Genomic DNA, 286610 nt, shown 5'->3' with positions numbered 1-286610 from the left:
ATTACTCACCTGAAGCTCTGTCTTGATAATGATGTGTAACATCATGCACAATGGGTGTTTAGGTGGTCAGATCTCTCTGCATTTCATATTGGAATGCATGGATTGTTACGCACCTGATCTGAATAGAACCCTTTTTGAACATTTCTTGTAAATGCTTAATCCATAAATCTTTAAAAAAAAAAAGGAAAATTACGGCGATGGCCCCATCCCAAAGTTCACAACCATGAACTTTAAGATGTGTTCTCCTGCAGACATTTTCAGCCCTTTATGCACATTTTCTGTCTGCATTTCAGGAGACTTTGCCTGAGGGAATAACCCACCATTCATAGCTTTGCGACGTTAAAACATTGGGTTACCAAAGTGAAAATTAAACAGAAGAAAACTATTTTATGCTACTTAACGTGTTGGCGTTTGGCTTTGATGTCACCGTAAAGTGCTGTCCCATTTGTATTTACATCGTTATGAGCCCTTACAGCCTTTACAGCACTCAAGCACAAGCAGCGGGTGAAGTCGGTAAAGTCTGTGCGGGTTCAGGGTTTAGGTCTTAGGGTGGAGACTGGAACTGGGCTTAAATCTTTTGCCCATGACCTCCTGTCGCCTCTCTGGAGTCTAGGGGCCGCTACCAATGCAAGAGATGTGGTGCATTTGTAAAGTCATGAAACAGAAGCATTATGTCTAGTGGGCTCAACGCCCTCACTGCTTGAAAGGGTTATTATCAACTCAACTTTAAGTTTAAAACACCATGATTGCCATTGAGATGGTCTGAACAGGTGGAAAAACAACTTGACTAATTAATCTTCCTTTTTTAATGGGTTGAATTTTAAAAATTGTAAGGCAGTGGAGGCCTTGAGTTACAGCAGCAAGGTTAGTTATTAATATATCAAGTAATTAGCATGGTCCCCGTACTGTTATGAATGAAAGTGATTGCATTGGACCTTTTTCCCACTTTGCCTCTCTCTTAAATTTTATAGAAATGGAAATTCCATCATAACCTTTTAACCTTGCGCATTATTCAGGTGAGCAGTTTACCCACTATTTCTCTCACAATATGGCCCAGGGTCCAGGTTTTTAGCATGTGTTGAAACCTCTGCGAGGCTCTGGAGAGTCAAGCTGGGGATTTATTACCCTTCACACACCCTTTTGGCTTCTTGAAAAATACCTCCCTTTGGATTTAATGTTAAAGACTAAGGCGCTCACATTTTGTAAGGAAACTAAATTAACCCACGTACCCTACAGCTCTCTTCTTCTACCTCACACTAAAAGCCAAAAAGTGCATGAAGCCTAATGTTAATGTCGATGATACAGACGAAGAGCAGAGCCACTTTGAAACCACGCACACAAACGCAACAACTGCTCTTTTACATGAGGCTATAGAGAATGTTATTGTTGCATACACTGTGCATAATAAATGTGCTGTACATTTATTTTGTAGTAATCATTTCTAAAAAAAATATGATATATAACTAATATTAAATATTTGTTTCTAAACTGTAATTAGAAGTGCAGCGATATGGCACCAATTTCCTTTTCTGATTTCCCTTTATTTATTTTACAAAAGACTGAACCTCCATAATACAATATCACGCAGTTTACCGCTTGCATCCATATACTGTACATGCAACATCAAGCCATTTTATACTGTGCAGATTTAAAAATTGTATGAGTGCTATGCTCTTCAAAAAGTAAAGTACCATAGCGCCACTCATCAGGCTTGAATAATGAATTCTTTACTGATCCCTGAGCATAAAGCCAAAAGGGCTCCTGTTCACAGTATATCTACCAAGCTCAGTTTTATGTAATGTACTCTGTCAGGGTTGATGTATAGCCTTCTGTCAAATGCTATGAAGCAGTCATGGAACTCCATTAAAGGTACCCTGTGGAGTTTTCTTGCAACAAACAAAGTTATGTTTGCATTTAGTGTTTCTCACCCAAATGTGGTATGTCTGTCCCTGAGGCCTGACAAATGTGTGAAATGTTTCTCTTTCTTGTTCATTAAATACTTTAAACATTCTAAAATATGCATTGTTTACAACCACGTTTGGTAGCTTGCATAGTTATTTTTCCTTGCCCTTGTTGGCACGTTGCTACATTTCTTTGCACATTGCCGCTACGAACAGTTGACCAGTGGAATAGTGCCAAACAATCAGCATAGAAATAAAAATAAATAACAGAAATCCTCTCTTAAAAACATTGCTGCACATCGCAGTGTTGGTCTAGTCTAGTACCCTGAAAGGGGTACTTTTTACCAGTATAATCACATCTACTGTATATAAAGCTAATATAAGCAGCTGCCTTTATGTGTAAACTATTAAGAACGTATATAAAGCATTGATCTGAATAGGTTTGCCCCGTCTACAACAGTGCTGAACAATTAGTAAGGCCGAAAGTCACATTTTTCAGGAATTAAAAAGAAAAAGTGGGATTTACTTCAACAGAATGAAAGCATATTATTATTTTAAACACCTGTAGACAAAACACAGTCATTATTAAACTGGAAAGGATGTACAGTATGCGCAATGCTTTATTTTTATTCACGCGCAACCGTGAAGTGTTTCTTATTCAAGAAACAAGTGGCGTTAATGTAAAACATCAAAGCAAGAGCAGCATGCATCTGCAAAAGTGGGGGTGTGAAACCTGGTGTAATGTTTGCATCCGCAGTAAGGTGTGATTCCAACAACGCTCTGTTCACAGCTACTAAGGCTTCTGCCTGCAGTTTTGCCAGGGGTGACTGGCGGTTTTAAGAGAAAAATAGTCAGAGGAATATCATTCACAGTTCAGGCTCCACTACATGTTGTGCAATCTTACCAGGCCACCATTGAACACAACTTGCTTGGATTCTGTTTCATATATTGTATGTTTGTATCCAACTTTGATGTTGTCTCAGTACTAAGCTGCTGATGGCTTTAATGAATGAATAAAACATCTCACGGTATGTTCTCTCCTTTGTTTTATTGTGGTTCTCCCTCTTTGGTTACTCAAAAAAAAGGCAGTTTGGGGAGCAGCTATATTTACCGTATCTCTCATGTTTTGAAGTTATTGGTACACAAGCCTAGGGACAAAGACAAAGCAATCCCATTTTTCATTCAGACAAGAACTCCTCGCTTGGCCTTGTCTCTGGATTTATGAAATCCTCCAGTGCTCACTTTCATTGAACGTCTGAGTTTACAAAAAGCAGGCTGACATTCTGAACCTAATAATTGACTTTGATAACAAGCTAGAAGACTTGTGTGCTCACTTATTGATGTTGAATATTAATGATCTAGAGATCTATGCTGCCCTCTGACAGGAACCCACCTGCCTGTAAAAATACAGAGCAGGGTGAATAAAGTCAACTCCCTCCCAGATTAATTCCATTTGGCACAGATCAATGCAGTCACTTTTCAACTTTAACAGTTTTTCGTTAATGTTTCGGGGGATTTTGGGGTGCAAATTCTTTTCACAATTGTGTTCACTCTTCAACGTAAGCACACCTGGCTGTTAGAGTGTCCCAGGCTCAGCCAGGCAATTTAGCAGCAAGAGTGCACTACTTGATCTCACACCAGCTGTTTGGTTAAGCAGTCAACAAAGCAGAGAGTGAGGAAGTGAGGGGGGGTTGTCTGGAAGATGGCAGCCCTGTCTTCATGTACTCCATATTGGAACCATTTCTGAACTTTACAGAGCACCACAGCCCAGGTGTCAATGATCATATCAAACATTCAGATGTTGGCTCATTCATTGCATACTTATAGTATAATATAAGCATACACAGTCTTTTTCAGGATTTGGGCTTTAATTTCTTGTTATTTTAATGAACTCACAGGCAGATTACCAAAGTTTGCTCCCGTTTCCAGAGGGGAATGCAAGAAGTTCATTCATTCATTCTGTTAATTGTTTGTTTGTTTATTGTTTATCAGTTTGTGCCCGTGAATTAATTGCATTGCTAAAACAAATTTGTGCTTGGAGTGGAAAAATAAGAGTGAAATGATAGATATCAGTATCAGTTCAGCTTCTTGGTTTAAATAGACTGTTTTATAATTAACTGCTTCATATTATAAAGCTATACACGACACACAAAAACAATGCATTTTTAGAATAGTAATGTGACGTATCTCAAGTTTCTCCTGTGATTAATGTTCAGTTCAGTTCTCAAAGATACAATCTCAAAGATCTCCGTATCGTTCTCGTTGGCGATAAGCGGTAATTTGTCTTTGTTTATTTTTGGATCTCACTTCCCAGAAATCCAAGGGTTAGGTTACATACTGATTTTTTCCAGGGAATGTCACCACAGACACTCAGTTCGTAATACTGCAACTGCTAAATCTTTCATCAGTGGGCCTTAGGCTCAATCACTACTGTGAAAAAGCAGAAATCAGTGTGTGTGTGTGTGTGTGTGTGTGTGTGTGTGTGTGTGTGTGTGTGTGTCTGTAATATAATGAAACTGGAATTGTCAAAGAGCTGAGAAACTCCGGTCCATGCCATAAACTCAGACTTCATTGCATCTTGTCAATTTTAACAATTCTGTAAATCCGATTTGAATTAAAAGGACTGTAATGAAGCTAATGCCGACTGGTTGCCTGACTTCTGTCTCTCAGAAACAAGCGGGAGAGAGGAGAGGTGTGGGGGCGGCGTTGGTGCAGTGACAGAACCGGATCATTTTTGCCTGGTGAAAGCAGGTAAAATCAGAGCACAGAGCACAAAGTGTGCGAGTTGTGCTTTTGTCTAAATCCTATATAGTTTTCTTCTTCTCTGTTGAATGTATGCGACGATGCTTAACTATTGAATCTGGATTACCATACGTGATATCTGATGAGATGTTTTCATCTCAAGTGTAGGAGTGTGCTCCAGGCAGTGATATGTATTACCATGCCAGACAGCCGAGCTGGGGGTGGATGGGCCAGAGATGCAGCGATGACAGGAAGTGAGCCATGTGAAGCTGCTGCTTACCTGTTCAATGTCAAGCAGATACCTGATGAGATGATTTGGTCTCAAGTGTGCCCGCAGCTGCAATCTGCCTTTCGGCTTTTAGAAAAGAAGCTCACAGCATTACCTCAAAATCAACCGAGCAGACAGAGCTTAATAATTATCTAATTCACTAGGAGAGAGTGCATCTAGCAGGGAAGGTTCAGTATAAAATACATCTGCATTTTAAGGGTATAAAAGGAATAGAGTGCTGCAGGGATGGCACATTTTTTGTAGGCCAACCCTGGAAGTTAGCATCGTACTGGTTCCCTCAAGAAAAAGCCAATTCAATTTTGGATTATTCCAGAAAATAAACTCTGTGGCAAATACAAGTTTATGAAAAGAACTGGAGAGAAAAACTGCAAACAGTGGTGGGAGGGTGACGTCTGAGGAGATGTCATCAAAAATAAAAGGGGTTAATACTCCCAGTACAGCCTCTGCTGTCAGACTTGACTCAAATTAAGATCAAGTGTACGCCTGACTTGGTCCCCTTCAGCTGCACTTCAGCTGCGCTTTGATCTAAACCTTTCCATGCTAACAGGCACAATACTGACTGCATTTGGTTTAGCATTACATGTTCTGACCTCCCTGATAAAGGGAAGAAGAAAAAGTTGTGATGTGTTTTAGTTTCGATGATATTTTATTCTAACATTAGCAAGTTTAGAGCCCAACATTTACAGTGACAGCAAGGCCAATATCCGTTTGTCTGTTTTGACCTAGGTTTTTCATGAATACACCATAGCTCGAATAAGAACAGTACCAAAAACCAACTTCAACAGAAAATACAAGAAAACAGAGAAACATAAATTGCTGAGAGGAAAGCAATGCTGCTACAAAGAGACAGCCTCTGAGCCAAAACTTGAATGAACATCTGCATTGCCGTTCCGAGATGAAAAGGCACTCTAAAATGAGAAGGAACTGAGAGGAGATGCAGATGTGGCTCATTTTCTTTTAACTCTTTGCTCCAGAGTCTGCTCACTCAGTTTAGACTGAAAAGCTTCTGTTCTTGTTCAAACTGAGTAAACACAGCGTTAACTACTAAAGCAAACTGAGAAACCACTTCATTGGGTACACCTGCTTAGTCGAATGCAACCGAGTATAAGAGCCCTTGAGTCCTTTCCTAAGAAGCCTATAAAGTTTTATGACTATTTTTCACACTTTTGGTGGTGGATTTGCCACAAAACACAAAGCTTTCACCCACAACACTGTTGTTCTTGTCTCTTGTGAACAACGTACTTCAAGTCATTTTAAGCCAAACCATTATGTTTTTTAACTCAACCTAACATAGTAGTTTTGTAGCGTTTTTTTTGTTTTGTTTGAAACAATTTAAAACTGCGACCGTTCGGTCCAGAAGAATAAACATTTCCGTCTAAACGTAATTGAGAGTGCAGTTCAATGTAATTTTGTAGGAGAAAGGGTTGCAAAGTCATGTTACACAATGCACCTCTACTTGAATTATACTAAGTAAACCCTAAACCACAAAGAATTAAGGTAAGTCATTTAAATTTAAATCTGCTGCAGTGCAGAGTGATTACTTCAATAAGACCTTCAAGACCTTCAAAAGTATCACACACAGCTGAACAAATAAATAAATGAATGACCACAGCTCTTATTGAGTGTTCAATTGAGCAGTAATAACATCTCAATTTGTCGTTGTACTTGTTCTCTCAAGAAAGCCAGCGAGGGCATGGAGGTTTCAGTCAACAGCATCAAACAGCCAGTCAAAGAATGCAAGAATGCAAGGCCACAGGCACTAAATGCACAACAAGGAGCAGAAGAATGAAGGAGTGGTTGTTGTTGTTTTTTCTGTCCATGCAAGAAATACTGTGTGTGCATTAAGTAAGAGCAGAGTGGAATAAACAGCTTTTCTTAGCTCGCTGTATGGAAACGGTCCCAGGAGACAGAGAACATAAGTAACATTCAGGTGTTGCAGGATTTATGTCAATTCAACCAAATACATTTTACAAAATACTCCTTTTTAGTATCTGGCCTCTGCTTTTGCTGTTTCTCCAAGTATCACATATGTCCTTTTCCATGCTTTTTACAACACAAACAAAATGTCATTCACCATTATTGTACTAAAATGACAGCTCAGGTATCAGTGGTGCATATCTAAGAGCCTCAGCAAATATGTTTTATTTCTATTTTGTAATTAGGGTGGATCTTTAATCTGCTATCAACCATACATCCAGGTAACATTATGCAGAATATATGTATGTTATTATTAGACAGACTGGCAATAGTCCGTTAGTTGAACTTTTGTTAATGTGGTTATAAAGCTGGTTGGCAGACAAATGAAATCATTTCGTGGAGTCACTAAATGTCAGAACAGAAGTGCTGATTACACCCACGTTGATGTTTGACAGAAAGGTTCAAGTTATGAGAACTCTGCTGGCAGGGTTTTATCTCTCCTACTTATTGATATTCATCAAGAGTTGTTTTTTAGTGTTGTTGCTTTTCCTTATTCACAGTTGACAGCATTTAAACTGAAAAAAACCCACATTAGAAATATGTTGCATATTAAGTTCATCATGAGTTGCAATGAGGAATAAGGCCTATCTTGTACAATTTCAGTTATCAGAATTTAAAACGAGTGCTATCGCCTAATGTCTAACTAATAAGTGCCACAGTTTAAGAATCAATTATCCACAATGATGACAATCACATCCATTTTAGCTTCTAAGAGACGCAGCCAAAGGATGTGGTGTTAAGAAAAATGTGTATGTCTCTGTTGTGTGGCAGGAGCGGGGACATAATTTAGGCAGTTGAGTTGATTCATTTTTGAAAGATGACTCTAGGCCCCTCAAGAGGAATGCAGCCAGGGTGTATAAGTGATATGTGCTCCATGCTTAATTCAGTGCGATTTTCCAAGCACAAGGTCACTCATTGTCAGTATCTGGCAGAGGCCCATTGAGAAGAATGAGATGAGCTAAGAGAGCTTTCTCATTCTGAGGCTGCAGCTCTCGACTCATAATTATCTGGATGGCGCAGGCCTGCGTGACATTGTCAAGGAATACAAAACTGTAATCTCTGCCTGGTTCTTCTGTAATGAATTAACGCCAATGGCGGTGGCACAGCAATGCATCACAAGCACTGATAGATTTCATTTTTAGAGAGTTATCAGCGGTTCTATCATGGGAATGGCTCCAGCAACAGTGACTATTTAGAGTGGAGTGACCTTTTCACCATTAAGGTCTGTGTGTCTGGTGAATAGTCAACCTTTCATTCAAACCCAAAGGGAGCACTGTCAGAATCTCTCCGACTTTAAGGGTTTTACATTGCTGGAATTATAATGAGTGTATAAGAGAGATACCACTGATGTATGAAATGAGACTGTAATCAAAGTACGTTTTCACCTGAAGTTGTTTGATTGTCTCTCTGTCTATTTATTCAATAGACATAGTTTAATTCATTGTTAAACTATGTAAAGGTGAGCCTACAGGAAAAGAAAGGCAGAATGTTACAATCTTCCAACAAGTCCTCCAAATTAAACAACAAAATGCGTTGATCGTCCATGCTTTCAAGAATGAAGCCATTTCTGATCCGACATTCATTTGGCCTTCCAAAACCGTTTTGCATCGTGGTTACCTTACATGGGTAAGGTTTGGTGAGGTTCAGCCACAAACACGACTTGGTTAGGTTTGGGTTAGATAGCACGCTTAGTTAAGAATAGAGGACCTTCTTTGTCACGGTCACAATAATACAGACATGGTTAAGGTTATGGAACAATAGTATACGCTTTAAAAACAATTAGCGTTGGCTGTTGGTTTGAAACCCTTCGTGGTACAGTCCAATGTTTCGTTGACCCATGCGTCCACCCAGACTTCCTCCATACTTTGTCCCTCTTCGACAATATCACCTGACTTCCTCTTTTGCTGCTGTCCTAATTACTACGGATGTTAGAGTCACTTAAAAATGACCTTTTGGGACTATTGCTTAAACCACTTAAACTCCTTTCTTCATTAACTCTGTTCCTGAGAGCATAACATAGTTATGGTCACACTGCCATGGTTACGGCCACACGTTGTTATAATGATGCGCTAACATCTATATAACTGTACTAAAGAAACTGGCTCTTGAATGCTGCTGCAGACAGGAAAACTTCTTTTCACTTTAAATTTATTTCAAAACATGATTTTAGATCTTCATTATTTCACACCATATTGTGAGTTTATGTAATGCACAAGATTAAACTGTATGTTTTCGAGTTGCCTCAGGTGCTGGCGTCGAAGCTCTGTGACACTTTCTGCAGGAGATTTACAACTGTGCTTAGTTCCTCCAGTTATGTAATAATTGTAATACTGTTACTGTGAAAAAAAGCAGGTAGCTCCAGGTGACCAAAGGCAGCAGCGGTGCAGCACAACACCAGCTATAAACAGACAAGATATGTAGCCAGCTTTCATCTCAGCTCTGCAGACAGGTTTCCCAACGATGTCATTTGGGATGCAGACACAGACAGGAGGTAGAAAAACAGACAGGTTGAGAGGTGTTGAGTGGGAGTTTTTGAGTTTAGTTTTTCGTTAGCTGCACGAAAAACCTAATTGGTTGGTGAAAAATGGTCAATATCCATGCCGGTGTGGAAGAATCTAATTGAAAAAAAATAGTTTTTAAATATTAAAGGCCGTTCTTTGTGTTTTTCACTTCATGCGAACATGTGTGTGTGATTGAGGATGACAGTGAGTGTCTCTGCAGCTTTATAGGAGCCCTTGCGATGGCTGAATAAAACACCAAACCTTTTAATTCTTGCAAGGGATTACTGTTTCGTTATAGCTCATTAATAGAAAATATTGGCCCCTGGCGTTTTTTTCTCTCATTACTTTAAACCATTAAATATGGTCATTTGATTATTCAAACAAAAAGCATGAGACCTTGGGCTTAAGACTGTGACAGCACTCACAGACATCATATTGTTTTATTGATAGCTGACTATTATTAGACTGTTGGGAATGTCAGAGCTGACTCTCGTATTAAAGGGTTCTTTCTTTTTAAGTGCCACAAGTCTATATCGTATGACAATCACAAATGAGAGGACAACTTGGTGGGAGAGAGATGCCGACGCATAATGTACAAATCTTCTGTCTGTCAGAATCACAGCAGAATTCAGCATCAGAGCAAAGAACATCCTCCAGCGACGAGGGCTTTGATGTAGTGGTAACAATTAGTTCTGCCTAATAAGCGTTCAGATCGAAAATAAAGGTTCAAATGTTGATGGTATTTTGCTATCAAGAAAATATAAATGATTTCTCATTTGATGTTATTTTTCCTCCTGTTCTCACACTCTCACTCTTTGGGGCATAACAAAGACAGTTTTAGTCCATGTTGTTGTGTGTTGCAATGTTTTTATCATGTGCAGAGCAGCAGCTAAAGGAAAACAAAAAGTTTTGTTAAGGCAGTAAAGTTGAGATGTGGTTCGTCCTAGTATGCTTTCATGTTGTGTAGCCAATCTGCACATGTACATTAATGCTTCTGTTTTGCAGTACCGTGGATGGCCATTGGGACCATTTGGCCCCTTTGCAAACTTGACCAATGTTGCGTGAGGTGTGCAGGATTGTTGAATTGTCTGCTTCAGAGATTTGCAAAATGTACCTAATGCGGCCTCCCCAATTCCATTGTCACACTTAATTTGAAGCATACTGACGCTTTGACTCAACAAGCCACATCCAGCTTTCTTGATACATCCTTGCCTACACCCGAGCAGATTAGCATCAAATACGACAAATACCGTAACGCATCTAATGCATTGCAGTTGACCATTCTGCCAAGATAATAACTGGAGCAGCAACTTTGCATTATTCCTTCTTAAATGGTTATAACACCATACCTACTCAACATAATGGTGAGTTTGACTCCTTCCCCCCTTTTTGCCATTTCCTGCCATAAAAAGACTTTGGTTGTTTTTTTGGATGTTTTCCTCACTCAATTTAAATCACGTGTGTTCCTCTTTATCCAAAACCAAGCTGCTTTTTGATTTTAAATAAATAGATGCTGTTCACCCTCCCAATTGGTTGGTTATTTATTTATTTAGCTTACATGGTAGACACACGAGACTTCCTCAAATTGATGCATTGAGCTGGCACACCTTTTCCAAATCCCCTCCAGCCTCTCATCTAAAGCCACCTTCCTGATGTATAATTCATACGGGAAGATGTTCAAGGGACACAACTCTAGCAATTAAGTTGTGTAAATGACAAGGTCATTAACAAAGTTTATATGGTAATGTCGTGCCCCAAAAGGAGATGGGCAGCAGCACCTGTCGTGTTGTGGATGCTGACCTCAGCAGGCTTCCCAACAGGGGCTGACGAGGCTTCCAGTGTTGCATTAGTAAGGCAAATGTTAAACAGCAGTACAGTAGTATTAACATAGACACCATCAAGGCATGAGGACTGCGACTGTGATCTCAAATTCATTTATTAAACATTGTTTATACATGTTTCGATACGGCGTCTATTTCTCACTATTTTTCTCTGTATGTATTTCATCTTTTCATCCTTTTGGGTGACCATTTAGTCGCCCAAAAGGATTCAGAAAATAACAGAATAACTTCTGTGGGTTATGAGACTGCTTCAATCTGACAAATCCAGGATTAAAAAGAAAAAGGATTTTTTTTTTGGTGGTTTTTGCGCACTGTACACAACAATCAACAGTAACAACTATATGGGTGTTATTTCATGTCATTCTCAGTCAGAAAAGGGTGCCCACCCAGGAAGCGCGTTGCACATTTAACAGAAAGAAACCTCTATAGCTGTGCAGCTCAGGGTGAGGCCGTGCTCCTGGATATTGATGATTGCACTCTTAATTCACAGGTCCTGTTCCCTTATCCCTTTCCTTCTACCTGGCACTGATGGCCTCGCTTTGACAAATCTAAAGCAACAGAGGGGCGACAGAAGAGCAGATACTGCAGTTAAGTGGAGGTAAGTCAACCTGCCAATGAAGGGCATCCCTTAATTGCAGCACTTGTGCGACAAATCAACATAAATGGCCCTGGAAATGTGGCCGTGAAAATCAAAGTGGCGCGTTGAATCACACCTCGAAACACGGGATTAACAAATGAGGGTTTGGGCCGTACATTCGGCACGATGTAATTCTGCCACTAATGCTGTGAAACACACACTCAAACTCATTTGATGCAGCTCGCATTCTGTATAATATGTTCTGCCACCTTGCAAATTCCTTCCCTTTAGGTGTGGTTTTTCGGTTCTATTTTCAAGCTCAACAGACTATTTCTGTCCAACTGACGTGGGTTAGTTTGGCCAGTATGAAAATGCGCGCGGTGCCGGACGAGCCTGCTAAAATCGAGTTCAATCCATTTCTGCAATTGTTTTCAGTTAATGTAACAAAATGAGACAATAATGAAGACTAATGGCTTACCGCATTTGGTTAAATATGAAATTCATTTAGATTACTCTCCTGCTTTGCAAAGATTTTATAATCTCTCTAAATTAGCCATCGCCTGTAATGTCCCTAATGATGAAAATATCAGTCAAAGTCCACATCTTTGTTGCATAAATTGGGTTAAGTATGAATTACAACTTAAATTGTTTCACGTTGTGAGGAAAAAAAAAGAAAAAGGTTATATTTTGCTCACCTCATTTGTGGCATTTCCAGTGACAACTTTTGTTGCTTTGTAAATCTGCTGTCAAACTGAACGCTTAACAGCACACAAGCCGGTTGAAACTATTTCAAACTGCAGAGAAATTTGCTTTGTTGACTCACAAGTGAATTCACCTGCGTGAAATCCTTTGGCACCATCTTTGATCATGTCCATCTTTTCTCTCTCTTCAAGTGAATACTAATTACTAGTATTTCCTTTGTCAGATTTGATGCTAAAGCCTCCCTAATCCCAGGTTCCCCTCTGACAAGCTCTACACAATTTACAGAGAGAGTGTTACAGAGAGATAGAGTGCGATGCATGAAGAGGGAGACTGAAAGAGAAGCTTGTAAAAGTGTCCATCACACACACTCAAAAACAAACGGATCAAGTGAACTGTGCATCAAAGCCGCACCAATCTACCTGTGACACTTTGTGAGCAGTCCAGCAACTACAAATGACATCATGTAAAAACAATGACGGTGACAATTTAACTTCATTTATCAGCTACATATTGTCGGTACAATATGTAGCTGAAATGCAACTGTGGCTACCAACATTGAAGTGCATCTGCTTGAAATCGGAGCATACAATTGGTCATTAATTTTCATTCCTTTATGCCCGTGGTCCTTCAGAAGGATTTTATAAAGAAGAGAATTGCCCATGAATGATGTGATCATGTTCTATTTTACACTGCTCAAGGCAGCACAAGCGTATTTTCTTCCTCACTCCTGACAACTGATTGCATATATTCCAAATGTGATCCTCATCCTGGCAAAATGTTAGTAACCTGTTCTTTCATTTGTCCGTTCACATGGAGACGTCAGCCCTATTCGCACATGACTAATATTACTATTGGGGACTTGTAGTGATTTGTAATAATTGAGGAGGTTGTCTGTGATTTCAATCTGTTGCGAATCGGCCATGTCCGTAACTTCTTAAGTAAAGATTCTATGGCAAATTACCTCATGCCATGTGATAATATTTGTCTTATATATATATTTTGTTTTCTCTGCAGCTTTTTTCAGATGTAACGCAGAGCCTTTACATCATATCTAGTGGTAAATGTTTTTAAATACGAGTACAGTACTGACCTAGCTAATCCCGTGTGAATGCGTCAAACGAATCACAGACGTGGATCGCGTTGCAAGGTATACCGATAACGGTACAATACCTGTTTTTATTTCTACAGATACTTAAAGAATAACAGTGTTGAGCAGGGCAGTGTGTGTGTGTGTGTGTGTGTGTGTGTGTGTGTGTGTGTGTGTGTGTGTGTGTGTGTGTGTGTGTGTGTGTGTGTGTGTGTGTGCAGCAGGTTTACAGAGCACAGGAACACACTGAGTGTGTGTGGTGGGCAGATGAAGCATATTCAAACCAGATACAACCATGAAAAATGTTCTTTTTCACAGGTGGTCTGGCCAGGAAGAATTCACAGCATAATTTCATGCAAAAACCAGCAGTAAATTGCACTGCACCTTCTGTTGCATAAACACACCTTCAGCTGCTGATGTAAATGGGTGCATGTTAATTTAATTTAATTTCTCTGTCACTAATTAAGACCCGATTCTGGGCTGTGTAAGGTTTTTCCTCTCACATATCTCCAAACAAAATAAGTCAAATTGGTCATTGCCTTTCAAAACGACCCATATTGTTTTCTTAACTGGCGCTCCTCTGGGCAGGATGACATCACTTGATGCTGACTTTTATGACCAATACAAATGATAATTGCAAAAGGTATTTGAAGGAATTGAGAGGTTTTTCATCAGTCAATATAAAGCTCTTATTAATGGCTTATTATGCATGACCATAATCCACAACTACTAGGCCATTAACAGTTCCCCCTCAATAATCTCATTGTTTGTTATTGATCGTAAGTAAGAAGTTGTTGTACATGAAATAGGATCTTAATACGCTTTGCTCAGTATGGGTCCTATGAGGTGGTACCAAGAGAATAGTCATTCTCCCTCAATTACACTTAATAAATATGGTATATTCGTATGTATTATAACTACAAGGGCTAATAGTGTCCAAATGATAATACATGAAGTCTGTTTTACACAGAATGTGTTCCCCATCCTAAAGCGAGATCTTGCTTATAACTAATTCACTAGTAGTTGACACTTAATACCCCTACACAGGTTCCCTCTTCTACAGCTGCCTCCTCTTTAGTCATTATTTAGTAATTCATTATAGCCCACAACTATTGCAACTAACAGACCCTATTCCTTAAGACACCTTGAGAAAAATGGAGGTCTATTGACATTCACAGGTTCAATTCCCATTCAGTGGTAGAAGACCAAAGTCAGCACTAGTGGAAATATCTCCTTTATTATGGACCACTTCAGGGACTTTCAAACATATATATGAATAGATTTATTTTCAAGGAATAGAACATGTGCATTTCAAAAATTCAGTTTTTGTCACATTTGAAAATGCTTTATAATGACTACTAAAGAGCCAATATACTACCAGTATGCAAGCTAATGAGCACCAGTTAATGGTGAATGTGTGCCTTTGTAAGTCTAAGTAATTAAGTGTAAATAAAGTTAGACTTAGGATAGTGCTGCACTGTTGCGTTGCTCTCGGCCATTAAACGGACATGTCATGGACATAATGCGCAAAAAGAGATATAGGACTTTTGTTGAAAAGAATTTATTGGAAATAAAATGTGTTGATGGATCTTGGGCGATCACAAGTTGACAGCAATGTTAATATCGAAAACATAGGGTTATTATCTACCGGGGACTTCCGCCGACACCTTAGCCAGGCAACAGCAGTGCGGAGAGCTTCAATCGAGCGGGGATGAGAGCGAGCGCCCAGATGAGCGTGAAGGTGTCAGATCTGAGCAGAGCACCGGAACAAAACACCAACAAAACTATAATTAAGTTATTTTGTCGAGTTGCCTCCAAGCAGCACCCTCCGGTGCTGAGAAACGAAGCCAACGCAGGAAAAGCTGCACTTCTTCCAGTGGCCACTTGAGGCTGGCTCAAAAAGCGAGGTAAATTCCCATAGACCCCCATGTAACCATGTTACAGCAGAAATAAACCTGTTTACAGACTGGTACAAAAACAGTTTTGGTTTTCAAAAGCTAATTTCCCTGTATGTGATAACTGCACGGGGGCTACATTTTTATACTACTTCCATAACGTTATGCAACATTAAGGGTGTGGCCCCTTTGAGTGACAGATGGTTGCTGTACCAGGTCCATATTTTATACAGTCTATGGTGGCCTCTTGATGCAGTGTACATATAATGCAGTGACGCTGCTTTGTGCTGCTGTTGACAATGTGAAGGTAGTAAACATTTGGTTACACAAGCTGTTGTGGATCACCTCTCTCTGTGAGTAACTAACACACACACACACACACACACACACACACACACACACACACACACACACACACACACACACACACACACACACACAAACAAGTTGAGTAGGCAGTCCTTCAATATGGCCCAGGACACACTGCTAAAAGAATGTGACCATATGCAGCCCAAACCAATTCCGAATGTGGTCTGAGCAATTGGAATTGAATGCGTCCTCAATGCATCCTGGGTGCATTACCACCTGTACTTTACTGTAGAGCTGTCCGCTTGTGATCGGATCACCCACGATTCATGTTAACGCCAGGTCTGAACCAGGCCTTTGTTTCTTCTGGATCCAGACAACGGGAATCTCTGCAGCTGTAAAACAATACCGTGGCTGCAGACCACAAACAGATCACAGCCCTTTGCATTCTCAGCCTGCGTGGATTTGTAATGCATATCTAATGTGAATTTTCTAAACAGACAACAGTCCTTTTGGGCTCATGGCAGAGAGACTATGAGGGAGAGACTTGATGAGCTTCAGTTCAACAGAGCAAACCTAGTGTCCCCTAGTGGACACCAGAGGTCCTTTTCTTCTTCAGTCAGTAGGATACTGAAAAGCTGGTGTGAGCCGCATCGACTCTGCACATACTCGGAGCACACACACAAAGACGCGTAACTCATTGCAGCCCATGAACATTTACATCTGTACAATTGGACACTTGACATGTGTTTATGGAACATCCTGCTCTGTCTAAATCAAAAATGAATGACGAAAGAATAAGACAGTCATATTATCCTCAGTGAATTTAGAGGTTGAGGAGAGTTGACACAGTATGTAATCAAACTACAAAGGTCTGCTTGTAGTATGAGTGAATGAAATCACAGTGTTGATAAAAAAATCCAAATTTACCACAGGTCCTTGTTTGGATCCAGTTTTTGCTCATTCAATGGTAATGTACAGCGACACACTGGAAAACTGAACCGTTTGATGGCACAGGAACTACTTTACTCTGTTGACTCGTCTGCTCACTGGTGGCAAGAAGAAGAAAACAAACTGAACCAATCAGAGACTTAAAGGCAGGATTAAGAAAGGAGATTTCATGCTGTGCCAGAGCGAGACTCAATTTTAAACAAAAATGTGTGGATGGGATCAACGCAGCAGTGGGCCTACAGGTTGTTGTTAGCTGACTTCCAGAAATAACAACTCTTACCCCCAATGTCTGCTGGATGCAGCTGTGTCGCTTTCCAGCTCCACCGGACACGCTATCGAAAAGCTCCCGCTGATGACTCACACGCCGCTCTTTTCTGTGCTGTGCTCTTAATGCTCCCACTCTTCTATAGCGAGACCAGCTTGCATCTCCCTAAAGTAAAAAATATGTTGTCACAATAATAAAAGAGTGTTTGACTGCTTAACCCTCATCCTACCAACTGGAGTCCCCACAGGCCCCAGTGGTTTACCTTTTTTGTCACATCTCACAGGTGCTCTCACAGGTGAATTCTATCATTCAGGTAGCTGCATCACAGATCTTGTGGATTTTTTTATGAATTGCTTGAGATTGTTAAGGTTTGCAAGACAGTGTGGTTTCAACATTAGAACAGAACAATAATCATATTCATGGTGGAAGCTTTCTTTTATTCAGTGGCTCTTGTGGTTTCTATGTTTCTTTATGTTCAACCAAATGTTACCAAAGAAACCACCAGCTCTCAAATATTATCGATTGCGTCGAATCATACGTCAATGAACTAAACCCTTTAGGGAAACGCTGTAGTGAAAACTGTAAATTAATGAATGCTTTTATTCATTACTTTATAGCTGCTTCACCTGTCGGTGGCTCACAGCAATCTTAATTATTATTCCACTAGTTGCCACAAAACCCCGTCTACGTGAGACTTTAACTGATGTAATGGTATATGAACGTATTGATTTACAGGGTGACATTCAGACAGTTGATGTGTTTAAATAAAGAAAGTTAATGTGTTGATGAAAGCTCTAGTCACGGTGTATCTGAAGATGGCTCTCATTTCTGTTCAAATTATCTTCACTGTCTGACTAAGAAATATTCATGGGTAATTATGATTTCCTACTGCGTTTGTTTTTAATTAATGTTGTATATTGCATATACTAGTATGTAGTTGCAATCGTGAAGAATCAGTAATGTAGACGCTGTAAAGTAGGTGAGTGTCAGATTTCATGTTTATTATGATGATTCTGATGAATATTGTGATCCAGCTCATCTGAGCTCTGTTAATAATTGCTCTCTGTGTGAGAGCTGATGCAGCTCAGTTGACTACTAATTCTGTTTAATCTCTCTCTCTCTCAGCTCTCATAGCAATGCCGTCAATCTACGGAGGTCAAGTTGTTTCCACTAAATATTTCTCTAATCAAAGCTAATTGAACATTGCCTTTACGACCATTAGAGATAATGTCCTAAAAAATAAGACTTTGATGGCATGATACATTTGGGTTTTTTTTCCAGTGAAGCGTAGCCTTTACTAAGCCATAGAACTGCTGCATGCTGGCCATCTGGACCGTCATTCATGTGCGAATAATGAAGTGGCTCATGTCATATGGAGTCAGAGGAAATAGAAATAATCTAAAAACTTTTCAGATGCACACGTCTCAATATGCACATAAATACTAATACTAAACTAAAAGCAGATATTTTGGCTGTAGTCACATGATTTCTTTAGAAACTATATACTTTCAGTCATTCATCCATTAACGACTCACTCAGTTTTTACATGTCATTTGTGTACGAGTTCATTCACCTCGTGCACCGCGTCATACTTTCAGCTCCAAACGTCATTCTAACGCCAAGCAGATCACAGCCCTTTGTACTTTATTACTTTAATTTCAGCTCTTTGGTTTCTCAAAGATCACAGTTATATTATATTATATACAAGTTTACTGCTTTTCCTCAGATGTTTTCAGCTTTCAGAACGGTTGTGTGGGGCGGTCTGTTAGAGGATGATGTAATCAACAGAATGAGGAGCCCTTTTTTTAAGGCATGAAAAAAACATTCAAATTTGCTCTTATCCCCATAGTCTTCACTCTTCACACATATATCCTGCAACAAAATGTTCACACACGCATCCTCCTCTCTGAAATTGTAAAAAGCTAACCCACAGGAGTTGTACTTTTGCAGCTCTGACCCTTAATGGATTGGGAGCACACTTTGACTTTGCCATCGACTGCCATTGTAATTGAAGGCTCAACTCTTTCAACGTTTTTTTTTTTTTTAAATAAATGCTGTATTTTCCCATTTCTAAAAAAATGTGTAAACATTCACACTAAGGAAACAGAGACGACCAATGTCAAAGATGATGTTGCAGTAGAATTTACAGCCTGCAAAGCCACACGCATGTTAAGAAAACTGGCTGCTTCTTTATTCTTTTTCCTGCCTTTTTAGTATTGTTTCACTTATCCTATCTTTTATGCTCTTTTAGTTATAAGCAGCATACATGTACTTCAAAAAATGTTCTTTTCTGTAGAGAATATGTGTGAGTGATGTGTGTTAGGAAAGTCATCTAATTCATTATACAAAACTCAGACAAATAAAACACTGAGACAAATGGCATTGTGCTCCATCCATTTCCCAAAATGAAATTTTCGGAATAAATACTTTATAAAAAAATTGCAAAGGGGAAACCAGGAGCCACATTATTTTCACATTTTCCTTACAAACCAAACTAAAATAATGAAATGAGTCTGAATTATACAAGGTCTCCCAGCACAGGCTTAATACGCATCAGCCACCTCTTCAGAGTCAAACTGTAGGAGGGGAATTATAACCAATCAGTGGTGCAAGATATTAAACCAGTGGATTAAAGCCAAATGACTTCCTGAAACAAAATAGGTAGCTATAACAACAGCAGGTGGTCTCCTGCGCACACAAACTGTTTAGCGGAAACTCAGACACCTACATGATATCCTGGCAAGTAATCAGGATTAGATTCCTTAAAAACAAAGAATCCCTAAAACACTTTCCCGCTGCGAATAATTACAGACATACAGTGGACCAACACATTTACATCGTGCTCATGTAGAGCACAGAAAACATCTCTATTCAAATGTAGCAGAGTATTTAACATATGAAGGCGTCAATGTATCCTCATATAACGGTTCATATGATATAGAACAAAAAAAAAAGAATTCCCTTTTCCGTGCGTTCTCCTACGAATGTCCTGCAATACAAGCGTTCCTGTGCAGTGCAGTTAATTGTAATCACCTCTGTGATTCTTAGACCCATTTATCTAGAGCCATCATCAGGTCAAAATGGATGCTTCTCCAACACTTTGATGTATGACAAAATACTGGCAAAACGAACGGCATTCTCATTGATCATTCACGATGTTTTCACTTCATATCATATGGATCACAGCAACTAAACCACAATTTCAAATTGTTTCAAAAACAGGCTATTTATTTTTTTCTGTTACTGACAGGACTGTACCTCTCATCCTGGACACAAAATGACAGACGTGTACTGATAGTATTCAAAGGAATCAGTCACAACCCTCTAGCCTGCAGGTTCAGTAGATGAATATTAGACATTAAGCCTTAAAAATCCACTACCAAGGAACCACAGACATGAGAATGCACTTTTTCCTGTGATTAACCATGTAGAATATAAATCCTCCGGATACATTTGGTTACTAGAAAATACATATTTGTTTGCCACAACTTTTTTTATTCCATTGACTGACAAGCAGTGATTTAGCGTGTCGTTATGTTTGTGTGTGTCTGGTTCAGTGCTGCAGCGCTGCAGAGGATAAGAACAAGTATCTCTTATTCACATTTAAATGTGACAGATGAAAACATACATCCAACAAACCTTGGAGGAAGCAGCTCCTTTCATCCAAACTTCCAAGATGTTCTGTATTCTCTCCAGAATTCCTCTCCCATGTAGATCGCCTACAACCCTATCAAATAATATAAATAATATATGAGAAGTAAACTCCCTCAATTTGTTATTGTCATGGATCTGCTAGAAAGCAGACGGCTTCTGTTTAGTTTCTGTTTTACCTCGGGCTATAGCAAACTTGTCAGTGTTCCCTGGGATCTCCTTTCATTTGTCTGTTTGTGTGTCTGCTCGCAGTTGTGTAGGATTTATTTTCCTTTTTACTGTTTTTGTGCATGTGGGTAAGCATGGGTGTGGTGGGTTTACAGCATTGACATTATGTATGCATGCTGATATCTCTCGAATATACATGTAGAATGAAAACTGCATATGAGACTCCCACACGTTCCTTGAAATTTGCATTAAGATTTACATGGCAAAAGGATGGTAACTATTTCTGTTTTTAGTCAGAAGGAAAATATATGGTGGTTTATTCTGGTATATTTACACACCTTATATGGATAGCGTTTCTTTTAGTCAGAGTTTTCATACTTGGCAAGTGTTGTTACACACTGGCCCTGCCACACAGCGCAGAATCTTCCCTCATTTGCGAGGAGATGGAGAAGGATGTGCAGAGATGTGAAAATAAGCCCAGACTTCCCAATGAGTATTCCACTCACAGCTCCCTGACCTTGAGGTGAGCTTATCCCCGGCCAGTGTGCCAAGCTGCATGAATTATAATATCCACGTATAGGTCCAGCCTCAGCCTCTGCCCCAACCAAACAGTACTGGGCCTCGCACAGCTTCTCCTCGTCGTAGAACAGCTTTTCACCACCGTATAACTGCCCACTGGAGGATGAAGTCCTGGCCAGTCAAGACACTTGGTTCAAGAACACAAGGTGAGAATGGGGGATAATAGAAGAGCTGGCGGTAGATGTATGTGTTATCATGTGTATTGTTATCGAGCAAGTTCACAGTCAGAAGAGTTAGATTTCATTTAGATTATTTAGTTGTACTGATTGGCTGCTGTATTTCTACTCAGAGGTTAAGGGATCACCAACACTTGCTTGGCGATGTGATGCGTGGTAGCTTTTGCAGTGTTTTAGACATAATTATTATCACTGCTTTCTTCACCGTATCAGGATACACCATTAGGAACTTGTCTGAGCAAGAAGGAACATGAAAACAAGCCGTGACAAAAATGTAATGTTACATGAGCATGCTTCATTTGTAAATGTCTACTTTTAATTTGAAAGGAACCATGCGACATTTATGCTCATATTGTTCTAGTGTTTACCCATTGACAAATTATATCGTATTATTGGCATCTTTGGCAATGTGATTGGGTGCGATTAAAATGTGTGGAAAATGAAAGTATTGTGAATGGATAGAAGACAGTTTGAGCTTATCAATGCATTCCCATGTGCAATCTGTATCCATTGTTGAAACATATTGTTCATTTATGACTGAAATGTTCTTATCCTATTTAACACCTTTATTCATGCATTTGCATCTTCAGTGTTCTACTTAGACAATTGCAAGCACTTATTTGCTTTCTGTGGGAGAGTTAAGAGGATTGTTACCACTCTCAACTTTCTCTGTTGGATATGACACTGCTAGAAGCCAGTTAGCTAGATTAGTACAACGATTGAGGAGATAAGAATAGCTCATCTAATTCTCCACCAGAAAGCAAATTAACATATGTCCCAAATTATCAAACTATTCCTTTAATTTGAATGCAAGTTCTTAATAAATCAAATGCTTCCACATACACAAATCCAACAACATACCCTATATAAATGTAGCATGTGGTAAATATTTAGCATATACTTTATGTCACTTTTTTAACCTGGCCTGCTCTGCCTTTGTACTGATCAACCCATCTCCACGTGTGCTATCACTGTTTGTGATGTGGTTTGTATTTGTACGGTCAAACACGGAGCTTCAGTGAGCTCACCACAGACCACAAGTTGCTCTCACAACCACCATAACTCAGAGAGGGTAACCCGGTACACAATGTGGGCTTTAATCAATTAAAGACCATTTGCAAATGCAACATCTTTACAGCTCACAGTGTCCTCACTCACCTCACCACAAGTCTTCACTGCATGTGTGACTGGAAAAATACTACTGGTGCAACAGATCATAAAAATCACGGTTCGGATCGTATCGCGGATCAGAGTCATGGATCGGATCAGCACAAAAGAAAAAAAAGGAGCAAATATAACTTTTAGAGATTCCTGATCATGTTTTTTTGCCGTTGGTCTACAAGGCTCCAGATCAAAAAAATTAATTTCAACTGCTCTGAAGTAAGTGTGAACCATCAACAATTCTAAATGTTATCCTTTCACTTTTAGCGATAGTCATCTATAGTGGGTTTTGTTCTTCATAAAAACACACAATTCAAATGATTTGGATATAAAAGATTGTATTTTTATGGATTAAAACAAATATTGTCATCAGTAGTTTTAATAATGTATTATAAGCTACTTAACGTTTGTGTAAACAGGTTATAAAAGAGGTTATACCTCTCTAATATCGATTTATGTTGCTGTGAAAACATCTTTTTCAAACTTATTCAAGTTTCTCACCAACACTACGTTTTACGAAATTACACGTGAACACATCATGGTTACGTTATAATTTACCTTTGCCCAATACTCATTTTCACTGAACAGAAAATTTGTTACGCATCATAATGTAGCTGAACGGAACCTTCATGCGTTGGCCATTAGCGGTGCTGCTATCGTTAACTAGCTCTCCTTCTGTCAATTTAAAAACTATTTAGACTAGTTGTTTACAATGTAACATTATCAGAGATCAGCGACTAGAAAAGCATGAATGCTTTTCAGTCCTGATCGCATATTTTACTGAATATCGTCAGGAAATGCTGTAAGATAGACTATGGAGAACACTCTGATATAGTTAGAGTGACCTCAACCTTAGACAGTAAACATCGTGGGTGCAGTGACGTATGAGTGGAAAGGAGAGCAAACTGAAGAAATTGATGAATGTTAACTGCTATGTTTCTGGATACTTTCCTCTTGTGTTTATACGATCGTATCATAGCCAATCAGAGAATTGTGCACAACCTCCTGATGTTCCAGCAACAGGCATATGTAGGTAACTTTGAATGTATAAAGATGGGCTGTTGGAAATAGAAATTGACTCAATACCAGGCCAGTATATGACTGTTGAAGGTGACTGTTTCCCGCCTGCAAGTGTAAAGATTCCCCAGAACAGAACCTTGAAAGACATCTTCTCTCTTCTGAGTCTTGATGACCAAATTCCCATCACATGTTGTGTCACATGCTGCTGCAAATGTGGTTGCCTGTTTTGTTTTAACAGCTGTTCTGCATGATGCTTTTTATTATGTCTATTTGTTTCATTTAATTGTTTGACCTTTTTGTTTGCCACCTTTTATATTTTTGCATCATGTACTGTAATACACTGTGACACTTTTTTTTAAACAATTGCTGTGTTTCTTGGTTTACGAAACAGGAAGAACAGGCAGAGAATGAGAGAAAAGTTTAATGAAAGAGAGAAAGGGCAGTAGAAACATTTTGATGGGTGCCATGCTTTAAATTATGCTGCAGTGAGTAATCATGGCCATTTCTGTGCTATTATGCAATATCTCTCTCTCTCTCTCTCCTCCCCTCCTTCCATCTGTCTCTTTCTCTCCTCTCTGTCCATCTGTCTTTCCTCCTCACCATCCTGCCAGTTCTCCTGTAACCCCTCCTTGTACACCAACACACACACACACACACACACACACACACACACACACGACACACTCTGCCTTATCTTTATTCCCAGAGAAGGCTCCCTGTTTGAGCTGTCATTATAACCACTTCGAATAGCCTAGCTTCATGGAGAACAAGAAGAGACATGCTGTGCCCAATCTCACCACACTTTCTTCCTGTCCAATACATGCATCTCATATTTCATTCAGGGTAAGATAATATGTATTGAAGGATTTGACTCCAAAATCCTGGAGTGGAGTTTTTCATCATAAATGCTCCCAGACAGGGATGGTGTTCAACTTTTTTGGGGGCTTAAACAAGAAACACACCTCCCCCAAAAAGGCTCAATTATTTGTATACCTGCTAAGAGTGCGACTGGGCCTGTAGCTCCCTTACGTTCTTCAAATCTGAGTTATTAAATTAAAGATTACAGTAAATTGTATTGCTGTACATTTGCCGCTCTTGACCAAAAAACACAAAGTGTGACAGAAATAAAAACTGATATAAACGGTACGTGCACCTGTGTTTTTCCTGCTATGACAAGCAAAAATGTCTTCAGTGAAAAAGGACTTGAGAAGGCTAGGGAAAGCCAAAACAACTAAGTAACTAAAAGCAATAAAATGATTTTTAGTAGTGACAAAAATATGTATGTCAAGCCTCAAATTTACTTGCATATTAACAATTTATATGGCAATCACTCCCAAAAAGTGTGACATACGTTAACTGTATTCCAAATCCTGTTCTTTCATGTTAGCAAATTCACGAGTTACACCTGGCTAACTACGTAAATGTGCAAAAGTGAGCAAAGGAATGTAGGGGACCGAAGACCTCAGCAGTTTATTTGAACAAGAAAAGTCAAGGTAAGAACTTGGAAGCTCAGCTGCAGTGATTCCCCATGGTGTTGCACTCACTCAGTCAGAACACCAGGCGGGTGGTCAATACTTGTCTGAAGCCATGTTTGAATGCAAATTACGGCTGGTGCTTGTTCAGATGTGTACTTGCCTGTAAATGAGTTTGTTCAGTGGTGGCAGAACCTTGTCTGATTACAAGAGTTAATGCTAATTAAGTTCAAATAAAGTTCACTCCTGATGATGTGTTTTTAAGTACAGGGGTGAAGACACGCCTACATTCATGATGCTACAGAGTGGCTGAGATTGTAAAGGTGCGTTCACATCTAATCTTTTGGTTCGGTATAACAAACTCTGGTTTGCCCGTTCTGGCCATTATGAAAGAGAGAGAGAGAGAGAGAGAGAGAGAGAGAGAGAGAGAGAGAGAGAGAGAGAGAGAGAGAGAGAGAGAGATGTCACTTCTTTGGTATTTTAAGAATGATCAGTGTGATAATAATTTGGGATACATATTTTTCACACATCGTGATCTTCACGCCCACGGCCAGTGAGCCACACCACCTCCATGCAACTGGTGCTGTTTTCTACCATGATGGCCAGCTGATAAATTAACATAAAAGTCTGGTTACTTCCCGAGAACATAAATCCTGCCCCCCGCCCCCCCCGCCCCCCCCCCCCCCCCCCCGCCCCTTTCTTCACCCAATTTTACAGAACAGACACTCTGAGGAGGGATGTTTTGAATAGCAGATGAACGCACAGAAGGCACAAACAGCCAGACATTCATAATAAACTACGGGTGGCTTTATCACAGTGATTTGTTTCTAGTTAGAATGGTCTAACTGGGAGAAAGAGAAGAGGTATTTAAAGGCAACAAATAAAGTATGGATGAGATGAGATAAATTGTTTCTTCACTAGACTAGTTTGGGTTATGCTTATGCCTAATTTATACTTTAGGCACCAGTCTACACTGAATGCATGGAGGCAAAGAGCTCAAGGAGTAATTATCAGGCATGAAGCAACTAATAATTATTTTCAGTCCTGCAGGCATTGCGATGGATTACAAGTACTGTGTGACATCCGACATATGTTCTGAAAAGTGAAGCCACTGGGCCAGTGCCTTAAACTTGCATGGCCATTAGGGGATGTAAAAATAAGAGGATTTATGACCTCAGTAACAGTAAATGTGAGTTCATGGTCTCAATCTCTAGTTTCAAGTCTTCTTCAATACAGCATGATGTTCATTTAGTAAATGATAATCCCATTTAGAGTAAAATAGACCATAAAGAAGGGTATGCTTTAGGACATGGCTACCTTGTGATTGACAGGACGCTACCAGAGACATTTTATGGTGTCTCTACCACGTTGTCACTCCTCCATTGTCCAAATATGGTGAATTCAGCTTACTGGTTGCCCAAATCCAAGATGGCGACAGCCAAAATGCCAAACTTGAGGCTTCAAAACGGCAGCACACAAACCAATGGGTGCCGCCACAAAGACTACATAAAGAGAGATGTAAATGTGTTATGTTATCAAAATGTATCTGTATTGAGTTGTTCATTTGTATCCATGGACGCTGTCAGTATTCAGACAGTATACATTAGCAATTCATGTACAAAAATTCTATGAAATTACGTGATAAAAATGCAACGGCTGCATCCTGATCTTATTCCAACCGTCTTTTAGGGAACCAGTTTGATTACCATTTAATTTCCAGTGAATGAAGAAATTTCATTTTAATTGAATTTAAATGTTATTGAATGTTTATTTTACAATTATTACATTGACACCTGCTGTTTCCATTTCATTATTTGTAACGTCTACAGTATTACTCTAATCAAGACACTGTCTTCTTTGGCTTCGTAGCTTTTTTATCTTATGGGGGAGAGAGAGAATGACAGGGCAACAGGGTAGACCTGTATCCTTGACAACAATTGGACACTGATTGTGGGTGGTTGTGCCTGTGTGTGTGTGTGTGTGTGTGTGTGTGTGTGTGTGTGTGTGTGTGTGTGTCTGGGTGTGCTTTCACTCTGTGGTCTTCTAATCTGCTGACAGTCATTCTCCTTGTATTTATCAGTGTGCAGGTGTTGTACATGTATGTGAAATTGAAGTGGATATCAGAATAATGAAACTAAGAGCGTTCACTTTGTGTGCAGGCCAGGGTCCACTTGAGGCACACTTTTTGCCTCAAGTGGAGGCTTGTTTTTGCCAAAAGAGGAGACATTTCTCCTCTTTTTAAATAGTTGAGTAATTATTCCCACAAGCCTCAGATATTTCCCTTTGATTTTAACATATTTTATATGAAACAAAGAGCTACGCTTTTAAACCCTTTTCTGTGGTGTGGTGTTTTGCCCCTTGCTGGGACTGGTTGGATAATGGAGCGCCTGCAGGCCCACCTCAAAGTACTGCAGTGGGTGTTACAACAGCCAAATACAAAGAGACACACAGACAGAGACGGTGCTCTGTGCAGACAGGTCTTACAGTTGGTGCAGGTATCAGAGCGGAGCAGCGGGTGGTAATGATTGACAGCTTGTATTTTATCCGAGATTGTCTGGCCGTTTTGTTTTCTGTGTATTAAGCAGGTGAACTCAAACAAGGCTGTAAAGACCAAGCACATTTTGAAAACAAGCCCAGAAAAACAAACCCCGTGACTGCCAATATTTCCAAGCAACATTCAGCTCGAAAAACAAGCCTAAATGTCTGTCAACAAAAGTGGCGCTGGCAGTGAACACAGCAGGAGTAGTGAATACCTATACAGCATCCAGGGCCGCCGACACCGAGGGAACAGCGGGTCAGGTGCCTGGGTCAAAGGAGGCCCAAAAATAGTCACACATTTGTAAAAAAACATCATCTAGTATTAGTGAGTCACATAAAAGCTTGTTATTTTTTTTACTGTTCCTTGACATTCCTTGTGCTCGAAAAACAATTACAATTTTCCTCCCTATAATGCAAAACAATTGTTTGTTCTGTCACGCTACTGCAAGATCAAAAGTTTAACATCTATCTATCTACCCCATCGCCTCCCTTCCAGTAAACTTTCGGTAAAAGAGATAATGAGGGCAGAGGTGCACGGGACTTTCTGGCCAGGTATTTGACCAAAGATAGTGAAGTTGGAGATGCTGCTGCAACAAATACAGCTACACCTGCAATGTGGATGGAGGGTATTAATCGAGAGCGTGGTGAGAAATCCAATCATTTAGCTAGCTTAGACATCCGCCAAACACAGCCGCTAATAGCACCCACCTAGCTTTAACTTTAACATACAGTTATCAGCTTGCATAGAAGCCTAACGCAACGCGTCCTCTGACAGAAACAGCTGGAGTCTGGAGATGGAATTAGCAGCGCCGCAGAGGAGAGGGAGGGAGGAGAGACCCGGCCTGCAGGTGAGAGCGGGGCGGGAGAGGCATGCAGCACTGCAGAGGAGAGGGAGGGAGGAGAGACCCGGCCTGCAGGTGAGAGCGGGGTGGGAGAGGCAAGCAGCGCCGCAGAGGAGAGGGAGGGAGGAGAGACCCGCCTGCAGGTGAGAGCGGGGCGGGAGAGGCAAGCAGCGCCGCAGAGGAGAGGGAGGGAGGAGAGACCCGGTCTGCAGGTGAGAGCGGGGCGGGAGAGGCAAGCAGCGCCGCAGAGGAGAGGGAGGGAGGAGAGACCCGGTCTGCAGGTGAGAGCGGGGTGGGAGAGGCAAGCAGCGCCGCAGAGGAGAGGGAGGGAGGGAGGAGAGACCCGGCCTGCAGGTGAGAGCGGGGTGGGAGAGGCAAGCAGCGCCGCAGAGGAGAGGGAGGGAGACACAGCGCCTGCCCCAGAGTCAGAGCAGCATGGTGGAACGATGCGAGCACAAGCGAAACAGCATCAGAGACTCATTTTAGTGCTATGGCCGGATTTAATGATGATCCTGACATGGGCAACCTGGAGATCGCAAAAGAAAAAAACAAAAGATGCAGACGGCAGGGCATTACCTGACATATTCTAAATCCCTTAATGGTTGTGAAAAAAACAGAGAGGGACTGGTTAATATAGAGCAGCTCAAACTAAAGCATTATTTTGCCACGCTTGCTGTTCTTATTTCAACAAGAGAAAAGTTGTGCAGTTGTGGTGGAAAAAAAAACGATTTAATAGTACCGAGTGAGTCCTATAATACTGAAGTTTTCACGAACAAGAGCATTTCTATGAAATGAGGTCAACAAATATCCACAAATGCCTGTTAAATGCTAATATGAATATTGACAAAAAATATTCTATATCCTAATTGAGTGAACTTTTAAGTCCTAATTTGACTTAAAAAATAAACAAACAAAAAAATCTTTGAGAGTCAATTTTCCAAATTTCAGTATCTCACCAGATGTTTAGAAGTCTATCTGGACTCAATCAGGTCCTTTAGGATCCCAGTGAGGATGATCAGGAACCACGGATCGGTCCTCTCCAGAATTTTGTCTGGAGGTCTCTCTGGGTTCTGTTATTCGCTTGCATGACTTCTCTTACCATTGTTATGCCGATGACACCCAGCTGGTCTTGTCATTTCCCCACAGTGACACTCAAGTGGAGACACGCATCGCTGCGTGTTTGGCTGACATCTCGAAGTGGATGACGACACACCACCTCAAGCTGAACCTGGATAAAACCGAGCTACTGTTCCTCCCGGGGAAGGGTTGCCCGCACCGAGATCCGTCCATCACCATTGATGATACCTTGGTGACGCCGACTCGGACTGCGAGGAACCTGGGTGTGACCCTGGACGACCAACTGTCGTTCTCAGCAAACATTGCATCGGTTACACGCTCCTGCAGACTCCTGCTCTACAACATCAGGAGGATTCGCCCCTTCCTCACTGACGAAACGGAGCAGGTGCTCATCCAGGCTTTTGTCATCTCCCGCCGGGACTACTGCAACTAACTACTTGCCGGAGCCCCGGCATTGTCTGTCAGACCTCTGGAGCTTGTCCAGAAAGCTGCAGCTCGTCTGGTGTTCAGCGCAGTCTGCAGGAGGAATCAGCCAAGAATCCAGTTTCTGAGATGCTTTTAAGCATCTCAGCACACAGGGTGGGGGAACATCAGGTATTTACATTATCACAATTGATTAGCAGTTTCAAGCTCCCCATTGACCCCTCCAGTCATCCCTTTCCTCTTCTGAGCCTTGTCACACAAAGGGCTCTATCTTTATTACCCTTGATTACCCCTGGGAACATTCTCTGGTTAAACTGCACCCCCATTGAGTTACTCCCTCTTATCAAAGCAAAGGCAGAAATACCCCATATGGTCCTGTTACCATTCAGCTAGGTACACAATCATATGTCACATATATAGTTTTGTTAGTGAGCAAGGCGCATGAACTAGGTCACAGTAGAAATGTACCAGCACAGGGAAAATTCTCCATCACACAGTGCTCTGATTTCCATTGATGGGATGTAAATTGCCACTATCAAATGACGAAAGCTTTACGAAAAAAGGTCCAGAGCATGAGAGAAAAAGTGCACATAAACACTGTTATTGGAAATGGAAGAACCTGCAGCATTCCGTCCTACAATCGCCTGACAGCCAACAGCAAAAAAAAACTCTGTGTGAGAGACCAAAGCACTACTACAGAGATTGCTGGATTCTACACTGTATTCAGCCTTCAGGAATCTGTCATTCAGGGGCAACACAAACAGACTCGAAGTGAGAGATAATGGACATGTTCTGAGTGTAGTTGAGCAATTGGCAAACGTAAAATAATATCCTTTATGATCAATTACAAAATATTAGGGAGCACAGGCAACAGGGAAAGAGAGTCCAAGCCCTCTTAACTAGTCTAGCATATAGCAGTGCTGTGGTGATGGGTCTGTCTGCATCATTCTGCTATAGGGGGGAAATACCCTCTGGCTTGTTTCTTCTTTTTCTTGTGCGGCGCTAAGCACAGGATGCAGCTGCCCTTGCAAAATAGAAAGTGCGGATAGCAGAAGGAGAGGATTTAGCCACGTAAAATACACAGCTAATGGCAGCCTTTTCCCAAAGTCTACATTGAGTTAGTCAGACTACAACAAACTATTTCATAATGTGTAACGCAACCCCTGCAGAGGTCAGTGCTATGATAACGAAGCTAACACGGCAGCAAAAGTTACGGGACTGCAAGCCCGCATAATGATGGCGAATTTTACAGAAGGTTTTGGGCTGTTCTCTGGACTGCTTTTCTGACACATGATGGAGTGTGCGCATAGAGGCAGTGCGCCCAGTGGTAAAGCATTTGCTTTGGGACAGTGGGACAGTTTTCTGACAGAGGCAACTGCTGTTGCCAGTGCCATGGGCATCAAACCAAAGTTGGAAATGAGAGAGAGAACGAGGAAAGTTTGTTTTTTTTGATGAGTCAGAACATGGGATAGAAGAAAGCCCAGACGTCGCCCTGTTTAAAAGCAAAGTGTTTTATGTTGCCATGGACAGCGTTATCTCTCAACTAAGTACACGGTTCACATCAATGAAGCAGACCATTTCCATGGACAACTTTAAAGTTCAAGTTTCAAAGCATTAAAGATGGGAATGATAGCGTGTCTTTAATATGATTATATTTTGTGACGTCTTGGATTAAATAGTGTGTGGGAGAGCCATGTGTTGTGTGCACACGGCGGTCCTGATAGCTTGTTTCTGATTGTCTCAAGGGATGTCTGTGCTGATGATTGCTAAAGCATTTAGGCATTTAGATTAGATGTTTTATGCAGGCAAACAGAAGTCGTGTATGCTGGTGACACCGGAGCCCAAACGCCAGTGTAACAAGTCAAGGTAAATGTAAAGGCAAAAGACTTTTTTACACAAAGAATAGGGAACTCTTATTGTCAAAGAATGGGCTGTCTTTTCCTCCAGGCCTTTTTCATTCTTTGATGCAGAGCTGCTCCTAAATCATTGTAACAGGGTTGTGATGAGAAGGGATGCAGCAGATTTTAGAGTCTCATCGCCATAGTTACAATACAAGACTCCTGTAGGCGTTTCATCTGCTCTGTTCAAGCCACTGTCCAAAAAAAAATGAGGAGTGTGAGCTGAAAAACAAGTCTAATCTTGACAAGTGTGTGTCATTTGTTAGCAGATTTCACTACAGCAATTGGAACCGTTTGATGAATTTAGCATTGTTTTCTTTACAGGACTGTATTGTTTCAAATAAATTCCAGGGACATTTTCCAAAAAGTAATTTGGCACTTATTACAAGTATAGATACAATCACGGTAATAAAGTAGAGATGATGATCAGCTGGGACACTTCCATTTAATCATTTCTAATGAAATGCTGGTGTAAGACAGAGTTGTTTAATCTGTCCACAGGTTATTTTAACATGCAAAGATGAAAGACAAAAATAACCCATTGACAAATATTAACATTGGTTTAAATTAAGCAGTTCGTCTAAGGAAATTCCTCTCTGGAAAGAAATACATTTCTTTCCAGGAAATGTAATAACAAAATAGATTGTAAATTGTTTACATTAAATACAATAAAGGGTTACTGATGACTGTCTTTACCTTTAAAATGAAGCTTAGTTATATATTAAGCTATAATTTTTGACACATACTGTAACTAAAGGAACATTTAAAATGACCATTGCACTGTGTTGTAAACCATTTATTAAATATTAAAATGTCTATTCAAAATAATTAAATTCATTATTTGCTTTACAAAATAGTTGTCAAAACAGGACAAATGAAGTAATGCAGTTGAATGGGCTCACCAGTAATGGTACTGTTTAAAGGCTGGTGTCAGAATCAAGGTCAGCTGTCCACACAGGACATGAGCAGCCAAGTGGCCTGTGATGCTTGAATTTCCTAATGGGTCATTCATCAGTGGTAATTTGCTAAGCTAATCTTCCCATTTAGTTCTGTGCGGAAAAAAAATTAACCTAACCAATGCACACTGACAAATGAAGCCATTATCAACGTAATGGTAAATTGAGAGGTCAAATTAAGGTGCCATGCTTGGGGAACCAGCACCCTCCCATGAAGGAAAAGCATCAACACTTGAAATGTGATCCCTCACCTCCATCTGAAATTATTAACAGCACCAAAATGTATTAATAAAGGTCGAGTACGGCGTTGTTTCACAGAGCAAAGTGTTTCATATCCAAAGCCCTTGTTGGATGGGATTAATATTCCAGGGGGAGGTGGGTAATAGAGTATATTCAGTGCGGCAGCTTGATGGCATTTAAACTGACGCCACGTTTCAGAGTTGTTGTCTTTTTTGAGGCAACGATATTTAACACAACAACTCAGAGATATATTGTAAAATACAAGGTGTCAAAGGGACCGAAAGAGACCAGAGATAATGTTTAAAAAATGTATGTATTTTCATCTGATGGGAAGAGACGAATCACATACACACACTGTGTAATGTGTATGTGTAGGAATGGATCAACAACCCCAGCAGACCCACACAGATGTTTTCAGATATTCTGGCTAATTAGACTTCTGTACTGGTTACAGTTGGCTGACCTACTGTACACTACGAATTAGTCAAGGTCACCAAAGCTTATAAGTAACTAATAAGTGCCCGGTTACACACGAAAGATGCACAGGGAAATATGTTCCTTCTGAACAGGTTGTGCTGGAACATAATAATAAGCTCAAGAAGAAGAAGCAGATTTGTTGAAGTAGCACTTATCAAAACTAGAGACTGTGTTGTAGGAATAGTACACCATAGAACATTTAAATATATTAATTAGAGCTGAAACAATAAGTCAATCAACAGACAATGAATAAGAAACAATTTTGATAATAAATTAACCATTATTCATTTTTCAAGCGAAAACATCAGATGTGAGGATTTAATATCTTTGGGTTTTGGACTAATGAGCATTATAATGGGCATTTGTCACCATTTTCTGAATATTTCTAAACATAACAATTAATCCAGAAAATTACCCAACGATCAATTGATAACGAAAAGTTGCGTCCCTTTAATCAATACAGACAAACATACATGTTGCATATAACAACTGCAGTACTTGTGGGTTGTGCAGTGGCCACCATTGGTTGGGATGAGTTTCAATCATTGCAAAAATGCTACTGTGGAAAACTGCTAGTGTGGAAATATACTACTAGTGGAAGGTTTGTTAAGGATTTCTTCATTCAACAGAGCAGGATTATAAATAATTGGTTGTCACAGCAAAGCTAACACGATCCCCACCTTAAATTCTGCTTGCCATGTTCTCTCCATTCCAGTAAATGTCTGCACTGTCATGTTTGTGAATGTGTGTCAGACTTCACCAAATTTGAACGTCAAAGCACAGCGAAAATGTACAGCACGTCCAAAAGCGCATCATCTGACTGAGGCGCCTGAGTTGAAATACATTTGTTTTGGTCTTAGTCATAAACGTTGGGTGTGCTGAGAATGATAAAGATGTAAGTTGCCCTGCCCTAACAGGTTCAACGAAACAAAAAGGAGTGTAAGAAAGAGATGTCAATCAAGCAGTCCGCACACTCCTACACAGTCCTGAGAAGAGAAGACGTGTGATCAACACATGCTATATCTCAATCACCAAGTCCGGGGCTTTGATGGAATTATCACAGCAGGCAGTTTCACTTTAAACATCGATGTAATTAACAACATTAATGTTTTATGCATCCTATTTTGGAGTGCCTGATATTGTGCATGTTTGCTCATTGCCACACATAAATGGAAGAGTTAGTCTCACCTGTGCTCTTCCTGCCGTGACAAATCATGATGTATATATTGAGCCAGGTCTGTTGTGTCATTCTGCTGTCAAAAGCGTCAGTTCTGTTGTGATAGATGCTGGTGAGCTACTTAAGCTTGTAACACAACCACTTCAAACCGATATCTTGGTTAAAAAGACAGTAATTATAAAAGTAATTATGCTTTAAGGAGAATAATATGATAGATTCAGATTCAGTCAGTCAGGATTTATTTTGCAATAATAACCAGCTTGCTGTACATTACAATCGGATTAATGACTATGCTCCTGCTATGGCTTCCTATCACAGTTTGTAGTGTAGTTTATTTGTTATGTGGAATGAATTTCTTTGTTGAAGCGTAATTATGCCGTAAGCCACAAACTAAATGCAAGGTCTTGCCACGTGACACACACAGCTGGTTTAAATTGACTGACTGAACTTTCTCACAAACACACTGAGACTGTGAATACATTTCTTTAACTATGACAATTGTAACAAAACTGATCATTTTAGTCTCTGCCTCTTCACAAACACAAACTACAAGTGCTAAACGTGAAAACAAATGCACGTTGTTTTTTTTGTATCCCTGATGGAAATGTTGCTACTTTTAAGAAAATTATATTTATAGACTGGATATTGAACTGAATTGTTTGTAATAACTTTACACTTGAGCCATAAGCTGCCAAGGTCTTAAGACTGCATATGTAGTGCACAGAGTAAGCCCAGTCTAATCCCAGCAAAAGTTGGTGAGTGACTGTAGATAAGGAGTAAAATTGAGCATACTGCTACATGCTCTGTGGAAAATAGGCTGTAGGCTTCACGCATCATGTACCTCACTTTACACATAATCTCTATGTGACCACGTGGCAGTCTACTGTCTGGTCAATATGTTATTTAAAAATGTCCTAGGTACAAATTTCATCAACAGAGGCTTACAGAGAGGATGAATTCTTCCTCAAATGACTTAAAGCAGGACAACGGCATTGTCTTACTTTGTGTATTTATGTGTTGTTAGAAGTCTGACTAGGGCTACATATCAGTGCTTTTTTTTCCAATTTCTGAACCTGCAAAAGCAAGTAATCACACAACGATGGTTTTGACAAAGGTACCGACGAAGTAAAGCCGTCATGTTTTCGGAATTGTCCACTTGCTCTTCTCACCTGAGCTGCCATTCTCAGCACTTCCAAAGAGTAAACACTCATAATCAGTGAACCGGCACCACTGACCTGAATCCAACCCGGCATGACAAAGACACTTCCTTTGCTTGCTTGTTCAGACTGGGCTATTGATCCTGACAAACAACACATCCAGGGTGTGTTGCAATCATTCAACACATCACCCCTCTGGTCTCACTTCCAAGTTACCTCTATCAACAGATCCCTCCTTTGCGTTGCAACGCAAACACTCCGCGGAGTTTACCTTCAATGAGCGGAGCCATAACAACTCACTAAGTGTTTGTTCAAGCAGAAGGTGAGGAGAAGTGCAGGAGAGACGGAGGGAGAGAGGGAGGCAGTGATGATAAATCACCAGAGAGGACTATGTGACGCTGACAGTATTACATCCTTGAACTGTTCCTCAGTAGGCAAGGTTAGGCTGTCTATTGGTGGGCTGCAGCTCCCTCTGGGCCTGCAGGAAAGGCAAAATTAGGCAATTACAGGCAAATAAATCTTTTATCCCTTGACAGCAGCTTTCAGAGTCTGAGTGTAAAATGGTGTTAGGATTCAGTTGAAGTACATCTGTGCACCAAGACGCTCCACACTATGAGGAAAGGTCCTATTCTTGTTACCAAGAGTTGTTGCTGCTTATTCTGCACGCCGCAGATCAATAAAAAGGTGACATAGTTTGAATTTGGGAAACATATGAGAGCTGAATATAATTCATGGCCACCGAAAGTTAATTATGTGGTATGATGTTGCAGATGTGTTTTGACTGCTGGGTGTGGACCTCGTCTGTATTCACCCAGCCTAACAGGTGTTAGCTCTGAGGGGGTACTGCAATTAATGATTAACGTACAAATACAGTGAAAGTCAGTGGCTCATTAGTCTCTTACTTTCTTATTGATCGATCATATCCCAACGTAGCAGAATAGTCGGACTGTATAAATTGGCTTGACTGAGCTGAAAGGCAAGTTGTACATGACTAGCGGACATAGCCGATGGCGTCAGGTCTTTTTTGGTAGCTTTGATAACTTCTCTACTTGTACTGTGGAAGAAGGTAAACGTTGAAGAAGTGCATGACACAACTGTCTTATAGGAAAATAAGTCCAGCTCTCAACAGCAAATGTAAAAACGTTATTCTTCACCTTCTTAAACTGCAGAAATGACGATCATGAAAGAAAAAAAAATATCCCAACATATCCATATGACACAGTATCCATTGTGATTACTCATGCGACCATGGCCTAGTTAAATCGATTTTAAAGATCACATTTTAAGGATCCCCTCAAAATAAGCTACTTTTCACAGCTCTATCAACAGAATTTTCCATAAAATTGTTCAAATTCTTTAATGGGTATCGCCCAGCAAAGGATCCCGCAGCTCTCTTCAGACTTTTTAGACTAATATGAGATTATGAAAGGGGACACCTCAATACCATTAGAATTATTATACTACAAACATCATTTTCAATAATCCATTTCTATTGAAAAGTGTCCTTTTTTTGCACACAAAACCACATCGTCACACTAGCGGCCAGCGTCATACTTCACACATAGTGGTCAGCCGCCTGTAAACATGCAAGCAGATTAGCTCTGTAGCACCAATGCTAGCTTGGCTACCCTGTTGGTCGCGTTACCCTTGCCCTGCAGGTCATAGTCCATTGCCCAGGTATCTAGTTATGTTTTAATGTGTATTATTGCAGTTTCACTCCAGCAGGATCATACTGTTTTCTGCCTGTTTTGGATGCACTGTAGTAACAGAGGACATGCATGCATTCAGAACGTGTAAGGAGGTGGACCAGTTGATATTCCCTGCATGAAATCACACTTCAGTGCTCCTGACTTTACCAGCAGCCGAGGTGAGGCTGGAAATAGTAAAGATGCATTTAATGATAGTGAAACAGAGGTATAGTTAGTATTCATGAAGAGACACGCCACTCCGACGCCCGTTCTGCTGCGGAGGGACATGGCTGGCCAAACACAGCAGCTTGAGGTAAATGCACAGAGGTAGTTTATAATGTTTGGGAGTCATAAACATTCTGCCCTTGGCTCTTTCCTAGCAGACGGACCATGGAGAATTTTACTACTGCCATAAAGCATGTTCATCTTCTTCCTCTCCCCTTGCTTCCCCTCAGTTATAACACACACAGAAACACGCACATACACAAACACACACACGCCCATCCCTGTCATATTTCACAAACACCTTACGCATTAAAATGAAGGAAGGGAACGGGAATGCCTTGTGTAAACAGAACGGTCAACCGTTCTCCTCACTGCTGCATTGCTTGTACTTGAGGCCAAAACCAAAAGATCACAAAGAGTTTGCCTTTCAACTGATTTATTTTATGTTTGAAATGTGAAGGTTTATTTTTAAAGGATAAGGGATTCAAGGCAAAGGGACAAACTAGGATGGGCTGGACACAATAATTCCTTGTGATGGGAAAATAAATTGTGTCATTGAGGTGCTGATTGGATTCAATTATATTTGATTCAATTCACAATACTCAAGATAAGGTATTAAACATCCTGTCTACTTTGACTTCCCCTATATGTGTTTATGCTTTAAAACAGTTTGAACCGTAGCCCAGATGACAACCTAACTGGTCACTTAAAGGCAGGGAAATTTAAGTTAGGGCATCTCATGATTGAGATTTGATCAGATCGTTTCGTTCTCTCTGGAGAACCAGGATGATAATAATAATAAAGTATATTCTTATAGAAGTAATGAAAAGCGGATATTACAAAGGGCTTTAGAAGGAAAAAAGAAACATGTCCAACATGTGTAACATACATACTTACACACCTAAATACACACAGACAAAACTGCCCAATTAAATAAGGTTATTCAAAAAAGCCCCTCGGGCGAGCTGATAACCGTGGCGTACGCCACATGGGCACAAATGCCCTGAGCAGATTCCATTCCCGGCTGGCCAGGCCATTTGCATGTCATTCCCCTTCTCGCTTTTCCCACTATTGCTGTCAAATAGAGGCATGTTTTAAATCTATAAAACTCCGTTCAATCAGATTTTTCAAATCTGAGGTGAAGGTTGTAGCTGTAGAGGATTGCAGGGTTTCTGCTCGAGTATTGCAAGCTAAGTTAGGCCGGGCCTAAGCATCGTTTCTTAAACTACAGTTACAGTGGGCGGCTCGGTTAGAAACATAGATATAATATATATATATATATATATATATATCTGTTGGTTTGTAAATTTAATGTAGGAAAACCGCTGGTCTTAGATCAGTGTTCTTTACCCTCACACTTCAAACTAAACGGTAAATGGTAAATTTGTACAGCACCTTTCTCGTCTTCTGACAACTCAAAGCGCTTTATACTACATGTCATCATTCACGAACATTTATACACGGATGGCAGGGGCTACCATGCAAGGTGCCACCTGTCCATCTGCACTAAACTATTTCACATACACACCCATTCATACGCCGAGTTGGGTTGAATGTCTTGTCCTAGGACGCATCGACATGGACTGGAGGAGCCACAGCCACCAACTATCACAAGCTAACATAGCAACCAGCGAGGGCTGGTGAGTCCAAAAATTGGGGAGGACAGGAGGAGTCCAGAAGCTCGTCGGGCCGCCACACACCACTGTAGTGCCATGGTGCGTCCAGCAGAGACAGCGAGGCCCCGAGTCCATCCGAGGCTACGGCAGCAGAGCAGAGCCCGTCCTCATGGACTGTGTACCTCCACCCATACAGAAGACACGGGAGAGAGTAATACATTTGACTGCAACCTTGCTCTTTGTAATCCAAAGTTTTGGATGATACACTTGATATCCATCTCTTTGGCCGAAATGTGGTTTTATATGATGGGAGCGGTTGGCTAGTCACCTCAAATCACATTTAGTTGGCTAAATGTATGTACACACCCCAAGTGCAGGATGAAGCATATATTTTACCCGTTATCGTACACCAACATTAGCTAATAAAGTGGTTGTGTCCCTATATAGAAACTGGCCTTCTTGACCATGATTTTATATGGTTTGTATTGACTTTAATGGAAGATGCTGAATATATACTGTGTATTTCTTGCTCTTAAATTTACAAATATAGTTTGAATTGAGATCTGCTTAAGTTAGCAGACAAAACCGGGGCGTCGGATGGTAAAACTCCTGACCCCTTCTACGTGACATGCTGTTTTTTATTAGACACCTGCAGGTGAGCTGGTGTGGTAACTATGGTAATTATGCAGTTCTGAGATCAGTGATTCAGTATCTCCCCCAGTTATAACCCTGCCATAATGATTCAGTTGTAGTTCTGCACCAGAGAATGAGGCTGGCACAAAAAGGACAGCACATTCATTTACTCACACCAAAACCTGTGCATTTTGTTTTTAAATCACCCTGCCAATTTATATTTAAGAAGATGGATTTGCTAAACTCTATTTAATGTAGTAAATGCTTTTTTGCCTATAGGTTGGATGCACTTATTGCAAGTCGCTTTGAACCAAGACATCTGCCAAATGAATGCAGTGTGATTGATTCAAGTATAAAGTAAGTGTGGTGAAAGCCTTGATCATAGCCTTAATTAAGTTTCTATTTTTAGAAAAATGTTTCTCAGAGGCAAGTGAAAACCTGCGAGAACCAGAAAGATGCTGTGATAAATCTAGTTTATGTGCAACTCTTTAGACTCCCTGAGGCCTGGTTCAGCTTAACTCATAACCAGCATTTTTTTATTGAACTTCTCTAAGGGTCAATATAACTTTGATTGAAAATAATGCCAAAAAATAAACTCCTTCCTTGTCACGTTTACCCCCCCAAAGCCCCTACTCTCACTACAACTTTTAGAAGGAAACTTTCTAACTGCAGTCGTAGTCATCTTTGACTTAACTGACTCGTCATTAAAAAAAAAAAAAAAAAGACTATTTGAGATATTGAAGAGTCAGCAGTCATGCTAGCAGCACTGTGAGGCTCTGCTTTGAGCTAAATGCTGAAGTCAGCATGCTAACATGCTGATGTTAAGCAGGTATAATATACCATGTTCACAATCTAGTCTAGCATGTTAGCATGCTCATATCTGCTTATAAGCAATAATAATAATAAAGTACGGCTGAGGCTGATGGACGTGTCAGTAGTTTTAGTTGTATTAGCATTGAACAAACTTGAACTTTGTCCTGATGGTGCTAGATTAAAAATGAGATAACCAAAGTGTTTAAGATTTATCCTGAGGTGGGCTTGAATGTGTGTACCGAATTTCCTGGCAATCCAACTAATAGTTGTTGAAACATTTCAAAACCACAAATGTGAACCTGATGGTGGCGCAAGAGGAAAAGAAAGGGGACGACCAAAGTCTTTAGGACTCATCATCTTGGAATCATGAATGTCTGTATAATTTCAAAGTAATCTATCGAAATAGTTATGAAGCTTTTTCAGTCTGGAACAAAGTGGTGGACGGACATTGGCATCCCGCAATCCGTGCCGTTAGCATGGCTAAACATTTCACTTGCGTGCGTGTGTGTGTGTGTGTGTGTGTGTGTGTGTGTGTGTGTGTGTGTGTGTGTGTGTTTTTCCTCTTACTTTTTCTGGCTGAAACAACAATCTACTTTCCAGTCTTATTTCCCTTAAAATGTAGGATGTATTTCATCACCAAGGACTACTTTTCAGCTAAACATCCCTCAAAAAGCAGCAGAAAATCTTTATGGGGAGATAGAATTTAATGTCATCTGTGAAAGTGTATGTGTTTATTGAAGATGTGACCAAGGGGCCATCCAACATCCAAGCAGGTCATGTACAGATCCTTGTGGGACACCTCCGTTAGCACAAGCCCACTCCACTGCAGAACTATTCTACACATCATCTGTCAGACAGAACAAGTACCAGCCCCTCGAGAACAGAGTTCTCCAGAAGATCTGAGGGGACCAAGTGCTCCTCAGTGTCAAAGAGGACAGATGTTAGATGAGAATCCACAGCAATCCACAATGACTTGCTCCCCTGCTGAGTGTAATTTCAATAGTTTACATCTGAGCTCAGACTGAATCGATCAAAAGGAGTGGACAGATGGGCTGCAAGTTGGACAGCAACCACTTTAGACAGTTTAGACATCAAAGGACAATTCAAAATCGGTCTGTAATTGCTTATTGTAGGCAGATTAAGGATTGGACTTCAGAGCAAATGAGTGACTAGCATTTGTACTGCTAAAGTAGAGTCGAAGATACACGAGTTTCCCAATATGAGCAAAATTACCACCATCATCAGCAACAAATGATAATTGTTCAAGAAATTGTAAAGTCCAACAGATCAGATCTGTTTTCCTAGTAACATTTGAACTTAAATGAATTCAATAACTACAAAAACATATCCATTATTCACATTTAATTTTCTGGAGTTGCAGGTGAATTATGTCACCTGCAAAGACCGCTTACTGGTCCAACTTGGATGGACATATATTTTGTACAATTCTGGCTGCTCAATTGCTACCATCTTAAGTCACCCACTTCTCTAATGACAATGACTCTGATTAATTCCTCAGAATTTTAAATGAGTCTGTCCCTCCGAAAGTAAATGTACTAATACACTGTGTTAGAAAGAAGATAGAAGGCGTCTGACAAGTAGAAAAAGTCTAACAACGTCTGACAGTGAGATAATGATGATAGCCTGTAAGAATATCATCATAAAGTACATGTCTCTAAGGACCTCACAAAGACAAGCCTGTGTACGTCTAATTAATCAGCAATCAATCAAAGAAGAAAATGAAAAATAACAAAATTCCCAGCTGCAGACTGCATGCCGTCTCCTGCACAGCAAATAAGGAGTGAAAATGTGGCTCCATACCAAGCTCAACGCAGGGCGCCAGTTGATATCTATTGCAATCTCCTACTGTGTATTAACAACATTCCAACAGCCCATCTTTCGGCGCAGGCTGAAAACCCACCTCTTCAGGAAGTGCTACCCTGAGCCTTCCACTTAGCACTTATTGTTTTCATACTAGCTTGTTGCACTTATTGTATTCGTATTACTTATAGCACTAACTGTTTTTCTTGTTTCTGTACTTTGGCTCTGAGTTATGCTCTGCTTCATGCTCTTAGATGCTTGTTTGGAAAAGGAAATGTACTTATGACTTCTGGTGACTAGTAGTTCTTTTGATTACCAATGTTGATGCACTTATTGTAAGTCGCTTTGGATAAAAGCGTCTGCTAAATGACTGTAATGTAATGTAATGTAATGTAATTTGATTCCTTAGTTAGTGTATCATCAAAAACAATGTTTGATCCGTTTATAGTAAATATCCACAGGTTGTACTCCCACATACAGTAAACTTCAGGCTTTCTATAGCCTGTAGTACGATGTGACAGATCAAATACTTCGTCATACAGTGGGTGTCGGTAGTGGAATCCAAAGCAGCTGTGTTTTACATTGTTTGAGTAAAACAAGATGATGAAATGTGTGTACAACAGCATATGGCGGTAGTGCGCTTTGATGTGTTTTGCTTCATTGTATTGATTTCTTTATTTTTTAAATCACTAGCTATCTTGTAACACCGTTATGAAAATGTATTTCAAAGCTACCTACGTGTTTTGGGGATCATTTTTGATTTATGTAAGTTTCTTTGAACTGAAGTCACATCATCTAAAACCCATACATTATTATTATAATATACATGTATCATTATCATTATCATATTTAAAAGAGTAACTTAACACCCCCAAAAAACCTTGTTTTTGGTGACCTCCAGTGGTTGCCCTTCCCTCCTTGCAGCAATGTACAGGTGTACTCCAGGACATCAGTGTAAAGGAGCACACTGATGACTCCCATGGAGTTGAAGGCTGGACAGTGAAATACTCAAATCAGAGATGCTGATTTACTGTAGAGGTCTGAATCCAGGCTATTGACTAACCTTAATCATAGTGTAGCTGCCAAGTGCAGACCTTACAAAATGCTGTCAATAAACGTTACTCAGGATTTGGCAGAATTGTCCATTATTAATGTCTATTTATGGTGATAGGGTTTGATCCGAAGGTGCAACAGGGATGAAACTTTCAACCAGAGAGGATGGTAAAATACTACAGTTTTGCTATTTACATTTTCTAGTGAAAGGTATAAATTCACAGAAAATTGTAATCATACTGTATATTCTGACACCATTGAGTGTCAATATTCTAAATAGCAGAATGATGTCATGTATTTTGTGGCCTCAGCTGCTCAAAGACTGTCGGACAAATAAATGGTTTGTCTTTGCTGCTCTCTGATAGGACCAGGGATTTTGGGCCCCATTAAAAAATATCACCAGCCACGCCAACACTGTACAATTGCCGTAACCACACCTCCATAACCCAATGGACCCATTCAAAGCTTTAACTAAATAAAGCTACCTTTGCAGGCTTGTAACTCTCATGTAATCCAATACTTACTGTACCATATTTTCTGACGGTGAGCTGTGAAAATATTACACTGTGTGTGTGTGTGTGTGTGTGTGTGTGTGTGTGTGTGTGTGTGTGTGTGTGTGTGTGTGTGTGTGTGTGTAACATTCAGCACACAGTGAAATCCAATATTTGCTGAAAGACTGATACGAAATGTGCCAAGGGCCATCTTTTACAGCATAATGTAACTTTAATTGTAAAATTCTTGAATGGAAAATTGTCTTTACAATGCAACTTTAATGGATAACAGAATAAATGCAACATAAAAATAAATTAACATTATCCTCTATAGTATTATCATTTTGTAATAAAATTTGTAATAACGCCATAACTAAAATCTCAGTTACTACCAACTGACATGTCATTTAACACACTGCTGCTAACCTCCTTGGGGACATTTGGGGACGTGAAGATAGGGCTGCTGAGCATTAAGCTGCATCTGGACTTGGGCCTGGCACCAGACAGGGACAACTGATTTACTATGAATAGCTTGAAAAAACTTTGCCTGCATTAATTAAATGTCAGTTAAAAGAGTAGGAAAATGTAAAGACTCAGAATCTGCTATGACCATAATTGAAAAACTAATGTTAGGGAAGCAAACGTGGCATATCTCACATATTGGACTACGCTAGCAGATTCATCTCCAGCGCTCACGGACTGCACCTACCTTTCTGTAGAATAGTGGGTGGAACATGGTCGCTGGCAAGAAAATAACTCTGGATTTGACTATTAATACATTTTACAACTTTATGACCTAATGATTTACCTCATGAAAAAATACCCTCTAAATTGGAGATGTCTAACACATTTTGCCACTACAAAAATGCGATCCAAAGCCCGGTGCTCTTCTTGGGGGCACTTGTCCCTTATCTCTAATTTTTGCACTTTCATCCTACTTTGAATTTGTTTAGAATGACTGACCCCATCCTATCACACATTCACATCCCATGGAAAGCCACACTATGGCTGATGGCCAGTCCCTGTTTGTTGCTGCTTCTGAAGCTCGAACTGTTGCTTTGTAGAGATGTCCCACTCTTTGAAGCCCTCTTACTCTGGCAATGTTTTGTCCACAATGGTGAGTTGGCAGTTGGGGCCGGCGCAGTTAGACTCAAAAGAAAGGGTCATCCCAGCTCAACTAGCCAACCAGAATTACATTCAGGTACTTTAAAGTTCTGCATATGTGGTTGGTATATTAAAAAGGGAATATTTGCAGTTATACAAGTTGCCGTTACTGAAACATGGAAATGTCATGGTTTAACCTTTTTTAAAGACCAACTATCTCCGAGCAAGGCATTTGAAATCTAGATAGAGGAAAATTAATCTTAGTATGAAATTCACCTGTTTTTAGCAAAAAGACTGGAAAAGGACGACATTTCATGCTAGCTGTTCGTAAAAAAAAAGTCACTCCTGCAGCAAATACATCTTCACTGTTTACTGTGTACGAAAGAGCTACCAAAGCGGTTATGATTATATGTGTGGCATTTAGCATGTGTGGGAAGGCCCGCAGTATTTGGGATGTAAAAAGCATCGGCTCATCAGTTGGAAAGCTGAAGGAAGCAGCAGGTGTGTGCCTGTTGCTAAGCAGCAACAGAAAATGTCAAAGGCACAGCTGAAAAAAAGGCCCAAATAACATTTGAAAATAACACTAAAAGAATAATCTCTTTTGTGAAAATGTTTAAAGGAGGGGACATAGATGCAAAAGGAGCAAACAATGCAAAGCAGTTAAACCAGGGCAGCTGCAGCTCAGGTGGTGGAGAGGCTGGGCCAATAATCGGAGGGTTAAAGAGGGAAAAGTTGGAGTTATAAGCAACATGATAATATAGTTCAGACCTTTTAAACACTAATTCCATACGAGCAAAGTATTCAAAAACGAGTCACACATTTTTAAAATCTAAAAGGAAAATGTATCTGTACATATAATTCATCAAAATTGTCCAGTGAAAGCAAAAAAAAACCCCAAAGCCTCTTAAGGCCACTTAAACTGTGAAGATGTGTCAATAAGCTGACTATAGTTCAACACAATTCAGAGAACAAAAAAATCGGTGTCCTGAACAAGTACATTTTGCAGTACACAACATGGGACACACTCAATGTTTTCCGACACAGCCCCGCCCACTTAGAACCGAAGCGAAGAACACGGACAAAAAAGTGAATACAGAAATCTCTCATCTGTAATTACCAAAACAGTTCCAGCTTTGCCAGGAAAGTCCTTTAGAACACCATCATTCAGAGAAATAAGCTAATTGAGAAAACTGGTTTTCATAAAAAAACTATAAAAGCCAAATCAAATAACTGTCTTGCTGAATTATATTCTCTTGTTTTTGCCAGATGGTTGTATTAATTGTGTGTGTGTGTGTGTGTGTGTGTGTGTGTGTGTGTGTGTGTGTGTGTGTGTGTGTGTGTGTGTGTGTGTGTGCGCGCGCGTGCATGCGTGTGGTGAAAAGCAGCACAGCCTGCGTTTGAGTGGGTACAGTAACACATGAGCACATTCTAAATCCAATCAATCCTTGCTATGGCAAAAAAAAAGAAAAAGCTGGAAATAACTGGAAATATCAATGATGAATGTAACCACGGGGTACATTCAGGAAATAATAATACAGAGGAAAATACATACTTACACACATCCACTTACACTCAATGTAACCTTCCAGTGAATTACTAGATGCTCTGCACTCAGGGGCATAACAGTTTGATTGACATCTCTGAGCAAGCTGGAGAAGTTGCTCAGTGGTCTCGTGTTCCAAAGTAAAGTGTAGCTTATAAAAGATGTGAGTTGTGAATTCATCCTTATAACACATAAGCATGTCATTTTTAAACAAGTCACAGTGATCCCTGCGAGTTTCAACGTACTGTATATGGTGATGAAATTGGAATGCATTTATGTTTAAATTACTACTTATTTTTCAACCATCTCATCGTCTCTGTCAACTCCACAGATGTAATCATTTTGTGATGTTGAGCATTTGGGCAATAGAGTAGTTTACACAATGTGCCTGCATAATCACTGCAACCGACTCCCACATCTCCCACTTCAGAACTACACTTGATGACTTCAGCTCTGATTTGCATTTCAGTGTGTGTTTGATGTAATATTTATTTTAACCGGAATTGTAAGATTACCGGCCCAGTATCAATAGTAATTATTTTAATACTGGACTGAACTCTGCAACACACAATATATTTTCAACTTTCTGTATCAGTGGAAGTACAGTAGTGTGCCTCTTCTTTCAGAAAACTGGATCCGAATTTTCTGTGGTGTTTGCGTACTAGAGTTAGCGGGAATTCAGCCCGAAAACAGCCCTATGTTAAAACAAAACAGGGGGTATCAGTGAGGATGAAATACAGTCAACTTTGAGTAAGTAATGCGTTTAAAGGCTTATCAGACGGCAAAACAGCGCACAGTGACTAGTAATACTCACAGGCAGGATTTTATAACTCTGGAAAGTCCTCAGGGTTTGCCTTTTGTTGTGACGACCGCAAGGTAAATAGCAGAAATACATATCATCCACGTTTCAAAGTAATCCCCCAGGAATGTGCACCAGCATGCATTTAAGTAACTGAGACAGCGCCTTGCTGGAAAACGTGGCATTGCAGCAAAAGTTGAGCCTGGACGTTAACTGTGCTGTATTTAGAGCTTAACTAGATATCTAGGGATGACTAACAGTAACGTTAACGACCGCTAAACAGCACTATGTACTATGTGTGTAGGGTGGGGTCAGCGCATCACATATTTATTTGGGATAAATGTATGCATTCCCCCTTCCCCCGAGTTTACAGTTTGAATATAAAAAGAGACGCTGAACAAAGGATTACAACTCAAAATCATGAACATAGGTTTTTAGACCTTAAAACGTGTTGTAGTTGAACAGGATTTGAGATGTTGCTGAACTGTCTATTATAAATGTTCTTTTGTGATGAAAGGGTTTGATTGTACAGATGCTGTAATAATATTGTAGATGTATAACGTCGGACTGGAATTTCTGTCAAAAAGAAACGGTGCAGTTATCATTCATTACGCAAATCAAATGATACACATCGAATTTAATCTAGTTGATGATTATAATAACTAGAGTAGTTAACTTTAATAGACATCTACAAATGCTCTCATATTCGTGTAATGTGTATTGCCATGTTAAAGGCCGTTAGTTAAATGCTTACAATGCATGCACATCATGATGAGCTCAGATGCCACTACTACAGAAAATAAAATACACACACACACACACACACACACACACACACACACAGGCCAGCAGCAATACACATAGTCCAAGTGAACAACAGATGAGTATCAGTGCCACATCCCACAATGCTTTTCTTCCTGCTGTGGTCCCCCTCTCTCCAACACATACCGCTGAACTTGAGGGAAAATTGCTTTTCTGATATCTCACAAAGTGTGACCTTACTCACAAAAACACTCACTCAACCACTCCAAACCAGAAATGGGACACACACACACACACACACACACACACACACACACACACACACCCAGATGAATACAGATCTCCCTGCCATGTCAGATATACTGCTCGTCCTCAATCAGCTTCTAGCCTAAATCAGAAATCCATTATTATTTTCATTTTGTCATCGCTCGTAATGGGCCCAAATCAGGGATCAATGCTTCATGGTGAGTTAATAAATGACTGAAGCAATACAAATTGGCTGATGGGTATAATCGTGATTATGTAATATTTTCACTCAACAAGAATCATTTTTTATGACACAAACTCAGTCGGCGCTCTTTGATCAAAAGACCAAGGTGGAATTAAACTGGAACTGCTGAAAATGAAAGTTGATGCAGCAACTCAAAATATGAAGACGTCTTTATTGCCATTGCTTCATTCAATGGTCATCGTGGAAAGCCAGAAAATGGGGGAAAATATGATGGATCCTCCTCCGAGTAGGAAGACGGATCTCACTGCCGTCTTTAAAGGATCGTTCTGGTTTACAACAACCTGAGTCTGGTTTTGTTCTGTCGATAACATTGCTGAGACGTGAGGGAGTCAGACAAACAAAAGACAAAATATAGGTTAAAGGAAAGCCAAAGGTTTAGCCAGATTATCTAAACCAAAGGGAAAACTGAAGTCTGCCAAACTTGGGTGTTTGTATCAATGCTGCATGAGTGCTTGTGTTTTTTGCCTCGTCTGATTTATCTTTCTGCCTTTTTGGATCATCAATTAATTAAGTGAGTACAATCTTATTGCAAATAGAAATGACATCCAAAACTATGAAAACACAGCCCTGTTTCCTAGAAATTGTGTTTTTGACAGATTACTTTTTTCAACATAATGAGGAAATGTGTTTAATGAACGCATCTGCAAAACATTTACAAACAACACGTTTGTATTTTGTGATTTCTCTCCATTATCCCCTCTTGCAATACAATATCCACTCACAGCAACTCGAGCATGATTAACATGGTTCATGGTAATGTAAAGGTACTCACAGCATTTGGTAAAAGTCAAAAGTTAGTTGAGGCATTAGTTCAACCTATGAACATGTAACCAAACCCTCACATTAGACCCAACCACTCATCGGTCTCAGGATACCGTTCACGCCGACTGCCTCCCGTATAGATTAGCAGTTTTTGAGCTGAATGCGATATTAGTGTTTAATTAATACGCTGCTGTATTCCTCACTGTGAGGAAGACACTGAGATCATCTTTTTATTTGTAACATCAGGCTTCAACTCAATATTACTTTCTTAACTTTGTAACACAAAATGTAACAAATAAATACATATATATAAATTCACTCATTTCTTTTTTTTTTTCATTTACTAAGAAATCGTACACCAGCAGCAACTTGGTAAGAAAATGAACAGGAATTGAAGTTCCAATCTACACTGAACTGAATTGAATAGATCGGCCCAATTGTCATGACACCTGATCCAGCTGTTTGAGTCAGTATCGGCATCGGCACATCCTAGTTTTATTCATTGCATGATAAAGTGTGGTGCAGCACACTGTCGTATCTCCCCTGCGCCGTCGATCTATACTAAATTGTCAACCAGGAGTACATTTCCATTAGGCCAATGTCCCACTATATTTTACATAATGAATAAAAGGGTCTGCAGCAGATGTGCAGCAGATACTGATGAGCGTGATCAATCCCCTGAAACAACTCAGCTGTTGAGTGTATTTTAAGACTATCTGGGGTTTATGTTCAGTCCCATTAAAGTGAGCTCACAGTTAGTGATTTGACCTTCAGTTCCTCTGTCGTGAGCTGGGAATCCAGAGTTAAAGTGACATCTAGCTGGCATTCACTGACAGCAGATGAGGAGGAGGTTTAGATGTGTGCATGAGAAAGAGATATTAAACCCTAAGAAGCCAGAGTGCGGCTGACAGCTCTTCCACTCCTCTTGTTTCCTGTTCTCATCTCCCCCCTTTGTTTTTTTTTTCTCTTTCTCACTCTGTCATCTGACAGTTAACTGCACAACAGGAAGCTCTCCACTGAGGGGGCTACGATTCAATTTCTACTGGGGTTTTTTTCTGGTTTTTGTAACAGCCAAATACTCTTCCACACAGTTACATTAAAACATTTATACACAAGCAATCTTTTTTGGGGGGGGGATTTGCTCTGTCTTAGTGGAACTTACCCTGCAGAACAAATAGCATCTTATTTTTTAAATGTAGATCTGCTAATTGGAATTCAGTTGGCTTCAATTTGATTTATTGAGTAACAGCTGGTCACAAACAGGGATGTAGTGGGAAATAAAACCCCTTAAATCTTTTTAATTTCGTCATAACACACCAAATGTATTTGTGTTTCCTTAATTTATAGCAAAGATCAGTCAGTAGGAAATGGTTGATTATAAAAGTATTACTTTATAAAACACTTTGTAGAAGCTGGTAAAGAGCACCATTACCAATCCACATGCCAGATGTGTGTGTGTGTGGGGGGGGGTATACAGGATATAAGTGAAGCCAGGCTATTACAGAGTAATGTGTTGCTGTTGAGGTAATCATGTCAGCAAAGTCAAGTAAGTTGTGGTCACTTAGTGCCACTGTAAAACGGAATGGTACAAACTGTGGGGGAAAAAGATATATATATATATATTTATTTATTTATCGTGGAGGCTCCCTACAAATAAACAAAAACACACATCATTGAAATTAAACCACCTGGACAGTGCTGATGATATCAGTCATCGTGTTTTATAAGATTAAGAGATAAGATTTGGGGAAAACCACTTCCCTAACAGCAATAGTAAGAAACTACTTTAAAACTGGAACTGAACCCAAGTAGAAGAAAAGGAGCAAGTCTGAACATGTGTGCACAGGAGAGACATGGCCACTTAGACAACATATTAGTCCTGTGTGCTTGGAAGTCCACTGGGAAATTATGTGACTTTGTTATTGACTGTTTTTTCCTGCTATAAAGGACAAAAAGGTCTTCCACGTGAAATAGGGTCAAGTCCTCTCTCTCTCTCTTTGTGTGTGTGTGTGTGTGTGTGTGTGTGTGTGTGTGTGTGTGTGTGTGTGTGTGTGTGTGTGTGTGTATGTGTGTGTGTGTGTGTGTGCGTGTGCATGTGTGTATGTGCCAATTACCTGGTGGCAATCAGAGTCCCTCCTACCTAGGGCTTCAATGTTATGCTGAAGTATAACAAAGACTCAGTACGCTATATAGCCTACAAGAATGAATGGATGCAAGCCAACGCAAACAACTACACTACTGTATACAAGCTTTGCACACACATCACCAACGTTAATATCATTAACAATGAAGGCCAATCGCACAACTACACAACCATGCAACGACTATGCCCTGCAACAAGACCCACAGAGTCTCTTTTCATATTTGTAAATACATTTTTTGCAGTTTGAATAATGGATGTTCTGAATATATATATATATATATATATATATATATATATATATATATATATATATATATATATATATATTTTAAGCCTTTTAAAGACATTTTTATTGACAATTACAACAAATTCATATGATTTTTCCCAAACAACCCCTGAATTTGCTGTTGAGGCTTACAGGGGGCCTCAACTGTAAATCAATCTCGGACCCTCTGAGACCCCTTCTATACACTCTCAGTGTTGTCTGTGTTGTCTGTGTTGTCCACGGCTAATCTAGCATTCTGCTGCAGGAAAAGGCATAGTATTTTGGGTGGTATTTGCAGCATGCTCAAGGACCTCTTGAGGTTGCAGTGATTCACACTTTCTCAAAACACTTTTATTTTCTGTTATACCGCCATTGACTGCCTGCTTTTATGGGCATCAACCTTGTGTTCACACGTAACGTGTCAATAATAAGCTTGCAAAATTCTTATAATTAGCAAATAGGGGGCGCCACAAATCTATTCCAAATAGGTTATAGAATTTTTCTGGGGATTTTATTTTGAAACGGGGCATTGTTATTTTTGACAGGGTAAAACTTGCTGTTAGTTTAGCAAACTAATCTTTGGAAAATTGCTTCATTGTCAGTTGCTGATGAATTACACACACAAAAGGGTTCATTTTGCAACGATGAACAATATGGAGACCAGTCTTGACTGGTAATGTGTGACGGTAACATATTACTTTTGTCCAGTGGTGAGTAGTACAACGTATTACTATTTCAAGTCTAGTAACAATATTACATTGACCCATCACAAAGTACTTAGTACCTTACTTTTGTTGTCACCACCCGCATATCTCACTGAATTCAAATTTAAACTATATTACCCCAGAGAGGCCAAATATTCTTTGGTAAGATTTGTTAAACCTTTATCTACTTGAGAAAATGAAAACAGCAAGATGTCTCTGTTCATGTTCCACATCTAGACCACATTGGACCAGGTCCAGATAAAAAGCTTTAACTTCTAACGATCTGTGTTGGCTTGAACCCCGGATTCGCCGCTTGCGGCTATATTTCTTTGTAGGTTTATCCCTATGAGCAACCGCATATCACATACAATGACCCATGTGATGCATTGTTAATATAAAAATAGTTATGTTAGCTGCTTTAAGAAGAATTTCAGCAAATTGTCTTTCTTTGAGTAGTATATTTAGAGACTTTTGTCCTACCTTTCCCAGCTTGAAAAGTGCAATCTGATAAATTGGACATTTGCATTGCCATTTGAGATAGTCCAGAGTCAGAAAAGAAAAAGGTCTGAAGTACAATTTTGAAGCCATATATCTGTGGGAGACAGAAACATGTTCCCATTTAGTTTCCCCATCTGTGTAGGTGTGACAGTGTATTGATGCATGTGCACGTAGTATGTGTGTGTGTGTGTGTGTGCGTGTGCGTGTGCGTGTGCGTGTGCGTGTGCGTGTGTGTGTGTGTGTGTGTGTGTGTGTGTGTGTGTGCGTGTGTGTGTGATGACATCACTTGCATGCAAGGTTTTTCCACACATGGCCTTATTTGGCCCAGCACAAAGGCATACACACTTCAAAGGCGTGGGGTTTGGATCAAACGCGGTGGGTGTAGGTAGGTGGTGAATGTACATTCGCTCCCTTCATCTACAACTCTTTTCATGTCTATGCTTGCAGGAGCCACATTCACGACAACACTTGAATCTTAATATGAATAAATGAGCTTGAATCAAATAAAATTGTGGTTCAAATCAATCAGAAGTTAGAACCTGTGCGTAAAGCAACACTTGACCCTGTGCCTTTCGGTCATGAACATCATTTGAATTCAAGGATTGAGCTGGACAAAGTGTGTAAAAACTCTGTGGACCTTCAAAGCTGAGAGTCTTTCACAACGGTCTCTTATACAACCCCAACAGTACCTATTCACTGTAGGCACCGCAAAGTTTGCCTCACATCAAAAGATCTCCTCCTTATCGTTGAATATTAGAGATTTGTACTTAACCTGTCAAGAAAACTTGAACCTCAAAAAATGAAAAGTTGTAAGCAAACCAAAGCTAGATACGCACGCAGGACAAGTATCTACATCTGGTGCTCAACCATCAATTTAACATAAGTTTAATCCAGATCTTAGGCGACGCGGTGAAGTGCTCCCTAAGAACCTGCATGAAGTGGCCACTTATAAACTCTCACTTAAGTCTGTTGCTAGAAGTCCCTGTGGCTGCTCTGCTGCCCAAGTCACACAGTCAGTCCTTCAAGTTTATTTTTGAAGTCTGACTCGTATTCCTTTGGGACATGAAGGTCGGAGGCGGCGGGGTGAGCGTCCCCTCCGTTTTCCCACTTTTCTGTCCCCTCCTCCTCCCCCTCCTGTCTCCTCACTTCACCCATGGGAAGCAGGGAAGGTGAGAGAAGGTCACACATTTCTAACGCTTGACCAGCTCTGTGTCTATTGGCAAAGACCGAAGGCGCGTTCATATCAAAATCCATACTAAACGCAACTTTTCAGGGCAGACAGGTAGCTGCGAGGTGAATGGTGAAAGAAAGCAATACTTCTGTTGAAATTGACCAAAATTAAGCAATTATCGGGAGAGGATTGTTGATGTGTTGATTTTTTTGGTTTATTTAATCGGTTAACTCTGTTTGTCCTCACAACAGACGCGTACTTGCGTCTTTCAAAATGCAATATTGTGTAAAAATTGCATTTCACCGCTGAACTGAATCACTTTTTTATGTAATTTGTATTGACTTTGCTTACTTCCATTACACTTACCTGTTACACTAAAATGTATTATTGTATTTTGGAAAAAGACAGTTGAAAGTTAAGAAGTTTAAAGTTGTGTCTTTATAAGCTATAACATTAATCACTGTTAACCTGCTAATATTCATAAACCCCCCCTTCCAACCCTGCAGATTCCTCCAGATTCATCTCCTCGTCTTCTGTCTGTATCTTATTAAAGGCCTAATGGAATGTGATTGATGACAAAATTCCCCTTGATTAAAAAGAGCTGTGACAGAGATGGTCATGTTGCTGAGTGGAGAAATGTCACTATGATGCTTTTAATGGGTTATTTTCAAATCGCCTGTGTAACTTACAGGATTGCAAATTATTGAATATGCCAGGCCAGTAACACTGTTGTAAGAAGCCACCTAAAACAATTTATTGGATGTTCTCTCACAATAATTCGTAAAAGGGTCATGCATGTTTTATGGGCAATCAATCAAACTCAAACACCAGCAGGCTAGATAATGAGGAACTATTGAGAGGAATGAGGCCCATTCAAGCTCAGAGATGGAGCAGGATAAACACCATTCTCTACCTACCTTGAACATGGCATAGTTATTGTGAAGGTGTGTGTTTGTCTGCATCTGTCCAGGTGTGTGTGTGTGTGTGTGTGTATGTGTGTGTGTGTGTGTGTGTGTGTGTGTGTGTGTGTGTGTGTGTGTGTGTGTGTGTATGCCACTGACAGAGAGTGCATTTGCATGGGTCCTCTTCTTAAAAATGTGCAGTATATGCAGACATTTGTGACATTTGTTTACTGTTTTATCAAAGACAGCTTTATTTATCCAGTTGGAGGAAAAGGTACATTTTTAATCCATCAATGATTATTGAACAGTAACAAGACTAAGCAGGGGTCTCATTTATAAAAACAGTGCGTGGGATCCACATTAAATGCTTGCATATGTACAAAGGAGTATATGCACGTACGCCAAAAAACATTCTGATTAATAAAACCTTGCCATTGCGCAGTTTCCTTCTATAAATCCCAAATCAACCTGTAAATGTGTGCAGCTGGTTCAGCCTCACACGCCCGCATTCAACCATAAATGGTCAATGCAAAGCACCTTATGAATGTTGGCGTATAGACATGAGTCTGGGTCTTTATAGGGAATCACGCCAGCTACCGAGAGGAAGACTAAGAAAAGGATTTTTTTTGACACAGAAATAAAAGTGCTTGTGGATGAAGTGATCTCTGAACACTCTTTGCCGCAGTATTTATGTTTACAGCAATTAGACTGATTGCTTCCAAAAAGACAATCAGTGTAGCCACCCCTCTGGATATTATTTAAAAAAGGAAGTTTGATAGGTGAACACTATACATTCATGTTTTGTTATGGCATTATGAATAGGACTGATAATGAGGTTATGGAGTGATTGTACAACAGCTGTCACTGGATTTACTTCCACACTTTGTTAATTCACACAATCAGGGAGTCTTCAATCATCTTCACTGCAGCGATTTAACACACAGAGAATACTTTCTGATATATGCACAGTATTAGAAGATTATTGAAAAAATATTGCTTGCTCCACAGCTGACCACGAGCATCGGTAGTCCGGCCCTCTCCTCTGCGCTCCGAGGTGCAGACAGTGCTGATGAAATATTAAGCGAAATTAGATTTGAGGTTTGAGTTGGTTTATATCTTTTACAATTGAAAGGTACGTATGGAATAGTTATGGCTCACTAGTACAAGCACAAATAACACTGCTGGTTTAACTGTTTATGAAAAGTGGATCTATAATATCAAGTGAAATTCAATTTTGATTTCTACAATCCGGCTTCAATTCGCCACCTCACCATTTGCGTTGCCAATTTCCCTGCGTCCCCAAATTGTTCGTACGCACGGGTCAAAAGTTTTGTACATGACTGTCAATTTTGTTTGTATAGATCACGACCTTTGTGTGGGAAGTGGCGTACGCCTCTTTCAGGCACCGTTTTGTGCCTACGCAATAGTTATAAATAAGACCCCTGCTGTGTGAGGCTGTACCTAAGCACAGTGATGCTATGAGCTAAATGCTCCAATCAGCATGCTAACTTGCAGATTCTTAGCAGATGTCATTTTTGCCGTGTTTACAAGATCAGCTTTATCCCCTTAGCATGCTAAGAGTTCTGAATGAGTACTAAATACAAAGTACTGATGGGAATGTACTTGCTTCTGCAGCCAAAGTGTTGCAAGAATTAAAGATTTTACCTGATTGTGGCGCGAGATTAAAAGTCTAAGTTATTACTATTCATCCTGAGGGGAATTTGAATGTGTGTACCAAATTTCCCACAATAGTAGTGTTGTAGTCAGGACCATCTAAACCAAGATCAAGTGCATAAAAGAACATTTCTCTCCATTCACCGCTTTTATTGCTTAATAGACTATGGGTGTTTGTATAAGTGCACCAAGAGAAATGTCTTAATAAAACTATCAAAAGGCATTGAATAATGTATGCTGTTAACAAATAAATCAGATAATGCACAGGCAATTCAGTGATATTCCTGCAGACTTGACCGGCCTTGAAATATAATCCTCTTTGTTTGAGACTGAAACAAGACTTGAGAACTGCAACACTGCCCAATAGATGTTGAGACATTTCACTCAAAACCACAAATGTCACCCTTGTGGTGGTGCTATAGAAAAATCAGGGGATCAGACAGTCAGCCTCTGAGCACCATGAATGTCTGTACCAAATTGAATGGCAATCCAGCCAATATCTGTTGAGACATTTCACTAAAGCTCAGAAATGTGAACTTCATGGTGGCATTAGAAGAAAAGTCAGGGGAACACAAAAGTCATAAGGCTTCATTCTCCAGGGACCATGAATGTCTGTACAAAATTTCACCAAGGTGATGGACCAACCTGAAGACAGAAATTTACATCCTATAGAGACACACTGCAAACATCGCAAAAAAATGTAACAATCAAAGCATCATACTCTGATGCGCACTAGGATTTGTATCTTTATCATATAGGTATATTGTTTATTAAATGACAAAAAGTGACAATTATAAAACTCATTAAAAATGTGTTTCTTGTTAATTGCAGAACACAGAATGATATTGAGGTTCAATGGGGGTTTTTTGGGTCTGGTTGCTACGATACGGAATATCCGCAGAAGTAAAGGTGTCGACACACAGTAGAGTACTTGCTCTAGATGACTCAGGCCAAAGCAAGTAGGGAGAGGGGATGGACCCACCGGTCTATGTGTATCAATTTATCCTTCATTGTTGTTGCTGTTCAGCACTTGTAGCCTCCTCGGATGTGACGGTTGGTCTTTATGGTATTTGTCCTGCCCCTCTTCTATTGTGGTTGAACGGCTGGGTAAAAAAGTGACAGCGACGAGCGCAGCCTTTTACCAAAAATGTAACACTCAACTCTCGGCCACCAGTAAAGAAAAAAAAAAAACACACACACAAAACATGCAGCACTCAGGCCATCGTTACACTGCTGAAGATTGTAGCATAGTGTAAATACGCGGAACTCCAATTGCAAACAGTTAAAAAAAATAAAAAAGTTGAATATAGCGGTCGCTTGCCATCTCGTGGTTGGCATGTCAATAGCGCGATATATTATCAATATTGCATTATCAATTTAGCATTTATAGCTGCAGCCCTAGTCATTTTATTGAAAAGTATCTAAAACTGACAAATTCAACTGTAAAACAGTGAACTCTATTTCTGTTACACGCCATTTGTTGCTCCCTAGTCTTGTACTTAACATGGGACATGGAGCACTAATGTCCCCCAGGGGACATGCAGTCACTTGCTCTATTACCTGCCCATTATTGGGCAAGCTTCCAGATGTATGTGACCATGCTGCAGGTAGAGCTAATCCTGTAATGACACAGACGGTCAATTGATTGCGGTCTGATCTCTATTCGAGGCGCTCCCCCACAGGTGGAGCTGGTGGCTTGCGAGAAGAGAATTTAACCTTCTCTCAGTGAATTGATTAAGAGAGGGACAGAGTAGGAAATACTGTAAGTCCTCCCTCACTGCGGAGCGTATCAGCAGCGGGGGACAATTACTGACGTGACATTTTGTCACAGACGTTGCACTGTTGTGCCGTCATTTCATTTCGAGAACATGGAGCGAGGCAGAGATGTTCTTAGAAACACACTCTTGTCACAGAAAGATCAGACGGATCCTTTATTATTTTTGTGTTTTACATTCATTTTCAGTTCCATGTGGCAATGTACATGATGCAAGATCGTGCAATGCTCTGCCTTTAAAGTGATAAAGCTTATTCCTCGTCTCTAAAACAAAACTATGCATAATTTTAACGTCAACAGATTTCTTTGTCAATGCAGATCAATTCCCCAACATTTCCAAGTGTTGTATTGGGAAAGATGTTTCAGATGTGGTAAGATGATCCGACAAGCATTTCCTTTGAAGCATACTGATGCCCTTTGAGTGATGTTCAACATGATGACTAGAGGAACAAGCTTTTATCCCAAACATCATGAGTCCAGTTCTCCAACTGGAGAACTCCTACAGCTATGCCTTAAATTGGCTTGAACTTTATCTATGAGAAAAGGTGGTTTATGCAAAGTCTTTCTCACCACTTTAAAGGAAACTAATTCCACTGAATCATCTGAGAACGAGGAGACCTTTCAATGTTTTTTTTTTTTTTTTTATGAAACAGCCTTACATTTAAGATTTAAGCTACACTCAGTTTTAAATGTATGTATATATTTAGTCAATGCATCTGTAACTACAACCGGCTCAACCTAATTTTTCCAAATGTTTTATCAGACAATAGATGTTCCCCGAGCTGTGTGCTGTGATTAATAATGTCTCTGCCAAGGGTTTCATCAGGAATAACACATAAGGGATGTTGGTTTATTCCAATGTAAACTGTGAGGGTTCAATTAACACTAAACCAAGTGTCCCTATGTTGCTGCGGTGCAATGAACATGATTGACAGGTGGGTGTGCAGGAGAAAGGTTAGAAGGGCTTTGGAGGTAGAGGTGGAATTATGGGATGGGAGGGGGCGGTTTGGAGGCAGCGAGTACAGATCAGGCTCGAGATCACGCCACGCTATCCATACCAATAGGCTCAAGCACAGATAGCGGCGCACAAATCCTCAGTTCAGTGAATTCGGTGCACACATGGATGCATTTACACACATCAAAAATCAACACAAGTAGGGAATGTATTGCTTGCACAAAGAATTTGTACAAACGCATTTACACATACATTGAAATCGACATGTATGGGCACACACACACGCCAGACCGTAGGTTAGAGGGGCCCAGCGAGTCCCAGGTTGCACAGCAGCTGGGCAGGGTCATTATCATCTGTGAACTGTGACTCACGCTGACATCGTCTGGATGGTCAGCTATGATGGGGTGGCATGCTGCGACAAGCTCCAGGTGACTCAAAAGGGGAATGGTAGGGGACGGCAGTTGGCGGGGACAAATCAAGACGAGAAAAACACAAGACGGGGACATAGCAAAAACAGGACGGTCTGAAGATTTACACAAAGACGTTGTTTTTTTTTTTTTGCACAGATGGGTGAGGAAAACAGATGCAAGAGTTACAAAAGGAAAAAAGGCAGGAAGTACAAGGAGGAAAAAGAAACATCCGATATTGTGAGAAAAAAAGCACTAAAAAGAGAAACCATGGCAGAACAACAGAGAGAGAAAAGGAGACTAAGAGAGAAGAAAAAAAAGGGAAGAGGAACCTATTTTTCATTTGAACAAAAAGCTCGGCATCAGGATGAGCCGCAGTCTTGTCATCATGTCCCTTTTTCTTCCCAGAACAACCTGTTTGATGTGAACAGAGTAATATGGTGAACAGCAGGGGGTATCCACTGCATCAAAGAGAATTTAAACCGCACACTGGCCCATTACAGTATGCTTATATGTGTGTGTGTGTGTGTGTGTGTGTGTGCCTGACTGCATGTGTGTCAGTATATACGCGCAGCACATAACGACGCTCGATTGTATCCCTTTGCCACGTCGTGACAATTATCAACCCGCAGGAGTTCTTAGCATGATGTGTCTTAACTACCAATCACAACTAGCCCCCTGTCTGTTGTTCCAACATTGAGTGTAACTGTGGAAGTAATAACAATGAACTGCTTTTAATGATCCATGACAGAACGACCGGGGACGCCATTCGTTTTCTGCGGGGCTCCGCCGTCATGAGCAGCACGAGAAAAGAAAGCGGAAGTCACTTCTAACCGGCGTGCGTTGATGGATGGTCCACTCGGTTCAGCTAAGAGCTTACATGAATAAACATATAGGGCTGGTGTTTGCTGCAGAAACTCCAAATGCAAACCTTTGAATAGTAAGTAATTGAAAAAGTGTAATCTGATTATGGCTGCAGCTTGGAGGGGGATTCAATTATAGCTGAATCGTTAATATGATGTTTTGAAGGGCACAGTTTTGAACCATGGATTTTTCTTTCTGAAAACAAATTGAATGCCACATGTGACCGCCCCTTGTTCCCTTTCTTTAAGCCTAGATTTTATTGTCAACCTTATGCTTTGCACCTTAAACAAGAGTATGTTTGAAATGTATGTAATCACAAGGTCAATAGTTTCAATCGACACCTCTGCAGAACCTTCTACGACCTTTTTCCAGTGTCTTGCAGCTCTGCTTAGTGAATTATGGAAATTAATTTGTATTCATAATTATGAGAAATAGATTTTCTGGTTCAGCTTTTCTCCGTCTCCCCCAGGCAAGGCCCACACTGAAGCCCAAATTGTTCCAGTATTGGCCGACAGTTCAAGGCTGCCGCTGTACTGAACAGCTTGCGAGGATTAGCATTTGAATGTGAAGCATTGTTGAAAAATGAGCAAGTATGCACCATCATATTTTTGGACGAATAAAAATGAGTAAAATCTTCTGAGACGCCATATCACGCATGACTTCCCTACTTGATCTGTTTCCCAAAACAAGTGCAGGACTATTGCAAACCTTTTTTCTGAATTTATTGCACTTTAACACATTCATTTAAAACCTGCAGTTAGTTAATCAGTCCAATATTTACTCGCCTTTTACATCTGATTTGGTCCTCACTAACTCCAGAGAAACATCAGGCTAATTAGAAACTAAATAGTCCACTACATGTTCATCAGTTAGTTGCTAACTTCTTCTGTCAAGGGTCTAGCGCTGGGCAAGTAGTGTGCAGTGGGTTGCTAGAGGTTCTTTGATGAAAACAACCTCCTGCTGCTGCTGGAATCAACGTTGATGAGAGCGGTTAGAGTGAACCAAAACAGTAAAGTTGCCGGCCGTAAAATCAAATCCACCAAATGAGATGGAAGATGCTGAAATGCTCCGTAGAACTGAGGGGAACTTCAGAGTTGGGTCATAACTCACATATACAAGTAAGCGATCATGCGATCCATAGTTAATAAATAAAAATATTGATTATTAGAGATGTCCCAAGCCGATATTAAAGAGCGGTGTCAGGGCCGATCCAGGCTTATTTGAATAGATTGGTGTGGACTAAATGAAACCAATGAAAATCCCATCTTCCTTTCCTGTACTCGACTGTGGTTTGTCAGCCGGCTAATGCTGCAGTTAGTGTGAACGTGAAGGTATTTGTGCATCTGGATTGGGAAAATGCCATTGCACAAAATCTCTCTCTTTCTTACTGGCAAAGAGAAATGTACCAAACTAAGGAACTCTCAATGCAATAAATGCGTTGCCCACAATGACGATGGTATCAGGATAGAGCAATTCTGCGATACAATACATCATGATACATGTTTAACTTAAGATGAAAAATCCCCCTAAAAAGGTAAAAAGCATGAGTTGTGGTTTTTTCCACTGCATTGTGGTGTCGGTTTCAGAGAATTTTCTTCTGGTCTTGGAACCAACACGACATTTACAGCACCTGCATGTTATATATTAATAATAATAATGATATTTGGTGCGTAACGTAACGTAAGAGGAAGTAATACAATCAATTGCTGTGGAAATATTGTCCACCCATCAATGTAAAGCCCATAGTTATGATGGGATGTTGCACAGTTCAACTAGGTTGTTGCTTTTGGATCGTTCTATTTGAAGGGTGTTGTCATGGTGATTACAAAGTGATGGTGATAACACAAACCCCATTTAGTAATAATGCAAACTATTGCAAAAAACAAACAAAGTTTTGAAAATGCCAATAAATAAAGCTCCAACACGGTATCAAGGCGGTACTTATTGGACTGTTTCAGATGGGTATTCATGAGATTGTGTCAACAGTTATAGATCATATTGGTTGGTTGGACTCTTTACAGGTGTGTGATGACAGAGAAATATTTGGTAATTAATGCATGAATTATCTTGATTATGACCTCATTAGCACACCTGATTATGTTTAATATATCATGGTGATTATAGCAGGGCATGCTGTTTTGCTTATCAAGGCAGTAGGAGAGGTGAGAGAGAGACAGGCGGTCGGGGAGACAGAGGACACAGCTCTGCGGGGTTTTCATCCCATGCCAGCGGGGTTAACAGCGTGTCGTCTCTCAGCTGAGGGCAAGAGATGCTTCCTGGTTAGTCTCACTGGATCTGAATCAATTTCACTTCACCCAAATGAACAAATAACATATTTTTCTCGAACTGCTACAGTGGCATTAGCCTTGCAGTTATGTTTTGGTTTATTTGTCCAAGTTTTGAGATATTTGTCTTCAAGATGTCCGCATCCAACCCATTACTATTGAAGTGTCGCCTCTTGAGTTTCATTTTATGTCATTGTTTGTTAAAATGATTATTATATGTATTATTATATATATATATATATATATATATATATATATATATATATAAATATATATGCAAAAAATAATTTAATGTGGAGTTCCTCAATAACTGACAAAATACATTTCCTTTAAACTGCCATCCAGATGAACCTATACAAGGGTTTTATGATCTGATGTTGAAAATACATTATGTGCCTTCCAAAGCCTTTACAAATCACTGTTGAGAAACAAGTCTGTTTTATGAATGCAACAACACCAACGGTTACGGTTTGGTTGGGTTTAGGCACAAAAACATATTGGTAAGGTTACGGAACCATAGTTAAATGAAACCATTTGTTGACTGTCTCCTGTGTTAAAATGTGACGTTTTGTTGACCTTTCCAACCAACATGACCTCCCTTTGACGACACAACGTCACACTACTTCTTCCTTTGCTCCAAACAAACAAGACTCATAATGATAATAATTACTGTGGCCACTGGTTTTGACACTTGAAAGTAAACATATGGCGTTTTGGGGCATTGCTGAAGCTACTGATACTTTTCCTTGGGAGGACAGTCTCATTGTAAGTTACCTTTGATGCATCCTGAAGGGGGGGGAAAAAAGGAAAAAGTAATCCGAGTACTGAGTGATCATCCTAAAATATTCTTCTTTGACAAGTAAGCTGTCTCCACATCACATTTTAGGAATAATCCATTTAACACTGCGCAGGGCTATTGCAATATTATACAGTGTTCACTCTAAAAGGCACAGCCCCACCCCTTAACTACATATTGATCTTATCTGTGCAATTTAGCACTGCCTCTCTTCCCTCCAGCTCCCCTCCCTGGAGGAAAAAGCAATACAGCCTCATCATACACACAGACACACAACAACAGTGACACACATGTACATAGAAGAGTGTGTGTGTGTGTGTGTGTGTGTGTGTGTGTGTGTGTGTGTGTGTGTGTGTGTGTGTGTGTGTGTGTGTGTGTGTGTGCAGGTGGGGTGGGGGCAGGTGGGTCACACTCGAATACATGACTAATAGACTGTCGACATAGATAAATGACTTTTTAAGTAACAGAAAATTGCTCTGTATTCCATTCACTGAACAGTAGTTTCCTCTCTTCTCTCTATCCGTCTTCCGTCTTTCCTTCCCTTGTCCTCCGCTCATTCTTCCTCCATTTCTATGCTCCCTGCTCATCATATTTGCACCGTAATGCACACTCTCTCCATCTCTTAACTTTTGCACCACTTTCTCCTCTGCCAGTGCTCTCATTCTTGCCCTTCTGTACTTCGCTCCGCATTTTCCACCCGTGTTTCCAAAGCAACAAGTAGCAAAAGGTCTAGGAGACTTCTTTTTTTCCTCTTCTTCTTCTTCGTCTTTTTTCACATGTGAAGGAGGACGCAGAAAAGGATCTGGGGCTGCACAATAGTGGAATTATGCAAATGAATCCACCCAGTGACAATGGATTAGAGCGTGCTCTCTCACAGCTGACAGAAGGGGTTTAGAGTGAGCTCTGAGAGACACTTTAAATGATTCTTGTCGCACAAATCAGATTCACATTCACGCTAACATTTCTGTGTCCACCTTTTGCCTTTTCTCCAGCCTGGTTGTTTGAATAGCTGCTGTATCTGTGCACCATGTAAACAGACATGACACCTCAATAGTTTGTAATAGATTCAACAGTTAAAAGAAAGCAGACAGAAGCTTTGCACGGAAGAAGACATTATTATTACATCTTGACTCCTCTGCAACAGCATGTTTATGCATGTTTATATGTGTGAACTTGTGACAAATTTCGTTTTGATGAGCAGATGCAACCTGTTTTTCACGCATACATGTAGCTGTGACACTCCCACATGTTACTACAATTTCAAATCTTAGTTACAACTTATGCGTATGACACCTACAGAGTATTTTTGAATGATCCATATTTCTCTAACATGCAACATGAAGCTACATTTTACCATGTGGAATCTGATTATTCTTTCTTACCTTCCATTCAAATGGATACAATTACCAACCTGACATACTTTTTTAAACGCCAATGTAAAAATGTTACATTTTGCTGTAAACAGTGCAGACTCTGCAGAGGCCATAACAATGCCAGCACTTACTGCTTTGTTCCCCAGTGTGTCTTTGTCAGAAACACACCACAGGCCCCTGCTGGTGAATTTCGTTGCTAATCACACATGGATATAGTTGTTGTTTGTTTTATTGCAATGTTGGTAAATTGAGAAAAAAAAACTAATTGTGTTGTTGCAGTGCGTACATTGATTTTGCATTAGCATTAGCCCGCCTAAAACATCTCTCACCACCTGGTTTGAGAAGCTAGATCAAAAGACGGTGACTTTTATGAACTGTAAAAGTTCTTTATAGATTTAAACTGGACCATGAAACTACAGCTGTGCAAGCTTTTCTGTAAGGCTGTACTTAGTCACAGCGATGCTTTGAGCTAAATGCTAACATCAGCATGCTAACATCAGCATGCTAACATCAGCATGCTAATGCGATCACAAAGGCAATGCTAACACGCTGGTGTTTAGCAGGTACAGTGCTCACCATCTTAGTTTAGTTTATGTTTTGCAGATATTTGGTCACAAACCAAACTATTGGAGAAATTCATATTTTGATTGAATGATGGTGCCATAAGAAAAATGAATTGACCATCAAAGTTTTTACAGTTTATCCCGAGGGGGTCATCTATTAAGACATTTCATTCAAAACCACAAATGTCAAAATAACAAGGGCGCTAGATGAAAAATCAGGGGATCACCAAAGTGATCATCCTCTGGGGACCATGAATGTCTATACAGAATTTCATGGCAATGCATCAAATAGTTGCTGAGATATTTCAGTCTAGACCAAAGTGGTGGATCGATTGCCCGAACAAGATTGCCATCCCTAGATTCCCACCACTAGCATAAAAAAAACAGAAGCTATAAAGATAACAACCGTAGCAAAAAGGTTGTCAAACACGATCAAAGAGAGCACAAGCATAAGTGAAATAGCCTGAATGTTGACTTTTGTTCCTCTGTGCTGTAAATACACTCATAAGAATCAATTTTCCCCAAACTGAGTTTTTTTGTTTGATCTTGCGGACTTGTTGGACACACAAATATGTGTTCCTTTCAAACAGGTTCATGCTCTCCTGCCGCATTGTGCACGTTCACTTTTTTGTGTATTTGTTTGTATTAATGGCTGACACGTTATTATGTTTTCACAGCGGCTCTCTCTCTGATCTCTCCCTGATCAGTGCATACTCTAGGTATCTTGTCGGGAGCTTTGAACCACAGAACAGCAGGTTTCGGTGTCATGATGCAGTGCATGCTGCGAGCCTTGAGGTGTGTATGTTCATGAAATATAAAACAAAACCTGTGTGTTTGCGTGTGAGAGAGGGAAGGAGAGCGGTAGATAAGAGGAAGCTATAGGAGGAAGGGAGAGACCCAACACTTGTACTGTGCACTGCATCTGGCTATACACATACCTCCCCCATGCTTCAGTGAAGGTCTGATAGGGATCAGATTTCATAACAGCCTAATAACACCCTCCAAGGGGTCTCGACCTCAGCTATTCTATCTCTGCAAGAGCTGCCATCATCTTTACCTCCACAATTCAGCCTGTCAACAGCCATCAACCCCTCAACAGGCCAATATTGATGATAAAACAGGAGGCAGGATCAGGGAGCGGGCGTGCATATGTGTGCACATCAGTGTAAGGTTGCGTGTTGGTGAAAAGGTACAAGATTGGGCATTCGATCTAGCTCCACCACCACCCCCACCACCACCACCTCCACTCAGAGAAGAGCTCCTTGTGCACCTGGTAGTGGACTCTAACACGGCGGGGGAAAAGACAGATTTCCTGAAAGCGTGGAGAGGAATACAAAGCGTCAGCCGCACAGAAAGAAGAATGTATAATGATGCCCGTTGTCACAGCCTTGACTTTAGGACAGCTCCTCGCAGGGTGCTGCAGAGGAGATGGAGAATTGAAAGCCTTGTCATGCATCATAAATGTAATACCATATGGGAATGTAGCTCTCACACACAGAAGAGAATAGGAAATTTGTGCGCCCCATAAAGAAGAATGTATTGGCTTTTACGAGGTAGCGAAGGACATATTGTGTGGCAGGCCTCATAAACATGCACATGTTTCTCTTATGAGTTTTTCGGGGATTTGAGGGAAGGCTGTACAGAATGACAGAGGAGGATTAAGAGGCAGAGAGACACTATTTACATTGAAATGGCGCTACTTCTCGAGAAGGGAGAGGATGAGCAGAGGGAGTCGAAATGGAAATAGACGAGAAGGAGATGATGTGATCTGGGATCTGAATGTGAATGGAAAGGAGGTTGAAGGTGCAGGCAAAAATAATCATGCATAGGATGTTTGTGCTGATGGATACAAGATCAGCATGCATACCATTTCGCTCACCCCTGCCCCAGAAGGGCTCTTCGGTGGCAATCTCATAGCTGCCTTTTTTTTTTTTTCTCCTAATATTTGCCGCAGAGGAATCAAACAAAAAGTGGATTTTGCGGGCGTGGAGGAGTTTTCATCTTCCCGTCTCTGGTGGGATTGTTAAAGCAGAACGTGTCTATAGATCTTTGGGGGTCACAGCATTCAGAAACCTCCATTTGTTGCCGCCATCATCCCCTTGGTAACAATAAAGGACAATCGGTGTGTGTGAATCAGCTTGTGGCAAGGATCTGGACCCCTGCGCCTCAGGGTGAAGACCCTATCATCATCTTTGCTTGCTGCACAGCTCTGCCAGGGGAGCAGCAAAGCTTAAGACATCATGCCCAGATTTGGCAGTACTTACTTTCGGTATATGTGGCTCTTTCTCTGTCCTTTCCCTGTGACTTAGCTGCATCTGCAGTGAGGCTGATCAATAGATCACACCAACAAGAGGTCTTGAGGCCAATTAGGCCAGGCAAGCTGGTGTCAGGCTGCGTGTCAATACTGAAGCTTGTCCGCCCTTAGGAACAATGGATAAGGAACAAAAGCAGATAGATATTACTGAGTGTGTGTGTGTGTGTGTGTGTGTGTGTGTGTGTGTGTGTGTGTGTGTGTGTGTGTGTGTGTGTGTGTGTGTGTGTCTCTGCAGTTACTGATTTACATTAAATTAAGCCCATCCAAGAGAAGTTCTAGCACATCTTAAGCTCTTGACCGCTCCCAGTTTTCAGAAAAAGCCTCCTTCACTGTGGGGTCTGCTCCTACATACCAAATAGAGCAGAGAAGTGTGATGAGGGGCTGCTGATCAAATCTCATTGTCTTGCTTTCATGCGCAATACTTTAGCGCCCTCTGTTGGCATGTTCAATTACAACACAATTAAAAAATATATATGAAAACTGCATAATTTGACTTGTTCACGTATCACAGTTGATGCAAGTGATCCTTTCAGCCAGCTCCTGACATAAAACAATCGCTACCCCCTGAACTTAACATATTACAATATTAGTTTAATTTCCCCTCGCCTTTAGCTAAATAAAAGGATATCACTCCAAGTCTGCCCAATTCTGAAATACAATTTATCTGTGTCTAGACCTATCTTGGAATAATCATGAAGGTGAATTCATTAACTTAACTGCAAGGTTTATGTGGTGAAAGGGCGATGTGTGGTGAGGGTTCACAGAAGGGGAGATACAATCCAATTAATTCAGTATTGGTTAAGCAATAACTGAGAACCTCTATTTCACTCACACTCTCACACACACACACACACACACACACACACCCTCACTCTCTCTATGACAATCAAGTTAATTAAAATAGTTGAACAATCCAGTAGTCTGAGTAAAGGCAGAATAAGTCACCCCCAGGCCGAGCACTTTAAATCTTAATCAGACGTCCATTAATTAAACCTTGTTTCCATCGTTTCCTATAGTGAGGTGTGAGGTTGTATTACAGTGTTGACACCAATGTGCTTCAGGTGCATGTATGTTTTCATACAGTTGAGATAGTTACAGTAATTATGTCATTCATTGTGTCATGCACATACTAGCCTCCAGCCCATGTTGACACATTAGACACCCAAGATGACGTTGCAGTGGTGACACATTTGTCGGCCAAGAACATAACTTCTTGCATATAAACATTACGCTGCAAACACAGCCTTTTGTCTTCTATTCACATATAATGTGTCACAAAACAGGTTGCCTCTCTAAACCAGATACATTTTTAATCTCACCTAAATCAAATTTAAAAAACAAAGTATTTCAACTCAAATCTGCCTGCCTCTTTAGCTAATGATTATGTTCCTGTACGTAACTGTGCACACAGAGCTCCATTAGTATACATCTACTGTATGCTTACACCAATATATGCTTTTCTATATGCAATATGAGCCATAAATCAACATCTGTCTACAAAAGACAGGCTCATTTTTGCACATTAAAAATTACCTGTGTTCATTGCTTGAAATGTACACATTGGGAATGTATGCATTAACAAAAAGCCACCTTGACATGATTTACTTCAATGTTTATTTGTAGTAGCTTGTGAAGGAGTTATGTTGAAAGGTATACTGCGACACCAGATGGTTGCAGTCAGCTAATGCAACAAAAAAAAGGAAGTAAATACGCCATGGGAAATTAGGCTTCGAGCTTGTTTGTCAAAGCTTGACTAACCAGTTATGTCATAACAAATCCTGCTCGGGGCAAAAAAGGGCTTTGGTGCTGCTGCTTTGGCATCTTAACTGCTATGCATGTCAGTTCAGGCCAGGAAGAGCAATCCAGCCATTCCAAACCTGAGGGACTCCAAACATGGATGATTCATGCAGACCCAAGGCTCCAGCATGAAAAGCACTCATTTGTTCCATTTTTCCATGGACTGAAAAAGTTGGACAGTGAATGCCAGAAGCTATCGCAAGAATGGAGATTTTTCTACCTCGTTATGCTTTCAGGAACTACCCACTTCCCTCAGATTCTATGAATAGAGAGAAGATTGGGAGCAGCAGGAGAAGTATGGTGTAACAGATTTGAAAGGAAGAATGGAGGAAATGTACAGCTTGCATGTGACCTCACTTCCCGGATAGTGTCCGTCTTACAGACGCTGCCTGTGGTTATCATGGTGCCTTTCCCTTCTCTTATCAGTGTTGTAAAGTTTTACGGCATTGAAGTCCTGGAGGTGTAAGGTTCACTAATCCTTAGCTGCACGGTCCTTTCTGCCTTCTGGAGCCGTTAGTAGTGCCGATTCAAAGATGAGTCAAAATAAAGGTCAGGACTGACATCAACCAGGTAAGCTTGTTTCACCAGTAACATCTTTTTACCACATCAGTCATTGTGTCGCTTCGAGCACAATAACAGCTTCATGGTTTACGACAATATAGTATTCTTTTGTGCACACTGATCAAAGTCCATCAGAGTCATTCATAAACCTTTTCGGCACTAAAAGTCCGTCTGTAACTCTGTTTTCGTTTTGCCCTGTTAGACTGTCTATGAGTCCATTAAGCATTTGTGCAGGCAAGAACATAAAGAGGAAATATGTTGCCAGCAGGGAAAGGTATTAGGTTATGCAAGGTAATCATTGACACAGCAAAACTGTTGACATTTCCCTGCACATAAAAAAGAACAGCCTGTGCTCTGGGAAGGTGCATGCCCATGCATGAATGTCAGGATATCATCTTAAAACAATTCACTTAAATGCCTGTCAATCAACAGAAAAAAGGAAATAAACTGCAGGTTGTGAATTTGTGTTTCTGCCATGTAAGCACTCTCATGGACATTCATTCCACATGTGGTGCTTTCCATTTAACTGGAGAGGTGTTTAGTACATAATCTAACAAATCTCTCAAGTTATACCGAGTGTACTCAATCAACACTGCGAGCGTCCAAGTCGGTGGGTTTTTGCATTGGAGCTCGTCTCGCTGGTGACTGAGAGCACCATTGTCTGCTGGGGCATGATGTACAGCGAGGACGGACCTGAAGACACACTGACAAACACACCTCCACTGCCTGCATTGAGTTCCCTGCCGTTTCTCATTCTTCGCAGCTCAAAAAGATTTTCCGTGGAAGCTGCACACCCCACCACACAGACAACATGGATAAGAAAAGCAAAGGTAAGTTATCTGCAGGTAATGTCAGGAGTGTGATTTAGCTTTCTCCCCTCATACTCAGAAGGGCTCCATTCTCACTTTCAGTTTCACTTTGTTACTGAATATTACTGCATGAAACTTTTTTTGCCTTTTTATTATTATTTCTGTTAGTACAGCCAAGGATAAACAGGATGAGGCGCCCCTTGAAACTCTTTCTGTTTCTTTGTTTCTTTTAAAGAACTTATGTCTATACTTAGTGGTTTAACATGATTTAAGGACACAATGAGTCTTCATCCAGCTTAATTCTTCAAATAACTTTTGATGAATGCAGTTTCTAAAGTGAGAGGAATACATAAGAACCACATTTACAGTTCAAAGTTTAATGTAACCTATATTAAAGCCTACACACTATAATATAGAATACTCAATAAAAAGTGGTTCCTCCATGTTTACTTCCTGTTTTCCTCTGAAAATGCTCATAGAATTCATAGTCTATGCCCCGAACCTCACCTCAGTAACACCTAAATGAACAAGTGTCTTGTACCTTAACTGTCATTTCAGTTTAGTTCAGCATTATTGGGCTAAAAGAAGAAAACCCTGTTTTCCTTTAATGAAGAACATTGTCAGTAATGATTATTCCATTCAGCGAGATCCAGTTCTCCGTTCAAATGTCAGCAATTCCTTGAATAGGTGTGTGAAATAATCCTTCAACTTCAAGTGTGTCTGCTCACAGAAGATCAGTTAATCTGAATAAAAAATGACATGTTAAATGAGTTATCCATGCCATTTCTTTTCAATATTCTTAATCTCTTTACAGATGATATTTATGCATATGCGCTGTCCAAGACCCTGACAAAAGTTTCATCACCTGCGACTGTAGGACTCTACTCCTCATGTCAGAATCGAATTAGCATGATCCTCGGACAAATGGCAGGTATGTACAAACACTCGGCCCCCCAGCATATCATCTCTTCTGTCTGCTGGAGGACACTTGTTTTAAATCAACCACTTAAAGCCCAGTGACGGTTCTGTTTCCAGAGTTCACACTACAGTGTTCACTGTGAACACGGCTGTGTGAAACAACAATGCGTTGCCCGTAGAAGATGCACATGCTAATACAAATGCTATGCGAGCACAATATCATTACCACATATTAAACATAATGTTGCACTGACAGTCAGAAAGTCACTGAGCTACTTCTTGGCATATGAATGAGCACCGCCTCAGAGCTGGCTCATGATCGATTTAATCTGATTGATTGAAAAGTGGACGTTGTGTACTGTATTCTTAAGTACACATCTCACAACTTACATATTTCTCTCCACAACACATTTATACAATAGCATAAGGAGTTTAAAAAAAAATTGCCTTAAAAAGACTGCTACTGCGTCCAAACAACCCCCCTCAGTATCGACTGTAACGGTACAATTGCCTGCAAAATTGTATGCATATTTTCGCCTCACGAATGACGGATGAGCAGGTACCACCTTGAACTTTAGAAATAAGAAGTACATTTCTAAATAAGAAACACAAAAAAATAAATCACATATTAGGAGGCTTCAGAATTCCACAAATGAGTAGGCTACATAGTCTCCTTGCATTAGAAACATGTGAAGATTCAAACCATTGCATGGACAAGTGACATTGAACAGACTGAATGGAGCATGTGCGGCTGCGGAATCCAAGAGAAAAGACAAGTTTAAGGTTGTTGGTCTTTGTGTTACCCAGAGTAGTACTACTAATACTGTAGGGTTGTCGTGATGATTTTTTTTTTTTTACCTTGGCAGACAGTATTGCACCAGTTCGACCAGGCTTGGTGTTCTCATACGAATGCCCGAACAACAACAAAAAGCTTTGAAATGCTGCACTGTTGCAAGGCAGATAAAGCAATTATGTTATTCACTGACTCTTCATTTGAATTCTTAATTTTTTCTTGCCTTGAACAATTGAATATTAATTAAATACCTATCATTGCAAGAAAATCAGGTTGATCATTTTCCCTGAAACAGGTGTAAGGTTTAGTGCCATGGCCAAGGCCTTTTATCAGAGTTGGTGGGAGCCCAATTACTCAAACTCACCAACTTATTATATTATATTACATATCCTCTTTATGTCCAAGTCAACTACCCTACATATTTTGCCAGTCTTGATGTCTCTCTGCTTTGATTTAAAAGGTTATCCTCACATGTGGCCTACTCCAACCTGCTAAAGGATGCATATAAAATGTCAATATGATCAATGTTTTGTGTCTCCTCAGTGTACATGAAGCAGGAAGCTTCGAAGATTGAGCAGAAATACAAAGGACGTTACAAGCCTCGTTCAGTTACGCCTTCATTTAGTGGCTTTCTAGCTCTCATTGGTCGAATGCTCTTCTACAGGCCCATTTGGACAGAGGAGAACCAGCAGCACCATAACATCCGGTTCATTGATGTACATTTTAGTGCCTGGCATTTTGCAGGCAGTGACCTGCTTTGGGCCGGTCTAGCCATACGGCTGTTTCAGGCCATGCAGATGAACTTTGGGAAATTACAGATTGTGCTCTACCGTGTGGCTCAACATGACGAAGAAGAGGAAGTCAATAAGAAGGTTTGTGAATGTACAGAGTATACAGCCATGCTAGTGACTCTGTGTGTCTTTACTCAGCTGCAGGATATAAAACTAAGTATTTTATCCATCCTCTTTTTTCTTCTTTTTACCTTCGGTAGAAAAATTGTTCTCAGTACAAACTGATGACAGTTGGAGTTCAAATCTCAGTGGCAGATACCCACAAAGATATATTAGAAGATATGCAGGGATGGAAAGAGTACTGTAATATGTCACTTAAATGCACTTTAAAGTAATTTTACTCAAGTGCAAGTACAATTAAGTAATTGGATGAAAGTAAAAAACTAGGTCAGTTAAAACGTAAATTTGTAATGGGGAAGGGACGTTGAAAGGAAGGTAAACAAAAATGTATATGATAATATATGACAGACTTATTAACACATTTAGGCTACAAAAGGTAATGTGTCAGCAATAGCCCTTCCGTCCAGAGCAACAAGACCATTATTTCTCATTTCTGTAAAGAGCACTTTGCAGCCTGAGTACACAGCTGATAACTTATACAACCTGAACAGCGAACAAAACTCAGACAATTACTCAAACAGGAACGACAATAAATAAAAAGATACACCGCGGCAGGCGCAACAAGAAATATTAAGCAGCATGCTATGTTATGCTAAATTAAGCCTACCGCTTCTTAACAACAGAATAAAACATCACCAATGCAGACAACACATATAAACAATGAATAGCGGCTGAGGCCACAAACTCTAATAGCCCATTAAAGCAAAGACAAGAGCCACACAGTTTGTTTGTTGTTGTTGGTTACTCACCTGTCTGAACTCGAGTCTTGCGCTTCTCTCATTACTCCACAAGCTGCTCCATAACCAGTTCACTCATTCGGTACGTCCCAGTATACCCAGTCCAAGCCTCTGAGTCCCACTGCGCTCCTCAAAGTTTTCAAAAATGTCCAGCTATAAGAGTGCTCTGTAGTCACTGTGATAGAGATGATTGTTAAAACAGCAGAAAGTCCTCAAACACCTCACAGAAGGTAAAAGTTCCCCAGTGAACGTCACCGTAGGATAATTCACTGTGCAGTACAGCGTTTAGCGTGTTGCCCACACCCAGAATGCAGCTGTTCACATAAAAAACATGTTTTTTTTACCTATGCCAAGTCACATTGAGCTAGCAAAGTACAAAGTAAAATAAAATGACTTAGAAATAAATAATAAATAGAATTAAAGTACAAGCACACAAAAAATATTTGTTACAGTCACGAAAGTAACTATAATTAGTAACGTCCATCCCTCAAGATAAAGTAGGGTTTCACCAAAGTTAAGACAATTTATCTCGAGTGGATCATGTAAGTTGAGGCAATATTTCTCTCAGAAGGAAAATGTAGAGTATTTGATGAAAAGTCAGGAAATCGCCATAGGTATGAGCATTCATCGTCTGACAACCACAAATGTCTGTACAAAACCTTGCAGCAATCCATTAATCAGATGTCTCCAGATTGACAGTGATAAATTCGACCTGCTGATGTCGCTCGATGAAAAGTCAGGGGATCACCAAAGTCATTAGGCTTCATCGCTATCTAATAGTGTTAAACTATTTAATTTCGGACCAAAGTGTTTGTTCTGATTTGTTTTGAATTCAGAAAGTGGAGGACAGTCCAAACCATTGGAGGTCCAAAAAGATTTGCTGCTGCCCTCTGTGGTTTCTCTGCCTGTCCATTCTTGTGGTACCACCTATCATCCTGGTACTCCTGTTGACTTTTGGCTTTCCCAAGCCTGAGGTGAAACCAGGCGCCGCCGTGAATGGAACAACCACCCTGATGGATGTGCTGGAGGGCCTGGTCATTGCTTCCCTAGGAATCCCTGCAGCAAGCGCATTGAGGTTCGTCTTTCTCATGGTTAAGAACCTCATCTTTAACCAGGATCTGAAGATCAAGAAGGGAATGGACAATGAGCGCATCAGCATCCAGCTGGGCTTCATGAACGAAGTGAGGAAGGAGATGTGGTTTCTGTCTCAATTCATCCAGTTTATGGAGGTGTTTGAGAGGAGGAGGATCCGTGTGTTACTGAAGATCACCAATCTGGACCGCTGCTCCCCCAAGAAAATTGTCGCAGTTCTGGAAGCGATCAACATTCTGCTTTCAGATGAGGAGAGTCCTTATATTTCCATCCTGGCCGTCAACCCAGATGTTCTTGTGCAGAAAGTGAACTTTGCGGATGGCTGCTTCAGCAAAGAAGACAGAGCTTATGCGATGTTGAACCGCATCGTGACGCTGGCCTTCACTGTCCCACCACTGTGCGATGATTCAAAGCGCAGATTATTTGACAGCCTCACTAGCAATTCTAAAAAACCTGAGCGCGTAATCAAGAGCGAAGATAAACGTAGAACTGGGAGCCTCATAGAGACCTGTTCCTCAGTGGAGATTGCATTAGACACAAAAGAATCATATCCACTGATGGACAGAACCACAGCTGCATCGGATGTAAATGAGGAGGAAGTAGAGAAGTTGGTCATAAGCAGCCTGACCAGCAATGAAAGGGATCTGCACACATATATGTCAGAGGATGCCATGTCCATGAGGAGGGAGATCAACTCCATTCGACTGACTGTGATAATTATGAAGGCCTTGAATAGGCTTGAGCCCTCTCAAAAAGACGACATCGCAGCATGGGTGGTCTTGGCTAATCAGTGGCCCTGCCGCCTCAGCTGGATCATCCAGTGTGTGGAAGACGCTCAGCAGAGAGCAGTTATTGATCGTAACGATGAGGCCGACACTGCTGATTCAAAGACCTTGTGGGAAGTCTTCAGTGAGTCCAGGGCTGAGCTGTATGTGATGAGTACACAGATTGAGGATCTCATCGAGCAGGATGGAGATCCTGAGATGTTTGAAAGATTTCTCAAGATCGATTTCAGATTCACGGTAAAGGACATGAAAATATTTGAAGAGGCGACGGTGAACCTGGATCATTCAATTAGGAAGAAGCTGGCTCACCTCAGAGGGACCTCCAGGCTGAAAGATTCTGGTTGGATGAGGAACCTTGGCCCTCTGCCAATCACAACTATCATCAATATGGATAAAGAGGATGTGTGTAAAGAGGTAAGAACCTTCTTAAAACATAATTTTTCAGATTTTAGTCCCGGTTGATTTGGCGGCGACAGTAAAGTGCGACGTAACATTTGAGAAGCTACGTTATCTACGTTATGTTGCCAAAACTAACAATTGTTTTAATGAAGGTGTTAGCTAATAGCTGGCCTTTTTCCATCAAAAATATGTTTTGTAGAAGCCTTTCTTAAGAATCATCGCTGTCGGTGCTTACCTGTGTGACAAACACATTGCAAGTACTTCACAGTTAAAAGCATCCCTGTGTGTCACCAGTTGAATGCTTTTAATGTGAAGCAGCAGAATTGTTCGGTTTGTATTACCAGTATTACACTAAGTACAGCTACAGATGCAGAATTAGGTGAGTAAGCAGTCAACAGTGAGGCTGTAATCAATAAGATAAAATAACAGATGCTGAATTACATGTCGCATGAATTCATGTCAATCCCTTGTGCATAGAGTGGGCAGTTTTAATCAAGCGCTGGAATGGCGGACCCTGCCACTTACAATAAAACCTATAGAGATGTATATACTGAATGTAAATTAATTGAATGGCTTTTCTTTTTTAAAAGCTGACTGTAAATAGTATCCCAAACACACACACAACAAAGCAGTATTTATTGAAATTAATGTGTTTATTCACCTCACACAATGATGCAAATTAAAACTTTGTTTGGACTCTTGCAAATGAAACAGAAAAGATCAATTTAATCATATCAGGAAGGATTAGGAACTAAATCATATCACTCCTCATTGTTGATAATGCTTACGTTTTCTTCTTTTTTTCAGTTGGAAAGAATGAAATTTCCCAGCAAGTATATTGATATTGTGAGAAGCAAGGACCTCAACGGCTCGGCACTGGTCTTTGGTGATGCAGATGACCTTAAAGACATCCTAGATATGACCTTAGGGGACTGGGCAATTTTTAGACTGCACTTCCTGGGTTTACCGTCATATCTCCGACCACAACACAAGAACATGGCACCGTCACCTTCTCATTCTCAGAACCAGCTCTCAGGATTTCACCTCCATGTCCCCCATCAGTAATTAATTACAATTGCTTTGTTTTGCTACAGGAGCTTTTGATAAACTCTTGATTCTGATGATAAAAATGTTTAATCTCGTGTTACTATGTCAAATAATGATCACATGCATGTTGGTTAACTTAAGGGGGACAAGCAATGATAGCTGTACTGTTACCTAAATGTCAACCTCAGTTGACCTGATTGTACATGTGTGTTTTTCATGGATCACATTCTCCTATAATAGGTATTTTTCGACTTGTCACAATCGGAAAAGCACATTTCTGACTGAATGTCATTAACTGCTTCAGTTTCAGAGTTTTGGTATTGTGCATGTTGGCTCACTGTCACACGGTAATGGCTTCACTGTGACAATTTGATGAAACTGAGCCATTGTTTATGTCACTAACAACACCTGTGCTTTTCCTGCTATGACAAGTCAGAATGTCTGCTGTGAAAAATAACTATTATGCATCATTGTTGCTGTTCTTTTTTCTGTCAGTGTGTTGTGGAAGGTGGCAAACAGAAAAGGACCCCAACGATAAAAAGCTGTGAAAAATGTTACCCAAACAAAACACACAGAACTATTGTCTTAACATTGCTTTTAGAATTATTATGACTATTAAAATATATAATTATAGATCACATGACCTCTTTGTTGGAAAATAAGAAGCTCAAGAGGCTCTATTTTCAGACTTTCTTTCTTCCTTTGCCTCTCTATCGCACAAAAGTGTGACATGAATTTGGAAGATTATGTTTCTTAAATCAAGGGGTGTTTCATCAACGACTCAGGCTTTAGTTTAATGGAAGGGTTAACAGGAGGCTCCTTCATGCACAAAATTGCAATTTGATTGTATGTTTTAAACACATTGTTTTTGTTGTTGTTTTGTGTTGTTTTTTCATGTTTGTACTGTAACTTAATTCTGGAATTACTGAATGTTTATAATGTGATGTGCCTTCGTCATACATCATGAATGCATGCTGCAGGTTTCACAACCTTTAATAAAGTCAAAGGATGTTTACTGCATATTTAGCTTGGGGCTTCATCGGGTGAAATTCACTGTGATGTGTTCGGGAGTACTTGATTGAGTCAGAAATACTGTACTTGCAGTAAACTGTAATTCTACATTTATTGCAATAAAATGTAAATTCTGACAAATAAAATGCATTGTGTCCCATAAAAAAGAAAAACACTTATCCAAGCAAATATATATTTTTATTGTGTAGCACGACACATTTTTTCTAAATACATTTGCCAGTTTACAAACAGCCCAAGCAATGTGCTGACTCATTAATGATATATTTTTACATCAAAGTGTTGGTATATTAAATAATCAGCTGAAAGTTCATCTGTATTCCTTTGAACTACTTCCCTCAGAAAGTTGCACAGTCTTAAAAATATGAGGCTGACAATCCCAAGGCCTTTACAGTACAGGCAATAACACTTCACTGCCATACATACTGAAATAAAGACACTACTATACAGTAAGCATATTGTGGTGTTTCTAATGATATTAGCACCCATATGATATATTTTCTCAGGTAATGGTTCATTGCTAAGGTCTTCTTGCAACATGGAATTTATTTTTTCATGTTAGCAGTAGTAGAAACTGTTACAATTTCCTAAAGAGCATAGTGGTTACTTTGTAATTATTCACACTGAGGTATAAAAGCTCAAACAGTGAAAAGGCTGGAATTCTGCTTTCAGTCTATACTTTGTCTAATTGAGAAGCATATAATAAGGCATAACTGTCATAACTGCATGTCTCATTTTAACCATTATTTGCATATTAAGACACATAGTTAATATATTCAAGGCACACATTATTCAATATGTCGTCAAACAATCTTCAAATAAAAAATAAAAAAAATTGTAGACAGTTTTTGGCAATCATGCTCATGGTAAAGTTATAATAAACTGGGACACCACATCTCTTCTATAATAAAAACTTATCTGGCCAATTTAGGAATGTTAAAAAAAAAATTAAAAAAAACCATTTGTGTATAGAAGGAAAAACTAACAGGCATCTTTATGACAACTCCACAGTGATATAGATGTACATATTAAATGGATCCCAGATTTAAATGAATAATATTGATGTACTGGTACAACTCTGGGTCCTTGTGTTGGTATGCAGCAGTTCATTGCAGACAGCAGGAACACTTCCAGGTTTGTTTGGCTGTAAAGCAGCTCACTTGCGTCCCAAGGACTCAGCCAGCTTCTTCAGCCTCTTCTTGAGCTCCAGAGGAAACTTTTCATAGCACTTTTTACAAACAGGCTTCATGTCAAACTCAACAAACTTGTTCCTGCAAAGAAGGAAAGAAAGATTCTGTCAAAACTAAATCTAATGTTTTGTCTCTAACTTACATTAACCTTTCACATTCCCCGCACCTGCATTACTCTGTATCTAAATAGCTTCAGACATGGAATCATGGAAACCTTTGAAATTATCATCCAGCTTAGTCCTTTAGTGAAACATTAGTCATCTCATTCAAACCAAAAAAATAAAGTTTGAGGAAAGCTTAAGTTTCTCATGAATAGAGCTAAAACTGTTAGTAGATAAAGTATATATATATATATATATATATATATATATATATATATATATATATACACATATATATATATATATATATATATATATATATATATATATATATATATATATATATATATACACATATATATATATATATATATATATATATACATATATATATATACATATATATACATATACATATATATATATATATATATATATATATACATATATACACATATATATATATACATATATATATACATACATATATATACATATATATATACATACATATATATACATATACATGTATATATATATATATACATACATATATACATATATACACATATATATATATACATATATATATACATACATATATATACATATACATGTATATATATATATATATATATATACATACATATATATACATATACATGTATATATATATATATATATATATACATATACATGTATATGTATATGTATATATACACATACACACACACACGCAAATGGATAAATCAACTTCACCAATTTCAAAGAATATGCACATAATTGGGTTTCAAACAGTCCATTGAACAAAACAAGACATTTAAAGACTTTGGAGAAAAAAAAATTCTTTCTATTTGACATTTTATAGACCTAACAATTAACCCATTTATTGAGCAGATTAATTAATAAGGAAAATAATTGTTATAAGCCCTACTCATTAGCATCAATTGAGTCAAACTTAAGTTTGATATGAATGTATACTTCAGAGGTTTCGCACAAACTCCCTTAACGCATAACAATTGCAGGGTGTCGGCTTATACCTTACAAATTAAAGACAAATAATGACATCATGCCATACTAGTGCTGGGCGGTATGACCAAAAATATGTATCACGGTATTTTGTAAGATTATACCGGTTTCACGGTATTTTTTTCCCGCGTTAACGCATTCATTAATTAACGCCGAAAAGTATTTTATCGCGCGTTTGATTATTAAGCACATTTTTAACACAAGAACCAGCCGGCCAACCAGCCAGCAAGTGGTGAACAGCCGTTTGTGTGGCGTCTTCCGTCACTTCCTGTTTCCTTCACCTACATTCCCCTGGGTCCTAAGCCCCTCCTTGTACAGCTTCTTATCACCCTCTATGTACCAACGTGCATTTATAACAAATACCACACATATTACACGGTACTCAGCGTTGCATATGTGTCTGACCAAAATACCCAACAAAGCAAAAGTCTCTTTGTTCCTCCTGCATCGCTCTTTTCTGTTCTTAATGTAGCGACGGAGCCTCTCCCAGCTGTTAGCAGACTTGTACTACCGGGGTAGATAGCAAGTTGTACCCAGCATGCCGTTCGGCAGCGTAATTTTATAAATGTACAATTATTAGTGCTACAAATTGTTTATGTGTCACAAACTGTTGTATCGTGGTGTTTTGCCCTGTTAAAGAGCGCTAGTTGTGGGTTGTTAATTGTTGTGTTATAACCATGATTAGGGTTCCCTCTCAATACAGTTAAGACAACTAGCTCCGACCGTAGCGCCTGTTGTGGCGAACAATATATTTTGCTGCCTGAAGAAGAGCGACAGCAGTTGTTTTCGGCTGACGGTATATGAAAAATTAATATCATACAGGAAATTAAAACGGGTAAACCGGTTGAACCGGTATACCGCCCAGCACTATGCCATACTGTCACAAACATGGAACACCACAGAAAAAGAGGAAGTCAGAGAGAGCACCAACCGAGGACGGAGTGGTGAGTTGTCAAGACTAATAACTCTACAGACAGACAGCAGGATTTTTCTTGCGGTCTTTGGCATCGCGCTCGCGTCGAGCCAGGCGACGTTTCAGCTCCTCTGGCATGCGCTCATAGCAGTGCTTGCACACCGGCTTCAGATCAATTTCAACAAACTTATCTCTGAGTAACCACAGAAGTGAAGTGAAGCGTGTCAGAGGAGAATTTGGAGGGAAAAAGGGGAGGGAAAAGAGCCAAAGAGGGAAGAGTTGTAGCAGGAAAGTGAAATACGCACAGACAAGTGTTAACACTGACACTAAAGTATGTGTTAAGTAAGAGTGTTCCACAGAATTGAGAGGACACATCAGTATTGTATGAGTTAGTAAAAAAGAAGCCATCAATGAGAGCTTTTAATGAGCAACATCACTTACTTGAGAGTGAGTTTTGTGTTGCAGGTGGAGCATGAGAAACAGCTGACACACCAGGCCTTGTTGAGAGCAGACACCACTGAGGGGGTCACGGGAGAAAAGAAGGGGAATAATCGTCAACATTCAACTGTTGCATGTTCAAGCAACATTCAAACACAGCCCTGAAGATGAAATATCACATCGATACTCACCGTCGCCTTCAATCACACGGTTGCAGTGATAGCACACATCGCCAAAGAGCTTTAAAAAAGGAAATTAAAAATAATTAGCATTGCTAATATTGTGTCTGTCATGTGCTCCAAAGCCACTCTTTTACCTGGCTCTTCTGTTTCGTACCTGGTTATAATGAGTCTCACAGTAGGCCAACCCCTTCCTCTCATAATGCCGATGACCGAGGAAAGGCTTCTCACACTTGGCGCACACGAAATGCTGTAAACAAAAACAAATGTTGTTGAGGGAGAGGGGGGGGGGGGGACGACTCCTAATGTAGGCATGTGAAACTGACTAGAGGAGCAGTTGTCAACACAACATGAATAATACATGAGCATTATATGAATGTGTTTACTTAGTTAGAAATGTTTTCAAAAGTTACAGACTTGACCTGTGGTGAAATATTACTGTTGTTTTTGTTTTGTTTTTCAAATCACATTCAGCCCACCAGTGTGGCGTCCCACAGTGTTTTTTAAAATAGCTCTACTTTTCTGATGACTGCGCCATGAAAGTTCCTGAGGTGGTTGGATACTAAATTAATTTCAGCAAATGACTATTTAACACTGTTGATAGTCTGGAGCTTTTTTTGAACAGTATAAACTTCAGCAGCCTCCAGACAGACGAACACACGACTTGATCTGCTGCGCTCTGCCTCGGGAGAAACAATCTTTTTAAGAGTGCTCACATTTCTCCTACTGCCTCAAATTAGCTCATTAACATTGTTTTGGTACTGAAGCTGTTTATTCAATTAACTAAAATGTTCCTGTACATAAGTATCTCAATTTGAAATTCATGAAAGCGTTTTATTCTGCTTCAGTTTAAAGGCTTTACATACAATATCACCTACATCAAGCTGGCAACTCAATAAAAAGATAATGTCCATATCAGTTACACTTGCCTGTCCTTATTTCTTTCCAAGCAAATACCAACGAACGCCGTAAACATGATCACAATTCCTAAAGTGTCTATACACCGTATCATAAGTCGTCTCCGTCTTTTGGACAAACCTCCACATGCCACTGCTTGCCCATGGCATTGACAACACGGCCCTCGATGGGTCTCCTACAGGCACCACAGATCGGTACGCCCATCTTATCATGGCAGGGCAAACAGAAGAGCTCTCCCTTCAGCTCCCTGGCTTCAGCTGTCAATTCCTTCCTGTGGGCACAGAAACATTAAAAACACATCGACGATCATTTTTTTTTTCGTGATGTCTTGAATATATTCTCAAGTGCGTACTGCCTTCTGTGCTTAACGGTGAGGCGGAGAGGCAAGACTGACCCACAATTGTTGCAGTTGAAGTGGTCTGGGTGATAGGGGTCGTTCTTGAAGATCAGCGGTTGCTCTTCAATGATGGCGTGGCACTTCTGGCAGATATACTTGCCCAGGCCACGAGCTTTCTCGCGGTTATGGCAAGGGCGACACAGGTGCCTGATGAGAACCAGATTTAGGGGTGTAATGAGCATAATGTAACGTTTAGACATACTCTGTCACAGCTGCTCAAAATTCCAGTATTTGTTAGAACGCAAACGCGAGAGAGTCAGCAGCTTGACACGCGTATAACCACCGGTTTTACCGGCTGTCACAGGGTCTCCATATTAAGACTGTAATAAGACGGGATACTGACCTGCCAGCATTTTTGACAAACCCCACGTCTGCAAGCACAGCCTGGCAAATGTCACAGCAGAAGCAGTCAGGGTGCCAACTATTGTTCATGGCCTTAATGACACGACCGATGATGAACTCCCCTGAGGGAAAGCCATAAGTGAGAGATCAGTTTGAGGCAAGTCTAAGTCCTTTTTAATATTTGTTGGGACTGGATGCCATCAGTATATCATACAGAGCATACACAAAATACAGATTCATACATCATGGTTCCTAATGAGCGCACGCCCCTATGGAGTTCTGGTGTTACTTCAATGCACTATAGTGCTTCCTATAGTGTTCTCAAAGTGACACTTTAATGTTGAATGCATTTTAATCTTATTCATTTAATTTAATTAAGAGCAGGTCTGTCTCTCCCTGGGCACAGTCAAGCAGTATTAAGATTAAGCTTACGTAGCACTAAAATGCATCTTGGGTGATCTAAACACACGTGGGAAGTTCTAAATAAAAAGTTAAACAAAAGTATGAATATATTAAAAGAGCAGGGAGGACACACTGGATATGGAGGTCAGGGATGCTTACATGCAAATGTACCACGGATCATTGGTTCCCAAACTGTGTGTGGAGATGTGGTGAAGGCCTGATGCTTTGCTACTAGCTATGGAGCAGTTTATGAAAGGTTTGTCGAATAAACGTCGCGTAGACAACGATCCAAAAGCAGAAGGGGGACCAACAGAAAGGATTTGTGACGTGAACACTGACGGCATTAAAATAAAGCTTAATCAAGATGTTTTAACGTACTTGTATCACGGCAAACCTTCAACACATATAAAAATAGAAATGTCTCAATTCTAAGATGCTTAGTGATGCAGACGTGAACGATTCTGCATCGATGCAGAGACAGAACATTATCGGGAGTTTGGTTGTATTTCAGGTCAGTGTGAATATTTGCTGTCATTTACTGTCACGCTTGTATCTCTCTTCTTTCTCTCCTCTACTACCTCCTCTACCTCAACAATGTTGAAATTAATAAAACACGCATACAGGCTGAAATTAAATTGTGCTGAGCAGGTGTTGAAAAGGTGCAACGTCTAATATTACACTGTTGTAGTCTGATTTTTCAAAAAACGTTCTAAATAAAAAGCGAGTCCAGATTTACCCGACTGCTTGTATTAATTGATGAAAAAGTAGCCATGTGCAGTAAAATAGAACATTGAGGATGCTGCACATTGAGATGCATCGAGAATCGTTGATTCAAATCATAGACGTCTGAATCAGATCGAGTCATGGGGCTAGTGAAGATTTAGCCCTCTTATATAAACCAATGCAAAACTACTGCGAGGCCAGGGTTTCAAGTTCAACCCCACACAAGGTTCCAAAAATCCAAAACAACTCCTTCAAACAGGTTGCGAGCAGAGAAGCAAAGTCTAATCTCAAATACCCACTTGAGGGCCACCCGAGATGCATTCTGGTACCAGGTATATCTCAATTAGATCAAGACATGGTCCGAAAATATTCAAATACAAAATACTTCAATATTTACACAAAGTGTAGTCTAGTCTTTCTGGGGTCGACAAAATCCCACAAATACTAGCTCTAGTAATGAGTAAAGGTCCTATAACACTCACCACACTGGTGACAGCAAGGGGCAAAGAGCATCTGGAAGTCATGTTCACAATATTTTCTCCCTTCAAACTGTGAAGAGAAATTGGATCGAGATCATTTCACTCAAGAGAAACATTCTCTACATAAAAGAGTACTGGACAAATCGCCAGCACACGTGCAGCACATCAAGTACAGCTCATCAATGTATTGATTTGTGAAACGCTTTACAGCGCTTATTGGAGTGCACTACCTCATAAAAGAGTCCCTCTGGGAACTGCTGGAAACACTGGGCACACACAAAGCAGTGCTCATGGTACAGCTCCCCATTGCTGTTGACGATCTTCTCGGTCGCGGCAAAGCCACTCTTACATCGCTCACAGGCTGCACTGGCCAGGGCATTAGCAATGCTGTTTGCATGAGACATGAAAATACACATTAGTACATTACTTCCCCAGAGTCCCCGTGAAATGTTAGGCTGGCAATTGGGATGCAAGGCCGGACCAATGTTTAGCATTTCTCACATAACTCCTACATTAACTGCTGCGCTTGTTTCAGCAGCTGTCACCATGGCGAGTGGGAAAATAATATGTGAATCAGTTTGGTCACTCACTAACACGGTTACTCACTCCACAGCCGTCTCCTAATTTGGTAAAGGAATAGAGGTAGTGAAAGCTAGCTGAATGACGATGTGCAGCCTTTCCTCCGCTCCAACACACACACACACACACACACACACACACACAATTACTAATACATTGACAAATAATACCCAGACATATACAGTTCAATGCTATTCCACAACTTTCTGCCAGTACGTCAGTAAAGTGTGAGGCCAATGCTGACTGAAGCTCCGTGTTAAACATAAATATAAAACAATAGTAGCTGATATTACTCCAACCACACATAATGTAATGTTGGTTCATCATGTTGGCCAGTAATGGCATTCCATGCAATAGTTGCTGTCTTTAAATGACTTAGAATTAATCAATGCTCATAACCGCTATGATTTGAGTTACAGGGCGGTGAGTGCTAATAATTCATGTTGAGAATTAAAAGAACAACAGCTAACTAGCATGTAAATTGTATAGTTAGCTCCAATGTGGGGAAGAACACTACATACCGTTATTTAACTAACAATAGCTGTAACATATCATAACAGGGAGGAAGCCTTTAAACTGTTAGCGTGGACTTAATTATGAATTAATCATTACATGTTTGCTGGTGCCTTAACTATGGTGTACCCATTGTAGCGTAGCAGTTAGCTAACTTTGCCCCTATGGTGAGCTAATATGACGTTAGCTTTAGCTTGCTGGCTGAAGTTAGCGGTTGTGAATGTTTGCTGCTAACCGCTAACGTTAGCTACAGAAGCTAATGAACAATCGTACCTGCCCGTCATTCCAGCCACGCCAAGCATCCCCTCTTAGCACGACAGTTTCTAGAAATGTAGCTAATGAACTGACATGTATTGGTGTGCTAGTTCGCTTTCGCTGTGTTGCCAAAGTTTTCAGGGAAAAGCAGAATCGTCCTGCGCCGTGTAGTCCCCTCCCAGTACACCCGTACCGTGCCCGAGTTGGCTGCGGCTTCAGGCCCCCTTGGGGAGGGTCTCTGGAAGTTTAACATCATTAGCTTTCTGCATCTGCTGCACCAAACTGCCGTTGATCTCATCGTACTGAAAGACAGGCGTAACGACAGCCCTATGCGAGGATCCGATGTATGGACAGAGCTGTTACAGTGCTGGTTGACAGCTGAAGCAACACACACATATAGAATACACACATACAGAAACAATTTAATGCATATTTTGGCAAACAATGAAGACAAGAATGTTCCTGTGAGTGTTTCTGTACATACAAAGCTGTAAATATCTGGATATTCATAAAACTTACAAAACTGTGTTTGGAATAATGGAGAAATAATGTGGATTTGAGTAAAACCAGCCATCTGAGTTCATCACCTGACACACCTGCAGTGCTGCCAACATGTGAATTATTATCACTTAAATCCTAAAGACTTGAAAACGTAATTATTTGTGGGTGGAGCGGGAGACAGCACTCAAGTTCTGTCGTCTATCAGACTGGAGCTATCATTTCAATGGGTCCTCGTGTTTAGTGTCGTTTGGAAAGCACTCTGCTTGGAGGTAAGTGCAGTATAAATAAAATGTACTTGTATTGTATTACACGCTATTCCCTTTCTCTATAATGATACAATTATCTCACAGGGAGGTTTGAAGCTTGATATAACCATTTTCATTGGCTTAAAGATAAAATGAGTTGACTCACAGTTAATCCTGTGTAGAGGTGTATTTTTCTACTTCGTAACAATATTATGTTTTGCCTACGTCTCTGTAAACACGTATTTTTTGTACATTTTTGCAGTGTTTGATTAATAAAACATTCTTTGTGGCCCATTGAGGACAAAGGATAAGAGCTCTGCAGGAGGAACACAAAGGAGTTATGAATGGCTGCAAGAGCAGAATTATAGAACAGAATCTTAAGAAAAACATTGCATTTATGCTATTTTTGTTGGACAAAATTATACTTTGACAATAATTTAAACAAACATATGAAAATATATTTAATTTCCAAGTCTTTATAGATTTGAAATTCTAGCGGGGCGTCGCTCACACAATGAAACGACTTGAAGGCAAATAATCAAACGATGAGCCAACTTCCCCACATCTGATAGAATTCATTAAGGTCTACTGTGGACCTCAATACTGTGAGGGTGTGTCAACATAATTCATTTTGAATGACTAATTTGATGTTTTCCACTCCCCCGAATAGTTTGTGACTGTTTTACTAAGAGTTAAAAAATATTAAATTGTGTGGACCATGCTGGTCCAGATCAAACTCAGCTCAGCTCTCTTCAGACCTGTATGTGTTATAGTTCAGATGGAATATGGATTCAAACAGACATTTTTAAAGTGGCTATGAACTCAACTCAAATATTACAAGTCTTTAGGGAAAGTACAAGAGGTTACCTTGCAATAAATCGTCTCAGTAATGTTCAGCTAAAACAGGAAATTGTCACCGTACACTAATAAAAGCTGCAGCCCTTACTTGGCCTATCCTTGGATATTAAAATGAGTGTCTATAACAACTGAATACAAATGCAGTTCATTTTAACCAGCAGATGGCAAGACTTTATAATTTCATTACAAAATGTATTGTACGTCAGTAAAGGATAAAGTCTTTGCTGACATTCATACAGAAAACATAAAATGAAGACATGATGGGTCCCCATTAGAGGTTAACAACTGCAGAAGTATTAATGTGAAGTGACTTTGTTGTAATTAACATTTACAAACAAAATACACAATAAAAGGTTTAACATCAACCCTGTAGAACAAGTATCCATTTTTAACTGATCATAATGATTTACAGGTCTCTTTTATAGCACAGTCAACCTTGATGAATCAACCTTACGACATCTAGCAACTATTACTCGTTCACTCTATTGCAACAAAATAATTATGAGACTTAAATATTTCATTCTTACACATTCAGGCAAACATTCAGTCTCATCAACATTCAGCTGCCACACTGTCTAGTCTGTTATACATAAGCTCTGGTTTCTGGATGATGTGGTACTTGTTTTTATGCAACAGATAAATATGACTTTGGACAATCTGAAGCACCGCCATCAATTTAAGTTGTAATAATTGTCCCTGTTGTAGGCCAGCCAGAAACAGCAAAATGCTGTTCTAACATTTGTAGCAATTATGTTACTCAATACATTTGAGCTAAATTCACATAGAGAAAAACTGTTTTTCTTGAAGATAGAAATATGTATTTTGTGTGTTTGTCAATTGATCATCATTTTAAATATGCTGCTGTGTTTACCGGACATAACTGTTGATAACAAACGTAACTTAGAGTTTGGCCATGTATTAAAAGATCTGGCTGTCAACCAATTTGAGTTTCTTGCATGGCGACCCTTTCGGCGACTACATTTACCTCCAAAGTGTGTTTAACAAATGCTAAACCAGAATACATCTTGCTGTCTGTAAAAACTAGTAGCATAGTGAAGCCAGGTTTGGTTTGTCCATTTCCCAAAAGGCTTATGTCAAAAATCAAACAATTTAATTTCTTAGAACCTAAAATGTTTCTGAGAATAGAAAATAACTCCATAAAAATCGATCAAAAATGACTCATATGATTGACAGCTTTTGTGACCAATGTATCAAAATCAATTGGTTGCAAAATGCCTAGAATGACATTGCAGCTCATCATGCTCATCTTGGGGTCATTCATTAGAGTAAAAGTGCATAGGATTCAGTAAATATACAGATATCAGTTAGACTTTCTTCCTCCCATTTGGTTCGCAATATAACATTTTGATATTTACAATTTCAATAGGAACAAGGCATCCAAAAATAAAGCTACTGTACATTACACACAGAAATGTCCAAATATAACCCTCTCTAGAGAGAAAGAGAGAGATATAGTATATACAGACTAAGATGATTATGGCCAAAGTCACAGAAGAGCACCGCCTTCACAAATAGCTGTCCTGAAAAAGGGGAGATGGAACTGTCTTTAGCTTTGTCCATATTAAATTAGAGCACAGAGTAAGAGACAGCTTTCTTTTTCTAAATGAGATGCAGTGACTCAGAAACACATTCCAAGACATCCAATAGAAACATGACGTAAGAGGTAGGAGCAGTTGACACATGGATATGTACTATGGCCTTTCTGACTGAGTCTTGTGATCAACCATCCAGTCTATCACACGCTTCACACTTGGGGTGACTGTCCCCGTCATCATGAAATGTTTGTCATTCTTGTACAGTCACAATGTGTCAATCTAAAAATTCAATCAGAAACCTTCCATGACTATATAAAGGGGGGAGTTGTGGTGATTTTGACTGAATATCACCAAAACATATTGGCTTCTAATGGTGAACATCCTCATCTAATGCATGTAAGATGCATTTTTCCATCGCACGTAACTTTCTAAACTTCCTGGTCTCAAAGACGTTTTGCTTTCAGTGTAGTGATGACAATCTGTTAAACGTGTCAGTATGTCAAGTTACCTGACTGAAATAAAATGTTCTATTGGAATGATTTGTACTTATGTCCATCTATGATATGACAAAATGTTTATGTATCTGCCTGCACATAATACATTAAAAACAGGCTGTGTGCAGCCCCAATAACCTTCCGTTCATTCCGATTAATTCCCAGACATTCCTGCTAATTCCTGTGGAAAAACAATTGCAGGGTGTTTTTTTGCCCTTAATAAAGGGCTCAGAGAATAAGGTGCCGGATTATATGTGTGACAACAAGTGAAATACATTTAGATATGAATATACACATACATACAACTTGTATAAATAGAATGGCATGGCAGATTTGAAATCAGTGTTACACATTTCATCACATCAAATCTCAAGGTGCAATTGCTTCATGTATTCAGGGAGAAAAACACAGACACACACTGGTGCCTGGGAAAGGGCCTTTCTCAAAAACAAAGATTAAAAAAAGAAGAGGGCCGTCTCCACAATAAATAAATAAAACACGACACACACTCACAAAAACCTGGACACAATTTTCCATCTCCTTCCGTAGATCTACCAGGTAGGCATCATGTCTGGGAACCAGACGCGACCCAACTGCTGTGACACCTCCCAGTGGATATCATAGAGCATATAGCGGTGATCTGGAACCAGTACCTCCTCCATGATGGATAGCTGTGTCAGTCTGTCGCCACACATCTTGACGAACTCCACGAAGGCGCTCCAGGACACTTCCCACTCTCCCAAGCCGATGGCCGACAGCTGCGTGCAGCGCCGGGCGACGCGGATCAGCTCCTCATCCAGCGGCCGCAGCCCGTTGGCACACGCCAGCAGCTCGATCAGACGCGGGCAGGTGAGCCCAACGCGACCCGGCACGTCTTTACTGACAGAGCGGCCCAAGTACAGATGCGTGACGGGAACTTCATCGCGAAAGAATGGGCCAAACTCACCCTCATAGAGGAAGAAGTACATGACCAGATTACATTTAGGAGAGTGGCGCACCATGGCGTCCCAGCTGCTCTTCTTGATGGCGTGGAACTGTTGGCCAGGAGTCTCACTAACCACGTCGATGCGAAGGTGCTCGAGGTGAACGTGCTTCTCGGAGGAGAGAGAAGTGAGAAGCTCATCACTCAGCAAATGGTAGTTGAGCGCTAGTTCTCTCAGGCCGTGGCAATGATCAGCCACACACAGGAGAAGAAAAACTAATTAGGAGACTATAGATCTACACAACCTAATTAAGGCTCAGCAATGTCGGCCAACACTGTTCTATCTCCCACAGCTGCTAGAATAATCTTCCAAGTAATTTTTGCTCTCTTTCTAAATTGCTGATAAATGTGCTTTTATATTTATTTTACTTCCACCATTGCCTCTCAAATGTGATGTCCTGCTGCTGAAAACATTCCAGGAGGGGCTGATGTTCCCAAGATGTACAAAATTCGCAACGTCAGCTATATTTGTCCTTCATCAGTCAAATCCTTAACGATAATTAGTCAATCATTATTTATCCTTAACCTCCCTAATAGCCACCATTATTATTTGTCAGTACCTGCAGGTGAAAGAAGAGGGCAGCTGCTCATTTTCAGCAGTTTGAGGGTGTCACTGTTATTGGCCACCTGTACTTTGAGGGAGGGGTCTCCTACAGGTGTGTCATCGCTCTTCAGGGAGGAAAAGGAAACGTTGCAGACGCAGCTACCAACTACCATCTAGTTCACTTATAGATTTGCTTTGCTGCCCTCTGCAGTTGGCAAAAATGTCTGCCATCATATCACCCTTGTCTGGATGTGTGTGCATCATTGTGCATGTGCTTGTAAAACACGAGACACAAACAAAACAGAAATCCATTCATCAAAACATTCTTCCAAAGCACCATTTGTGATCCACAACTCCACAGGTTACCTTGAGATGTAGATGCATGAATTAAAAAAAACAAACGTGCAAATGTGCTGCCCTACCACTTTATTTATGATTTATCTTTCAAGATAAAGAGAAGAAAAGAAAATAGGGCGAGTGTGATGTTTGAAAGACGCTCGCCAAGACATGAATAAAATCAGAACACATTTGTAGAACCTTTTTTATCAAAAGGCACATCTTCAGCTGCATGTCTTTGGACTTTGGGAGGAATCCAGAGAAAACCCACGCTGACGTGGAGAAAATGTAAAGTCCAAGGGCCCCTCTTGCTGTGAGGCGATAGTAACCACAGTGCAGCCATGACAAGAATTGTATTAACATTTATTTTGCACAGCACAGAGTGATGGCGTCTTCCTATTGTACTCTATACCTCCCAGTCACACTTTGGGTTAATCCTATTAGAAACAAATGAAAAGTCCATCACAGACATCTACACTGCTCTTCTTTTCATCATTTAAACTCATTAAAACTACAAACAATTTCCTATTTTCTGTTATGATGTTTAAAGGAGTATTTTCATTGTAAACAAATGGTTTTGTTTGCCAGGTTTCATTTCTCTGCTTTTATCATTCCTTCTAAGATGAAATATGGTGTTTTCTGTCCATATTCTACTTAACAGAGACGAGTCACTCTCATAAGGTAGACACTGCCCTTGTCAGCCAGACATTACCTTTGTTTGATATTTCTTAAAAGCTTTCAGTCCACAGAAGGTAAAGTGTCTCACTATGAAAACCTTTCTTCATTTAGATGATGTAATAATGTTACTGTCCAGAACAGTAATACCCTAGCAAGCATATAACATGTATAGAAAACTAAAAACACATGAGAGAGGCTAATGTGGAAGCGGGACAGCACTTTGGCTCTTTAGGAACTTTTAGAATAAATCCTACCTCATAAATCATCCTTTCAATCAGACTTTTAAAACATCTTTTAAAGCGGAAAAACTGTTTTCTTCTCCTATTTTATTGGCGCATTGCTGCACTTTATGGTATATTACCAACACCAAATGAGAGCCATGTAGTGTTCTCCCACCTTTTATCTGACAGACATTCCCTGTCTTTAAGAGAAATGTGTTTTTATTTACCAACATGTTAGGTGATTCAACTTGTAGGCCTGATAAACAACTGAGAAGGCGTTTGCTGTCCTGAAAACATACACATCTGCATTACTGCCATTTGAATCATGTCACTCCAGGACATGTGGTAGTGGGCCTTCTCCTGTTGAGTGATGGGTACAATGTGTGATATAAACAGAGTAATCAATAACTCTACAGGATACAACATCCAAGGTTATGTTTAAATTCTCGTCTCTCTCTCCTCTGGGAAACAGGGCACTGACCAACTGACCAAATGTTGACACTGTTGATTCAACACAAGCCGTGCCATTTATTTTTCATCTCAATAGAAGATGGAATATAACAAAACGGAATAATAAGGCGTTAATTATTCCCTCATACCATTAAATGAATGTTTAAATGTAAATATGTTTATATTTGTATTTTTACCTCCACAATGAACCTCTTTGGTTGGTCCAGTGACGTAAAACAATCTAAGAAACAGAGCAGTGTAAGCATACAGCTGTTTAGAGACTTTACAGAAATGCCCGATGTTACACTTGTTTAAATATTGTAGCATTACGACACGCAGCAATGAGTCGCTGGTCAGAATCTAACCTAGGACGTGGTAAAAGAACTCGGCCTTCAAGCCTTTCATAATTTACTCTTTAAAAGGAAGTTTAGTGGACTTTACTGGCCAGTGATCTGTCTCCATCTCCTCCGACATGCTGCTGTTGCTGCACTGGTTTTGGCTGGTCCTTGTGCTTTATCTGACAAACTCCAGAGAGGTGGAAGCTCAGTTTCCACGTCCCTGTACAACACCAGAGGCTATAAACAACCGGATGTGTTGCCCCCTCTTCAATGGCTCTACTTGTGGCTCTAGTTCAGGGAGAGGAAAATGTGTAAAACTTCCTCAAATATACCCGCCAAGATCAGTGGACTACAGGGTAGGATGGCCTCGCGCCTTCTTTAATGTATCTTGTATGTGCTTGGGAAACTATGATGGTTTTGATTGTAGTCAGTGCCTCCCGGGCTGGAGAGGACCCCAATGTGAGGAACCGCATGTTATAGAGAGGAAGGAGATAACAGATATGACTGATTCTGAGAGGGAGACCTTCTTCTCGAACCTGCAACAGGCGAAACAGAGCCACAGCAGCCGGTATATGATCCTTAGCAGCAATGACACAACAGTGGAGGGGAACTATGAGTTTCACAACTCAACTGTCTATGATCTGTATGTATGGATGCACTACTACTCATCTAAGACAATTGAGGACCAGGACAGTAATTCTGCACACCAGGGCCCTGCTTTTGTCTTCTGGCACCGAGTGTTTCTACTTTTTATTGAGAGAGAGATCAGGGAGCTCACTGGGAACCAAGATTTTTACATTCCATACTGGGACTGGACCAGAACCGACCACTGCAATATCTGCACCAACAAGTACTTCGGGGCAGTTGGCAAATATGGTCGTATACACAGTGATTCCCACTTCTCAAACTGGACGGTGAGATATCGTTTTTGTTCCTTTCCTGTGCTTTTTCTTCTTCTGACTTGTATCATGTATTCCTCTTTCTTTTCTCAACAGATCACATGTCCCTTTCGTAAAAATCCTAGTATAATCTGCGACCCCTCTAATGAGAATGATCCAAAGTATATAATCCGCAACCCTGGAAGAGATGCAAGCTACAAAACACTGCCAAGCACCAAGGATGTTGAAGACACTCTGGCAATACCAGATTATGACACCCCTCCATATGACAGCAGCTCTAACAACAGCTTCAGGAACACGCTAGAAGGTATAAATCATATATTATATTTCTTATTGGTAACTTTTACATCAAATCTCTGACACAAGAATTTCAACTACACATAATTTGTGCAAGTTAGAATTCCAAAACATAAAGAAAACAAAAGAGTAAGATGTAAAAGAAGTGAAAATAGGGTGAGGAAACTCAAAATGCAATACTCTGTCCTCCCAGGTTTTGAGATTCCCGACGATCCTCGACACTTGAATAGTTCGATGCACAACCTGGTGCACAACTACTTCATCGGCACCATGACTCTGGTGGTTACCGCAGCTAATGACCCCATATTCATGTTGCATCACAGCTTTGTTGACAGGTAGGTGTTTCTTAGTTAAATGCTCAATTAAAGGTAAATTCACCTTTTTAAAAGTCTATTTCAAATCAGTACTGACATGCGTGTGTGGGCATTAAAAGGGATATTAGCAGTGGTGGAATGTAGCTAAGTACGTTTACTCAAGTACTGTACCTGATTACAAATTTGAGGTACTTCTACCTACTTGAGTACCTCCATTTTATGCAGCTTTATACTTTTACTACATCTCAGAGACAAGGTTCAAAATCCTTGTTCAGTGTAAAAATGCATTACAAAGTTCTGCTGAAGGTTATATGAGTCTGTGTCAGACATATTGTGTGGGTGGTGACCGTGGCTAAGTGGAGAGCAATGGAAAATCATTTAAACATCCTTTAAAATATGTGAACCTCTCCTTTGAACAGAACCTTGTTCTGTGCTCAACATAACGCTGCATTTAGTTCAATACATTCAGGTTTTTTTAATAAGAATGATTAATGAAGGATTGTGACATTATTCTCTGTGTTGTGTGAACTGTTATCAGGATTTCCGAGGATTGGTTTAAGAAGCACCCTGATGCTACCTACCCTGACAGTGATGAAGTAACTCCAGCCCAGAGAGCGAGGGCCTTCATGGCCCCCTTCTTCCCTCTACGCACCAACGACTACTACTGGAACAAGCCCATCCAAGACCTGGGTTACAGTTACAGGGAACACAGCCTCTCTCACTCTGGAGCTGGGAGCTTTGATTGTAATTTTTTACGTAGTATATATTTCTACTATATATGTTGTATTGATGCATAAGTTATTTTGCTCTGGACTTTGTTGAACTTCACCGTGTCTCTGTTGTGCAAAAGAATAATTCTCCCTTGCTTGTTCACGTAGATAACTAACTGTGTTGTATGAGAATGTTCCATGCCGAGGCCTTTGGGCCGCTTGTTTTGGTTGCTGGCCGTTTGTTTTCACTTGTTGTTCCCATCAGTCTGAGACCAAAAGTCTGAGACTGAAATGTCTGTGACGTTGGCCATCGGCACTAGTATGGACCATTGCTCATTCTGTATAAAGAAAGCTTGTTCACTTTTTCTTCCTCACTGAGACTGTACGCATTCTGTTGTGATGATTGAACCTTCTCTGCGCAGAGAATAAATACTTAAAAGACAACCTGGTTTTTGGTATTATGTATTTCAGCATTAGAAGACTAACACAAAGCGGATATAGGATTTTTTTTTCCACCACAGAGCAGACCAGCAGGACAGGGAGAAGAGACAGCGCAGAGTCCACTCTAAACGTGGAAGAACACCTTTAGATTCAAAAAGGATGAAAAAAATATATAAAATTCTGAGAAATTTGAGTCAGTGTGCACTTTTGATTTGGACGATGTAATTGTGTATCACGGTATAGTGATATATCATTTATTCACAATATGTTTCCATTGAAATATGATAGATTACAGTATTCAATCATCGTCCAGCACTAGTATGGACCATTAACCAAAGACAGCTATTTTATATCAGCACAGCTTCGGATTCAGACAGGTTTGGTATTGTATGATGGAGGGTTGCAATTACAACTTATTTCACTATTAATTCATTCATGAATTTATTTTGATTATTTAGTGAACTGTCCAGAAATTACACTCAGTTGGCAGTTTTATTTAAACTGATGCTCTGAGGGTTGTGATTAATGATGCTACATAAAATATAAAAGTTTATTATAAAAAACAGAGCATGTACATTGGATAAATTAATTGCATCTCACTGCTGATAATACAACTCTTTTCCATGGGAAACATCAAGATGACTGCATTTTCACAAGGCATAAATTAAATCAGAATAAATTAGCAGAACCTCTTCTATCAAAACGCACATCTTCTCTATCAAACATGAAACCTGGAGAACACGAGAATGGCTCAGAGCACATTGAAAAATGATGGAACAATCAAATAATATTTCATTCATAAAGCATGTACTGCTGTTAATAAATTTGACTATCAGAACATTAACAGAGCCCATTTCATCATGTGACCTTGTCATTTCTTAAAGTTTAAATCCAACATGTTTATAGATTTCAGTCTTTCCAACCTACTCTTGTATTGTACAATTTGTCATTTGCCTTGTATATAAAAATGAACACGACACGCTTTAATCTCAAAACTTATTCAGACGGTTGCTTGAATATCAAAGATATTTTTTTCAGTTCATCAGCTGTGGTTGATGACCCTCAGTGGGAAATCTTTATGATCGTAAGGCCGCACAGTGGAGGTGTTGATTTTAAATCCCATGGTAGAGGAGTTCATATTTGGGAATATTTCGAGGATCTATGGGACTCTGGACAATCATCTTCCCACGCATGGCCCCTCTGTATACGACCTCAATCAGATCCTTGAAATCCTGTTTGGTCTTGAAGCTGCCGACAAACTTGGTGTGATCTGGAGAGCTGAGAGAGAAAATAAGGTCAATCAGACTCTTGTGTTATGATAGATAGATAGATAGATAGATAGATAGATAGATGTTACGAAGTTACACAGTAAAATAACAATATTAAGTATGGAAAATGCACAATATATACAATAAAATAAAATGGTATTAAATTAACTAAGTAGGCAAACTAAACTAAACAGTAGTGCAAAAGATCGCCAACAGCAGGGTAGCGGTGTTATAGTCATTTGAAGGAAGATTTGGTCAGAGGTGATTTATTGTAGAGTGTTATAACAGAGGGCAGGAATGTTCTCCTGAATCGGTCCTTGTGACAGTGGAGCTGGATCAGTCTGTTGGAGTAAGTGCTTCGCTGTCCCTGCAGTAGGTGGTGGAGAGGGTGGTCCTGGTTATCCAATATGGATAATAGTTTCTTCAGTGTCCTCCTCTCCACCACCTGTTCCAGATAGTCTTGTTTGCAGCCGATGATGGAGCCGACCTTCTTAACCAGTTTAAGTCTGTTGGTGTCTCCGGCTCCATTGCTGCTCCCCCAGCAGACTACAGTGAAGTACAGTGCACTGACCACAACAGACTGGTGGAACATCTCCAACATCTTGCTGCACACGTTGAAGGATCAAAGTTTCCTCAAGAAAAAGAGGCGACTCATCCCCTTCTTGTACACAGCGTTGATGTTGGTCTTCCAGTTCAGTCTGTTGTCGATGGAGACACCCAGGTACTTGTCCTCCTCCACCATGTCCACGTCCTCTCCCAGAACTCTCAGCGGTTGTGGAGCCGTCGTCTTCCTCCTGAAGTCGACCACCATCTCTCTGGTCTTGGCCACGTTCAGAAGCAGGTGATTTCTACCGGCCCACTCCACAAAGTCCTCCACTACTGCCTTGTACGCCTCCTCCCGTCCGTCCCTTATACACCCGACTAGGTGGAGCAGGTAGATGATGGCGTCGTCCACTCCCACATGAGGCTGGTATGCAAATTGCAGAGGGTCCAGTGATGATTTCACCTGCGGTCGGAGGTGGGCCAAGACCAACCTCTCAAGCACCTTCATCACACGTGATGTGAGGGCAACTGGTCGGTAGTCATTGAGACCAGATGGTGTCGGCCTTTTTGGTACAGGAACCAAACGTCTTCCACAGCACCGGGACTTCCTCCTGCTTCAGGCTCAGGTTGTAGAGGTGTTGTAGGACATCAGACAGCTGGATGAAGCAGGTCTTCAGGACCCTGGGGCTGATGCCATCAGGTCCTGCAGCCATGCATTGGTGGAGTCTCTCCAGCTGTCTCCTAACCTGGCCAGTCATCACAGAGAGGGAGAGGAGGGTGGTCATGGTGTCGGTGGTGGAAGAGCCCTTTGATGTTGAGGGCTCTGTGTCCATGCAGCTCACCAGGGGGGACAGAAGGGACAAAGAGGGAGGTGTTTGGCAGGTGTGGTGTGTGGAGGAGACAGATGAGGGCTGTGAGCTAAACCTAGTGAATAAACAGTTTAGCTCGTTGGCCCTCTCCAGGGAGCCCCCTGGTTGTCTCCCTCCAACCTTGAAGCCAGTAATTTGCTTCATCCCCATCCACACCTCCCTCACATTGTTCTGCTGGAGTTTGGCCTCCAGCTTCCTCCTGTAGGTGTCCTTGCACTCCCTGAGCTCCACCTTTAGGTCGCGCTGGACTCTCCTGAGCTCGTCCCTGTCCCCAGACCTGAAAGCTGCTTTCTTCTTATTAAGAAGAGCTTTCAGGTCACTGGTGATCCATGGCTTGTTGTTGGGGAAGCAGTGTACAGTCCAGGATGGAACGGTGGTGTGTTCACAGAATTTAATGTATTCTGTGATACAGTCCGTCATGCTGTTATTACAGTGTGCGTCATGCTGTTATTACAGTGTGCGCATCGGTTGTAGTTGTGGTAAATATGCAAAACCAGCTTCTCAAGAGCTTTGGGGGTGTGGACTGTTGGATAGAGGGAAATGTGATGGCCGTTTAACACTACAGAAAATTAAACTACAACTTTTTCAATAATAAATGAACTGTTCAGCTGTCTTTTTAGTATATACATTTAATATTTGAGGGTTTCGGACTGTTTATGGGGCAAAACAATACATTTGAAGACGTCAACGGGCTCTGCAAACTATGATGATCTCTAACATTTTATATACGATTACTAGACTGAAAAATAATCTGTATCTTAATTGATGATGGAAATCGTCCATTTCAGCTCTACTGCTAAACTAAACGAGGAGACTCGTACGTATAACATTGAACGCAAACATACACCAGACAACGTTCAGCAACGCTAACCTCCGGTCACTCACCCATAATCCACTTTCATGTGTTGTCCGTTGAAAAAGAAAACAGTGGAGGGGATGTAACTGATGTCGAAGTATCTTGTGTAGATGGGAGCTTTATCCACATCAACGATGTAGATGGACGCCATGTTGCTCAAGTCATGCGCAGTTTTTGACAGCTAGGATGGACAGAAATGGACACATTTGCAAAAAGCCAAACAGTCGTGTGGCACTAGCATTGAGCAGCCGTTTGATTGTTTGCATTCATGATCCTACTTACAATCTCATCGAGCTGGAGACAAACCGAGTCTTCGTCTCTCCCAAACCTCAAAACCACGACTTTCTCTGCTACGCTTTTGATGACTTCATCTATGTCTCTTTTGGACGCCAATTTTGGCAAAAACAAACTCATTTTCGAGGCAAAAAAAAAAAGTTAGCTTCCCTTGTTGTGCCAACAGGCGGAAGTTACGTCATAAATGCTCTACGACGCTGTGGAAAAGAATCCGCCTGGAAACTATATGAAACTATCAGTCGTGTAAAAATGGTTGTTGTAATTGATATCGACCTGTCACAGAGAATTAAAGCAGCAGTAGCGAGTAGTGATGGGATTGTGTTGACTGAAATCTCGTGTCATCGTCAGCCAACGTTAAATAAACATTTAGAACCAGACAATCTGTAGCACGCGACGTGGTGGCGTTTCACTACGACACTTTATAGTGTGACACCGTTTGAACAACGTGACCTTCTGTCACATTTTTGTACAAGCATGAACGTCGCGACAAGTGGAAGAAACAATATCTAAGACACGAGATGCAGATGTTACATTTTCATGACGGTGGGAAACAGAGAACCGCTTTGATGACACTTTTTGTCCACCAGTGACCGTCTGTATTTCCTCTTTGTAGTACTTCGCTGCAGTTTAATATAATTTATCGCGATGTTACGGCTCTTCACGAACCAGGGTGTTTATGAACTCTGGAGAGGGGGTCTCTTTTTGGCATCCCGTGTTACCAAGAGGCAAGTCGGAGCTTCTCTCGTAGTCAGCAGCGCCGGTCGTCACCGGCCACACATTCCTGCTGGTCTCTTCAGTACCGGGATCCCACTGTGGAAAGATGCCCTCCAGCCCAAAAGAGACAACCCCAAGGAAGTACAGACTCTAGATCTGGACAAATGGAAATCTGTAATGAGAGCCCGAGCAGCAGCAGAAGAAGAAGAGAGACAGCAAAGCAATGAGGATGAGGAAGCAAGTGATGATGATGAAAACCTCAAAGAACCAGGTAGTGATTTAAAGGACAGTTCTTCACTGGAGGCAACTCGCGATCTGGTTGTAATGTGGCGGCAAGCTGGGAAGCTTGTACCTCAAGAGATGACCGACGACGAGGTTCAGACGCTGGCAGAGCTCACCACCAAGTCCTCCAGGAAGAAGTACCTGAAGTTCCTGGCCATCAAGGAGGGCCACAAAAGGGCCCGTAAGGAGAAGCAGCAGCAGAGGAAGACGGCGAGGGAAGCATCAATGGAGCAGAGAAGAGGAGGGGACAGCGACGCAGAGGAAGAGAGAGGACCTGAACTTAGAAGCACGTTGCTCCTCCAGTTCTGGGGGCGCTCCCTGGACAAGCACCTGGCCTGGAGGAGCGCCCAGGCCATGCTGTTCGGTCAGCCGCTGGTGTTTGACATGAGCTATGATTCAAACATGGCCAGGCGGGAGTTGGAGAACACGGTGTCCCAGCTGATGGAGGTGGAAGGGTGGAATCGGCGCGCCACAGAGCCCTACCACCTCCACTTCTGCAACCTGCAGGCGGACGGAGCCTACAAGAAGGAGCTGGTCAAACGATACGGCGCAGAGGCCTGGGACCGCCTGTTGGTCACCAGCACCGACCGACAGCACGTGGATCGGTTCCCCCGGGAACAGCTCGTGTACCTCACAGCAGACTCCCCCAACGTTCTCCGCACGTACGACCACTCCAAGGTCTACATCATTGGAGCTCTGGTGGACCGGTCGATCCAGTCAGGCCTGTCGTTGGCCAATGCCAAGCGTCTGAATCTGGCCACGGCCCGTTTACCACTGGATGAGTTCCTCCACTGGGAGATGGGAGCCAAAAATCTGACTCTGGACCAGATGATCCGCATCATGCTCTCTCTCAAGGAGACGGGGAAATGGGAGGAGGCGCTGAAGTTCGTGCCTAAGAGGAAGTACGACGGCTTCCACCAACAGCAGACGCAGAGAGAGATCGGCAACAACAGAGGCAGGGGATTCACAAATCACAGACCGGGACGGGATGGTGACGGGTCGCTTAGATCTGGAGAAAGAAACAGTGAGAGGACATTTAAAAATGAGGGCCAGAGTCTTCCCAGAGCCCCTAAAGAGTCTGGGTTCAGTAGTAGAGGCAGAACGGTTGGACTGCCCGGGGACAGAGAAAGCAAACCAGCTGCAACCAGAGTACGGACATCATTTAAGAGCAGCATGGAAGGAAAAAAAGGTGCAGGCAAAGGCAATATGTGGTGGGATGATGAGTAGAGTCAACACAAATTGTAACTTGGGATAATAAGGACATGTCTGTTTACAAGTGGTGTCTGAGGAAAATGACAAGCGTGATTAAAGTGTTGTCTTAGGTCGTCACTGGTGCTTACCGACTGCTTTATTTTGAGTTCCAATGCAGGGTTACAAACAAGAAAAGAACAAGACATCTTAAAAGGTAGAAACTCTTTTGGTCTTTATTTTGGTCTGACATGGAAAACAAAAGGTGTATTTAAATATTTTCATGGTGTGCTTTCACTGTAAATTACGCCGTCATCAATTCACACTTTTCCATACAGATAAAATAAACCAAAACATTTATGCAGCTTTGTTTTAATCTAAGAAGTATTGAAAACATCTTGTAAAATATAATCTACAAAAAAAACATCACCCAAAATGAATGACATGATTTAATAAAAACAAATCAAATATGATTTGAAATGTTACTGGAATTTTTATTTTCAGAAAATGCGTCCATTTTTTTTTTTACTTTGAAACACCACAAAAGTTAAACTCTTTGCAAATAACTAGATGTTTGTGTACAGTAAGTATTGTAGTATCGTCAAACCACTTCCAAGATAGTCAACGTACGCTTTTGCAGCATGCGTTATACAAAATATATCAATACAATGTTTTTTTTATAAATATAGCATCGTCACACTGAGAAATCTGGCCGACCCCCTGCAGTACGACAGCATCATGACTGTTTCATTAGCTCATAATGGAGGGAACCCTGGGGACACACGTATGAATTACAGCCTGTTCACTCTATCGATTATTACAATAAAACACTGGTCTAATGTTCAAGTATGAAGAAGCAGAAACCCTAACTGTCTGTCCACCATGTAATACTGACTCAGTATTTTGACCTCACATCCCGGCAATAAATATTTCCGTAGTTTAAACCAGGCTGCAATGGCTCTGAAATGCATTGTTTCACACATCACCATCCCTGAACAAACTCCATTTTCTTATTAGCTTTTTTTTTTTTTTTTTTTTTTTCAAGTTAAAGAGCAAAATAAACAGCAGGTTGATAAAATTTAAAAAACATTTGAAAATTGTGGAAATCCAACAATCAATGTGTAGCAAAGAACTCTTACTGATACAAAAGACGTCTGCTGGAGCAGCTACCTTTTGGTGCCGACCGAAGACGTCGCGTAACACACAGCAGCAATAATCTCCAGAGTCATTTGAAATAACCGCTGATGCTGCATCAGTGACAGATTGGTGCGCTTTGCTGCCCTTTGACCCCTACAGCACCAGGATGTCTCCAGTGCAGCGCTCGCAGCAGTTGAAAGTAATGTTCTCATAGCGGGTATATGGGTGAAACCTGCCGATGCTCTTCTTACTGCCGAGAAAGCTTGAGGGGGTGGAGTCACTGAGCAGAGGGTCTGCCTCGTTTTCCGAACAGGAAATCGGATCTAAAATCTTCAGCACCTAGGACAGAACACAGATGAACACACATTTGTGAAGCTCTGGATTTTATGACACGCATTTGAAAATGGTCCGATTTCCACAAAAGGGTACGGAGCTCGTACCTTCTCGGCCATCTTCTCAGCCGGAGTGCTGCAGAGCAGCTCAGGCGTTGCAGTGCTGCTCTTCACCACGGCGGCGACGGTGGTGGTGGTGGTGGTGTTGTTTCCCAACAGGTGGGAGTTGATGGCGTCTGCTAGCTTGTGATTGGCTGCTGCCAGCTCTCCTGTGCTGAGGAGCTGTGCACTGGGGTAGTACGTCTGCTGTCTGCCCCACTGCAGAGACACCAGGAGCTGCTCCAGAGATCTGACCACAGAAAAAAACCCAGAAAAACTTCAGTATCCGTAGCTCAGCTGTGAACCTTGAACCACATGTGCTCAAGCTCAACATTAGTCATGTTTGACTCGGCTAAGATATAAAGTTCACACAGCCATCTCTGAATGTTGTGTTCTACAGCTCATTTATCGTAATGCAGTGGGAGAAGTTCTCGCAGCTGGATCTGCGCAGATTCATCGAAAGCTCCTTCAAAAAGCAGACACTTTCTATTAATTTGCTGTAAATGGTCAATTCCTTAATGCAGGCGTCTCTAATTGAACTAGAACGTTGTTAAGGGTCTAAGTTCTCATCATATCTAATATTAAATGAAACTTTGTGGATTTTCAAATAACTTCTTTTTAATTCAGTAAAATGAAATAATTTCATGTGACAAATGTTTCAAAATGAAAGTATATCTAGCCTACATTGATAAAAAAAAACTACACATGTACTGTCTGCAATCATGTGAATGCAAATGAATACTAACACGCTGATAGAATAGGAATGACTGAAATCATAAATGTTTACTTTACAAAGCTTAAGCGATAAGCAAATCTATTTCATTCCACATTAACATCCAATTGTTGGTCAAGTGTTCTTACTAAGCTGTGCCAGTGTGAGTCTTCCTGTTTGAGCAAGTAGAGATACGTCTTGTATGTATTTTACACACACTTCAATGGCCTTTTTTATTTATAACAAATACACCAGACAGTGGGCATCAAGAGGAGAACGCTTACTTTTACTAAATGCCATTAAGTGGAGCAACAGCATTCTTATTTATCTGGGGCAGCATGTCCCTGCAGTTCGTCCTGGCACGTTGAATTTAACACAGTTTGTATGTCTTATCTTCTCCTCATCAGGATTTTTAAATTGCAAGCTAGTACGATGAACCATTCCCTTAATTTAGTAATTATGAATACACTGTATGTTACCTGTGAGTGAGCACCATGTCACTGGAGAACTCTTCTCTCTCCAACAGCAGGTCTTGAATTGCTCCCTGTGCCTCTCTGGTCTGTCTCTGCAGAGCAGCTCTGGCATTCGTCAACTCCTCTGCCATGACTCTGAAGAGTCAACATTGATGCAAGTGTTTATCCAGCAGGACAACGTTAAATGTCACCTCTTATTGTTCATAGAAGAACAATCATAGTATTATTAATCGTGATTTAATCTTTTTGTTTGTCCTCCTCATGCAGTGCTAAAATGTCCCTGACATATGCTTTGCAGGATGAGAGGAACATTTTCTTATTTGTCACTTCTAATTTCATTTTCTATATTTCAAACCTGCTGGCCAGGAACTTGCTCCTCCAGACGTCACACTGGATACTCCTTCGCTCCAGCTGCTCCGCGGTGTGCGCCAGACTCCGGCCTAGAGCCTCGTTCTCCAGAATCAGATGGTTCTTCTCCCGCGACAGACGCTCAAAGTGGTACTGAAGGTCATCGCCCACCGACGCCACCAGCAGCTTCTTTAGCTCACGGTTTACCTGGCAACACGGAAATAAACGCAGAATTCTTTTCACAGCTGAAGAAATTATGTTTTCCTTTATATTCACTTAAAAGCACTTCATCGCTGAAAGGATAAAACAACAATACAGTGGTCTTTTTTTATTTTTTAAAAGAGAAATAAGGAGCATGATTATATCGTAATTAACTATACGGAATTAAGAACTCAAGACATTTGACATTAAACATTGAAATTCATTTCTTACCTCCGTCTGCACACGGAGCTGATTGGAAAGGCCTTCCTTGTCCTGCAGCAGCCTGCGCTCAGAGTTCTGCAGCTTCTCCAGCTGTCCTCTCCAGTCCTCCACCAGAGGCAGGGGTGGAGAGCCCTGTCCCTCAGCCTGCTGCCCGGCCTCCCCTTTGCCCTCAGCGGGTCCCGTACGGGTGCGCCGGCTAATAGCGGAGCGGGGGATGATGATCCTCACAGCCTCCACCTCCGTGCAGGCCTCTCGACTCACCTTGCCCAGGTAGAGCACCCCGGGAGGCTGGGGAGCCGCGGGGGGAGCAGGCCGAGTAGATTTGGGGCTACGTTTAGGGCTAGCCACCTTCAGGAGGGGAACTGCAGGCGGACCCGGTGGCGGTGCATCCGTGTTCACCTCCAAGATGGCGCTGGGCGGTTTTTCAGTTTCCATGCCATCGCCAGCTCCTCGGACAGGCACACGGGCAGAGCCTGGGCAAAATAAACAAAGCCACGTTTACACTTTGCACTTAAATGTCAAGTGTCCTGAATGAGCCGATAACAAGAGGATTGCTCTTAATGCAGGTGTGAATATTCCTATAAACGCCATGTTGTATTGCACATGAAACGTGTGATTTGCCAATGCAAACAAAGACTTCAAGGTGTCAAATAGATGCCATGGTGAAGCCACTAACCCTCTCTAGCAGCATGTAGGGCTGGGTATTACACCTCAATACATTTAGGGTACTTAACTAAATGTGTCAATTACCAAAAACCGGTCAGACTCGTAACGTTAATTGATCAGACAGTTCCTGTTTTAAGCTCCATTTTTTCCAGGTTTACACTATCATTAGTCAAAACTAAACACTGCAGATTAGACATTGGAGAACGTCGGCTTTTACTGTGCAAACTAAATGAGCAGAAACTAGTTCCGACAAAACAATCCACAACGTTACCTCTCACGGCAGCAGCCATGGTGGAGGTGGTGTTAGCCGAGAAGGAAGTAGTTCAGGTGAAACCCAGGTGACTCGTCGTCATCTATGGCTGTTGACAGAAGAGAGAGTGATTTGTTGTTAGCATCTATAGAGCAAAGAAGGCCGCTGGTCAAAGGTCAGGGTGAACAGCCGAGGTACTGATAACGGTAAGCTAACTTGTTAGCTTAGCTGTTTTTCCGAGCAGCTTTAACGGAAAGGAGCCGTTAACGGGAAGTTTAACAATCCCAAGTTGAAGTAACGTCAACGCTATCGTGATGGCTGCTTGCTACACAGAACGACACGTCCCAGTAGTAAGATCTGGGATCGGATTTGGGGATTCAGACAGATTGTTAGATAACATACCGGGTAACAATGGATTCAACCTCCTCGATTAATTCGTGTAAGCAGCAGCAAGCTGTTTATTTTGCCACCGGACACAGTTGGCCTTTGACTAGGAGGTGGTTATTTTTACCCTGGGTTTGGTGTTTCAGGCAACACTTCCGGCCAAGGAACGCCTCCTCGTTTGCAAACTAAAGCTGTGCACGGATCATTACCCAAAGTCGTTAGTTCAACATTCAACCCCGACTATTTCTGACAGTATCTATAATATGGACATTTGGTCGAAGCGACAGTAGCGTCAGACAAGAAAACCTGACAGACTAAATCCAGGAAAATCACGCCGCTTGCGGTGTAACAGCTAAATATGTCCCGATGTAAATAATGCGGAACCTTCATGCGCAGTCAATTAATGCTCTACGGACAAAAAATAGTGTTACAACAAACGTTGAAAAGTGCTGCTACAGTGCACTTTATTCTGTATTCACCTCGGTAATTTCGGAGTTTATTCAATAAAACCGCTCCGATTAGTCATGCACAGGTAACTTGTCGTGTTTCAGTTTTTGATATTCACATTATTATTTCGGAGGCGTTTTGGACTATAGTTATCATGGGAGTACATGGACTCTGGAGGCTGCTGGAGAGTACAGGGAAACCCATCAACCCAGAGACTCTGGAGGGAAAGATCCTGGCCGTTGGTATCCTCCTGACTTGATTGTGATCTTTCTGTCTGTCATTGTTTGAGCAGGGTTCCATCACCTTACGTCTCTGTCAGATGTATTGATGACTGTATTAACTGCTTGTGTTAAGCCATAGCGTTAACCTTAACCGGACACCTCCAGACATCAGCATATGGCTGAACCAGGCAGTGAAGGGCGTGAGGGACCGCGACGGCAACAGTGTCCAGAACGCCCACCTCCTCACTCTCTTCCACCGCGTCTGTAAGCTGCTCTTCTTCCGCATCAGGCCGATCTTCGTGTTCGATGGGGACGCACCGCTGCTGAAGAAACAGACTCTGGTACGTCCAACGAAAACGTATCTTGTGTCGATCGTTTTTGGGACATTTTTCTTCCAATATGCACGAGGTCCACGTATTCTGTCATCTGATCATGCGCGGCTGTGGCTCTCCTGCAGGCTGTGAGGAGGCAGAGGAAAGAGGAGTTGAGCCGGGAGTCCAAGCAGACCAATGAGAAGCTCCTCAAGACATTCCTGAAGAGACAGGCTATCAAAGCTGCACTTGGGGACCGCAGGTCAGGGACAGGGGCCATGTGTCTCCTCTCTTTCTCTCCCTACACAATGAACTGTCTATTATCTCAGTAGAGCCATTTAAATCTCTTTCGTCTGAAGTATTTATTCCCCCCCCCCCCCCCCCCCCCGCTACAGTAAGGATCCTCTCCCCAGCCTCTCCACTGTGAGGAGGGATGAGGTTGACGACATGTATGTTCTACCAGCCCTGCCAGCCGCAGAGGAGAAGGACAAAAGCAGGTGTGGGACGGTTACTACTCACTAGTCATTGTTGTAATTCAGTCGGAACATCTGTGCATGAAGAAGCACTCTGCAAAATGTTTTGTTTTATTCAATTGTTCCGCCAATAGCACTGGTTCTTTAATAATGTTAATGTGTTTTATTCATTCAGTTCAGAGGAGGAGGAAGAGAAAGAGTTGGAGGAGACGGACGATGGTCATCACATGTATCAGGTGAAGTTGATGTGCACGGGAGAGTAACACTGAATAGCACCACCACCAAATGATATAGCTTCAAATAGTTTGTTTGAGCGAATTTTGATGGTGTTTTGGTTTTCAATAATGTTGAAATATTGCTCGGTTAATGTTGGATCCGGGTGTTGTCCTGGCTTTGGTACAATAGAGTTTTTTTGCTGAGTGAAGGCCTCATCATATTGTCTCGATTGTTTCATGAAACTCTACAAAGTATTTGGAGTCACATCTTCGCATTATTCCCATGTTCTTATGTTGGTCGGCTGCTCACTGTGTCTCAGGGCGAATTGTATGAAGACCCAAACTCAGTGGACATCAACTCAGAGGAGTTTGCCAGCCTGCCTCCTGAAATGAAACATGAGATACTCAAAGACATGAAAGAGTTTTCCAAAAGACGCCGGACCATGTACCACAAACCCCCAGAGGTACTGTTCCTTCACACACACACACACACACACACACACACACACACACACCCATCTCCTGCTCTTCAACACAGACTCCTCTTCACTTCCTCTTAGCGGTCAGGAGACTTTTCACAGTACCAGTTGGCCGGCCTGCTGCAGAGGAACCAGCTGAACCAGCGTCTGCATGGCGTGGAGAAAGAGATGAGCCAGCGGAGCGCCGGCAGCGCTCCACAGCTCAGCCAACAGGACGGAGACGAGCAGAGTCACAGCGTAGAGACACACCGGCTGGTCTCAGAGGACTATTCCCACTATATCCTTATTAAAGGTGAGGGAGGCTATGGTGGTGTGTTTACTCAGTCAAAGGACAGGTTTTCAGTTTTTTACAGGAAAAGTGTAAACTATCAGTTGTCCTGATTCTTGAACGCATCATCAAAAAGGAAGCGTTTCCAAAATAGTTACTGCTCATAACTGCATTATTACACAGTACGCATTGATATAAAGTAAATCACACTAATTCAGTGTGATAGATTATTCATCTCAACTGTATTTGGTGCCATATTTAAATCTATGGTTGTCTGGATCCAACGATTTGTGGAATGTGCCTTGAACAGGGTTTCATTGATAAGAGATTGTACGATTTAGATCTAAAAGTGCAACCTTGTTTTCATATTTGAAACGCCACTCTGCTTCTCCTACGCAGGCTCCAAAAAGAGCGAGGCTGCCCCCGAGAGCCGACCGGCGACGGCAGCCTGGTCCGGGAGCTCCTTTGCAGGCGGCACCAGACGAGCACCAGACAGACCTGAGCCCCTGTGGCGTCCTGCTTGTGAGGAAAAGGCAGAAGTGGCGGGTCCCTCCTCAAAAGACTCCAAACCCTCTGTGTCAAAACCGAGTCAGGGAGACACGTCACCACCCTCGCCTCGTACGCTCAAGGCGATCCGGGCTGCGATGGACGACAGCTCAGAGGAGGAGACGGTGGACCAGGAAAAGAAGGATGGTAGCGCGTCCCCTCGTACCCTGCTGGCAATCCAACGAGCTCTAGCTGAGGAAGACGACGACGACGACGAAGGCGCTGCTGAACACAGGGCTCTAATCAGCAGCTCGCCAACCAAAATGCGGGCCTATATTCCCCGTCCTGTGCCACAAGTGGTCGTCAGCAGCTCGGAGGAAGAGGGAGAACCTGATGGTGTGAACTCTCTGCCTCATGAACAATCAGATTTTAAGGGGAACCAAAGTTTACGCGTGAGAGATGGTTTGTTCGCTGGGAGTTCTGAAGGTGAGACGGAGGCCATGATTGGTCAGAGAAATGAAGCCCCTCGCTTTGCGGCGCTGCAAAAACCAGAAAAGGAGACAAAGAAAAGACAGTTGACAGAGGACGTAGGGCTGGGAAGTAGAGGACAGATGGAGAAACAGGAAGAGCTGATCACAAAGACAAACGGTGCAGCTGCTTTCAATCGAAACACATTATCCAGCAATCTCTCTGCTCAGCTATGTGGGAAGCCTCCCAGTGAAGAGACTGAAATGCATCCTGCGCCGTTAAAGCAGAGGAGTAACGAGGTGATTGAAGCTCTGGAGGAGAAGACCGGAGACGTTATGAAGTCGGAGGAGAGCGAGTCAGAAGGTACAGTAATAGTCGGGTGAAAGATCACACTTATTCATAATTCCTTAAACCTGCCGGCAATAACAAAAAATGCTTCTTTTGTGTTTTCCCAGAGAGCTTCGTCGAGGTGTCGGACGAAGAATTTACAGAGGATTCACTTGTGATGGTTGGAAAGAAAGGATCTCCAGGTGAGGTCTGTAAAGAGGAGAACAAGCAGGAAGAAAAACCAGAGGAAGGTTTGAAAAAGCCTGTCGGCACTCCAGCTGCTGATTCTTTAGAGGAGGAGGAGGAGGAGGAGGAGGAGGAGGAGGAGGAGGAGGAGGAGGAGGAGGAAGAAGAAGAAGAAGAAGAAGAAGAAGACAAAAAGAGACAGACTGAGGAGACAGAGTTAAAGGAGAGAACAGAGACAGAGTCCAGCACAACTCCAGCGATAAATGAATGGGAACACTTGGACATGGTGAGCATTCCTGTCAGGATGGTTTAGACACACAAGATCTTAACTTCAATACTAATAACTGTTTTTAATTTATTTCGATTTATTAAGAATGTAGCCTCAGGAGTTAAATGATCCATCCAACCTTTCACTTAACACGGCATAGAACTGCAGCATGGCTAAGCAGAAATGCAGATGTTTTTTAAATGACGTGCTTTAGGCTGAGCTGTGTAGCAGTTTAATGTGTATGAGGCAGGGCTGATGGTGTGTGTGTGTGTGTGTGTGTGTGTGTGTGTGTGTGTGTGTGTGTGTGTGTGTGTGTGTGTGTGTGTGTGTGTGTGTGTGTGTGTGTGTGTGTGTGTGTGTGTGTGTGTGTGTGTGTGTGTGTGTGTGCGCGCGCGCGTGTGTGCGCGCGCTGCGCTGTGCTGCAGGATGAGCTGGAGGCTCTGGAGAGCTCTCTGCAGGCGGAGCAGAGCAGCCTGAGGGAGCTGAAACAGCAGCAGGAGAGGATGGCGAACACAGTCACTGGGCAGATGCACCTGGAGAGCCAGGTGAACCGAAGACGCAGTAAAATCACACACGCACACATTAAAAGCCACACAGGCACTCCACCCTCACACCTCACCTTAAGAAATGTACGAGCCTCTAAGGATGAATCACTACCGTGAATTGTAAAAATATAATGCAAAAAGTAAATACACATGCATGACGTAAGGCACAAAGCCGGCCCGGAGGATACGTCTGCAGTCGGTGTAACTTCCCAATCTTTTCTGTAAGTTTATGTGTTTGAAAGTAATGCCTATTTTCCTCTTTGATCCCAGGAGCTGCTGCGGCTGTTTGGTGTGCCGTTCCTGGTGGCGCCGATGGAGGCCGAGGCTCAGTGTGCAGCACTGGACCGCACCGACCACACACACGGGACCATCACGGACGACTCCGACGTGTGGCTGTTTGGAGGGAGACACGTCTACAGGAACTTCTTCAGCCAGAACAAATATGTTGAACACTACCAGTACAGTGACCTGCAGAACCAACTGGGTCGGTGCTTATCAAGTATTAAGACGCGTTTCATGATTCATTTCCTCTTGTCCTATTGTTTTTTTATTTGATTGTTGAATTGGTATTAGTTTAATGTTTGAGTCTAATAAATCACATGAGAGCGTAAATGCCTTCTCCATGTTGATTGAAGATGCCAAATACAACAAAATATTTCTATTTTTTTAGTCAGATCTTGACATTTTTAAGTGTCTCCATTTTTCCTCTGACTTTTATTGTAAAACTCTTCAAACCTTGAGATGCATTTGCAAATTGATTTCAAAACAACAAAACAAACCACAGACAAATATGACATTGGATTATTTTAATAATATAATATATACATGGTATAAATATTTCTATGACTTATGTGCAACAGCAGATGGTGCTACTGTGCTGTTTAGTGGCCTGCTGAGATGAAAGGGCAAGGTGTTGAAATTGTGCTTGGATAACAAATGACCACGCTAATCCGCTGATCTTACGTTGCACTTCTTGGGTTGTGATGGGCTGTCAGCACAAGGTTTTACTTCTCTTCCTCCATCTTCTTGTCCTTTTCTCTTCTCTGTCTCAACCGCTGTCTCTGTCTCAGGTCTGGACAGGACTAAACTGATAAACCTGGCTTACCTGCTGGGAAGCGACTACACAGAAGGCGTGCCAGGTGTCGGATATGTGACCGGCATGGAGATACTGAATGAGTTCCCCGGGTCAGGCCTGGAGCCACTCACACAGTTCAGGTGTGTGTTTCAGGGTTTGAGTTAACTGGTCCAGGTTATCCAAAAGTTAGTGGATTTTTCTTAAAGTAGGTGTTAATAAAGGTTCTTGATCATATATTTCTTTCCTTCTTTTTCACAAATTTTAATTTGTTTGAATTTCACACTTAATTCCTCCAGTCTCTCTCTACTGTGACTGTGAAAAACGGGCAAAATGTTTATCTCATTGTTAAAGGCAATTTATTAATAATTTACACTCCATTTAAAGTTTGATATAAGTGTTTATATTTAGCTTTTTGTTTGTGTGTTTTTAACTGAACTAGATAAATAATGATAGTAATAATTAGGTTTGATTTGTTTCCTCTAGTGAATGGTGGTCAGAGGTTCAGGAGAAAAAGCGCCTGGTGGCTGATCCTCGGGATACGAAGGTTAAGAAAAAATTGAGAGACGTGAAACTGTATCCTGGGTTCCCCAACCCTGCGGTTGCTCAGGCTTACCTGCAACCTGCCGTGGACCAGTCAGACAACTTCTTCAGCTGGGGACGCCCACAAGTCGACATGATCAAAGAATATCCTTTCTGTGTGTGTGTGTGTGTGTGTGTGTGTGTGTGTGTGTGTGTGTGTGTGTGTGTGTGTGTGTGTGTGTGGGTGTGGGCATATTCATGATAGTGTTACGTTTCCTTAACCAGTTTTTTACATTCTGTCTGACTCGTTTTGGCTGGAGCAGTCGGAGGACGGAGGAGACCCTTCAGCCTGTGATCAAGCAGCTCAGCACCCAGCAGGTAACCAGGTGTACTTGTCCCCCGAGGGACACTTTTGCACTGAAATGCCAGCTAACTACTCAACTCATTTAAAATAAATTGAAGGGGAATATATATCCACGTGTTTGCGTTAAGGAGGAACATAAACAGCCAAATGGGATTACAGATTTGTGGGATGCAATTGAGTTAGCAGAGAAGTTGTGATAGTTAGTCAACTGTATGAATAAACAGTTAGTTGTAAATGCTCTAATCTTACATCATTTATACTTCCTCTCTCCACGTTTCGGTCTAGACTCAGCTGCGGATCGACTCATTCTTCCGCATGGAGCAACAGGAAAAGCAGGCGATTCGCAGCCAGCGACTGCGCCGAGCCGTCACCTGCTTGAAGAGGAAGGAGAGAAAAGGAGGAGAGGAAGAGGACGACAGTGACGAGGAAAGTCCATCCCCGTCCAAAACTAAGAAAGGAAAGGCAGCAAGCAAGAGTCCGAAGAAAGGAGGAGAAGAGAAGACGTCTGTGGCAGGAGGAGGGTTTCTGGGGTCGGAGGTGATTGTTGAATCTCCTCTTCCATCTCTGAAGGATGTGAGCAGCACCAGCCAGGAGTCTCTCTCAGTGAAGGCCGTCCCCCAGCCTACTAAGGCTGTACCTCAGTGGGCCGGGAGGAGCGGCAGCAGCTCTAGTGATGACAGCGACCGTGGCGGGGAAGTTGCTATGGTTACAGCCCGATCTGTCTTCGAAGGCAGCCGACGAGGCCATGGAGCAAAAAGAGGAAGAGGAAGCAAGAGAGGAAAGGGAAAGGGGAAGAAGCTGTGATTGAACTACAAACAGATGTTGTCCAAGCGGTTGTGTTGCTCACTCCAAAATAATGTCTGTGATATTATATTTGATATTTACAAGGGAAATGTGTAAATGAATCATGTACATCAACTATTGAGGTGATTGAAAACATTTTTTTCTTATGTTTCCAGGTTTACGACCTGTGAGAGGAATGAGAATATTTTTGCATTAAATCTTTGAGCTAAATGTTTTTGGTAGTTGGAAGTATTTCTGCAGTAGATGCAAGTTTGGCACATCTTCTGACATTCCAGTCACTTTTCAAGTGTGAGACTGAGACAGGTGCAAGTCTTCAGCGCCACAAATTTCTTCCAGGCAGTATTTCAGTCGCATACATACTGCTCCTGCACACACCGACCCTCCTCCTTCTGCCTCGGAAAACACACAAACGTCGAGGCTTTTGCACAAGTGGGAAAAATTCAAGCATGTTTGAGGTTTCTATAACTTGCACAAAGTCCTATTTTAACTTTATAAATTAAGTATATTTTGGGTCAGTATTTTTACATTACCCCTCCTCTTCACTCCCCAGCTCCAGTTCAGCAGTCGGACGGAGCAGCTGTCGCTGTCCGTCAGTCGTACTGCAGTAGAGAGGGGTTTAAGCAGTGAGAGCTAGAAATGTTGGGTGGAGTTGAAGTCGTTGGACAAGAAGTTAGAAACACTTTATTTGTGTGTAAATTAAAACCACGGAAGGTGACAGCTAACAGCCTACTGTAGATCTGGATCCAGATTGACTGAAATCCAAAGGATCCGGGACCAAAGAATCAGTTGGCTGCTATAGATTTTCTGTTTGGATTCTAGCCCTCCTGCTTGGACTCCTTCAAACATGGAGACTCAACAGTCCAAGGCCATGAAGGAGGACACCACGGCCAAAGAAGAAGGTGAGAATTCGTAATACACATCTAAAAACTAAAGATTTTCTCTCTAATTTCATTGGCAGTGATTGATAATGGCAGTATGGTGCACTTTTGAACTTTTTGGGAATACGGTCACATTTAAACATTTCAGAGGAAGTATGGATGCAGAGTTAATTTAAAATCCCATAAATCAACTGAGTATGACTGTAATGTCAGAGCTCATAAGATGTTGAAATATTTATTCCATGCAAACAATTGCATCGCTGCTCGTTAATGACGTATATACATTATTATACACACACAACAGCTATAGATGTCCTCCCCAACCTTTGCATTGAGCTCTGTGGGCTCCCCTGACCTTTTCTCCAAACCAGTGTTGCATAACTGAAGTTGTGTATCAGATGCTCTGAGTATCCGTCGGCACTGTAACATAGCTGGAGTCTGACACACAGACATGATGTGGCAAACAAACAGCAGGATCAGATGGGCATTATGAGCCTAAATGTGATTCATTTATAGAGCAGAGAATTAAATGTTAGCCGTAATGTGATATGAAAGAAGAACAACATGATTACTCATCTGCTTGATTTAAGGTTGGCACATTTAAGTCATATTTAAGTGATGTGCAGTGGTGGACAAAATAAAAGAAACACCTACCAATCCTGCACAGTAGCCCTGCAGAACCATCTTGTTGTTGACAGTTTATTTTTTAACTCATTTTGAGACTGTTTCACCGAAATCACTCACCTTCTTACCAAGTTTTAAGATATCCATCTAATCTATGAGATTTCGAAAAATTCCATTAAAAACAAATCAACATTCTTTCTGGATATAATGTTAATCTGGATAATCCACAGCCCTCACTGTGCCAAAAGTATCCATAGGAACTATTTTAGTTCCTAATTAAATGCAAATTTCAAACATCGATGCAAATTTTAGCCATTAAGTGTCCATCATCAAAAACAGCCATTATTATCTTTAACAAAACTAGTAATAATCTATGAACTGTGTTATAAGGCCTTTCGGTTATTTTTGCCTCAGTAGCATTGTATAGGTTAAAAGCTGTGTGTTCTAATGACCTTTTTCACAGCAAAAATGCTTGACTTGTCACAACAGGAAAAGCACAGGTGCAAACAAATAACATTATAATTATAGCTCCATACCATTTCAATGTACCAGTGAGTCAATGTCTCCTGCTGTGACGTCAAAATGCCTGCTGTGAAAAAGGTCTATTTGTATGTCTTGTGTTATTCTAGGCTCTGCATTGTCCTCACTCACTACAGTATCACACTTTAAGCTTTATGTGGTATTTTCCTCCCCTCGCTGCTGTGGATGCAGAGCTAGCTAAAGCCATAATGGCTCGGTGTTTCCATCCCTCCTTGATCGGTCCGGAAGCCTGGGAGGGATACGTCTTTTCTGATTTGGAAATCCGTATTAAAGAGTCCACAGACCTCTATGGAGCTGTACTCTGGCCCTCGGTACGCCCTGATTTATACATTATCACAAATAATTAGCTGCTGCACTGCTGCTGCCAGTGAACTTTAAACCTGTGTTCCCCAACAGGCGATGGTGTTGTGTCATTTCTTAGAGACCAACCGAGACGAATACAACCTGACGGACAAAAACGTGATTGAACTTGGTGCTGGAACTGGGCTCGTCTCCATCGTGTCCAGCCTGTTAGGTACGGAAACAAAACACATCTGGTGATTAGCTCTAACAAGTTTCTTGGACTTAATCTTTAAATGTGTCCTCTCTCTGTTGTCGTTTGTGTCTCATTCCCTTTAACACCCAGCTGCACTGTCTCTCTCCAGGTGCTAAGGTGACCTCCACTGACCTGCCGGATGTGTTGGGGAACCTCAAGTACAATGTCATGCGCAACACCAAGGACCGATGCAAGTACATCCCTCTGGTAGGGTTTTTCTATTCAGATTTCATACTGTTGGGTTGATCTTTAAAAATCAAACTATCAGCAATGTATGTTGCATTGTGTTGGTGTTTTACTCAATCATCTCTGTTTCTAGGTCACAGAGTTCATCTGGGGTCAGGAGGTGGAGCAGCGTTTCCCGCGTGCCACACATTGTTTCGACTACATCCTGGCAGCTGACGTGGTGTACGCCCATCCTTACCTGGAGGAGCTGATGGACACCTTTGACTACCTGTGCCATGAAAACACACAGATCCTGTGGGCCATGCGCTTTCGTCTGGACCCAGAGAACAGCTTCGTTGACCGCTTTCGGCAGCGCTTCAACCTGGAGGAGCTGTACGACCTCCCCAGTCTGAGTATCAAACTGTACCGAGCCTGGAGGAAGGACAAGAGGACTAAGGACTAGGGAGAGGCTGCTGCCTGAATTGTTAATACACACTGTATATTCATTGTGTGTGACATTGCGTGAGTGCGTCTGTGACTGCAGATTTAGGTCAAATGTGTAAATTGTCTTGCTGAATGGGAATGTTTGTAATGTCACGTGTTTTTATGGATCTCATGTGAAAATGTCTACATTAAGACTTGTTGATATTCATAGTTTGATATGCCAGAAAATCACAATCTCAAGTTGTGATCCATGTTTTTACACATTATATTATTTACAGGTGTATTTATCTACTAGAACACCCCAAACTCCAAAACGACCGTTGAATTCAATCTGACAAAAAAAAGCTGAACGGCCTTATTTATCGCTAATCTGATCATTTAGCTGAACTTAATAAACTGGAAAATGTATGTCTGGATACACTCAAGGCTTTTTTATGTTTGGTGGGCATTTTGGATTTGTCACCTAATCATGGCTAGTCACAGTTGTCAAAAAACATTTTTCCTATAATGTTGGATCAGTCACTAATGGTTCCCTAAAGATGAATCCTCTGGCGACCATGAACGACTGGCATGTTAATCAGATAACGTTATTAACGGTCAGCAGCAAGCAAAGCTGAGCTTTAAAGTACAACCGAGGCTGGTGAAAGTTTAGCAGGTCTAAAAATGTAAACCTTAGTTTAACCTGAGTTAAACCTGACAAGACCAGCTGTATACAGAGGATACACCCTTAGGATTTAGGCAACAACAAACCTTTCTTCTGGCACCACCATCAGGCCAAACTTAACATTTTTTCCCCAATGTGACAATGTTTCGCTTGCTTTAAAACTCTTTGTACACTTCCTGCTGAGCACCAAACAGCAGACAGACACAGTTAGCTACAAGCTGGTGAACATAGCGCAGCATTTAGCAGCTGAGGAGCCAGATATGTTCTAGCTGGTAGAGACTAAAAACAGAGCTATAAGAGAGATATTGGTGAACAAAAAAAAATGTATATATATATATATATATATATATATATATATATATAAAGTTGCTCTATAACTTCTGGATGTGTAAATAAGTAACTGTTTGCTACCAAGTTTGCCATAAGTCCAAAAAATTTAATAATTATTTGCAACATTTCTGTCCAAATGAGACAACTTTACTTAACATTCAGCTGCAAAACAGTTGAACGAGGTCAAATTAAAAGATCACATCCATATTGGGCAATTTGAGCTGCTTCGGTAACATGAGTTACTCACAAACTTTGCATGTTTTGGAAAGTCACCAGTTAGCTTAATTATATTGGAAAGTTGAAGTCACCTACTATTCATGCAACCTTTTAAATCTGATATATTATTCCTGTGATGGATATGTGTTTGGATGCAGAAACACATGCTGGGTTAAAGGGGGACAAGACAGGCTATCTATGCTGGTGGCGGTGAAGACTCTCTGAGGCCTTGAAGAGGCATTGGTTAACTTCATCGCTCTTTCAACAGTCTGTTGATAACAAACAACCTTTCACCGAGAGACAGAGCTGAGATGCTGCCAAAAACTCAACCTTAAACGCTCTTATCTTCTGTCCAAGTAAGGCTGCTCCACATCAACAACACACAGTTTAGGGATGACCCAACCACTGTGCACTCCCCATCGTCAGGTCAAACCACCCTGAGGTCCTGGATGGATTCCAAGTTTTGGGACGTGAGTGGATTTAGTTTGAGGATACCTGAAACTGGAAGGTGATACTTCATGGCCCAAGATGTCAAATGTAACCGAGGAAGGTCTAATTGAGATTTCAATTACAGAAGCCCTCTTCTTTTCTTGGGGGCATGTCGCATACCAACCTGATCCTGTTACCTCCCGTCTCTGGTGAGGCAATTGAGGTCATTGCAAGAAAAACGAGTAGGCAAGGACAGCATAGACACGTTCCATCTTTACATTAAATGATCTATACTGTCTGATAAAAGTGTGACCAACTTAACAGCAGTTAAAATCACTTAATGAGGCTTTGGGGTTATAATTGTTTGGTTGAAAACATACACATTCAAGTGCTTTCTGTCAATATGCTCTCAAGCCAATCACAAAAAAGGTTTTGGTCTGGTTTTCCAATGTGACTATTTGTGGACTACCAAGTAGCTGGAAATCATTCAGCAGAGTTAATGCAGGAGTCATTTTTTACAGGTTTAGTATTATTTAATTTTATATAATTTAAAATCATATTCAGTACGAGCTTACAGGCTGTGGAGGATTCTATAAAGCACCAGCAGGGAAGTCCATAAGCGACACTGGAAGCAAAGATACATGCCTGCTGGTATCGTGACATTCCCGTCATTTTGGCTCCTTCACAGTCTCATCTTTGCTGTTGTTGTGTGTGTGTGTGTGTGTGTGTGTGTGTGTGTGTGTGTGTGTGTGTGTTTACGTGCGCGCTGAACTTGCTTGTGTTCATTTCTCCTGGGCACGGGTTCTAAAAATACCCTTGTGTCCTTGTGATGAGGATGGGTGTATCCAACAGGATGCTATAACTTCAAAGTCAGACGCCTCGAGATGCAGTCTGATTGCTCCTAAGATCCTTCACTGGGAAATAAAGCACAATCAGGTATGTCAAAGGTCACGGGTAGGGTGTTTAAAAGTGAGGTTTTGATTGTATTTACAAAAGCTATGTGGGAAGTACTTGCACTAAGAACTTTTTAATCAAGAATTAGAAGAAGGTAGAAAATCACAGTAACATATCAGTAAGCAAAATATCAAAAATATATGACTTGAAAATCTTGTATAATCTTGTTTATATCTTGTAAAAAATTCTGTTTTGATAATAATGAATTTACTTTTGTATCAACAAGAAAGATAACTCAGTTAATTAAGGGGGAAAAAAAGAAACAGGACGTTATTACAAACATTGACTTGAAGCTCAAACTCTAATATCTGAGATCTGTTTAAGTCCAACAGCATACAGGATTATAAATGGATACTTTGTCCACACACTTTTTGGGGGAAACCCATTATATGAAAAGCAGAGTGGACGGCGCGGAAGAGGAAAAGAAAGGTAAGATGAAGGATGCAAGAAAATGCAGGATGTAAAACGTTTCCAAACTTTTGCTGAGAGACCTCAGAGAACTGAGCATCTGATTTTTGTATCATTCAGATCAAAAACCAGCCTGGGCTCCGTGTTTCTACCTCAAAGTCGATAAGGAGGTGTACTATTACGTTGGGCAGGAGATTTTGATCGACGGGGTTCTTGATTGCTTTGCTGGCATGGTATGGCCGGCGGTGAGTAGCACTTTTTTTGGAGATTTGCAACCTCTTTTGCCAGAATATGTCAGACAATGCCCTTGTGTACCATTACACTTGTCAATACTGTATTTTCTGGGATGGCTCTGTTTGTTGATGCAATCCCACTCACAGTGTTAGTGTCAGTTCTGGATTATGGGGATATCATATTGACGTGCTGCTGCCTGCACTCTGAGGCCGCCGGACAACATGATATCCACTGCTACTCATTCATCTACAAAGACCTTGTTGGTCTTTGCTGCTCTGAGCCTCGGGTCCATACTTAACCTGCTCCAGTGATCCTTCAGTTGCCCCAACCCTAAAGCGCTTATACCTCCTGTAACTCAAAGTCATCTTGACTTCCCTCAGGCTCTGGCTCTCTGTCACTACCTGGACACTCATCGTGAACAGTTGAGTCTTGTGGACAAGACGGTCCTGGAGATCGGAGCAGGAACTGGCCTCATGTCTGTTGTAGCAGCACTCCTCGGTAAGACGTTTATATTCACGTTAAACTTTATTTGCCATTTGCACAGGTACAGAGTACAAGTCAGGGAAAAGACAAGAAACTTCAGACGAGGAATGGGACAGGGTTCTTTCGAGGGTCCATTCCTCTTTTAAACACGTGCCATAAAACGGCTACACTTCTCTAAAACCAAACTTGAGAGAATATTCCCAAACCTAAGCGCCATCTGTGATGTGCCAGGTGTCAACAGACACCATTTCATTTTGTGGTAAAACCAATGTGTGGTGAAGTCAAAACCATTATCAACTGTCGGCAGTAAAACCAGAGGGCTGTGATATCAAACCCTTTCCTACAATTGCCATTTTTGGTATATTCTCAGTTCCACATGATTCAAATCAGTCGTTGCTTTTTCCTCTCTATTAGCTAGACACTCAATTATATTTCAATGGAAGCCCTCCATTACACAATCAATGGATCAAAGATGTGATGCAGAACATCAAGATGTACAAATTCAAAATAGTAGCTACATTAAAACTGCATTTGCACACTACAAACTCCTTAATATATCGCCAGTATGCTTTTTTTACTGTTATTGTAGCTATTTTGATGTTGGATGTCCTGTTTTCCTCAGGAGCGTCAGTCACAGCTACAGACTTACCTGACGTGTTGGGTAAACTCCGGGCCAATGTGATGAAGAACACCAGGAATCGTTGCAGATACACTCCCCAGGTGGAAGCTCTGTCCTGGGGCCACGACCTGGAGAGCAACTACCCTACATCCGTCTACCGGTATGACTACGTGCTGGCAGCTGACGTGGTCTACCATCACGACTTCCTGGACGAGCTCCTGGTCACCATGAAGCATTTCTGCAAACCAGGAACGACTGTGATCTGGGCCAACAAGGTGAGGTTGGAGGCTGATCTGACTTTCACCGAGAACTTTAAAAATGCTTTTCACACAAGTCTGCTGGCTGAAGACGGAGATATAAAGATCTTCATGGCAACATGTAGAGCAGAGGTCTTCAACAGGGGGTCCGCAAAATGTTTGGTTGATTAGACAATTTTTTTTACATTTTTTTTTTTAAACATGAATCTGTCCATTATTTTAATAGTTCAGTATTGTTTGCAAGATAACAGGTATGTTTATGCATGGCAGTGGCACTAATAGGCCATCACTCATTTTCGTTTCCACATTTATGAGCCTTCCACTCAGCACTTATTGTATTCATACTAGCTTGTTGCACTTATTGTATTCATACTAGCTTGTTGCACTTATTGTATTCATACTAGCTTGTTGCACTTATTGTATTCATACTAGCTTGTTGCACTTATTGTATTCATATTACTTTTTTTTGCACTTACTGTTTTTGTTTGTTTCTGCCCTGTACTTTGGCTCTGAGTTATGCTCTGCTTCATGCTCTTAGATGCTTGTTTGAAAAAGGAAATGTACTTATGACTTCTGGTGACTAGTAGTTCTTTTGATTACCAATGTTGATGCACTTATTGTAAGTCGCTTTGGATAAAAGCGTCTGCTAAATGACTGTAACGTAATGTAATGTTTAACATTAAAACGTCAATTTGAATAGCTTGTATGCATGATTATCATACAAGGTGTGTTTCTAAATGGCAGTGGCCCGGCCACCCTACTCACTGTACCTTTAAAATGAAAACATGAATATATGAACCTGTATATTATTTGAACAGCTTAGTATTGAATGCACAACAACAAGGTATGTTTATACATGGCACTAGGCCCAGTTTAATATAAAACACAATTTTATACAATATATTTAGTAGGGGGTCCCTGCTCCATCTCTCTATCACTTTGGGGGTCCTTGGCCTGTAAAGCATTGAAGACCCCTGGTGTAGAGAGGAAGAGGAAGAAGGTGACCTGGAAATCCAAAATCTGCTGATTGAGAAGGAGAAAGTAAAGGAGGAAGAGGTAGAGGAGGAGAGCAATGAAAAGCATTGACATTGAGCTTCACTATGTCAATATAGAAAAAAGGAAAGGAAAACATTGTAGTAGAAGAACCTCATGTGGAAAGACGAGATGACAAGGAAGAAAAAAACAAGCATGAGTTTGATTGGGAGGAAGAGATGGAGAGGATAATGGTCCTTAATGACGACGACTGTGAAGAGGATGAAGAGAGAGACAGTGAGGAAGAGGTAACAGGTGAGTCAGCTGTGAGCTGTGAGCTGTGAAAATGCACACTTATCTGTCTGAGCTGAGGGAGGTGATGAACAGATTGAAGGCAGGTGTGAATATAGACTTGGCCCAGGTTGTCAACAGGACAGGAAGAGATACACACACACACACACACACACACACACACACACACACACACACACACACACACACACACACACACACACACAAGCCGGGGACATGGAAGACAAGAGCAGTGTGAAGTACAAGGGACAAAGATCGGTGCTGTGACTAAGCCTCACAAAGCTGTTAGCATAGCTGAAGACTATCATTATTTTAAATGTAATTAGTTTTGATGCAAAACACAATTCCACTAATCTATATTATTAAGGCAGCAAAAATCAAAACCTGCACAAATAAACTCGAAAATATCTGATTGGCTAGATATCACTAAGTTACCACTACAAGTGAGGAAATACATATAGGGTGTGACGGTTCCCTACCTTCTGTAGCTACTTGTGTGTTTATATGCTTCTTTAAGGTGGTGGTCGCCTTAAATGAAGACACCTGGGCCCGGTGTCTGCAGGAATAAAGCTCCGCCTTTCTGGCAACGAGGGCGCTCTCTTTTCACCCCGTGGAGCAACGCCCCCTCCCTCGATGTCGTATTATGTTTAACAAACTGCTTACTTTGGCCAAACGTCTGCGTCTCCCTATCTAGTGTCATGGCCTCAGAGCCGGGTTGTGACAAGTTGGGGACTCGTCCGGAATCGATATTGGTCCATTTTGCAGTAATGGGTATGTAGCTTTGTTGGTTTGTTTGAGTATTGCTATTGCTCATGCTTAATTGTTTGTAAATGTACGTCATTGTTGACGTCACTAAATTGTAAGTGGGGGTTTCCCTGGACTCCCTATAGCGCTGTCCGGCGTGCGTAATTCCTTTGCGGGTCTTATAGTGGGACACAGGAGCGTTTGTTTGGGAGATGCAGTAGTTTGTATCTATTTTCTGCATAGATATGAAGTTTTTTTGGAAGTAGTTTTTTTTTTTTCTCTCGTCTCGGTGTGAAAATTGCAAATCAATGTAAGGTGTTGTCTGGCTGGTGCACTTAAAGTAACTTTGATACAAACGCTGTTCCACTGTCAGGCTCAGTGGCGTTACCCCTTTGGGTTTCGTCTTGTTGTTTTGTATTAGTGTTGCGGTGAACGTGTTTAGAGCAATCTTGCTCGGGAGCACATCTATGGCTCAGGGTGAGTCGACAGTTTCTGGTTGCTTTCCCTCGCCACTGCGCTTCAGTGCGTAATTACCCACCACCATTAACTGCATGAAGACCAGGGTTGACTTTGTATGTATTATGGTTAGGCAGTCAGCTAGAGGGGCGCACTCGTATGCTGATTAGGCCAGTATGTGGTTTGTGCACCAGTACGTAGCCTTCACTATTCGTTTCATTGATTTAATGCACACTTAAATATGGAGCGCGAGAAGTGTTTAGATATCTGCACTAAAGAGCAACTGATGAAAATAGCAGAATATTATGAAATCGATATTGGTGATAAACGTCAAAAGGAGAGAGTGAAGGCCATTTTGAAATCTAATTTATTTGAAAAGAATGTTTTGACTGAGAATCCATCAGCTGTTTTCCTGGGTGGTCTCCGCCCCAAACGGGATCTAGTTTAACGTTTGAACAGTAAAACGAGTTACTCATGTTACAACTTGACCACGACAAGTTTAAACCAGCAGAACTGGAGAACGAATTGGCTGTGGAGAGGCTGGAAATGCCAAATTGGAAATGCCAAATTGGTGATGGAGCAGTTAACTCCAGTTCTCCAGTTAAATTTAGATCCCGTCTAAACTTTAGACTGTCATTAATTAAGGAAGGCAAGATGTCAGATGTTGGTGAGTTTAGTCTTTTTAGAGCAATCTGGGGATGGTTTTGATGTCTTGGGTAACTTAAGGCTCTTGTCATTTTCGGAAAAAGATCCGGGGTTGTTTGAGCGTGTGGCTGACGCGCGTAATTTGCCAGATTCCGCGCGCACGCTGATGCTGCACTGCATGCTGACTGGGAGAGCGCAGGAGTCGTACTTCTCGTTAACTGACGCTGATAGTAAAACTCATTCCTCTGTGAATGCAGCGATAAAGGCCTATGAGTTGGTTCCTGAGGGCCACCGGCAACGATTCAGGAACTTGGAAAAAGGAGAGAATCAGATCATCTGGAGGTCGCGCGTGATCTGACTACTTGTTTCACCCGTTGGTGCTCTGCTTCAGGTGTTAATGACTTTGATCAATGGTGTGAACTTGTGGTACTAGAGCAGTTTAAAAATGCAGTTCCTGTGCGCGTTTCTGCCTACATCAGTGGGCAGAAAGTAACAAACGCGGCTGCAGCAGCGGCACTCGCTGACGATTATGTGCTTACGCACGGAGGCGCATTTGGAGATCACAGGGCTGGTAATGGTAACAGACACTGGTGCTGCCGGTGGCGGGGAGTCATTGGGCAGGCATGGTAAAACGTTTCCAGTTAAAGGCAGCAGTAATCTGCGTAATGCAGAAACAGTTTGTAGTTATTGTCACAAACGGGGACACTGGGAGGTCGACTGTCATTGGTTGAAACTTCAGCCTATAAATGCTGCTTGTGGTGCTCATGCTAAAGGTGTTGGTTTAGCCGCACCCGTTTCTCAAGTCATCACTCCGGACTGTCTTGACTTACATGTAAAAGACTCTGGTCCTGTGAGTTTGGAAGGTGTGGTGTCCATGGTAGGAAGTGAGATGAAGGTGCCAGTGACAATTTTGAGGGACACAGGGGCTTTTGACTCTTTCATTCAGGCAGGAGTACTTCCCATCTCCAGGGAGTCTGATACAGGAGACTTTGTTCCTGTTCGGGGAATAGATGTTCTGTTGGTTCCATTGCACAAAGTAATGCTCCATTGTGATTTGTTGCAGGGTGAGGCTAAACCAGCGGTGCACCCAGCATTTCCAATCCAGGGGATTTCTGTCATCCTGGGAAACGATTTGGTTGGCGCACGTGTCTGTGGTGCAACCTGTGCCACTGTTGAGATTAGACCCAGGCAAAAAGGAACAGGATTTCCCTGAGGCGTTCATAGCCTGCGCAATAACACGTGCAATGGCAGCTTCGAAACCTGTGTCTCAGTCAGATAAAGAAAATGTTGCAGCGAAATTCTCGTTGCCTCTGTCTAATTTTCCTCTGTCAATATCTCTCAGTGATGTGGTTGCAGAGCAGCACACTGACCCCTCTCTGAAGGAGCTGTTTGAACCGGTTCACCCTGAGACTGATGTGCTGGTGGTTATTTCCTTCATGGTTTGCTGTTGGTGAGAAAGTGGGTGCAGCGCTCTGGGAGTTTTGTCGGGGAACCAGTGTTTCAGATAGTTTTGCCTGTTACATTGCATCAGTCAGTATTAAAAGTAGCTCATGATGAGTCAGGACACTCATGGAAACTTATGACCGGAAGTTAAGGCACTTCTTTTGGCCTTGTATGAAAAAAGATGTCAGTAGCTTCATTAAAACGTGTCATATGTCAGCTGAAACGCTCGTATGACCGTCACGCTGAGCGTCGCACTTTTAGTCCTGGTGACCAAGTGCTGGCCTTGCTCCCTATGGTTGGTTCACCTCTTCAGGCAAAGTTCACTGGTCCGCATATAGTGTTGAAACAAATCTCTGCGCAGAATTACATAATTTCAACACCTCAGCGTAGAAAGCCAACTCAGCTTTGTCATGTAAACTTACTTAAGCCATATTATGTGCGCACCTCTGAACCACTTTCACTTGGTGATGTTAATGCAGCTTGTTTAGCTGATCCGGTTTTGGTTGGCTCTACCGAACCTGTTGGGAGATGAGGAAGACTCATTAAGTACTCCCGACCAAGCCCTGTTGCATGGATGCAGAGGTGAATTATATGCTGGAAAACGGTATTGCAGAGCCCTGTTCTTCCAGTTGGCTCAGCAAAATTTGTCAGTAAATTTGGCCTTCTTAAGGGATATTGACAGGTTCCCTTGTCCCAGCGAGCACGTGAGATATCTGCTTTCACAACTCCAACTGGTCTCTACTCGCACACTGTGATGTCTTTTGGGCTGCGGAATGCACCGGCTACGTTCCAGCATCTGATGAACAGTTATTGGTGACATGCAGGGGTGTGCAGTTTATTTGGATGATGTTTATTCTGACACGTGGGAAACTCATTTGGAACGTATCCATGAACTGTTTAATCGTTTGGCAGAGGCAAGGCTAACGATGAATCTCACAAAGTGTGAGTTTGCCAGGGCGACCGTGACCTACCTCGGTCGGGTGGTCGGCCAAGGTAATGTGCAAAAGTTCAGGCAATTGAGCAGTATCCGGTTCCAACCACAAAAAAAGGAGTTGATGCGTTTTCCGGGCCTAGTTGGCTATTATAGAAGTTTTTGTAGGAACTTTTCAACAGTCGTGGCACCGCTCACTGATTGGCTTAGGGGCAAGACAAAATTTGTCTGGTCACCGAGCTGTCAAGAAGCATTCGTACAGGTGAAAACACTCCTCTGCTCTTCCCCGGTTCTGGCTGCTCCGCGCTTTGACAGGCCGTTTAAAATCTATGAGGACGCAAGCTATGTAGGCGCAGGGTCCGTCCTCATGCAAGCAGATGTCCTGGGGATAGATAAGCCCGTAAGCTTCTTCTCAAAGAAATTTAACTTGTGTCAGTTAAATTTATTCTGTCATTGAAAAAGAAGCGCTAGCGCTAATCATGGCCTTAAAACATTTTGGTGTATATGTTGGTGGCAGTGGTACCCCTGTAGTTGTGCACATTGACCACAACCCACTGTCCTTCCTTAACTCGTTGCAGTGTTCCAACCAGAGGTTGATCAGATGGTCTTTTGCAGTCGTACTGCTTAGATATCCGCTATGTAAAGGGGACCGACAATGTGGTGGCAGACGCGTTGTACAGGTCTCCCCAGCAATAAGGGTTTTACTATGTGTTCGTCTTCTTGGTTCTCCTCTTGTCCTTGCTTCACCGTTTTTAAAATTGCTTCCAAGGTTGCTGCGGTGCAAGAGATGCTGGACTGCTGAAGGACACTGGTTCACCTAAAATACTTTTTCAAAGAACTTAAGAACATTTGGTAAAGTGTATGAGGTTCTGGGGATTCAGCCAATTTTTGGGATTCCCTGCAGGACTCAGTTGTTATGGGGGGGGGGGGGGGGGGTTTCTGTGTTTTGTTTCTTTAAGGTGGTGATCGCCCTAAATGGAGACACCTGGCTTGACTTGTATATTGTGGCATTGTGTGTTCATGATGTATTTGTAGTTTTGTCTTCATTGCTTTTGAATCTGACTGGATGTTCCCCTCTGTTAAAGTCTTGATTCATCCTCTCCACACATCAGAACAGCAGGACAGACCTCCAGCCTGGGTTCCCGGCATCAACACTCTCATTGGTAGGGATGTCTACCATTACGCAGGACACGACATTGTTATTCACGAGTCCATAGACTCCTTTGGAGCAGTGATGTGGCCAGCAGTGAGTGCCTCTGAAAACAGCATTACAGTTTTTTACTGTTTTTCTTAACATACACATCTTATAAGAGATGTTTATGTCTTTGCCCTGCAGGCGTTGGCTCTGTGCTCCTTCCTGGACAACAACAGGAAGAAGGTGAACCTGCAGAAAAAGGAGGTGCTGGAGCTGGGAGCAGGAACTGGACTGGTAACCATTGTGGCCAGTCTGCTGGGTGAGCGGTCTCCAGTTTAATTCGCACAATGAGCACAAACCCAAAAATCATCAGTTATATTTGGGAAAAGTTAATAAAAGTAACCCATGACATTTTACACAAGCTTTGACCCAAAACACACGCATACTCTTTATCAACTATTGCTTGATTTTGTTACCATGTGCAGCACAAAAGTGTGTCTTTTGGATGAATTTCCCACCAGAGCCTAAACGAATAAAGAACTTTCGTTGCTTAAACTACATTTGCACACTACAAACTCCTATATATATCGCCAGTATGCTTTATTTTTTTTACTGTTATTGTAGCTATTTTGATGTCGGATTTCCTGTTTTCCTCAGGAGCGTCAGTCACAGCTACAGACTTACCTGACGTGTTGGGTAACCTCCGGGCCAATGTGATGAAGAACACCAGGAATCGTTGCAGATACACTCCCCAGGTAGAAGCTCTGTCCTGGGGCCACGACCTGGAGAGCAACTACCCTACATCCGTCTACCGGTATGACTACGTGCTGGCAGCTGACGTGGTCTACCATCACGACTTCCTGGACGAGCTCCTGGTCACCATGAAGCATTTCTGCAAACCAGGAACGACTGTGATCTGGGCCAACAAGGTGAGGTTTGAGACCGATCTGACTTTCACCGAGAACTTTAAAAATGCTTTTCACACAAGTCTGCTGGCTGAAGACGGAGAGATGAAGATCTTCATGGCAACATGTAGAGAGTGAGAGACAGAAAAGATATATATGGATACATAACTCAACAACCCCTACAGGCCCAGGGGGCTCTTAGTCAGAGTCTCTGTTTCAAGTGTTTAAAGTCTTAACATCACGCTTTGGAAAGTTAAAGAGCGAGTATCTAATTACAATTATCTCCACTAGGAGGATAATGCGATTGGTCGCATGTGTGTAGTTCTGTGAGTGAGTGTGCACCTATGTGTCTGTCCACAGCTAATCTCACATTATGCTGCAGCAAACTGCATTATATCAGTTATGGCTGGGTTCACAAGGACATCTCGTGGTTGCAGTGACTAGCACTTTATCAAAACACCTTTTTATAGCCTGTTTTATTCTGCCATTGACTACCTGCTGACTCCTCACTTACTACTAACCAGCCCGGCCGGTAGGGGCCCCGCTGGTGGTAACATAGCTGAGTGCATCTCCGACCCCCTGTCCACTACTCTGCACCAAGAGTGGGGGGGGGGGGGGGGGGGACAGTTTGCGGTGTGTTTGGCTAACAGCTAACGGCACTATCAACATACACACGCACGCACGCACACACACAACTCATCTGCTGCTAAGCGGGCAGACAGCATGGTGAGTTTTTAGTTTTGGGTAAAATTGTATGACGTGTCTTATACGACGACTTCGAGCCGACTGGCTGCATACATCGGTGCTTGTTTTTGAGTTTGAATGAAGTGTGTTTTACGACATTTTACAGCCCATTGGTTGTGGCTCACTTTTATTGTTTTGGGCGCTGTTTGACTAACTGCTAACGGAACTAGCAGTACAGTTGCAGTGCCTCGCCGCTACTACGCGTGGTGAGTTAAATTTTGTTTTTGGCACGATTGAATGAAATGTCTTATATGACGACTTTTAGTCTGCATACATTGCGGCTTGTTTGTTTTTTTGGGGGGGGTTTTGTGCGTGTTGTACGATGCCTTACAGCCCTTTGGTGTCTAGACGGGGAGTTAGACAATTGTGGGTTGTATTATTTCAATCGCACAATACAGCAGTGATCGTTACTGCTGTGCTCCTATACTATTTTGTATATTACTTTTGTAAAATATCCCACTCTGATCTGTCTGGACACTTTCTCTTACTCTGTCATTGAGGTCTAAGACCATATTTACTACATTATAAGGCACCATATTTAGCCTGAAAAAAATCAAACCTGTGTTGCATAAGGTCCAAGAAAAGTTAGTTGGCATCAAATCAATTGTGGAGGTGAAAGAATTAGTCAATCAGGCAGGACATCTCTTCAGTCATTTTCAAGAAATGCCAAATGTTTGATGGTTTCAGCTGCAGATGTAATGCTTTTCAATTGAGACATTTTCAAGGCAAAACAATTGAAGAGTTTAATCAAAAAAATAATCATTATCTTGTTAGTCACAGCGCTTTCTCTGCCTGTCTTCACCAGTAACTGAAATGTCCTGTTTTTTACATTTCTATTGTTTAATTCAGTAAAAAGAAAATGAAGAAAAACCTGTTTGTTGTTTAACTTCTTCTTGTTCTTTACTTTGTCATTTTTGGACAAACTCTTGCCCAGCTATTACAAATGCAGAGTAAAATGAAGCAAAGCAGGGTAATACCATTCACTCAAAGACCAGAAAAAAACCAAATTCTTCCAAATCATTTTTATTCAGTGTTTTGCTCGTTTTGTGACGTAATTCCATGTGACCACAAAATAGTGTGACAGTTCGAGTCTTTCCCACATCATCGAGGAAGAATGGGTATAAAATAATACTAAGAGCCTTATCTCATAACATTCTGTAAAATATTGGCATTTACCATATTTTATGACTACAAATATAAACACTGAACATCCAGAAGAAGCAACAGATATAGAGAAGTCTGTTTGGTGCCAGAAACGGACGGTACAGTCCTGTGGTGAGTTAAGGCCATTTTCGGAGAAACTGCTATTGGCAACGCTTACTGCAGACATCTGCCTGAACCAACCCCCAAACGCAGGAAAAGAGAAAAAAGGACGAAGACGCAGGAGTACACAGACGATGCAGAAAGACAAGACTGTGAGCACAAATTCTGACGAACCCAACTGATGCCAGTACAGCCCTGAATACCTGGAGAAGCCTGTACACTGAGGCCACTGCAGAAAGTGCGTACAAGTCGGAGCTAAAAACAGAAACACAAGATGTCCTTAACCCAGGGTCGCCATGAGCCGTGACCACAGATTTGCTGTGTATGTAAAGTTTAGTCACCCCAAAAAAGATTGTCTACTCCCATGAGGACGGAAGGCCTCGCCTTAAAAGCAGCTGCTTTTACATTCTTAAGCATGCACCTTCCACTTGTGAGGACTTAGTGCGTCATTTGGAGCGCTGACATGTAGAAGACCAGTGGTTCTCAAACTGGGTGGTTTGAGGGGAACTACGTCTTTCTTCTATTCAATATTGTGATAATTCATTTTATAATGTTCAGCCCTCGTGCTTCTTTAAACCAACTAAGGGTTAATCAACGGATCAAACTTTTTGTTTTACAGAACAAGCAGAAAAGGTTGAGAATCACAATTATAAAAGATGAAGTTAATAGTTTGTATTTTTAGCATGGTCCTCATTTGCACTGTGAAAACATTTGTTACATGATTCAGGTGAGATATTATAAAAAGGACCAGGCCGGTGTTTTTGCACGTTTTAGATCAACTAAAAATCATGTAAACCTGAAAGTTAACAAACACTGCTACTATTGCGTCTGTGTAATAAACCTTTCTTGGCTCCAGAGCTGAGACGAGTCTGATAAACGGTCTTGTCAGTTGGGACCGAAGACTAAAAAAAAAAGTCACCAGATATCTGATATCTGCTGCATTGAATTTTTTTGCCCTGGGTTAGGAGTGAAATCTAAATTGGAGTGCTCTTTCAAGTTGTATAATTCAGCAAAGTGAACATCAAGACTGCATTGATTCTCTATTCAGAACTATACAATCACAAATCAAACTTATTCGTTATCCTTTATGAAGAGACTGACGTTCAACTATTGAGCTAACGTGCTTCGTTAAAACTGTGGGTGTGGTTTAGGCGTATTTTAATCAACAGTGGCAACATAAACATACAGCAGTCATCTCATTTTGATAGAAATAAGCCTGCACCACCTGAACCCAGTGAGACAGCACAAGTTGCTCATGAGAAATAATAAACTGCTCCAACTTTGCCAAAACATTGCGTCACTTATAGTGAAAAGATCGAGAAATGTAGTTCTAAGGGCCTTTAATGCAGACTTGGTGTTCACTACGGACGTTTCAAAAGTCTCCTAATATGTTGATAAACAGTTGGCTGGAAAAAGCATTAATAAAACTCTAAAACATGTTAAATGGTTAGCTGTGATGTAAAGTATGGGATTTGTAGTCTATCAGATAAAACATACAAAACCACCGGCATTGTCCTTTAGAGTGAATACGGTTAATAAGTATCTGAAGAAAAGAGAAAAATAAACTAAATCATGCTTAAACCCCTCTAGTTGGCTATCATTTCAGTTCTGTAGGGAGCAAATGTTCATGGACACAAAATAAGCACGCGCGCACACACACACGCGCACGCGCACGCGCACGCACACACACACACACACACACACACACACACACACACACACACACACACACACACACACACACACACACACACACACACACACACACACACACACACACACACACACACACACACTTCTGGATTATCACCAGAATCTTGTTTGGGGTTAAAAAAATCTCTCAAATTGAAACAAACAAGAAAATCTGCTATTTTTCCTTAAATCCTAGAAGACATGCAAAATACAACAATTCGAATAATATTTGTATTATATTCCTATTGCTTCTTAATATTTGTACGTTATGTGTGTATGTACATTATTTTATGACACTGTGTACAAATGCAACATTTTGAATGGTGCAGAGAAACATCTAATACTGAGTGAACATTGTACAATGAAATCTGAACATCCTTCCGCTGCCCACAGCTCCTACGTTAGCGAGGTCCGTTAAGACGGCTCGTCAAATGTGCTGCTCGGGTCTCTGCAGCACGAAGCGGCCGACACCTCTGGAGGGAGGCCGAAGCAGAGACTGTGTGTTTGTGGCTTCCTATCACCTTACGCGTCCCTGACGGCCTGCATACAGTGTACGGACACGTCATGCTGCAGGTCTGAGCTTTAAAAGACACATTTGACACCAAAAAGGTGAGGAGTGCTGAGTGTCGACCGGCCGTAATGATTGTGGAGCCTCACGCTGTTTTTCATCCCATCAGAAAAAAGGTACGGTACATGTAGGAAGGCACCTCAATACTGTTTTGTGTTCCGTGTACATGAATCAAGAGTCTAAAAAGACAGACGAGACTAAACATTAACATTATCAACACGGCCTGGCTGGAACAATCGAAAACAGAGAAAAAAAAAATAAAAAAGATATCAAGTTGTGTCTCCCTTTTAAGTCAGGGACCAGGCAGGCTCTGCGTGCCCCCGTATGTCCGAACATCATGCAGCAGCAAGGCCTCCAGTCCTCTCACTGAAGCGCCATAACGGTCACTTATGTTGATCGGTTTGTGTGAGTAGATGGGGTCACAGTTTTTTTGTTGGTTTTTTTTAGGACTAGGGATGCATCCCTGGAGTCCTCACTGGCCCTTTTACAGTATTTACAAAAGAATGAGGTTATTGTGAAGTGGAGTCCAGACAGCTGAGGATATGAAAAGCTCCCAAATGTGTAGACGACACCAAAATAAAAGGACAACACACGACTAAGAAAGTTCTGAGCTACAGGCTGTCAAACGTTTGAAGCATTTTTAAAAACTTTAAATTATTTGTTGTTTTTTTCTGTCTGTGGCGTTCAAATGAACTGTCGTGCCACACGGTCTGCAGATCTGTGAAGTTCAACGAGACATTTTTAAAACAGGACGAACACGATCCCTTCTCACCTAATTATAAAGGCGTTCAGTCTCTCCAAACATTTACACTCTGCGTTATCCTTCATTTTGGTGTCCACCTACATCTAAACTTGAAAACTCAGATGCATAGATCATGTGACCCTGAGGGACATGATATCCAATTAACCATGTATGGCCATGCTGCTCATGCATGCATGTGCGTCTGTGCCTAGAATGGCGTGTATTCTGCGGGGTACATGACAGGGAGCCAGTTGTCACTGAAGGTGGCACAGTGTGTCCATTGGAGGTGTCGCATGAGCTGGAAAGAAAGAAAAAAAAAGGAACAGGAAGTTATTCAAAAGGGAGGCAAGCGGACATTCGTCTTCGGAGAGCATGCAGCTGAACAGATCCGTCGCCGCTCTCATACCTGGATGCAGTTCTTCATGTTGTCTTTGCTGGGCTTCTCCTCCACCATCTTTGAGGCGTATTTTAAAGCTCGGCCGTACATCTTGTTCACAAGAGCGTGTTTGTATGAAAACATCAACACCTGAGCAGTGCGGGGAAAAAAAATTATATATTAGCTCAACATTTATTGAATTTATACAAATTAGCTAGCTTGATAGATGGACACATTGTTGTTTTTCCAATCTCACACGGCAGATAAATTCACATCAGAATACTGAGTAACGAACGTTGGCCTTCCTTTCATTTTTCTGAAAACATCCGTCTCACCTTGGAGTCAGTTAGCTCCGCCCACTTCTGCACCTCCCAAAACGTATCCGTCAGAGCTTTAACCACGTTGTCGTCCGAACTGCTGGCCACCTGTTCCCCAACCACGTCCACGTCCACCACCTCCTCCTCCTCCTCCTCCTCCTCCTCCGCTGCTGCTGGAGGTCCCGTGGAGACGGCACCGGCGCCGTCCTGCGGCACAGGGGGCAGCAGCAGCTGGTCGGCCAGAGCGCAGCCCTTCCTGCACAGAGCGTCCAGCAGAGACGACTTCTGCTTCTCCATGTCACTGAAACACCGACGTTAAAAGACAGGTCAAAATGAAGGCCGTGAGCTTCAGCACATCTTTATTGGGAGGATCTACTCGGGGTCTCCCAGCGTTTTACAGCGGAAACAAAGACCACTTCAGCCAACATCTTAAAATAATCAAAACACTTATATGAAATTAAAAAAGGGAAGACTTATGGAAAAGGAGCAGCGGCACTATTTTACAAGACAAATACCATTTATTTAAAGCAAGACCGCTGGTGTGTAACTTTTGCTGAACACTGGACACACGTGACAATTACTGGATGTGGGAAATGCTCAAATGTTGTGCAACAGTAAACAAACCTTTTCTAAGTTTTCTAAGGAAAATCTAACCGCAGATATTGTAATATTGTTAAATAGAGTCTGTAATGTTCAATGAAGTCAAAGACTTCTTTACCATCATTTGAGTAAGCCTTGATGAAGAACCCTAACAATGTTATTCTTATTTCTCCTATTAATGCTACTGTAGTGTGCGACGTACGTCTTGATAGAGGCGGCATCGGGCCGAGGGTCCGTCTTCATGGTGAGGTAAACAGCCAGGGCCGTCTGGTCGATGTGGGCTATGACGATTTCGGCTGCTGAAGCCACCTCTCTGAGACGCTTTACACGCTCCTGGAAAACAAATGGAAGGTGGAGAAAGAACCAAGAGCATAGATCAGACTCAAACTTCTAGAGCTGAATAATGAAATGCTCCTGCCAGAGCTTCCTCCACGAGCCCCTCGTCTCTTCCCGGTATGTGCGCCGGTACCTTTTCAGAGTCCAGCTGGTGCAGTCTTTGCACATGCAGCGGGAGGTAATCTACGTAGTTCTCCCTCAGCTCATCGTAGATGGTGCTGGAGTCCAACCTGAACAGCAAAGAGACAACAGGACAAACGGTTAAATGAGAAGTAAAAGGATAAAAAAAAAAAAAACGGAAAAGCAAGCAATGTGTGTCTGAGCAAAAACAAAAGAGCTACTTTGCTCACTTTGTCATCCACTGAATCTTTAAGTCTCTCATAGCTTCAGCAAACTCCTCCTTCACGTCTTTCTCCTTGTCCCCCTCCTTGTCCTTCTCCTTCCCTCCGTTCTTTGATTTGTTGGGAGCAGGAATTAAGTGGTAGACGACTGGCACGATATCCTGTATGAATACAAAAAAAAAAATACAAGTTAGTCAAAAAAGAATAACTAATACATTCAATAAAATCCATGACCTCTTCTACTACTCTGGATCAGCTTCCCAAAATGCTCACTCTCTTCCTACCAATGACTCCCAACTTGTTCTGGTTTTCTCTTTTTAACTCAGTTTTTAAAAATGCCTTTCAATAGTCACACAAGCTTTAATTGGTGCTCATTATCAATTGATCTTGATATTTATAGATATTAGTAATTTTAACTGACCACCAGAAAACTTGATATCAAAAATGAAACACCCATTACGACTAGCCAGTTGCATACTTCAATACAGCAATGATGACATGCTTCCACATAATTAATGAAGATATGACAAATCCCATCTGAAAGTTAGGAATAAGCCGTTTCCTGATGGTAGGAGAGCAGTTGCTCTGTTGTACAGTGTTTCTAGCTCATCCAGTACCTTTTTAAACTTCCCTTGTCGTTTTGCAGAGGCCTGCCCCTGGTGGTCAGAATAACACACAGTAAGGAAGAGACAACATAAACACACCAAAAAAGGATTCTCTCTTTCTTCACGTTTGTTTTTCATCTTTCATCCTCACTCAAGAGTCACAGTTTAATCCACCTACCTGTCACACTTTAATCAATGCTACGGTGGTAAACAGTGCCGTAACGTGAGCTCAGATTTATATCTTAACCAATCTGATCGACTTGTTTTTACTACTTCTGCTCTGTCCCTTCACTCAGAACTGAAACCTACAGTAAAAGTATTTATGTGCATGTGAGACTCAAACAATAAACATGCTTCAGGAATGCAACGTGAAACAATATGAAAAACATTGAACAAAAACATTCATTTGTAAATCGGTGCTGAAGTTTGACAAGATATTTGCATTAGAGCTGTCGAGTTCGGCCAAAGACACACAGAGCTGGTAAAACAAAAGTATTCGGACGTGTGTGAAGAAACAGCCCTCTAGCGGTGTGAAGAGGAACACCTACAGCCCAGAGAGAAAGTAAGCTCCAGAAATGAAACGTTTGTCGTATTACTGCACAAATCCCAGTGAGTATTACAGCTTTGTTATTCCCTTTAAATAAATATTTCACTCAAGTCAATTTAGGAAAGTAAGCAGCACATACTAGCTGTGCTAACAATGACTGTGATTTAGGTCCCTCTGAAGTAAACATGTGAACATCTGGGCTGGTATCAAACCTGAATGCTTTTTTTGGAAGACCTGCCAAAATGCATCAGTGGCCTCTGAGGTATTTATAACCGTCAGGTAACTATAAGGCTGGTCAGAGTCATAATCTTAACTCATAAAATCTTGAAATTAGACATTTAACATATTAGAACATTGGCTTCCTTTTTTAAAATAAAAAAAAAAATTACGCTAGTATCATTTTTGTATTGGTGCCGAAAACCTAGGCATCATATCTGTACAGTAAATACTCAGCCCTAGTGAACGTATGAATTCATACTAATCTGCAATCTAATGACCCGGTGTACAGCATGATCCAGTGTGGTGGAATCTGACAGAGGTGATGGAATGAGAAACATCAAATCGTGTTTTTGGACTAGCAGCAGAAGCGTGGACAAAGGCATAAGAGAAAAAAAAACAGCAACCAATTTAAGAAGCAACACACCAGAGTCAGACCAGCGCTGAGGGTGATGACAGACATGATAAAACCTTAGAGAAGGAGAAGCAACAAGCACTGGAGCACTGGTCTTCACTCCTGATCCTCAGGACAACAAGTACGTCACATATTAAATGTGTAAAATGTCCTATTTCCATCATTAATCAGGACAAACTAAAGGATTATCAACTTAACCAGATAAGCCCTGTATTGTAGTTTGTTATCTGTTCACACAACAATGTGAAAGACTCCCTCATTAGAGGAGGAGACTGAAAACTAGCATGACTTTAGATCCCGAGGTGCAGGACTGACTGTTGCTCTGGAGGATAAAGGGTAACAACAAATAAGGCCACTCACTGCTTTCTTGCCATACTCGCTCTTGGAAACAACCAGAGAGCCTGAAAGATAGCATCCCGGACTCGTCCCCTTTGGGATCCTGGGGAAAAAAAAAAAAAAAGGGTTGAGAGGGGGGAAAAAGACAGGAACATTAAATGTAATGTTTCTGCTGTTCTTTGATCAGGCAGCAATCTTACCAATCATGTTTAGCTGACAGATTATTGAAAAAGCTTCTTTTTTTTTTTTGTGGGTGACAAATGAAGCGTCCCTCGCCAAATGGACTCACTTGTCGTCGGGCAGGGCTGTGACGTAGAAGGGTTGCGTGGCCCCTGGGCACAAGGTGACGGAGTTGGCCTTCTTCTTGGCCATGAGGGCGGCACGGTGCGACTCGTACACATCGAGACTGAGCGTGGTGGACAGACGGTGAGAAACCACAAACGGTAGGTCCTTCAGGCGCTCCAGTTCGCTGGACTGCTCGTGGCGGACCTGCAGGCGCACAGTGTAGTCCCCCTTTTCCAGCTTCAGAGAGTACTGAAGAAGTAACACAGACGGAAGGGAGTCGTGTTAAATGCGTAACAACATCTGGCAAAGAAAAATAAAAGATGTTATGTTGGGGTAAGCGTACCTGGTGTGGATAAGCGTCCCCTGAGCCCAGTAGCCTCTTGTTCTGATCAAACAGCATCCAGAGCTGACTGTCAAACTCAGACTCATACAGCAGCTCACACAGCATGGGACAGCTGGGGGTGACCTCCCCACTCTTAGGCTGAGGACAGAGCAAAAGAAGGTTACACATGAAAACAAATCTAAAACAATATCTGCATTTTCCTCTCAAGTGCGTGCGATGTTGGCAGTACCTGGTGAAAGCTGTAGGTTAGGACAATCTCGTAGAGTTGTCTGTTGTTGGGCAGAACGTCCCTCAATCCCAGGGCTTTTATCTTTGAATTTAAGGGCCTAGAAGCACAACAACGAGGATGAATCAATGAACTGCACTGACGTGTGTGTGTGTGTGTGTGTGTGTGTGTGTGTGTGTGTGTGTGTGTGTGTGTGTGCGCAGTTACCTGAGAGGTTGAACCCAAGACTTGAGGGTGACGGTGGGGGACACCTCCTCATACCGCAGCGGCGACGACACATCGAAACTCGTCACTCCCTCTGAGGCGTGCTGCGCAGAGACAAATGACAGTTACCAACGGAGAAGCGACACCGTCTCGGCTGAAGTGTACTTGTCCATGTTGCTCATCTGTAAGACTGTTGTCTTCTCACTATGTGCATGGGTGAAGGGGACGTGGTGAGTCCATGGAACGAGATGCTGTAGTCCACTGTGACTTCACCCAGGCTCGCCCACCAGCGTGCAATGCACAGCTCGACTATCCTTCCTGACTGGAGAGGAGACAAGGAGCATGCAGAAATTAGTCCACCCGTATGTTATTTATATTTTTACGCATCTAAGAAATGAAGTGACTTCCATTCCATTGCTTTATTTAAAGCTGACTCCGGTATATGTACAGAATTACTTATTTGCAAAAATCCCAGTCAATTCGGCGTGCATTATAAATGAAATATAGTTACCAGCACAGGGAAAGCCTCGGTTAGTGAGCCTCTTTCCAACAGCGAGGAAAACTTGTAGAATTCATTAGCTCTGTACGCTTTCTGTTTGACCAGGTGCACCGCATGGAGGACAAACTTTGACGACACGTCTCCCGAATGAGAGGTCAGTGTGATCTCTGCAGGAGACACACGGGGACAGAGAGGTGACAAACAGCAGAGCAAGGAGGAGAGAATGTAGACGATGACGAGAAGAAAAGACATTTTGATTCTGCTTAGAAAAAACATGGAAGTAATTTCCCATCACATCTCTCTTATAATAACGCTGAGGGATTTAAATGGAGGAAAAAAAACTCCTGACAGCCTAAACATTTTTACAACAAGGGTAACCAAAGTGCGAATGCACTTAACGAATAACTGAGTCCAATTTAAAATCTAATGTAAAATGCAAAGTACCTCCTCAAGCACACAATGTACTGACCTGCCCAGGAGGCTCCCTGAGGAACAGTGATGAAGTGGCGTCTGATCTGGCCTGGTCTGAAGTGGACGTCTGTGAAACACACCTCCTGATTACGACCGTCTGTCACTCTGTCGGATGAAGGAGAGAACGCCGTCAGACACATTTAAACCTCTTGGAAGAGTGACAGAAAATAACAAATCCAATATGAAGCAAGAGCTTACTTAGCGGGGATAATGACTGTGATTGGGACTCTGAAGAGGGGGCCACAGCTAGGTGTTGATGTATCATACCCACAGACCTAAAAACAAGACAGCACATGTTCAAAGTGACCAGATTAACATTAATAGACTTGGAAACTATTATTTTCTGTCCTTCTCTCTTTCCTGTCCCTACCTCTGTGTAGTGCACTCCCTCTCGCAGCCCCAAAGGATCGATGCGGACGTTCACGTGACGACACTGGTTCATCAGCTCCAGGTGGGAGGGGCACTGGACCCACGGGGCGGCACATGTGAGCGCCAAGTGTAGCTGCAAGGAGATTCGCTCAGAGTTTCCTGCGGTGGACATTAAAAGAAGACAGATGGTGTCAAAGATATTAAAAAAAAAAACACTTGTTAACACTTAATTGAAAAGCTGTAAATGATTGTGCTTCTGAGTGTGAACGGTACCGGTGTTTTCCGGAAAGATGGGTTCAATTCCTACTCCGTGATCTGAGGGTGCGAGGATATGGGCTGGGTCCCTGAGGTAGATGCCTCTCTGTGATCCCACACTCACTGAGAAGCCAAGTTGGCTTGTGGGTAAAGTGGCGTGTTGAGTGAGGTAGTCTAACGCCTTGTCCACCTGAGACCAAGAAAGGGAGTAGATTACTGGATGGCACACAAAAACATGGAAAGAAATGGCTAAATAAGAGTGATAGAACATGCTAAGCTAAGAGTTACCTGGATTATTCCATGACCCTGTGCAAACACCTCGATGTCATCAACCTTCAGAGCGGTGTGCTCCAGCGCTCTCCTCACCGCAGGAACAGAGGGCCGGATCCCGCTCTGCTTCAGTCCTTTAAAAATCACACAAAAACCAGCGACTAGAATCACATTTGCACTTCCATACATGCAGTATATTCCCCATGTCTAGTAGAAGTCTGTCGGACGCACCTGAGAGGATCAGCGCGATGCCGCCGCAGGCGTTAGGAGAGGACATGGACGTGCCGTTCATCAGCTGGGTACCACGCAGAGTCCAGTTGGGTACAGAGGCAATGGCCCCGCCAGGCGCACTGATGCTGACACCCAGGGCCCCGTCTGTGCTGGGGCCCCTGGACGACCAGGTGTACTGATTGGCAGGCAGCTTCTCCCTCAGGGAATACTCCGCCACCATCATGTCTGGAGTCACGTATGCGCCAACTCCTACGGAGAGACGGGAGCAGGATTACAGCAACACGTGAAGAAAGTGAACACACACGTCTTAATAAGCCTTCAAAAAAACACCATTGCAATTTAAAATTTCCATGATAAAACGTACGGATAACAATTTTAACGCCACCATCACTACCAAAGATTCCTGAAGTTGAAGGTTTTTATAGCTTTCCTGTTGTGAAAAATAAAAACTGCACAGCCATCTTGACTTAAGCAATCAGCAAAGTTATCAATCATGAACTAATAACTGTTTAACTGTAGCACATGTCTGTTAATGACCCAGTGTGACCATACAGCCGTTTTCCAGAAAATCTTGGTGTTGTACATTGTACATAATGAATATATTGTTGTTTTGCCTTTTTTACACTTCGGGTTACATGCAGTCTGAAGGTGTAGACTTAAATGATGAGCACTTGACTGGAGGTTTCATGTCAGCAGCATATGTACCTATGACAGTGCCGGTGGTTCCCCCCGGGCAGCCGACAGTGGAGAGGCACGGGCCGTTGTTTCCTGCACTTGAGACGAATATGACGTTGTGCTTCTGCACAGCCTCGGTGATCACGTCACAAATCCTCCTGAAAGACAAAAGGACTTCAAAATCAGACAGCGTTGCGACGCCCCTCCCACTGTCCTGACCAACAGGAGGGTCAACACATGATGAGGCCCTTGAGCTATGAATGCTGGCCCCTGTGCTCACTCTGTCTCGTCCTTGCTACGGCAGACAACCACTCTGCATCAATCCCACCCTCTGTTGAAATACTTACCCTGTGTTGGGCCAGTGGGTGGCTTCCCCGTAGCTATAGTTCACCAGGTCACACTTGTAGTTGATGACTTCAATCATCTTTGAGTGACAAGAGAAAGAAAGAAAAATTAAAGGGTGGGTAAAAAAAAAAAAAAAAAAGGAGTAACCAAACTGCTAATCTATATTTGTCTCAGCAATGTACCGCGCGGATGAGTCCTGTGCCTGTTTCCATGGTGCTGAGGCGGGTGTCTCCAATCTTCAGAGCCAGGATTTGGGCACCGGGGGCCACACCGTTACGCTCAGGCTCCTCTGGGAAGTAACCCGCTGCAATGCTTGCCACGTGCGTCCCATGAGCCCCTTCAAAAAGCACACAAACAAGTTCAACCGGAGAAGACACTGTGGACTTCTACATCTGATGCAGCCCTTAACAGGTGAACCTGCTGCAATAACCCACTGTTACGCTGAACAAGTGGCTTATATGCGCTTTGGGACACCTCACCTCCACTGGTGACGATGCAGAGCGTGTTTCCCTCGTCGTAAATATTAACAGAGTAGTTAAGCATCTCTGCGTTTCCTAACGTGGCATACTCTTGCGTCTCTTTGTAGGAGCTAAGCACAGTGCACTGGGACAGCTCTCCACTCTCTGAAGTGTCGACGACAGCCCTAAGGAGAACAAACAAGAAGGATAAATATACTATTAGTGAACAGAAGTAGATAGCATAGAGGAAAGGTTAAAAAAAAAAGGTTATTAAGGCTTGCCTCCATGTGACGCCATCGTGCCAAAGCACACAGTCATATACAGGACCAGGATCACTGTACTTCTTTTCCAATGATGCCAGCAACTCTGACTGACTCTGCAGCTCTTCCTTCTGCAACTTCTCCATCTGGAGAGAGCAAGCAGGAGGGAAAGGTACATTTGAGAATGACAATAGAGAGAGAGAGAGAGAGAGAAAGATTAGGAAACACCACATTACTGTGACTAGCAACTGCATGCAAACACTGACGGGTTCACAAAGAACTCAGGTTTGTAGGTCTGACCTGTGAGGGCGTTGGGTGAGAGAGGTCAAACTCTTCCGCCTTACGAGAGACCTCAGCTAGTGCTGATCGGTGGGGTGGGTCCCACATCTTCTCCTTTCGCTCTTTCTAGTAGACCAAAGTGTAACAATAGTAACATTAAACATCCACAGAGGATGGCAAGCTAATTGATTTTCATTCATTTTATCTAAAGGACAATATACATTCTTGTTTTACTACTCTGGATTAAACCTATAGTAAGTAGCAACACTGCAAAGGGAGAGAGGCTATCTGTGAAAAACCACAATGTTGTAAAAATCAAACCCATGACAGACCTAGTTCAGCAATAATGTCCTATCTTCCTACCTGTATCCTTTCTTTGAGCGCCTTAGGGAAGAACTCATAGCCATTTTTAACTCCAATGCGATACTTCCCTGACGGGTTGACCCAGGCAGGAGCGATCTGGAAGACATAAAAAGACAGACAATATGAAGAAGGAAACATAAAGTGGAGGTCTAATAGTATAATTAGATTTAAAAATGGGCCATAGAGATTCGATGAAAAATTATTTCAGATGTAGGACACTATACCTGTGATGGGGCATTTCCTATGTGCCAGCTGTCATTCATTTTGGGTTATTATATTATGAATTGTGGGGAGTCTACCGACCTTGAGTGTTCTACCAGAGAGGCCAGTGATCGTCCCATCTTTAGGCTCTGCCACCGTGACCATGTTCACGTCACCGCTGCCTGTTGTATCGATGATGTCGACGATCTTTGGCTTCCCCTCAGTTGTGACCTAAAGAAGCAGCAATGAAGAAAGCGATAAGTAATCAATTACGACGTTCAGGCGGAAAGGGATGCATAGCACTGACTTATCCTGATCCAGTAGGACAGTGGTGGTATGCGACTTGAGTGTAAATGTCGTACAAACCATGCTGAAGAGTGAATAAACTTCTAATGCCTTGCAACAGCATTGCCCTCCTTATATTTGTTTACACACACTGAAGAGGTCAGAGTCAGATTCTGCCCTTTTAAGCCCGACTGAAGTAAGGTGGCATGTGGTTTAAATGAGATGGTCGACCTTAATGTAGAGCAATGATATGCCAAATACATGCTACGTAACTACATGGAAAATAACTAGATTCCGGTGTGACTTGGCAATAACGTAAACATGTAACGTTAACTAGTTAATCATACGATCATACGTTACTATTACTATTACTATTAGCGGGGTCGCAACAGCCACACTGTAACCAACTGGCAGGACAAACTGACATTTCTGAGGAGATTGACGGGCAACTGAAGCGGACAAGTGCAGCTGTTAGCTGCCAGACTAACATGCTAGCAGATATGCCAACTAGCTACCGTTGCCGTTTGTGCTCATGAATTTGTCTAACACCGCAGCACAATTTGACAGCAGGAGAAAGTACTTGCTATCAATTACTTTGCGGTTATTTAGTTGTCATAACAGCTATGAAGCTAATTGTCATAGTTGGTGTGTGTATCTATCAATGCTAGCAATCTAGCTATTGCCGTTGTGTGACTGTGTATTAATTACCACTAATGTGAATGAGTCGGGCCTTTAGCATTGCTAGCTTGCACCAGCTAGTTAGTAGCTAACGTGAGACAGCCCGGTCAGATTTACCTGCATGCCGGGGGCCCCGGGATCCACGCCGGTGTCGAGGATGGCGATGAGCACTCCCCGGCCATCGTACTCGGGGAACCTGGTGAGATAGGACGCAGCACCGGTTTCTTTTTTGGGAAGCAGCCCGTGGAAGGGGAACGGTTCATCGATAGAATGAGCAGCCATGGTCAAAAGAGCGACAATGAAAACAAAGCGGCGAAATGGGGAAGAGAGCACCGGGGTGAGAGAGACAGGGAGGAGAGCTGTTTAAAGGGGCAGTGCGAGCCACATCTCTGTGACCTTTGTTGAACAGAACTTTTGACATTATATACAACAATATTTAGCCAATCATTCCGAGGCTGTCGTATCTAGCATTCAAAGCCCCAAGTGCACCATGTGCCAGCTTGATCAAAATTACATTTGTTGTGACATATTAAACACAAACCTGGAAAAAAACAGAGGCCTTGTACTGCATTTGATCAAAGTTTAGGGCCTTGTGCCAATAACTGGGCTTGTTAAACTGTTGCTACAGGGGCCACAAGTTTACTGTTTTGCCCTAAGGTTTGACTGTACCACAGTTAACATAGCGTGGTATCAATAACTATCACATTGGAGAATCATTGGAAGTGTGCAGTGTTTGGGCTCAGGAAATAAAATCATGATTCCTTGACTGACTGATTAGATGTCCTCTCGGGAGAGTGTCAGCATGTACAAATGGTAGTTGATTGACATCTCCATCAATATCAGATTTCAGATAAACGTCTTGCACAAAGCTGTCTAGTTCTTGATTTATATTCTAGTCAGACTAATTTACAAGGATTACTCCAGCAGCCCTCTGGAAGAATGCAACAGTTTCAAGGACATTTGGCTTAAGAAATGTAGCCAAAAGTGTAACAATACAAAAAAAAAAACCACAAGACCAGTCTAAAATATCTTTATAAACTATTGCCTCCATCCTGTAAATCTTGAAGTTGGGGTCAGTGGCCCATAGTGCACACTAGGTGGTGATATAATACTGATAGTTGTGGCATCGTTGCAGTCACACTCTGTTGTTCTCTTTGCTCTCAAGGGATTACTAAACTAAACTAAACTAAACTAAAGTAATTAATTGCAAAGTTTGGCAGTGCTGCTACTTCAATTAAAAATGAATGGGTTTTATACAACAACAGAATGAACATTAATGTCTAAAGATTTACCTTTCAAGCAAGTTTATCCGAACAAGTCTTCATGCAAACATCCATCATTTGAAGAGTAGCTGCTTGCACTAATCAAAAGCCCAAAATGCTGTATGTCGTTACACTGTATCCCACGCTGTATCCCCCTCGCTGGATAGGAGGTGGGGGGGGGGGGGGGGGGGTTGCATGCATTAAGTGGTTTGAAGGATAACATATCCTCCATGAAATTAGTTATTTCCCCTCGTGACCAATCAGAGACTGTGGCAAATGAACAAAAAGTTGTGTTTTTGTATAAATGTTTGGATTTCTGGTTTAACTGAAAGGATGGAGCAAAGACTGTCCGCATATAGAGGTATTACATCATGGCTAAAAGAGAAACAACATTGTTCTCACACCTAACACCCCTGTAGACACACTTGTATTTTGTGTATGTATTTGTGAATGTATTTTCTTTTTTCTATTTTAACTTTTATTTATTTTTATTTATTTTTTTCCTGTGGACAGGTGTTGTAAATTGGCGTTTCGCTACAAACATCAAACACAGTGCATCTGGTCCTTGTGCATAAATGCATGTTACAAATGCTACTGTGACGTCCATATCAAATAAAATGATCATAACATAACATATCTGCATATGTTGCTGATTAGTTTTTCTGTAACCACACTACTAACTAGCCTACAGCATGATTTCTACTTTTTTTGTATTTTTATTTTCTCCAGATGCAGCGTTGAGAATGGTGGAGTTTGAAAACATTCGACAAAAAAAAAAAAAAATACGAGTCTGATCAACCTGGATATTCTGAGTTGGAAATATTAGAGATAAAGTTGCATTGGCGATCGTTCCACATACCAGATCACAGTCATTCTCCTGAGATTTGATTCATGAACTATTCGTAGAGATTTCTTTTGTTTTTTCCCCCATAATACCAGATTAACTTTGCACATGTCAGTCACCATCTGTTCAACTCAGAACTCCCCTTCTCCTTCACATACACCATATCCATTTACATACAGTGTGTGTCACGGTGTGTGCTTGTACCACAAAAAAAATAAAGAACAAGCCACGGTAGGGAGAGTGTGCAGTTATTTTAAGTGTGCCAACGCCCTCAGCCGCTGCTCTGGTGACTGGCTTGTGCGTAATAAAACAACAGTGAGCATCCTTTCACGAGTCAGCATCTGCCTTCTCTTCCTCTTTCTGTCAGTGGCTCTGCATTGTCACACATACACATACAAACATATGCAAACACTTGCACAGACACTGTTTGACACCAAGCTTACACTTATTTTGATATCCTCGTCCACTTTTTTGCTCGTGATAAGTTAGACTTCCAAAATATGAGGGCCTTTTTCTGTTTCTCTGTTTTAGAGCATTAGCACTCATACACACGCACAGAGTCACACACACACACAGGCTTGTGGTGGTTTACCACAGGGCGTAGCCAGTTTAGCTAAACTGAAATAAATGCACGTCATTAACGTCTTTAAAGCAGTATTTCCCTATGTGATTCTGCGCACACAGAAAAAACAGTGTTCTCCACCTCGCATTTTTGCTGGCAGAAATGATACTACTTTGGTTGCTGTGTAATGATATTGGCAACCCTTGACTCTTGCATTGTGTTATATTACGCTGATTTGACTGGGGTTACATCTGTGCATGCAAATGTGCAGTCAAGAGGAGAGTTCACGGCTTACCTGCTGGGCTAAATAGACTTTGAATTAAGGTAGAGCCCAACTCGCTCTCCCATGTTGCCACAAGTTGCACAAACACGCAGCTGACAGGATGTGGCCAACATAAAGGAGCTACATTGTTGCTGTTTTCCCCTGTGCTAAGGTTATGCATACACCATGGTTAATATCTATGGAAGTTGCCACAGAATTTTAGAGGAGATAACCAAAGGCACGCAAATTGGATTAACTGTGTCACTGATATGCAGACACAGGCACAATATACACATTCAGTCAGTGGTGGGAAAGGTACTCAGATACTTTACTTAAGTATAAGTGAAATACATGCATTCAAAAATGTATTTATGTAAAATGTTGGCATCAAAATATGTTTAAATTACCAAAAGTAAAAGGTACTATTGGATTATACTGTAATTATAGTATCAATATGCATCATCATCAATGTGTAAAGGTCCCTTTATGTCACTAATGTTGCAGCTGGTAAAAGCGGGGCTGATTTTGAACTACTTTATATACTGTTGGGCTGTTTTTTTTATTATAATGCATCATAGAATACTTTTAAATTATGTTTGTATTGATGATCTGCACTGATGGAAGAAGTATCAAAACAACTTTGTAAAATGACTCTGTTACACGCATTCAAATTCCCACATTAGTACAGAAGTATAATCAGCAAAACTTACTTAAAGTAAAAGTACTTATTCTGCATGAATATTGCCTCTGTAACTGCACTAGTATATATGACATAATTAGTTACTTCATACTGATGCATCAGTGTGAAAGCAGCATTTTACTCTTGTCAGGCTCCCACCAAAGGGTCAAAAGAGAAATCTGAGGGGCCGTGAGATGTTTAACGTGAGACAAAAGAAGAAAAAACGTCTTTCTCCACAAATCTGTTTTCCTTTTTGTTCCTTTCTTTGTAATCTTTGCCGTTTTTTTGTGAAATATTGAATAATGTTTCTTCTTTTGGCATTGAAGAGTTATTTAAATGAAACCATGTGAGAAGTTTAAAATCTGTCTTTGGTGGCACTGCAAACAACTCAGAAAACCTCTGTAATGTGCCAACAAGCCCCAACTGGACAATGCTTAGCAGTATGCAGTTACTTTCCACCACTGATGATCCGAATCTGCAAAGCAACTAGAAACTGAATGTGTCAAATGATGTAGTGGAGTAAAAAGGACAATAATTCCTTCTGAACTGTACTGTACTGAGTAGAAGTATAAATGGAATTACATGTAAATGTTCTTATTCTTTTCCCCGCTGCATTCTGTTAGCGTTAGAGCATGTAAGTGTTGTTGCTGTCATTTCTCTTTAAGAGGAGAGTCTAACAGGCTGACGGTAGCAATGGGACATATAGCCTAATTAGATTTAGAGCTGTTCTAAAGGAGTCACAGCTAATCCGTACACTTTAGCTGGCAGAGGAAGCACTGCAGCTAACCGTCGCTCCTCGTAGAGAGACTGTCCGACTGTTCTTTTAGTCTCACATCTCTGCTGGGTTGGGCTCGGCCAGCTGGGTTTGTAGCGTGCTCCGGACCAGAGACGGGCTATTTTGAGGAATGTGGTCATGGTGATCTCAGAGGCGTGGTCCAATAGGCTCAAGTGTGGGCTGATGATGATCCTGTGTCTTTCACCTGAATGGATGTCAAACCCTTTCCAGACTCCCCCCCACCGAGCAAACCAACACCATGTCCATTCTTCCATCTGTTAAATTTGGCTCAAGATCAGTGTCAACAGGAAAACAGGGACAAATTAATCATTTACAGGTTATTGCTGTCGTGTTTTGCTTTTAGGAACAATTCTCTTTTGGCTCTATAATTACCTTGTTTCCGTTAGCTCATTTTGTCTATCATCAGGATAGTTTGATAAGAGTTTGGTGGTGATTCAGTCAAATCAATAGCATTTTTAACTATGTTGGTGGAACTCTGAGAGACAGGGATTCATTTGACCATTCAAGAAATATTTATTGACCATGACATTTACAAGAGATTTGCACCCTTGTACCCTCTTGAACATAATTATTTAACAAAGGCTATGAATGCAAACCATGAAAATAAGTCATAACTCATTTTAAAAAATCCTCTTTTACATTTAATAATGGCAGACTGATGTTTGAGTGAAAGTGGTGAGAGACTTTTCTCTGTGCATTTGTCTCGCTTTTCTGTCATTATTAGGCCATACTGTAGGGAAACCACAAAAAAACCTGACGCAACTCAAGTAAACATTTTGCTGGATGACACATATTGATCAATTTAGTTTAGTCTCCAGAGACCAAGGCTGTTTCCTCTTCCTGTGACAACCTTAATGTCAGTGTGCTGCACTTTTTAAATCATATTATTGTACACCATGTCCTGAGTTTGGCAGTGGCCATAATGCACAGCAGCTGAAATGGGAGTGAGGCTAATCCTTAGTCGTTTACAGCCTGTAAAGCTCAGCTCATGGGAACAGCAATAGATCATTTGCTCCACAGAAATGACAGTTTAAAGCTGTGTTGTAGGTTTTTTTTTTGCATCTGCAGTCTATTTGATGTAGGAAACAATCCGGAGAGATCCAGTAGAGTCAGACCTAGTGCTGCTGCATGTAGGGCCCATAAAGAGGGAGTAACACTAAACAGCCACAGAAGATGCATCACCAATTTTTAGAGAGGAAAGGTACATAAATAAATAAAACGCTGATGTATATGAGTGTGGTGACCTAGCTTTGCCAGCAGCTACAGTTATATATTTCTAAATCATTCAACATTATGAGCCAGTTCTTGTCAATTCAGAGTCTAGCCATCCTCATGACGTTGTAGCCTGTATGAGGGGTGATTAATGCCAAAGAGGAGCAGGAACATTGAAGCCTGTATGAGGGGTGATTGAGAGAGAAGTAAGAAGAGAACAGGCAGTGTCATCCACAACACTACTGCTGCTATTTCCAAGGGGAATTTAGTCGGTCAAATATCCCAACATGACAACATATATACATGTCAGTTGGTCACTTAACAAATTCTAAAATGTGAAGTTGCTTGTTAGCATATTGCTCTTGCTATTAAGTGAGGAGAGTCACTTTTAATTACAACTCAAATACAGCACGTCAGATAACTATACACATTGAGGCCCTTTGGAACTAGACATGATGTACTGATCTGAGCACTGTTTGGGGAAACTACCTGTAATTCTCATGTACACAGTAATGGCGGTCATATAAAAAAGAAAAGACAAATAGACACTTTATTTTCCCTTTTAAAAAGGAGCTCTGGTCAACATTATCACAACCTATTCTAGCATATACTGTATATCAGTGGTGGGACGTCAGGGTCAGCAAAGCCTTTTCTGCTGGCCTAAACAGAATCACAAAGTTATAGCTATTTTATAATTTAATAATTTTTCATAAATGCACTACATGTATTCTAATTATTTTTCCCATTAGCTTATTTTCTCATTGCACATTTACTGTCTTCCTCAGTTGCTCTGCTTCCAGCGCAGCTTGTTTTAAGGAGAGCTCTTATCCAATCAGATTCGGCCTCTATGTCTCTAGGTTAGAGAGGCCTGAAGTCCGCTAGGTAGACTTTGCACTTTAAGTAAATGGGGACGATATTGTTGATTATCATAGTGTTCACCCAATCAGATCTTTAGTTTGACGTGTTGGGCATGTTCTTTGACATGTCAGAGCTGTCTAGCCGAGTATGTCAGCATTAACCTGCAGCTCAACATTAACGTGTCGTGCGATTGGTCAGTGGGCTAGCGTCACTGTTGTGAAGCTGAAGCTAGCTAGCAGAATTTAGTAGTAGTAGTAAAAGTTCAAGTTGAACGATACGTTAGAAGTTATGACATTGACATGACATTTTTAGCGTTTTGCTTGGTGTAGCTTTGTTTTTTTAACACTCAATGGCTGAAGGAGGAGAAGAAAAAGATTTGAGAGTTACTGCCAACGCCTTTCTGGAGAAGGACATTTCCAGAAAAGTAAGAAAGGGTCGGGCAACCTCACAGCTAGCAGCCCTGACCCATCCAGGAAAAGGATTTGTACGAACGGTATTCCTGGCAAACAGTGTCGGAGAAGCGTTGCACATTTTATGGCTAAGAATGCGTATTATTTGCGACTGAGCGTCTTGGTGTTTGGAGCTAAGCTGGATTTGCTAACCTGAGTTGGCTAACCAAGGCAGCAACAAGACACCATAGTACGACAGGACACTTACAAGCTAAGGTGCTTTTGAAAACTTTTGCTGAGACTCGAGTGGATCTACAACTCAACGAACGCGTTTGCAGGACCAACCACGGTATTAAACTCTTTGTAATCAAAGAAAGGAGGATATACTTTGTCTTTAAGTGAACAGCAGCTTTGGTAAGTGAACTGCTTTTTTTTTTTTTACATCTGCAGTAACGTTACTACTGTGTTCATTTGTCTATGGTGTCATTTTTATTTTTATGATATGGTTAATATTGTTCCCTCTGATGTGAATAATATTTGAATGGCCCGTGCTCTTCAGTGTGTGGATGAATATGTGTTTTCAGTTTTGCTGGATTGATTTGTTGCTTTGTTGTCATATAAATATTTGTGACTGGTTCTTGTGAGTTTGTTCTTGTCATTGTGTTGATTACATTGATTTTGACTATATGCATCGACCGTTAATGACGAAGCATCCCGTAATGCGCGTATTCATGTATCTGTTTTCTTTTACAAAGCAGGAATTATGGTCTGGAGAAATGGGGATTGTGTGGCGATTGCTTTAGCCCTGTTTGAATCAGTAGGGAACAGCTAAACGTTTGTAGCGTGTGTGCTTGTAGCATGAGTTTATTCGTGTTGTTTTCCTGCTAAGCTAGTTTAGCATAGCCTCCCAGGACACACGTGCCGTGTACAATGTTTTTCTTCCGTGATGGGAATGTCAAGCACCTCGTTGTCTGTAACGTTGGGTGGGTTGCCAGGTTGAGCGCAGTGGCTCCACCGAAATTTAAGCTTCTGCATTTTACAAATGCACTAGTATTATTCAAACATATTGTTCGGGTTGTTAGCCTCGTACGAATACGTGTATTGTTACACCCCTCGAAACAAATAATAACCCTTAGCTGTGGTGTCATAATGAGGCTATCAGGAGGTGGTTCAACTGTAGTAGGACAGCACTGAAGGCCCAGGTATAAAATGCACGACCCGCCACTGCTGTATATTCATACAGCAAATAGGTCCGTTAAATCTGAAATATGACAAACTCCTATCTTGATCTCACTGTCACTGTCAATATCTTTTTTGTCTAAAAACTGTATTCATAACTCCGTAACTCGTGGGAAATTATATGATCTTCCTAATCAATCACTAGAGACCAACATGTCTGCCTGAAACGGCATTTTAAATCGTCACTGGTTTTGCCAGGTTTTTAGAGTGGAGCAGAGCAAAGTAAAAATAATTGAGAAGACATCTCGTCGACAGCGCACAGCTTGACAACGGCGTTAGTCCCGCCACTTGAGCTGATTCTCTCATCGCTATTCTCCCCGCAGCGCTCTTTGGTCAATTGCTTTTTAACTGAGAAACCACTGTTTCATGTCACGATGCCAAACGAATCAGTCAAGTTGAACTCGGTGGAGTGAGCGGATTCAAAGGTCTGGATCTTATCTTGTCTTAAAAACGCATGCATTTCTGCTATACATCTAAATCATGTTTAACTTACTGGTAAGTTGCCACAATATTATTTTCGTTACTATAATTTTTTTTCATTTTTGTAATCATTATCATATGACTAGGAGAGTGGGAGGCTGTCTTCATTTTACTCAATGACGCCACTTCCTCGCCTCCTAGTGGCACGGATCACCCTCCATACCCATGTGTGGGCGGTGTTGTGTGGAGCCACACCTCCACTGGCGCTGCTGCTGCTGCTGCTGCTGCGGGACTGAAGCTGAATCTGCCCGCTTGTTCTTCAACCAGCCAGCAGAAGCAGTGATCGGGACCGGAGTGTGATCGCTGTCCGGAGAGCATAGATGTGCAAAACCCCTGGATTATCCGTGCGCTGGAGAGGCCAGAACCGACCACCGTGGAGGACTGTCTTTATCTAGTCGTCTAAAGGGAAAGAGCCACGGGGAAAGCATGGCGGTAGAAGAGGAAGGTCTCCGGGTTTTCCAGAGCGTTAAAATAAAAATAGGTAAGAAGACAAAAATCCCCACCCCCCAGTCTGAGCGCCTCAATGGATGGCTCCGTGTTAACGGGCCAAGCAGACAGGCAGCGAGGGCTGGAGACTGGAGGGGGGGGGGGGGGGTACAGATCTGTCTCGTTCCTGCTGTTATTGTAATTCAAATCACACGCTTTCCTCTCAGCGCTGTAAACCGCAAATTGTAAAAAAAAAAAAAAAGAAGAAAAAAAGAAAAGAAAAAAAAAGTAGCTTCATCGAGAGATTCAAAGCCTTGTGGGAATTTGGCAGCTGGCATAGGAATCCAAATCATGTGTGTTAGGGGTCCACATATGGAGACTTGATATTCAGCAGGCTGTGCGACATAAAGGCTCCACAGCTGCCCATATCCAGATGCTTTTTTTCTAGACACATCAGCTCAGATAAACCTTTATTACACCTTTAGCTGCTGCCACCCATTCATGTTATTGCAACCCCCCCTCTCTCTCTCACCTCCCCCCTCGAAACTGCTTTATGCCTAACTGTCTAGCTATTGATTGTTAACCCAGATTTCTATTTTTAGATATCTAGCTGGTCTCCAGTGAGTACCCCTGGTTTGTAGGAGGCATGTGGTGCATGCATATCTGAGGAAGCTGAGTATAGTTTGCGATGTAGGATTCAGTGTGTTTAGTGTGTGGAGAGGCCTGTGTGTTTTTGCAATTCAGAGGTTGTCATGTCTGTACAAGAAGTTGTTCTTCTTGATTTAGTTTGTTGTAAAACTGTAGTTATTACATAACGAAAACTACAACCACTATGGATTACAATAGATATAATAATAACAAGAAGAATACTGTGGGGAATAAATACTAGTAATATCAAAACAGGAGGGAGAAATCACATTTTCATTATGATTTTTCATTATTGTCAGTAATCTGAATGTTATTTTCTTGATTAGTTAATTTATTTGGTGTCTTGAAATAGTTTGTTTTATCCAACCAAGAGTTAAAAAGCCAAATATTTATATTTACAGTCAATTAAAACCAACAAAAGCTGCAGACATTCGTGTTCAAGAAGCCGGAGTATTTGTGGCAATTTTGCTTGGAAAAGTATTTAAATGGAACATTGAATGATACAAATGAATTTTCTGTCCACCGACAACAAATTGTTCCTGCAATTATAGTAAATGTCACTACTGTACTATGTTACTGTAGTGTTTATTTTGTTGTTTTGCCTTTTTTCACATCAAAACATTCAAAGCAAACAATCATTTCCTCTGTCTGCTCTGAACTGTTATCTCGGGTCAACACGGGACGTTTTTGAAGCGACTGCTGCAGTTTTTCCCTGACATCTGGCGGGCCATTCATCCTGGCTCCGCTGTCCGGTTTGTTTTGACTCCAAACATGCGACAGGAGGGATGAGCAGAGAAAAACAAATGACAACAAACACACACACACACACACACACACACACACACACACACACACACACACACACACACACACACACAAGCTGTGGTGCTGTGTGATGATGCCAGCCAGCATTTAGACCTTTTCCAGTTGAGCTGATGTACAACGTTAGGCTGTGTTTTTAAGCTCTTTCCTGCTGTTTATATTGTCTGGAAACAGCTGGAGGGAGAACCACCGTGAGTTGATCAAATAGTCCGGCCCCAGTGAGATGATATGCTGGAGGGGAGTTGTAATGGTAACTCACAAAAGGCCTTGTTCAATTGCTGCACTTTCTGAATGAATGTTCAGTCAGCCAGCGGCGTTGAGTTCCTGTGAATGAAAGCTGAATGAGTGGAGGACCGCGGATGTCTTTCCTCGACACAATCCTGCTTCCGAATCACGCCAGCAAAGTGCAGTGGTGCAGGAAGTATTCAGATCCATTATTTAAGTAATGGACTCGATACTGCTCTGTGAAATGCTTTTGCAAGTTCAAATTTTGAAAAATGTTACTCAGGCAGAAGTCCAGAAGTAGCATCCCTAAAATCTATATAAAGTATCAGAAGTCAAAGGACTCAATGCAGGGGAAAAAAAAGCCCCCTGAGTTATTAAACGATACTGATTTAGTATTAATGCATTATGTAGCATTTTACTGTTGTAGTTGTTGAGGTGGAATCTTTATATGGTCCTAAATCTTATCTTGTATATACAACATTAGTCAAACGTCATATGTTGTAAATCATTTTTTTCAAGCAAAAATGCCAAGAAGTAGCTATTTACTGCCTCTTAAATAGGAAGATTTTCAGTTTTCAGGATTGAAAATGTAATAACTTTAGGTTGTTGGTCGGACGAAAACAAGACTTTTGAAGACATGACCCTGAACAAATTTTATTTCCTGACATTTTAAATACAAAAAAGTGGCAACAGTAGTAACAAGTAACTTGCAGCCGTCAAATAAACGAGAGTAGACGTATAAAGTGGCATCGAATGGAAATACCTCAGGAAAGTACAAGTAACTGACATTTGTACTCAAGTACAGTACCTGAGTACTTTGTTACATTCCTTCACAGGCAAAATAACATTGTTATCTAGAGAAATAGCTTACAAGCTTTATAAATATGTCGCGACTTGTTGAAGAACATTGCTGTTGTCGTCACTTCCGCGCCTGGACCCTCGAGATCCCTTGTTCATGTCATACGGTGACGACAGCAGAGTTTACGCCGCCTTGTTACGCAGCAGCAGCGTCACACTCGCTGTTAGCCTGACACCCCCCCCCCCCCCCCCCCCCAGCGCTCTGCTCCTGGTAATGTCTACGTAACCCTCGCATAACATTGTCTTCACCGAAGTCTTGTCCTCTGGCAGGAGACTGAGGCTGGGCGGAAGACTCAGAGCTGATAGTCTGCCAGATATCTGAAGAAGAGCGAGGGAGAGGACTTATTATTGTTCTGCTCCACCAGGTGATGACTCTCCCCAGTTTCCCGGAGGAACGCACAAGATTCGGAAACTGCTACTGGGCCCCAAGTCCGTTCTGTCTGGCGAGCGCAGGAAACAGGAAACCCCCCCCCCCCCCCAAATTCACTTCCCGATTAGCTGGAACAGACTACAAAAGAATTGTGTTTTTGTCCTGCATGGCAACAGGCTAATGCAAAGCAGATGTAGGGAGACACAGAGCGAGGGACGGAGGTGGTGTCTCACATACAGGAGCGGGCTGTGACTCATCCGTCAGCGACCGTGTCTCTGTCAGCGCGCTCAGAGAGACGGGCGGAATCTCAGGGGCGCAGCTGGAGTCGTGACTTTGCACTCATTAGCAACAGCATGCTTGGTTTTGACTTCTCTGTAACTGCGAGACATACTCGGACAGATTCAGAGCACCGGGAAAACACATCCAACCCTACGTTAGCTTGTGTAACTGTGTACGACTTATTTAGTGAAATAAATGTCGCCGCACGTTCACAATTTGCCGTTTAATCCCAAATTAAAGGTTTAGATCCTTCCAGAGTCCAGTGCGTTATTGGATTGGCCTGAGAGTAGATGATCTCCACGTAATGTGCCGTTCTCCCCGTAAGCTACTCCACCTGGACTGCCGAGGCCGTTGACCCCGTTGGAACAAGAGTATGTAGGATACATACACATGGTGTAGAGGAGGTAAAGCGGGCGAGGTCGAGGAAAACAGCAGCGGGCGGACGAATTCAGGCAGCTCGGGGCTGGATGTCTGGAGCCGGGTGAGCCGGGGAGTGAAAAGTTTGCAGTGACAGAGACCCCCTCCCCTCCTTCCCTCCTTCCCTCCTTCCCTTGACAGCTGGCCAACAGAGGTTCCCAAACTTCCTCCTGTCCAGGCTGAATATGAGACATGGAGTGACGGGGAGAGGGATGGGGAACAATGTTTTGTTTTGTGTGCGGAGGACTCCCGCTCTTATTTAGTTGAGGGATTCTGTTATTTATTTGTTAACAAAAATCAGAAGCATCACATGAGGCTATGATTGAATTTTAAGAAGTGGTGTGTGTGTGTGTGTGTGTGTGTGTGTGTGTGTGAGGGGGGTGGGGGGGGTGTATGTACAGGCAGGTTCTCCATTTTGTCCTAGAAGGCCAGCTCTCTGGGAAGTCGTTTGCTGTAAACATGTTTGTTGACTGCCCGGGCGGCTTTAGGCTGGTGGAATAATCCGGGTCGGGGTACAGCAGCTCTCACTGCACTCGGTAACAGTTGCCCTCCACGAGAACACAGCACCAGGAACAGTGAGGAAGTAACGGCGTAGGACCAGCATGCAGGGTCAGCAGGGGTAAACAAAGGGCTGCACCCGGAGCGCAGCTCCTTCAGGATGTCCTTCACATGCCCCCCCCCCCCCCCCCCCCCGTGGGGGAAGTCGACTGGATCCCTCCCTGGGATGACCTCCACTCACCATGCTGCTCAGCAGAGAGAGAGGAAACCCAAAGTGCCAAGAAGTGTGAGAAGCACGTTGCCATATTGTTTCCATCTTGTGGAAAAAAAAAAGCTGAAAGAAAGTGGTGAAAAATGTCTGTAGCAAATGGCCCCGTGCACGCTGATTAAATCGGGGTTTCGCAACAGTGTTGCTCTCCTCTGGCAACAGAAGCAATGTCAGCTTGCCACACACGGGCACTTACACCCGACCTACTCTCCCTTCCTGTGCTTGCAAAAGATATCATATCTGCCCGTCGTTGTGTGTGTCAAGCCTGTCTGTGAGCGTATGTAGGGGAGAGTTGTACTCATTTGACATCTTTGTTATTTTAATTTCTAGAAGTTCTTCAAAAGACAAACAGAGTATTGTTTAAATGGACGAGGAAGTTTAAAGTGACCAGGACGTATACGGGCCATGTAGAGCTGTGAAACCAGCTCCCTGTACTTACTAACTCCACCATGACTCCACACTGGTCTGAAAGCTCGCCCTCACATCCTGGGGGAAGGTACCCGGATTTCTAACATGTGAGCAGATTTTAAAGCTGATTTTCCACACACAGTGTTACTTCACTTCACATGACTTTATTTTTAGTTTTCTTCTCAAGTTTTCCATTCAGGCTAACGAATCTGTTTGAACATTAGCTCCAGGACGCACTAGGTGGAGAGCGAGTTTGATCAGTAACTGAAAGGTGGTTTATCACAGAGACCGGGGCGTGCGGTCTTTAACTGTAAGCTTTTTTTCCACTTCAAGCTGCTCAACAACTTCAGCACAGCTGGTGGACGATTCGCGACAAGCTTAACCCTTGAGTATTGAAAAGATGCAGGTGGAGGGAAACCAGGGTTTCAGTGGTTAACAGGTTTTCATTGGTGGGTTCAAAGTATGTGGCTGCCTGTCGGTGATGGTGTTGCTTATTTTATTTTCAGTGGTTAATTAAAAAGTTAATTTGCGTTTTTTGCTGAAGATGTTTTTCAGTCTTCTGCATTTGTGGACTCTTATTCAGTACAAGCATTCATTTTATAATTATTTTAATGGCTCAATAATATCTTAGTTATTTTAACCAAAAAATGGCTAAAATAACTAATTTTGACAATACTAAGAATCACGTTAAAGTGTTTTTGACTCTTCTAAAAGTTTATTTACTTTTTGTACTTTGTATCTGTCCATAAGAAAAGAGCCACTGGAGCTCACACGATCTGCAATTGTGATTGCGACCACTACGCCAAACTTGCATCACAGCCCAGCATTATTGTGGGTTTAAGTCTGCGTTTGAAAGATTTAGGCCGTGGAGGCCTAAAACAAACACACTATCTACTTGCATCATGGGAAGTGTAGGATCCAGGGTTTTGGAGTCTGACCCACAGTAGGGACTAAAAGTCAGGATATGTGGTTGTTTCTTAAACCATTCTTGTTTTAATCTGTCTCTCACACGGCTCCAGCTTTATAAAAATTGTATTACTAAATCGCAGGAGGAACATTCTAAGACCTGACTTGGGGATCTGAACGCTGTTAATGAGTGTTGTTGTCTAATATTGAAACTAAATGCAAGTTGCAGCCCTAGTTTCAATGATACAGGAATTGTTTACTGTGGCATCAAAGCTACTGCTCTATATATCCACAGTGTAGGGGTCTGTGTGTGTGTGTGTGTGTGTGTGTGTGTGTGTGTGTAATGTTTTTATGTTTAGTCATTTTCAGAAAGACACTAATGACTTACAGTTTTATTTCAGTTATTGTTTTGAGTCTCTAATTAGGACCATCAAAGGAACTGAGTATTAACTGTGGGATAATAAATTGTCCTCTTACGAGTTTCAGTCCTTCTTTCCATTCTCACGGTGTCTCTCTCTCTTACACAGACACACACACACACACACACACACACACACACACACACACACACACACACTCAGGGGTAACGGGGTTGTTCACTGCCTTTAAACTACATCTTGGATTCAGTTGGAATTCCTTTCCCCTCATCTCATTTCCTGTTGTAGCTAACCACTCTCCAGTTTTCTATCTGACTGACTTCTCTCTCTCTCTCTCTCTCTCTCTCTCTCTCTCTCTCTCTCTCTCTCTCTCTCTCTCTCTCTCTCTCCCCCTCTCTCTCTCTCTCTCGCCCTTGATTGAGTATACTGCTTGTATTTTCCTCACTAACAGCCCCCCTCCCTTCTTCTTTCCTTTCCTCAAAGCCTGTGTTTCCCAGGCCTGCTAGTCGAGCGCACAGCCACTGAAAGCGTTCACGTCTGCGTATCCTCGAATGTGTTCATGTCAGAGGAGATCAGAACGGACGAGTCGAGCTGTAACTGTACACACCAGCGTGTCCAACTGAGACTAGCCAACAGAGGAAGAGGAACAAAGCTACGCGTTCAGTGCGTCCGTTACATTGCTTCAATCACTTGTGCTTCCTCATTTCTTCCGTCTTCGCCTCCCTTTTCTTCACTTTCCTCTGCAGGAATGAGGCGGAGGAGTCAACCTTTTTTTTTTGATGTGTCGAAGCGCCCTGTCGTCATTATTTCTCTGCAGCCCCCGAATTTAGCGTACGCACCACCTCAGCACACTCACACACGCGTGCCTACAAAGTGTGTATGTCTTTACACTGTTTTTGCTCATGATATTAGGGCAAGATATTCTCCAAGGGCAGCTGCAGTGATGAAAAGAGAAAGCGGCTGCTATTGTTGTTTTTTTTAAATTTACTGCTTATTTTGAATCTTGAGGATTCCGCCTCTGGAGAAAGTAAACGAGAAAGAGATGAAAAAGAGGATGCAACCAGAAATAGAGGAAAGTGAAATCAGGATCAAGCTAATTTTGAAAAGGAAAGTGAAAGGGACAATGTAACACAAACCCGACATAGATAACCCCCCCCCCCCCCCCCCCAAGAAAAAGTGGATTCAGACAAAAAGGAAAAAGAAGAAAACTGCAGGACATGAACCAGGATGAAAAGAAAGTAAGAGAGAAACATAGAGACGTGCTGAGACAGAGGATTACACCCTCTGGTTCCATAATAAAGTCTTTAATCTAACGTGTTGAACGTCAGGTCACTGGAGAGGCTTATCCTTTCCTTTGTAACAGACTCACTCTCCATCAAACATAAACACACACATGCAGTATCACCGTTGTAATAAACTTCCCTCAAACCGACGAACTCTGCTGCTTATCGACTCATCCAGAAAGACGACTTCTCCACTTCCTTCTCCCCCTAAACAGGAAGCAGCAAGATGTTACTCTGAGTCTGTAACTGTGGTTATTGTTTTCTGCTCAGGAGACGTTACTGGAGGCGTTTGCATCTTTTTAGCCCGATAACTACAGACTGCACTGTAAGTCAAAGTGATGTTGACATTGCATGGTAATGCATTTGGAAGTAGTGAAAGGGATTACAGGGATTACTAATCCCATGTTATTGACATTTTGTCAAACCCCAAACAATGAAAACGATGTGGAACTCATGGCATTTCTGTTTGGCGTTTTCATTTGAAGGACGTTACAGTCTCATCATCGGTCCACACGGACGATGGTTTCATTTGCCGCCATTTTTCATCTGTTCAGCGGATGTCGCAATGCTTCATGTACGTTATGATTTATTCTCTAAATCGGTTTCTATTCCACCGTGTTGCATTTTGCTTTTATCGATGCGCAGACTGTCCCACAGTTTAAAGCGCTCCCATCCAGCTGTCTTTATGGGCGTATTGATTTACTAAGGATCCCTTCAGGTGGTAATCAAAATATTGTGACTAGCATATGTATTGAGGGAGACATTTTTCGGTGGAAACATAAACTTCTAACCGCTCATTGGTGAACAAACAATGTAATGTGACACTGCGTATGAATAACCTCAAATCTATCTTCTTTTCTCTTTGTTTTTGTTTTTTCTCACTGCATCTGTCAGTTTAACGCCGATAACAATCTGTCTGTGATGACATTTAATCGTCCAATAATATTGCCCCGGTCGGTCTGTAATTCTCAGATGTTGCACCCGGCTCCACCTACCCAGAGTACGTTTAACCAATGACAAATAGATGTTCACTGTGATGGATTACTTATCTCAAGCAAGTTTCAAGTCTCCGCAAGTTGATTTTTATGCCGTATTAGAGTTGAATCCTCTGGCTGCTGGAGAAAAAAAAAAGCAGAAAAAATGCACTCATCAATCTAAGAGGGTTTGTAGAAAGGTCAGCAGTAATGCAAAAATAAATACAATAGTTGGAGTAGAAATGTGCTTATACATGTTTAACCGCTGGAACAGTGTTTGAACTGTGTATGTGATGTACCTATAGACACCTTTCAATATATACACTTTCTCCTGTAGCTCCGATTTTGGCACAGAGATTCGTTTTTACGCTGCAGGTTGAGTCATTAAACACACGCACACACTCATAAAGAGCTGAGGAAGCTGTGGTAATCCCATGATGTTTTGGTTTCTAGGATGACTTGGATGGTGCAATCCACTCAAGGGACCTCACAGGTCATGAATGAGAGCTGGAGGGAAAAAAAAGAGATTGGAGGAAATTCAGGAGCAGCAGAGGTGAATGAGGAGGATTACAGGAGGGAGATAAAGTAAATAAACGAGAATAAACGAGAGAGAATCGGAGACAACGGGGGAGATGAGGGATAAAGACGGAGATACGAGAGACTTGCGTCATCGCTCTGCTCTCGCACATAAACACAAACAGAGTCGGATTCTGTAACAACAAATCGAAGCAGCGGAGTGCGCGTGTTGTTTTATAGCTCGGGTGTCTATTTAATTTGTGAATGAATGTTGTTGTGTAAAGGTCCACATACTGTATGAATCAGCCTCCAGAGAACAAGTCATAACACAGTGTCGGGCCGCAAACCCCACAGAGAGACACTTAATCACCTCTGTTTGTCTCAGTTTTACGGTCATCCTCTTTGTAGAATTATGAATCAGAGGCAGAGGTGTACCAGATAAGCTCTCTTTCACAACTGGCCATTTGTCACTCTTACTGCATATTGAAATTATGTATCTGACAAAAGACTTTCTAGTAGCAGTAGCCCAACGTGTAGAAGAGCTAAAAAGATACACCTGGCCACCGATTTCTCCAACTTTCCAAAACCGCCACTTCACTTGAAATGTAAATCTGTAAAACAAAGCGTCGCAAATACATAGATTCATTTTTAAAAGTAGCTAAGTAATTTCCTAAAACAGCCGAGCTCAGTAGTTTTTAACAATTATTACTCAAACATGAGTAGATAGTGCATTTGTTGGGGACTACTTTTAGTTGTGGATTTATACACCTTTAGTGCACGAGTGAGTATTTATGGCAGCAGGTCGGTGTGTGTGTGTGTGTGGGATTGACTCAAAATAAACTACAGTGCCCATGTTCATAACCAGGGAACATGACACCCAGTGATATGGTGTTGCTCATATATGGGTTTTACAGTTTTTGGACAGTGGAGCTCTATGGCACAGAGGAATAAGCTCGATCACGCTACAAAGAAAACAATTGATTTCAACAACAGCTTTTCATGGTTTACAATAAGACAAATATAGAATATCACAAGACGTAGCCTTTAAATAGTGACATTTCAGTGCAGGACCTTTGCTTAACTGATTGGTCTCATGCCTGCAGAACAAACCTACCAGTGTGTAAATAAATCACAGGTTTTATCCAAACAGTGTAATTGCATGTTATTGAGTGCGTCATGACGTGACGTGAATGTGATTTACTCACCATGTTATTTTTTTTCCCTCACTCCTTTTCATTGTTGCAACACTAACTTTTTCCTTTTCTAGGTTTTGAGGAAACTGGTTCTGTGTTAGGATTCAGTTCTTGCGTAATCCCAAACATGAGGCGTCAGAGCTGGATGGCTGCAGTGTAGTGTTTACCTTTCACAGAATTCATTTAAGGTGGCAGAATCAAAAAGCTCAGGATTTCTATAGTTTATCTGACTTGTTTCCTAGTGCAGCAACATAGACTTTTCTTATTGAACCGACTGTGGAAAGGAGGATTGGCTGTTTCTAAAGTTAATATGTTTAAGTGTTAACACCCCAAAACAAAGGACCAAGAAAAAAAAAGCTACACCAGCTTAGATTTTCACTGCATTACGTACAGTTTTTCTAAAGCTCTTGTTCCCAAAGATACATAAGGGTCACAAGAGGACAGTATTGTTATAAACTTTCTTTTGTTATAATGTTTTTGTTCTTGGTAAAGGCAAGACAGTGGACACTTTTTCCCTTTTTAAAATTAAACAATTAAACAAAAGGGAAAAATCATAAGTAGACACTGCTTGATTTTATGGCGTCCCAAGCCCAAAGATGTTGGGAGCCTCTGTTGTTGAGGATCAAATTTTAAAGAGAAAGTGTCAATTTGCGAACATCGTAACCCAGCCGCAGACTCAAGCTGCCATTGTGAAGAAGTTACTCCTTTAAGGCCAGAAATAGCTGTGCGAGATGTCAGCTGAACGGCGGCATGTGATTCTCATGCAGATAATGGAGAGTTATCGGAGCAAACAATGACAGCGTTGCACTGACACACATGTATAACTTTAGACTCCAGAGTCTTGTTGGTCCTCAGGGTGAAGAGAAACCCAATAAGTGAACAGAGTACTGGCTAACATGAATCAACAGCTTTATAAAGGAGAATGTATGTATTGCTCCTGCGGGACTGAGTGGAGCACCACCTTTCTGCGTGTGTGTGTGTGTGTGTGTGTGTGTGTGTGTGTGTGTGTGTGTGTCTCGTGGGTGGTCGGATCACATTCTTGTCAAAGGGAGTGCTATCTGTCACACATGTTTAAGAACAGATTGAGCTTCAGCGGGATTCAGGAAATGTCCCACGCAGATTCTTTCATTCACAGATCTGACAACACACATGTACACACACACACTCACACACTCAACACACTCACACACTCAACACACTCAGCACACTCAACACAACACACATGTTTGTAATATTTCCCCGTCCACTTTAGAAGAAGTAAGTCTACCTGGCAGAGCTAGGATCATTATGTGTGCAGCGGTCAGATAATTCAAAGCTAAAACAGGTGTGAACTTACATAATACCATTCCTTTTTAAACTTTGCGTGCATGCTTTCAGTGTTAATAAATAAGTAATCACATACAGCGGTGTGCCTGAATAAACACATTGTTACTGCTTACGGCAGCGTTTCTAAATAATAACTGCCCGCTCTCCCCTCTCCTTTCTCTTTGTGCAGGAGAAGCAAAAAACATCCCTCCGTACCCGGGGCCAAACAGGATGAGGGACTGCTACTGCACCGTCAACCTGGACCAAGAAGAGGTCTTCAGGACCAAGATCATAGAGAAGTCACTTTGGTACGTTCAGGGTTAGGGTCAGAGGGAGGCGCGATCGTGAATGTCCAATTATAATCACTTTCTCGTCGGTCAAAGCTTAAGGTTGAGACGGTACAAAAATAAAAACACATTTTATTCACAAACAGTAACTCCCTGTCTTTATGAAGTGGATGATTAAACATTTAATTCACCAGGTTAGTGCTGTAGTTTTAGTAATAAGTTAATTTTATGTTGACGGAAGTGATGCTATTGGACTTCAATAGTATTTAATTAAGATGAAAAAAAATGTAAATTCTTTACAAGCTTGATCTCTCCCATGAAATAATTCTGTATGTATATAAATTCTGTACATTGTTGGGCCACAGAATAACTCTGTTTCAAGGTGTTATTATAAACACAGCAGACTTCTGTATAAATAGTATAAATATGTCATATATCAAACCAGACTAAAGAGAAAATGCTAGAATGATGAAGTACTTTATTACAAGGGGAATTTTTCACTCACAGAGTTGACAAAATTGATTTACATTTATTTAAGGGTCCTGTATTTGTAGGATTCCTCTGCCTATCCATCCACCAGCCCGCTGTATGTCTTAATGTCTTAATGTCTGAGGAGTTACAGATGAAGTCAGTAATTGTCAGCAGCGACCCTGAGGGCTCAGCTCACGAGATTCTCATTGCAGTAATTCATCTATGACCGTTGTTTAGGTAAGGCAGAGCATGGCAGTTGATGTACCTTCCAGCCAATGGTCACAAACAGGCCTATTGTTTTAGGCAGGCGAGCTGGAGAGTCCACATGACTCATGGCAAGATGTAAATGCATGTGATCTTTTTCTAATGTCTGGCCAAGGGACAAAATCAATCATCTTTGGCCAAGAATGATGAAAGAATGTTGTTTTTGATGTTTGTAGGTTCAAGTGCAAGTCCTCAATGACACACATAGTCAGACAGAAACACTGAAAACTATTATGGTAGAGGCAGGAATAGTTTACAGATTAACCAACCAATCAGTTAACTTAGTTAGTGGATAAAGAATGAGTGAGAGCATGAGAATTAGAGGTTGTTCACACAACATATTCACATCTGATTATCGCACTTTAAAGCTGCTTTGAGGAATTTTCATTTTCTGTTGTTTTTGGCCGTCCCTGTGGACAAAAGCTGTAGTTTTTCCGAGCACCAGATTCCCTTTAGAAAACCTCTTGTTTAACCGCAGCAGGGTCTGACAGTCTGCCCTGCTTGGTCCTGGTTCTGGTTGTCCCGTGTCTCCCTTAACTCCAGCCGGCCCAGCAATACGTCTCGGGCCTCCAGCAGCTGCCGAGCGAAGGCTGCAGCGAAGCCGGATCTGGGCCCGTCCTGCTGGGGTCGCTGCTGGAGGCCCCTCTGGAGGCCCCTCTGGAGGCCCCGCTGGAGGCCCCTCTGGAGGCCCCTCTGGAGGCCCCTCTGGAGGCCCCACTGGAGGCCCCGCTGGGGTCTGAGCTCTTGGAGTTGCTGGTGAACTTGAATGAATTCGTCTGATTTTACCAGAATTGGACCCGGTAGCACCAATGACGAGCATTTAGTATAACTATACAGAAATAGACAATCTTCTCACTGATGGTCTTGTTTACTTAGATCATAAAGATAAAGAGGCATCAGTATTACTTTGAGATTGTTTGATAACCCGTTATAAGTTCCTTATAGAAACTGTATCTTGCTGGCTGGACAGGGCATCTCCTTATTTAAAAAAAAAAAAAGTTTATACAGTTTTGTTTTTCCTTTAAGACAATTATTTATATAAAATTCTCCACTTCATTTCTACAGGAGATTTTGTTTTCCCAAGTCAATTCCCTCTTTTTTCCCTCACAACATGCTTTTGTGGTGAAACTTGCTCAATCAGACAAGAGGAGCCTCTAATCACAGCTTGCCTTGTGTCTCCTCTCGCCTGCAGTCCATTCTACGGGGAGGACTTTTACTGTGAGATTCCACGTAGCTTCAGACACCTCTCCTTCTACATCTTCGACAGGGACGTCTTCAGGAGGGACTCCAGTATCGGTGCGTAAACAGCAGTTTGTGTTGTTATCTGAACTTCTCTGTGCTTTGTTTACATCGTGCATCAGCCGCTCAGCCTCAGCCATGTTGAGAGCCGTGTGGAGGCAACCTCTCAGCCATAGACATGCTTTGAATTTGGAATTTAACACCTTTAAAATTTCAGCATGAACCTTAGTTCGAACAATAAAAAATAAGTTCATGTATAAAACACGGTTTCCAATATCATGATCGACAGAAATAAGGAAACAATTTTAGTATTTTATCAGGAACAAATGTTGAGAATGTGCTGTTTTTCTGTATTATATATTACTGTAACTTGCACTGTGGAAATTGTGGCAGGGGCTTTTCACTATTTTAAAAAATTTCATAGACCAAGGGATTTGATTAATTGATGTTGAAAATATCAGCTTAGTGCTAAAATATAGCAAAGCAATTAAGTGTTTTCCCAGCAACAAAACAATGTGTCTGCTAAGTAATAACGCTGTTAAAAATGAATGTAAATGTTTAGTGTAATTAACACTGTTTGTGTGAGGGCGGATGTTTTTGTCAGTGTCATTGGGTGTGTCAGTGTGCATATTGGTGGGTTTGTGTTTGTGTGCGTGTGACCAAAAACAAACTGAAAAATCGTTCTCAGGATGTGATTTGTATCAACAGCTCCTGTGTGTGTGTGTGTGTGTGTGTTCATGGGTGTTGTTTACAGATAATTAACTTTTTAGTTTCAGGGTAGAAATGACAGGGTCATATCCAGGCCACCAACAGTACACTTTGTGAGTATTTCTTCAACAGGTGCCTGCATGCATTAAGAAGACATGTGGCGTGTGGATTGACAGCAGGTGTGCGATCCATCCAGTGTTTGTTGAAGCTTGCATCGAAGCACGTAGATCTTTTTAATAAAGTGAGTTATGTTTTGAGCTCATTTGTCTTTGTGTTTTAATGTGTTTGTGTGTATGTGTGTGTGTGTGTGTGTGTGTGTGTGTGTGTGTGTGTGTGTGTGTGTGTGTGTGTGTGCGTAGGCAAGGTTGCTGTGAAGAAAGAGGACCTGCAGAAATATCACGGCAAAGACACCTGGTTCCAGCTACAACCTGTCAGCGCTGACTCAGAAGTGCAGGTCAGTACAGAGAGAGAAAACACGCACACGCACACACACACACACACACACACACACACACACACACACATTTTAAAAATAAAGCACTCCTCTCTGTTCTTTTTCTTCCTCTTCTCTCACAGATCCTCCAGTTGTTGTTGTTTCTCAGCTTTTCCACAGAAACCAAATGACACTTAGTCTTTGGGCTGGATACGTTTTGGTATTGACCAACATGTGCTGGTGTCGGTCGCTTGCTCAGATTAGTTTGATTCTTTGATCTATGAAGCTTTTTGTAGTACTGCCTTAGTTTAGACAACATTTAGACTTCCACACATTCTCAATAGATACCTCAGTGGCGGGGTTAGTGGCTGAAAGAGCCAGGCCTTTATTTGGGACAGGCTTATATTAGAGACTAGATTTTTTTTTTCTTTCTAATTTCCACCGTTCTCCCATCAATGCACTAATTCCATCTGTACGACAACAGAGTCACGTCACTTGTTCTGCTTTGTCTTTTACCCCGAACGACCATAAACTGCCATGAATTGCAGCCTTTCCCTTTATATAAACTCAGATAGCAGAATGGTGAGTATAATATGACTCTGTACTGATGATATTAGTAACACACTCTTGCTAATTTCAATACACTTGTGGGTTTTGCTAATACAACCTTCCATAGTCTGGTATAAGTGTTAGCTAATCTTAGCAAGTTTTGGATAGAGATTATTTAGTTGATGGCAACATCACTAAGCTGGTTTGCTTACATGACCTTGCTGTACTTATTCTACATTTTAGCATTTTAACCCTTTACTGTCACTTGTGGCCACAGTAGGTGCTGTTCAGCAAGAGATACATCAAAATGCTTTACATTTGGAGAGAAATTTGGCTCCTTTTATTCAAAAGAAAATGTTTTTGAAGAAAAACCTGCTTGTATTTCTTAAATTAAGGTATGAAAAATGTATTTTGGGGGTTTCATGCAACACCCAGCCTTAGACACCAGCATACCGTATGTGCATTGATGTGTGATAGTGTTTCTGCATGTTAATGTTTGAAGCAGGGCAGAACCCAAACAAACACAGCGTGTGTGCACCTGAAACACCTGAGCCTGCAGGGTCAAAGTCACCTGGCTCTCTGTGTGGACTCTAGATCCAATTCGCTCAGTTTGTGATCAGCTGGTGAACGAGTGAACACGCAGTTTGATCAAGATCACTATATTTTTCACATTCTCACTTTTTTTAATGTCTGTGATACAAAAGTAAAGTGTGTGTTTGGGTCGCATATGGTTGTGGTTCAGATTGGCTGTTGAGAATAATAATAGAATATCACTGAATGTTTAGGAAATATGTTCATGGTTCATGCATGATGGAGGAAATAAAAGCACATCAAAGCAAATCACTCCTTTATTTTTGGGAAATATTGACTGAAATGTTTAACTTTTAAATTGTTGATTGAGAACAACACAAATAATAGAGTGTGTCGATCTCTAAGAAAAACCGACAGGTTTCCAGTCTGCTGCTGTTTGTGACAAGTGGAGGAAAGTCTGCACAATTCATGGCAGCATTTAAAAGTGTTTTTTGAGACAGCAGTTTTATTTGCCATGCAGTTAGCGCCTCTCTTTGGGTATTCTCAACAAGTAGTCAATGTCATTTTACACACTTATGAATAGTTGACCCATGTTTGGGGAAATGCCTTAAAGACAGTGAAAACTAGCTTTGTTTTTCTTCTATTAACCCAGCTGTGAGCTGTTGCGTGTTTCCCTCACTTGTCCTACATGCTCATTTGACACATGTGCAACATTTTCTACTATTCGGTATTTCAGCAGCCTCACTCACCCACACGCATGGTTACACACACGCATGCACGCACACACCCGGCACATGGCACTGCACACACAGTCGGAGGCACAGTGAACAGTAACATCTGCAGACAGATGGGTGTGTGTAGCCCTGGAGCAGCGATCTGAAACAGAGACACATTCATCCGTGGAGCCGGGGAGAGGAAGGATGTGTGAGAGAATGAGAGAAAAGAGAGAAAGCGAGGGAGATGGATCAAATGAAGTAGGAAGATAGAGTGTCTCTCTTCTCTTTTCAATAGAGGACACATTGTTTGGCCTGTGCGCACATGTGTAAGTGCGTGTGTTTGTTCCCTCTGCTTGTGAGTTTGCATACTGATGCTGTTAATTAATGGAGCTTTTCTAGACAGCTGGACCACTACACTGTCATTATGTCATTAATCCAATCACTTCAGAGAGGGAAAATAACTTCAGCATGACGTTCAGACTCGCAGCTATTTACATACAGTGTCTCTGTTGCTGGAGGAATGCCACTTTTTCCACGTTTGTGGATTTTTTTGTGTTGTATGGGGATTTATCAAAGAATAATTATTAGTTGACTGTTTACTTGGCTAATACTTACCATCTATGAATCAGGCGTTTTCTGAAAAACTGTTTCAACCAATTCCAGCCTCATACTGGAATATGATACTATATGATGCGTGTATAGCACATTTCAACAACAAGGTAATTCAAATTGCTTCACATAAAACTATTAAAAACATCAAAACATAAGGCAAAAGAAAAGGAGATTTAAAAACAATTAAGAACATTCATTGAAACATTAAAAACAGTCATTAAAACACTAAAGTAAGAAAGTGTAAGAAATAAAATACTGTAGTAAAATGCAGGCATTGATTAATATCCTTGAATGTGGTTCAATTAAAGGCAGCAGCAAACAGAAAAGTCTTCAGTCTGGATTTAAAGGAGCTGAGGGTCTCTGCAGACCTGCAGCTTTCTGGGACTTTGTTCCAGATATGTGGAGCAGAAGAACTGAACGCTGCTTCTCCATGTTTAGTTCTGACTCTGGGAACAGAAAGTAGACCGGTCCCAGACGACCTAAGGGGTCGGCATGGTTCATAGGGTAGCAGCAGATCAGAGATGTATTTTGTCCCTAAACCATTCAGTGCTTTATAAACCAACAGCAGGATTTTAAAGTCAATTCTTTGTTGGACAGGAAGCCAGTGTAAAGGTAGTACTGGGAGAGCTCATAAACTGGCAATTCAATCTAAGAGTGAAGCAGCTGGACCAGACAGTGTCCAATCAAAACCAGGGATCTCCACCAGATGTGTTTTCAGATGAAAGAAAGGATTACTTATTTTTAGTTGAAACCAATGGCTGAACCTGTTGGATTATTCATTGTGAGAGATGGATTGTCACCAAGCCTAAAACAAGCTTAAAAACTGTCATTTTTTTGATTGTGTTGTTGTCAGCAGAAGTTTGTCTTGCGTCACAAGCCAGCTCTATTTCACACGCACACAAACAAAACGACGAATGCATGGTTTACACCTGTCACTGGGCACCTGGCTGTGTGGTGGACGCCGGTGTTGTACAGGCGCTGAAGTGCTCATGAGCGCGCTGCAGAACGTTGAACATTTAAATTCAAATGTGTGCGCATAAAAAGGATCCATTTGTTTTGTCTTATGCAGGGAAAAGTGCACCTGGAGCTGCGTCTGAGTGAAGTCATCACAGACAGTGGGGTCATCAACCATAAACTAGCAACACGGTGAGACTGCACACACACACACACACACACACACACTTGTGCAGTTTTATAAAAAATATATGTAAACAGAAGAAAATAAGTCACAAAGATTGCTTTCCTGCTGTTTACAGAAAAATACCCGTTTTCTGTCAAAGCTTTAGTCACTGTTACTGTCTGCTGATGCCGTTTATTTTTAGCCACGCTGGCAATGAGGCTCTAGGGACTGCAATGTCAGTTGGTCCACCACTTTGGTCCAAACTGAAATATCTCAGAAACTCCTGGATGGATGCCACAACGTTTTGCAGAGACATTCATGGTCCCCAGAGGATGTATCCTGCAGACTTTGGCGGGTCCCCTGACTTTTCCTCTAGCGCCACCATGAAGTCAAAATGTGACTTTATTTACATTCCCATCAGCCGCAGCTGTACTTTGTGTTTAGTGCTAATTAAAGCTAACACGCTAAGCTAAGCTGGTGAACATGGCACACATTATACCCGCTAAACATCTGCATGTTAGAACATACAGCACATACAGTCTCACAGAGGTTGGCCTCACACTCTGTAGAGCATGGTTACCAGGATGTGGACTGGTGTTAATGTAAAACTGTATTCAAGCGCAGTGTACATGCATGTGGTCTGTCTCTATCTGTTTTTGATACATTGTGCTGCTGTTGTACATAATACCGAAGATCAAACTGTGGAAATCACTTCCTTGTTTACTCAAGTGAGATTTTGGACACTTACCTGCTGTTGAATCAGGAAGGTAGTAGTTTAAATGGCATGGATTTTCTAGGGCACTATTTAGTGGATACATATAGCCAGTGCAACACACTTCACTCTCATCATAAGGTGCATGGCTTGTTGCCCGACAACAGTTTTTGACAGGCAGTGAGATGGTTGGAGGTTAGAACTTGTTGTTTAGAACAAATCAGTTTTTTTACATGTGAATCAAAACGTTGTGGATGTCATTGACTCATAAATCTGCCGTTTTTCATTGTGTCAGTGTGTGTTTAAAACATACTTCTTGTACACGCATGTGATGTGTGAACTTAAGTGTTTGGGATCAATGATATGCTTATGGTGTGGATGGATTATTCTGTGTGTGAATGTTTGTGTGTGCTTGTTTGCTCTCCAGCTCTTCTTCTGTAACATGCAGCAGTAAAGTCCAATGACGAGCCAGCGTGGCTCCGTTCCCAGAGCCCAATGTGGGTAAGGAGCTTAGAGCAGCCGGTCATCTGGTCAGATTTCTCTAGGAAGACACGTGTACCAGAGGGACGGAGAGAGAGCTGCGTCCATTCAGCTCTACAGATCAAACTAACCGATTGACAGAAATCGTCTTTAGACAAAGAGAAGTAATGTTATTTATCATAGCATGTTTTATTGCAGGTCAACTGAGTGTACATTCAATGCATTTAGCCTCAAGTAACATGTACATAATAATACAATATATAAAATACATGAGCAAAATTCAGCACTTCTTCAAACAACTACAACGATGAAATACTACTTAAAGAATAATGCATCAGTAATAATAACCAAATAATACAATGTATAATGATATAACTCTCCGGGGCCAGTTTTTCTTCTACTTTATACTAGTACTGTACCTTTGCTTAATAATAACAAAATTGATGTCTTTTTTATTCCACACATTCTTCCTTGTCAAAACATGGTGCCCACATTACCCTCAATGCAACTCGACCAACGACAGTTTGGTGTAACATTCGGGTGTGTTATTCTATGTAGCCTCAAACCGCAAGCCTCAAGCAGAGATGAGGCGCGGCTAAGGAGGACTCACTTCTTTCTAATGTCACACCTGTTTTCAGCCCCAACTGACGCTGACTCAGATTTGGTCCGGGGCTACAAAACTATCCAAAAACCTGTAAACAGACTTGGATGTGTGAATATCGAGTTCCCCTTGAAGTAATGTTTTGAATATAAGTGTTTCACTTGTCATTTTTAATTGTTACGTTGTGGTTAACTTGTGGTTTTGTACCACGAATGACATCTGAGAACAAGAAACATCTTACAACAAACATTACTTTCTCATGGAAGATACGCAAGTCCCGGTTCTGTTTTAACTTAATAGTTTGCAATAGTGCACCCGTCAGAGACACAAACTCAAAAATCACATCCGCTTTTTTTGTCTGTGGTTTTGGCACCACGATGTTATTCATGTCCCTCTTATTTGTGCCAAATTGTTTTTGACAGGTTATGTGTTCGCAATAGAGAAGCACATTAACCTAATATGAGTAATGTCGACTAAAACAAATAAGTCTGCTTCACCACCACTGTCTGGCATGTCAGAGCTCACAGTGGTGAGAGAGGGAGAGAGACGGAGAGGAGGGGGCTGGATAGTAGGCCAAGCAGGGGTTATATAAACAAGCTTATTGGACAGGAAGCGCTCTGGCATTAGTGATGCTTAACCCAGCCCTCTCCTTATTTCTTATTAGGAACCAGTGTGTGTGTGTGTGTGTGTGTGTGTGTGTAGTCGGTTCGGTTGTGGGCAGCGCTGCGATTTGCTGTGTAATTCATCATGCGGTGTGAGTAGTGGTGCATCATCGTGACACACAGGAAGTGATTCGTCCCACTGGGTGTCCTGTAATGTTTTCTAATCCCCTTACAGCATGATGTCATTGGACACAGGACACAGGAATGGATAGATGAATGGATGAATGGATGGACAGACAGACAGACAGACAGATGTTCTGGTGAAACAAAATGCACATATCTGTCTGCTTGTATGTTAATTGTGTATAAAACAGCGGCCAAATTAAAATTACCTTGGAACAACAAGACTGTTTTATGTTGTAGGCAATTAGAAAGCAAACAAAGTTGAATTGAATTGAATACATGCATATGCATGAATGTGTGTGATTTGATTTGGAAACATGAGTTTCTGCAGAACTGGAAAAGAAAGACGTTTTGCTGCTTTCTCTCTTCCTTTGTTTCCACTTCTGAGCTTTGTTTCCTATATCTCCCTTGTTCTCAGTCTGATTCCTCTGTTGTAGAGTCACAAGTCTGAAGATATGCTCTCCGATGCTTTTTCGTTTGATTTTTTCTCCGGCCGCTCTCAAGTGGTCTTTGTGCTGTGTTTGTAGTTGCTGGATCACACAGGATTTAAAATTGGCGAAGAGTTGTGCCAATTTTAAATCCTGCGTGATGCTCAAATGGAATTACTTCCCTCCGTCTCTTTTCATCTGTCCTCTCTCTCTTTGTTTCTGCAGTTCTTACAGACACACCTAACACTGACACCAGAGACTGTATTCACATGCTGAGAAATCTCTCAGTGAACTCTTTACTAGCAAGGACTCCCAGCGTAGGAGGGAGCTGCAGTATGAATGGACCAGATGTTTTATGTCTGAGCAAAGGGGGCGGTTGAGTGGATTGCTTGATATGATGCTTTCTTTAGATGTAGTATTTGGTCAACTAAAAAATAAAATGCTTTCTTTCTGTCACTCAAACACTTAAACAATTAAGTGCATACTCATGTGTTTAGTACCCATGTCACAAATATAGATTTATTTGTAAATGTTCACATATGATGTGGATATGCTGTGAAAAAGGTCTATTGGATAGCAGCAGTAAAGTTGTATCCACACAAAAGCTTCAAGTGTCACGGGTGTCATGTTTTCTTTTCGTTTACCAGCTCTGATGTGTTACTGAGAACTTTCTAAAATCATTTCAGAGCTCGGACTTCAAATTAGGATTTTTTAAGTTAAGTTAAAGCTGCATTAAGCCACTTTTTCATCAATTGGGGGGATGAAAGCCTCCAAAACAAACTGATAGTATCAGAATTATCATCCCAATGGATCGTGTTTCTGGTCACCTGATAATCAAGGTCCAATAGTGGTCTTTTAGCTCTTTGGTCTCCACAAACACCAGAGGAACATATCTGTCTTAAGCTGCTAGATGTTTCAACGTCTATTCTGCTGTATCATGCTGGCCAGGTAGCATATCTTCTTCTTTACTAGAAATGAGATTCCTGCGGCCTGTGTGGGCAGAGGATTGGGTGTCAATTGTCGGTGGTCTGGGCAGGACGACCGGTGACCCTTTTTACATTTGTCATTTGATTTAGTGATAACTTAATGGAGCTTTAAGAGTCCTCTGAGAGTAGTCTCATATTCTCCATACTCTGTAGGGCCCCTAGCTCTTGGCATTTGGAGATCATTTTTCTTGTTTCTTATTTTTTTGGTGCTGCCAAAAGAAAAAAGAGCTAAGCTAGCTTCTCCTAACTTAGCATAGTAAAGCTATGTTAGCATTGTAAAACATACCATAGCATAATAAAGATACTGCCATTGCACCTTGTAAAAAGCTTTTGTCTATTATTAGATTTTATATATTAGTCCATTCAAATGAATGAGTAGAGCATTGGACGAGATCACACAGTTCTAATTAGCATCACGTTAATGTGTTACAGGTGTGTGTGTGTGTGTGTGTGTGTGTGTGTGTGTGTGTGTGTGTGTGTGTGTGCCTATGCTTGTACAGTAGTGTGCTTATTCATTAATGTTTTGTGTGTGTTTCTAAACAGCGTTTTGGAGTGCCAAGGTCTTCCAATCGTCAACGGCCAATGTGATCCCTATGCTGCCGTCTCCTTACTAGGACCTTCAAGGTCAGATTGCTCACACGATTGGACGTGATTTCACCTGACACACCTTTGTTTATCATGTTAACTTTTGATAAACATGTGGTTTTATCTCACTCTGCCCCTCTGCTTCTCTCAGGTCAGAAGCCAAGAAGACCAAAGTGAAGAGGAAAACCAACAATCCACAGTTTGAGGAGGTTTTCTATTTTGAGGTAATTATATCTGCTTGTGAGTTGTTGAACAGTAATTTGTGTCTTCATGTTGGGTATCAGTCAAAGCTAGAGATATAGTGAGGGTTTAAAACGTATGTGGACACCTGAGCAAACCAGCTATATGTAATTGTTGATTTGTTTAATGTAAGTGTCTTACACACCCATGGCCTAGTTAGACTTCTTCTAATTAGCATGTTGGTGCTCAAACCGGGCTTCATCTCTCATCTCTCTGTCCATCCTGATAATTGTATTGCACCTGTTCTGGGTGGGTTGTGACACTTTTATCTTTATTATTGGTTAACGACGTTTGGTGATGTAATTCCAGCACAGCTCTACCCAACTTCAATCTGAGCAGAGGTACAAGTCACCAGAATAAGTTGGGAAACATGTGTGTGGATGTACAGGGCCTTTGATAACCACCCATAATAACCTTCGTATTAATTAAAGAAAAATGTATTCATAATTGAGTAGGGTTATGAAATATGATATTTGGACACAGACAACAATTCCGCAACATGTTTGAAATTTGGATACTAAAACATTTGTTCAAAGATTTTCGCTGACAAATTTCAACTGACCATAGAATTACTAACAAAAAAAAATCTCTCCCCCTGGTGTCCTTTTTGTTGCTCCATGGGTCTGTTTTCTACTTCAAATGTACTTCTCCTTTTAAACTGAGCAAGCTGTAATGTAATCATCTTCACAGGCTGCAGTGCACAAGTTATAAGGCTATACTCAGTTAGCATCACACTGTAGTTAGCCACTAAAATGTTCTGCAATTAACAAGCTAAAGGCTCAGGTTCCTAGATATTAAAACATTGGCTTTCATTGCTTTTACCTCTAAAGTAGTCACAGTAACCTTGAGTTACTAAACATAACATTAATTCTTGCTAATAAACAAACGTTAACATGTGCTGTGTAATTAACAAGTAATTAACAATCAGCAAGCTAGCATAATAACATTAGCTAAATGGTAAAAAATCTTCTTTATAAAGATAAACAGATATACATATATATGTAAATATATATAAATATATATATATTTGTTTCATATTATAATTGTACCATACCAAGTTTTTATGTAAAAAAAAAAAAAGTTCAGAAAAACTTTCCAAAATAATTCTCAGTTCAAATATCTATCATTAGTTAATATTTATAGATATTTTTGTACAGACACACTTACAAAGTCCTTTTCATACCATTACTTCTGTCATTTCTGGGATTGGTGTGTTGCAAAAGCGACTGGAAACACGTTTGTAGTATTTTTTCAAAAACTTGTCATGGTTCACATTTACTTCTATTCATGATTATATATATTTATAGATATTTTTCATACACACGCAAACTTCCTTTCACACTGCCCCCGTTAACCCTCGCTCACCAGCCGCTCTGCTCTGACATTTTTGTGTCGCTCCTCCCTGTGGCCTCCCCGCTGCAGCACTAGAAGACAGCAGGACAAGAGTATGATTGATTCGGACAAACCACCACCAAACAATCTGGTCCATTGATTTCTATCCGACAAGACCGTCTCATTTATTCCCGACCACCACATGAACAGGACTCATGCCCTGTGGGGCTTTTTGCATGCAGCCCCCCTTCTGAGGCCCCAATCCTCACGCAAACGCGGTCCATTTATCATGTCTCTGTCATGTGGTTGTCCTTTTTTTTTTTTTTTTTTGGATTTTTGTTTCTCATCGCTTCAAACTTACATGCACCCTGTCACATTCTGATCTCTGATAGATACCATTTTGATCCAAATCGGCCAGATATTGAGCTTAAAGTTGTTTTTAGGTTATTTTGGCCTAATTTAAAACAGAATGACTCATTTCAACGAAATAATGAAAAAGCATGTTTTCCCCACTGCCAAAGAGCATCTTATGCTTTGCAATGTAATAGTAAAGCACCTGATGTCTCAATTAGGACTGCAACTTACAGTTATTTTCATGATTTATAATTCTGCCAATTATCTTGTGGCTAAATAGTTTTGTCTATAAATGTTGGAAAATAGTGACATTGTGACATATAAAAGCATAAAAACATAAAGAAGATATTAAATTTAACATCATCTTTGACAAAGAAAAACATAAAATCCTCACATTTGAGAAGGCAAGGCAAGGCAAGTTTATTTGTATAGCAAATTTCAACAACAAGGCAATTCAAAGTGCTTCACATAAAACCATTAAAAGCATCAAACATAAGGCAAAAGAAAAGGAGATTTAAAAACAATTAAGAACATTCATTGAAACATTAAAAACAGTCATTAAAACACTAAAAAGCTAAAAACAGAATAATAGTTGCAGTGCAGTTTAAGAAATAAAATGCAGTAGTAAAATGCAGAAATTGATTAATATCCTTGAATGTGGTTCAATCAAAGGCAGCAGCAAACAGAAAAGTCTTCAGTCTGGATCTAAAGGAGCTGAGAGAAGCTGAAACCATGATGGAAACGAACAGTCGATTATAAAAATAGTTGTAGACAAATTTTGTTTTGATTGTTTAATCAACTAATTGTTTGAGTCTCAATGTTCTGTCTCCGCTTCCACCAGCCGGTTTTTCTGGATGTAGATGACCCTTCAGCTGACCAGGAGGAAATACCGACTTCCACATGGTTTATGCTAAATGTTCACTCTGCCTCCATTTCTAGGTGACGCGGCCATTAAGCTACACAAAGCGTCAGTTTGATGTTGAAGAAGAGGATGTTGACAAGCTGGCACTGAGGTGAGCCCGTAGAGGATTCTGTGTTGGTACCAGTGCTGAACTTAAAGCGTCTCCCCGGGTTGAACTGTGCATTGTGGTTTGTGTTCAGGGTGGATCTGTGGAACGCCAGCAACCTGAAGTTCGGGGATGAGTTCCTGGGAGGGGTGCGAGTTCCTCTGCGGGCGTTGGGTCAGGCTGGTGTCCATGACGCATGGTGAGAGGAACGTCACTCACACGTAACATAATCCCCTTTCACACGCACTCTTTCAATCAGTCTTTTTTAGATTGTTTTTTTTCCCACTGAACAAGTACTGTACTGTACCCTACTGGACCCGGGTGGGTTTGATTTCGTCATAATTGTCAGTTGACATTCTAAGTATTTGTTGCCACAGCAACAGCAGAGCCATAGCAACAAGTATCAACATTGACAACAGTTAAAGTTCTTATTAACCAGGGTCGACTTCACTGAGCATGAAGGCATTCCAACATTGCTGACCCAACAGAGCCTGTTTCTAAATTGTATTTCTTTGCCTTCATGAGTGATGGGAGCGCTGCTTTGGAAATATGAACAAAGAGAATAAAAATTGAGTTTTCAGTGTAGTCCAATACAGAGTGGAATAATCACCTCCTTACATGTAATCAGAATTAATTTAATAACTACATTTTCTACACTTTCAAGCAACATCAGCATTTACTTAGAGTCCTGATTGTGGCCAACTGAGGAATGTAACTCCAATATTCTCTTTTTTAGCTCGTTTTTTGTCTCCACCAACTCCTGAAGGAAATATCTGGTGGAAGTGAGAGTTAACTAATAAAATAAAGGTTGTTTTTTTTGTAAAAACCAAACAATATGCTAAGAGATGCTAAAAAGCTCTGTAGAGCTGAGGGAAAAGACAGAGTCGTGTGAAATTTCTTATTCCGAATGTAGCATTTTTCAATTAAGACATGTTGGATACGCGGTTATTTTTAGAGGTTTATGCAAATATTTTGGACATGTACACAGCACATTTGCAAAATGTGTTTTACTGCAGTTGGAGACACACGGCCTCTTGACTGTTTTAAGGCCAGTTCTGTGCGTTGCACACAAATCCACTAGCCAACAGTTTGCAAGGCTGGACTGGAGATGCATGCCCGAAAGAAAAGTTCACAATTCTGTTCGGAGGGAGAAAGACATCTACTTTTAAGCATAATGAAAAAAAAAAGACAAAATTGAAAGCCTCTGTACTGTGGGTGTGTCCAGACTCAATGAGTGACATCTCCTGTTGGCTTTGTTGAACCTGTTAAGATGGAACAAATGACATCTTTATCATTCTTATAAGTAGATTTGTGACCTAATAAAATCAAAGATCCAACCATCCGTCAACCTGAGTAGAGGTCTAATCAGCCAGAATAACTAAAAACACCTATGCAGGTGTACAGAGGCTTCCATTTATTTAAAGTGCGTAAAGAGCGGTAGGATGTACATCATGTAGGCGGTTTATGTTCTGAGATCTGATCTTTTTCCTTCCTCAGGTACTTTCTCCAGCCCAGGGAGAACGGGGGGAAGTCAGTGAAGGTAGAAGAGCTCGGCTCTCTGCGTCTGAACATCGTTTACACCGAGGACCACGTCTTCCCCTCTGAACACTACACTCCCCTCAGAGATCTACTGCTGCACTCTGCTAATGTAGCGGTGAGCGTATGTGAATGTGCCTCTGCTCTGCTCATACATATTTGGTGTCCTGCGGCATCTTGTGCTTATTACCGCTTATAACACACCACTGTCTGAATGCTGCATGTTGACTGAGCACACCTCTCTGTTCAGCCGGTGTCGGCGTCCCCAGCCCACACCCTGGGGGAGGTGTGTCGAGAGAAACAAGAAGCCGCCATTCCCCTGGTGCGCTTGTTTCTTCACTACGGCAAGATTGTGCCTTTCATCAGCACCATCGCTCACGCCGAAGTCAACCGCACACAGTGAGTGTCTCGTCGCAGGAAGACGAATCAGATGTTGGAGAATTTCCTTTGAACTTTGTCGTATTAGCAGATATAAACTGTAGCAAATCATTCTCAGTACTAATACGAGTACATTTCTTCAACATAAGCCAGCTGACTGTTGTATTTTTTGGGAGTTGGAATTAATTCCACTTCTAAATCAGGTGCAGATTTATTCTTGAATCGTATCAATTAAAGTGATTGTGGAAATGAGGTCATCAGGTTGTATGTGAAAATCAAATAGCTTAGCATTTTGATTTGACTGTGACCATATAGGCAGCCGCAGTAATGTAATTTATTATGGATATTTAATAGCTCTCAAAAATCATGTTGTTTATTAGGCAGCGGTTTTGATTTGTAAGCAAAAAAGCACACCCTGTCTCTCTGCGTAGGGATCCTAACACCATTTTCCGGGGAAACTCGCTGACTTCCAAGTGCATTGACGAGACCATGAAGCTGGCAGGAATGCACTATCTGCAAGTGACACTCAAACCCATCATTGATGAGGTATGGCACAAATGTTGGTTTGTCTTTTCATTTCTTGATTTCATTCATGTCTCTCTCTGTAGCACCCCTCAGAATATTTTTGCTAAATGAGATATCAATGGTTATTTTAATACCTTCGTAAATCTTCACAGATCTGCACAGAACACAAATCCTGTGAAATCGACCCGGTCAAGCTCAAAGAATCGGAGAACCTGGATACGAACAGGGTAAGAACACAAGTGTGTGTGTGTGTGTGTGTGTGTGTGTGTGTGTGTGTGTGTGTGCGTGCGGTCAGTGTTATCTGACACGTATCTGCTCTGCCTGCCCTCTCCAGGAGAATCTTCGTCAGTATGTGGACCGTATCTTCAACGTTATCACCACCTCCGGCGTTCGCTGTCCCACCGTCATGTGTGATATCTTCTTCTCTTTGAGAGAGTCCGCTGCCACCCGTTTCCAAGGTAACTCACCCTCTGAATGACTTACAAGCGATGGAGCAAACAAAGCAAGCTGCTATTAAGTAACAGGAAATAGACAATAAAGAACGGGATGTGCAAGGCGTCCAAGGACACTTTCTTCTTCTTGTGCTCTGCTATTTGTGTCAAAACCTGAAAACACTTAAGCCTCCCACACACTCATTATGGTCATGTGTGGAGTATAGAGTATGTTCACCCAGTGTCACGTGCTGTGCTTCCTCCTGTTGGCTGCCACAGGGCACTGCAGTCACAAGAGGAACAAGCTGTTTCAATTTTCAATTTTGGAACTTTCTATATGATTCAGACAGCACATTGAACAAATATGCTTTTCTTGTTCCAGACTGACCGTATATGTGAAATTATAGAAAAAAATTTATATAATTTAAGCAAGTATAGTGGGATAAATCATCACTATCATACTTTTTTCTCCTTTCTGCTCTCTAGTTGACCAAGATGTCCGATACACAGCAGTGAGCAGTTTTATTTTCCTGCGTTTCTTCGCTCCAGCCATCCTCTCCCCCAACTTGTTCCATCTACGGCCGCACCATCCAGTGAGTCTGATGTGCTAAACAAACGTATAAACACATGTACATATACCTCTGAAAATAACTGCTCCTGAAAATATGTGGCGTAAAATGATTTAGATTTGATTTATGAAAGCAGAGTTTGTTTTAAGGAATCTCGTGCCGGTTGGCAGAAAAGCTCAAAGTTCATTCTTGACTTTGAAGACACTACATTTCTTTGTTTTTTCTGGTCCAACCAGTGTGCTTATGATGTGGTCATGTGTGATAGCTTTTCAAGATTGGATTTCATGTATTTTTGTCTCCCTAGGATCCCGCCACCTCTCGAACTCTCACCCTCATCTCCAAGACGATCCAGACCCTGGGAAGTCTCGCCAAGTCAAAATCTGTGAGTTTCTCTGAGTAAAGTGTATTTTTCTATTTTCATTCCTGTGACCGTCCTAGACTTCATTTGTATTTCAGTGTAAGAACGTTCTAATCTTCCTCTCTCTGTCACTCTTTCTTTCCATACTTCTATTCCTTTCAAGGCCAATTTCAAAGAGTCTTACATGGCTGCATTTTACGACTACTTCAATGAGCAGAAATATGCGGACGCTGTGAAGAATGTGAGTGTTCGCTTCTTTCCTTGTTACATGCTATAAATCTCCAGTTGGTAGACGCAGGATCAGATATTCTCTTTGTCTTGTATGTCAGAAGACAAACTCAGATAAATGAGTAATGAACGAGAGGAGACATTTGAAAACAAATGAAAAAGTGGAGCGGGTGTCAAAGCATGGCTTTCATGGTTGGAGTTACTTGGATGAGAGGGAACGAAAGTTACCACCACAACAAATATGTTGAAATATGACATCCTTTACTTCCCTTCACAGTTCCTGGACCTGATCTCCACCTCAGGCAAATGGGATCAGAGGAGTATTGAAACACCGATCATGCTCAAAGAGGGGTAAGGAGCCAGCTTATTGTGAAACTGATACTCATGGAAAGAAAAGAAATTCCATAAACAGCTCTCTCAATACCACTGCTAAAGAGTCCTAAATATGTTATATTTGATTCATTTAGAGAATTTATGGAACGCTAATTTGAGATTTTGTAATCCTAACTCTTTTATGCTCTGTGGCAGTAACCTGTTCACTGCCAATTAAGCAGCTTCAGTGTTTGTCTTTTTACCACCTTATTGGCAATTGTTTCTAGCTGTTGGGTTGACTATTAAGGCTCAACAGTCCAGACTAACTTAAAGGAATAGTTTTGACATTTTGGGAATTCTTCACTTCCTGCCGGAGAGTTGGATGAGAAGATTGATAAAACTCACGTGTCTGTATGTTGATATGAAGCTATTGCGCATAACTGGAAGCAGGGGGAAACAGCTAGCCCGGCTCTGTGCAAGGGTAACTAATAACACTAATTACACACATTATTTATTGCTGGTTTAATCCGTACAACTAGACTGTAAAAAAAGTTACTCTCGTTTTTACGAGGTACTATTTCTTGACTGGCCCGAAACAAATAACCTACTGGAGACTCCGCCAGTTGCCCGAAGCAAGAAGAAATAGTCTGGCACACAACTTCCTTTTAGGTGAATTGTCAATTTTACACGCTGGTGTTTGTAGGACTTAGAGAAAGAAATATATGACGTGTTTATTAGTGAGCTTTAGAGGTGCTGGCAGCAGGATTTGTGTTGCCATTGGACAGAGACGCACTGGCTCTTTCCGGTTTATGCTAAGCTAAGATAACCTGCTGCTGGCTGTAGCTTCATATTTATCATACATACACAAGAGTTGTATCAATCTTGTCATCCAACTCTCTGCTAAGAAACGAATAAGAAGATTTCCCAAATTGTCACAAAAGTGGATTATACCTTTACATGTTTCAGCCCTCACAGTCTGAACAGTGACGTCACAGATGTACTCGAGGCTGTAAACTGAGCCCGCTCTACCAACACACAGGCCGTTGTTTTCATGATATTTCTAATGAGGCTGTAAAGGCGAGGACAGTTTTCAGTTGACGGTAGTTGTGCCAGCGCCTCGCTCACCAACATCCTCACCCTCTTTTGTTTCTGCTACCGGGCGTAGGAGTGTAAAACTCACTATAAAGAGGGTTGATGGGAAGGGGTCAAAAGGCACGAAGGGCAGGTAAGAGCTTCTCTATATAAAGGCATTGCCCTTGTGACCCCCTGTGTGTGCACTGCAACCCCCCCCCCCCCCCCGAACCAAGCCGGCCATATTCTCTCCCACCAACATCATGCGCTGCTGTAGATGCTGCTGCACTTTACTTTATATCTGGCCGACACATAAGCAACCGATCTGATACTGTCTGACACTGTGTGATGGATTTGAGTCTTTCTGCATTTCCATGGCAGTAGACTGGTGCACACACAGACTGTAATGGTATAAAGTAAAGTGTTAACCTTTACGCCTGTAAGCCCTCACTAGCGCTGATAGCCCTTCTCAATCCTGGCCATGCCAGACATGCTTGGTGTGACAGTGACAGCAAGGGTTGGTTACTGTACAAACATTTCTGGGATCTCATATCTGCCCGCATCTTGACCCTTTGCACCCTTTGTCCAGTGACCATATCACCACCACACACAGTAGAGTTTCCCGCACAGCTCCCGGCGTTATGGCAGATGTGAAACCAGCACGTTCTTGGCGCAGTAGTGTCAAAAGAGAACAAGTCTTCCTGTGGGAGAGTTGTGACTTTGGTGTTTAGAACCCGTGTGCTTCATATTTCATGTATGCGCTGGCCTTCAAACTCTATAAACAAAGACATCCTGGTGTTTACTCTCCCTTAAAGGACCGTGCTGGTGGTTTTACATGTTTTAGTCCATTGACAACAAATAGTGTAGGCTGCACCTCACATCACTGTCAGACAAGTGGCATCCAGTGGTTCCCTTTATTTTACTACAGTGTACTTGCACAGAAATTTCCTTGAGATTGATAATCCATCATAGTGGTTCTGTGCATGTATTCATTGATTTATTGGTAAATAAGTTGCCAGCTCAGAAACGCTGCATTCATGAGCATTTGGATATCAGCCCAGTGAGAAATAATAAACATCCTTGTCAAGAGTTTATTGTGAATTTATTGTAGGGCTGCAATAAACACTTATTTTCATTACTGATTAATCTGCTGATCATTTTCTTGACTTATCAATGTGATGACTTCAAAAGTATTGTTTTGTCCAACCAGCAGTCCAGAAAACAAAGACAATTCTTGATATTTTTGCCAAGAATTCTTTTAAAAGTGACTAAACAATCAATAAATGAGGTCAAAATAGTTTTACATTGTCCTTTTGTATAACAACTGATCAATATCATTGATTTAAATAATAAACATGATGGATGGATGACATGATGGATTAGCTTTTTCAAGTTTCAAGATACTGCAAGCTGATTTTCATAATGCACTGACACAAAATGGAAGCCACTGACTGTTTGGAAGGAAATCACTCTGAAATATTGTGTTACGATTTGGCAAAAAGTCAAGTGGGGAGTTATTCACAATGTAGTAACACTTTAGATAATGGGGGTACCTTTGATCTGCTGACCCATCTTCTTTTCATACTCATAGACTGTTAAATCTATGAGTGCTTTTTACATGAACAGCAGCGATGAATACAAGAAACTGCAAGCATGCAAACGGAATGATGATAGTGCACAGGATTCCTTTAACCACAATGAAATGCTGGTTACTAATGGTTTTATGCAAAATCATTCATTTACACTCTTTTACATTTAGCACTGCATACATATAAAAGGGATGCATTGTGCCAGATACATACAAAATATTGTGAAAAATAAAAAACAATTCAGTCAAAAGCTCATCTGTCAACGCTTTCAGTGGTGTTTCCATTTGTTCCTCAGATTTATGATAAAGAGGGCACAAGGGAGAAACCGGTTTGGAATGAAGAACTTCAAGAAGAGATGGTTTCGCCTCACCAATCACGAGTTTACCTACCACAAAACGAAAGGTGAGGTCAAAGGTCTCTCAGGATCTCCCTGCAGTTGCATTGTTCCCTCGTCTGCTTCTGTCGCTGTGTGTGCTTTTGTAAGAATCAGCAGGAGGGAGAGAATCTGCTGAATGTACAGTTAGTCTGCACACAATGTGCATTCAACACATGTGGTGGAGATTAAGTTACTGAGCACACGATACATTTGTGCTGCATCCAAACAATCTCGGGCCAAAAAAGTACACGTAAGCTGTTTCTAAGTGACATACTACATAACAGGTTTCCATGCATGCTCAAATTAGTCAGTAAGCAGACTAAAAAAAAGTAGTTCTTGTTTTATTGTGCTGTTTGTTTGTCCTCTCTCATGTCTGATGTGTTTCCTTCTATGTCCAGGTGAGAGCGCTCTCTGCAGCATTCCTATAGAGAACATTCTGGCTGTAGAGAGGCTGGAGGAGGAGTCTTTCAAGATGAAAAATGTAAGGACCCCACACAGCCATGAACTCTTTAGAGCTTTGAGCATTTGACCTTAAATCACTCCTAAAAGTGTTTCCTACCAGATTCTTCCCTCACTCGCTGTCCCTATCTTCCCTCCTCCAGATGTTCCAGGTCATTCAGCCGGAGCGGGCGCTCTACATCCAGGCTAACAACTGCGTCGAGGCTCGCGATTGGATCGACATCCTGACCAAAGTCAGCCAGTGCAACCGCAAACGCCTAAGCACCTACCATCCTTCAGCCTACCTCAACGGCCACTGGCTCTGCTGCAAGCTCTCAGCGGACACAGCCTCTGGGTGTACGCCCTGCACTGGGTACGTAAAGTTGTCCAAAATCTGCCCAGCGTCAGGTTCCTTTTCCTCTGTGTACACTCTCTCATCCTCTTGTATGCATCTGTCCTCAGCGGCCTCCCGGCAAACATCCAGCTGGACGTAGATGGAGACAGAGAGACCGAGAGGATTTATTCCCTGTTCAGCACATACATGACCAAACTGATCAAGATGCAAGGTCAGACGCTGACAAGAGTGTTTTAAATGTTTGTGAGCACATTTTCCATGTTTCTTTTTTTTTCACATTGTCCCTTTTGTGCTGTCTCTCACTCTGCTGCTGGTCTGTCTTTGCCTGCAGAGGCCTGCGGCAGTAAATCAGTGTACGACGGGCCCGAACAGGAGGAGTACTCTAGCTTTGTCATCGATGACCCCCAGGAGACCTACAAAACCCTGAAGCTGATTGTTTCAGCCGTGCAGACCTTGGAGCAGCAGCACACCAAGTACAAACGTGACAAGTTCAAGAAGACAAAGATAGGCAGCCAGTATGTGGTTTGTTGTTTATCTACGCTTGTAGCTCAGATTATGTTTTGTTAGAAATTACAGTTATTGTATATTCAATGCAATGGAGACTGAGAACTGCTGGAAAAATGTTCTGTGTAAAAAGTAGTTCAATACCGAGCAACTTCCCCTTTTTTGGCCAGCAGGTGTTGCAGTTGTACAGTCCACAATTGCACAAAGCATGTTGGAGATTAAATGAAGCACTTTTAACAGTTCAAATAACATGACATCGGCATCATAATATTGGCCTCCAGCTCCTCTTAGCCCCTTATAATCTGCCCAGAAAATTTATTTTATTCATGTTCTATTTTTAGCTCTAAAAACCACTCTAGAACCTCCTGCCAACACATAAACACCATCTTTCTCTTTGTTTCCTCAGGGAGCATCCGATTGGAGACAAGAGTTTTCAGTGCTACATTCGCCAGCAGTCCGAGAGCTCCACCTACTCCATCTAGCCCTGTGTACTGTTTCTACGATGCCTAGAACCAGCAGATTTTTCTTTACTGGAAAGTCTTTCATCTTGGCAATGCCCCGTGTCTAGTATTGAGTTTTAAAGCTTTATTTTTCCTCAAAACAAGATAAAGAAAGGCATCAATGTGAGATCATTTTACTTATTTCCAAAGCAAAGTATCCATGCTTCACTTTTTTAAAGACTTTTCAGGGAGCAGCATGCTGTTTTGGAAATAAGTGTCACCTGACTGGCGTATTTGTCCAGTTTTAGGAAAATAAGAGTTTTAATTGTCCGTACCAGACTGGACGAGCTGTGTAGATGGACTTTTTTTCCGCAGTGTCTCAAGATGCATCACTCCAAATTGGGAGAACAGACCTCAGACCAGCATGAAAAATAGAGGAACAGTTGTGGAGGAAAGGAGGGATACGAATTAAGACATAATCATACCGTACATCTACGTGGGTCTCCTGTCTGTGATGTGACGAGAGAACAAGCCAACGTTTTCACTGGACAGTTCTGACAGTGACCAACACGCACTTTAATTGCCTCCACGTCTACGGATGAACAAGCATCGCAGCACACGTTCAAAAGCTTATTTTATCAGTTTGATTTGTATTTGGTTGTTATGATGGTTGACATGTTGAGATGTTCCATTGTATTTCACTCCAGAAGGAAGGAAGGACTGTACTTTTCCCTCTTTGGGTGGTGTTGCCCCCATGTTTTTGTTGTTTCTTTGTCCTTAACCTCCTCAGGAAGGCTGTGATGGTGGAGGGCACAGAAGAAGAAAGGATTGTCGGGACCAAGCACAGCCGAGAGCAGCTTGATGTTATCAATGTTATCTTTCAATTTCATCCCTTCATTTTTAATCCTCACCTTCGATGTTTAGGATCAAGTTGTCACGTGTCATTTGAAGCCTTGTTCTGTTATGGTTGGATATCAGGCTCTTGTGTTACCAGTACCTGGGTTGAAGGAATAGCTCTTTTTTTTTGGAGTGTCAGAAAAACCCATAGATGCCTTTTTTGTATCTCTATGGGTGTCAAGTTGCAGCTTCTCTTTTAAGTAAGACAAAATACACTGGGTGGCTATTTAGTTCAACTCCATCTGAAAAAACAGACCCAGTTTCTGTCGATATCAGGGCTGCGTGCTGTTGGCCCCTGTTGACTCCCACAATCTGTGAATTGTGCATTAGCACAAACATATTCGGTAGAATGCATAGTGTAACCACAATGTAAACTGAAGTAACAGTGTGCTAGCCAATATACACTCAATGGCCACTTTATTAGGTGCACCGGTACATTCTGTTGAAATTCAGCTCTGCCATAAATTCAGCTTTTACGTTTATAATGATCTGTTTTTCACAGACATTGTGGGAAATGTGTAGTTCAGTTAAAGGTGGTGTTGTTCTGGACGACATTGAGAGGTGTTTCTAACGTTTTTGTCCTTCTTATTTACAGTACAGCAGTACATGAGATGGACAGAATATCAGAAAGGGTTGAATATAATGCAGTCCAGAACAGTCCAATCACTATCACCTCAGTTATAAACATATAACTTAATTAACACCTTTAACAGTGTAAAAACAAGAAAACCAAATATTGTTGGCATCATAAAAGTAGACTTTATGGCAGAACAGTTGTGTACGATTGCATTAGACTGTACAGGTCAAGTTCATTGTATTTATATTTATATATCTAATAACAACTCTGCCTCAGATGTACATAACGAAGTGACCAATGAGTGTATATAGGATATAGAGTGCATAATGGATTAATAAACATTTTGTAATTAGATTAAATCACCACAAACTAATTGCCACATGCTGAACCTAGAGCCCTTGGGCCCCTGTGGGCCTGGGGCTCTTGGGCAGTTGCCCAGTTAGTAGTCCGACCTTGGCTGACAGACACACACATCCATAGTGCATTTAGTTATTCTATTACAGGATCACATTAGTGGAAAACAGTGTATTTTGCTGCTTTTAAGGGGTGCCAAAATTTGTCCCCGACGTCCAGTAGTTGACTAATTCAACCATCCATTCAACACACCCTCAAACTGCATGAGAAAAAGGCAGTAAAGCCAAACTATCCTTTCACCCATCACAAAGCAGAAACTACGTGTTAGCACAGCTCCTAAACAAGGACGTCTTTTAGCTTTTAACTGATATATTAACATTTTAACCAGTCTTGTCTCAAAGTTATGATTGTGAAATGGATAGCGTGTTACTGGTTGTGTTGCACTGTTGGCTGCCTAATAATGTAGTTATTCTGTTTTGTGACTTATCTCCGTCTTACTTTGCAAATAGATGCGCCCGGTAGTTTAAAACCTATTTATATGCATTCCTCTGAGAAACTGCCTGCTGTGAATCTAACCGGTCAGCATCCCTGAATCGGTCGCAGGTACAGGATTTATTGTTGTTAACCAGTTGTGTTGTGTTGTTGTACGCCTCCCAAAGGCAACCACTCTCATCGGCATTCATATTCATCAGCACTCACTCTTGCCAAAACCAGTGCATGTGAAGTATAAGTTGTAGTCACAGCGATGGTAGCCTCCACAGTCACTTTTGTGCTGCCGGGCGACCACAAACCTCAACAAATTTTGTATTTTCCAAAACTAAGTACCTGGTTATGTAGCCTCATGGGTGTTCCCGTGATCACAGGTTCCCAAACAGTGCCAGTTATCACTTTTATAAAATTCTCTTTTTGAAAAACAAACAAACAAAAAAAATCATTGTTTAGATATGTTTTTTTTTATATATATATATATATATATATATCTCAAAACCTATACTGTTTTAAAAACAGATGAGCAATTATTCCGACGACATCTTTTTCTCTGTCAAATGTGTTGATCTATGAACTACAAGGAAAGTTCTCAACTGTTTGACTCTGTTTTCTAATTATGTCTTGTCATACAAAAATCTCGCTGTGTAACTGAATGGAATGACTGAGGTGTGTGTGTTTGTTTCGTGCGTACGCGCGTGTTTGTGCATTTGTCAGGGTGTGCATGAGTGACTGAGATGACGGGTTGTATTGCCAATTGAACTATCCCAGTGTTACAGGTCAGGGAAGGCAGAGTCCCACTTGTTAAAAAAAAGGAGAAAATCACTGCCTGTAATTATACTAAAGACTGTAGTGTGGAAACATTGTTGCTGTACTCTGGCCTGATATAGTGTGTCTCCTATTTCCTCTTGTATAGAACCACTGTTCCATTTCAAGGAACCTTTGCCAATATAATCTCCCCACTCATTTTATATATGTCCCACAGTAATAACATTAAGAGAGCAGCGTTGCTGTAACCTCTGAACTTTGGTGAGTGTTTGTTTCCACCAGTTACTGACTCTCCTCAGGTTTATGAAACTCTGCAGCACTGCATGTTTGTTTGTTTTTTGCCAAGAGTGAGGAGACTCAGACTTAAGTGTAAACCACCAAACAGCTCTGTCTCTCATCCCTAACTTGATAATCATATTTATTATCATTTTCAGTGAAACCTTCCCAGAAAAACATCGGCTGAATTGGTGAGGTAATGCCAGTTACAGTAACGGCGACTCCACCCGGAAGCCCACACGGGAATGACTTAAGCAATAATGATGTTTCAGCATGCAATAATATCAACAACCCCACAATAAGCCCGCCAAATTATCAACGCACATCTGCTGACCCTTTGCAGTTGAAATTCCTCTTCAGATAAACACGTTATAAAGGGAGAACAGTGTATTTTGTACAAATATTTTAAAAGTATTAAAATAAGCCTGTTATATGTGTACATAAAACAGTTGAATGAATGGTGAAAATGTGATGTGTTTTTTTCCCCTGAATAACTAAATGAAACCAATATTAATGAAAATGTGGCGTCTGTCTTTTTTTTAGTACAGTGCAGTCTGCCTCTGAACCACACTGAGAGTCATGGTCACAGTCTGGCTCTGTGTCCAGATGCCCTCGGACGTTTTGTGGGGACTGAACTGAGTTGTGCCTTTAAAGACTATGGCATTGTGATATTTAGGGTTGCCTGTGTTTACTCTCTCTCTGTTTCACTCTTGAATTCGGAGGATATTAGTTCCTGGTAGAGCTTTGATCATTTATTTTACTATGTCAGACTATTTCCCAATGTGGTCAATTGGCTATTTCAGTTACAATGAATCATCTAAAGTTTGCCCAAACAGCTTTTAATGGATGTAATGTTGAATCAAATTGCCAAAAACGTCTCTTCCAAGTCCTTGTCTCAGTTTGTATTGAATTTACTGTATGCCATTATTTTTGCCAGTCTACAATATGTATGTCAGTAGTCTCGCTGTTACTTGTTTCTGTCCCTTGTAATGAGTGTCGTGAGTTAGGCGATGCCACTACACATCTATACCGGAGTTCATCCAACCGGCAGCCGCCCCGCAGCAGCAGCAGCAGCAGCAGCAGCAGCAGCAGCATGCGCTAAACAATGACAGTGTGCGTGGGTGAGCGCGTTGCAGCGCTCCCTAGCTGCCTCCGCTCATACCCCCGTGTATCTGCTCCCCTGGTAGCTCCTCCACCCCCCCACCCCCTCTCTCTCTCTCTCTCTCTCTCTCTCTCTCTCTCTCTCTCTCTCTCTCTCTCTCTCTCTCTCTCTCTCTCTCTCTCTTCCCCCCCCCTCTCTCTCTCTCTTTACGAAAACACTTTCGGGAAAGAATAAAGTTTTTCGTGCGCTCCGTCAGTCTTTACTCGCAGCCAAACCGTGGCCTAGCAGGAAGAACGGCCCGACTATGTGGAGAAAGAGACTTTGGGAATCCTTGGCTTGTCTCGTATTTCTCGTGACGCTCGTCGATGCTTATCGATGTAAGTATGGACGTGCTTTTGTTTTTTTTGTTGCGGTTTGCATTTTGAATCGTACGTAGTAGAAGTAAATCACGGAATAGCCCGTTAGTCTGTTTCCTGCCAGTGCCTCTGATTGAAAGCAGCTTTTCAGCCCATACGTGACCACTTGGGAACGGTTTCAGGACTCTTACAATCTTTTTTAAGCAAACAGACAAAAAAAATGAAGTGTGGGGGGTCATAACTCCTTTCTACACAGTGAAACGATGATTGGACAACATGAGCTGCTTGTTTCAACAACTAGGAGTAATTTCTGGGAAATAACGGTTTCGCAATTTTTCCAATTCACAGAAGAGTAATTAGATTGTCCACTTTGTCCATCTGTCATGAGGACTTGGATTCTTGCTTGGATCAGTCATGTGTTGTTATAATGTAGCTGCATATGCCTGGTTGTATTAATCACACATGTGAGAGTATCACTGCACCTTACTGGTTTGGTTAGTCCTGATTGTTGTGATAGAAAACGACACTGATGAAACAATAAAACGATAGCTCCACACTGTGTGTTTATATGTATCTATTTCTCTCTCTCTTTAGTCCTGAGCCAGAGCACAGCCTCCCAGTTCCTGAGCAGGCACAGGAGAGCCAACTCTCTGTTTGAGGAGAGCAAGAAGGGCAACCTGGAGAGGGAGTGCATCGAGGAGCTGTGCAACAAGGAGGAGGCCAGGGAGATCTTTGAGAACCAGCCAGAGACGGTAAGAGAAGAGCAGCAACCAGCTGATCCGAGGGCACCAGACGGAAGGAATAAATTCAGAGATGGATTGAGCGGTGAAATGCAAGCGACAGATCAGACCAGGGCTGCACCTAATGATTCACTTCATTATTGATGAATTTGCTGATTATTTGTTTGATCTGTAAAATGGCAAAAAAATGGCCACTCTGTGTTCCAACAGTCCAAAATCTAGACATATTCCATTTTTCTTTTGCACCTTTCATTTTCCTTCAGTATAATACAGACAAAATGAAACATACATTACATACATTTGTATTATTGTATTACTATATGGACGTTTCTGTTTCAAACTGAAGTTATTCAGAGCACAGCTTTGTCTTTATTGTCAAATGTAACTTTTAAACCTTTTTTTTTCCAGGAATACTTCTACCCCAAATATGTTGGTAAGTTTGCAGAATGTATTGTGTCTCTTGCTTGTTTGCCATGTTTTAATATCAGTTCTGTTTTGCCTTTACTAGTCTGTTCTGACAAAGAAAACTCTGTGTTGCAGTTTGTCTGGGTTCACACCGCGTCGGCATTAACAATCAAAACTCAGATACCATCCCATCAGATCTTCGCACCTGTGTGAAGGGTGAGGGCCTCCTAGTATAAAATGCATTTTTATGTCATGAAGTCTGGAATGCTAATAAAGGTTACACCCCCCCCCCCCCCCGTGAAATGCTTTTGTCAAGGCTCTCATTAAGATCATATGTGTGTGTGTCTGAAACTGTTTTGTTGCACGGCAGAGATCAGTGACCAGTGCACACCGCCGCCATGCTACAAGGAGGGTTCAAAGCGCTGTGTGGACGGACAGGCCTCCTTCACGTGTGAGTGTAAACCCGGCTGGAAGGGGCCGCGCTGTGAGGAGGGTAAGTTCTGATAAGTCATTTGGGATTTTAAATATTTTCGTGCAACTTTTAAAATAGGCATATCTTTGCTTTTTGTCTAACATCCTGTGTCGATATTTTGTTCTTAAAATTAGGCTCAGGATTCAACTAAAAACGGATTGATTTAACCTTTTGAAATGATTGAACTGGCCGCTGACGAATGTTGTTGTGTAATGTGTTGACTGGGCAGACATCGATGAGTGTTCAGATCCTGAATTCCCAGCGGGATGTAACCAGAAATGTTACAACTTACCCGGTACTTTCCAATGCATGTGTGAAGAAGGCTACTTCACCAATGACAAAGTCAACTGCATTGGTAAGACTCCATTCATTTCAATTTGTGCAGCTAAACTGCAGTAATGTTATGAATCATTTAAAGTTTGATTTCAGTTACACCAAAGGACAGAAAGTACAGTTCTCATGTACTTTATGTGTATTCTACATCCAGCCTTTTTACTGTCCCTATGGAAGAGGGACATATAGTGCTACTAAGCAGCTGAGCAAACACACGTTTGTACAGGGTGTATTGTTTCTTTTCATTTATTCATATGGGCTGTGGAACCCTACACACTTCATAACAAAATCTCTGCTGTCCAGCTGTTGTGCTCAGGGCCTGAACCATTTGTTATTTCTAAAGCTGACCTGAGGTGACCTCTTATGTAACACAATGTGAGAAGTTTTTAACATCTAAAAAGATGGTCCACCAGTCTCACATGTCTGAGCTGTTAGAACTTGCTTACAGTTTGTAGATGATTGTTGTCTCATTTATGCATATTTGTATTTGTGGGAAGTTCACTCAGTGTTTATCTTCAGTGTGTTAAGGCTTGTTCAGTACAAAGTCTTCACAAACATGGACTGACTCAGTTTGGTCAATTTGCTTTTCCCCTTTTTTTGATTGGCTGTGATATTTAGGAGCCCATACTTAATATGTTTTAAATGGAATCATATATTTGTCCATAGAATGTCAGCAAATATTGAGATATGACCCTAGAATATATCCTCAAATTGCTTATTTTGTTGGTCAAACAATGTAAAAACAGAATCAGAAAGTATTCACAGTTGAGAAACTTGAACCAGTGAATGTTTCTAAATGATTGAAGCAATTAGATTATCAAACTGGTTTGTGGGTCATTTTCTGTACCAACAGGAGACTGGCATGAGACTTGAGAGTTGCTGGTTGGACCTCAACTGTATTCTGTTCACAGCTTATTGCTTGTTTGCTAGGTTTAATTTTGCAGCAACATATCTCATGAGAGCAAATGATTTTCAGCAGCTGACTCCTTCCTTGAATCCACCACCATGGAGGAGTTTTCAAAATAGGCTCTGTTTGCAGCTGCATTTCAAATTTTTCTAAATGCAACTTTTACAAACGAATGGCGTCTAAAGGCGTGAACAATGGAAGTACAAGCAATTGTAGTTATTGTGATTTCAGTCACATTATTCATTTTATCCACCTACCAAAACTAGACTTGCAATCAACACCATATAGTTTACATTGGCAAATTTAATTTTTGAATTAGGACTCACAAGACCAGCTTCACATTTTCACTCTTTATTTACTGTTTTCCAGATATCAATGAATGCCTGATGTACCCCAGTATCTGTAAAGAACCGGCTAAATGTGTCAACATGCCGGGCATGCACAAGTGCCAGTGTCCCCTGGGTTTCAAATATAACTTAATTTCCAAGACCTGCAACGGTGAGATTTAAAAAAAAAAAGACAAAAAGCTACCATAGACATTGAACCAAAGATCACTGCTGTAATTCTTTCTTTTCCTGTCTTTGCAGATATAAATGAGTGCGAGTTGAATGTGTGTGACGGGACCTGTGTAAACACGGTGGGCAGCTATGCGTGCCACTGTGATGGTCGTCAGGGTCTGTATTTGGCGAAGGATGAGCGGTTCTGTGAAAGAATCCCTGTGTGTGTGGACCTGTATGACCACACACACCCTGAGATGCTTTACCTGGGAGAGCAGTTCGCAGGCTATGTCATCTATCTGCTCTTCCGTCTGCCGGAGAACACAAAGTGAGGATCTATCACAAACACACTTACACACCTCGTGTACTTATTTTCTTAAAGGATCATAAGTGGGTTTTTTTATGGCTTTTACTACATTTAGTGCAAAATAACAATGAGTCAAAGCATAAAAATGTATCTTTTTGGTAGCTTTCAAGATGGGAGTAGATGAGTATCAATCAATGCAGCTTAAAGCTCCATCTCCATCAAGTTCCAGGCCTCTAGCAATTGATTTGCAGTTGCATTCGTACATAACTACAGTTGGATTACTGTGTAAATTAATCTCTGTCTTTCTGTTTGTTAGGTTTGCAGCGGAGTTTGACTTCCGTACATTTGACCCAGAGGGAGTTGTGCTGTACGCAGAGTCCTCGCAGGACTCGTGGTTTATGTTGGGGCTAAGAGGCGGTCGCATTGAAGTCCAGTTTAAAAACCAGCACACGTTCAAGGTCACCAGCGGGGGAAAAGCCATCAATGATGGACAGTGGCATGTGGTAAGAATGAGTTTAAAGTCCAGTAATCCCCTGCACATACTCAATAACATAGTGATAGCCGAAGTGCTAATCCATAAACTGAATTGATGAAAAGCGGGTTGTGTGTAACTGTGCTCTATGTGAAACATGCAGATCTCTGTGGATGAACTGGAGAGCAGCATCAGTGTGAAGATCAGTAAGGAAGCTGTGATGAGCATCAACAGCCCTGAGAGTCTCTTTACTTCAGTTAACGGCAAACTGGAGACCAAGGTCTACATCGCTGGTCTGCCCAACCGGACTGACCTCATCAAACCTGTAAGCAGGTGGTCTGAATGCATGCACACACAATGAGTCATACTTGTTCAACCCGTAGCCACATCTAATGAAATCCCCTTGACAACATTGTGAAATGCATGTATCAGGATTTACATTGGACCAGCTCCAAGCCAGTGTTGTGCTCAGTGTCTGTATCCATCGATCCATTAGATCAACCCTCGACTTGATGGCTGCATTCGGGGCTGGAACCTCATGAATCAGGGAGCATCTGGGGTAAAGGAGGTCATCCAGGAGATGAAGAGTAAACATTGCTTTTTGAATGTGGAACGAGGGTCTTTCTTCACTGGGGCGGGACTGGCACACTTCAACATTGACTACAGTGAGTAAGTTAAGTTATACTTTATTAATTCCTCTGGGAAAGTTTGTCCTCTGGTCACGGCACAGCGTTGCAGGACCAAATGTAGCTTTGAGCCTGGTGCCATGTTTAATGATAGCTTTACTAAACAAGCATGTTTAGAAACACACGAACAAAGGGAGCATACAGTTCCACACAGACAGGCCCAAGTTGGGTTTGTATGAGGTACTTATAACAAAATAGTATTAGTTAAATGTAATGCTCTCTTCAAGGCCAACAGACTCCAAAAGTCGTACCTCGCAGGACAGAGCTGCTGGCCTACCGCTGCCTCGATCGCTTAGTTTGTGGTATTGTGTGGCTTTAAACATGAGAGCCTTCAATTTTGGTGAAAAAAATAGAAATGGACAACCTTCCTAAATGTCCAACCTGACAAAATATATGTGTTTGTGTGTGTAACTTAGGTGATTCTGGGAGTTGGAATGTCGATCTAAAGATGAACATACGTCCGTCCAGCAGCACAGGTGTCCTCTTTGCTCTTGTCCACAACAACACAGTCCCCCTGTCCGTGGCTGTGGTAACGCAGGGAGAAGGAGATGCTGTGAGTTCATCTACATTTTTGTTGGAAATAAACACGTGTATCTCCGCACGTCTTCACAAGCACACATGATTAAACTTTGTGTTGTTATTGACCTCTATGCTCCAGAGCTTGCAAGTGTTCTTGGACGGCGTCTCCGTGGCAAAGCTGGACTCTCTGATGTTGTGTTACCCTGACCGGCTGACAGTGCAGCTGAATGTGACTCCCACAGAAATCCAAGTCTCAGCTAACTCCTCCACTGTTACCTACATGACGTCTGATGCCCTGCGGGAGGCACTGGAGCGCCTCAACAGCACCATGCAGAACCCCATCAGTACATACATTGGTGGGATACCAGGTTAGTTTATGTTTTTAAGTAAAAGCACAAAAGCCACTCTTTTGAAGGTAACTATGAGCAGTATTTATTAGCTATATATGGTCACTATTGAATGGCCAATGTGGCTTCCTGGCTAAAATCATTTCAGTCCTCATCTATTAAGAAAGCTTTCTCAGAAATGTTCTCATGCTGGAAAAGAAGTTCAAAGCAGAGTTAATTGGAATATTCCCTTGATTGTGCTGTAACAAGTGGAGACGCGCATCGCTGCGTGTTTGGCTGACATCTCGAAGTGGATGAAGACACACCACCTCAAGCTCAACCTAGACAAAACTGAGCTACTGTTCCTCCCGGGGAAGGGTTGCCCGCACCGGGACCTGTCCATCACCATTGATGATACCGTGGTGACGCCAACTCGGACTGCGAGGAACCTGGGTGTGACCCTGGATGACCAACTGTCATTCTCGGCAAACATTTCATCCGTTACACGCTCCTGCAGATTCCTGCTCTACAACATCAGGAGGATTTGTCCCTTCCTGACTGACGAGACGGCGCAGGTTCTCATCCAGGCTCTTGTCATCTCCCGCCTGGACTACTGCAACTCTCTACTCGCCGGAGCCCCGGCGTCGGCCATCAGACCTCTGGAGCTTGTCCAGAAAGCCGCAGCTCGCCTGGTGTTCAATCACCCCAAGTTCTCCCACACAACTTCCTTTCTCCGTTCTCTACACTGGCTACCTGTAAGAGCTCGCATCCAGTTTAAGACTCTGGTGCTAGCCTACAGGGCAGTGAAAGGAACAGCTCCTTCCTATCTCCAGGCCATGGTCAAGCCTTACACCCCCGCCCGACCACTTCGCTCTGCTGCCTCGGGGCGATCGGCTGCCCCGTCGCTCAGAGGTCCTGGCGGCCGATCGACCCGGTCACGGCTGTTTTCTGTCCTGGCCCCACAGTGGTGGAATGAACTTCCCACTGACGTCAGGACAGCGGAGTCGCTGCCCATCTTTCGGCGCAGGCTGAAAACCCACCTCTTCAGGAAGTGCTACCCTGAGCCTTCCACTTAGCGCTTATTGTTTTCATACTAGCTTGTTGCACTTATTGTATTCGTATTACTTATAGCACTAACTGTTTTTCTTGTTTCTGTACTTTGGCTCTGAGTTATGCTCTGCTTCATGCTCTTAGATGCTTGTTTGGAAAAGGAAATGTACTTATGACTTCTGGTGACTAGTAGTTCTTTTGATTACCAATGTTGATGCACTTATTGTAAGTCGCTTTGGATAAAAGCGTCTGCTAAATGACTGTAATGTAATGTAATGTAATGTAACATCATCACTGTAGACCGCTCTCCTAGCGGCTCTGTGAGTTTGTACTTAGGCATAATGGTGCTTTGAGCTAAATGCTAATGTCAGCATGCTGTCATAGTCACAGTGACAATGCGTCTTGCTGACGTTGAGCAGGTATAATGTTTACCATTTTCACATCTTAGTTTTAGGGTGTTAGCATTTGCTATTTAGCACTGTACAGCTGAGGATGAGGGGAATGTTGTTAGACATTCTTCATTCATGGACACAATTTACATTTTTGACCAGATGATGGCGATAGATTAAAACTTAAGGGATGTGATGACAGTTCATCTTGAGGGAGACATGAATTGTCTGTACCAGATTTCATGGCAATGGTTGTGAAGATATTTCCCTTAAAAAAAATGTATTAGTTACCTTTCCCCCTAATCTTAAATCTACATTTTAAGATTATAGTTTTTAACTTAAACTTAAGTCTAGAAGTTATGACTCATCACCATCCAGTGGGTTGGTCCATATTTTGCCAAAAACTAAAGTACATTTTTTCAGTTCTCACCTCCCGTTTACCTGTTAATCTGTTTATTTTTGTTTTATTTATTTATTGTGCAGGTTACAACCTTGGTAGTAAAAGGGCTATATTTACCACAATTTCATTCTTGTCATTTTCACTGACTGTCTCTCTTTCAGATGATGTCCCGTTATCTGCCACCCCTGTGACGGCCTTCTACCACGGCTGCATGGACATCGCTATCAACGGCCAGCAGCTGGACTTCGACAAGGCTCTCGGCAAACATAACAGCATTAAGTCACATTCCTGTCCCCCTGTGTCTGCCCCTGAGAGTCACCCTGAGGCAACGCACCATCACAGAAAGTGACCTTGATTAACATCACATTAAAAAGCCCAGCACACTAGGCAGCATCCCACTGCGGCCACATCTTGGGATATTTTGGAAAGAGAGATGTAGAAGATGGGAGGAGATGGGAGGGAGGAAGGGACGAGAAAGAAGTGACAAGAAGAGGAGACGGAGGTAGACGACTGTAGACATTTTTGTGGACTTTCTCCGACGGGTTCATTGTAAGCTTTGTGTTATGCTTTTCATCCATACAGTATTATTGTTCCTGTCCAGGGAGCATTCTTTTTTTGAGTATTTTTTTTAGTGAGGCACAACAAAAGCTGGCTTGCCAGTGAGCGAGCAGAGGTTGGATTGCTGGATGACGTAGTTGTAGCAGTTTGTTGCTATGAATGAAATGCTTTCCAAGAAACGTTCAAAAAAAGAGCTGAGCTCTGTAGCACACATACCATGTGTTGAAAAGAGGTGGTTCTGTTTGTGTAGAAAAATAAACAAATGGTCACTGTTGACCAGGCTTTGAGACCACCTGCATCTTTTTCCCTGTTGTTGAATCACGGTACTGTCTCTACCTTCCCTTCAGTTGTGGTTTATTTGGGAGACAAACGTCTTGGAGACAACTAGCAATTGTGGTGGTGAAAACCACAGAAAGGAAAGCTGAGCCTCCAGGCTTTCCATTTAACCCTGTTACATTGTTTTTGTTTGAATTAGCATCCCTTACTGGAGGTCTGCCTTCCTGAGCTGGGTTAGGAGCCTAACGGTGAGAAACATGGTTTATCATTTGATTATTCCCAGAACCCAACATTGGTTTTCTCCAGATGTTTTACACATCTCAGCTAAAACCAGGGTTTTACTGTTTGGATCCGTGTTCAGAATCACCCATGTATATAAAACAAGCCATCTTTAATACAAGACTTAAATGTAGTTGTTTGTTTTAATAAATAGTGTTGAATTTCAACAAAACTTGAATCAGTGCATCTATCTGCCCTCTTTCCTAAGTCCTTGGTGACACAACAAACTCGTATAGCAGTAATTTACAAAACACAGTGTGACCCGGTCATCAACGTCATGCTCTACTTTGCCACAATCACTCCATTAAACTAGGTTGTCAAAATCATAAACTACAGTAATACATTGTAAAAGTTGTTATTGTTAGTAACATCTCACCCATGAATTTTTTGGGAGATCACTGCAATACTTGTTTCAGGGGTATTGCAAAATATTTGTTTATATTACCCCTCAATTTAGTAAATAGTGCTGTTCCTAAATCAGTCAATGTTAGACTTTGGGTCCATATTTAAAAAGGCAATACATCAATATAACCTGCAAAAAGCTTTTTTTGTTCAACCGTAATGTAAAGACAATTTTAAACAATTATAATGCTACAACCTGTCAGGTACACTACCAATTCTGTTTTTGGGGGTTTTCATCTGGATTGCGCAGTGTGTAATGAGGATCACACATCTATCAATAGAATCTCATTCTAACACCCTGTATGATAAAAACAGAAGAGTTCAACACATGTGACACACAGGTCAAATGGCAAGTCAATAATGGCAACTCAGCAGTGGACTGATGTGGGCTGAATTGTAAAGAAATACAAGAGATTCAGAGGAAACAAAACTGAAAGAAAAATTACTTGGAAAAATAAATGCGTCTAAAATAAATTGCCCAGAAAGGCTTTTAAGCGGTGACTTCTCTGATCGCCCCAATAAAGTGGAAGAAGATCTCAAATCCTTTATTTAGGACTTAATTAATTTAGTGATACTACTAACATTTAACACTATTCCAAAGAGCCAAAGAACACATACATATTATATACAAAACAGTGCTTTGCAGGCAGTTATTGCATATGCATTGTTAGATTAGCACTTTTAATGCATGTGCAAGCGGTATTTTAATGTTGACTTTGCTTACTTTACTGTTGGGTAGTTTCATCTGTAGCAAATTATGCAAGTTGATTTAACTGTCTACCCAGCAACACATTAACTAATTAAAGTGAGCTTAACCAACTGCAACATATATATATATATATATATATATATATATATATATATATATATATATATATATATATATATATATATATAATTATTATCATTATTTACTTATTTATTTTCTTACTAGGGTGTTAATGGGTGCACACCACAGTCATTACACACACACACGCACACAGTCAATACGCACACACGCACACGCAGAAAGAAGAAGGGGAGGGAGGGATGCATCGCTACAAACTCCTGTCTGCGCTCTTCAAAGCGTACTCCCCCTCCTGAAGCAGCAGAGGCGTGCTGTCTTTCTCTGCAGAGTGGGGACTCGGTCCGGCCAGAGAGAGGGCTCAGTACAAGAGAGGAGGGTCAACAAATAAAGTACACACCGCTATGGGGGACGAGCTGAACCGCACAGAAAAGAGGACGGTCGCTTAATTTGCCAGTGTGCTGAACGACATGCGGGAGACGCACACGACAGTTTAGGGTTGCTGTGGTTTCACATCAAAAACGTTCACGACCAACGGTCGGAAGTACCTGAATACCTGCAGCGTGTTTCGCTCTAACGTTAACGTTAGCCTCGGCTCGGTGACATTGAGAGACTAGGAGACAGAGAGGTGCAGAGAGAGACTACAGCACGGGACAGGAGAAAGTTTCTCAAGATTGGCGCAGACACAGCGGTGAAACAATGCGGCTGACCCCGACTACGTCCCTCTCATCGGCAGCCCTGCTGATCCTGCTGGTCGTCCGCTGGTCCGACAGCAGTAAGTAAACAATTAGGTTACATGCTAGGTGGCTAGCTAGCTCGCTAAGTCCCCTTTGACATTTGTGTTGTGGCTGATGATGAAGCGTGTTATTAACGTCATTAGCGCGGCATTAGCGATAGGTGTTTCGCAACCTTTTCTGAAATGTTTTCGTTTTTGGGAGCCAACAATAGTGCTTAAATCCAGATTTTTTTTGACCTTCTCCTGTTCTTTCGGGTAAATGAATGTATTTTTGGGGTGTCTTTCTTTTCTCTTTTTTTTAGTTTCGCTGTCTCCCCAAGAGGCGAACCAGTTTCTGAGCAGACAGAGGAGAGCAAATCAAGTTTTCGAGGAGACAAAGCAAGGACACTTAGAGAGGGAGTGTGTGGAGGAAAAGTGCAGCAAAGAGGAGGCCAGAGAAGTGTTCGAAAACGACCCGGAGACGGTGAGTCTAAAGTTGTGGTTTTTCAGTCCAAGGTTTGAATGCAGCAACCGAAACACAACACCACACCTTCTTGTTCTCCCCTGAGGAGCTGCAGTCTGTTAACTAATCAAAACCACTTCAAAATGGACCCAAAACTAGTCACACGATATTCGTTTGAAAAAAAACAACATAAAGCTGCAACCCCGGTTGTTTACATCATGTTCATATTGACTGTGAATTGATGACTGTAATGCAACAGCAGACTAATGATTCATTGTCTGGGTCGCTGGTGTTCATGCTCCAATAAGTCCAGAGTGCTGATGGCTGTCAGTACACGTAATATTCCCATGTCAAAGACTTGGCATGTTTTCTTCTTTTTGTTTTCTGTGACAGACATTGAGTCAGCGTGTGACTAATCTTTCATTTACGAAATACAGTGAAGACGCTGCTCCCTACACTCCACGCCATTCTTGTATGTACACGTAAACACACACTGTCACTTGTGAGTCTTTGTTTTTCGCCTAATTATATAAAATTTGGTTAAAACATTTTTTTTTTTTGTCCCTATCAATTAGAGCTCTGCGAGTGCACACCGCCTCACTAATCTGTATACATGCTCCCACCCTCTTTTTCCAATTCACTGTTCACCAACAAACAGAATCCATAGCCTTTCCATTCATGCGAATATGTAAGCTTATTGATTATGTACTGCATGTGCTGCATATGCCAAACAAGCCCCAAAGATATAAATGACGTAACGTGTCTAACAACGTGGAACGTGGGCTGTTGGACTTTTAAGCCAACACCTGTACGCAGTGTGTTTAACATGTGAATGTTACCTAGTAAGCTAAGTTATGGTGTGGGCCATTTACAGTGCAGACTCTTGCCTGACTGTGAAAAGATACCAGTATATCCTGACGTTGTTGAATGTTTGCTCAACTGCTTGGTTTGTAAGTGAGAGATTCGATGTGCTGGTCATGCTGCGCTCTTCAACGAACGCTCTTTCTCTCAGGAAGTTTTGCCCTCGTGAATTGTAGCAGCGAGGGAGTGAGTGAGGCAATCGATGACTCAGAGATTACTCCAAAGATTAGCCAATTGGGCAGACATGGAGGCTGAGGGCGGATTAGAGTGAAGTTGAGCTGGGTTCAGAGGAAAAGGTGAAGGCAGGTGACGTTCTGTCTTAGTTGAGTTTGAATCAGCTGGACTTGCATCCCCGTCAGAACAGCATTGTGTGTGTGTGTGTGTGTGTGTGTGTGTGTGTGTGTGTGTGTGTGTGTGTGTGTGTGTGTGTGTGTGTGTGTGTGTCTGCAGGTTTCTACCCCGTTGTATCCCAAAGCTGCGGACTCATTCATAGCTGCATTATTCATTCTGAAACAGCCCGTCTCTGACTCTGCATTTTCCTCTGCTGCAGCTTTGTGGCTCTGCAGAGAGAGGGGAGAGTGGGGTGTTCCTCGATACTCACGATTATCTTTGGCAACGAGTTTCTGGCATCTCACGTGTTAGTGAAAGAGTAAGAAGGTGTCGCAACTGATGTAAGGATTAGGTTTAGTAATAACCCCAAACAAGTTTTAGGACCACACAGCATCTCAAACAAACGTAACTGACCTTTTTACAAATAATCTTTTGGGACTTTTGTCTGATAACTGATTCTTGCAAGAGAGTTTTTCCACCTCAGCCTGCTGCATCTGGATCCTACTGCAGCAGCAGCAGTTCTCTAAAGTCTCCAAGCCTCCAGAGCAGACCTTCCCACTGGTAGATGGTCCCCAAATTCTGACCTACATGTGGAGGAGTACTGCAGCTACGAGGCAGGAGGGATGCTACTACCATCAGGAATGCAGAGAATCCTCAGGGAGCCTTTGGCAAAGGGCCGCACCCATTAGAGAGAGCGCACAGACATCGAGATTCATAATGTGATCTCTCAGCGCAAATTGAACACACAGACGCTAAATGTCAAGATAAGTTATTGTTTGCAAGTCTCTTTTCACTCCCATGAGTATGAGCACCCAGATCAGGCATGAAACGAAACCAAATCCTAGCTTATGTCAAGTATTAACAGAACCCCCTCTACTAATCGTAAAGCATTTATTTAGATTATCTTGTTCTGTTTTAGGTTTTTTTTTGATACGCCTGCGTAACTTTATCCCTCTCTTTCCACCCCTTCTCCCTGATTTAGGACTACTTCTATCCCAAGTATTTAGGTAAGTTATCGCTCTAAATAAAACATCTGATTGATGAAGACCGATTATATGTTGTTAATCTCTTTGTTTACATTTTTGTTTCTGTGCAGCCTGCATGGAGAAGTTCGGAGATGCTGAGAAGAAGAAACAGGATCTGATCACATGTGTTCACAGTAAGTCTTCTGCCCTCTTATCTGTGAATGGCAGCATCGTAGACCGGCGGAACGAGAGTCGTTTTCATCTCCTTCCTTTCTGTTTTGTCTTTTCACTGTGTAAGTGTTACTACATCCAGAGAGAGGCACCTGGTTGTAATATGGGGTTGGGCTGCACTGCAGTATCACTGCTCTGCATCACACTGTGGCACACACGCTCTCTTCTAAGCTGAAGAGAAAAAAAAGAAGAAATAAAGAAAAAGGTGCTGAATTTCTTTGGCAGCTTCGTTTACAGTTTTTGCAGCGTGGCACACCTGACCGTTTCTGCGTCTTCGTGTGCTGTACGCGCGTGAGCCCAGGTATCTGTGCGTAACATTGCAGCACTTTGCTACAGCGATGCTGCAGGTTGGTGAATGAGTGACACACCCCTTCAGTCGTCACACTCTCGCTCGCTCACTATCTCTGGGTGACTGCACCAGCGTCTTGGTGAGTTGGTACAGCGGAGGAGTGACGTGGAAAAAAAAAAAAAAAAAAAGTCTGACGTGAGTGGAGCACAGGATTTGTGCTGCATCAGGATACAAGAGACCAACCCGGCCTCACTGCTATTGGCTGAGGAACCTCGGGGGGGGTTTCCATGACTCAGCTGCAGCATCATGACACGACAGCTCACCATCCATATCTCTCTCTCTCTCTCTCTCTCTCTCTCTCTCTCTCTCTCTCTCTCTCTCTCTCTCACTGCAAATCTCTGTCTGCCGCCTCAGTGCAGTCTAGTGGTGGGTGGTAGATCACGACATTCCACAAATTCCATTTATAGAATATTTAGGACATGGCATGTTCTGGAAAGATACCGTTTGAACTTCATATTTGCACACACCAGAAGCACAGCAGACGGCGTTTATTCTCCCACTCCTCCCTGTTTCTGTTCCCTTACTCTGCAGTTTGCGGACTCACATGTTTTGTAAATTGCTCCACAGAAAAGGATGGAGTCATTAAAAACACATCTTTTCATTCTCTAGCATCTACTGCAAGTGACATGAATTGTTGCCGTTCTGTAAACTTTGGAGGGCTCATTGTGGTAGCCCACAGTGTTTGCTTTATTAAATGAAATGAAATGTTGACTTGCTGTTAAGGGGGCTCTAAAATGTTAAACAGAGGAAACAAGTGAGGCCCCTGCGGTTAGTAACCCTGCTTGTTCACAGACCCCCAACCAGGAGCTTTGGTCCAATAGGTCCCATTCAATTGCATACTGCCCTTAGAAGGAGGCACTCAATATAAATAAACATGTACTGATAATGATACAGATATTTTAACTCTGATTTTTATGTGTACTATTTTTAGTGGTCCGTAACAAAGGTTGCAAGTGTCTGCAGCCACTGAACGAGATGAGCACGAGTTACTCAAATGTTGAACAAATCTTCTCACAGCTGGAGTATGTAATTGATACTGACTTGCCACTATATGCTGCACCCCTGTGTAGTTCACATGTATTGTTTGGCTCAATGTGCGTATGTGTAAAACACCGGATGTTTTACTAAGGAAATTAAGGCATTTGTATGTAGAGTATTTGGCATCGTTCACTGAAAAACATTTCACATGAGAGCTTAGCTCAACCGCTGTCCTGTTCCCTCTCTCTGAACTCCAGCTAACATGCCCGGACTTGTCGAGCAGTCAAACTCCACTGCTGGGAAAAGGAAAGTGGACGGGGAGAGAAAAGATCTACGCATGTGCTCACTTACACAAGCTCAGAGGGAAAGAGAGCTCAAGTGAAAATGTTTAATAGAAAAGTGGGAGAAACAAAACCGAAACGTTGAATTTCCATTTGATCTTGTTTTTGTTTTTTTGCGGGCTGGAGGTCAGGTATGCTGGGAAGGACAGAATTAGGGCATGTCCGACAGGAGGGCTTAGCCAGCATTAGGCTATTTATATTGAACATCAGAGATGCCCTTCCCCTGTCTTGTATCCATTTACAGTTACACTCATTGTATGCATCCGGTTCGCACAGACTCCATATTCACCTTCCTCTGTGTCTGTCTGTATTTCTTTTCCTCTCACTTGAAGATATTCCGGACCAATGCTCTCCTTCTCCCTGTAATGCCAGAGGTACGGTGCGCTGCGAGGACAAAAAGGGCGACTTCCTCTGCCACTGTTTCACAGGCTGGGCGGGAGCCAGATGTGAGAAAGGTACTGTCATCGCTATGGGAGAGGATCTATAGTTGGACGCTGTGTGCTAGATAGAGCTCAGCTGAGGTCTGGATTTTTGCACCATCACTCTGTCACATCTGAGTCTTGGTGACCTTGCTCCTGACAGCCGACTCCTGTCTCACACACTGATGCAAAGATCTGGCTTTCCATCACTTATATTAGTCATATAACTGTCAAATATTGTCATTGTTTCTCATCATGTTGATGTGAATGTTTTTTTATTTTGACCTTGATCTTATTGCAACTGTTGTTGTTTCACATGCCTCTTTTATATCCAGTTGCTGCTACTTTTATTAATGCTGTGTCAGGTCAATATGAACTGCATGTACGGGAACTCACAACGGTGATCTATTTGTCTCATTAGCTATTTACTGTGTCGACGTGAGGGGAGGCTCGCATTGAAAGTTAGAGCAAGGATCCCACTTTCACAAGGGAAATGTAACAAATATTAAGTGTACACTGTGAGGCAGAGGGAAACATGTTGATTTATGGCACCGCCACCATTCCACTCATTTCCACTGTGACTCATCCTGCCACCTTACTGTGAGAGGAAACCAGAACAGAGTCAGTTTGACTCGGTCCGAGCCTTTTCCACTTGACGACCGCACTCCTCCTAAACACTCGGCTGCAACACTCAGCCACAGTGACATAGTGTGGCAGTTATTTGTGAGCCATTGAGCAAAGTAGAAATTCATAGGACATTGAAGTGAACTGTCTGAACTGGCAACATACACCGTGCACTCCTATTTGGAATTTCAAAATTACACTTAAGTTGAGTACAACCGTATCCTGAATTACTGTGGGTCATCTTAACTCGAGCCTAATGCTGCTCACAGCCCGTGATGATGCTTTCCCTGCGTTCATGTCGACTGTGGCGTCATCCTATTTGCAGATGTCGACGAGTGCAGCAAGAGAAATGGAGGGTGTGACCACGAGTGCAACAACACTATGGGGAGTTACCGCTGCTCCTGTCACCAAGGCTACATGTTGGTAGGACGCCACATGTGTAACGGTCAGTACATCATCGAACAGCTGGAATCATGGCAATACTGTAGCTGCAAAGAACACTTTGTTTGACTCCTACTTTTTTTTCTTGTTTTTGTGCATCCACGTCGTATATAAAAAAAAATGTTTCTGTTGTTAATGTATAAATATTTGTAATTAATTTGTAAGGATTTTCAATGGTTGAGGTCCCTTTAGTTAGTGCTGTTTAGTCTCGTTTCCTTTGTGAAGAATAAATGGTTTCGGTCATGAATTAGGCCTCTCAGACCCTTTGCCAGGTCCAACATTACAACTCATGTTGTGCAAGCAATCATTGTTTAAACCCACAGAAGTCACGATAAAAACATCCTGAAATGTCCACTTGACTGAATGGCACAGCCTCTAAAAATAGTGTCTTCTGTGTAAATATTGATTTCAGTGTAAATGGGACATAGTGTCAGTGAGGGCTGGAATGAGCATTTTGAGTGAAGTGGTTAGTCAAGCAGGACCCGAGTTTACTAGCATCTGTCTTGCGGCTGATTTTAATTTCCTATGATGTCTTTTCCTGACACTAATGAAGTATAGAAATAACCTCCTCGGCTCATGTCCTTTCTGCTGAGGAGTTGACTTCATAGTCTTCCTTGTTCTGTTGAAATCCCACCAGACTTTGACCCGTCCAGCTGACCACGTCTTGTTTTCTTTCAGATGTGGACGAGTGTGACGACCCGGGTGTGTGTGGAACAGCACGGTGTGAGAATAAGGAGGGCAGCCACGGCTGCTTGTGTGATGTCGGCTATGTCTACGACAATGAAACCAAGAGCTGTGTTGGTAAGTGTGTATACGCACACACACACGAAGACACGCAAACAGATCGTTTCATGAGAACGGACTGAGCAGCAGCTTCAGCCCCAGCAGGACTTGATGCAGCTGTGTTGTGGGGGTCAGGAAAGGAATGCAAAGACATTTGGAGAAACTCTGTATAAGTAGGTAACAGGTCACCATCTCCATGCCTTTAGAAAACATGAAATTCACAGGGAAAATAAATACAGAGTGACCCTGGGATTCACCTTTGCTTGGTACATACTGTTATTGTCAGTGTCTTTTTGATTTCAAACAGGACAGAAATGGTTATTAAAGCAACATAAATGAGGTAAAGACAAAATGCAGTAGTTATAATTCACAAACACACAGCAAGATATACCACAGGTTAGATAAATGTTTGTCTCTTTAAAGAGTCCAAACCCTGCTTTACACAGGCAATGATTTCAAAACACAATCAAAAGCAGCATCACCACTGATCTTCAAGGAACCTTGGACTTTCATAAAGTAATGTTAAGAGCCCACAGTGTACAATTTAAAAATGTATGATTTAAAAAGAATCTAAGGTTTCCCAAGAGGCATTAGCAAACTGCTCAACATGCACTGTTCTACTCAAGCAATGGAAGAATGTCCAAGGCCAAAAACATGCTGCCTTGGCATTTAATAAGATAACATAATAAGATAAACAACCACATCATCAGGCCTGTTGGTAGAAACATTGAGTAAGAATTCAAAAACTTAAACCAAGGTCATTAATCTTTCTCCTGTGCCCTGTTTTGCTCTGCAGTGGAAACCAGACTTTTCATAACCTCAGTGTCCCTCCTCTGAGAATTAACGTTTATTATAGCCGAAGTTCTCATGGCCATGTAAGGCTGTACACGGAGCGGGGAGAAACCACCCAGTCAACGTCAAAGACCACTCGACTCGAGTGTTGTTTGCATTCTCTGATATGTTGACAGGAAAGACATCGGATCTTTTTTTTCATGCTTGTGGAACGAATGTGTTTTTGATCCTTTTTTTTTTTTAATTCCTCCACAGAGACTCTTAATGATTCATGACCTCTCTGGTTGTCTGTAACCCTCCGTACCTCACTCATGACTGTCATCTCTCCTTCTCTCTTACGTCTTCAACCTGCTCCATCACTCGTCAGACGTGGATGAGTGCGATGCGGGGGTGTGTGCGGAGGAGTGTCTGAACACTCCGGGGAGCTTCCGTTGCTTCTGTGATGGTCGTCAGGGCATGAAGCTGGGCCGGGACCTCCGGAGCTGTAAGGTGAAATACATTAACTGTGGCAAATATCAACCAGCATATTTCATACTTCAGCCCACACCGTTATGGTTAAATGTGAACTGTAAACTACACTCGGTCTGTTAAACCATTATGAATGAGTCTAGTGTTGCATACACAAATGGTTCTCATGAGGCAGCAGCATGCATTATCTCTAGTTTTATGTTTGTGTTTTATGTTTGTGTTTTCACAGCCTATAACTCCCTGTATGTCGCCGCCTCTGAAGAGGAACTCTCGTTCCCTCTACCTCGGCCGCATGTTCAGCGGTGTTCCAGTGGTGAGGCTGCGTTTCCGCCGGAGGATTCAAACTGGGTGAGAAAATAACGCTGTTGTGCTCAACAGTAGTCACCTCATAAAAACATCACACCTTGGTAAGACTGTTAGTTTCACTAATGAGAAGACAAAAGGAAAGTGTGAAGTCTTATTCTGGCAACAAACAATCCCAATGCTGTGCCATGACTTTCTGCATGTTTGTCGATTTTTAAGTATTAGAAGATAAGATAAAGTAATTTAGATTTTACAAGCAATGAGCTGATTCATAATTATTTTGTTTTTAATGGACCTGTTTGTATTAAAATGATACAGCTAGCGGAACGGTCCCTTTGTTTGATGTCAGAAAGGCAAAAGTGTGTTGTTTTTTTTACCATACATAGTCACTCTGTGAAGTTCTATCAGCTAATTCTAAATCTAATATTAGCTGGGAAAATGCCACCCAGTTAGTTTGATTGCCAAGTGGTCAATTGCTCTTTTTTTCCTGTCCCTTTTTTCCTAATTTTCTCTTTATTTCATGTTTGTTCTCAATTATCTTTGTCATACTAACATACTTATTGTCACTGCTTCCCACCTCCCAGCTTTTCCGCAGAGTTTGACTTCCGCAGCTACGACCCTGAGGGCGTGATCTTCTTCGCCGGAGGTCACCTAAACAGCTCCTGGATCGTTCTGGCAATGCACCATGGGAAGCTGGAACTACAGCTTAAATACGGCACCGTCAGTAGGGTCACCAGCAGCGGACCCACCGTCAATGACGGCCAGTGGAGAAAGGTTTGAGTTTTTTTTTGTTGTGGCTGTCTACATAAGCTGATTGAAGGCTTCTTTAAATGTCTTGTTTTCTTCTCAGATCTCGGTGGAGGAGCAGGGGCGGAGTCTAGTGATAAAGATTGACAGAGAGGCCGTCATGAAGATTGCAGTGAACGGTGATCTGTTTACACTCAAGAAAGGCATGCACGAACTCAACCTCACCGTGGGAGGAGTCCCTTTCAGAGAGGACGGCCTCGTCAATCAGGTGTTTATTTGTATGTGCTTGTGTGTTATCCTGAAACACGTACCACAGACAGATGTTCTTTACATAGTTCTCAACTGGTGTGATCATCACATAGGTGAACCCCCGTCTGGATGGCTGCATGAAGGACTGGAGGTGGTTGACGGGCGAAGACACGTCCATACAAGAAACCATTCGGTCCAACGACAACATGCAGTGCTTCAGCACGGAGGTTCCTGGAGCGTATTACCCCGGCACAGGCTTCGCGCTCTTCAACATCAGCTATGGTGCAGTGTGTGCATGTGTGGGGGTGTTACGCACAGCGTAGCTCGGGATTGCATATCTTTGCCTAATGGGTTCTCCTTGCAGCAGTTAGTCAATGTTCAATTTGTTTGGGTGAATGTTTGCTCCCGTCAAAACGCCTACGGTTTGTTTGTCGATAAAGTTCATGACCCGCTGTTTTCTCTCTCTCTTCCTGTTATCGTCACTTCAGAGTCACAGAACTTGAGCGTACAGTTGACTCTGCGTCCGACTTCTGCGATCGGAGTGCTGTTTGCACTTGTTCACCAGGACAGAGTCCCTCTCTCCATCGCTCTGGCTGACTATCATCTCGGGACTGATGAATGGCGAGATGTGAGTACTTAAGTGTGTGTGTGTGTGTGTGTGTGTGTGTGTGTGTGTGTGTGTGTGTGTGTGTGTGTGTGTGTGTGTGTGTGTGTGTGTGTGTGTGTGTGTGTGTGTGTGTGTGAGAGAGAGAGAGAGAATATTACATTTTCAATCTAAGAGATAACTGAGTCACATTGCGTCATCACACCTCGCTCGGTTTCTGGTTTCTTTAAACTTTTTTTTTTTAAGAATATGTAAATCTTAAACAGGTCAAGTATGCAATAAAAAAAATATTGTAGTTGTGTCATTTTGAAACCTCACATATGAGGCATTAAATAACGTCAGCAGCAACTCTTTATTTAATTTTTTACATCTTTAACAGTCCCTGACATTGTGTGTGTGTGTGTGTGTGTGTGTGTGTGTGTGTGTGTGTGTGTGTGTGTGTGTGTGTGTGTGTGTGTGTGTAAAATGAGGTCCTGTGTTTGATCTCAACACTGACCTTTTTTTTGTGTGCCTACAGTTTGTTCTGGTATCTGTAGGTAATGTCATCGTTGCCAGCTCTCCTGCCCCCCTGTGTGACGGCGAGAGTCATGAAATCCACGTGACGATCTCAGGCAACCAGACCCTGCTGCTGGTCGATGGCCGGTCTGGACGTAGTGAAGACACTGAAATTCCTACTGACGTCCTGTCACAGTCCAGCACCTTTATAGGAGGCCTCCCTGGTGAGGACACGCACATTTACGTTCACATTTAGTAGGATGTGATTCATGCAGTATGTAGGGTGGGTTTTTTTGTGCAGTAAAAGTGTTTAGTGGAGATGCTCAGTGCTAAAAGTATTAAAGTAATAGAAGCATCTAAAGCTGCCAGACATTATTCTATACTCAGGTGGAAATGAAGGATTCATAATTAATTTATAATGTGAGAAGCTTGTAATTTAACAAACGCATGCGCGTTATTGTCGGCTGTTCATGTATTTTACTTCAGTGAAGATAAATGGTTGCTCTAGAACATGTCCAGAGACAAAGCAAGTACTTGGCACATGTAGATTTTAAGATCGCAAAGCCACACTGAGCTGATCGATTGAATTAGGTTTTTCTGCCAATCTCTCTCTCAGCACTCTCATGCTTCCTCATGTCAGCAAAAAAAAGGTCTTACCAGGGGAGTGATAAGGAGAGATCCAAAGTTGCCACTTCTGCATTGACTGGCAGCTGATTAAATAACTCGGCATCCTGTGTTCCCCAAACTGGAAAGAAAACTAAATAAGGATTTAGTTTGTTTCTCCTTGATGAGAAATGTCATGTGTTCTTGATAAAAAGTGTTGGTTAATGTGTTTGCTGAGTCTCAACACACATCTGCTGGATCACATGTTGTTGTTGTTCCTTCCCTCAGATGTTTCCCTGGTGTCCACACTGGTGTCTGCGCCCTACAGCGGCTGCATGGAGGTCAGTGTTAACGGACAGTCTCTGGACTTGGACCAGGCCATCCACAAACACAACGACATCCGCTCACACTCCTGCCCCCTGCTGGACTCTCACCAGTGACCAGCGCATTTAGTCTGCCAAAGCTGATCCATTGGCAGTTCATTGAGGCAATGGGGATTTTTTTGTTTCCAATATATTGATAAAAGCTTTGACCAGTGGGGAGATGTTTTGGATTGGAATGTTAAAATAACAAAAGCTGGACCAGGCGTTTGTGGTTCAGCTGGAGCCTTATTCCAGGATCACCCTGTCCTATTACTGTGATGACACTGCTGTCTAGAGGCATTTGCAGGGATTTTCACAGTAGTCCCAGTATCATGACTCAGTAAGGCAGTTAGTCAGCCAATGAGCAATGTCCCTTGTACTAGGCAGAAGATATGGGAATAAATGCTGCACAACATTGCCTCAAAAACTGCCCATGAATCACAGCCTCTTACGCCCACAAGAACACACAGGGCCTTATCTAGATCACGGTCCAATGGTTGGTCTTGGGTCCGCCTACTATGCCTAGCATCCTGTGCAGGTCTGACTGGGACTTTGTAGGCTGTGACTCTTCGCTGCAGCAACTCAGCTGATAGAGTTGTGGTCATGTTGCTTACACCCAGTCCACCTAAGGCCCTCGTTACAAAGCTTGAAATCAATCAAGTGCATCAATGTAGAATCTGATGAAATGAAAAGGAAAAAAATGGGGACCAGAAATATAGTCGCTCATCAGCTACCCTACTCAGAGAAAATGTGACTAGGTGCTCAGATCTTCACGAGTGTTTGTCGCATAATGACTTTAGGGGTTGATCGGGGACTAAATCAATCTTATTTGCTCCTTTACAAGCTGAATCCCCTCCGTCACCGCAGCAGGGGTGGCGTGGTATTAGGCACAACTTTGTGTTCTGTAGTAAACTTTGCACATTGTTGCAGGCAGCAATGGACTGCGTGTGAATCTTCTTGATTTCTTCTCGACTAAAGCGGCGCTCCATGTCTGCCTGCAACCTTAAAAATTGACCGTGTGCCTACAAAGAACAACCAACCCAAACTTCACAACAGCTTCCCTCCCAACAGGTGAATCATTTCGCAAAGGTGCAGTGCTGTAACACACAAACAGAGCTAAAGCTTCTCCTGATAAAATGTTGTACTCATTGCAGTTAATACACTATGCATTACCAGCTGTGCATTTTGGAGTATTACAGTCTGATTCTCAATCATCTTCGATCACTAACTTCATCACAAAGGCCCCTTCTTTCCCTCAGAATCACCCAAACACATAATTAATAGCTGCCATATACCGATCCGAGGATGATAGATTAGTCTCGGAAGCACAGGGAGACAGGAAGGGGCCCTCACCACGAAGGAGAGAGAGTGAGCACTGCATTGAACGCACCACACAAGCTACTGAGAAAGAGAAAAAGAGTGCGCTGTAATATACTGAATATGTAAATAATGTGACTGTACAATGCTTTGTAGAAGACAGAAAAAACACTACCTTATGCTCACTGAGGTTTCCTGCACATTTAAGTTGTAACAAAACAGCAATCTGAGTCTCTGAACTTCTTCTGCTTCCTGCAAATGTTTGAGCGACAAATAAAAAAACTATTTTCTTGAAGTAGAAGGTGGGTGAGCAATAGCCAGGGATCAAAGTATCATACATCTTTAGGGACTCAGTTTTTTTAATTTGATTTTATAGGTGCTGAGCAAATGAAAACACAATAAAAACAAAGAATTACAGGAGCATTGTGACTGAGAATGCCAAAAGGGCTCCAGTGTTATTTTACTTTCCTCTAATGTATCATTTTCTAGTTTTCTGATGAATGAATGCCAGAATATAGAGCTTGACGAGTTATTATTTTGTTTGTTTTTTATCATGTGTTGTATATTGAACTTGTCTTTAGTTTTCATTTTTCACTTTAACTGCCAGTATGTGTACAATGCTGAGAGGAGTCTGCCTTTTGAGTTTTAACTTCCCTCAACAGGGAAAATCCTATTTAAAAACAAAAATAAAAGCAATTGTATGAACGTTATAGAGTAAAATTGTATTTTCAAAAAAAGCATTTGTCTGTGGTTACTTCAACAAACTGTTCATGTCTTGCTCAGTGTGTGACATGTTGTTAATGTTCTAAAGTTCAAGGTTTACCTGATAAACTGGCTTTTTCCAATACAGCTTTTTGGTTGAACAAAATCATTTTAATTCTCATGAATTGAACTTTTTATTTGTAAGAGGAAGAAATGGTGTGATTTACATGTATAGTTCATCTTCAAGGTGAAACAATACTATGAAAACACCTGGTTCTGGAGTGAAAGAAGTACTAGTTCAACTTTAAAATGTGGAAAGGAAAAGGTCAACATTTTAGGAAATACACTTTATTGCTTTCTTGAGATGAGAGGATTGACACCACTCACAATAATGAGTGGTGTCAATCCTCTCATTAAATTCTTGGCAAGCAAGCAAATATGCATATTTCCCAAAATGTCAAACTCTTCCTTTAAATGTGAGACTTTGATGAAGCCCTTACTCAACATTTATTTGTGTATATGTGAATATATATATATTTGCTAAAGGTGCCTCTTTAATACATGATGTGCCTCTTTAATACATAATGTATTTTAAAGCAGCTACATCCCACAGCAGTTAACATGCATCATCAATAATACATACAGTGTATTGACTTTAAAGTGCACATTAAATGATTCACACTTAAATAATGCAATAACAGTAACATCATTGTTGTTAACTCTCCATTTCACTATTCAAGAAAGCCCTTTTTAATTGCTCATACAGTAGTTAATATATAGTGAGACGATGAAGACCTTTAATCCAGTCTACACAAATTAGAATAGAAACAACTATCAGGTCACAGTCAAGTATACGACTATACACCTATTCACATGTAATATGTAAGCTTCTTAAGGCCAGCCTTAGCTTTGGGTAAAAGCTTTTTAGGAAATACACGTATTTGCTTTCTTGCTGAGAGTGAGATGGCATCTGCTACCAAGAAATAGTCAGAAACAGTTTTAAACTTCATTTTCAGTGCAGGTTAAACTATGGAAATATACGGTGTTAATTAGTGAGATTTACGGCCTCTGGAGGGCGGATTTTGTTTCTAGCTGTATCCCCCCCCCCTTTCCTGTCGTTGTGCTAAGCTAAGTTAGCATGCTGCTGGCTGTGGCTGATGAGAGGGGTATCAATCTCCTCAACAGACGCAAGAAAGCAAAAAGGCATATTTCCCAAACCGTTTCCTTTGAATGAATTCACGTGAAATAACTGAATCATGTCTATATTTAGTATAATCACACTACATAGCTATACATCTGTGTCTGTGCCACATGAAATGTAGCATATCTATCAGTACAGTGTAGTTGTGAAGCTCACTGATTGTTTTCCATCTACAAGGTCACCTATGAAATGTCTTGTGCTACATTCAGTCCGACCAAATCAAGACGTTATTTCTCTATCATGCCCCAGATGTTGTGTCTCGTGGCTCAGCAGGCGTAAGGCGGCGGTTTCTCAAAGGGGCTGTAGGCGGATCCGTAGAGGACTGGAGCGTTGGGTGTCAGCATGTAGCCCCCGGGTTCCTGGGTGGCTCCCTGAGGCTGTGGCTGAGTCTGAGAGGGCTGCTGGCTCTGGTTCTCCTCAGACAGGCAGGAATTAGAGGCAGTACCTCCCTCAGGGATCATCTGGGGAGTAGCAGGTGGCTGATAGTTGCTGTTGTGCTGTGGGAGAGGTGAAGAGACAGGGAGTGGTAGCTTGCACCGATATGTGGAAGAAGAGCCAAAGATACCTAAATTATTCCTGACATTTATATGTGAGGCTTGGTTTTTATTCTCCTTATGTAGTTTGGTCCTTTGGTAGCAGTCACAGGTTTATTAGCAAATATTAGCCATAATCAGTAATAAATCAAAGAGCAAAAAACAGTAAAGTCACCATAATATGAATAAAACTATGCCTCTGCTAATTAGTGATTAGCTTGCATAAGAATTACAGCTCCTGTCACGGTTTACTTTGTAGCATCAATCAGAAACTCATGTTTTTAACAGGTTCTTGGACGACCATCGTCACAAAAAATGACCTCATGAAACAATACCAGAAGAAGAATCTACAGACACGCTAGCAACTCTGTGAAACTGTGTTTAGCTGCTTTGGTTTGAATGCTAACGTCAGTCAGCATGCTAACATAATGGCATTGCTAACATGCTGATGTTTAGCAAGTATGTTTATTTGCTTAGTTAAGTGTGTTAGCATGCTAATATTCTAATTAGCACTAAACAAAAGTACAGCTGAGGCCGATGGGAATGTCATTAGTTTTGCATGTATTTGATCATAATCCAAAGTTTTGACAAATACATTTTTACTTGATGGCGCTAGATGAAAAGTTACAGGATCAAGAAAGCAATAATAAGTCATCCCGAGGGGACCATGAATGTTTGTATTACAGTTCATGGTGATTCATATGATAGCTGTTGAGATCTTTCACTGAAAACCACAAATGTCAACCTAATGGTGGCGCTAAAGGAAAAGTCAGGATTACCAAACTCTGTTGGGTTCATCCTCTGGGCACCAGGAATTAAAAAATGTCATAGTAATCCATCAAGTAATTGCTGAGATATTTCAGTCTGAACCAAAGTGATAGACCGACCGATCGACACCATTGTATTTAAAAATCGTCTTTATGCAATAAAAAAAACAGGGTTGATCCCTCAGTAGACATGCAGCAGTAAGACTGCAATGGTTTTAGTGAGGTTTTGCAGGTGTCCTTTTTAGGAATGTGACGTGGCAGCAGTTCAGATTAATAGTTTTGATCAGCTGCTTTGATGTTAGAATGAAACGGCTGTGCTAGTTCAGCAAAAATAAATCTGGTTGCCAAACTAATACACTGGAATGGACGATTGGCCTTTTTCACAGCAGATGTTTTGACTTGTCATAGTAGGAATAGCACAAATGACATTAACAATGGCTCAGTTATATTCAAGTGTCCCAGTAAACCAACATGCACAATACCAGGACCCTTGAACTGAGGCAGCTTAACTAAATTCAGCCGTCACTAATTTTATTATTCACACCTGTTTTTTTCCTGCAGCGTAATGGACATGTGTCTTCTGTGAAAAGCACCTATTAATGGTTCTTTGTGGTGTACCTGCATGGTCATCGGATAGTTGGGGTAGGTGGGCAGAGTTTGTCCAGAAGGGCAGAAGCCAGCGTAGGTGACCATGTGCTGGGTCGGGTTGTACAGGATGTGGGGTGGCGGTGTTGGGCTGGCAGCCACCTGAGGAGTCGGCTTCTGCTGCAGGAAAGCAGGAAACGGTAAAAGCGCTTTTCAATAAGACGGGAAATCATCGAATGAAGCTTGAAGGAAAATGTGAGTGAGCGTGCAGCTACACATTAAAACACACACTTTATTACATAAGAGGTAAAGAAGTATGATCAGTACGTAAAATGTATACGATCAGAGATATGTACATGTGTCTTTGAAACATTGACTTATAGGAATATGAGTTTTTAGTCCTTTCATGTGTGAGCAGTAAATGTTTGAAAATGTAATAAGTGAGGCAGTGAAACAAAAAGATATCTGCACATAAATCAATATTATATTTCAGACAAAGCTTTGGTAAAGTTAACAGTTAAAAAAGAAGGTGAAATAGTTCTCCACACAGGGCAGTATTCTGCTGATGCATCATTTTTGACAGTTCAATCTCATGAGTTCCGGTAATTCATGAACTATGTTGATCAGATTCAGACAGAGCACACTTTCACTTTGAGTGACAAATATAACCTTTACCAGCTTTGAAATAAGCTGCAGTGAGCGAGTTGCTATTCAATTTTTATTTTCTTTGCCCTTCGCTCCAAAGAACACTTTTGAACTTCATGTCTATAAAGTGAAGATGCACTCCATTTTTCTCCTGCTCACCATATCCTTGTACGCTCCGAGCATGGCGGCGGTGATGATGCCCAGGAACAAGCCGAGCACGTTGAGCACCACTGAGGCCCACAGCAGGCGGTGCAGGTGGATCACATCCCAGCAGCTGCTGACCCCGGTGAACGCGTAGTATTGTGTGTGGAACTCTGTGCTGGAAGATGAAGAGAGGAGGAGTCAGTGCTCATCGTAAGATGGCAAAGATGACTCTGGCTTTGCTTTTTTGTTAATGGACATACATCAGAAAGCGTGTGTACAAGAGGCCTTCTTCACAGCAGAAGAAAAAGCACTGATCTACTTTGTTCCATTTCAATAACTCACTATATTTAACAAAAATGTCTTGCCATGAAAAAGGCCTAATGTATGGCAACCATTTTCCCCAGCACATCACAGTTTTTTTTTAGTTTTTTTTAAATCTTCCAAGGAGGGAAGAAATCAAAGAATCCCTCACATTGTCCATATGACTTTATTAAGCCTGCCAGGCAGCTTATTCCTCAGCTAATAACTTAGTGGTAACGTAGTTGCAAGCAAGGGTGGGACTTTCTTGGAAAGCTCTTCCTCTTTGGTGTGTGTTCGAGAGGTCATGGAAAACTCTCAACATCCTGTGTTTGAAAGTTGGCTGTGGAATAGGAACTTCTTTAATGCGCCAAAATCACAAGAGTGATTTTTCCAACAGTGGCGCCTGTAGATGCAGCCAGCATTGAAATCGAGGATGCTGTTTTTACACTGCTCTCTACTTTACTATATTATCTCTCTATTATAACATTATTATTGACAAATATATATATATATTTATCACTGTGATGGACACCCGCACACCAGAAAGGTTTTCGCAATAACTGCTGCAGTGTAGTTGAATGAATTGTTGTTGCCCGGAAGTAAAAAGTTGGAATAAAATGTGTGAAAATATTCTGCAGTAATGTGAAAGCACATGCAAATTGAAGTTTAACACATGCACCCCGCTGTATGGTCTGTGTTCATCCTGATTAAGGTGCACCCACACGGACACCTAAACAAATGGCAACAGCTGGTGGTCGTCTCACCTCGCACAGTTGTACAGGTAGCAGCAGTAGCAGGTGTTGCTCCTCAGCTTCAGCTTGCACGCTTTGTCAAACGAACGGCATGTCACCTGCAGCGTGAGAGGTCTGATGAGTTAAAGGGGCTCTCGGAGCTTTTTAATCATTTGTGATAAAAGTTGTATTAACCTCATGAAAACAGATGCAAGAGTCAGATAAGGAGGAGCTGGACGAACAGTTTGGACAAAGAATGAATGCATGAAGAAATATGTCTCTGCTGTCTGTGTCAGCACATCGTTTCCAGAACTTCTATTTGCTTAGAATTCGATGTAAAGTGAGCAAGATGCAGTTAACTACTGCTTTAAATGCAGTAACATTATTCAACCACTAGATGTCCCTACACACTTTGTGGATTTTTCATTTAAGCACAAAAAGGCTGCAAGAACACAGAATATAATCCTAAAATGCATTTCAAGCATCATTTACGACATTTAAAAGACAATAACTGAGACACAAAAATGTAAAGCTGTGATATAGTTAGTTTGTCTATGAATCACCTCAGTATAGTAGTTATCGTAGGAGTAGCCTGCTCCACTGGCGTAAAAGTCACACATGTCCTCCTGCAAGGGCCTTATATCCTGTGTGTTAGAAAGATTAGAAAGAGAGACAAGAGACTTGTTAAATACACAAGTCACACACAAACACACAACCTAATATAGGACGTATACGCTGGTCGACTTGTCATACACCACAGCTGTAAGCTAAATGTTTTTCCGTTCTTTTCTAGAGTAAATCTCCATGATTTAAGGGTTTCAATAACGATGCACTTTTTGCATGAACCCTGGTTCGTGTCATTCTGCCCATCCTGTTTCTGTGTCACTGCAGCGGCTCAGACTCGTCCACTGCACTGAACTACAAACCCTACAGCATTAAACCTCACCGGGCTTTATATATGGTGAAAGGTATTATAATCATTTTCACTGTCCAAAGCTTGAAGGTGCAATAAATATGAATTTTACTGTCCCGTGAGCACAAAATAAATATATCTGCAGAGGGTTTGATAGCACTGTTGATCAATATCAGGGACTTTGTGCCGGCTTTTTAAACTCTCTGGTTCATACTCATTAAGATACTCATTAAAATTCATTAGGCTGATGTGACAAACTGAGGCGTATCCAAACACGGAGAACATCTCAGATTTCCTGCAAGGAAACAACAATAACAAATTAACCTTATTTGACCCCTCTGCATTTTCTGTTCATTTCCTTTAAAAGAAATTCAGGTATTTGTACACATTTTATTTCACGTGTAGTCATTTAGTCTGGAAGTTGTTTAAAATCTAGAGAGTTTGTAATTGTCCTCTGACTGCCATGATGGGGACAGACGACGCTGAACTGACCAATTATGAAAATGTTTAATGAGGCTTCTTGAGACTTCTTGTGAAAACAAAGAACGAGATACAGACATAATGTCAGAGTGAATATGTTTGTAGTGAGACGGAGAATAAAAGGGAGACAAAAATCTTTATGGAATTACTTTTAATTTCCTAAGTTTTCTTTCAAAAAATACAGTTTGTGTATAGATCCGACCATTGCAAGGATGTTTCCTGGAAATCAATTCTCAGTTGAAATAGAGTTAAAGATGTATTTTTGGAAAAGTGTGTGCATCTTTAGTTATTGCATATTTTGTGTTTTTCTGTAGTGTGTATTTGTTTGCATCTTAATACAAGAGTTTTCACACAAGTTCCTTGTCTTTTTGACACATTTAATCAGCCCTGCTATGCCGGATGTTTTCCCAGCAGCTCTCTGCAGGCCGGGCACTGAGATTAGTTGGTCTGGTCTACCTGTCTGGTGTCGTGATGGCAGCTATACCGACACTCCTGTCTGGTTGCATCTGCAAAGTTCCTGATCTCAGTAATGTATCTGTGCCCGTCTTAATAAGTGTTTCTGTAGGCCGAGTTTCTCTCGACCCTAGCATGTGTGAATTCATTTGGTGTGTGAATGTGTGTTTGAGGGTTTGTTCGAACAAAAAAAACAGGTGAATTAGTTTGTATTTCCTTCCTTTCAGTGCAGGCATGTAAACACACTTTATACTTACGATGAACTCTGAAGCGATGATCCCGTCCACAATGGCACAGAAGAAAGACGCAATGACTCCGATGCTGATGAAGATGATCGCTGCCACCAGCTTAAAGAGATCAAGATGGTAAAGTCATTTTCTTGACTATTTAGTAACTTAGTTATTCATTAATATACCCAAATTTGTATATAAAAAGACAAAGTATACATTCTTATCATAAGCTTTACACACACACACACACACACACACACACACACACACACACACTCTGCGTGTGTGTGTGTGTGTGTGTGTGTGTGTGTGTGTGTGTGTGTGTGTGTGTGTGTCCTGATTGGTTTCCTGCGTCTGTCCTGCAGAGCGATAAAGGAAATGTATGGCTTCTTGCTCTGCCAACGCAGAGGTGCTTTGTGGGTAGATTTATGGGCACAGAGGAGACGTACAGGACAGAGGGACGGCCTTTTGTACCAGCAAGGTCAATCTAATTCTCCCAATCTGATACACACACACACACACACACACACACACACACACACACACACACACACACATGAACACACACAATGTGGCTTATCTCACACATTCAGACAATTCTGCAAACTGAGCCCAAGAATCTGATCACTGATCAATAACCTTAAATCTGGGACACACACCATTTAGCTTTTACTGTAAGACAAAGTACTTTTCTGATATTACAGCCCCCCCCCCCCCTCACACCAGCAGACCCAGCTGGCTGATCACAGATGTCTGATCATGAACTTTATCACAGAGCATCGTTTACTGTCTGTTCAATCGCTCCTCCAGGACCCAACCTGCTGTATTGAAGCAGGAGATTAAAAACACACTTTTTTTCTATTTATCTAATGGTAGGTGGTAGAAAGCAGTTTGTCCACACAAGCGAAAACAAGTAAGAATGTAGAGTAGTGTTTTCATAATCTAGATATAATCTATATAACTAATGATGCTGCATTGACATAAGTGACTTATTTGATGCATTGCCCTTTCCTTGATTTCTAATGCCATTTAAGATCTTTAAGGTTTTCTTGACAGATTTCAACGTTTTTCTTGGTCCCAAAGTTCCACTAACAACAAGTGTTCTTGTTTGTGAAAGGAGGGTCTAACTAAAAGTTGCTCCCAAGAAAGGATGAGAATCAAATATTCGGAGTCAACAGTCTTTTTCACTTATGACACATCGTCATGTCAAAGTAAGAAAATGTCACGTGAATAATGTGAATGATGGCTGAATTCTATTTTGCTGCATTGTTGTTGTTATTAGTAAAGCCTGTGCTTTTCCTACTATGACATCTCAAAATTGAATTTACATTTTGTGCTATAGATAAAGGATTTTGTCTTTAATATGAAAACAATTGTTTCCGAGATGAGGTTGACGAATGTGACGTGAGCAGGATGAATTGTTAAAGGCCCTGCACACCTGCCCAGGTGTTTTCACTTGATGCGGCTGATTGAGGTTCAGGTTGACGTTGAGTAGAACTGTGCTGGAAATTATGTGAGGTTTTCAATTAACATCGACCACAGGCTGCACTTAAGAATTGGTTTGTTTTGTGGCAGCATGGGCTGAGAAACCTCTACTAAACGAATATTATAACAAGGGAATTTTAAAATGAATACCCCTGAATAAAGTGAAATAATAGCCTGGCTGAGAAAATAGGCTTTTTTTTCTGGTGGGTTTTATCTGCCTCTGGCCCAGACTCTCCACTTCATTAGCGGTTTAAATGACTCTGCTTTTATGGGCTGCAAGTGGGAGATGAGGCCAGTAGCCGAGACAATAGAGCCTGACAACTGCATTACTTCACATTACCTTAGCACCAGCTGCCAACACATAAAACACCTCAACACACACTCTGTCGCCAAAACCCCCCGAATCTCCCTCGATACAACTGAAGCAGAGAGAAAAATCAAATGCTGTAAAAGATTAAAGACTCACAGACACACCGTAGATGGTTTTCTGCTCTCAGGAGTCGAGTCAGTGAGGAAGCATTAAAACGACTAGTGGTGGAAAGTAACTAAGTATAATTACTCAAGTGCTGTACTTAACCACAGTTGTGCTTTTCTCAATCATTTCCATTTTATGCTACTTTATACATTTACTCCACTACATTTCAGGGAGAAATATTGGACTTTTTATTCCACTACATTTATGTGATAGCTACGTTTACAAGTTTTTAAATTTGACATTAATAAAAAGATGCAACGCATTATAAAAGTCCAGTTACAACTGTAAAATGCTACTTTGTGATAGTTAAAGTACATTTTGCTGATTTTATTTCTGTACTTTTATATCAGAAGGATTTTTAAATGAGCTACCTTTACTTGAAGACTTGTTATATCGCGGTATTGGTACCATTTGTTAAACCTGCAATAACTTTTATGGCCAATTGAGGAAACAAGTAGTGAACACAACATTGATATGTCATCACTTTTTAAGTTGATTTGGCGAGACTTGTTAGCAAACAGTTGCTTATTTTCACATCCAGCAGGTGTGGAGTAACATTATCATTCATTCGGAGTCGGGATTGTGTCCACCTAATGAACGTGAGACCGACGCTTACTCTTCTTTTAGCTCCGTTTTTGGTCTCTACCTGCTGCTGAGGGAAATATCTAGTCTTTTTGTTTCTAAATGCTGTACTATATGTTCACCAGCTAGCTGTTAACTGTGTCTGCCTGATGTTTGGTGATGAGCAGATACTGTAAGAAACAAAAGGTTGTTGGCTGGACAGCTAAACAATGAGCTGAGACTCGCTATAAAGCTGCGTAAAAATGAATAAGAGCTTCAGAATCGGGTGATAATTCTGGGTTCATCATTAAAAATAATTTGATACATTATTATTAAAATATCCATTATAGCCACTGAAGAACAGAGAGACACACTGAAAGCTTTAGAAGATATCAGTGACAAAGAGATAAAGACACAAGGCGGAATTTTATGGCTTCAGTAAAGATACCCATCAGGTTATGTAACTAAAGTCGCTGACCGCTGCAAGGTCTTTTTCCCCCCCCTGCTCAGTGGTCCAGTGACCAATCACGACCACAGCTGGACACGCTGGTAATAAGAAACTTGTTGGGTAAAATACGGCCCTTTAAAAAGCTTCACCGTTCTGCTCTCCAAGCTGCAAGGTGACCAAAAGGACGACGGTCCGTGAGATACAGGCAGTGACTAGAGAACAAAGAACATGAGCTACGCGAAGCATTTAGTCATAAAGAAATCCTACAGTGTACCAGGGCAGTGAAGCCTGTCTTAGGGAGCGGCAGGGTAAGTGCAGATAGGAGGCGAGTTTACAGACAGAATTTCATGCTCCACCATCCTTTTAAACATTTCGGAGGACAAGATAAGACAAAATGAAAAGTGGCGATATTCAAGTCATTAACATTTTTAAAAAGCTTTCTCCAAGAGGTGTCAGTGAGCACAAATGTGTGATACGCCACGCATTCATGAAAAGGGTCTCTTGGGAACATAAATTGATCGGAGCAAAATGTCTTATAACTCTAAAATCCAGAGCTATAAAGCAAAGAGACACAACTAGACGGTTGTTTAACACTGATTTCTGTGGTGGAAAATTACAGGTGACAGATTTGTCTTCCTCAATCACTAAGTTTTCTATTGTAAGTGGTGTTTTTAGTTTGCCTTTTTTTATTCTATAGAGCTTATTATATGTAAGTTGTGTAGATTTCTGTTCACTCACACGGACATAAATACAATCTGTCTGTGTTTATGACCAAAACATTGCCTCAATTTGAAACACGTACAACTAATTTCTTCTGTCCGTGTCGAGGCAAGTAAAACCACAAACTAAACCTTTATCCTAAACAAACATGACTCAAATCCTGTCCAAAGTGATGTCACAGCCATTTTGTAGATATTTGATAATTATACTTATTTAAAGTAAATCATTTAGAAAAATAGGGTCTTCACTTTTTGTAGGACTCCTGAGCTGAATGTATCCATCTAGTAATCTTTACATATTTCAAAAGAAAACCCAGTACAAACCCTCTTCAGCATTGACTAGTGTGTGTTAACATGTGCATTCAATCAACGGCTGAATGACTTACTCAGGTGTCTACAATCAAGTCATTTCTGCAGAATTAAAGCCACAATCATCTACTTACTCAACAGCAATATGTGGTATACATATGGGTTTGTACATGTTGTTTAGACTTGTTTAGAATCATGTATTGTACATAAAACATATACTCAAGCAGGCTGCTCTGTATGTCCATAATTCAATGCAAGGGATTTGTTATCATGGCAACAAATAGACACAAGATATAATAAAGTCAACATAAATGTCTATCAAGTCAATATTCTAGATGATCTACCTCTACTTGTATTAAGCATTTGTTTGTGTTTTATTGTTTATTGTTATGTCATTTTTTCATGTGGTTCTATTTTTGCTGTGCATTAGTTTATCATTGTAATGTATCACCAGCCTTATTAGATTGTCTGCATACTACACACAGTACATTACAATTACAAAAAGTGTGTTTGGTTTTTTTTGGGAAGTAGTGACCATACAACATGGATTAATGAGACTTGGATTATACTGCACTAGTTGTAAACTGATGTTTTCATATAGTTTTGCTGTTGTTACGTTACAGTTCATCAAGACTTTTCTCTGTTTTGGGATTCTCTGACAACCAAGAAAAACGTTTTCAGAGACAATTAAAGGCAACAAGGGATGATATACAAACGTATACAAAAATATCAGGCTAATGGGTCCAGTGGTATAAAAGACTAGCTGTGGACAGACAGACCCACACTCACTCACACACACAGACACGACCGAACTCATGATCTCCCCGCGCTTACGCCTGTCTGACATAGCAGCATCATGCCCTCCATCTGCTGCTTTGTGAGGCCAGAGGAGCAAAGGCCTGTGAGATCTAGGAAGTAAGGGAAGAGCTCTCAGATGTCCGTGGCATTGTCGGCACGTTGGTTACAGTGGTTGTTCTTTAATGAGCGACCTCGCTCTGCCAGCCAGCTCTCATGTTACAGTGCTGAGCTTCAGACACAGGATGGGAAGAAGACACCTGTGTGAGAGGAACATTGTGCCACATGTGCCTCATAAGAGACACCGTAGACCGGCGCTAGTGTGGCAGCGATCTCGTCATTAAAGTTTAAAGCACAGACCTGGGAGCCATGCCGGAGAGGCAGACCGATACAGCAGGTATTTAATTGTCTTTGTCAATGTCTTTCCCTCTCACATTTACAGACACACACACACACACACACACACACACAACACGAGAAGTGACCCAATGCAAGGACTCAAATGGAGTGAGAGCCCACAGAAAATGTTATTTAGCAGTCTTTATCTTTGTTAAACTATGCTTTGTTTTGAGCTGGGGTGGATGTATTAACACACACAGACACTTGTGTGATCAGCTCTAAGGAGGGTATCTGTGCAGACCGGATTAGATACGGTACACTGTAGCGTAACGTAAGACAGCGACACCCTGGACGCCACATTAAAAATTCACAACACACACTGATATACCAGTCATGGTGACAGGTTCATCTCTATCATGCAAAGACAATATTTCTATGTGCTCTGATAACTGTCTGTTAAGTCTCTCTGTAAAGTAATTCAAAATCATCATGAAAGCTCAATATTTTTGTTTCCTTTCAGCTGGAGTCCCATCATCAGCGGCCACCGTTTCTTCAAACTGTATATCTTACTCGGCATCATTGTCAGACTTGTTTGGTTTCTGAAGTCTTGTATCAAATAGAGAGGGGAAGTCCCGCCCCTTTCGGTGGACCACCATGAGACGCCATTTGAGAAAAACATATGTACGATAGTCAACAGCAAAAAGACTAGCAAGAGAAAATAATTGTTTTCATTGTGACATGAATTACATACACCACTTGTCGTGGTGTCCACAAAGCGACCCGTCTCACTGAAATATGTAAAATGGCCATGATCTGTAAACACAATGTGTTCAAATTTGTGTCTGCACCACGAATACAATGCCAATGGAAATGGATGGGTCAAAGAACACAGGACTTTCATCCATGAGACTTGTGTTCGTGTTTTTGAGTTATTGTAAAGTTATGTTTGTGACATTTTTCCAAAAACTACCAACGTGTTTTTGTTGCCTAAACCTAATCTCACGTACTTATTTGAAGTCCAACCGTGATTGTTTTTTCCGAACCTAAGTGGTTTTGCTGCTCAACCATAATGATCGTTGTCGACATTAGCAATAAGTCTGTTATGATGTGAAAAAATGAGCCTATGGTAAATCAGTAACACAGCTAAACACATATAGTTCAAGGTATGCTTACTTCTCATTGCATTCTTTACAGCCAGGAGAAATATCCCTCAGCAAAATCCATAACAGTATCATGAATCTGTCTTAGAAAACGGACTAAAATTGGACTAAAAGTAAAACTGAGTTCCACTGACTAAATCTTGACTAAAACAACCAAAAGACTTATATGTGACTTACAACTACATTTTTCAGACTAAGACCCAAACTAAACTTAAAATTCTTGTCAAAATGAACACCGCTTCCAATAAATTGACACACAGGAGATGTTGTATAATCTAATAGTATTTCAAGGCTTAATATATTTAAGTTAACTACGTTACCCAAGAATGCTTCGCTCCTGTTACTATTGCTACACAATGCTAAGCGACAAAAGCAGATTCTCATTTCTAGCCGGTTGATTTTTGTCAGCTAAAGCGACAACTCTCACTAGTAGGATTTATAAAGCAACAGGTTCCATTTATGCTTTATCGCTTGTATTTTTAAACAGCTGTGAATTGAACTCCTAGCTACAGCCTTCTGGCAATTAGTTGGCAACATATAGGCTTATAATGTAACAGAAATTGTAACAACTGGATTATAAAACATTATATTTACAAAACAAACATCTAGCCATTTGTGCTCAGATGTCAAATGTGGTCTAAAAACAATCTACCGTGAAGTCTGGAATTTTGAGTCTGAAAATGAAGAACCGTGTCGTAGAGAACCTTTAAAATCCTGGTTTTGTCCTGAAACTTTAACTAAATCTCTCTTTCATTTCTTCCTTGTCACTCTTTTTTTTCTTTTTCACCAATATTTGAAGTAAGATCGTCTATAATAAATGCTTACGGAGAATAGACTGTTAACTCTTAATTGAGAAATGACAAATAAAATATTAATAATAATAATAAACGAGATATGAGTCATCGAGAATTTTAATTATGTAATAACACTGTATTCTCATCAACTTCCAAACTTCAACTTTTTTGCTAAATTAGATAATAATTGGGAGGAATCACCATATGAAAAACAAGGACTGGGTCCAAGTGACACAAGTTTCTGTGTCACTGGTGTCTTCTTCAGTCCTTGCTGGGTTTCATGTCCTGTGAATGTGATACTGACTTAAACGTTAGGGAACAGTTTCAGCTTCGGATTGCTACTGGCTCTTGAGCACTTGCGTTTGTCGGCCTCTTGAATGTTGCCACAAATGAACCTGATTGGAGGTCAATTCATGCAGCTTTTGTTCACCTTTTATTGTGTTTCATTTCATTTAGAGCAGTCTGAAGGTCTCAAAGCGGAGTTTCTAATTTTGTTCTTTTACTTTGTTTACCAAGTTATACATTTTATACATTTTAAAGAGTCAATCTTGTCCGACAGGTCTTCGGTCTACCTGAAAGTGTCTCTGTCGTACACAGAGGCACTTTGATGATAATGCAGCTCTGTCAGTAACTGACCAATACTAATGCAATTTCCCCTCCTGTCATAGAAATCTAGAGCCAATCACATTCACTGCCCTCGACCACAAACCCAGTCACGTACTCTGACTCGGACGGAAGGAACAAGAACACATTACGGCCGCCATCGAGTAATCGGATTGGCTTCTTGCTCATAATAGAGCAATTTCCCATAAAACGGTTGAGTGAATTTGCAAAGTTGGTAACATAATCTTCTAATTCATGGGGTATATATGTCCCATATTCCAGGAACAATGCCTCATTTTTAGAAGATAAATATTATGAAGCTTGAAAAGCTGACAAAAAGTCACCTTGAGGAAGAAAAAAATAAAAGGCTACACACAACTCGAGCTGTTGTTGTAAACAAAACAGAAAAGGGCCAACAACCACGTTGAAAGCATTTGCCAAATCATTTAACATCTGCAAAATCTTATTTTTGGCCACTTGGGTGCAGCAGAACAAACTGTTAACACATATTTTCACCTTTAAAACTTTGATAAGGTGTACTTGTTAGCAAATCTGCACATCCAGCAGTTACGCAGCAACATTAGCATTCATTCAAAGATTGGAAGTCTAATATTCACTCTTAATATCTATTTTTGTGTCAGCCAAACTGTGTTTAGCTGCTTAATGCTCCACGCAGCTAATAAGACAATAAGACTTTTCTTGAAGTCCAAAGTACATATTGTATATAGTTGAGGGGTCTAAATGAAGACCATGAAGGTGTTACACGCGATGGAATGATTGAAATCATCATTATAATGTGATTTTAAATGTGTTGCAACAATGACATGAGAGTCAGAGGAGAACACTCACCATGGGTCTGCGGTTTTCCACCAGGTGGATGCCAACAATACCCAGAAAAGCTCCAAAACTCAGCTGTAGGCACAAACAGATCAAAGTGGAAGACATGATTAAAGAAAATACACACCATCTGACAATCATATTGTGATGGGGGGGGGGGGGGTGTTAGGACAAAGACATTCAAAGGATTGAGAATGTGAGACAGGAGGCGTCTGTCACTCACGGTGATGCCGGCGTAATATCCAGCGACAGGCACGTTGTCTGTGCGAGTGGCAGAGATCAGACCCACAGCCAGCACCACCAGAGCCAGAGCCAGCAGAGACACCGTCACCCACAGAGCCGTTTTCCTCCGACGCAGGTAGTGAACTGAGGATGGATGACAGGAGGACCTCTTTGCATTCATTTCGTCCTGAACTCTCTGAATGACATCAACCTCATTCTGAACATAAAGTCCCAAACTCCAACCACCTTTTTTTCTCAAGAACATGCACATATTCAAATAATTTCACGATTTTTCTTATTTCATTTCTCTATTATTCTTTTGAGCAGTGGTGGAAGAATCCAGATCATTTGCTTGAGTTAAAGTACCAGTGCAACAATGTAAAGCAAGTAAAAAGCCTGCATTCATATTCTCACTCAAGCTCAAGTAAATACTCAAAGGTCCACAAGTATAAGTACTTTCAGTGCTCATATCTGGTTATGGTGGGACTGTTTTATATGCTATGTTCTGGTTTAATTTCCTGTATAACAAGACATCTTATTGTATACTTGTTGTTCATTTTGTCATCAATATTTTGTAGGATTTCGGGGGGTTTTCACTGCCATAGTTTTTGTTTTAGAGCACCGATCAATAAGGTTTTGTGGTAATTCTTATAGATTTTTTAAAATCCTAATCAGCAAAGTAACCTGTGGTGGAAGAAGTACTCAAATAATTCACTTAGGTAAAGGTATAGGCTTTAGGCTACTTGAGTAAACACCTCTGGAGATGAGCTATGCTGGGAGCTTTTTAAGTATTTCTCAAATTAATTAGCATTAAATGAGCCCTGCGTTTCCTGCCACGTCCCCTATTCATTGAGTTTAAGCACACTATAAGAAAAGACATGTTTTGAATAATGTGTTAATGGTATTAAAGATACTGCTGTAACTTGCAGCTTCACGCAGAGTCAGGTTAAGAGCTCAGGGTGGAACTTGACATGTCGTAGCCTACCTGCTGGATCCAGTACTTCTGTCGTTGTTTGCTGAGTTGTCCGCTGGGTTTCAGGCTGCTGCATTTTGCCTCAGTCCGGATGATTTATCTTTAAAAATGAATAAAAGCAGAGCAGGCAGCTGATGCGACGCTTTTCTCTTTTTTTTTGTCCCCGTAGATTCAGAACAGAGTCATCATCCTCCACAAGATGCGTCTTTGTCTTACAGTTGAATAATCTTACGATAAATAACAATGCGGTTTCATATAGATTCTTACAGCTGATTCTGAGCGCAGACGACTTCAACTTTTCTTGAAGCCTGAGAGAGAGAGAGAGAGAGAGAGAGAGAGAGAGAGAGAGAGAGAGAGAGAGAGAGAGAGAGAGAGACCAATCAGCTCCCTGCATTCACCTGAGTGATCAATTATTAAATCATCTATCTTACATAAGTTCAATTCAGCTTTAATACAGGACTCATGTTAAAATACTCGGAGTATATATGGCTAAACTCTAAACTTTGTACTGATGTGTTTTTTTATGTACTTTCTTGGTACAATATAATGAGTTTCTTGGTGTGTTCTAATGTGTACAGGCTGTACTATCATGAGGCTGCAGCGGTGAAGTGAGTTTACAGCGCCCTCCATCGGTCAACATTTGAAAAAACAAGTATTGTGGCCATTTATACTATAATTCTGTGTGTTTTTAAATATTAAACAAATATCAATAGGGTGTGTATTATTCTATTTACAATACAGGTGAGTGCTCTGGTGTAACTAGTGATGCACTGATATCACATTTGTGTTTTATATTAAAAAGTAACGCCATGAATTTTTAAAATGAAGGGAAGGGAATTAACAAAGATGGGGCATAGTCATTTGTGGGGCATTTGAATGTAATGTTTTTGTATCGTCTTTGCTCTAAAGGAGGATTCCTTCCCCTAACCAGAAGGAGAAGTTTGCCCTGGGAATCTTTACACTCTTCCCTTCGCTGAAGGTTCCCTTTTCTCCAAAGGGCTTTGTACGTTTTTAAAAGGATTACTGCAGAATACACACCACTTTTACAGACTAGAGGTTTGTGAGTTTTCTTCAAAACACCAAAAGAATGGATATACACACACACACACACACACACACACACACACACACACACACAAATATCTATATATTAGTTTGATTGACATTGCTATAAAGTCATTCATTCACAATCCCATAACTGCCCTTTCTATAAGATCAATGAGTGACTAGTGAGTTGTGCATATCTTTTATTTAAACTCTCGTCTTTAACTTGGTTGGATGTAAGCCGTTAACAATGCACACACCATTGGCTTGATTTTCTTTTTTGGCATCTGTATATGATCAACAGCTGAATCAAAACTTCCTGCTTCTGTTTGGTGCAGAAACAGCCTCTGGGATGCTTGATAAGTGTGATACAGCGTTCAAGCCCAAGGTTATCAAAAAAGGGCCAAACACCTGACTCTGCCGACTTCTGACAGCTGCTGAGAACCTCGCAGAGAACGATCACACCAGTAACATGATATGCTTGGTTTATATTCCAAATGGCTGGTGCTGTTAACTTTGTGCATTCCAAGTACATACTAATGACTTGTTTTGCCTCGTTTTGCTCCTTCTCCATCTCTTACCACCCACAGCTGGACGGAAGAGGATCAAAACTTGCTACTGGACTGCACTCCTAAGTTAAGCATGGAACACTGTCTGCTGTGCCTAAAGATGATCCTGTAAGATCTACATTAGAAGAAGGTCTTGAGAATTTCGAAAAACCTATTTGTTAACTTTAATACTGAAATGAAAAAACTGAAGATGTGAAAAAATATGTCTTTGATCCTATTGTGCAGCCTCTGAGTAATGACATCAAAACACTGCAGAGTCATGGTCTTGATTTGCCTTTCTCCAAATGCGCTGCAATGAGTTGTAATCAGACCCACAGAAGTTATCCATGTTTGCTTTAAAGAGAAATTCAACTCTTAACAGCCTGCAGTTCTTTCATGTTTGCCACAATTCTTTTCTGGACATAATGCGCGACATTCATTAAAGGGGTGGCTCAGTATGAGATGAGGTTATTGTGAGAGTATCTCTCAGAAAATGTTATGCTTTAGAGTGGTAACTTTGCCCGGGTAAAAAAAATGGATCACACCGCGTGCATGCTTCAAATACATGTTGAAGTATGTACACGGCGTGATCCAGTTTTTTTCTTCCCAGGTAAAGGCTTTGATGACGTTATGATTGTTTGTGTAACCAAATAAAAGCTGACGTTTGAAGAGTCAACATGCCCGTTGGAGAATGTTGTCCTCCTATTGCCCATATTTGTTTCAAATTCAAGTCCTCAGTCAAGATACCTTTGATGATATACATTTTTTTTTCTTCAATTATTTAAAATACATTAGGGTAATTATAGAGGCCTAGATACAAAAATCGGCCAGACCTGTCAATTCAATTAAACAGGGAAGTCACACACCTTTCACATTAAGGGATATATGTTTATAGTGCACCTGCACTCACTTGCTGCTACACTATAAATCTTTTTTAAAAAGGACTTGCCGTCAAAATAAAACGTAGGCTTGTGGATAATGAACTCAAAAGGTCAGGTTAAATTGCACATTTTTGGGTAAAGTTCGAATTACAGAGGACCATAGGGACAGAAATACATTTTACCCTTATTGAAATTGCTGCAATTCTAAATAATCACCAGTAGAGGTCGACAAACGTTAACAATTGTTTTGTTTGTTTTTTCACCAGCTTTTCATAACATGCTGAAAGTGCCCTCAGAAACGACCAGGCACATTTTGTCCAAAAAAAGAGCAGATTATATGTCGACATATCAAAGTAATTTGATTTTATCAATACTCTGATTCCTTTAAAATCATGTCATGTGTTTTATGTTCTCTTGCTTTTCACACAGTTGTTCTGATTAGACCTCTGCTCAGGTTAAAAATGTGCAGAGCTACGGTGTAAAATAATGTGCCTCCATGTACTAATAACAATGATCAAAGTGTAATTCGTCCCACATTAACAGATGCACTAGAGCTGTTAATCAAGCTCAGTTTAAACTACCGGTTTGTGCACACAGACACAAGCCTGAGAAGAGGCCGATCCAGGGATTTAAAATCATTTAGATCACCAGTGAGTGTTTTCTGGGTGTGCACAGGCTTTCAAATCTGTATTTTGGCAGCGCTATCTCTTGTCATCGGCAACCTCCAACTGTAATCTACATTGTTGGACCTCATCTGACTGAAGGCTGTGTCTCAGGAGATGATACTCAGCATAAATATATATTTACTGACTGGCCCATCAGTCAGTATCAGAGACAGAGGCTTCCTGGCTACAGTTTAGATTTAGGATACACCTTTTTTTCCGTTATTTATTTAGTGTAATGATGTTGCTGTTTATGTGGTGTTTTGCTACAGAATGTCATAGACAATGTTGAAGCACTTTAACGTTTGGATCTGCATGAAACTCATCAGTATGAAACATAAAGTGTGTTTGATTAAAAACTAAATCCACCGGCTTTTTTTAAGCAACTACTGAGCCTTTTTTAAAAGAATGAAACTATATATTTGTGTTTTTAAAGATATTTATTTTACTAGAAGCTGACAGATGAAGGTGTCAATAAGTAGAATAAAAATGATCCCTTCACATCACAGGACATGTCATAAGGTCTGCATGCTTTTCATGAATCTGTTTTCACAATAAAACCCTCACCAGTAAGACAGGAAGCAGCAGCAGTTTATCACAACATGTAAGAAACAAGCAGAACATCAATGTGTTTGTGGAGCAGCCATCAGGTAACGTTAGTGATGTCATACAGAGTTTGATCAGAAGAACAGGGTCATCAATGAAAAATAATCACTTAGACCAGGGGTCGACAACCTTTACTATCCAAAGAGCCATTTTGGATTTTACACCAAATAAATTTCAACTGGAGCCGCAAAAAGCTATTTGATATCACAGCTTATAGAGTGTTTTATATATATATATGTGTTATGGTTTAAACAGGGACCCTGTTAACTGACGACCTTCAGCCGAATGTGTCAATTTGCAACAGCTGCCGTAACTATGACAACAACAGATGCATTGCTTAAATCATAACACCGGGCAGCCAGCGGTGAACGGCTGTTTGTGTGGCGTCTCTTCCTGTTTCCTTCACCTTCATTCCCCTGGGTCCTAAGTCCCTCCCTGTGCAGCCTCTTATCACCCTCTATGTACCAATGTACATTTATAACAAATACCACACATATTACAAGGCACTCAGCGTTGAATATGTGCCTGACCAAAATACCAAAAAAAGCAAAAAATAAATGATTAATTTAAATAATTTTTGTAGAGTTTTTAAAGTATTTTGTTTGGAATATGTATAATAAGCATATCATTTAGTTTTGCTACTGAGAATTTAACAAACATAAAAAATGAGAGATAAAACCCAACGTGACTGAGCATGACATGAACTGAGATGGACTGAACAAGAGACTGGCGTTATTGATGACTCCACTTCAAGTGCACATGTTGTTGATTTGAACTTCATATTCATGATTTGGTCTACTCATGTGCTGATAAAGCTAAATTCAGTTGTTTGATTTCCATTTGTGCCATGGCCTTCATCTTAACAGACTGGTTGAACCAGCTATAGACTGGTTGTGTAGTGCTGCTTGTGTAGTGCTGCTTGTGTTGTGCTGCTTGTGTTAACTGGCCGCTGTGCCACCTTATTGTTTATTTGTGTTGTGCAGTTTGTTCTTTTTTGGCCGCCGTGCCATCAAGGAGCCGATATTTTTGTTGTGACCCTGGTCCTGCAGCAGGAGTGAAACATTGAAGGCTTGAAATCCTCTTCACCTCATACATTGTGAAGTGCCGTGGACGTCCTCGCTACAGCCTGAACACAGAAGAAGAGCTACGAACAGTAAGAGCAATTTATTTTAATATGCATTGTGCTTGTGTTGTGTTTTGTGGCCGCCGTGCAATCACAGAGCAGATATGGTTGTTGTGACTGTGGTGTTATGTAGAAAGATGTCTTTTGCTAGTTTTATTAGTCTGTCTCAGGCGGGGTGTCTGTCTGGTTGTCTGTCTCAGGCGGGGTGTCTGTCTGATTGTCTGTCTCAGCCGGAGTGTCTATCTGGTTGTCTGTCTCAGTCGGAGTGTCTGTCTGGTTGTCTGTCTCAGTTGGGGTGTCTGTCTGGTTGTCTGTCTCAGTCGGAGTGTCTATCTGGTTGTCTGTCTCAGTCGGAGTGTCTGTCTGGTTGTCTGTCTCAGTTGGGGTGTCTGTCTGGTTGTCTGTCTCAGTCGGAAGATCTGTCTGGTTGTCTGTCTCAGTCGGGGTGTCTGTCTGGTCGTCTGTCTCAGTCGGAGTGTCTGTCTGGTCGTCTGTCTCAGTCGGGGTGTCTGTCTGGTTGTCTATCTCAGTCGGAGTATCTGTCTGGTTGTCTGTCTCAGCCGGGGTATCTGTCTGGTTGTCTGTCTCAGTCGGAGTGTCTGTCTGGTTGTCTGTCTCAGTTGGGGTGTCTGTCTGGTTGTCTGTCTCAGTCGGAGTGTCTGTCTGATTGTCTGTCTCAGTCGGGGTGTCTGTCAGGTTGTCTGTCTCAGTCGGGGTGTCCGTCTGGTTGTCTGTTTCAGTCGGGGGTGTCTGTCTGGTTGTCTGTCTCGGAGTGTCTGTCTGGTTGTCTGTCTCAGTCGGAGTGTCTGTCTGATTGTCTGTCTCAGGCAAAGTGTCGGTCTGGTTGTCTGTCTCAGTCGGTGTGTCTGTCTGGTTGTCTGTCTCAGGCGGAGTGTCTGTCTGGTTGTCTGTCTCAGTCGGAGTGTCGGTCTGGTTGTCTGTCTCAGGCGGAGTGTCTGTCTGGTTGTCTGTCTCAGGCGGAGTGTCTGTCTGGTTGTCTGTCTCAGTCGGAGTGTCGGTCTGGTTGTCTGTCTCAGGCGGAGTGTCGGTCTGGTTGTCTGTCTCAGGCGGAGTGTCTGTCTGGTTGTGTGTCTCAGTCGGAGTGTCTGTCTGGTTGTCTGTCTCAGTCGGAGTGTCTGTCTGGTTATCTGTCTCGGAGTGTCTGTCTGGTTGTCTGTCTCAGGCGGAGTGTCTGTCTGGTTGTCTGTCTCAGTCGGGGTGTCTGTCTGGTTGTCTGTCTCAGTCGGGGTGTCTGTCTGGTTGTCTGTCTCAGTCGGGGTGTCTGTCTGGTTGTCTGTCTCAGTCGGGGGTGTCTGTCTGGTTGTCTGTCTCGGAGTGTCTGTCTGGTTGTCTGTCTCAGTCGGTGTGTCTGTCTGATTGTCTGTCTCAGTCGGAGTGTCTGTCTGATTGTCTGTCTCAGGCGGAGTGTCTGTCTGGTTGTCTGTCTCAGTCGGAGTGTCTGTCTGGTTGTCTGTCTCAGTCGGAGTGTCTGTCTGGTTATCTGTCTCGGAGTGTCTGTCTGGTTGTCTGTCTCAGGCGGAGTGTCTGTCTGGTTGTCTGTCTCAGTCGGGGTGTCTGTCTGGTTGTCTGTCTCAGTCGGGGTGTCTGTCTGGTTGTCTGTCTCAGTCGGGGTGTCTGTCTGGTTGTCTGTCTCAGTCGGGGGTGTCTGTCTGGTTGTCTGTCTCGGAGTGTCTGTCTGGTTGTCTGTCTCAGTCGGAGTGTCTGTCTGATTGTCTGTCTCAGTTGGGGTGTCTGTCTGGTTGTCTGTCTCAGTCGGAGTGTCTGTCTAGTTGTCTGTCTCAGTCGGGGTGTCTGTCTGGTTGTCTGTCTCAGTCGGAGTGTCTGTCTGATTGTCTGTCTCAGTCGGGGTGTATGTCTGGTTGTCTGTCTCAGTCGGAGTGTCTGTCTAGTTGTCTTTCTCAGTCGGGGTGTCTGTCTGGTTGTCTTTCTCAGTCGGGGTTTCTGTCTGGTTGTCTGTCTCAGGCGGAGTGTCTGTCTGGTTGTCTGTCTCAGGCGGAGTGTCTGTCTGGTTGTCTGTCTCAGGCGGAGTGTCTGTGTGGTTGTCTGTCTCAGGCGGAGTGTCTGTCTGGTTGTCTGTCTAAGGCGGATTGTCTGTCTGGCTGTCTCACTCAGGCAGAGTGTCGGTCTGGTTGTCTGTCTCACTCAGGCGGAGTGTCGGTCTAGTTGTCTGTCTCACTCATGCGGAGTGTCGGTCTAGTTGTCTGTCTCACTCAGGCGGAATGTCGGTCTGGTTGTCTGTCTCACTCAGGCAGAGTGTCGGTCTGTCTGCCTGTCTCACTCAAACGGTGTGTCTGTCTGCCTGTCTCACTCAGGCAGAGTGTCGGCCGGTCGATCGGTAGTGCTACTTGTGTTGTGCTGTTTGTGTTAACTGGCCGCTGTGCCATCTTATTGTTCATTTGTGTTGTGCAGTTTGTTCTTTTTTAGCCGCTGTGCCAGCAAGGAGCCGATATTTTTGTTGTGACCCTGGTTCTGCAGCTATGTCTGACTGACGCAGACAGACAAACACTCCGTCTGAGTGACGCAGAGAGACAGACAGACACTCCATCTGTGTGACGCAGACAGACAGACACTCCGTCTGAGTGACGGAGTGTCTGTCTGTCTCACTCAGACGGAGTGTCGGCCGGTCTGTCGGTCTCAATCAGACGGAGTGTCGGCCGGTCGGTCTCACTCAGGCGGAGTGTCGGCCGGTCAGTCTCACTCTGAGTGAGACAGTGAGACCGACCGACCGGCCGACACTCCGTCTGAGTGAGACCGACAGACCGGCCGACACTCCGCCTGGGTGAGGCAGTGAGACCGACCGACCGACCGACACTCCGTCTGAGTGAGACAAACAGACAGACACTCCATCTGAGTGAGACAAACAGACAGACACTCCATTTGAGTGACGCAGACAGACAGACACTCCATCTGAGTGACGCAGTCAGATAGACACTCCGTCTGAGTGACACAGACAGACAGACACTCCGTCTGAGTGACGCAGACAGACACATACTCCGTCCGAATGACGCAGACAGACACACACTCCGTCCGAGTGATGCAGACAGACAGACACTCCATCCGAGTGAGGCAGACAGACAAACACTCCGTCTAAGTGAGACAAACAGACAGATACTCCGTCTGAGTGACACAACCAGACAGACCGAACCTCCGTCTGAGTGAGACAAACAGACTGTTTGTTTCACTCAGATGGAGTGTTGGTCTGTCTGTCTCACTCAGACGGAGTTTATGTCTGTCTGCGTCACTCAGACGGAGTGTCTGTCCGTTTGTCTCACTCAGACGGAGTGTCTGTCTGTTTGTCTCACTCAGACGGAGTGTTTGTCTGTCGGCCTCACTCAGACGGAGTGTCTGTCTGTCGGCCTCACTCAGATGGAGTGTCTGTCTGTCGGCCTCACTCAGACGGAGTGTCTGTCTGTTTGTGTCACTCAGACGGAGGGTCTGTCTGCGTCACTCAGACGGAGCGTCTGTCTGTCGGTCTCACTCAGACGGAGTGTCGGTCTGTCGGTCTCACTCGGACGGAGTGTCGGCCGGTCTCTTGGTCTCACTCAGACGGAGTGTCGGCCGGTCGGTCTCACTCAGACGGAGTGTCGGTCTGTCTGTCTCACTCAGAGTGAGACTGATCGGCCGACACTCCGCCTGAGTGAGACAGTGAGACCGACCGACCGGCCGACACTCCGTCTGAGTGAGACCGACAGACCGGCCGACACTCCGCCTGGGTGAGGCAGTGAGACCGACCGACCGACCGGCACTCCGTCTGAGTGAGACAAACAGACAGACACTCCATTTGAGTGACGCAGACAGACAGACACTCCATCTGAGTGACGCAGTCAGATAGACACTCCGTCTGAGTGACGCAGACAGACAGACACTCCGTCTGAGTGACGCAGACAGACACATACTCCGTCCGAATGACGCAGACAGACACACACTCCGTCCGAGTGATGCAGACAGACAGACACTCCATCCGAGTGAGGCAGACAGACAAACACTCCGTCTAAGTGAGACAAACAGACAGATACTCCGTCTGAGTGACACAAACAGACAGACCGAACCTCCGTCTGAGTGAGACAAACAGACTGTTTGTTTCACTCAGATGGAGTGTTGGTCTGTCTGTCTCACTCAGACGGAGTTTATGTCTGTCTGCGTCACTCAGACGGAGTGTCTGTCCGTTTGTCTCACTCAGACGGAGTGTCTGTCTGTCTGTCTCACTCAGACGGAGTGTTTGTCTGTCGGCCTCACTCAGATGGAGTGTCTGTTTGTCGGCCTCACTCAGATGGAGTGTCTGTCTGTCGGCCTCACTTAGACAGAGTGTCTGTCTGTTTGTGTCACTCAGACGGAGGGTCTGTCTGCGTCACTCAGACGGAGCGTCTGTCTGTCGGTCTCACTCAGACGGAGTGTCGGTCTGTCGGTCTCACTCAGACGGAGTGTCGGCCGGTCTGTCGGTCTCACTCAGACGGAGTGTGGGCCGGTCGGTCTCACTCAGACGGAGTGTCGGTCTGTCTGTCTCACTCAGACTGAGACTGATCGGCCGACACTCCGCCTGAGTGAGACAGTGAGACCGACCGACCGGCCGACACTCCGCCTGGGTGAGGCAGTGAGACCGACCGACCGACCGACACTCCGTCTGAGTGAGACAAACAGACAGACACTCCATCTGAGTGAGACAAACAGACAGACACTCCATTTGAGTGACGCAGACAGACAGACACTGCATCTGAGTGACGCAGTCAGATAGACACTCCGTCTGAGTGACGCAGACAGACAGACACTCCGTCTGAGTGACGCAGACAGACACATACTCCGTCCGAATGACGCAGACAGACACACACTCCGTCCGAGTGATGCAGACAGACAGACACTCCATCCGAGTGAGGCAGACAGACAAACACTCCGTCTAAGTGAGACAAACAGACAGATACTCCGTCTGAGTGACACAAACAGACAGACCGAACCTCCGTCTGAGTGAGACAAACAGACTGTTTGTTTCACTCAGATGGAGTGTTGGTCTGTCTGTCTCACTCAGACGGAGTTTATGTCTGTCTGCGTCACTCAGACGGAGTGTCTGTCCGTTTGTCTCACTCAGACGGAGTGTCTGTCTGTTTGTCTCACTCAGACGGAGTGTTTGTCTGTCGGCCTCACTCAGACGGAGTGTCTGTCTGTCGGCCTCACTCAGATGGAGTGTCTGTCTGTCGGCCTCACTCAGACGGAGTGTCTGTCTGTCGGCCTCACTCAGACGGAGGGTCTGTCTGCGTCACTCAGACGGAGCGTTTGTCTGTCGGTCTCACTCAGACGGAGTGTCGGTCTGTCGGTCTCATTTAGACGGAGTGTCGGCTGGTCTGTCGGTCTCACTCAGACGGAGTGTCGGCTGGTCTGTCTGTCTCACTCAGACGGAGTGTCGGCCGTTCGGTCTCACTCAGACGGAGTGTCGGTCTGTCTGTCTCACTCAGACGGAGTGTATGTCTGTCTGCGTCACTCAGACGGAGTGTCTGTCGGACCGACCGGCCAACACTCCGTCTGAGTGAGACCGACAGACCGGCCGACACTCCGCCTGGGTGAGGCAGTGAGACCGACCGACCAACATTCTGTCTGAGTGAGGCAGTGAGACCGACGGACTGGCCGACACTCCGTCTGAGTGAGACAAACAGACAGACACTCCATCTGAGTGAGACAAACAGACAGACACTCCGTTTGAGTGACGCTGTCAGATAGAAACTCCGTCTGAGTGACTCAAACAGACAGACACTCCGTCTGAGTGACGCAGACAGACAGACACTCCATCCGAATGAGGCAGGCAGACAAACACTCCGTCTAAGTGAGACAAACAGACAGACACTCCGTCTGAGTGACACAAACAGACAGACCGAAACTCCGCCTGAGTGAGACAAACAGACTGTCTGTCTCACTCAGACGCAGTGTATGTCTGTCTGCGTCACTCAGACGGAGTGTCTGTCCTTTTGTCTCACTCAGACGGAGTGTCTGTCTGTTTGTCTCACTCAGACGAAGTGTCGGCTGGTCTGTCGGTCTCACTGCCTCACTTAGGCAGAGTGTCGGTCGGTCTCAATGCCTCACTTAGGCGGAGTGTCGGTTGGTCTCACTGTCTCTCCCAGGCGGAGTGTTGGCCGTTCGGTCGGTCTCACTGCCTCACTCAGGCGGAGTGTCGGTCGGTCTCACTGTCTCACACAGGCGGAGTGTTTGTCTGTTTGTCTCACTCAGGCGGAGTGTCGGTCTGGTTGTCTGTCTCACTCAGGCGGAATGTCGGTCTGGTTGTCTGTCTCACTGATGTGGACTGTCGGTCTGGTTGTCTGTCTCACCCAGACGGAGTGTCGGCCGGTCGGTCGGTCGGTCTCCATACCAACCTTGCAATTTGAAGTCAAAAAGATAACATCAGATGATTTGTCTCTTTATACAGTTGAGACGTTGGCCATTTTAACAGCACTGCAGTGGGTAGAGGAGGTTCGGATAAAAAAGGTAATTGTCTTTTCAGATTCCAGTTCAGCATTATCCTCATTAGAATCATTCACATCCCATAGCAGGCAGGATTTAATTAATAAAATATACGAAACACTGTTCCGACTTAAGAATATGGGTTTGTTTGTATCGTTTATGTGGGTACCAGCACACAGAGGGGTAAAAGAAAATGTAAGAGCAGATAATTTAGCAAAACAAGCTTTAGAAAGTCAGCACAAGATAGCCATTTTATTCAGCAAAGCAGAAGTTGAGGAACTAAATCTAGAAGATGCATTAACCTTGGGGGCAGGAAATGTACTACAATACTTGAAAGAAACAGGATTGAGTAAAAGAATTTAGGTGACCGAAATGATAGAGCTCTTTTTTTTTTCTTTTATTAGTTTTGTTTGTTTGTTTTTTGATTTTGTAAGGGGATAGATACTCTGGTCCACACTCCAATACATTGGAAAGATTGTGGAACACTGGGAAACAAGTCGGAGCACGGCCACCTGGATGGGTTAAAAGTAATGTTCCTGTATGTGTAATGTCTCTTTTACAGGCTTGCCAGCTAGCGGTGGTGACCACGCCGCGGGACGGCCACGCCCTGTGTCTCTTGGGGTCTGGCACAGCTGGCTCAATATGACGACAACCCAAATTCAGACGGGTCAAAGGAAGCCATAGCTGTCTGCATAGTGTGCTCACTGTCTCTGTCTACGGTAACAGTTATGATGGCCTTTTGGGAACGACCTGCTCGTCCACATTAAAGCCCCTTTTTCCTGTTTGCTCAGAACAGAGGTGGTGGCAGGACCGACCGGAGGTTGAAAATCAGAGAGCTGCCAAGCAGTCCATCGCCCAACCAGCAGGAGTGAAGGGGTCCTCTGAGACCAGCGTGGCCAAGAGAGGAGCTAAGCGGACAAATCCAGCCAGAACCCCTGCAGCCAGGTGAGTCGCGCGCTTGGCCGACGTGTTGCGCGGTTGTTTGTTCGCACTGGATGATTTCCTGTGTGATGCTTACTTTTCCTCTCGTCTATCCTGCTGCATATTTATGTCCGGCTTCATGTGGGTTAGCTTCACTGGAACGAGTTTGTTTTCCTCGTAGGAGCTGCAGGGAATTATTTGAATGAAGGAAACATTTTAAAGGTCTTGGAAAGTTTGAGTTTGGCAACGCTTAATTGTGTCAAAAAGAAGTATATTGTATACTGTATATATTCAGTCTGTTGTGTATCAAAACGTAGATTATATGTCTTATGTGTTGTGTCCTGTAGGGGGAGAGCTGGAGCAGCAGCAGCAGTCAGGCCAGAGAGATCAGCCAAACCTTCCAACAAATGAAGCTCTAGCGTAAGTTCAGACAAGAAGACTATACTCATGCATGCCTAAGCCCATAGCTTATTTACCATACATCTGCCGTCACTCCTCATGCATGCATGCATGCACACATTATTTCCTTGTTGTTATTGTTTGGGGCTGTCAATCATGATATCGGCTGTCTAGATCAACTGGTCTCTAGCCAATAGCACAAGGACATCATTAGCATATCATCTTGCCGCTGTCTGTCTTTAAATACGATTGTCTCTCTACCTTCAGTACGTTCACGCTGCTGTTACGGAATCCTCCACCTCCCCATCTCCGCCCAGTCTTCGCAGATTCATCAGCTTCATCAACCTCATCATCCTCATCAGCCACCATCACCACCAGTGTCTGGACTCCACGGAGAGGGATTTATATTGTTGCCGCTCGGGACGATCGCAACTGGATCACAAATCTCCTCGTCGTGTTCAAGCGTCAAAGAAGTTCTGCGTAACTCATGAACGCATCATCTGTCATAATAAATGTTAACTACTTGTTTTTAATTTTATATTCACTTGTCTCTCCTGATTGAACTGCACAAAAGCCCAGCTCCCCACCAACAGGTCTAGACGGGACTGTTGAACCCGAAAAGGTTGAGACAAAAGCATTGAGAGTGACACACATGGATGGATGGAAACCTTTCTACCCCAAAGTCTTAGTTTTTCATGATTGAACAAATGGGATCTGAGATATACGTACATCACCAAATATTAAATTCTCAATCGAAGAGATAAGAGTCACATTGCATCATCACACCTCGCTCTGGTTCTGGTTTCTTTAAACTTTTTTTTTTTTAAAGAATATGTAAATATTAAACAGGTCAAGTATGCAATACAAAAATAGTGTAATTTTGAAACCTCACATATGAGGCATTAAATAACGTCAGCAGCAACTCTTTATTTAATTTTTTACACAATATAATAGTCTGACATACGACCCTAACGTGTGTGTGTGTGTGTGTGTGTGTGTGTGTGTATATAAACCTTTGACTGTAATATGTCGACAACATGAAAGAAGAATTCTGAACGAGACCAAAGCCTGAAGCAGCTGTTTAGACTCTATTGTGTTCCTAGATAAAGTAATCCTCTAGATAAAGTAATCCTCTAGATAAAGTAACGTAATCCTCTAGATAAAGTAATCCTCTTGACGTTACTTCCTGGTGTTATAAGGGAGCCGTTCATATTAGACACAGGACAATAAGAAAAATGTTTTCTCCAAAAGGCACATTTAATTTCTCAATAAAAAACATTTTAAAAGTGACAACTTGAACAAAACAGGAGAACATCGGCCAACAGTGCAACAAAAGACCAAGAAATGAAATCTTGATCTCTAAAGTCTTCTTCCAAAACTCATTTCTTTTTCCCAATAAAGGCTTTTTTTAATAATATGGGGAATCGCTGTGTTACAGGAATATTTCTCTGCATTACAGGTTAACTCAGCATTCAAGAGACACAATAGAATAAGAACAAAGGATCTCAGAGTTCATTTAAGTAAAATGTTTTTTTTGGCGAAAATTGCAAAAAAAACCCATCTAGATACCAAGAGCTGCAGAAGGACGTCGTTGTCTTCTGATAAAAGACGAGTGAGCCTCACAGAAGTGATTCACTTCCTGTTTGTGTCTCGTACAGATCCGGACCTCCTCGGTCTCGGTCTGCGTCTTCACGCCACGTTGGGTTTGGTGACGATGAGCACGCGGACCGTCTGGTGGAAGCCCGAGCACATCAGTTATGTGATTGGACGCTGCAGCCGATCGGACTGACTGACTGGAGTTTCATACCAGAGTGAAGACGGATCACAGATTAAACTCAAGCTTTATATTTGATATGTTTTCTGATTCACCGTTTGGTTTAAATAGATGTTCATTGTAGTCTGAACAATGGACCACAAAGAACTTTCTTCATTTATTAGAAAGATTTGTCTTTTCATGATCTGATATTTCCCTCAATAACTTTTATTATGGAAACAATTAAAGTCAGAGAGCTTTTTACATCATTTATCATCATTTCATTCAGTCACGTGAGACTGATCATTCCTGAGGGTTTTATACCTTAAATTGAACCTGAAACATTGAGCCTAATACATTTATTCCAGTATTCAAGACAAACCATAATCATATTTTGGGTTAATTAATAATGACGTCACAATCTGAATTTCAAAACGTACAAACGCATTCTGCCTTACAAATCGATCCTGCGCTCATAAACAGGTCACAGTATGTTAAAGATGTAACAGTATACAGAGAGAAAACACCGGTACAGTGATGATTACTGGGTGTCTTTATTAGTTATTAGTAGTATTAGTTACTATTATTAAGTACAGTGATCATGTGAACAGACACAAACTTCTCAAAAGTCTCTCCAGCTGTTAAAGCCGATTGACAGCTCAGCTGTGATCAGCTGTGATCAGTGGCCTCCGTCATCAGAAACAAACGTAGCTTCATGTGATGCAACAGAGGAAAGGACGGCTCATGTCTCTTAAAACCTCTTGGACCCTAGCCCTATTTTTAAGCCCTCGGCTTGAAAATAGCATATCCATAGGATAATGAGAGTAGCGTTGCAACGGTAAGGGCTATTTTAATAATTTTGGTATTAAAATAACCCTAACACTTGTGAGATGTGTTGATATGTGTAAATATCAGTATATATGTTACTGGTTAAGAGTAAATTAAGATGGCACACAGCACAAATTGAAAATTCTAATTTTCGACAGAAAAAAACTAACAATTTCAGGATATTTCTTTTTAGAAATCATGTAGCTACGAGCTTTCAAGCTCTCCCAGATCATAGAACTATATGTTTAGGGTCTCTATACAAATTTTTACTTTGATAAAGTGAAGCTTTATCTAGTACATCTTGATCTAGTACAGAGAGGTCAGATGAGGTCAACCAAAATGTAATCTTGTTCCAGCTGTACCATTGTAATTTTATATACTATATAATTATATATTTCACTTCTTTTATCACTAATAGTGTTCAATCTATCCAAATGCAGCAGTTTGGCATCATTTTGAGAGCCTGGATCCTCTCTGAGACTGTTAATGTTTGTCATCCATGGGATTTTATCGTCTGAATTCCAGTTATTTTCTTTTATTATTTTTGGATGAATGCGTTAACCCCACCGGTGGGGGCGCTCGGGCCGAAAAGGAAAGCGTATTTCCTCGTTCCTCTCTCCTCGCATGGTTTCCTCCATGCATCCCTGGTGGGAGGGACTAAGACGCAAGGAAAGGACGCAAGTGAGGGAAACGGGGATGCAATTAAGAGACTTGGGATGTACCCCCGGTAGTTTTGGAAAACAACAATGCGCATGCTCAGAGCTCGTTGCCAGGTGACAACCATTTTTTCAATTTTTGTTTTCATTTAATTGGCAAATTGATCAAGTCATGAGGTCTCGAGGTCTGCCTTGTGTTCATTTCGAGAGAGGAGCTTGCAGAGACGACACCAGCTGAGGAGATTTCGTTATGAACCAAACTTCGTATTTTTTTGTCAACACTGCTAATGCTAGCTAGCTAATTCGTTGGACTCATTTCAGCCGCGGTTTTCATCTGGTCTGCAGACGTTTGAAGCTAGCTGAGGACACAGAAGGAGAGCTACACACAGTAAGAGCTGATATAACTACTTCTTATTTGTGTTGTGCTGCTTTGTGTTGTGTGGCCGCCGTGTCATCTCTAAGCCGATATGTTTGTTGTGTCCGTGGTGTTATGTAGAAACATGTCTTTTGCTAACTTTATTAGCCGAACATTAGCTTATTAATACTGAGACTGACTGGATTCCCACTCTAGGTAGCTACTGTTACTTTCCATTTGTGCCATGTTTTTATCTTGAACTAGCTAAAGCCTGCTTGTGTTGCTTGTGTCATTTCTGAGGCGATATGTTTGTTGTGACCGTGGTGTTATGTAGAAAAATGTCTTTTGCTAACTTTATTAGCCGAACATTAGCTTATTAATACTGAGACTGACTGGATTCCCACGCTATAGGTACTGTTACTTTCCATTTGTGCCATGTTTTTATCTTGAACTAGCTAAAGCCTGCTTGTGTTGCTTGTGTCATCTCTGAGGCGATATGTTTGTTGTGACCGTGGTGTTATGTAGAAAAATGTCTTTTGCTAACTTTATTAGCCGAACATTAGCTTATTAATACTGAGACTGACTGGATTCCCACTCTAGGTAGCTACTGTTACTTTCCATTTGTGCCATGTTTTTATCTTGAACTAGCTAAAGCCTGCTTGTGTTGCTTGTGTCATCTCTGAGGCGATATGTTTGTTGTGACCGTGGTGTTATGTAGAAAAATGTCTTTTGCTAACTTTATTAGCCGAACATTAGCTTATTAATACTGAGACTGACTAGATTCCCACGCTATAGGTACTGTTACTTTCCATTTGTGCCATGTTTTTATCTTGAACTAGCTAAAGCCTGCTTGTGTTGGTCGTGTCATCTCTGAGGCGACATGTTTGATGTGTCTCTGGTCCTTTTAGTCTGGGTGGTAGACCCCTGAAAGATTTTACATTCGTTGAAGGTGCTCAGATGTTCCCATTGCTGGGGTGGAAATTGTAATACTTTAGTTAAATTGTTACACTATTGTGCTGATGTAGATGAGTTATGTTTTATTTCCATAAGAGGATTATTTAAACTTTGTTTTTAAAGATTCCTCTTCACTTGCATTGTTTGAAGTGCCATGGTCTTCATCATGTTCTTTATAAGTGAAGTTAACTTTTTAGTAGTGCTGGGCAAGTTAATATCGCGTTAACGCATTAATTAATTAGCTTCAACAATTATTATATCGCGCATTAACGCAGTTTTTTTTTTATTTATTATTAAGCGGACATTTTTAGCACAAGAACCGGTGTTATGGTTTAAACAGGGACCCTGTTAACTGGCGACCTTCAGCCGAATGTGTCAATTTGCAACAGCTGCCGTAACTATGACAACAACAGATGCATTGCTTAAATCATAACACCGGGCAGCCAGCAGTGAACCGCTGTTTGTGTGGCGTCTCTTCCGTCTCTTCCTGTTTCTTTCACCTTCATTCCCCTGGGTCCTAAGTCCCTCCCTGTGCAGCCTTTTATCACCCTCTATGTACCAATGTACATTTATAACAAATACCACACATATTACAAGGCACTCAGCGTTGAATATGTGTCTGACCAAAATACCAAAAACCCCCAAAAATAAATGATTAATTTAAATAATTTTTGTAGAGTTTTTAAAGTGTTTTTGTTTGGAATATGTATAATAAGCATATCATTTAGTTTTGCTACTGAAAATTTAACAAACATAAAAAAGAGAGAGAAAAAACATGACTGAGCATGACATGAACTGAGATAGACTGAACAAGAGACTGGAGTTATTGATGACTCCACTTCAAGTGCACATGTTGTTGATTTGAACTTCATATTCATGATTTGGTCTACTCATGTGCTGATAAAGCTAAATTCAGTTGTTTAATTTCCATTTGTGCCATGGTCTTCATCTTAACAGACTGGTTGAACCAGCTATAGACTGGTTGTGTAGTGCTGCTTGTGTAGTGCTGCTTGTGTTGTGCTGCTTGTGTTAACTGGCCGCTGTGCCACCTTATTGTTTATTTGTGTTGTGCAGTTTGTTCTTTTTTGGCCGCCGTGCCATCAAGGAGCCGATATTTTTGTTGTGACCCTGGTCCTGCAGCAGGAGTGAAACATTGAAGGCTTGAAATCCTCTTCACCTCATACATTGTGAAGTGCCGTGGACGTCCTCGCTACAGCCTGAACGCAGAAGGAGAGCTACGAACAGTAAGAGCAATTTATTTTAATATGCATTGTGCTTGTGTTGTGTTTTGTGGCCGCCGCGCCATCACAGAGCAGATAGGGTTGTTGTGACTGTGGTGTTATGTAGAAAAATGTCCTTTGCTAGTTTTATTAGCCGAATGTTAGTGTCTCTGTGACACTGTCGGAGTGTCGGTCTGGTTGTCTGTCTCACTCGGTCGGGGTGTCTGTCTCAGTCGGGGTGTCTGTCTGATTGTCTGTCTCAGTCGGGGTGTCTGTCTGGTTGTCTGTCTCAGGCGGAGTGTCTGTCTGGTTGTCTGTCTCAGTCGGAGTGTCTGTCTGGTTGTCTCTCACAGTCGGAGTGTCGGTCTGGTTTTCTGTCTCAGTCGAGTGTCTGTCTGGTTGTCTGTCTCGGCGGAGTGTCTGTCTGGTTGTCTGTCTCAGTCGGGGTGTCTGTCTGGTTGTCTGTCTCAGGCGGAGTGTCTGTCTGGTTGTCTGACTCAGTCGTGGTGTCTGTCTGGTTGTCTGTCTCAGGCGGAGTGTCTGTCTGGTTGTCTGTCTCAGTCGGGGTGTCTGTCTGGTTGTCTGTCTCAGTCGGGGTGTCTGTCTGGTTGTCTGTCTCAGTCGGAGTGTCTGTCTGATTGTCTGTCTCAGTCGGGGTGTCTGTCTGGTTGTCTGTCTCAGTCGGGGTGTCGGTCTGGTTGTGTGTCTCAGTCGGAGTGTCTGTCTGGTTATCTGTCTCGGAGTGTCTGTCTGGTTGTCTGTCTCAGGCGGAGTGTCTGTCTGGTTGTCTGTCTCAGTCGGAGTGTCTGTCTAGTTGTCTGTCTCAGTCGGGGTGTCTGTCTGGTTGTCTGTCTCAGTCGGAGTGTCTGTCTGATTGTTTGTCTCAGTCGGGGTGTCTGTCTGGTTGTCTGTCTCAGTCGGAGTGTCTGTCTAGTTGTCTTTCTCAGTCGGGGTGTCTGTCTAGTTGTCTGTCTCAGTCGGGGTTTCTGTCTGGTTGTCTGTTTCAGGCGGAGTGTCTGTCTGGTTGTCTGTCTCAGGCGGAGTGTCTGTCTGGTTGTCTGTCTAAGGCGGATTGTCTGTCTGGCTGTCTCACTCAGGCAGAGTGTCGGTCTGGTTGTCTGTCTCACTCAGGCGGAGTGTCGGTCTAGTTGTCTGTGTCACTCAGGCGGAATGTCGGTCTGATTGTCTGTCTCAGTCGGGGTGTCTGTCTGGTTGTCTGTCTCAGGCGGAGTGTCTGTCTGGTTGTCTGTCTCAGTCGAATGTCTGTCTGGTTGTCTGTCTCAGTCGGAGTGTCTGTCTGGTTGTCTGTCTCAGTCGGAGTGTCTGTCTGGTTGTCTCTCACAGTCGGAGTGTCGGTCTGGTTTTCTGTCTCAGTCGAGTGTCTGTCTGGTTGTCTGTCTCGGCGGAGTGTCTGTCTGGTTGTCTGTCTCAGGCGGAGTGTCTGTCTAGTTGTCTGTCTCAGTCGGAGTGTCTGTCTGGTTGTCTGTCTCAGTCGGAGTGTCTGTCTGGTTGTCTGTCTCAGTCGGGGTGTCTGTCTGGTTGTCTGTCTCAGTCGGGGTGTCTGTCTAGTTGTCTGTCTCAGTCGGGGTGTCGGTGTGGTTGTGTGTCTCAGTCGGAGTGTCTGTCTGGTTATCTGTCTCGGATTGTCTGTCTGGTTGTCTGTCTCAGGCGGAGTGTCTGTCTGGTTGTCTGTCTCAGTCGGAGTGTCTGTCTAGTTGTCTGTCTCAGTCGGGGTGTCTGTCTGGTTGTCTGTCTCAGTCGGAGTGTCTGTCTGATTGTTTGTCTCAGTCGGGGTGTCTGTCTGGTTGTCTGTCTCAGTCGGAGTGTCTGTCTAGTTGTCTTTCTCAGTCGGGGTGTCTGTCTAGTTGTCTGTCTCAGTCGGGGTTTCTGTCTGGTTGTCTGTTTCAGGCGGAGTGTCTGTCTGGTTGTCTGTCTCAGGCGGAGTGTCTGTCTGGTTGTCTGTCTAAGGCGGATTGTCTGTCTGGCTGTCTCACTCAGGCAGAGTGTCGGTCTGGTTGTCTGTCTCACTCAGGCGGAGTGTCGGTCTAGTTGTCTGTGTCACTCAGGCGGAATGTCGGTCTGATTGTCTGTCTCAGTCGGGGTGTCTGTCTGGTTGTCTGTCTCAGGCGGAGTGTCTGTCTGGTTGTCTGTCTCAGTCGAATGTCTGTCTGGTTGTCTGTCTCAGTCGGAGTGTCTGTCTGGTTGTCTGTCTCAGTCGGAGTGTCTGTCTGGTTGTCTCTCACAGTCGGAGTGTCGGTCTGGTTTTCTGTCTCAGTCGAGTGTCTGTCTGGTTGTCTGTCTCGGCGGAGTGTCTGTCTGGTTGTCTGTCTCAGTCGGAGTGTCTGTCTGATTGTCTGTCTCAGTCGGGGTGTCTGTCTGATTGTCTGTCTCAGGCGGAGTGTCTGTCTGGTTGTCTGTCTCAGTCGGAGTGTCTGTCTGGTTGTCTGTCTCAGTCGGAGTGTCTGTCTGGTTATCTGTCTCGGAGTGTCTGTCTGGTTGTCTGTCTCAGGCGGAGTGTCTGTCTGGTTGTCTGTCTCAGTCGGGGTGTCTGTCTGGTTGTCTGTCTCAGTCGGGGTGTCTGTCTGGTTGTCTGTCTCGGAGTGCCTGTCTGGTTGTCTGTCTAAGGCGGATTGTCTGTCTGGTTGTCTGTCTAAGGCGGATTGTCTGTCTGGCTGTCTCACTCAGGCAGAGTGTCGGTCTGGTTGTCTGTCTCACTCAGGCGGAGTGTCGGTCTAGTTGTCTGTCTCACTCAGGCGGAATGTCGGTCTGGTTGTCTGTCTCACTCAGGCGGAGTGTCGGTCTAGTTGTCTGTCTCACTCAGGCGGAATGTCGGTCTGGTTGTCTGTCTCACTCAGGCAGAGTGTCGGTCTGTCTGCCTGTCTCACTCAAACGGTGTGTCTGTCTGCCTGTCTCACTCAGGCAGAGTGTCGGCCGGTCGATCGGTAGTGCTACTTGTGTTGTGCTGTTTGTGTTAACTGGCCGCTGTGCCATCTTATTGTTCATTTGTGTTGTGCAGTTTGTTCTTTTTTGGCCGCTGTGCCAGCAAGGAGCCGCTATTTTTGTTGTGACCCTGGTTCTGCAGCTCCGTCTGACTGACGCAGACAGACAAACACTCCGTCTGAGTGACGCAGAGAGACAGACAGACACTCCATCTGTGTGACGCAGACAGACAGACACTCCGTCTGAGTGACGGAGTGTCTGTCTGTCTCACTCAGACGGAGTGTTGGCCGGTCTGTCGGTCTCAATCAGACGGAGTGTCGGCCGGTCGGTCTCACTCAGGCGGAGTGTCGGCCGGTCAGTCTCACTCAGAGTGAGACTGATCGGCCGACACTCCGCCTGAGCGAGACAGTGAGACCGACCGACCGGCCGACCCTCCGTCTGAGTGAGACCGACAGACCGGCCGACACTCCGCCTGGGTGAGGCAGTGAGACCGACCGACCAACCGACACTCCGTCTGAGTGAGACAAACAGACAGACACTCCATCTGAGTGAGACAAACAGACAGACACTCCATTTGAGTGACGCAGACAGACAGACACTCCATCTGAGTGACGCAGTCAGATAGACACTCCGTCTGAGTGACGCAGACAGACAGACACTCCGTCTGAGTGACGCAGACAGACAGATACTCCGTCCGAATGACGCAGACAGACACACACTCCGTCCGAGTGATGCAGACAGACAGACACTCCATCCGAGTGAGGCAGACAGACAAACACTCCGTCTAAGTGAGACAAACAGACAGATACTCCGTCTGAGTGACACAACCAGACAGACCGAACCTCCGTCTGAGTGAGACAAACAGACTGTTTGTTTCACTCAGATGGAGTGTTGGTCTGTCTGTCTCACTCAGACGGAGTTTATGTCTGTCTGCGTCACTCAGACGGAGTGTCTGTCCGTTTGTCTCACTCAGACGGAGTGTCTGTCTGTTTGTCTCACTCAGACGGAGTGTTTGTCTGTCGGCCTCACTCAGACGGAGTGTCTGTCTGTCGGCCTCACTCAGATGGAGTGTCTGTCTGTCGGCCTCACTCAGACGGAGTGTCTGTCTGTTTGTGTCACTCAGACGGAGGGTCTGTCTGCGTCACTCAGACGGAGCGTCTGTCTGTCGGTCTCACTCAGACGGAGTGTCGGTCTGTCGGTCTCACTCGGACGGAGTGTCGGCCGGTCTCTTGGTCTCACTCAGACGGAGTGTCGGCCGGTCGGTCTCACTCAGACGGAGTGTCGGTCTGTCTGTCTCACTCAGAGTGAGACTGATCGGCCGACACTCCGCCTGAGTGAGACAGTGAGACCCACCGACCGGCCGACACTCCGTCTGAGTGAGACCGACAGACCGGCCGACACTCCGCCTGGGTGAGGCAGTGAGACCGACCGACCGACCGGCACTCCGTCTGAGTGAGACAAACAGACAGACACTCCATTTGAGTGACGCAGACAGACAGACACTCCATCTGAGTGACGCAGTCAGATAGACACTCCGTCTGAGTGACGCAGACAGACAGACACTCCGTCTGAGTGACGCAGACAGACACATACTCCGTCCGAATGACGCAGACAGACACACACTCCGTCCGAGTGATGCAGACAGACAGACACTCCATCCGAGTGAGGCAGACAGACAAACACTCCGTCTAAGTGAGACAAACAGACAGATACTCCGTCTGAGTGACACAAACAGACAGACCGAACCTCCGTCTGAGTGAGACAAACAGACTGTTTGTTTCACTCAGATGGAGTGTTGGTCTGTCTGTCTCACTCAGACGGAGTTTATGTCTGTCTGCGTCACTCAGACGGAGTGTCTGTCCGTTTGTCTCACTCAGACGGAGTGTCTGTCTGTCTGTCTCACTCAGACGGAGTGTTTGTCTGTCGGCCTCACTCAGATGGAGTGTCTGTTTGTCGGCCTCACTCAGATGGAGTGTCTGTCTGTCGGCCTCACTTAGACAGAGTGTCTGTCTGTTTGTGTCACTCAGACGGAGGGTCTGTCTGCGTCACTCAGACGGAGCGTCTGTCTGTCGGTCTCACTCAGACGGAGTGTCGGTCTGTCGGTCTCACTCAGACGGAGTGTCGGCCGGTCGGTCTCACTCAGACGGAGTGTCGGTCTGTCTGTCTCACTCAGAGTGAGACTGATCGGCCGACACTCCGCCTGAGTGAGACAGTGAGACCGACCGACCGGCCGACACTCCGTCTAAGTGAGACCGACAGACCGGCCGACACTCCCCCTGGGTGAGGCAGTGAGACCGACCGACCGACCGACACTCCGTCTGAGTGAGACAAACAGACAGACACTCCATCTGAGTGAGACAAACAGACAGACACTCCATTTGAGTGACGCAGACAGACAGACACTCCATCTGAGTGACGCAGTCAGATAGACACTCCGTCTGAGTGACGCAGACAGACAGACACTCCGTCTGAGTGCCGCAGACAGACACATACTCCGTCCGAATGACGCAGACAGACACACACTCCGTCCGAGTGATGCAGACAGACAGACACTCCATCCGAGTGAGGCAGACAGACAAACACTCCGTCTAAGTGAGACAAACAGACAGATACTCCGTCTGAGTGACACAAACAGACAGACCGAACCTCCGTCTGAGTGAGACAAACAGACTGTTTGTTTCACTCAGATGGAGTGTTGGTCTGTCTGTCTCACTCAGACGGAGTTTATGTCTGTCTGCGTCACTCAGACGGAGTGTCTGTCCGTTTGTCTCACTCAGACGGAGTGTCTGTCTGTCTGTCTCACTCAGACGGAGTATTTGTCTGTCGGCCTCACTCAGATGGAGTGTCTGTCTGTCGGCCTCACTCAGACGGAGTGTCTGTCTGTCTGTCTCACTCAGACGGAGTGTCTGTCTGTCGGCCTCACTCAGATGGAGTGTCTGTCTGTCGGCCTCACTCAGACGGAGTGTCTGTCTGTTTGTGTCACTCAGACGGAGGGTCTGTCTGCGTCACTCAGACGGAGCGTCTGTCTGTCGGTCTCACTCAGACGGAGTGTCGGTCTGTCGGTCTCACTCAGACGGAGTGTCGGCCGGTCTGTCGGTCTCACTCAGACGGAGTGTCGGCCGGTCGGTCTCACTCAGACGGAGTGTCGGTCTGTCTGTCTCACTCAGAGTGAGACTGATCGGCCGACACTCCGCCTGAGTGAGACAGTGAGACCGACCGACCGGCCGACACTCCGTCTGAGTGAGACCGGCCGACACTCCGCCTGGGTGAGGCAGTGAGACCGACCGACCGACCGACACTCCGTCTGAGTGAGACAAACAGACAGACACTCCATTTGAGTGACGCAGTCAGATAGACACTCCGTCTGAGTGACGCAGACAGACAGACACTCCGTCTGAGTGACGCAGACAGACACATACTCCGTCCGAATGACGCAGACAGACACACACTCCGTCCGAGTGATGCAGACAGACAGACACTCCATCCGAGTGAGGCAGACAGACAAACACTCCGTCTAAGTGAGACAAACAGACAGATACTCCGTCTGAGTGACACAACCAGACAGACCGAACCTCCGTCTGAGTGAGACAAACAGACTGTTTGTTTCACTCAGATGGAGTGTTGGTCTGTCTGTCTCACTCAGACGGAGTTTATGTCTGTCTGCGTCACTCAGACGGAGTGTCTGTCCGTTTGTCTCACTCAGACGGAGTGTCTGTCTGTCTGTCTCACTCAGACGGAGTGTTTGTCTGTCGGCCTCACTCAGACGGAGTGTCTGTCTGTCGGCCTCACTTAGATGGAGTGTCTGTCTGTCGGCCTCACTCAGACGGAGTGTCTGTCTGTTTGTGTCACTCAGACGGAGGGTCTGTCTGCGTCACTCAGACGGAGCGTCTGTCTGTCGGTCTCACTCAGACGGAGTGTCGGTCTGTCGGTCTCACTCAGACGGAGTGTCAGCCGGTCTGTCGGTCTCACTCAGACGGAGTGTGGGCCGGTCGGTCTCACTCAGACGGAGTGTCGGTCTGTCTGTCTCACTCAGAGTGAGACTGATCGGCCGACACTCCGCCTGAGTGAGACAGTGAGACCGACCGACCGGCCGACACTCCGCCTGGGTGAAGCAGTGAGACCGACCGACCGACCGACACTCCGTCTGAGTGAGACAAACAGACAGACACTCCATCTGAGTGAGACAAACAGACAGACACTCCATTTGAGTGACGCAGACAGACAGACACTCCATCTGAGTGACGCAGTCAGATAGACACTCCGTCTGAGTGACGCAGACAGACAGACACTCCGTCTGAGTGACGCAGACAGACACATACTCCGTCCGAATGACGCAGACAGACACACACTCCGTCCGAGTGATGCAGACAGACAGACACTCCATCCGAGTGAGGCAGACAGACAAACACTCCGTCTAAGTGAGACAAACAGACAGATACTCCGTCTGAGTGACACAAACAGACAGACCGAACCTCCGTCTGAGTGAGACAAACAGACTGTTTGTTTCACTCAGATGGAGTGTTGGTCTGTCTGTCTCACTCAGACGGAGTTTATGTCTGTCTGCGTCACTCAGACGGAGTGTCTGTCCGTTTGTCTCACTCAGACGGAGTGTCTGTCTGTTTGTCTCACTCAGACGGAGTGTTTGTCTGTCGGCCTCACTCAGACGGAGTGTCTGTCTGTCGGCCTCACTCAGATGGAGTGTCTGTCTGTCGGCCTCACTCAGACGGAGTGTCTGTCTGTCGGCCTCACTCAGACGGAGGGTCTGTCTGCGTCACTCAGACGGAGCGTTTGTCTGTCGGTCTCACTCAGACGGAGTGTCGGTCTGTCGGTCTCATTTAGACGGAGTGTCGGCTGGTCTGTCGGTCTCACTCAGACGGAGTGTCGGCTGGTCTGTCTGTCTCACTCAGACGGAGTGTCGGCCGTTCGGTCTCACTCAGACGGAGTGTCGGTCTGTCTGTCTCACTCAGACGGAGTGTATGTCTGTCTGCGTCACTCAGACGGAGTGTCTGTCGGACCGACCGGCCAACACTCCGTCTGAGTGAGACCGACAGACCGGCCGACACTCCGCCTGGGTGAGGCAGTGAGACCGACCGACCAACATTCTGTCTGAGTGAGGCAGTGAGACCGACGGACTGGCCGACACTCCGTCTGAGTGAGACAAACAGACAGACACTCCATCTGAGTGAGACAAACAGACAGACACTCCGTTTGAGTGACGCTGTCAGATAGAAACTCCGTCTGAGTGACTCAAACAGACAGACACTCCGTCTGAGTGACGCAGACAGACAGACACTCCATCCGAATGAGGCAGGCAGACAAACACTCCGTCTAAGTGAGACAAACAGACAGACACTCCGTCTGAGTGACACAAACAGACAGACCGAAACTCCGCCTGAGTGAGACAAACAGACTGTCTGTCTCACTCAGACGCAGTGTATGTCTGTCTGCGTCACTCAGACGGAGTGTCTGTCCTTTTGTCTCACTCAGACGGAGTGTCTGTCTGTTTGTCTCACTCAGACGAAGTGTCGGCTGGTCTGTCGGTCTCACTGCCTCACTTAGGCAGAGTGTCGGTCGGTCTCAATGCCTCACTTAGGCGGAGTGTCGGTTGGTCTCACTGTCTCTCCCAGGCGGAGTGTTGGCCGTTCGGTCGGTCTCACTGCCTCACTCAGGCGGAGTGTCGGTCGGTCTCACTGTCTCACACAGGCGGAGTGTTTGTCTGTTTGTCTCACTCAGGCGGAGTGTCGGTCTGGTTGTCTGTCTCACTCAGGCGGAATGTCGGTCTGGTTGTCTGTCTCACTGATGCGGACTGTCGGTCTGGTTGTCTGTCTCACCCAGACGGAGTGTCGGCCGGTCGGTCGGTCGGTCTCCATACCAACCTTGCAATTTGAAGTCAAAAAGATAACATCAGATGATTTGTCTCTTTATACAGTTGAGACGTTGGCCATTTTAACAGCACTGCAGTGGGTAGAGGAGGTTCGGATAAAAAAGGTAATTGTCTTTTCAGATTCCAGTTCAGCATTATCCTCATTAGAATCATTCACATCCCATAGCAGGCAGGATTTAATTAATAAAATATACGAAACACTGTTCCGACTTAAGAATATGGGTTTGTTTGTATCGTTTATGTGGGTACCAGCACACAGAGGGGTAAAAGAAAATGTAAGAGCAGATAATTTAGCAAAACAAGCTTTAGAAAGTCAGCACAAGATAGCCATTTTATTCAGCAAAGCAGAAGTTGAGGAACTAAATCTAGAAGATGCATTAACCTTGGGGGCAGGAAATGTACTACAATACTTGAAAGAAACAGGATTGAGTAAAAGAATTTAGGTGACCGAAATGATAGAGCTCTTTTTTTTTTCTTTTATTAGTTTTGTTTGTTTGTTTTTTGATTTTGTAAGGGGATAGATACTCTGGTCCACACTCCAACACATTGGAAAGATTGTGGAACACTGGGAAACAAGTCGGAGCACGGCCACCTGGATGGGTTAAAAGTAATGTTCCTGTATGTGTAATGTCTCTTTTACAGGCTTGCCAGCTAGCGGTGGTGACCACGCCGCGGGACGGCCACGCCCTGTGTCTCTTGGGGTCTGGCACAGCTGGCTCAATATGACGACAACCCAAATTCAGACGGGTCAAAGGAAGCCATAGCTGTCTGCATAGTGTGCTCACTGTCTCTGTCTACGGTAACAGTTATGATGGCCTTTTGGAAACGACCTGCTCGTCCACATTAAAGCCCCTTTTTCCTGTTTGCTCAGAACAGAGGTGGTGGCAGGACCGACCGGAGGTTGAAAATCAGAGAGCTGCCAAGCAGTCCATCGCCCAACCAGCAGGAGTGAAGGGGTCCTCTGAGACCAGCGTGGCCAAGAGAGGAGCTAAGCGGACAAATCCAGCCAGAACCCCTGCAGCCAGGTGAGTCGCGAGCTTGGCCGACGTGTTGCGCGGTTGTTTGTTCGCACTGGATGATTTCCTGTGTGATGCTTACTTTTCCTCTCGTCTATCCTGCTGCATATTTATGTCCGGCTTCATGTGGGTTAGCTTCACTGGAACGAGTTTGTTTTCCTCGTAGGAGCTGCAGGGAATTATTTGAATGAAGGAAACATTTTAAAGGTCTTGGAAAGTTTGAGTTTGGCAACGCTTAATTGTGTCAAAAAGAAGTATATTGTATACTGTATATATTCAGTCTGTTGTGTATCAAAACGTAGATTATATGTCTTATGTGTTGTGTCCTGTAGGGGGAGAGCTGGAGCAGCAGCAGCAGTCAGGCCAGAGAGATCAGCCAAACCTTCCAACAAATGAAGCTCTAGCGTAAGTTCAGACAAGAAGACTATACTCATGCATGCCTAAGCCCATAGCTTATTTACCATACATCTGCCGTCACTCCTCATGCATGCATGCATGCATGCACACATTATTTCCTTGTTGTTATTGTTTGGGGCTGTCAATCATGATATCGGCTGTCTAGATCAACTGGTCTCTAGCCAATGGCACAAGGACATCATTAGCATATCATCTTGCCGCTGTCTGTCTTTAAATACGATTGTCTCTCTACCTTCAGTACGTTCACGCTGCTGTTACGGAATCCTCCACCTCCCCATCTCCGCCCAGTCTTCGCAGATTCATCAGCTTCATCAACCTCATCATCCTCATCAGCCACCATCACCACCAGTGTCTGGACTCCACGGAGAGGGATTTATATTGTTGCCGCTCGGGACGATCGCAACTGGATCACAAATCTCCTCGTCGTGTTCAAGCGTCAAAGAAGTTCTGCGTAACTCATGAACGCATCATCTGTCATAATAAATGTTAACTACTTGTTTTTAATTTTATATTCACTTGTCTCTCCTGATTGAACTGCACAAAAGCCCAGCTCCCCACCAACAGGTCTAGACGGGACTGTTGAACCCGAAAAGGTTGAGACAAAAGCATTGAGAGTGACACACATGGATGGATGGAAACCTTTCTACCCCAAAGTCTTAGTTTTTCATGATTGAACAAATGGGATCTGAGATATACGTACATCACCAAATATTAAATTCTCAATCGAAGAGATAAGAGTCACATTGCATCATCACACCTCGCTCTGGTTCTGGTTTCTTTAAACTTTTTTTTTTTTAAAGAATATGTAAATATTAAACAGGTCAAGTATGCAATACAAAAATAGTGTAATTTTGAAACCTCACATATGAGGCATTAAATAACGTCAGCAGCAACTCTTTATTTAATTTTTTACACAATATAATAGTCTGACATACGACCCTAACGTGTGTGTGTGTGTGTATATAAACCTTTGACTGTAATATGTCGACAACATGAAAGAAGAATTCTGAACGAGACCAAAGCCTGAAGCAGCTTTTTAGACTCTATTGTGTTCCTAGATAAAGTAATCCTCTAGATAAAGTAACGTAATCCTCTAGATAAAGTAATCCTCTAGATAAAGTAATCCTCTTGACGTTACTTCCTGGTGTTATAAAGGAGCCGTTCATATTAGACACAGGACAATAAGAAAAATGTTTTCTCCAAAAGGCACATTTAATTTCTCAATAAAAAACATTTTAAAAGTGACAACTTGAACAAAACAGGAGAACATCGGCCAACAGTGCAACAAAAGACCAAGAAATGAAATCTTGATCTCTAAAGTCTTCTTCTAAAACTCATTTCTTTTTCCCAATAAAGGCTTTTTTTAATAATATGGGGAATCGCTGTGTTACAGGAATATTTCTCTGCATTACAGGTTAACTCAGCATTCAAGAGACACAATAGAATAAGAACAAAGGATCTCAGAGTTCATTTAAGTAAAATGTTTTTTTTGGCGAAAATTGCAAAAAAAACAAACATCTAGATGCCAAGAGCTGCAGAAGGACGTCGTTGTCTTCTGATAAAAGACGAGTGAGCCTCACAGAAGTGATTCACTTCCTGTTTGTGTCTCGTACAGATCCGGACCGCCTCGGTCTCGGTCTGCGTCTTCACGCCACGTTGGGTTTGGTGACGATGAGCACGCGGACCGTCTGGTGGAAGCCCGAGCACATCAGTTATGTGATTAGACGCTGCAGCCGATCGGACTGACTGACTGGAGTTTCATACCAGAGTGAAGACGGATCACAGATTAAACTCAAGCTTTATATTTGATATGTTTTCTGATTCACCGTTTGGTTTAAATAGATGTTCATTGTAGTCTGAACAATGGACCACAAAGAACTTTCTTCATTTATTAGAAAGATTTGTCTTTTCATGATCTGATATTTCCCTCAATAACTTTTATTATGGAAACAATTAAAGTCAGAGAGCTTTTTACATCATTTATCATCATTTCATTCAGTCACGTGAGACTGATCATTCCTGAGGGTTTTATACCTTAAATTGAACCTGAAACATTGAGCCTAATACATTTATTCCAGTATTCAAGACAAACCATAATCATATTTTGGGTTAATTAATAATGACGTCACAATCTGAATTTCAAAACGTACAAACGCATTCTGCCTTACAAATCGATCCTGCGCTCATAAACAGGTCACAGTATGTTAAAGATGTAACAGTATACAGAGAGAAAACACCGGTACAGTGATGATTACTGGGTGTCTTTATTAGTTATTAGTAGTATTAGTTACTATTATTAAGTACAGTGATCATGTGAACAGACACAAACTTCTCAAAAGTCTCTCCAGCTGTTAAAGCCGATTGACAGCTCAGCTGTGATCAGCTGTGATCAGTGGCCTCCGTCATCAGAAACAAACGTAGCTTCATGTGATGCAACAGAGGAAAGGACGGCTCATGTCTCTTAAAACCTCTTGGACCCTAGCCCTATTTTTAAGCCCTCGGCTTGAAAATAGCATACCCATAGGATAATGAGAGTAGCGTTGCAACGGTAAGGGCTATTTTAATAATTTTGGTATTAAAATAACCCTAACACTTGTGAGATGTGTTGATATGTGTAAATATCAGTATATATGTTACTGGTTAAGAGTAAATTAAGATGGCACACAGCACAAATTGAAAATTCTAATTTTCGACAGAAAAAAACTAACAATTTCAGGATATTTCTTTTTAGAAATCATGTAGCTACGAGCTTTCAAGCTCTCCCAGATCATAGAACTATATGTTTAGGGTCTCTATACAAATTTTTACTTTGATAAAGTGAAGCTTTATCTAGTACATCTTGATCTAGTACAGAGAGGTCAGATGAGGTCAACCAAAATGTAATCTTGTTCCAGCTGTACCATTGTAATTTTATATACTATATAATTATATATTTCACTTCTTTTATCACTAATAGTGTTCAATCTATCCAAATGCAGCAGTTTGGCATCATTTTGAGAGCCTGGATCCTCTCTGAGACTGTTAATGTTTGTCATCCATGGGATTTTATCGTCTGAATTCCAGTTATTTTCTTTTATTATTTTTGGATGAATGCGTTAACCCCACCGGTGGGGGCGCTCGGGCCGAAAAGGAAAGCGTATTTCCTCGTTCCTCTCTCCTCGCATGGTTTCCTCCATGCATCCCTGGTGGGAGGGACTAAGACGCAAGGAAAGGACGCAAGTGAGGGAAACGGGGATGCAATTAAGAGACTTGGGATGTACCCCCGGTAGTTTTGGAAAACAACAATGCGCATGCTCAGAGCTCGTTGCCAGGTGACAACCATTTTTTCAATTTTTGTTTTCATTTAATTGGCAAATTGATCAAGTCATGAGGTCTCGAGGTCTGCCTTGTGTTCATTTCGAGAGAGGAGCTTGCAGAGACGACACCAGCTGAGGAGATTTCGTTATGAACCAAACTTCGTATTTTTTTGTCAACACTGCTAATGCTAGCTAGCTAATTCGTTGGACTCATTTCAGCCGCGGTTTTCATCTGGTCTGCAGACGTTTGAAGCTAGCTGAGGACACAGAAGGAGAGCTACACACAGTAAGAGCTGATATAACTACTTCTTATTTGTGTTGTGCTGCTTTGTGTTGTGTGGCCGCCGTGTCATCTCTAAGCCGATATGTTTGTTGTGTCCGTGGTGTTATGTAGAAACATGTCTTTTGCTAACTTTATTAGCCGAACATTAGCTTATTAATACTGAGACTGACTGGATTCCCACTCTAGGTAGCTACTGTTACTTTCCATTTGTGCCATGTTTTTATCTTGAACTAGCTAAAGCCTGCTTGTGTTGCTTGTGTCATTTCTGAGGCGATATGTTTGTTGTGACCGTGGTGTTATGTAGAAAAATGTCTTTTGCTAACTTTATTAGCCGAACATTAGCTTATTAATACTGAGACTGACTGGATTCCCACGCTATAGGTACTGTTACTTTCCATTTGTGCCATGTTTTTATCTTGAACTAGCTAAAGCCTGCTTGTGTTGCTTGTGTCATCTCTGAGGCGATATGTTTGTTGTGACCGTGGTGTTATGTAGAAAAATGTCTTTTGCTAACTTTATTAGCCGAACATTAGCTTATTAATACTGAGACTGACTAGATTCCCACGCTATAGGTACTGTTACTTTCCATTTGTGCCATGTTTTTATCTTGAACTAGCTAAAGCCTGCTTGTGTTGGTCGTGTCATCTCTGAGGCGACATGTTTGATGTGTCTCTGGTCCTTTTAGTCTGGGTGGTAGACCCCTGAAAGATTTTACATTCGTTGAAGGTGCTCAGATGTTCCCATTGCTGGGGTGGAAATTGTAATACTTTAGTTAAATTGTTACACTATTGTGCTGATGTAGATGAGTTATGTTTTATTTCCATAAGAGGATTATTTAAACTTTGTTTTTAAAGATTCCTCTTCACTTGCATTGTTTGAAGTGCCATGGTCTTCATCATGTTCTTTATAAGTGAAGTTAACTTTTTAGTAGTGCTGGGCAAGTTAATATCGCGTTAACGCATTAATTAATTAGCTTCAACAATTATTATATCGCGCATTAACGCAGTTTTTTTTTTATTTATTATTAAGCGGACATTTTTAGCACAAGAACCGGTGTTATGGTTTAAACAGGGACCCTGTTAACTGGCGACCTTCAGCCGAATGTGTCAATTTGCAACAGCTGCCGTAACTATGACAACAACAGATGCATTGCTTAAATCATAACACCGGGCAGCCAGCAGTGAACCGCTGTTTGTGTGGCGTCTCTTCCGTCTCTTCCTGTTTCTTTCACCTTCATTCCCCTGGGTCCTAAGTCCCTCCCTGTGCAGCCTTTTATCACCCTCTATGTACCAATGTACATTTATAACAAATACCACACATATTACAAGGCACTCAGCGTTGAATATGTGTCTGACCAAAATACCAAAAAACCCCAAAAATAAATGATTAATTTAAATAATTTTTGTAGAGTTTTTAAAGTGTTTTTGTTTGGAATATGTATAATAAGCATATCATTTAGTTTTGCTACTGAAAATTTAACAAACATAAAAAAGAGAGAGAAAAAACATGACTGAGCATGACATGAACTGAGATAGACTGAACAAGAGACTGGAGTTATTGATGACTCCACTTCAAGTGCACATGTTGTTGATTTGAACTTCATATTCATGATTTGGTCTACTCATGTGCTGATAAAGCTAAATTCAGTTGTTTAATTTCCATTTGTGCCATGGTCTTCATCTTAACAGACTGGTTGAACCAGCTATAGACTGGTTGTGTAGTGCTGCTTGTGTAGTGCTGCTTGTGTTGTGCTGCTTGTGTTAACTGGCCGCTGTGCCACCTTATTGTTTATTTGTGTTGTGCAGTTTGTTCTTTTTTGGCCGCCGTGCCATCAAGGAGCCGATATTTTTGTTGTGACCCTGGTCCTGCAGCAGGAGTGAAACATTGAAGGCTTGAAATCCTCTTCACCTCATACATTGTGAAGTGCCGTGGACGTCCTCGCTACAGCCTGAACGCAGAAGGAGAGCTACGAACAGTAAGAGCAATTTATTTTAATATGCATTGTGCTTGTGTTGTGTTTTGTGGCCGCCGCGCCATCACAGAGCAGATAGGGTTGTTGTGACTGTGGTGTTATGTAGAAAAATGTCCTTTGCTAGTTTTATTAGCCGAATGTTAGTGTCTCTGTGACACTGTCGGAGTGTCGGTCTGGTTGTCTGTCTCACTCGGTCGGGGTGTCTGTCTCAGTCGGGGTGTCTGTCTGATTGTCTGTCTCAGTCGGGGTGTCTGTCTGGTTGTCTGTCTCAGGCGGAGTGTCTGTCTGGTTGTCTGTCTCAGTCGAATGTCTGTCTGGTTGTCTGTCTCAGTCGGAGTGTCTGTCTGGTTGTCTGTCTCAGTCGGAGTGTCTGTCTGGTTGTCTCTCACAGTCGGAGTGTCGGTCTGGTTTTCTGTCTCAGTCGAGTGTCTGTCTGGTTGTCTGTCTCGGCGGAGTGTCTGTCTGGTTGTCTGTCTCAGGCGGAGTGTCTGTCTGGTTGTCTGACTCAGTCGTGGTGTCTGTCTGGTTGTCTGTCTCAGTCGGGGTGTCTGTCTGGTTGTCTGTCTCAGTCGGGGTGTCGGTCTGGTTGTGTGTCTCAGTCGGAGTGTCTGTCTGGTTGTGTGTCTCAGTCGGAGTGTCTGTCTGGTTGTCTGTCTCAGTCGGAGTGTCTGTCTGGTTGTCTGTCTCAGTCGGAGTGTCTGTCTGGTTATCTGTCTCGGAGTGTCTGTCTGGTTGTGTGTCTCAGGCGGAGTGTCTGTCTGGTTGTCTGTCTCAGTCGGAGTGTCTGTCTGGTTGTCTGTCTCAGTCGGGGGTGTCTGTCTGGTTGTCTGTCTCGGAGTGTCTGTCTGGTTGTCTGTCTCAGTCGGAGTGTCTGTCTGATTGTCTGTCTCAGTCGGGGTGTCTGTCTGATTGTCTGTCTCAGGCGGAGTGTCTGTCTGGTTGTCTGTCTCAGTCGGAGTGTCTGTCTGGTTGTCTGTCTCAGTCGGAGTGTCTGTCTGGTTATCTGTCTCGGAGTGTCTGTCTGGTTGTCTGTCTCAGGCGGAGTGTCTGTCTGGTTGTCTGTCTAAGGCGGATTGTCTGTCTGGCTGTCTCACTCAGGCAGAGTGTCGGTCTGGTTGTCTGTCTCACTCAGGCGGAGTGTCGGTCTAGTTGTCTGTCTCACTCAGGCGGAATGTCGGTCTGGTTGTCTGTCTCACTCAGGCGGAGTGTCGGTCTAGTTGTCTGTCTCACTCAGGCGGAATGTCGGTCTGGTTGTCTGTCTCACTCAGGCAGAGTGTCGGTCTGTCTGCCTGTCTCACTCAAACGGTGTGTCTGTCTGCCTGTCTCACTCAGGCAGAGTGTCGGCCGGTCGATCGGTAGTGCTACTTGTGTTGTGCTGTTTGTGTTAACTGGCCGCTGTGCCATCTTATTGTTCATTTGTGTTGTGCAGTTTGTTCTTTTTTGGCCGCTGTGCCAGCAAGGAGCCGCTATTTTTGTTGTGACCCTGGTTCTGCAGCTCCGTCTGACTGACGCAGACAGACAAACACTCCGTCTGAGTGACGCAGAGAGACAGACAGACACTCCATCTGTGTGACGCAGACAGACAGACACTCCGTCTGAGTGACGGAGTGTCTGTCTGTCTCACTCAGACGGAGTGTTGGCCGGTCTGTCGGTCTCAATCAGACGGAGTGTCGGCCGGTCGGACTCACTCAGGCGGAGTGTCGGCCGGTCAGTCTCACTCAGAGTGAGACTGATCGGCCGACACTCCGCCTGAGCGAGACAGTGAGACCGACCGACCGGCCGACCCTCCGTCTGAGTGAGACCGACAGACCGGCCGACACTCCGCCTGGGTGAGGCAGTGAGACCGACCGACCAACCGACACTCCGTCTGAGTGAGACAAACAGACAGACACTCCATCTGAGTGAGACAAACAGACAGACACTCCATTTGAGTGACGCAGACAGACAGACACTCCATCTGAGTGACGCAGTCAGATAGACACTCCGTCTGAGTGACGCAGACAGACAGACACTCCGTCTGAGTGACGCAGACAGACAGATACTCCGTCCGAATGACGCAGACAGACACACACTCCGTCCGAGTGATGCAGACAGACAGACACTCCATCCGAGTGAGGCAGACAGACAAACACTCCGTCTAAGTGAGACAAACAGACAGATACTCCGTCTGAGTGACACAACCAGACAGACCGAACCTCCGTCTGAGTGAGACAAACAGACTGTTTGTTTCACTCAGGTGGAGTGTTGGTCTGTCTGTCTCACTCAGACGGAGTTTATGTCTGTCTGCGTCACTCAGACGGAGTGTCTGTCCGTTTGTCTCACTCAGACGGAGTGTCTGTCTGTTTGTCTCACTCAGACGGAGTGTTTGTCTGTCGGCCTCACTCAGACGGAGTGTCTGTCTGTCGGCCTCACTCAGATGGAGTGTCTGTCTGTCGGCCTCACTCAGACGGAGTGTCTGTCTGTTTGTGTCACTCAGACGGAGGGTCTGTCTGCGTCACTCAGACGGAGCGTCTGTCTGTCGGTCTCACTCAGACGGAGTGTCGGTCTGTCGGTCTCACTCGGACGGAGTGTCGGCCGGTCTCTTGGTCTCACTCAGACGGAGTGTCGGCCGGTCGGTCTCACTCAGACGGAGTGTCGGTCTGTCTGTCTCACTCAGAGTGAGACTGATCGGCCGACACTCCGCCTGAGTGAGACAGTGAGACCGACCGACCGGCCGACACTCCGTCTGAGTGAGACCGACAGACCGGCCGACACTCCGCCTGGGTGAGGCAGTGAGACCGACCGACCGACCGGCACTCCGTCTGAGTGAGACAAACAGACAGACACTCCATTTGAGTGACGCAGACAGACAGACACTCCATCTGAGTGACGCAGTCAGATAGACACTCCGTCTGAGTGACGCAGACAGACAGACACTCCGTCTGAGTGACGCAGACAGACACATACTCCGTCCGAATGACGCAGACAGACACACACTCCGTCCGAGTGATGCAGACAGACAGACACTCCATCCGAGTGAGGCAGACAGACAAACACTCCGTCTAAGTGAGACAAACAGACAGATACTCCGTCTGAGTGACACAACCAGACAGACCGAACCTCCGTCTGAGTGAGACAAACAGACTGTTTGTTTCACTCAGATGGAGTGTTGGTCTGTCTGTCTCACTCAGACGGAGTTTATGTCTGTCTGCGTCACTCAGACGGAGTGTCTGTCCGTTTGTCTCACTCAGACGGAGTGTCTGTCTGTCTGTCTCACTCAGACGGAGTGTTTGTCTGTCGGCCTCACTCAGATGGAGTGTCTGTTTGTCGGCCTCACTCAGATGGAGTGTCTGTCTGTCGGCCTCACTTAGACAGAGTGTCTGTCTGTTTGTGTCACTCAGACGGAGGGTCTGTCTGCGTCACTCAGACGGAGCGTCTGTCTGTCGGTCTCACTCAGACGGAGTGTCGGTCTGTCGGTCTCACTCAGACGGAGTGTCGGCCGGTCGGTCTCACTCAGACGGAGTGTCGGTCTGTCTGTCTCACTCAGAGTGAGACTGATCGGCCGACACTCCGCCTGAGTGAGACAGTGAGACCGACCGACCGGCCGACACTCCGTCTAAGTGAGACCGACAGACCGGCCGACACTCCCCCTGGGTGAGGCAGTGAGACCGACCGACCGACCGACACTCCGTCTGAGTGAGACAAACAGACAGACACTCCATCTGAGTGAGACAAACAGACAGACACTCCATTTGAGTGACGCAGACAGACAGACACTCCATCTGAGTGACGCAGTCAGATAGACACTCCGTCTGAGTGACGCAGACAGACAGACACTCCGTCTGAGTGACGCAGACAGACACATACTCCGTCCGAATGACGCAGACAGACACACACTCCGTCCGAGTGATGCAGACAGACAGACACTCCATCCGAGTGAGGCAGACAGACAAACACTCCGTCTAAGTGAGACAAACAGACAGATACTCCGTCTGAGTGACACAAACAGACAGACCGAACCTCCGTCTGAGTGAGACAAACAGACTGTTTGTTTCACTCAGATGGAGTGTTGGTCTGTCTGTCTCACTCAGACGGAGTTTATGTCTGTCTGCGTCACTCAGACGGAGTGTCTGTCCGTTTGTCTCACTCAGACGGAGTGTCTGTCTGTCTGTCTCACTCAGACGGAGTATTTGTCTGTCGGCCTCACTCAGACGGAGTGTCTGTCTGTCGGCCTCACTCAGATGGAGTGTCTGTCTGTCGGCCTCACTCAGACGGAGTGTCTGTCTGTTTGTGTCACTCAGACGGAGGGTCTGTCTGCGTCACTCAGACGGAGCGTCTGTCTGTCGGTCTCACTCAGACGGAGTGTCGGTCTGTCGGTCTCACTCAGACGGAGTGTCGGCCGGTCTGTCGGTCTCACTCAGACGGAGTGTCGGCCGGTCGGTCTCACTCAGACGGAGTGTCGGTCTGTCTGTCTCACTCAGAGTGAGACTGATCGGCCGACACTCCGCCTGAGTGAGACAGTGAGACCGACCGACCGGCCGACACTCCGCCTGGGTGAGGCAGTGAGACCGACCGACCGACCGACACTCCGTCTGAGTGAGACAAACAGACAGACACTCCATCTGAGTGAGACAAACAGACAGACACTCCATTTGAGTGACGCAGACAGACAGACACTCCATCTGAGTGACGCAGTCAGATAGACACTCCGTCTGAGTGACGCAGACAGACAGACACTCCGTCTGAGTGACGCAGACAGACACATACTCCGTCCGAATGACGCAGACAGACACACACTCCGTCCGAGTGATGCAGACAGACAGACACTCCATCCGAGTGAGGCAGACAGACAAACACTCCGTCTAAGTGAGACAAACAGACAGATACTCCGTCTGAGTGACACAAACAGACAGACCGAACCTCCGTCTGAGTGAGACAAACAGACTGTTTGTTTCACTCAGATGGAGTGTTGGTCTGTCTGTCTCACTCAGACGGAGTTTATGTCTGTCTGCGTCACTCAGACGGAGTGTCTGTCCGTTTGTCTCACTCAGACGGAGTGTCTGTCTGTTTGTCTCACTCAGACGGAGTGTTTGTCTGTCGGCCTCACTCAGACGGAGTGTCTGTCTGTCGGCCTCACTCAGATGGAGTGTCTGTCTGTCGGCCTCACTCAGACGGAGTGTCTGTCTGTCGGCCTCACTCAGACGGAGGGTCTGTCTGCGTCACTCAGACGGAGCGTTTGTCTGTCGGTCTCACTCAGACGGAGTGTCGGTCTGTCGGTCTCATTTAGACGGAGTGTCGGCTGGTCTGTCGGTCTCACTCAGACGGAGTGTCGGCTGGTCTGTCTGTCTCACTCAGACGGAGTGTCGGCCGTTCGGTCTCACTCAGACGGAGTGTCGGTCTGTCTGTCTCACTCAGACGGAGTGTATGTCTGTCTGCGTCACTCAGACGGAGTGTCTGTCGGACCGACCGGCCAACACTCCGTCTGAGTGAGACCGACAGACCGGCCGACACTCCGCCTGGGTGAGGCAGTGAGACCGACCGACCAACACTCTGTCTGAGTGAGGCAGTGAGACCGACAGACTGGCCGACACTCCGTCTGAGTGAGACAAACAGACAGACACTCCATCTGAGTGAGACAAACAGACAGACACTCCGTTTGAGTGACGCTGTCAGATAGAAACTCCGTCTGAGTGACTCAAACAGACAGACACTCCGTCTGAGTGACGCAGACAGACAGACACTCCATCCGAATGAGGCAGGCAGACAAACACTCCGTCTAAGTGAGACAAACAGACAGACACTCCGTCTGAGTGACACAAACAGACAGACCGAAACTCCGCCTGAGTGAGACAAACAGACTGTCTGTCTCACTCAGACGCAGTGTATGTCTGTCTGCGTCACTCAGACGGAGTGTCTGTCCTTTTGTCTCACTCAGACGGAGTGTCTGTCTGTTTGTCTCACTCAGACGAAGTGTCGGCTGGTCTGTCGGTCTCACTGCCTCACTTAGGCAGAGTGTCGGTCGGTCTCAATGCCTCACTTAGGCGGAGTGTCGGTTGGTCTCACTGTCTCTCCCAGGCGGAGTGTTGGCCGTTCGGTCGGTCTCACTGCCTCACTCAGGCGGAGTGTCGGTCGGTCTCACTGTCTCACACAGGCGGAGTGTTTGTCTGTTTGTCTCACTCAGGCGGAGTGTCGGTCTGGTTGTCTGTCTCACTCAGGCGGAGTGTCGGTCTGGTTGTCTGTCTCACTCAGGCGGAATGTCGGTCTGGTTGTCTGTCTCACTGATGTGGACTGTCGGTCTGGTTGTCTGTCTCACCCAGACGGAGTGTCGGCCGGTCGGTCGGTCGGTCTCCATACCAACCTTGCAATTTGAAGTCAAAAAGATAACATCAGATGATTTGTCTCTTTATACAGTTGAGACGTTGGCCATTTTAACAGCACTGCAGTGGGTAGAGGAGGTTCGGATAAAAAAGGTAATTGTCTTTTCAGATTCCAGTTCAGCATTATCCTCATTAGAATCATTCACATCCCATAGCAGGCAGGATTTAATTAATAAAATATACGAAACACTGTTCCGACTTAAGAATATGGGTTTGTTTGTATCGTTTATGTGGGTACCAGCACACAGAGGGGTAAAAGAAAATGTAAGAGCAGATAATTTAGCAAAACAAGCTTTAGAAAGTCAGCACAAGATAGCCATTTTATTCAGCAAAGCAGAAGTTGAGGAACTAAATCTAGAAGATGCATTAACCTTGGGGGCAGGAAATGTACTACAATACTTGAAAGAAACAGGATTGAGTAAAAGAATTTAGGTGACCGAAATGATAGAGCTCTTTTTTTTTTCTTTTATTAGTTTTGTTTGTTTGTTTTTTGATTTTGTAAGGGGATAGATACTCTGGTCCACACTCCAATACATTGGAAAGATTGTGGAACACTGGGAAACAAGTCGGAGCACGGCCACCTGGATGGGTTAAAAGTAATGTTCCTGTATGTGTAATGTCTCTTTTACAGGCTTGCCAGCTAGCGGTGGTGACCACGCCGCGGGACGGCCACGCCCTGTGTCTCTTGGGGTCTGGCACAGCTGGCTCAATATGACGACAACCCAAATTCAGACGGGTCAAAGGAAGCCATAGCTGCCTGCATAGTGTGCTCACTGTCTCTGTCTACGGTAACAGTTATGATGGCCTTTTGGAAACGACCTGCTCGTCCACATTAAAGCCCCTTTTTCCTGTTTGCTCAGAACAGAGGTGGTGGCAGGACCGACCGGAGGTTGAAAATCAGAGAGCTGCCAAGCAGTCCATCGCCCAACCAGCAGGAGTGAAGGGGTCCTCTGAGACCAGCGTGGCCAAGAGAGGAGCTAAGCGGACAAATCCAGCCAGAACCCCTGCAGCCAGGTGAGTCGCGAGCTTGGCCGACGTGTTGCGCGGTTGTTTGTTCGCACTGGATGATTTCCTGTGTGATGCTTACTTTTCCTCTCGTCTATCCTGCTGCATATTTATGTCCGGCTTCATGTGGGTTAGCTTCACTGGAACGAGTTTGTTTTCCTCGTAGGAGCTGCAGGGAATTATTTGAATGAAGGAAACATTTTAAAGGTCTTGGAAAGTTTGAGTTTGGCAATGCTTAATTGTGTCAAAAAGAAGTATATTGTATACTGTATATATTCAGTCTGTTGTGTATCAAAACGTAGATTATATGTCTTATGTGTTGTGTCCTGTAGGGGGAGAGCTGGAGCAGCAGCAGCAGTCAGGCCAGAGAGATCAGCCAAACCTTCCAACAAATGAAGCTCTAGCGTAAGTTCAGACAAGAAGACTATACTCATGCATGCCTAAGCCCATAGCTTATTTACCATACATCTGCCGTCACTCCTCATGCATGCATGCATGCATGCACACATTATTTCCTTGTTGTTATTGTTTGGGGCTGTCAATCATGATATCGGCTGTCTAGATCAACTGGTCTCTAGCCAATGGCACAAGGACATCATTAGCATATCATCTTGCCGCTGTCTGTCTTTAAATACGATTGTCTCTCTACCTTCAGTACGTTCACGCTGCTGTTACGGAATCCTCCACCTCCCCATCGCCGCCCAGTCTTCGCAGATTCATCAGCTTCATCAACCTCATCATCCTCATCAGCCACCATCACCACCAGTGTCTGGACTCCACGGAGAGGGATTTATATTGTTGCCGCTCTGGACGATCGCAACTGGATCACAAATCTCCTCGTCGTGTTCAAGCGTCAAAGAAGTTCTGCGTAACTCATGAACGCATCATCTGTCATAATAAATGTTAACTACTTGTTTTTAATTTTATATTCACTTGTCTCTCCTGATTGAACTGCACAAAAGCCCAGCTCCCCACCAACAGGTCTAGACGGGACTGTTGAACCCGAAAAGGTTGAGACAAAAGCATTGAGAGTGACACACATGGATGGATGGAAACCTTTCTACCCCAAAGTCTTAGTTTTTCATGATTGAACAAATGGGATCTGAGATATACGTACATCACCAAATATTAAATTCTCAATCGAAGAGATAAGAGTCACATTGCATCATCACACCTCGCTCTGGTTCTGGTTTCTTTAAACTTTTTTTTTTTTTTTAAAGAATATGTAAATATTAAACAGGTCAAGTATGCAATACAAAAATAGTGTAATTTTGAAACCTCACATATGAGGCATTAAATAACGTCAGCAGCAACTCTTTATTTCATTTTTTACACAATATAATAGTCTGACATACGACCCTAACGTGTGTGTGTGTGTGTGTGTGTGTATAAACCTTTGACTGTAATATGTCGACAACATGAAAGAAGAATTCTGAACGAGACCAAAGCCTGAAGCAGCTGTTTAGACTCTATTGTGTTCCTAGATAAAGTAATCCTCTAGATAAAATAATCCTCTAGATAAAGTAACGTAATCCTCTAGATAAAGTAATCCTCTAGATAAAGTAATCCTCTTGACGTTACTTCCTGGTGTTATAAGGGAGCCGTTCACATTAGACACAGGACAATAAGAAAAATGTTTTCTCCAAAAGGCACATTTAATTTCTCAATAAAAAACATTTTAAAAGTGACAACTTGAACAAAACAGGAGAACATCGGCCAACAGTGCAACAAAAGACCAAGAAATGAAATCTTGATCTCTAAAGTCTTCTTCCAAAACTCATTTCTTTTTCCCAATAAAGGCTTTTTTTAATAATATGGGGAATCGCTGTGTTACAGGAATATTTCTCTGCATTACAGGTTAACTCAGCATTCAAGAGACACAATAGAATAAGAACAAAGGATCTCAGAGTTCATTTAAGTAAAATGTTTTTTTTGGCGAAAATTGCAAAAAAACCCATCTAGATGCCAAGAGCTGCAGAAGGACGTCGTTGTCTTCTGATAAAAGACGAGTGAGCCTCACAGAAGTGATTCACTTCCTGTTTGTGTCTCGTACAGATCCGGACCTCCTCGGTCTCGGTCTGCGTCTTCACGCCACGTTGGGTTTGGTGACGATGAGCACGCGGACCGTCTGGTGGAAGCCCGAGCACATCAGTTATGTGATTGGACGCTGCAGCCGATCGGACTGACTGACTGGAGTTTCATACCAGAGTGAAGACGGATCACAGATTAAACTCAAGCTTTATATTTGATATGTTTTCTGATTCACCGTTTGGTTTAAATAGATGTTCATTGTAGTCTGAACAATGGACCACAAAGAACTTTCTTCATTTATTAGAAAGATTTGTCTTTTCATGATCTGATATTTCCCTCAATAACTTTTATTATGGAAACAATTAAAGTCAGAGAGCTTTTTACATCATTTATCATCATTTCATTCAGTCACGTGAGACTGATCATTCCTGAGGGTTTTATACCTTAAATTGAACCTGAAACATTGAGCCTAATACATTTATTCCAGTATTCAAGACAAACCATAATCATATTTTGGGTTAATTAATAATGACGTCACAATCTGAATTTCAAAACGTACAAACGCATTCTGCCTTACAAATCGATCCTGCGCTCATAAACAGGTCACAGTATGTTAAAGTTGTAACAGTATACAGAGAGGAAACACCGGTACAGTGATGATTACTGGGTGTCTTTATTAGTTATTAGTAGTATTAGTTACTATTATTAAGTACAGTGATCATGTGAACAGACACAAACTTCTCAAAAGTCTCTCCAGCTGTTAAAGCCGATTGACAGCTCAGCTGTGATCAGCTGTGATCAGTGGCCTCCGTCATCAGAAACAAACGTAGCTTCATGTGATGCAACAGAGGAAAGGACGGCTCATGTCTCTTAAAACCTCTTGGACCCTAGCCCTATTTTTAAGCCCTCGGCTTGAAAATAGCATACCCATAGGATAATGAGAGTAGCGTTGCAACGGTAAGGGCTATTTTAATAATTTTGGTATTAAAATAACCCTAACACTTGTGAGATGTGTTGATATGTGTAAATATCAGTATATATGTTACTGGTTAAGAGTACATTAAGATGGCACACAGCACAAATTGAAAATTCTAATTTTCGACTGAAAAAAACAAACAATTTCAGGATATTTCTTTTTAGAAATCATGTAGCTACGAGCTTTCAAGCTCTCCCAGATCATAGAACTATATGTTTAGGGTCTCTATACAAATTTTTACTTTGATAAAGTGAAGCTTTATCTAGTACATCTTGATCTAGTACAGAGAGGTCAGATGAGGTCAACCAAAATGTAATCTTGTTCCAGCTGTACCATTGTAATTTTATATACTATATAATTATATATTTCACTTCTTTTATCACTAATAGTGTTCAATCTATCCAAATGCAGCAGTTTGGCATCATTTTGAGAGCCTGGATCCTCTCTGAGACTGTTAATGTTTGTCATCCATGGGATTTTATCGTCTGAATTCCAGTTATTTTCTTTTATTATTTTTGGATGAATGCGTTAACCCCACCGGTGGGGGCGCTCGGGCCGAAAAGGAAAGCGTATTTCCTCGTTCCTCTCTCCTCGCATGGTTTCCTCCATGCATCCCTGGTGGGAGGGACTAAGACGCAAGGAAAGGACGCAAGTGAGGGAAACGGGGATGCAATTAAGAGACTTGGGATGTACCCCCGGTAGTTTTGGAAAACAACAATGCGCATGCTCAGAGCTCGTTGCCAGGTGACAACCATTTTTTCAATTTTTGTTTTCATTTAATTGGCAAATTGATCAAGTCATGAGGTCTCGAGGTCTGCCTTGTGTTCATTTCGAGAGAGGAGCTTGCAGAGACGACACCAGCTGAGGAGATTTCGTTATGAACCAAACTTCGTATTTTTTTGTCAACACTGCTAATGCTAGCTAGCTAATTCGTTGGACTCATTTCAGCCGCGGTTTTCATCTGGTCTGCAGACGTTTGAAGCTAGCTGAGGACACAGAAGGAGAGCTACACACAGTAAGAGCTGATATAACTACTTATTTGTGTTGTGCTGCTTTGTGTTGTGTGGCCGCCGTGTCATCTCTAAGCCGATATGTTTGTTGTGTCCGTGGTGTTATGTAGAAACATGTCTTTTGCTAACTTTATTAGCCGAACATTAGCTTATTAATACTGAGACTGACTGGATTCCCACTCTAGGTAGCTACTGTTACTTTCCATTTGTGCCATGTTTTTATCTTGAACTAGCTAAAGCCTGCTTGTGTTGCTTGTGTCATTTCTGAGGCGATATGTTTGTTGTGACCGTGGTGTTATGTAGAAAAATGTCTTTTGCTAACTTTATTAGCCGAACATTAGCTTATTAATACTGAGACTGACTGGATTCCCACGCTATAGGTACTGTTACTTTCCATTTGTGCCATGTTTTTATCTTGAACTAGCTAAAGCCTGCTTGTGTTGCTTGTGTCATCTCTGAGGCGATATGTTTGTTGTGACCGTGGTGTTATGTAGAAAAATGTCTTTTGCTAACTTTATTAGCCGAACATTAGCTTATTAATACTGAGACTGACTAGATTCCCACGCTATAGGTACTGTTACTTTCCATTTGTGCCATGTTTTTATCTTGAACTAGCTAAAGCCTGCTTGTGTTGGTCGTGTCATCTCTGAGGCGACATGTTTGATGTGTCTCTGGTCCTTTTAGTCTGGGTGGTAGACCCCTGAAAGATTTTACATTCGTTGAAGGTGCTCAGATGTTCCCATTGCTGGGGTGGAAATTGTAATACTTTAGTTAAATTGGTACACTATTGTGCTGATGTAGATGAGTTATGTTTTATTTCCATAAGAGGATTATTTAAACTTTGTTTTTAAAGATTCCTCTTCACTTGCATTGTTTGAAGTGCCATGGTCTTCATCATGTTCTTTATAAGTGAAGTTAACTTTTTAGTAGTGCTGGGCAAGTTAATATCGCGTTAACGCATTAATTAATTAGCTTCAACAATTATTATATCGCGCATTAACGCCGTTTTTTTAAATTTATTATTAAGCGGACATTTTTAGCACAAGAACCGGTGTTATGGTTTAAACAGGGACCCTGTTAACTGGCGACCTTCAGCCGAATGTGTCAATTTGCAACAGCTGCCGTAACTATGACAACAACAGATGCATTGCTTAAATCATAACACCGGGCAGCCAGCAGTGAACCGCTGTTTGTGTGGCGTCTCTTCCGTCTCTTCCTGTTTCTTTCACCTTCATTCCCCTGGGTCCTAAGTCCCTCCCTGTGCAGCCTTTTATCACCCTCTATGTACCAATGTACATTTATAACAAATACCACACATATTACAAGGCACTCAGCGTTGAATATGTGTCTGACCAAAATACCAAAAACCCCCAAAAATAAATGATTAATTTAAATAATTTTTGTAGAGTTTTTAAAGTGTTTTTGTTTGGAATATGTATAATAAGCATATAATTTAGTTTTGCTACTGAAAATTTAACAAACATAAAAAAGAGAGAGAAAAAACATGACTGAGCATGACATGAACTGAGATAGACTGAACAAGAGACTGGAGTTATTGATGACTCCACTTCAAGTGCACATGTTGTTGATTTGAACTTCATATTCATGATTTGGTCTACTCATGTGCTGATAAAGCTAAATTCAGTTGTTTGATTTCCATTTGTGCCATGGTCTTCATCTTAACAGACTGGTTGAACCAGCTATAGACTGGTTGTGTAGTGCTGCTTGTGTAGTGCTGCTTGTGTTGTGCTGCTTGTGTTAACTGGCCGCTGTGCCACCTTATTGTTTATTTGTGTTGTGCAGTTTGTTCTTTTTTGGCCGCCGTGCCATCAAGGAGCCGATATTTTTGTTGTGACCCTGGTCCTGCAGCAGGAGTGAAACATTGAAGGCTTGAAATCCTCTTCACCTCATACATTGTGAAGTGCCGTGGACGTCCTCGCTACAGCCTGAACGCAGAAGGAGAGCTACGAACAGTAAGAGCAATTTATTTTAATATGCATTGTGCTTGTGTTGTGTTTTGTGGCCGCCGCGCCATCACAGAGCAGATAGGGTTGTTGTGACTGTGGTGTTATGTAGAAAAATGTCCTTTGCTAGTTTTATTAGCCGAATGTTAGTGTCTCTGTGACACTGTCGGAGTGTCGGTCTGGTTGTCTGTCTCACTCGGTCGGGGTGTCTGTCTCAGTCGGGGTGTCTGTCTGATTGTCTGTCTCAGTCGGGGTGTCTGTCTGGTTGTCTGTCTCAGGCGGAGTGTCTGTCTGGTTGTCTGTCTCAGTCGGAGTGTCTGTCTGGTTGTCTCTCACAGTCGGAGTGTCGGTCTGGTTTTCTGTCTCAGTCGAGTGTCTGTCTGGTTGTCTGTCTCGGCGGAGTGTCTGTCTGGTTGTCTGTCTCAGTCGGGGTGTCTGTCTGGTTGTCTGTCTCAGGCGGAGTGTCTGTCTGGTTGTCTGACTCAGTCGTGGTGTCTGTCTGGTTGTCTGTCTCAGGCGGAGTGTCTGTCTGGTTGTCTGTCTCAGTCGGGGTGTCTGTCTGGTTGTCTGTCTCAGTCGGGGTGTCTGTCTGGTTGTCTGTCTCAGTCGGGGTGTCTGTCTGATTGTCTGTCTCAGTCGGGGTGTCTGTCTGGTTGTCTGTCTCAGTCGGGGTGTCGGTCTGGTTGTGTGTCTCAGTCGGAGTGTCTGTCTGGTTATCTGTCTCGGAGTGTCTGTCTGGTTGTCTGTCTCAGGCGGAGTGTCTGTCTGGTTGTCTGTCTCAGTCGGAGTGTCTGTCTAGTTGTCTGTCTCAGTCGGGGTGTCTGTCTGGTTGTCTGTCTCAGTCGGAGTGTCTGTCTGATTGTTTGTCTCAGTCGGGGTGTCTGTCTGGTTGTCTGTCTCAGTCGGAGTGTCTGTCTAGTTGTCTTTCTCAGTCGGGGTGTCTGTCTAGTTGTCTGTCTCAGTCGGGGTTTCTGTCTGGTTGTCTGTTTCAGGCGGAGTGTCTGTCTGGTTGTCTGTCTCAGGCGGAGTGTCTGTCTGGTTGTCTGTCTAAGGCGGATTGTCTGTCTGGCTGTCTCACTCAGGCAGAGTGTCGGTCTGGTTGTCTGTCTCACTCAGGCGGAGTGTCGGTCTAGTTGTCTGTGTCACTCAGGCGGAATGTCGGTCTGATTGTCTGTCTCAGTCGGGGTGTCTGTCTGGTTGTCTGTCTCAGGCGGAGTGTCTGTCTGGTTGTCTGTCTCAGTCGAATGTCTGTCTGGTTGTCTGTCTCAGTCGGAGTGTCTGTCTGGTTGTCTGTCTCAGTCGGAGTGTCTGTCTGGTTGTCTCTCACAGTCGGAGTGTCGGTCTGGTTTTCTGTCTCAGTCGAGTGTCTGTCTGGTTGTCTGTCTCGGCGGAGTGTCTGTCTGGTTGTCTGTCTCAGGCGGAGTGTCTGTCTAGTTGTCTGTCTCAGTCGGGGTGTCTGTCTGGTTGTCTGTCTCAGTCGGGGTGTCTGTCTGGTTGTCTGTCTCAGTCGGGGTGTCTGTCTAGTTGTCTGTCTCAGTCGGGGTGTCGGTGTGGTTGTGTGTCTCAGTCGGAGTGTCTGTCTGGTTATCTGTCTCGGAGTGTCTGTCTGGTTGTCTGTCTCAGGCGGAGTGTCTGTCTGGTTGTCTGTCTCAGTCGGAGTGTCTGTCTAGTTGTCTGTCTCAGTCGGGGTGTCTGTCTGGTTGTCTGTCTCAGTCGGAGTGTCTGTCTGATTGTTTGTCTCAGTCGGGGTGTCTGTCTGGTTGTCTGTCTCAGTCGGAGTGTCTGTCTAGTTGTCTTTCTCAGTCGGGGTGTCTGTCTAGTTGTCTGTCTCAGTCGGGGTTTCTGTCTGGTTGTCTGTTTCAGGCGGAGTGTCTGTCTGGTTGTCTGTCTCAGGCGGAGTGTCTGTCTGGTTGTCTGTCTAAGGCGGATTGTCTGTCTGGCTGTCTCACTCAGGCAGAGTGTCGGTCTGGTTGTCTGTCTCACTCAGGCGGAGTGTCGGTCTAGTTGTCTGTGTCACTCAGGCGGAATGTCGGTCTGATTGTCTGTCTCAGTCGGGGTGTCTGTCTGGTTGTCTGTCTCAGGCGGAGTGTCTGTCTGGTTGTCTGTCTCAGTCGAATGTCTGTCTGGTTGTCTGTCTCAGTCGGAGTGTCTGTCTGGTTGTCTGTCTCAGTCGGAGTGTCTGTCTGGTTGTCTCTCACAGTCGGAGTGTCGGTCTGGTTTTCTGTCTCAGTCGAGTGTCTGTCTGGTTGTCTGTCTCGGCGGAGTGTCTGTCTGGTTGTCTGTCTCAGTCGGAGTGTCTGTCTGATTGTCTGTCTCAGGCGGAGTGTCTGTCTGGTTGTCTGTCTCAGTCGGAGTGTCTGTCTGGTTATCTGTCTCGGAGTGTCTGTCTGGTTGTCTGTCTCAGGCGGAGTGTCTGTCTGGTTGTCTGTCTCAGTCGGGGTGTCTGTCTGGTTGTCTGTCTCAGTCGGGGTGTCTGTCTGGTTGTCTGTCTCGGAGTGCCTGTCTGGTTGTCT

General features: G+C 42.5%; 15 protein-coding genes and 3 long non-coding RNA genes across 22 annotated transcripts; 12 read left to right on the top strand and 6 right to left on the bottom strand.

Annotated features, from left to right (window-relative positions):
* The first annotated feature begins 70349 nt into the window (after positions 1 to 70349).
* Positions 70350 to 79548, top strand: nkpd1 (NTPase, KAP family P-loop domain containing 1). Its single transcript, XM_068730281.1, has 6 exons — positions 70350 to 70922; positions 71677 to 71743; positions 72537 to 72653; positions 73977 to 74305; positions 75918 to 77372; positions 78165 to 79548. The coding sequence occupies exons 2-6, from the start codon at positions 71725 to 71727 to the stop codon at positions 78420 to 78422; spliced, it is 2178 nt and encodes a 725-aa protein (XP_068586382.1). The 5' UTR covers positions 70350 to 70922; positions 71677 to 71724; the 3' UTR covers positions 78423 to 79548.
* Positions 79549 to 79961: 413 nt separating this feature from the next.
* On the bottom strand, positions 79962 to 88203 carry LOC137887359 (LIM and senescent cell antigen-like-containing domain protein 1). Of its 3 annotated transcripts, none has more exons than XM_068730283.1 (10): positions 87910 to 88196; positions 86775 to 86931; positions 86548 to 86614; positions 84942 to 85062; positions 84596 to 84745; positions 84322 to 84472; positions 83441 to 83533; positions 83296 to 83344; positions 83108 to 83183; positions 79962 to 80704 (listed from the first exon to the last, which is right to left on the bottom strand). In XM_068730283.1, exons 1-10 carry the CDS (start codon positions 87936 to 87938, stop codon positions 80590 to 80592), a joined length of 1008 nt encoding a protein of 335 aa, XP_068586384.1. In that variant the 5' UTR covers positions 87939 to 88196; the 3' UTR covers positions 79962 to 80589. The 3 variants fall into 3 exon arrangements, with proteins under 3 accessions (XP_068586384.1, XP_068586383.1, XP_068586385.1); XM_068730284.1 differs by lacking the exon at positions 79962 to 80704 and adding an exon at positions 81458 to 82859 and having other exon boundaries at positions 87910 to 88203; XM_068730282.1 differs by lacking the exon at positions 87910 to 88196 and having other exon boundaries at positions 86775 to 87125.
* A 3893-nt stretch (positions 88204 to 92096) lies between these two features.
* LOC137887727 (F-box/LRR-repeat protein 3-like) lies at positions 92097 to 93244 on the bottom strand. Its single transcript, XM_068730911.1, has 2 exons — positions 93085 to 93244; positions 92097 to 92734 (listed from the first exon to the last, which is right to left on the bottom strand). The coding sequence occupies exons 1-2, from the start codon at positions 93242 to 93244 to the stop codon at positions 92097 to 92099; spliced, it is 798 nt and encodes a 265-aa protein (XP_068587012.1).
* A 4736-nt stretch (positions 93245 to 97980) lies between these two features.
* txnl4b (thioredoxin-like 4B) lies at positions 97981 to 101752 on the bottom strand. Its single transcript, XM_068731147.1, has 3 exons — positions 101574 to 101752; positions 101321 to 101472; positions 97981 to 99033 (listed from the first exon to the last, which is right to left on the bottom strand). Exons 1-3 carry the CDS (start codon positions 101703 to 101705, stop codon positions 98868 to 98870), a joined length of 450 nt encoding a protein of 149 aa, XP_068587248.1. The 5' UTR covers positions 101706 to 101752; the 3' UTR covers positions 97981 to 98867.
* A 240-nt stretch (positions 101753 to 101992) lies between these two features.
* Positions 101993 to 103910, top strand: trmt10c (tRNA methyltransferase 10C, mitochondrial RNase P subunit). Its single transcript, XM_068730165.1, has one exon. It carries the CDS (start codon positions 102231 to 102233, stop codon positions 103806 to 103808), a length of 1578 nt encoding a protein of 525 aa, XP_068586266.1. The 5' UTR covers positions 101993 to 102230; the 3' UTR covers positions 103809 to 103910.
* Positions 103911 to 103979: 69 nt separating this feature from the next.
* Positions 103980 to 108885, bottom strand: blzf1 (basic leucine zipper nuclear factor 1). Its single transcript, XM_068730166.1, has 7 exons — positions 108612 to 108885; positions 108231 to 108318; positions 107303 to 107766; positions 106878 to 107077; positions 106529 to 106657; positions 105347 to 105587; positions 103980 to 105245 (listed from the first exon to the last, which is right to left on the bottom strand). Exons 2-7 carry the CDS (start codon positions 108247 to 108249, stop codon positions 105060 to 105062), a joined length of 1239 nt encoding a protein of 412 aa, XP_068586267.1. The 5' UTR covers positions 108250 to 108318; positions 108612 to 108885; the 3' UTR covers positions 103980 to 105059.
* On the top strand, positions 108885 to 116166 carry ercc5 (excision repair cross-complementation group 5). The gene is made up of 15 exons (XM_068730164.1): positions 108885 to 109282; positions 109427 to 109602; positions 109719 to 109834; positions 109968 to 110069; positions 110221 to 110281; positions 110581 to 110724; positions 110821 to 111031; positions 111407 to 112324; positions 112417 to 112760; positions 113168 to 113287; positions 113558 to 113771; positions 114358 to 114502; positions 114846 to 115048; positions 115177 to 115259; positions 115531 to 116166. Exons 1-15 carry the CDS (start codon positions 109195 to 109197, stop codon positions 116047 to 116049), a joined length of 3444 nt encoding a protein of 1147 aa, XP_068586265.1. The 5' UTR covers positions 108885 to 109194; the 3' UTR covers positions 116050 to 116166.
* A 532-nt stretch (positions 116167 to 116698) lies between these two features.
* mettl21e (methyltransferase like 21e) lies at positions 116699 to 119629 on the top strand. The gene is made up of 5 exons (XM_068730167.1): positions 116699 to 116948; positions 118263 to 118402; positions 118488 to 118605; positions 118736 to 118833; positions 118946 to 119629. The coding sequence occupies exons 1-5, from the start codon at positions 116894 to 116896 to the stop codon at positions 119252 to 119254; spliced, it is 720 nt and encodes a 239-aa protein (XP_068586268.1). The 5' UTR covers positions 116699 to 116893; the 3' UTR covers positions 119255 to 119629.
* A 2549-nt stretch (positions 119630 to 122178) lies between these two features.
* Positions 122179 to 124218, top strand: LOC137887726 (protein-lysine methyltransferase METTL21C-like). Its single transcript, XM_068730910.1, has 4 exons — positions 122179 to 122257; positions 122357 to 122481; positions 122851 to 122968; positions 123576 to 124218. The coding sequence occupies exons 1-4, from the start codon at positions 122218 to 122220 to the stop codon at positions 123998 to 124000; spliced, it is 708 nt and encodes a 235-aa protein (XP_068587011.1). The 5' UTR covers positions 122179 to 122217; the 3' UTR covers positions 124001 to 124218.
* Positions 124219 to 125807: 1589 nt separating this feature from the next.
* On the top strand, positions 125808 to 131951 carry LOC137887665 (protein-lysine methyltransferase METTL21C-like). The gene is made up of 4 exons (XM_068730795.1): positions 125808 to 125884; positions 130445 to 130578; positions 130669 to 130786; positions 131125 to 131951. Exons 1-4 carry the CDS (start codon positions 125812 to 125814, stop codon positions 131508 to 131510), a joined length of 711 nt encoding a protein of 236 aa, XP_068586896.1. The 5' UTR covers positions 125808 to 125811; the 3' UTR covers positions 131511 to 131951.
* Positions 131952 to 133123: 1172 nt separating this feature from the next.
* Positions 133124 to 147452, bottom strand: tpp2 (tripeptidyl peptidase 2). 2 transcript variants are annotated; one of them, XM_068730419.1, is made up of 29 exons: positions 147285 to 147452; positions 146307 to 146435; positions 146004 to 146099; positions 145662 to 145766; positions 145383 to 145507; positions 145123 to 145286; positions 144826 to 144980; positions 144646 to 144722; positions 144329 to 144456; positions 143624 to 143872; positions 143411 to 143526; positions 143141 to 143312; positions 142869 to 143026; positions 142697 to 142773; positions 142497 to 142603; positions 142040 to 142194; positions 141734 to 141850; positions 141532 to 141632; positions 141328 to 141424; positions 141099 to 141236; positions 140760 to 141004; positions 140495 to 140573; positions 138969 to 139007; positions 138361 to 138512; positions 138144 to 138240; positions 137877 to 138007; positions 137093 to 137375; positions 136788 to 136907; positions 133124 to 136679 (listed from the first exon to the last, which is right to left on the bottom strand). In XM_068730419.1, the coding sequence occupies exons 1-29, from the start codon at positions 147447 to 147449 to the stop codon at positions 136590 to 136592; spliced, it is 3867 nt and encodes a 1288-aa protein (XP_068586520.1). In that variant the 5' UTR covers positions 147450 to 147452; the 3' UTR covers positions 133124 to 136589. The 2 variants fall into 2 exon arrangements, with proteins under 2 accessions (XP_068586520.1, XP_068586521.1); XM_068730420.1 differs by lacking the exon at positions 138969 to 139007.
* Positions 147453 to 155987: 8535 nt separating this feature from the next.
* On the top strand, positions 155988 to 194951 carry rasa3 (RAS p21 protein activator 3). Of its 2 annotated transcripts, none has more exons than XM_068730360.1 (24): positions 155988 to 156231; positions 167714 to 167831; positions 169738 to 169841; positions 170852 to 170946; positions 174403 to 174479; positions 178989 to 179069; positions 179182 to 179254; positions 181896 to 181969; positions 182058 to 182162; positions 183461 to 183617; positions 183750 to 183898; positions 184309 to 184423; positions 184555 to 184629; positions 184737 to 184860; positions 185320 to 185426; positions 185707 to 185784; positions 185924 to 186001; positions 186266 to 186339; positions 189256 to 189367; positions 189740 to 189817; positions 189939 to 190147; positions 190237 to 190340; positions 190461 to 190644; positions 191040 to 194951. In XM_068730360.1, the coding sequence occupies exons 1-24, from the start codon at positions 156177 to 156179 to the stop codon at positions 191113 to 191115; spliced, it is 2502 nt and encodes an 833-aa protein (XP_068586461.1). In that variant the 5' UTR covers positions 155988 to 156176; the 3' UTR covers positions 191116 to 194951. The 2 variants fall into 2 exon arrangements, with proteins under 2 accessions (XP_068586461.1, XP_068586460.1); XM_068730359.1 differs by having other exon boundaries at positions 183461 to 183623.
* Positions 194952 to 195711: 760 nt separating this feature from the next.
* Positions 195712 to 204242, top strand: pros1 (protein S). The gene is made up of 14 exons (XM_068730667.1): positions 195712 to 195910; positions 196484 to 196641; positions 197038 to 197062; positions 197170 to 197250; positions 197405 to 197527; positions 197736 to 197861; positions 199116 to 199244; positions 199334 to 199571; positions 199867 to 200053; positions 200186 to 200347; positions 200519 to 200687; positions 201125 to 201261; positions 201367 to 201595; positions 203554 to 204242. The coding sequence occupies exons 1-14, from the start codon at positions 195838 to 195840 to the stop codon at positions 203739 to 203741; spliced, it is 2025 nt and encodes a 674-aa protein (XP_068586768.1). The 5' UTR covers positions 195712 to 195837; the 3' UTR covers positions 203742 to 204242.
* A 1703-nt stretch (positions 204243 to 205945) lies between these two features.
* On the top strand, positions 205946 to 220002 carry gas6 (growth arrest-specific 6). Its single transcript, XM_068730264.1, has 15 exons — positions 205946 to 206466; positions 206730 to 206890; positions 209043 to 209067; positions 209157 to 209219; positions 211257 to 211379; positions 212293 to 212412; positions 213087 to 213209; positions 214351 to 214472; positions 214681 to 214799; positions 215339 to 215528; positions 215605 to 215769; positions 215864 to 216032; positions 216239 to 216378; positions 216872 to 217073; positions 217741 to 220002. The coding sequence occupies exons 1-15, from the start codon at positions 206391 to 206393 to the stop codon at positions 217890 to 217892; spliced, it is 1950 nt and encodes a 649-aa protein (XP_068586365.1). The 5' UTR covers positions 205946 to 206390; the 3' UTR covers positions 217893 to 220002.
* Positions 220003 to 220301: 299 nt separating this feature from the next.
* Positions 220302 to 236628, bottom strand: LOC137887684 (transmembrane protein 255B-like). The gene is made up of 9 exons (XM_068730835.1): positions 236548 to 236628; positions 235564 to 235706; positions 235353 to 235415; positions 226843 to 226932; positions 225303 to 225383; positions 224773 to 224858; positions 223724 to 223883; positions 222953 to 223099; positions 220302 to 221531 (listed from the first exon to the last, which is right to left on the bottom strand). Exons 1-9 carry the CDS (start codon positions 236609 to 236611, stop codon positions 221301 to 221303), a joined length of 1065 nt encoding a protein of 354 aa, XP_068586936.1. The 5' UTR covers positions 236612 to 236628; the 3' UTR covers positions 220302 to 221300.
* A 10656-nt stretch (positions 236629 to 247284) lies between these two features.
* LOC137887649 (uncharacterized) lies at positions 247285 to 249719 on the top strand. The gene is made up of 3 exons (XR_011105064.1): positions 247285 to 248806; positions 249130 to 249202; positions 249449 to 249719. It is a non-coding gene; the product is annotated as an uncharacterized lncRNA (long non-coding RNA).
* Positions 249720 to 263274: 13555 nt separating this feature from the next.
* Positions 263275 to 265713, top strand: LOC137887603 (uncharacterized). Its single transcript, XR_011105061.1, has 3 exons — positions 263275 to 264796; positions 265120 to 265192; positions 265443 to 265713. It is a non-coding gene; the product is annotated as an uncharacterized lncRNA (long non-coding RNA).
* A 12679-nt stretch (positions 265714 to 278392) lies between these two features.
* LOC137887943 (uncharacterized) lies at positions 278393 to 279042 on the top strand. The gene is made up of 2 exons (XR_011105083.1): positions 278393 to 278521; positions 278772 to 279042. It is a non-coding gene; the product is annotated as an uncharacterized lncRNA (long non-coding RNA).
* The last annotated feature ends 7568 nt before the right edge of the window (positions 279043 to 286610 follow it).

This window comes from Cebidichthys violaceus, unplaced genomic scaffold, assembly GCF_023349555.1.
Source record: "Cebidichthys violaceus isolate CVI_PGR_0920_01 unplaced genomic scaffold, fCebVio1.0.p SCAF_5, whole genome shotgun sequence".
Classification (NCBI taxonomy): domain Eukaryota; kingdom Metazoa; phylum Chordata; class Actinopteri; order Perciformes; family Stichaeidae; genus Cebidichthys; species Cebidichthys violaceus.
This window is presented reverse-complemented; position numbering and strand designations above follow the sequence as displayed.

Coding starts and splice junctions, on each gene's coding strand:
- nkpd1 (XM_068730281.1), top strand. Junction 72,654..73,976: donor GATCCTCGGACAAATGGCAG/GTATGTACAAAC, acceptor GTGTCTCCTCAG/TGTACATGAAGCAGGAAGCT. Junction 74,306..75,917: donor AAGAGGAAGTCAATAAGAAG/GTTTGTGAATGT, acceptor TTTTGAATTCAG/AAAGTGGAGGACAGTCCAAA.
- LOC137887359 (XM_068730282.1), bottom strand. CDS start 87,038: ATGCTAAACATTGGTCCGGCCTTGCATCCCAATTGCCAGCCTAACATT. Junction 85,063..86,547: donor CCCTTGCTGTCACCAGTGTG/GTGAGTGTTATA, acceptor GCTTTCCCTCAG/GGGAGTTCATCATCGGTCGT. Junction 83,184..83,295: donor CCGTGTGATTGAAGGCGACG/GTGAGTATCGAT, acceptor TGACCCCCTCAG/TGGTGTCTGCTCTCAACAAG.
- LOC137887727 (XM_068730911.1), bottom strand. CDS start 93,244: ATGGTAGTTGGTAGCTGCGTCTGCAACGTTTCCTTTTCCTCCCTGAAG. Junction 92,735..93,084: donor TCTTCTTTCACCTGCAGGTA/CTGACAAATAAT, acceptor TAGTTTTTCTTC/TCCTGTGTGTGGCTGATCAT.
- txnl4b (XM_068731147.1), bottom strand. CDS start 101,705: ATGAGTTTGTTTTTGCCAAAATTGGCGTCCAAAAGAGACATAGATGAA. Junction 101,473..101,573: donor GTCTCCAGCTCGATGAGATT/GTAAGTAGGATC, acceptor TGTCCATCCTAG/CTGTCAAAAACTGCGCATGA. Junction 99,034..101,320: donor CACATGAAAGTGGATTATGG/GTGAGTGACCGG, acceptor TTTCTCTCTCAG/CTCTCCAGATCACACCAAGT.
- trmt10c (XM_068730165.1), top strand. CDS start 102,231: ATGTTACGGCTCTTCACGAACCAGGGTGTTTATGAACTCTGGAGAGGG.
- blzf1 (XM_068730166.1), bottom strand. Junction 107,078..107,302: donor AGCTCCGTGTGCAGACGGAG/GTAAGAAATGAA, acceptor CCGTGTTGCCAG/GTAAACCGTGAGCTAAAGAA. Junction 105,246..105,346: donor CTGAGAAGATGGCCGAGAAG/GTACGAGCTCCG, acceptor GTTCTGTCCTAG/GTGCTGAAGATTTTAGATCC.
- ercc5 (XM_068730164.1), top strand. CDS start 109,195: ATGGGAGTACATGGACTCTGGAGGCTGCTGGAGAGTACAGGGAAACCC. Junction 111,032..111,406: donor CCACTATATCCTTATTAAAG/GTGAGGGAGGCT, acceptor TCTCCTACGCAG/GCTCCAAAAAGAGCGAGGCT. Junction 115,049..115,176: donor AGTCGACATGATCAAAGAAT/ATCCTTTCTGTG, acceptor AGTTTTTTACAT/TCTGTCTGACTCGTTTTGGC.
- mettl21e (XM_068730167.1), top strand. CDS start 116,894: ATGGAGACTCAACAGTCCAAGGCCATGAAGGAGGACACCACGGCCAAA. Junction 116,949..118,262: donor CACCACGGCCAAAGAAGAAG/GTGAGAATTCGT, acceptor CTGTGGATGCAG/AGCTAGCTAAAGCCATAATG. Junction 118,606..118,735: donor CATCGTGTCCAGCCTGTTAG/GTACGGAAACAA, acceptor GTCTCTCTCCAG/GTGCTAAGGTGACCTCCACT.
- LOC137887726 (XM_068730910.1), top strand. CDS start 122,218: ATGAAAAGCAGAGTGGACGGCGCGGAAGAGGAAAAGAAAG. Junction 122,258..122,356: donor CGCGGAAGAGGAAAAGAAAG/GTAAGATGAAGG, acceptor TGTATCATTCAG/ATCAAAAACCAGCCTGGGCT. Junction 122,482..122,850: donor CTGGCATGGTATGGCCGGCG/GTGAGTAGCACT, acceptor GACTTCCCTCAG/GCTCTGGCTCTCTGTCACTA.
- LOC137887665 (XM_068730795.1), top strand. CDS start 125,812: ATGGCCTCAGAGCCGGGTTGTGACAAGTTGGGGACTCGTCCGGAATCG. Junction 125,885..130,444: donor GGTCCATTTTGCAGTAATGG/GTATGTAGCTTT, acceptor TCCACACATCAG/AACAGCAGGACAGACCTCCA. Junction 130,787..131,124: donor CATTGTGGCCAGTCTGCTGG/GTGAGCGGTCTC, acceptor TGTTTTCCTCAG/GAGCGTCAGTCACAGCTACA.
- tpp2 (XM_068730419.1), bottom strand. CDS start 147,449: ATGGCTGCTCATTCTATCGATGAACCGTTCCCCTTCCACGGGCTGCTT. Junction 143,527..143,623: donor CATCGCGCTGATCCTCTCAG/GTGCGTCCGACA, acceptor TGATTTTTAAAG/GACTGAAGCAGAGCGGGATC. Junction 142,195..142,496: donor TCAGGGAGCCTCCTGGGCAG/GTCAGTACATTG, acceptor TGTCTCCTGCAG/AGATCACACTGACCTCTCAT.
- rasa3 (XM_068730359.1), top strand. CDS start 156,177: ATGGCGGTAGAAGAGGAAGGTCTCCGGGTTTTCCAGAGCGTTAAAATA. Junction 174,480..178,988: donor AACCATAAACTAGCAACACG/GTGAGACTGCAC, acceptor GTTTCTAAACAG/CGTTTTGGAGTGCCAAGGTC. Junction 189,368..189,739: donor ACCACAAAACGAAAGGTGAG/GTCAAAGGTCTC, acceptor TGTCCAGGTGAG/AGCGCTCTCTGCAGCATTCC.
- pros1 (XM_068730667.1), top strand. CDS start 195,838: ATGTGGAGAAAGAGACTTTGGGAATCCTTGGCTTGTCTCGTATTTCTC. Junction 197,528..197,735: donor GGGGCCGCGCTGTGAGGAGG/GTAAGTTCTGAT, acceptor TTGACTGGGCAG/ACATCGATGAGTGTTCAGAT. Junction 199,245..199,333: donor AATTTCCAAGACCTGCAACG/GTGAGATTTAAA, acceptor CTGTCTTTGCAG/ATATAAATGAGTGCGAGTTG.
- gas6 (XM_068730264.1), top strand. CDS start 206,391: ATGCGGCTGACCCCGACTACGTCCCTCTCATCGGCAGCCCTGCTGATC. Junction 209,068..209,156: donor CTTCTATCCCAAGTATTTAG/GTAAGTTATCGC, acceptor GTTTCTGTGCAG/CCTGCATGGAGAAGTTCGGA. Junction 217,074..217,740: donor CTTTATAGGAGGCCTCCCTG/GTGAGGACACGC, acceptor TCCTTCCCTCAG/ATGTTTCCCTGGTGTCCACA.
- LOC137887684 (XM_068730835.1), bottom strand. CDS start 236,611: ATGCAGCAGCCTGAAACCCAGCGGACAACTCAGCAAACAACGACAGAA. Junction 224,859..225,302: donor ACGATAACTACTATACTGAG/GTGATTCATAGA, acceptor CTCACGCTGCAG/GTGACATGCCGTTCGTTTGA. Junction 221,532..222,952: donor ACTATCCGATGACCATGCAG/GTACACCACAAA, acceptor CCTCTCCCACAG/CACAACAGCAACTATCAGCC.